This window comes from Cupressus sempervirens, chromosome 8 (assembly GCF_028749045.1).
Source record: "Cupressus sempervirens isolate cs-2001-9-10 chromosome 8, ASM2874904v1, whole genome shotgun sequence".
Classification (NCBI taxonomy): Eukaryota; Viridiplantae; Streptophyta; class Pinopsida; order Cupressales; family Cupressaceae; genus Cupressus; species Cupressus sempervirens.
In genome coordinates, this window is record NC_143125.1 from 789,575,356 (window position 1) to 789,863,713 (window position 288,358).

Sequence of the window (288,358 nt, forward strand, 5' to 3'; positions counted from 1 at the left end):
GGATGAAATGTATATTGTGCTACTAATGGGTTGTTGAAATGGCGGTTGGACATATTGTAGTGTTTGTTGAATATAGCTTTAATAGTACGATTATTATAGCAAAGGATAGGCATGGGACTATTGTCCAGTCGAAGGATGTTTTATAGAAGTTTGAACATGCGATGATTGCAATGGGATTTGTTGGAAAGGTGGAGGTGGTGGATAAAGTGGTGCTACAATTTGGGATTGAGTGCTTGGATGAGGTGGCAACTGGAGTTTTATGGAGCCAAATAGTTTGTGTAAGGAAATACACCTAGCGTTGGTATTGACTAACATGGTATGGTTTGGTTGCTTCCCAAAGGTGGCATAGAAAAATAATTTGTGATCGTAGGTGTGGCAATGATGGAAAATGGTGCCAATGGTTGGAAATTAGGCATGAATAGATTACTAGTGAAAAGGTTGGTAGGTGGACCTTATGATTGTATCAAATTCCAAGGACCTAATGGAAAAGAGGTGGCAATGTTATGACTGGTAGAAAATGGGTTACTATTGATAGTAGGCAGGATGGGTGGATTGTTGGACCTTAAAAATGGCATTCATGTGGTATGATAAGATGCTAACTGGCTATGCTGCTGAGAGGGATAGATTGTAGCACTAGTAGATGCATATGAAGTGGAAGTGGAGGGTGTAGTGCTACTAACTAGGATAGAGGTAGATGGAGTAGTGAAGGTAGTGGTGTTCATAGACGCAACGGGTGTACTGATGGTATGTTGGGATGTGGTGTGTGTAGAACCAGAATCAGTATGCAAAGAACATTAACAAATAAAGTAAACATTCACAAACCAAAAACTAAATCCACATATATGCTTAGACAAAGAAAGAAAATAAGAAGTGCAAACCTCACAAGAAAAAGCACTCCATGCTTTCTTGATTCTGTAGATGTGTCCTTTTGTTGTGGATGTATGCTCAAGATGCTCAAAAACTGCTTCAATGGAGATGGGTAATGGCAAATTGGTAGCTTTGTGAGCTCTCAATTTGGCATTATAAGGGTATGGTTGATGGCTTTGGTTCTCAAAATAGCATGGTAACTTTAGCTCAAAGATTGTTGATGAAATAGCTTGGGATGGGATTCAATTTATAGGCTAAGGGGTAGAGGGATGGAGGGCTTAGATGCAAGGATGGATGAAGGCTTAAGGAGGGCTAGGATGCACTCAAAGGAGAGCACATGGATTGTGCTTGTTTAGCACTAATGGGAAGGTGACACTTGTCACAAGGAGGATGAGTGTGAGAGGGTAGGGTTAAGGGTTGGTTAAAGGCATGATGAGTGGGGTTGAGTATGTAAGAGGGATGTAAGAGGAATGAGTGTGGAAGAGGGAAGAGTGTGGAAGATGGGTGTAAGAGTCATGAGTGGGCTTGTAAGAGTCTTTATGTTTTGTAAGAGCACTCATGACTTAGTGGTTGGGTTTTTTGAGGGGAGACTTTGGTTTGGATTAGGAAAGTCTTAAACTTGTTTAAGGAATGTGACAACATTAGGGGGTGGATTAGGCTTGGGTTTAGGATTAGATTAGGGATGTTAGAGATGTGCAAGTGGATGGCATTAATGAGGGTGGGTGAGTTAGTGGCTAAGCTTGGTTAGTATGGGTGGATGGGGTGGATTAGGCTAAATGGAGGATTAGAGACAGGTTAGGGGTTTTTGAATTTGAGGATTTCATTTATCAAATAGATTTATTTAATAAATGGGGATTTTTGGAATTAGATAGAAGAATAGGATTTAATTGATAAATAATAGATTATTTGATTTATCAATTAGGACTATAGATGATTAATTAAATTAATCAACTAGGGGATGACAAAAGATTAATTAAATAAGAATTATAATTAATGATGCCTTTAGAGATGGCTAAATTAGATTACCAAAGCAGTGTAATCAAATTTAGGTGTCTACAGTGTGGACTAAAGGTTGTGTTATGGCGGGTTAATTACTATGTGGGATTGGAGCACCAAGTTGGTTTGATGATATATTTAGATCTACGGGTTCTGGTTGTGTTGACTAATATCCTCTATTTGGTATAAAAAGGGAGTCGTTGGGATCAGATGGAACTTTTGACTTTGGCTTGGGTTAGAAAGTCTTAACCCTTGCTTAAAGTTGTGCACACATTTAGGAGGGGGATTAGACTTAGCTTAGGAGGAGGGTTAGGAGGTAAGTGGCTTAGTTTTGATGGAATCGGTTAGTTAGTTGGCTAAGTGAGATTAGTATGGGTGAATAGGTTGGTTTAGGGTAGTAATAGGGTTTTAGGATTGGTTACAATTTTCAAGATTGATTTATTAAATGTTTTGTTTAATAAATGGAGATGTGGGATTAAATTAAATAATTTTTTGCATTTATTTAATTTAATAGAGGCATGGGGACTTAATTGATAAAATTGATTTTGGGTTATCATTTGATTTTATCAATTGGATTATAGTTAATTAAATAAATAAATAAACTAGGGGATGATGATTAATTAATTAAATATAAAACATTTAATCAATAATGTCCTAGGACTAAATGAGATTACCTAGTGATGTAATCAAATTTAGGTGTCTACAATTATATACAAATACAAAATGTATGCAAGAAGAACCCACTACCCAAACATGAGATATACAATGTAATTCCTTGATACAAAAAGATAGATACAAAAACCTCTTGCTTGCTTTTGATATCTTCAATATCTAATTTAACTTTTGAGCTGCTCTTCACAAACATTGTAATCCTCTTATCATACATTAGAATTCACATTATATAATTTTGCATATTCTTCCTTCGAAGCACACTTAAATTTACATTTACAAACTTTCATTTATACCTTTGTAATCCTCAAAATACTATCCAGTCCATCTTCAAGCTTTCACACCCTTGACAAAATATATTATTACAACTTCTTGTCTTAGGGTTAACATCTAGGATGTCATCCCTAATTAATTAAGTAATTATTTTGTAAAAATGATAATTCCTTAATCCATAATTATCCATTTCCTATCATACTCTGTTCCTGTCTATAGATTGTTGCAACTGGTAAAACTGTTATATCTCTCCTTCCATACTGACCATATTGACTTGCACACTTGAACACTTCATCCTAACATTATGTTCTATTTGCATCTAATTGTGCACATTCCAATAATGCGTCTATCAACTATACATATCAAAATTGTATCTGCTATGCCAGATAAACTAACTGATACACATAAACTTTTCTAAGTATGAATGCCATAACTTCATCGTCAAGGTTTCCTTCTTTATATTGAAGATATGTTGCCATAAATGATAACATTAAATATCTACCTTAGCTAAATTTCCAATAAAATATTCTTCATCAATCATCTTAGTATGGAACTCTACTCAAATAGCAATTGTCTTAACAATAAGGTTTGACATCAATGACAACATAACAATTGTTCCAATTGTAGTTTCCAATAGGGTTGTTGGTAGATTTTAGGCATGTGAAATTATTAGTCAAAAGGTTTTGTTTTTATGTTTTATTTAAATGAGAAGCTTAGGTGGGAACTTGTGGAAATGACCTTCTAGGCAAAAATAGGCCTCGCCATTGGATCCAAGTTGATCTTAAAAAAAAATAATTATATATAATTTGCCCTAGTTTGGCCATGTTGTTCCGTCAAAAAATCCCGTCATCAAAATAAATAAATTGAAAGTGGTTTATATAAGATCAAATATGTTGCCTTGTTCAAACATCCATAACTTTCACTCAAGATATTGGATTTCAATTTCTTATAGTCATTGGAAAGTTGATTCATGGAGTCAAACAATGGTATAGGCTTTGATTCTGTGATTTTGATATTTTGTCATGTTTTATGAGCTTGAAAGCCTTTTTTTTTATTTCACAACTTTAGGCATAATTTGGGCATGTACAGTTGAATTTTGGACTTCAAATAATCAACAAAAAGCTCTTGGAGAGCTCTACACACTAGTTAAAATTTGGTGCAGGTTTGACATGGTTTATTAGGGGATATATTGATCTAAACTATTTATGGATTACATTGATTTTGGTAACATAATGAGTTTATGACATGGTGTATGTTTGGAGATTTTTTTTTGATGTCATTATATACTCAGGATGTATTTTAGATTTGTCTCATGGGGATATGGTTATCAATGTTTGGTTTGGATATGTATGATGACTTGTTGGGTTTACAAGTTGTGTAGTGTTGTAGTACTATATACTTGCAAGTTACACTTATGACTTGGATATGGGTTGTCTTTTCTCATTGATATTTAATTATTGATGTATATTCAAATTGGTGGCTTGGATTTGTCACGTGATTTGCTAATTTGTTTTTGTGTAGAGGAGATGAGATGTTGTTATCAGATACAATCATGGTGAAGGATTTGGTTGACTATTTCATGGTAATAGGGTAGAATCTATGAGATTTAGATCATTGGTTTATGGATGTGATCATGGTACCATGGATTTTGGCATGACATGATTGGATATACAAGTACTTCATTGATGTTTATTGGTTTGGATTTTTTATTTGGTTATTGCGGTATATCTTCTTAGTTGAGGATCATGGTTATGTGGTTTCTTTGAGGATCTCATAATGTGCACATTGATTTCTTTGATTGTTTGATGTCTTGGTTTATTCTTATTTTTAGAGGATGGTTTTTCATATGATGTCATGGATAGCTTAGATAGATGGTTCAATAGGAGCTTGTGACAATGATAATGTGGCAGTGCAAGATCGGTTCCTGATTTAGTTTGTATCTTTTTGGTTTGGGAATCTTAGTTTCACTTGATATTGAAACTTTGCTTGTGTGCATGTAGACTTGGAGGGTCTTCATGTAGGATATGGATGTGATGATGCCATGGTTGACTCGATATCATGGTTAAGAGGGAGTTTTTGGTATTGATATATTTATTAAGTGTTTGCAGATGTTGGAGGATGTCTTAGATCCTATTACCACATAATCATCTTTGAAATTTGCATGGTGCACATATTGATGTTGGTTATCTTCATGGTGTGTAGAGATGGTTGCATCTTGAGGACTAATGGGGTTCTTGGTAGAGATGTGGTTTATGCTTTCATTTGACATATCATCCTTTGTGTTAGGATGGTCATTATCATTTCATGATATACTCTTGATACACATTTAGAGTTTTGACATGTTATTGTATGTTCATATGGAGCATGTTATTTCTTTTGGTTGAGATGGTTTGATCATATTGTCAGTTTATATTCCCAAGGTCATAGTTGAAACTATGACATTGATCTTGGTTTAGTTTCTTGGTAGTAACTATATTGATAATTTGTTGGATACTTCATAATATTGTTATGTTGCGTTAACATGGATTGATTGGTTATGGATGCTCATGGATACTTTAAAGATGACAGTGCTATTTATTTCTCTTGGATGTGATGTGTATTTGTTGAGATAGTTGATAGTTTTAGAAAGAAGTATGAGGGGAATTCACTTGACATGGACTTGAGAGGATATTTTTCTTAGATTAGTGTTGGTTGTGTTAGGAATAAACCACAGACATAAATAACAATTACATGCAAATATAACCAATATCAAAAAATAATAGATCACACAGAAAAGAACACGAGACACCAAGATTTAACATGGTTCACCCAAACCCTTGGCTATGTCCACCAAATAGCAAGTCCAATATTTTTATGATCCAGTGATTACAACCTGATTACAATCCGTAATCCCTTACAACTTGATACTGCCACAAGAACTAATTTCACATCACCTACTATGAAACAATCCCTAACCCTAAGCCCTTTTATACAAGTATTTTTATCGCTTTAGGGTTACAATTAATAATTACATGTCGGCCCAAATCCTGATAAAATAGGGCCCAAATTTTTTTTATGAGGCAATACCCCGAGCCCCATAGAATTTATGAAGTATGTACAGTACTTTCCTAATTAGTCACCACAATCTAATAGGTTGGAGACTTGGATAGCTTGATGAGCATTCTCATCCCCCACTCTTGGTTTACTTAGCGGTTTACTACTTGAGAGGTATAGCCCATTGTTTCTCTCATGTCGATTATGTTTATGCTTATCTTTCGTTAATATGAATCTTGAGCTATGGTACATGAGTTAGTTCTAGAGCATGTGCATTTGAGATATGATTAAACATTGGTTATCTCCTTTTGAATATGTTGTTCTCTCATCATGGTTGATTTTATGAGATGGTTTATATTGGGCATATTCTTTGGATTGGGAATGGTTATTCCTTGGGTTAGGAATGATTTACGAGTTTGATCTTCTTACAAGAGGCTTACATTTATGATTGGTTATATGATATGGTTTGGGTGTTGTCATGGCTTCTTGGTTGGGGTTTTACAGAGGAGATCTTACTTGGCACAATTTACATCTAGAGGTGTGTGTAGAAGGGCATAATACATGTTATGATTTGTATAGTTTCTCATTAGTCTTGGTTATCTTCATAGATATTGTTTGGTTTTACTTACATTGGATATGGGATTGGTTGGATCTTGTGATCACTGGATTTTGTTCATGTATGTCATGTGAGAGATGACATGGTTATTCCTTTATCTCTTTCCTTTGTTGGTTATGGAGAAATTGGGAGAGTGTCAGAGACTTGTTACAAGAGTTGTTCTTGTAGGTTATTGGTTTATGTGATGTCCTTGATACTATATAAATTTACTTCTATGAGATATTGTGAGTTGATTGATTTCACATTTGACATTACCTTTGCAGTGGGAGCTTTTTGGTGTATATGTGGTAGGTATTGCATTGAGGCTTGTGATTACAAGTTACATGTTGGATATGTTAATGTTGTGAGATTCACTTGGTATAACTTTGGAGGTATGGATAGTTGGATGAGTTAGCACTTGTAGTGGGTGCTATTTCAGCTATGGATTTTTTGACAACAACGAATACATGTGTTTACCTTAGGATCAAGTGTTTGTGCTTGACATTTTAGTTGGTACAAGATTTTATGATTATTTTGCAATAGGTTGGGTTACTTTTTGTTTGAATGGCTTCTATGTATGTTCGACAACAGTAACATAATAGGAAGTGGTTCCATTCATGTTTGAGATATTGGATACTTTGATTTTGTTTTAGGTACCAAGATATAGCATATAGTGTAATTTGATTCATGATGGTATATGTGTTAGGAAGGATTGTTCCCTTATTCATTACGTGGCTATGGATTGACCCTATGAAATGTATACAACAAGTGGGAGATTGTCAAAACTATGTGTGTTGAACACATTGCACCATAGTATTTATATTGTATTCTTTTATTTATTATGTATATGTTGCACCTAAATGGGCATCCAACATGGAGATATTCCAATAGGATATTTTTGATGAGTTGTATTGACACATTGTGATAATATTTGATGTAATTATTTAATATTGGAAAAAATAAATTTAATGCCCAATATTAAATGTGGGTCAATGGGGGTTTGGTAGCATATGGTTTTAGCACATGGTTTATGTAATACCACTTGATGGTTTTGTGGGAGCTTGTTTATATAAAAGCAACCACAAGGGTAATTGTTGAGGTAAGACATGCAAGAGATAAGTTAGTCAAGGTAGCATTGTAGAGGTTGGGAGCATTGCATGTGGTGTGTGGATTCATACTTCTTCACGTGGATTGCTTGGTTGTGGCTATGGCTTTGAAGACTTTCATGATTGTATTGCAATAGTATTTTGGTGAATAATACATGGTGATGGATGCTTTTGGAGGTTGAGTTTTTTCCCCTCAATGAGGGTTTCCCAGGGTATATCTTTTGTTACATTCTTGTGGGTATGTTGCCTATTTTCTTTCATGTAGATTCTAATTGTTTATTTGATTAGATGAATATCTATTGAAGGTTGTGTGAAAATAGTGATATTTTTGGTTGCAAGTTTCCTTACAAGATTAATATGTATTATGAGAGCAAACAAATAATATGAAGAATCTTGATGATTAGGAAGCAATAGGTCAACTTCAAAGCGTTTTAAAAAATTGATTTTGATTGTATTTGGATTTTACTAACTTATTGAGCTAATAATCTATTGTAGGATTATGTTTGTAAACAGGTTTAATATTTCGTACGAGAAAATATGGATACAATTGATATACAACTTACATATTTATCTCTTATTTATAAACAAGAACAAAGATAATAAAAAAATATCTTGTATAAATTAAAATAAAGATTAAATTTACTTCTCGTATATCTATTTTTTAAAATCTTCAGTAAAAATTCATTTTATATATATATATATAATTATTTTATTTTATTTTATTCACACTTCAATATTAAAAAATAACATAAGATTTTTTAAAATTTAAAATCTACACATCCTCATATTTCATCGAATTTCATTGTAAATAAATATATAAAGAGAGAACCAAATACTAATTTAGAAAGCAAGAAGCTCCTTTTATAAGACAATTTCTCTCTTTTTGATATATTTCTCTCTTTTTGATATATTTAATGTTATTCATACATTTAATGCCCACAATAATCGACAATTCACACATGATTTCCGCCACACTATACTCATGCATAGGTTTTTATGTTATGAATGGACTTTTTTCATAAAATTGACGTGCCGTTGTTCTAAAAGAAACTTCAGATTTTCCTTTTCAAATCATTCTCACGTAGTTTTACTTTTGACTTAAAATTTTCATGCATATAAAGGATTTTTATCTTATTTTGAGCTTTATAAAATTTATTTAGTTTAGTTTTAGCTTAGCTTTACTTTTGACTCAAAATATTTATGCATATAATGGATTTTTTTCCCCTTATTTTTAGGTTCATAATATTTATTTAGTTTAGTTTTAGATAGAGAAGTTTGTATATACATATGATCAATTTTTTTCATCTATTTAAAACTAATAATTATCAAAATATAGATATTTGAAATTAATTTATCAATTAAGACAATAATAGACCTTTCAAATTAAATACTATATATTTTACTAATAATTTTAATGAACCATAATAATATGCATATCTAAGTAATGTAATTTCTTTTGTATTTTATTTTTAAATAAAAATAAGCATAAAACATAAACTTAATTAATGCATTGAGATTAAATTATTTGCAAATGCAAAAATAAATGAATTAATGTGGTGTGTAGGATTCCTTCATATTCAAAGATGTTAATCAACCAAACACCTCTACCTTGGCAAGGTTTTCATCTTCGACATTGCACTTGCATTCATTCACAATCAATGTCACATTAGTGAGGCTAGTCCAACAATCCATGATTATAATCCAAATATTATAATAACATTTCACTATGTTCATCATGTAAAAATAATTATCCACACACACACATTCACTAACACATAGATCAACATGTGTCAAAAGTTTAGTCATGGTCTAATTAAATTTTTAGCCCATATAACATATAATGTCAAATCTATGCAAGTAGAAACTGAGACATTGCAAACACGGACACTACATAATCTTGCCCTCCAACATTAACCTCTTTAGAGTCTCAAGATAATCAGGAACTAAATCATCCCTCCCATCAATCCCAATCATCAAAATTCTCTAAAGCCCATATGACCAATTAATCATCCACTCTATTGCCCTCTCTAGGGATATGGAAATAGGAAACATATCCTCATCCCCACAATCTGTTAAACCACAAGGCTAACTACTAACTAATATCATCCAAATTTGGCTTGTTCAACATATTCACAAAAAAATTGAGATTTTGACTCATAAATAATCATTCTCCATCCTAGATAAATGCCTTTGTCAACTGAAATCTTAATAGAAAGAGCCTCCATCAAATTATTAGAACATTTCCCTCTATAAATAGAGAAGATAATAATAACATCACCATCATTACCTCTACCAATATATAGAAAACATCAACATGCCTTCGGTTCCTAGGAGGGGATCCATTTGTATTAACCTTCAAGATACCACTTGGAGGAGGCATCCACCTCCCATCTCTACAGACCTTCTGTTTAACACGACAATATCTTTTTACAGCTATGCATTCTCATCTATTGTCCCCCAAACTCAAATTCCTCACAATAACATAATAATTGGGGTCCACATTTTTAGACGTATCACATTTGACATAAATAGTCTCTTGGAGACTACTAACTATCTTCTACCGCAACTAAGGACTCCCTGGTTTCATATCATGAAAAACCCTACGATTCCTTTCCAACCTAAGATTCCATATAATGAAGGAAAGCCCAACAACCCAAGCCACCTACAAAAAAAATTTCTTCACTTGAGGTTTTCCCACACTCTCCCAAAATCCAACTAAGGAAGTAGTATGAATATAGACATGCTACTATGCTCCCATTACCTATGCCATATCTCTTTAGAGAAAGGGCATTGAGAAAACAAATGAGAGTTGCATTATTCACTACTCGAACAAAGAACATAGATAGAGGGACCCCAATATCCATGCCTTTGAAGGTTCTCCCAAGTGCATTTCCTTTGAATAACTAGCAATAAGGAAAATTTACACTTTGGCCAAGAAGAGCTATTCTAAACATTCTTCCACAATTGCACATCTATCATACCATGTCTTTAAGCATCCAACAATGCATTCCCTATAAAAACTACCAATTTCCCTATTGGGTTGGGACTCGAAGCCAAAATGTCTCTTTCTTCAAGGTAATTGCATAATCTTCTTTCCAAGATTTTAGCCATCTCAATATGATTTTCAATTGAACCACCGAAGGGCTACTCATGTGGCTCTTTCCAACAAGTAATCTCACAATGAGCATGATGCTTAATGGTTTTAAAAATCTCCACCCTAATCCAACCAACATTAGTAAAACTATCACAAAGAGAATGAAGCTAAGGGAAACTAGCATGAATAAGAGGGTGACCATCCTAAGAGTCCTAGAAGAAAAGAACATCAAAGCCCTTGTTACAACTTTAGAATTGGCTATCCTTAATAAGTTGTGCACCTTTTTTTAGAGTTCCCAAAATAAATATCTTTTTCTCGTCAAAACAATTCGGGGTGCATCATGATTATTAACACTAAGAAAATACTTGTTAGCAAGAAGCTTGGGCCAATCTTGGTCCTAATAGGTACACCATTCTTCAATACAACTTGGTCACTAAGACTTTGCCAACCAAACCAACAGATTGAAGACCATGGCCTGCAACATGCTTCTTTCTACAAACAAATTCCTATTTGACTAAGCTCCACTTAGAAGAAAGAAGATTATCAGATCATAAAATTGCTAACATCACACTCCATAAAAAAGATTGAGGGAGGAACTTGCACAAAGCATCTCTAAATAAGAAGAGATCAAACCACCATCTTTGGGAAAATCACTCTCCATAAAAAATTAAAAGCCATCAAAAGTATAATGTTTAATTTCAATTAATATTATATTTAATAGGACATATAAAATATATGCATGATATCCTTCTTATTATTTTATATATTTTTGTTAACTGATTTCTAATATTTGCTTAATCCTTGTAATTATCTGTTGTATTATTAGTTGATAAGCTATGTATAATGTAAATTTTGCCCACCTAAATGATATTTCAAAAAATTCCAATGAACATTTAATATCAGTAAATGTCGCACTATTAGTTGTCAATATCAATGCATATGCAAAAAATTCGATAATAAGAAACATAGGTTTTCCAATTCGATTGACTTTTATCTTGGTTTAACCTTCAGCAAGATTATTGCAATTTCTTTATTTATCCGACAAAAATAAAATAAAACTTAGTTCGAGTGCTGAAAAATGCGGTCTTTAAACCCTGGTAAAACCCTTGAATGAAATCCAAAATCCAATATTCCTCAGTGTCCATGTGATGGGAAAAGCTGGTGCAAGCCAAAACATTAAGACAATTACAGAATTTTGCCCTCTATTCCGTGCCATAATTTCTCAAGTAAGTTCAATTTCGAACTGGTTTAATATCATGACTGCTGCACCTATTTGTCATTTTGGAAAACAACAGTTGTATTTGCATCTATTCCGTGCCATAATTTCTCAAGTAAGTTCAATTTCGAACTGGTTTAATATCATGACTGCTGCACCTATTTGTCATTTTGGAAAACAACTGTTGTATTTGCATATATTTTATAGTTGTGCTGCTTTGACAAATTTATCCTCTTTATTCTCATGACAGTTTATGACCTCCCCATCTCTTATGTTATTTTTTCTGCATTGCTTTAATAAAAGAAGATATCATTAGTTTATATTAATGGTCGATTCTATCTGTTTAATTGACTGAGATTATCTATGGTTTGCCATTTTTCCTTTCACAATGAAAAACACCAATTTTTTTTAATTGTAAGAAATTGCGGCAGCCATGGAATGAGAGCGTGCAAAATATACCCCATGTTTATAAAAGCTATGCTCTTTGGTGCAATGCTGCCATCTCAATTCGGGTTATATTTCAAGGAAAAGGTACTTATATATCAGCTCTGACCTTGCAACAAACTCTCCAAGCAAGTGGTGTTTAAGGTTATTACTGTTGAAGCAAATTACACAAATCGATCTAGTCAAATAAACATCAGGGAAATGCCAGCAGACAGAATGGTAAAATATTAAAACCCTAGCTCTCAGGCATGATTATTTTTAAATGTTTAAATTTTAGAAATAAAATAAAATGCATGGGAACGAGTTTGAATGAATTTCCATTTTATGAATTTAAAGATTTGTTAGGGGACCCGTATAAGTTTCTAAAATGCCAACTGTACAAATTCAATCATCAATTCTGAACAAATTTATGTGTTTCTTGTAAATTGATGGAATAGCAAGAGCTTAATGGATTTCAGTGGCTTCCCTGTGATTAGTCTTGACCCACGAGTGGGATAAATGATGTATTGCGAGGAACAGAGGGGTAAGCTCTAGCTAATAATATCACAATGCATATCTGCATTACGTAAACAAGTGATCTAAGCCATTCATATAATCTCAGCCTGAATTCGTTTAGAATTTGTTGCTTTGTTGCCTGACAAATTATTAATAATTTTTCTTCGTCTTTTGGGAAAATAGAAGACAAGGAAGAGGATAAGATACTTAGACAATTGGTTAGGAATAAATGGTATTTGGCATAGGAGATCTATTTGTAGGAGCTTCATAAGTTTTTCAATCATCAGTATCACACTAAATTGATCTATTGATAATCTGAAAAACAAATGAAAATGATAGGAACATAATAAACTCAATTTTATCAGTACTGTTTTGAATGGTTAGTTTTCTTTGAAAAGAGGGTACATGCAACTTCAAGGGTCTTATATATGTGTAAGAATTTGCCAAAGGCAAAGAATGAAAATGTCAAGATCTCAAAGCTCAATAGATAGCACAATAAGACAGACAAAAATGATCCTTAATTGACTAGATCAAATGATGATCAATAATCAAACAATAATGGATAATTATAAAGTAGACGTACTTGAATACATAGGCAATGAATGGTAACTAGGAGTGATGCAAGGGATAACTTATCAACCACACCAGGTGGAGTCACATTTCCACTAGTGGTGGGTCATCCTCCATTGTACAACAAAGCATGCACAACAATTAGAGGATGATAATGTGATAAGAGCACTAAAGGTGGATCTCACACATAAAGAGGTATGAGATAATATCTAACTCCACCTCAAGTAGATTTCTCCTACATGTGCTAAAATGAAATGCAAACTCTTATGTCTACATGACAACTAATATGCGAATGCATTATCCTAAGTAAACTTAAGCAAAGTGTAATTCTAATAAGTTAATTACTTAAGATGGAATATCCTCAACCTTAAGTTTTCCAAACAAAGGTGTAATGTTGCGTGTTGGGGTTGAGGTAGATGCATTGTCTGAATTAGAGTCACTTTCCACTATGTCTGAAGTATGTGAATGGGTAGAGGCTAAGCTAGGTGGACTTTCCTCAAAGCGAACAGTCCTCTCCATGAAGATCTTATGACTCTTAGAATCCATAAATCTAAATGCCTTAACACTTTCTTCATATCCAATCAATGTACAAGGCCTTGGTGGAGGTGCCTTACATTTCTATGAGAATGTGTGTCGTTGCCGAACAACCAAATACTTTGAGTCTGAAGTGTTTTACAACCGGTTTTTTTCTACACCATGCCTCAAAAGGAGTCATTCCATCCAAGGCATTATGAGGAGATCTATTGAGGATGTGATTGGTATAACTTATTAGCTCCAACCACAAGTGATGGATCCAAAGACTTGGCTTCAATCATGCAGCTTGCCATTGCCTAAATAGTTCTAATCTTCATTTCTCTGACTCATGTCTGCTGTGGACTAAATGGAACTAGATTTTGAAGATCAATAACCTAAGTTCACAAAAGTCCATAAGTCTTGAGTTCATATATACCCTTTTGTTGTCCATATGAAGAACCTTGATGGCTTTACTTGGTTGCTTCTTGACATGAGCCTTGAAGGTGAGAAACATATCAAACACTACATTCTTGTGACCAAGAAAGTAGACCCATGTGTAGCGTGAAAAGTCATCAATAAAGATGAGGACATAAAGACCTTTGCTGACTACTGTCACTAGAAAGGGGCTTGCTAGAACATTGTGATTTAACTCAAGAACAACTAATGCTTTTCAAGACTTCTCTTCCGGATACATATCCCTAAACCATGTTGATGTCCACACTTAGACAAGTTGATAGTAGGCAGACCTTTCACCATATATTTTGAGATTAGTCGCTGAAGATGGCAGAAATCAAGATGTCTATACGACTCATGCCATAATTTACTTTGTGATTGTGTATGTGTCAACAAGGCATGTGAAGGATACTTAGACACAAAGTGGGATAAAGGAAAAAGCCTTATATTTTGATTATATTTACTCCCTAGAACCAGTGAAAAATCCTTAAGATTTCACACCATGACTGAATCAGGAACTCAACTTTATTCCACTATAAATTGATGGTTCTAAGGTTATGAACATAAAGAGCATCTTTAAATTCTCCATTTTCCATCTCATCTTGTCCTTTCCCTTTAAACTTCTACTTGTGTATCATCTCCTACAAATATGTGAGGCACTTTAGATGGCTTCAATAAAGAAAATCGCTCCTTGAAGCACCCATATAATGTGTAGCACTTGAGTCAAGAATCCATTCCTCTGAAGAACTTGTACTTACCATAAGTGCTTGCCCTTTTCCCTTTGAAGTGGAAGGAGATGAATCCTTGGAAGCATTTGGCACATTGATTTTGTTCGTTTTAAGTAAGTTTTCCAACTCATCAATCCTCTTGTCTTTGCAATGATGCTCATCGTGATTTGATTTCTCGCCATACGCACAAACTTGTTTCTCCTTATAATTGTTTCAGTTCTTGTTGGAAAAAACCTGCCTTGTTGGAAGAAGGAAGATTGTTGTCTTTGATTGCGATTTTGGTTTCCACTGCTTTTTCATGTTGATGAAACTTTTACCACCTTGATTGCTATGGTTCTCATTATTAGCTACCAATGCCATAGACTTTTAAGACTCGAGAATACCCATATCCATCAATTTAACTGTTCCAATTGTTGAAGTTGATAGCTGCGATAAAGATCTTCATAATGGTCTTTGTTCGAACTCCTGTTCGTATATCTCCAACGCCTTGTTTAGTACCAGATTAGTGTTATCTTTTTGATGGTTTTGGTTCTATTTGTTTCCTTCAGCTTTTTTATTATTGTGAGTTTCTTTGGCTTTGTGATTGCATTTGTCACCATCCTCTAGCTTCCTACTGTTATTGTGCTCATGTATCCTATTTATTGTTTCGAATGAAACATATTGTGATATGGGTCAACCATATGAAAATATGTTCATGTTTCTTTGGGTTCATCGATTTATTTGTTGCTTTGTTGGTTCAAGTCATGATTACTGTTTGTGTTGTTTGCATTCATGTATCATTCCCGTCGGTTTAATATTACACAGGAGTAAATGCTAATATATTGTAACGATTCAAGAAACGGTGGGTGACCATTCCGACTCAAAAATGGCCTTTGAGCCATTGTCAAGAGTAATAAGAACAATTTTGTTTTGAGCCATGTTAATGCTGGATGCTCTATTATTGTGGTAATAGAGATTTTGGTGGTGTGTTATTATTATTCTCAATTTTTGAGTATACAGTTTTGTTATGTAAATCAATGACATATTTATATTGTATTTTCATTCTTCATGATGATACTTGAATGATCATTGTGTGAAAACCGTAAATGGATCTATATTTGTTTTCAGCTTTGGGAGAGTTGTGCATGATTCTTGAAAAGATCTAAGTCAGAATTTATGATTCTCTAGCAATCATAAGTGTGTTTGAAGAAGCCAGTAAAAGTATCTTCTTTTGGTGGGTTGGGTTGTTTCCCTCGAGCAGGAGGGTTTTCCCAGGATAACTGGTGTGTTATATGTTTATTTGTGTTCTTTCATTTGTTTCTATTCTATGCATTGGTTCAAAAATTAACGCCAACATCAACATTTTTGCAAATGCTTCAAATGAAAGCTTAGTGAAGGCACTTCCCATGGTCAACTTGTGAGGATTGTAGCTCGAAACAAAAGATGCATATTCTGAAGGAAGCCTTTTTAAGATGTGATGAATCAACCTATCATCTTGCATGGGATTACCACAATCCCTAAGTAGTGTTCTCAGCTGATTGGCTTTGTTGACATAGTCTTGAATTGTGTCAAAAGTCCTAGGATCAAAGAGAAGAAGATCATCCTCAATTGAGAATCCCTTTTCCTCAATCCACTTTACCATATAAATCTTCAGGTTTGTTCCAAGCACCTTGGCATCTTTAAAGGTTGAAATGTGGAAGAAGAGCTTTTCATCACCACAACTTCTTATAATATCTAAAGCCATATTGTCTTTGAGTTGCTAATCACTTTTTGTAATAGGATCAATGGACTCTACAATTGTAGCATCTACATAAAGATTTTAACCTTATTCCATTAATTAATGCCAAGAGACATTCTACAATGGCAGAAAGGGTGGAGTGTGATAACATGAGTGTGGTAATGCTAACAATCTTTTTAGCTTAAATTTGACAACCATCCATGTGTCAACATTTTAATATTTATTACATACATAATACACTTTTAAAAATAATTTAATATTTGCTAACATTATAAGTTTTGGAGATATAAATGGTCAAAATTTCTAGAAATTAAAATAAAAAACTTAAGTCAATACCCAAAAACAAATATAAATATTTTAAAGTTTAGTAAATTAAATTTAGATTATTTTATAATTGATTTTTCTCAAGATTTATTGAAGATATCTATACTAGTTTACTCCATACTTTATCTTTCCTTGTGCCATAGTTATGTGAAGTTAACAATGGACATTTAGGCGAAACCATGATGCAAAAAACAAAGAGAGAGAGAGAGAGAGAGAGAGAGAGAGAGAGAGAGAGAGAGAGAGAGAGAGAGCACATAAGACACTCCCCCAAATTCACTCAATCAAAGATCTCCCCCCTCCCCCCAAATATATATATATATATATATATATATATATATATATATATATATATATATATATATATATATATATAATAAATAAATAAATAAAAATAAATGACATTGATGTGTTTGGCACTTTATATACAGTGTCTGTACAATTGCCACTTGCCAAGATGGGCCGAAGTGAACTTCTGATTTTGATGTTTACAACCACCTCAATGAGTCTAAATAATACTCAAATCAATATTGCTTAGAATCAAATCAAAATCCAAGCATTACAAGGATTATACATGGCCAAAAAGGGCGTAGATCTGAAAGTGATATTTTTGTCCAAATAAGGCTAGAATCTAACCACAAATTTGGAAAGTTAAAAAAAATTATTCACTTTAGAAAAACAACACATGAAAACGTGTCTGTATGAGCTAGAACAGAGCCTCCAAAGTTGCAAAAAACAGGGTTACTTAATTGAAGCTGTAAAAAATGATTTTTTTGAACACTTCGTGCAACAAAACCAAAAACTAATTCCAGACTTATAAGAGCACAAAATTCTACCCCAAATTAAAAAAAATGCATCATAAAATGAGTTTGGATGAATGAGTTATAGCCATTTGAAGATTGCCTCCAAGACTAAAACTGTCAATGGTGAAGGGGGAGACCAAAACAAATATCCCACATGCACTGTGAGTAGGCTACTTAAGTTGTTTAAATAGAATATTACTCCACAGGTTAAATAAAAATATTGGAGGACATGATGCAAGAGCTTAGTGCAGATTTAGGAATATGGAGCTAACCTTGCTAATGATGAATCTATTTGCCTTCCCATTGGGAAGTATCCCACATTTACAATGCAGTGAAATTTTCAATATTTAATTATGCTTATGCATGGAAAACAAATATGCCTACGGATTTGGCGATTGCTAGATTTCTAACATCTTTTCTTCAACATCATGAAAATCATAATTATAACCGGAAATCTGGAGCTGCTCTCAAAGATGGGGGAGGGGACCTTTTTTTGTGCCTTGAGGTTCATTAGTCACATAGAGAAAAAATGGGGATTTGATGCTGTTGAAAATGGGAAGCCTGCAAAAGGTTATTCGGTGTGTAAGCCACTCATATGAGTAGCTACTTGCGGGATCAAAGGTAGCTATGCCATTGGATCTGTGTGATTTGTCGATCCTAAGTAGTTTATGCCACAAGTTTTGTGGAGGGGTGAATGGGGGTGTGAATGCTTTGTCCCACTCAGAATATTCTTTTAGGAATCTCTAACAAACTATTCTGCCTGTTTGTAATATTCTTTGATACACTATTCTATTATTGCCTAAAGTTTGCAAAAGCCAATCTAGCAAAAAAGAAAGAGGCCTATCCAGCCCAAAATCTGTAGATAAATATTCCAAAATATTCCCCAAAAATAAATTCAGATCCGAAAATAAAATTTATTGTTTTTTTTGTTTGAAAAATTGTTACCCAATTGCAAAAGGGGCTTCACAAGTTTGTTTTGAGTTTTTTTTGCCTTCGATTTGACTTTTGCCCAAGGTAGGCAAATTTATAGTCAAATTCACTGAAACAACCACCTGAATGCATTGGTGAGGTCAAATTTGCTCCAGACGCTCCTACAAGCTAGTGCACCTTTGGATTTGAATCATGGCCCTGTGAAAGTTGAAGCAAAAAGCTCTCCAATGGCTATACAATGAAACCTTCTATGGGTCTGATACCATGTTAGAATTTTGCTAAGGCAAAGAATGAAAATCGCAAGATCTAAAAGTTCAATAGATAGCTATAGGCAAAGCATGATAACTAGGAGTGATACAAGAGATAACTATAAATTTTGTAGCTTTAGTTGGATTGAATTAACCTAGAGATTATCCTTCCATGGTTATTGGTTAATCATCAATTAGATAAACCCTCATATATCTACTTATATATTATATATTATTATCATATATATATATATATATATATATATATATGTTTACATTAATATTGTCTAATTAGTGATTAATTTATTACCATAGAGACATGTCTCTTCACGAAACATGTCTCTTCTATGGATATTTGTATAACATTCAAATCTACATTTGGAACGTACATAAATAATTAGGAGTGCTATTACATTTGTAGAAAATGATCCTATGATATTAACATGGTATCAGAGCCAGACTACAAATGTATCTCACACATTCTAATGTGCTTGTATGACCTTATGTTTTGAGGGGCTTTATGCTGCCATGTGGGCTTTGTGTTCTCCAAATACTACAACGAGGATCTTCATTTCTGAATACAGTGGATAAAGAGTTTAGTTTGCTCTACGTGCTACCGTGTGGTGGGTGATGCCCAAAGTTTATGGGTCCTTGTTACAATGCACTCAATGCAAGTTTAAGTTGCAAACTCACTACACGATGGATACTGTGAATTTGTTGCTCTCTTATTTCGAGGCTGCAAGGTTAGAAACCTAGGCTCGTGATAACTGATAACAGATAAAACAATTATAACACAATATAAACCAACGATGATATAAAGTAGATGGCAACATGTCCATATTAATAAAGCGGAAGAAACAAAGAGATCGTATCTTGGTAAGGCAGGGCCAGGTTTAAACAAATGATAGGCACAACTTTCACAAACTGGACAGGTAACATATTTCTGAGCACATATGAAATTTAGTTCTAGGCGTCAAGATGGATGTAACTTGGAGTATTTTTCATACGTTGTTAGTTTGCTCGACTTTTAGTTTCTTTTATCTATGTGTATCTTGTATAGAGTATGCTTCAAATTACAATATTCGGATGGATAATCTATCATCCCCACTGAGTTCTCCACTTACGAGCACTGGTATAGATCTATGGTATCTTTTGTTAAAGCTTTAAGTGTTAGCCCGAGCTCCCATAGAGAGGATTTCTATCATTACACTTATAATACTGTCATGCATGGCTTCAACGCTAAGCTCTCTAGTCGAAGCTAGACATGCTGGAAGAAATGCTTGGGCATGTAATGTCATTCCTTGATGCAGTGGGACACTTGCATACCACTCATTCAATTGAATTCCTTGAACCCAACCCTAATGCAGGTCTCTTGTTGGCATCCCGTTTTGGGCAAGACGCTATCGTGGCAATATTAGATACCTGAATTTGGCCGAAGAGCGAGAGCTTCACCGACCACCTAATGGAACCTATATCCGCTAGATGGAAGGGAATGAGCAAGAATGACATGACTTTTCATCCTTTTCTCTGTAATAGAAAGCTCATCGACGCCCGCTCATTTAAGAAAGGAGTAGTAGCAATGTACAGGCAAATTAACTCAACTAGTGACTACAACTCTGCAAGGGATTTTGATGGCCATGGAAGCCATACGTTAGCGACTGCGGGGGGCAACTACTTCTTTCCATGGCGACAAACAAATAAATTTTCTTTAGTGAAATATACATATTTCTTCTATCAACCAGAGTCAAAATAGAGTAAGGGGTAACCGCTTCTGTATAAAAGAAATCTGAATATGGCAATAAGACGTATTCATATATTGTGTGTATTAACATGTTATCTATTTGTGGGAACCCATTGGCTGTTTTGGCTGAGTAAATAAAGTTCACAAATTATTGAAATCCCCATGAGCTTCATATTGGTCAAATAGATGTAATTGAATGAAGCCTTTTGTTATTCAAGACCACAAATCAAGATATCCGATGAATAAGCATTTTGACCTATAGTCTACTAGTCTCTTCCATCTTGATTAAGCATGCTAACTGTGATAACAAATGCAAAAGTAGGGTTTAATGAGAGAACAACTTTTACAAAATCCAAACATTCCCATTGAACCAACCATTGCTCTCCATGTCGTTACAAAGAATAAATGACCTCCTACAAGTATGAATTGTCATCTCCATACATGAACGGAAGACATCCCAAATGTTAACGATCAAATTATCAAGGCAGGACATGTCTTTGATACCAAATCATGTAAGAGTAGTTCCATGACAATAATTGTACCATGTAAGGACTCCTATTCAGTAGGAATGGTAGTAGTGAATACAGTAATATTGTATTTAGCACTTGTTAAGCTTGAGTGGGTTGGGTAGTTAGGAAGTGAAGGAATGCGTCGGTTGGTCTTCCCAACCAACCAACTCTTTTATAAGCACTTGGAATATTGATAATTTACTCATGATGTTTTGGTATGAATAAAGTAAATCATTTCCTTGCCGATTTGGTATTGTAGTAATAAGGTACATTCTTTGTTTTGCTTTGTATACATATCTTTATTATTCTATGAACTTGAGTAGTATTTCCATTCTACATTTTTTGCGCCGTTGCCTAAGTCTGAACCTAGAGTTCATTGGCAAGACATGATGGAGTAAGGGGAAGACCTTTCCTACCACGTATACAAGTAACAAATAGTGACAGATAAGAGGAAATAACCAGGGAAGATTAGTTTACATGTGATTTGGTGACGGCCTAAGAAGTTGCGGTCGATCAGTACATACAAAGGGAAGCCCATGAGAGAACGGTCCTTGAAGGTACAGTACGCGATGAACTTTCCGTGCCACCAGCGGTGTACAATCTACTGGGACAGATTCCTCGCCTGTTGGCACACAACTTGTTACGTGTTGAGGAAGAAAGAGCCGAGATAGAAAGGGAATGGAGGAGGCAACAAGTATTCCAACAGTTTGTTGAAAGGAGGACAAGGGAACACAACTTGGAGGAATGTGATGATCCTAAGAAGGGAAACAAACACTAAACCAATTCATGCCCCTGATTCCAAACAAATATCTGATGCGGGTACCAGAGGGAGAAACTGAGGAAGTTACCTTGAGGACACTACGTCTCTAGCAGCAGGACGAGATATGTCGTAACTTAAGGGGAGGGCAAGGGGATCCTACCATAATCCAAGAAGGGTTGATTGAGCATAAAATCGAAGGAATAGCCAATTTGGCTATCTCAGAGACATCAGGAAGGGAGTTAGGGTGCAGAAACTCAGAGACCCTTGCACGGAGAGAACTTTGACAGGAGCAAAATCTCAGAGAAGAAGATACTTGTGGGTCGGGTAATCAAGAGTCAAGTTTGTCAAGAGGGAACTTCTAGTCAGGAGAAAGTGTTCTATTAGGAGGGAGTGTTCCAATTGGGAAGGAAAGGCTGGATCACCTTGTATATTTTGCAAGCAGGTTACTATCAAAAGCAAAGTGCAACTACAATACCACTGAAAGGGGAGCTCTAGGTATGGTTTATGCTGTACAAAAATTTAGACATTACTTATTAGCTATGCCCTTTACATTTTTTGTTGACCACCAAGCACTTATGTACCTAGTAAACAAGCCAGTGATTCAAGGAAGAGGGAGAAGATGGTTAATTCTGTTGCAAGAGTGTACCTTTAAAATCATATTCCAACCTGGAAAAACTCATGTAGTCGCTGATCAATTATCAAGAATCAAATAAGGAGAAGCCTCTTGCAGTGGAGTAAATGAGGATTTTTCAGATGTACACCTATTCCAAATTGCTGTGTTACCACAGTGGTACGAAAAGATTGACAGTACTTGTCAACAACTACCTTTCCCTGAGAGATATCAGCAGTAGAGAGGAGGAAGATTGCTCTCAAAAGCAACACATTTCAGTTGATCGAAGAATTGTTGTACAAATTGGGACTGGATGGGATATTAAGGAGATGTGTCATGGAGGAAGAAATTCCAAGAGTACTGAAAGAATCCCATGAAGGATTGGCAGGTCACATGGGACCTGATACAACTGCAAGGAAGGTGTTATGGGTAGAACTCTGGTGGCCCACATTGTATGCAAATACTAGGGAATGGGTGTTGAGTTGCAACACTTGTCAGAGAGCTCGCAAACCCCTAAAAAGAGATTACATGCCACTGTTCTCGAATCAACTACAAGAGTTTTTGAATGCCAGGGACTAGACTTTGTGGGTCCCTTACTGGTAAGCAATACCCATTGGTGTAAGCACATAGTGGTGGCAATGAAGTATTTGACAAAATGGGCCGAAGTACGAGCTCTACCAGACAACACAACTCTTAGTACGACTAGATTTCTACACGAACAAATAGTAACCATATTCAGAATTTCACTCTAGTTGACGAGCGACAGAGGGTGCATTTTGTCAATCAGACCATCAGGGTAATGACGAGTGCATACATAATTTTTCATTCCTTTTCCAGTTCCTATTACCCAAGGGCAAATGGCCAAGTAGAATCCACTAATAAAATACTAGTAATAATTTTGTATAAGACCTGTGGAGTCGAAGGACAAGGTTGGGAAGAATGGCTTCCCGTGGTGATATGGGTGTACAAAACTACTTATAAGGCCACCACTGGACATACTCCGTTTCATCTAATGTATGGACTGGAAGTAGTAATGCTGATGGAACACATAGTACCAACTCTACGAGTAGCAGTTCAAAATAGGTTGGGAGATGAAGAGAGTATAAAGGAAAGACTCCACACTGCTAAAATTGGATGGAAGGAGGACACTTGCTCAATGGGCTACGGAAGTAGCCCAATAAAGGCAGAAATTTTGGCATGACAAACACTTAAAGAGATGAATTTCAAACCAAGCCAATTGATAGTCAAGTATAATGGAATGAAAGAGATAAAGCTAGGAAAATTTAAAATCTGGTGGTTGGGACCATATAGAATAGTAGAAGTAAAAGAAAATGGGGCAATAAAATTGTTACCTCTGGATAATAAACCAGTGAGGGACTTAGTCAATGGGTCAAAATTAAAGCCATATCAAGAAAGAGGGGAATGCGTCAACACTTATTATATCAATATAAAAGGCACTTCCAAACTAAAAGAAGATATGATATTACAGAGGGAGAGAAAGTCAGAAGACCTAAACCAAGCAAAGGAGGCATATAAAGTACGCATAGGAGCTAACACATTAGTTCGCAACTATGGGAATGAGAAAGCCAGAGGAAGCTGGAGATAGAAGGCACCTAGTACGGATAGAGCCGTATGACCATAGGAGGGAAAGGAAGGAGTCCCAAGGAGGCCATGTGCGGCATATGGACCAGGGGCAACGAGAAAGTACGGTTGAGAAGTTCGTACGAGCAAGGCTGTACAAATAAGGAAGTTGACAGGCAGGCGGACGAGCGACCGTACGTGGGACAGGTCGTGCGGAGAGATTACTGGAGAGCTGCCGTATGGGTTGGATGTACAAAGAGGGTAGAGGAGGTCATATGGGTAGGCAAAGAGGAGGTCGTACGGGTAGGCAGAGAGGAGGTCGTACGGAGTAGGGCTATACATATCAAGGCCGTACAGAACAGAGTAGTATGGAGCAAAGATGTACGGATTAGTTGGATTGGTCACAGGACGGTGGCAAAAGACGAAGTTGTAAAAGACTCTTGTATGAAGGCAAAATAAAGCTATGAGGAAGGGGCCGTACTAGAAGAAATTGCCTATATTACAGAGGGGCCCTACACAAATATTGAGGCAGGCCACGTATACAATAACTATCAGAGTCAGGACCAACTTAAAGTCACAGGCATTACTCCTAAATACCACAAAATGGTCAAGTCTGGGAAATCCTAGCAAAGGAAAGATATCTGATTCAAAAAAGAAGAACTCAGTATTACCTGTCAAGATGAAGGAGGTGCAAAAACCTATAGGCTAGGGGAACAAAGGGAAGATCACAGGAAGGATCAGGACCGTCGACATCTCTTTTGAAAGTGTCATGGGCTGCGAATGCTGCACTTGGTGCGTATAGAGGACAATCACCCTCTCAAAAAGGCATTGAGGCAGGCTGAGGTAGACAAAATTATATTCATGCCAATATTTAATTTAAAGGAGTTTGAACCCATATTACGGAATATGGCGACAGGTTATGATAAATCATGTCATCAATCGGTAGTTTAGTATTTCCAGCGTTCCGTGACAATTTCTTATTTAGTTGAGGAAATAAATAAGGTTTTTGGAATCCCCAACAAAGGACCGGACTAGAAAAAGCCCTAATGTTAGTGGAAGAAAAGAAGAAATGGTTGAGGCTAATGTGCAGGAAGGACCTCACAAATCAGGAATTGGAAGGAATTTTGAAGAACAGTAGGGGTTTGAAGATCTTCATCGCCAATGATGAATGGTGGTGCATTGTGGACTTGGTAAAAAGTAAACTCACAGCAGGAAGCCACACTTAAGATATTGCTCTCTGGATGTTACCTGTAGTTGATGGATTGCATAAAGGGTAGGTGTACAATTGGGCACAGTTTCTATCAAAAATATTCCAGGAATTCATGGAATTAAAACACAAAGTATTCTACATGCCCCACCATGTTGTGGCTCTATTCCTCGAATAGGTACGCACCCAGTTGGACAGTGAGCACAGAGGGGCATTGATTCTAGTCAGTAGGGTGGAACCCTACAAGCTGGCCATAACATATTGGCTCCACATGGATACCATGGGAGGAGGATCCCACATTGGAGAACCTTGGAAGAAGAAATAAAAAAATGCAGCTACTATTGAGGAACAATAATAGGAGGCATTAGATGGACGCCAAGAGGAGGATGAGGGAGAAAGTTCGACTATTAGTGATACCGATTCATCTTCTTCAGATTCCCAGGAAGTAGAAATCCGCTTAAGTCACTTGAAGGGAACCCCGAAGGAAGTTATCTTCCTCCCACCTACAAGTGGGCCACCACCAAAAGGGATGTCAAAACTTGTTGAGATTTACCATATTGAGGGTTGTTCGAAAGCCACAGTTGGAGAGCAGAGTACGGACGATACAACACTAGAGGAGGACGTCCCCATAGAGAATCCAAACAGAGGGCCGGTAGCTAGAGAAAGCAGTATGCACCGGCCACAAATTCTGCAATGGGGGGCCACCGGATTGTCATTGCCATGGGTTTCGCAATTGGTTACTCTATATCCATACATCCGCACTAAGGTGATAGACTTGAGATGCTAGTCAAAATGCACGCATAAGGTGAAATTGCAAACACCATTAGGCCCTGAAGTAGTTCACTCGGTTGCTTTGGTAGTACAATCGACAGAAACAGGGGATTCTTGCCACCAGCAGGAAGACGAGATGAACATGCCTATGGAAGATACAGTCTTAGAGGAGGCTGACAAATTACTTGAAGAAGGGATGGTATCTTCACCTATCCCCATGGTGCTCGAACAAGAGGAGCCGATCGAGATACAAAGTGCGAGTGTGGAACTATTAGACACATTCTCATTCACAGCCAAGGCTGAACTATTCCTTGTTGAGTTGCAAGCTATGGAACGTTCCACCAAGGAGGTCATGAAATAGGCGAGATCTCAGAATATGGAAGCCATGCTGAAAGTAGCTGAATCATTGGCAGTATTTATGCATGATGGTTGCCGTATAGATTGGGAACTGTTACAATAGAGTGGGTATACATAGGAGGAAATGACCATAGACTGGACAAAGAGGTACATCATTCCCTCCATTGTGGAACAACCACCTCTCATGGTGACCCTTGCTGACATGAAAGTTTCTTTCCGTAGAACCTACTTGGAACTCCAACAGAAAAACAGTTTGGCTAAGGAGTGGGAGCTGGAATGGACTACTCTTCTAGGCAAACGGAAGGCTGAGAAAGCTGCCATGGAAGAAGTCTGGAGGATGGATAAAACTGACTTAGAAAACATGATCACCACAACAGAGGCAAAGAAGATGGATGGCTTGCGAGTACTATAGGGAGTTCGATCAAAGCAAAAGGTTGCTGAATGCGACTTGCAACGATTATGTGGAGCCCCAAGTATAGGGATGTCTTCCCAACCCTCATCTTAAAGTCAAGTTTTTGTTCTGGTGTGTTCAACAGTCGTCTGGAAGACAACTCCTTTTTTTTGGGGGATAGATGTAGTAGAGAATAAAGTAATATTGTATATAGCACTTGTTAAGCTTGAGTGGGTTGGGTAGTTAGGAAGTGAGGGAATGCGTCGGTTGGTCTTCCCAACCAACTGACCCTTTTATAAGCACCTGGAATATTGATAATGTACTCATGATGTTTTGGTATGAATAAAGTAAATCATTTCTTCGCCAATTTGGTATTATAGTAATAAGGTACATTCTATGTTTTGCTCTATATACATATCTTTATTATTTTGTGAACTTGAGTAGTATTTCCATTCTACAAGGATGTGGTAATAACTCGATCTCATTATTAGACAACTAAAACACCAGAAAGACAGCTCAAAATGGGAACTCTCAAACATGAGAAAGTCCATTAACCAGAGGTTAGATCCTATGGCTCAAACAAAAAAGAATCACGAGCATGATAGATAGTTATTAAAACTCTTAGTTGAGTGGTGCCAATAACAGAAAGACATCGATACACTTTTCAGAATAATACAAAAAATCTGAAGCAACAAACCCAAATATTCACACAAAGAATAACAGATGTGTGGGTATGCAATTGGTGGGAGTAATGTCTATTTGACAACATTTTTTTATGTCATTCAAGCTTTAGCAAGTAAAACAAAAGGAATGTGGCATATTGATGAAAAATGTACATCTAAGAAATGGAGAAGGCAATAGAATGACATTGTTGAAATATGTTCTAGAAGAAGCAAGAGAAAATATTATTACCACATACAATGAATTAATCTCCTAAAATAATCTGTAATGCCAAGCACTCATTCTCTAGCATATCAAGCTTATTTTGAAGTACACAAACTTGATAAAAGGATGGCAGTCTTCAAATTGAAGAGAGAGGGACCTGCCTATGTTGTCTTTAAGGATTGAGTTGAGACACATGTCAAAGAGGAAGAATCTATATAGATTGTGATTAGTTTTTTTAAAGAGGAGGAATTAACATATAGAAAGTTTTTGCCATATTTGATGTAATGCATAATTGTTTGAACAATTTAAGAGTGAGAATTTTACATTGTCAGGGGGAATAATAACCAGTGTTCCATTCCCACTTGAATCATCCTCAATGAGGAGATGATTCAAAATATGGCAAACAATCTAAGAAGGCATTTTCTGATTTGATGTATATGGAACTTCGTTGAAGCAACTTGTAATAAGTATACATGTAGATAAGTATTCATTATCTTTGAATATTACATTTATCTACTCACTATAGTCTCTCTCTTATTTGTAATTCTATACATGCTAAAAGAGTTATTTGCCTTGATCTTTTCCTTTATGCTTGAGGATGTTTTTGTAGGAAAAGAAGGTTGGTACTTTATACATGCTACCAAATATTGTGAACAACTCAATCTTATGATATAAAGAAATTTTGATCTAGAATTGATTAGTCATTTGACGACCATGCTAGATAAAGTGAGGCTCTTGATGCGAATATCCTCGATGATTGAGATTGTGAAGTATCCTCCTATATCAAGAGGGAGTTTAACAGTTCATTAGAGGCAACCTTGGAAAAAAAGAGGGAGCAAATAGAGGATATGCTTTAGTCAAACATTTGGTGATTTTGGTCATATTGATTCAGATGGAGTATACATGTTGAGATGGATTATCTAGTGATCATATATGTAGGCTGGAAGGCCTTATGCTATTAGGATACTTGTTGAACTAGGGAAGCATGACATGACTTGCTACTAGGAGATTAGAAGGATTATATCAGATTTGGAGGGAGTTTGACACTTCATCGGAGACAACCTTGTACGAGGAGGTCAGAAGGTTGATATCAATTTTAGAGGGAGTCTAACATTACCTTAGAAGCAACCTTGGACTGAAAAAGTCTACAAATTGAGAGGGAGAAGTTCGAGATAAAATTCCTTGTAATACATTCTTCTTTGCAAGAGAGAGGTTTGAGGTGAAAACCCTTGTTCCACCCTCTAGGAGCAGTTATGGAGGACCCATCCTTTGTTTTGGTTCATGGTGGATATCATGTGAGTTACTACAAAACATCATGAGAGTTGACGATCTCTCAACGATGTTTGTGTTTTTAGGTCGCGGGTAACGATCTTAACAATGGCTTGACCTGTTATCATGATGGAGACTACATTAAGTTGTCTCGGATTGTGCCAAAGATCATGATAACGAATATATCATGATTGACTAAATTATGTTGCTGTCCTTGAGATCATGACTGTTATTTGATAGACTACATTCAGTTGTTGCCCTAGAGTATGTCAGAGATCTGATAACACATATCCTTCTAGGATGTTACTATAAGTTGTTGAGATTATGATTGTTATCTGATAGACTACGTTCAGTTTTTGTCCCAGAGCGTGCCAAATAACACACATCCTACTAGGATATTATTGTAAGTGGCTGAGATTATGATTGTTAGCTGGTAGACTACATTCAGTTGCTGTCCCAGAGTGTGCCGTAGATCAAATAACACATATCCTTTCTAGGATATTACATATTCTTTTGGTAGGCATCATGAGCATGATGCCTACACACATAGCAAATAATATAAGTATGATAAATATCATATGATTCATATTTCTTGTTGAATCATACTTCAAATGATATCAAAAGATAACGTCTAATTTGATGGATAAATGTTGATATCCTTAAATATGCCATTCCAAGAATATCACATTGAGATGATATCAATCATTCTTGAGAGCATAATGTGTTCTATAAAAATCCGCCCTAGCTAAGAGGGAGTGTTAATGTTGTAGCTTTAGTCGGATTGGATTGACCTAGAGATTATCCTTCAATGGTTATTGGTTAATCATCAATTAGACAAACCCTCATATATATATATGTTATATATTAATATTGTCTAATTAGTGATTAATTTATTACCATAGAGACATGTCTTTTCATGAGACATGTCTCTTGTATGAATATTTATATAACATTCAAATCTGCATTTGGAACATACAAAAATAATCAGGAGTGTTATTACATTTGCAAAAAGCGATTGTTAAAAATTAACAATAACCTATCTGTCACACAAGGTGGAATGACATGTCCATCAGTGGTAGGTCATACTCCATTGTACAACAAAATATGCGCAACAATGAGAGGATGATAATGTGATAAAAGCACTAAAAGTGGATCTCACATATAAATAGGTATTAGATGCAAAAAATCACATTTCTTACACTACATTAGATGTTGATAATCTTTGTTGGTGTAATGCCCCCAAATTTGGAAAACCCTAATTTAGCCCTAATCAAGTAGTAAATTACGCTTAGAGAGTAAATTTCTTGATTCGTACTCCTGCAAAGAGTGTTAGGAAAATTTCATTAATATTTAACTAAAGAATTCATATCAAATAATATAAAAGATCATACATGGCATATATACATTACAGCCATGATGGTAATCAGAGTACGAAATGATAAGACTTAGGTTAGCTTTAATGGGGTCTCTTAGATCCTCCATCCTAGGCCCAGCAGCAGATCTCTATCCCTCTTGGCTCCATGAGGCCTTGTGCTCTTCCAATGGAGTAGAGTACCTAGCGAGGTATCAGACCTGTTGTCCCCTCATCTCAGTTACTTCTATCCAAAGCCCAATCTTCTGGCTTCCTCTTTTGCATACATATTAAGGTCTCATGAAATACGTGAAGAAATCCATATTAATCAGATATTATTGCCAGTAATTGTTGAAGAGATAAAATATGAGAGATACATAGCAAGGTATTACATTATTGGTATTCAACCGATCATATACACATACAGCACATCATATAATTTAGTAAATATCTAAGACTCGTACCAAATCCATAATATCAGATAGGCTGCTGATTAATTGCATTCATCCTTCTTCTGTCATGTCTTCTATATTCCCGTCTCTCGATTGCAAAGTAGCCTTCATACACCTTTGACTAGTGTATGAAGGGATAAAAACCCTTCCTTTTTAAGACACCATTTTTCAAGGTAGGTGTCACCTTGGGTTGATTAATTGTTTTAACAAATTCTGCCCTTAATCAATTTGCATCAATTATGCCTTTAAAATTTTGCACCACTTAAGGTTTATTAAACTTCTTCCTGCGATCTGTTGTGGCTGGAAAGTACAGTAATACAATATCCGAATTCATTTGATCTCTATAATTGTTTAGGCTTGTGACAGTGGGTGGAAGTTAAGAGCCATGGACAATGTTAAAGTGAAGTCTTGTACTGTTGTACATATAGAATCGCATTACCTAAGTGTGCCAAAATTTTGCAGTGATATACTTTACAAGAAAAGGAGTAACAGGAAGCTTTTTGAAGGCATGATATAAAGTTATACTTACACGGCTGAAGTGAGGGAAAAATAGTCAGTCTTGATTTCAGAAAGATGACTAGCTAAAGTGTTGATGTACCAAGCATGAAAATTTGTTGTGATGTGCTTCTTTTGGTACAGCTGAGGAAGGAAGGAAAGGCAACATGAAGCAACATGAAGAGTGAAAGTATTAAAACATAATGAAAAACATAATGAAATGATAGGAATTGACGAGTGATATAAAACTCTATAATATTTTCTTTTCGGGGGTCTGAGAATATGTGCAACCATAGTCATGTTCTACTGTATCTAAAGCTGTAGAATTATTGGAATCAAGGGATCAGGGGAACCCATTATGAAAGTGAAGAACATAGGATTGACCCAGTTGTTAAGTATGCTTTCCATAGAATATGTTTGGATTATTCTAATTGACAGAGGTTGGCTATGGGTCAAAATCATCTGGATCTAACTTTGTAATGAAACATTCAGTATATACTATATACAAGGTCATGTTTAAAATATTCTCATAGGTTATGTTTGGATTATTCCCATTGAGAGGCTAGCTATGGGTCAAAATCATTTGGATCTAATTTTTCAAGGAAACATTTAGTACTCACAAGATCATGAATGGACATTTGGTAAGTCCTAATATGGACGTTAAATCACCCATAAGAATAGCAATGCCCTAGGAGGAGCAATGGAAATGTGTAGGTGCAAGTTACTAACATTATGGAAAATAGAGGGAGAAGGAGCTGGGCAAATCAGTACATTATCATGAAGATTTACTGAAGCTGAGTTGGGGGATTCTGAACTCAATGCTTGTTAGTGAAATAGGATCTGTAACTTGTAATAGCACTTGTGGATATTTTATGTGTTTTCCAAGTTACTATTCCAATGAATATATATATTATATAAAGAGGCATGCCTCTTGAAGAGACATGTCTCTTTAATATAATATACTCTCAATATATTATAATGAGATATATATATATATATATATATATAGCACTCTTAATATAAGTTAATTATTCCATATATAACATTGTCATATATTATATATCTCATATATATATGATATAATTTATCCGACAGAATTATAACATTAACACTCCCTCTTAATGAAGAAGGATAAAACACAAATATTACACCATAGGTAATATTTCAAAAATAATACATATAGGAAATCTTTGATCAAAAGATTTCTAGAATATGATATCATGTAAGTATTGGCCTATCAGAATATCAACATATGATATTCACCAATTACTATTTGATATCATGTTTGGTAACATGAGCATTGGCCTATTAGAATATCAATCAAATGATATTCACCAAATACTCTGAGTAATGGCCTATCAGAACATCAACTAAATGATATCCACCAAGTACTCAATGTGGTAATGGCCTATCAGAATATCAAGGCAAGATATACACCATGTACCAAAAAATATATCTATACAAGCAACTTGTAGATAATCAAATTAATGATATCAACCGCCTAGTTGTTGATTTATAAGATAAAGCCTTTACATGAAACAATTTTGCAAAAATGAATCATGCTACAAGTTATTGTAAGGACGTCACTTTACAGTAACTTCTCCTAATACAAGTGATAATCATTTGGAAGTCGTCACTTCTTCATGATGTACACAGGGGATAGGCTCATACATGTATGACATCAAAAGTTCACATGAAGTCTCCATGAATACTATCATGTGGTGTTGTCACAACATTCACCATAAGCTTATCAGAGAATAAGGTTTCTCCCTTTTAGTTTGATATCAACTTTTCTGACCTCTTAGCACAAGGTTCTCTCCGTTGAAGTATCAGACTTCCTCTGAATTTGTTATGATCCTTCTAACCTCTTGGTAGCAAGTCATGTCATGCTTCCTTAGTTCAATGGTTATCCTGATAGCATAAGGCCTTCCAGCCTACATACATGAGACTTTATCCCATGAATCATAGTCCTTTAGCTGTTATAGTTTTTGACTAGTGTTGAATCCATCAACAAGGTCTACTCCTTCTGAACCAATATCATCAAAAATTTGATTTAAGCATGTTTATTTTCTGTTCCCTCTCTTTTTCCAAGGTTGCCTCTAATGAAATGTTAGACTCCCTCTCATAATTTCACTCATCAAGAATATTTGCTTCAACAAACTCACATTATCCAACCTAATCATTAGATGATTCGTGAATCCTAAATCACAGCTTCTTTGGAGCTACTATCATAAGATTGAGTCTGCACACTATTTGGTAGCATGCCTAATGTACCAATCTTCTTTTCTTGCAAGAACATCCCCAGAGACAAAGGAAAAGATCAAGGCAAATAACTCTTTATAGTAATTATAGAAATACAAAATAAGAGAGATACTACAAATGAGTAGATACATGCAATACCCGAGTATAATAAATACTTATCTGCAATAATAATATAAGTTTGACCAATGAAGGTCCATATGCATCAAATCAAGAAATGCCTCCATGTAAGAATTTGTCAAACAATTTGAGTATGTCTTTTTTGCTCCCCTCACTATTCCAAGTGATTTCAGACCTTGTCTTCACTTGGATCCGAGGCATTTTGGATTGGTTTTCATTGCATAAATACCTCTTAAAATTGTAAATTCCACCATTCCATGCTCATCTATATCAATTCTACACAATGGAGTAGTTAATCTCAACACTCTCAACATAATATAGTTTTACAATTGTGGCATGAAGCTGGTTGGTATCTGAATATCATCATCTCTATAAATCATCGTCTTATCATATCAATTGCTCATTGTTTTGAGTGTTGTCTTTCTCCTATGGCTGATAATACACGATAGCTGACTTTTGACGTTCTTGTCAATTGTCTTCATTTCTTGTTTACAGAAACTTAAGAGATTCAAATAGAATTCCATTATGGTTCAAGTGGGAATGGAATATTGTTTATTATTTCTCCCCCACAATACAAAATTCCCACTTTTAGATTTTGTGCTTGTTTAATCGCGGGCAGTGATTTACCCTTCCAACTGTTAAAATTTAGTGGTGGCTGAAAATGTAACGATATTTTGCTTGGGTTTGACCTCACGTGCAATACGTCCAAGGATTGTGTGGATGCCATGTCATATATTTCATGAGTTTATTGTTAGGATAACAATCTTTGTGCTCTTCATATTCTACCTTTCTCAGTTATGGCTATTCCTTGTGATTTTACGGTGGAAAATGTAATATTTATCAAATGTTTAAGATTGTCAAGCTCAATATAATGTGGCTTTTATCCACATAATCTCTTAACATGGTTCTATCAGGAATTCGATCTGACATGCTAATCCAATCAAACATTGGATGAGTTGCCTCCATCTTTCCGTCTTTACCGAGTTCCAACAAATGATTTTGATCCATTAGCATCCATAAGATCATTACAAAATATGACCAAGCTTTGATAAAGTATATGCACAGGGGGATGTTGACAAATGTATAGAGGTTGTGGTGCGCTGACAATGTCACTCACACTTCTAAGGTATTCTTATCCTCATGAAAGAATACAATAGACTAGGCTTATTGATCTTGTAAGGTTCATAGATAACCATCAGAAATTGTCCACAAGGTTCACTTGAAAGATTTGTCCACAGAACGTATTCACCTCTGTAATAATGCGTTTGGAGAGGCAATCGAGCAGTGATAAATATTAATCTCTTATTCTTTGAGCTCTATCATGCTTAAGTGCATGGTCTTGATTTGATAATCCATCCTTGATCGAGATATCTTCTGCACATGTTTACTTTGGCCAACCTTCATCCCATAGCAGAGCCACCAATCAATGAAATGCGCAGGAGAACATGCGCGTCTCTGATCGTGGAGTGTTTGTGATACGCTACCATGTCTTTTGAGTGAACACAATATTACTCTATATGTAATTGATTTATCAGATCAAATCCATGTTGATGAGGGTCCTACCTCCTTATTAAATGAACGCCGGTAGGGTCCTGTATGTATCTTTTACGAAGAATAATATTAAGGATAATATTGCCTCATTTTAAATGCATTCAGGAATATTGAAAAACAATTTTTTATTTATATTCACGCTAATCTAAATTTAACATTTAACGTTTCAGATATCTGAATCGAACACACTCTCAAATGTTAAATTCCTGCACTTCATAATATTGTCCTTCTAAACTTCACAGGCAGGTAGGGAACTTTCTCTGATACCATGTTAGTGAAATAGGATCTGTAACTTGTAATAGCACTTGTGGATATTTTATGTGTTTTCCAAGTTACTATTCCAATGAATATATATATTATATAAAGAGGCACGCCTCTTGAAGAGACATGTCTCTTTAATATATTAACTTACATTAGTTATAGTTATAACAATTAATATACTCTCAATATATTATAATGAGATATATATATATATATATATATATATATATATATATCACTCTTAATATAAGTTAATTATTCCATATATAAAATTGTCATATATTATATATCTCATATATATATATATATATAATATAATTTATCCGACAGAATTATAACGTTAACAATGTCACACATCTTTAGAGAGCACATTAGAAACTTCAAATGACACCATATATCTTAGATAAACATGGATGAGGTAAGCCACCTATTGGATCTGTTTTGAATTTTGAGAAACAAGAGCTTTTTTGAACAATTGCAGATGAGATGCACTTCATTATTCTGATGAGATCTTCATTTCTTGTTGATATTTACGTTCCCAAATTATTTAGTGTCAATTTAAAGTTAAAGCTATCTAGTTGAGAAAGGTCAACATTGTCCAATTCCACAATGTTTGGAGAAGCTCACAGACTCTTTGTTCAAGGAAATTATGTATAAGGATTGATTCTATAGATTTGTTATTTACAAAGCCTAAGAGATAAAATTAACCAAAATTCCTGAGTCTCCTTATCTTCTGTTTTAGAAATGCTTAACAAACATTACAATTCTTTGTTGCAAAGACAGGCTGCCACATGAGCTTAAAGATTACAATAAACAATTTTCTTTCCACACACAAAGTACCTGTTCTTGTACAACAATGTCCAATATAATAATTTTCATTTCATTTTAATAGTACTCTATCGTGTCACCTATAGCAACAGAAAACCATATAATTAGAAAATTAAATTTGTTGAACTCAATCTACTGAAAACTCAATAACCATGATGTCCTCCACATCTACATTCATTGTAGAAAGATTAGTGAGATGATTACTTTGCATAAACCAATGCCTAATAATATCTATGCTTATTCTCAAATCAGCCAAATTGGGAAAACAAATAATCTCTTAAAGTAATTGTTTCCCTTACTTAGAAGGTTTTTGTGTTTGTCACCTAAATTATTTTTTTCACCTCAACTTTGCTAATTGGCGAAAACCAAAGTTTGAAAGTATAATGTGGGGCCACCTAAAAGAGGAAAGCCTTCCTGTTATAGTCAAATACATTCAAGCTAAAAATAGGAAAAGTTAGAATATTTAAAATTCTAGGGTACGAAAAAGGCCACACAAGGTTACCTCAAAAGTTAATTAATTTAAATTTTAAAAGTAATGTATTAATTTTATAATATGTTAATCAAATAAATGATAAATATTAAATAATAGTTAAATGATAAATATTAAATAATAGTTTAATATATTACCGACTTGATTACTTAAATAAGGGAATGTAACTGAAAACAATGGTTATATAATCCCATGTCTTCATGCTGCTGCTTAAAAGCAATTTCTGTTTAATTTTAAGCAGCTCAAGTGTTCCCATGCAATTTTTTAACTATAGGGAAAGGATAATTTAGAATCTTTCCCTATTTTTGTGGAGCATTACTTATTGGAAAAGAAAGTATAGGTGTGTGTTTTTTAATTGCTAATTTATTTGCCTTAGATGTTTCATCTTTCCAGTATTTTTAATGGCTAATTGGATTTTTTTTCAAGATATACAACTAAAAGTATAATGTTAAATATGACTTGGAGAAATTTATTTTATTGATCTGAGAAGTTGTCTCATGGGGAGTGGGTGCCTGGAGAATACTGCTTTATGTAGTGGAAAATTGATTATAAGTGGTTTCGGAAGAATTTCTTTAGATGAGCTTTAAAGGAGTTGTGAAATGCAGTGGTTAGAGGGAGAAATTACCAAATTATTTGCAGTAATTAAAGTTGAAGGCTGCAGAGGCGTTTGATTGAATTTTCCGTACAGGATATTTCCAGAAATGTTTGAATTGAATTTTCCATATACAAATATTTCCAGAAATGTTGAATAAAGTATATTAGTAGAGTTCTGAAAGAATATTAATAGTGCATGACAATTGGGGGTGTTAATAATTGTTTTTTCCATAGCTGAGTTTCCCTAATTTTGAATGCATATATTACTGATGGGCAATTAAATGAATGAATGAATGAACGATTTTAATAATGTCCGCGAGGCCAAAGCAGCCTATGGGACCCACAAGCAAGCCAAAAAAATTAAATTAAAAAAGAAACATTAGGCCTTTTGGAGTTGTTTCTCTAATTCTGCCCTTCGATAGTGAATATTGACCAGTAAATTTGTTGTCTTGGCCAATTGCTCTTCCTCAAAAAGAGTATCTAACTTACCATTTGCTAGAATATCCAGATAGCTATAGCGAATGTCATTGTATGCTGAGCATTCCATGAGATTGACACTCCGTCTCAACCTCCCCTATGTTACAAAACCGACATATTCTCTCCACCCATTCTTCCTTGGGTATTGCCCATCTGCCTGTTTCTCATCTCAAATGATGGGGCCCATCCTTAGTTGTGCAATGAGCATCTTAGCTCTCCATTTGATATTTGCTCCTATGCATGCTTTCTCCTCATGGGCTCTTGTTGGGTTAAATTCTTTAATATAATAGTCTTTTTTGCACCTGTTTTATTTTTACCATATGCAGCTCCTGAATTTTTCCTTCACAAATTTATTTATCTCAGCGTTGTTATTCGGACATTCATGTACATTGATATTCCATTTTTTCATCCATTTAACATTTTGTTTCATCCACGTGTTCTTTCTTCGATCCAACCTCTCTTCCATGATCAACTTAGGCCAACGATGGCTTTCCATATTTTGAGCTTTTTGTAAATAGCATAATAACTGAGTCATTGCTGATGCCTCTAGTGGGAAGATGCTTGTTTCAGCCAATATGATCTCATAGGGAACCGTGGTTTTAATTTTGAGACTACTGATGATCAAATACTTTTGGATTCTTTCTACCTGTCTCCATTTCGGATCCGACATGCTGCTGCCCCAAATCTCACATCCATAGAGGATCACTAGAGTAACTAACAAGGCAAAGAGCATTTTTTTGTTTTTCCAATCCCATAATTCCGCATTCCTGCATCTATTTTGTAAGGAGTATAGTGCTCTCCATCCTCGTATTCTTTTTGTTCTACAAGTTTGCCAGCTAAGCTTGTTGTTGAAATCGACCCCAAGGTATTTGTACTCGTCCACCATCTCTAATAGGTTGCCATTGAAAAGAAAAGTGTTTTGGTGCCTCTTGTTTCTTTTCAAAGTGAAAATTGTGACCTTGGTTTTGCTAGTGTTCACTTGCATCCCGACCTCTTGGCAGAAGACCTCAAATGTTCTCTCAGGCTGTCCATAGTTTTAGCAATCAAAATGAGGTCATCGGCATAAAGAAGCAACTTAATCACATACTTAGCCCACTGGACTCCATCACCATTGTTCTTGTCAAGACATTCTTCTAACTTGTCAATATATAATCCAAACAAGGTAGGTGAAAGGGGGCACCCTTGTTTGACTCCTATATCACTTCCAAAGCTATCTGACATCCCTTCCATAGTTCTGATTTTTGCAATGACCTGCTCATATAATTTGTGTTGCAGCCCTAAGTTCAGTGGAAATTTTCAGCTCTTCCATTCCAAGCCAAAGTTTGTCCCGCGGCACCATTTCAAAAACCTTTTTAAAGTCGACAAAGCAGTAAAAGGCCTCTTTGCCCAGTGTGTTCCAAATCTTTTCAACCAAGAATCTTAGCGTTACCCCATGATCAACAGTGGAGTGTTTTGTTCTGAAACCTGCTTGCCACTTAGCTCTTTCACCTTCTGATTCAACCCACTTGCTGATCTTGCTTTCTACCATGCTACCAAAGAGCTTGCCCAAGAGGGGGTTAATCATAATAGTTTGACAGTTTGACAGGTTATTTATGTCCCCACTTTTATGGAGAGGGATAACCATGTTAATAGTCCAGTTTTGAGGAAACCCCTTCTTAATGACATCATTAAAGATGTGATAAATATGAGGAACCAAGATATCACTGCCCCATTTTAGATGTTCAGCTTGCAACCCATCAATGTCTTGGGCCTTAACCCCCGCCAACTTCTTTATGCCTTGGAGGATGCCCTCCATAGTAAAAAGCTCCTTTGTAGCCTTTATTATCGGAGGCTTATGCTTGTCTTTTTCATGCTCATATAATGTCCTTGCATATTCAAGCCACTGGATCCCTGTGATATTGTTAACTATCTGTTTTCTCTTTTGTTACAGTTCCTTCCAAGATTTCTTAGGGTTTTGCTTGCCTAAGGTGACCAGCTCCAATCTTCTCATTATCACATAAGCCTCTTTTTGACCTTTTAACAGATCCACGTATTCCTTTTTGTTTTCTTTATTCATGCTCTTTCTCATCTTTCTCTCAGCCAACTTGCATTCTTCATCAAACCACGGATTTGTTGGGAAAGTACTTTTTGCCTCTTTCTTGGGCTTGCTTCTTTTACACTTCAGTAATGCCTTAATAATTATAGGAACTAAGGCATCTTTGCTAACCTTTTGCTGATCTGTAATCATATCTCCTCTTTTGGGGCTCCAAATGATGCTTCTAAGGGCATCATTAAATAATTTCTGATTTTCCTGACTCATTATAATTTTTCCATGCGAGATCCCTTTCTTTTGCTTAAACTGTTTTTCTTCTCCTTGCTGCTCCTTCAAAAAGGCCAGTTTTAAGAAAATTGGATTGTGGTCCAACCTAAGCTCAAAAGGGCAGTCTCTTATTTCCATCACTTTGACTCTTTTGGTGTGAGCTTTAGAGCAAATAAAGGAACCCATGAGTAAATATTCTCAATGCTTGATGGGGTTAATATTTAAATGAATAGTGATGCTGTATAAGTGAAATTACCTTTATTATGTTTTTGGATTCACGGAATTTGAACCAATAGTTATTACACTTTAATATATTGTACCGTAATTTTATGGAATTAATTAGTTTGAGGCCCAATAGTGTTATGTTGCCAACACATATGTTGAAGGTTAAATATTAAAAAAAAAAAAAAAAAAAAAAAAAAAAAAAAAAAAAAAAAAAAACCATAATCATTGCTAATGTTTACGGACGGACTGGGAACCATTGAACATATGGAGTGTCTTATTATGTGAGTACATTATTCAACTAATGCCATGTAAGGAGGACTTGAGCTGATTATCGAAGGTGAAGATGCCGTGGTGTTTATTCCCTGCACTTCTGAACATTCGAGCCTTCTTTCATACTGCAGTCTTAATATCTCTTAGTGTACATATATAACTACAAGCTGGTTACGAGGAGCCTCAGAGAGTTGTTCTCCTTCTTGTTATGGGTTTCTGTTGTAGCTGGAAAGCATTGCTCTCATACTATAATCCTTCAAGAGGGCATTCCCTACTATAGCTTGGCTGAGACAAGATTGTTATAATGCACAGGAATCCTCTTCAAGTTGCAGACATCATTGCTGCTCACGACTTCACTGTAAGTTGCAGCTGCAGTCTATTGCTATTGAACTGTTGATAATATATGAATGATCATTATTTAGTAAAGAACTCAATCTACCCTTAGCTGCTAATCATGTTGGAATTGCTGCTCAATACTTATTGGTACATTATGCTTCCAAGTTATCTGTTGTTCCGGAATGATTCCAAACTGAAACCATTCAGCAAACGTGTGCGAACTGTTTGAGTGAATGCCTCCAGCAATGATGTGCAAACTGTTTGATCATATGGTTAGTCCATGCACTTGTGATCTGTGTTGATAGGAGGAATGTTTGAAATAGTTTGCCACAGGTTATTACAGTAAAGCACAGGGTAAAATAGAGTTTCCTATATTCTGGTGTTGTCCCATTACAAACATAAGCAAATGACATACTGTTTGACAAATTTCCCTAAGGAAAGTGCAAGGTTTTGAGTTGAATCTAGTAGGGGATCTTACATAAAGATATCTAAGAAACCAATCAATTCATGCTACAATGCAAAGATTGTGACCAAAGACATGAGACAAAGATACATAACTGTGCAAGTAGATCGATAATTCCTATCGTTAAAATAAACTCTGGAAAAAACTCAAGGGACACGTAATGAATTTTCCTAATTGACTTGGGCAAAGTTTTGAAAACATATGGTTCTTAGCTCCTAGCTCACTGTAAACTAAAACTAAAAAATATTCTAATAATTTTTTAACTTCAATACCTCAAACCTAAGTCACAGGATATGCTGAATTTCATCCATGAAATACGAATTTCAGCAAATTTTTACCCTTTACAAACTTCATCTGAATTTGATGATATCTAATGTAATATTATTTTATATTAAAATGATATTGAGTTATTTGGTTTAACTATTTAGCAACGTTAAACTATTTTGACAATTTTGTGGATATTTTGTCAATTTTTTTTTCGAATTTTTATGCTTGCTGAATTTCATTCAAGTTTTATATTCAACAAACTCGAATTTGAATTCAAACCTTGTGACTTAGCCTCAAACAAAAGAGGAACCACTTGGAGACATTTATAATAAAATTAGGAAAAAGTTAAAATAAAACTGGTCCACCTTTTATCAATAGACACATGAAAGAATTTCCAAAACAATACACTTAATTTTGCAAAATTTCAATCACGCATATATATTACAATTTTGAAAAGAGATGGTTACTTATTTTGAAAAAAGGATGAGCATAATAGATGTCATTGTTGGCATGGAAAAGCTTGGCTCAAGGGTTTACAACTTCAGTTTTTTATGGATTATAACAGCATTTTATCGCATTTTTCATCATTAAAAGTGTGCAGATGATGTTAATTCAGCTGGTAGATCAATCAAAATATACCTGGTCGCAGTGGGATACACCAGAGCTTGCTGTGCCCGAGTAAAAGTAGAGTTGGTGGTCCGAAAATGTTTTGAATAAAATATCAACAGTCCTGTAATAGTGGATTTTATTTTATTGTGGATGTCTGGGAGCTTGTGGTAGAAGTTAAAGCAAGAATGCTGTAGGTGGATTTTCACTATCTTTCATCTACCAAGAGATAAATCATCTGCTTCGAATATGCTGTTAGGAAAAAAAATGCCCACCTGTCTTCCTCTGCGAGAATTGACACTGTTGGTAACTGTTGGGAATAAGATTGGAATTATATTTATGCTGTCGAGTGATGTCATCTTTGTGAGAATTTTGTCCAAAAGAGAGATTTTTCCTAATTAAATACTTCCAAGGGCAGCACTGATGGCTAAATGGATGAATCAGCACCTTACATGGCCAATATGCCACGTCATCAAATCAACAGTCAATTTATTTGGTGTCTTAAGATGCTAAATTGTATTGCTAATCACCAAACATTTTAGGGATTTGAATATCTCAAAACTCATCATTAATACATTATAATCTTTAACCCAATTGCCAGGTTTATTTATTCTTATCCAAAATCTATCAAGACAACATTAGTCAGTTTTAGAGTTTCTTCAAAACATTTCTGGTATAAGATAACTTTATAGCATCCTGCATTTTATGCATCGTATAATTTCCCGGGACTGAATTCGGAAGCTTTAAAGCTTATGCAAGGTTTGCTAATTATCACAGGGGACAAAATCAAAGCAAGCACGGACATGAATAGTGGCAACTTGCTCAAACATTTGTTTGGAAAACAACTACATTGGATTATTGCTTAAATTATTGGATTTGGCATGACTTTTTTGCTCGTATATATTAACTCTATCTATGAACTTATCATCATCAAGGATAAATGAAAGAAAGCAGGACATGAAATTAAACAATGTATTCCAGATATCAAGCAAGCTAGCTGTGTGATTTTGTGTTTGTATTTGTGCTCCTTTCTTGTGAACTTTAGGGAGTTGCCTAAGAAGTTAGTCTTATTTAAAATATTTAATTATGAAGGCTTACTTTTGTAGGAGTTGATGAAATCCAACTCCGCAGTCGTCAAGATCACCTACATGCAAATAGCTTGCTGAAGAGAAACCAAAGAAGCAAGAGCTTGAAGCAAACAATGCAAGAGAAAATATTTCACAATAGGAAAATGAAATTGCTATGTGAATGGATGAATTTACAATGAGAGAGAGACCGCTTATAAAGGCCTCAAGGAAGCTTGTAGAACAAGTTGGAAGGAGGTAGAAGATAAGGTTGACAACCAAGCATCCACAAAAAAGTGGAACATGCTAGAAGGGAACAAACTCCGGTGTTGTCAACAACTCATCACTACATGCATTAAATGCTAAATATTAAATAAATGCATTAACCTAAGTAAGCGTAAGTAAATAGAATAAATAATAAATAATTAATTAATTATTTACTCTAACACCCCCCCTTAAGTGCAACTTAGGGGAATGCCTTCAGCTCGCAAAACTAAGAATGCAGAATGGGTCCCGGCAACAAGGCCATGTTAGGTACCCATGAGCAAAAAGATGCAACCTCTATAAATGGGGAAAGAGAGAAAACCACGTGGGAAAAATCCTCCCCCAAAAAGAGGTAAGAACAAACATGCTGAAAAATAAAGGAAGGAAGGAAGGAAGGCCTCAACAAGACCCCCCAAGGACAACTTCCACTGGAAATGTTTCAAGAGACTCTCTCAAAACCATAAGTACAACCAGCCCCCCCCATGAGAATAGACAACAAAGCCCCCCCAGAATGATGGAGCTCCTGTAGAAATGATTGAACCAATGCAACTCCAATGTGGAAGAAACAAGGGTACATAACAAGGGAATCTCTGAATGAGAGGCAAAACTGGAAAGCCTAGTTGATGCCCAAAGGAGAATGTATGAGGAACTGGAAAGGGAATCCCTAAGGCAGGTGTGATGACACTATCATGAATGTCCACTGTAGTATCTACAACAAGTGTACCTGGAGTCTCAATGAATGAAGTTGGAGGATTAGGTAGAGCAGAAGAAAAATCCTGCAAAGGAGAAAAGCCCTCAACTGGATGTGGTGTAGCAGCCAAAATAGGGATCTCAGGAACAATACAAAGGTTCAAGTATCCTGACTGCACCACATGATGCTCCTGCGAAAGAGAAGTAGTGTGCTCCAACAATGGAGATGGTGGAGCAAAGTGCGAGAAGGTGTAGAGGAGAGTGGAAGGATCAACTGCCCCTGTAGCAATAAGATCTCCTGTAGCACGATCTCGAATGAAGACTGAATCAGTAGTGAACTCAACTGTCTTCCCTGATCCACTGCGTGTAATCTGAGAAATCGAGAGAAGGTTGGCAAACAAAGATGGAACATACAATACATCATTGAATATACCATCTTGGATGTGAACTGAACCTTTCCCGCAGACTGGTAGTGCAATGTTATTCCCCATGAGAATATGAGGAATAGGAGAAGCCTCAAGAGTAGAGAAGACACCTTGAGAAGATGTCATATGGTGAGAAGCACCTGAATCCAGTATCCAAGGAACCTGTGAAGGAGATGTAATGGTAGCCTGTAATGTATGACCCTTTTCAAGATCCAATGTAGATGGTGAAGATGTGGAAGAAGACTGAAAGGCAGACCCCTGTGAGGTAGAAGAGGATGGAGAAGAGACAATGTTCTTCTGAAGAAGAGCTTGCAAATCTGCAATTTGTTTCTCATAGCCATCAAATCTCTTCTGAAAATAATGTGCCTCATCATGAGATCCTTTCCCACAATAGGAACAGGTGGGAGTCTCAGTCTTCTTTTTCTCCTTCTTAGAAGATGATGAACCAGTAGAAGAGGGATTTGATATTTGCTTCGACTTCTGCTCCTGTGTAAGCAATGCCTGTGACTGTGAACCTGAAAGTGAATCCATTTGAGTGATCTTGGACTGTTCACAGGTTAACCGATCACAAAATATCTCAAATGAAGGCATCTTGTGTCTATCACCCAAGGCATCCATAGCGGAGTAGAAAGTGGAAGAGAAGATCTGATATTGTCCCCTCAACTTTGAGAGTATCAAAAAGATACGCTCATCATCTATCTTGGTTTTCCCACATCCCTGTAAAAGTGTATGCAGAGATTTGAACTTCATCAAGAAGTCCTCAATGGTGGGAAAGTTGTCAGGTGTCAAAGAAGTCAACTCTGCATCTAGCTAAAGTGCCTGAAACTCATTCACTTGGCCAAACAAAGTCTGAAATTTGAGCCAATAAGCTCGTGGAGTAGTCAAACCATCCAAGTGAAATAGTAGATTGTCTGAAATGTTCAGTGCAATCAATCCCATGGCTTCATCCATTTTGCTCCTATGCTGAAGAACCTCAAAAGCTCGTGTAAGAATAGGTTGATTCTCATCCAGACATGACCAAAAACCCCTTGACATGAGAAGCCGTGTCATTTGTGCCTTCCAAGTGTGATAGTTGTGTGGTGTGAGACAGGTCACAGATGGATCCGCCATTGAGAGAAAGAAGAAGACAGAAGTAGAAGGGTCTTATTCTGAATTAAATTACAGAAAAGAAAATGCTCCCCCCCACAATGTATAAATTGGGCCCTCTTTACTTAGTGCGATTATTAAGCCAATTTAGGGCCTATTTCTGAAAGTAATATTTCTGTCCACAAAACCTATAATCTAATTGCAGATTTGGAAAGTAGACAAAAAAATAGACACTTTCAAAAAAAATAGAACCTGATTATGTGTCCAGATGAGCCTGTACTAAGCATTTGAAGTGGCAAAAATCGAGAATTGCGAGTTGTAGAAAAAAACAGGAACAGAGATCTCAAACCACCTGCACCAATGTGTGGATCATGAAATCCTACCCCAAAACAAAAAAAATTGCTCAAAAAAATGAGTCCGTATAAGGGAGATATCGCTGTTTGAAAATCACCGCTGTAGTTATTTTTTCTGAATCGCCACCATCGCACCTCCAAAAAATAAAAATAAAAGCCCAAAAAATATTAGATCTGTTATGTCAAATTCTCTTTCTCCTTTTTCTCCAAATACTGAAAAAAATGCTCTTCCTCCCGATTGGAGAAAAAATCACAAACAAACTAGGGTTTGTGTCTCTGAATCGTGGCTTCAAAAAATTCTTTCGAACAAGAAGTAGCAGGGAGGCTCTGATACCATGTAGGAGTTGATGAAATCCAACTCCGCAGACGCCAAGATCACCTACATGCAAATAGCTTGCTGAAGAGAAACCAAAGAAGCAAGAGCTTGAAGCAAACAATGCAAGAGAAAATATTTCACAATAGGGAAATGAAATTGCTATGTGAATGGATGAATTTACAATGAGAGAGGGACCGCTTATAAAGGCCTCAAGGAAGCTTGTAGAACAAGCTGGAAGGAGGTAGAAGATAAGGTTGACAACCAAGCATCCACAAAAAAGTGGAACATGCTAGAAGGGAACAAACTCTGGTGTTGTCAACAACTCATCACTACATGCATTAAATACTAAATATTAAATAAATGCATTAACCTAAGTAAGCTTAAGTAAATAGAGTAAATAATAATTAAATAATTAATTATTTACTCTAACAACTTTGGTTTCCTTTTGTCTAAGGGGTGTAGTTGAGTTTTCTGGGAGGTGCCAATTTTTTGTGATCTCAACTGTCTTTTTATAATTTTTTTGGTAAAGATTATTGTGGATGTTTTCAGATTCTAGACTGGCTCTAAAGCTTTAGCCTATGAAAATTGCATCCCATGGCTTTTGAGGATGACCTTTTTGAGCAGAATTTTATATTGATATTTGTTGCGACAGTATATTTCCCAATGGAATGGCTAAACCATTGTTCATATTGAACGCCTAAATTCCTTAAATCCACAATATTTGTTATCTTTGAATCTAAGTAAGTACTGTAATTCAGTTCTCTTCAGTAAGTTACTAGTCATTGGGTTTTGGTGTATTTTAGCATTAGATGCTAGTCCATCCAATCAGCAAGTTTCATAACTAATCCCATGCATGTGATTGATAAGCATTCCATATGGCTGATGCTTTATAGAGATCAAAACAAAATTATTTAACCTTTATGAATTGTTTCAGGTATGTTTATGAGCATTATTTCATAACAAAAGTACTTTTAAAAGATCAATGCTCATGGCAACAAAGGTAGAGTGTGGAGATGAAAACATATCGGAGAAAAAGAGGAGTCGTATTAAGGCTCTTGAACAGAGACTATCTGCTGCAGCTTTGGGTAAATCACCAGCTGCATTGTTAGCTCAGTTAGTTTCACATTCCCAAGAAAAAGAAAAACATAAGAAAAAAAGAGACACAGGAAAGAGGAAGCACTCGGATCCTGTAAGTGCATCAGGAATTTTCGCACAAGCTTCTGGAACATCTTCTGGGCCTTCAAAATTTAAAGGCAAGCATTATATTATTATTAATTTTATACTTCAAGTTGTAATTTGTTTTTGTGTTTTACTTTTCAATATTTTCTTCATCAATAGTTCAATAATCTTGAAATGACCTATCAGGTTTACCATGCAATTGACAACATTATTTGATTACCTGAAATGATTAAGATCTGCATACATGAAACAGAGGACTTATGTTCTGTTAGAAACAAAGTTTAATTCAGTTCTTAATTTTTGGAAGAAGTACTAGTAGTGCTTTCTCATGTTGCTTGTTTGAATATAGATGCTTTATTGCACTTGTGCTATTGTTGATTGGTTTTCTTGTAGGCATTAAACTTCTTTGACCTTTGCTTTTCTTTCATTCCTCCAATTAGTTATATTCATGGGACCAAGTCTGTAAAATAATGCAATTTTGAATTAAGTTAATCATTGAATCTGAACTAAGAATTGAAGGAACAGAAAATTGCTCGTACTGGACAACCAATCATCAATATGAATGGGAGTAACTCCGAATTATCTACCAAATCATAATCATTTAAATTTATAGGAATGATGAAACTGAATGGAGCAGTTCCGTCTAGCATGACCACTTGATCCAGCTTTATGTAAACATACTTTGCTGGTATATTTGTTTGCGTTCACATCTTGGTGGTTATTATTTTGTGGACGAATTTATTATAGTCGTTGTACATTTGTTGCGTTGTAAGAAATAATTCAACTTATTTTTAAGATTTCAATTTGTTACTCTAAAATTGAATCTGTCAAGCCTATGAATATGTAAGTTATTTGTTGGTCAGCTGAATAAGCTTGAATCACAGCATTAGCCTACAGGGATCACCGCTAAGAGGCTAACCTCTGGAAATAACTGATGCTTAGGAGAGTGCAAAAATGGGGGCATTACACATAGGCATAAGTGGATTAAGTGTGTATAAACAGATCTTGAAAGACCTCTGGAAGGCAAACCACAAATAAACTGATACACTGAGATGTAGAGTACTGAAATAGATGTCCAAATGGTTAGGTGGATAACCCTGAATCGCCCTCAAAAGGCCCCTTAATCACCACATTAGCCTACGGGGACCACTGCTAATAGGCTAACCTCTGAAAATAACTGCCTTAATCGCCACATTAGCCTATGGGGACCACTGCTAATAGGCTAACCTCTGATAATAACTGATGCTTAGGAAGGCACAAAAATGGGATCATTACAATTGGGCATAAGTGGATTTGGCAGGTAAAGAATTTTCTTCTCTGTGTAATATTAGAAAGTGGTCTGCAATGACATCCAATTTTAAAAAAAAAAATTATCTCTATACTTTGAAGTTCACAGAAAATGATCTAGTGCACTAATGCAAATTTTAATTCTAATATTTTCAGATTTTGTAGCAAATGATCATGCATACTTGAAGTTGTGTCAGCCTATTCATGAAAATTTACTTGGCATACATTTACAGGTACTGTTTTCTTAGTTAATTTTGACACATCTGCTTTTATTGTAATATACAGATTGTAATTCGTTCATTAAGTATATTACTTATCTCAGAAATGAATTGATTAAAAATTTGGTTCAGACTTCTGAGGAAAAAGGGGGAGGTGACACAATCAATAACATTCTATATGATATTCTTAGAAGTGGTGGTCTGGCTGATAAAGGTACGAAGGATGAAGTACAAAAGTTACAGGATAAATATTTTGCTCTTGAAAATCCTAGTTCACAACGTACTACATACAGAAGGGCACGGCATCAAACTCGTCATAAGCTTGGAAAGCGTTCCCAGAAACATATGTCCATGCGACAGCATCGACATTTTGGATCTCTTGACCTCCCTAAGAAGTATCAAAAGTGATTGCCACTATCTTTTCTCAGAATTTAATTTTGTTAATTTTGTTAATTTTTATACTTATTTTAAAAAAATTTCCCACCATACGATTCCATGAGCTTCTTCATTGTTCAACCATACACTTTTGTTAGTCAGTTTAAAGTGTTAATGAAAGTGCTTGGTAGCTTACTCTACTTGACATTCACTCAGTGGACATGCTTGCTCTTTTATTTAGTTTGTTTCAATTAATAATATCATTTTAACATGTTTGGGCTATGTGGATAATATGCTTGCGGCCTTGACAGCCATGGTTTCACAGTACTTGTAACCCGTATGAGTCTTATAATATATTGAAATATATTCCTTGGTTAGTTTAGAAGAGGTTGACATTTTATTTGAAGCTTGTTTTATTGTTTCTGACCATATTTGCTAAGTATTAGATAAATGATTTCAGATATGATCTGTACTTCCCAATGCATGAAATGTGGAATGAGTACATAGTTGATCTCCTAAAAAGCAGAAGGTAAGGTTCTAGTTTTTTACTTGTCATTCTAGATATAGCGTGGAGAAGCACAAAGTCATTCTACAAAGTTTAAACAGTAATTGTGAATCTGCAAGACATGCTTCATCACAGCTGATTTAGCCTAAATGTTTCAGGCAAAAGAATATAGAGTACTTCCTTCTGACAGCAGACTTGCATGGAGCAATTTTGGCTGGTATTTGCACACGCATCTGTCTCTATTCATTTTGGTAGCTAACATCTTACCTTTGTAATTTTTGCTCAAAACATATTACCAAATCAAAGACTATACAAGGAAATTGTAAAAATTCCAGCTCATTCATGTTATATTATTAATTTCTTAATTTTTCTTCTTTCATTTTTTGCATGGGATGGCAGTTGTTGAAAGTAAAGTCAAAAGTTTTATAGGTGTGCAAGGCATCATGATTCGAGAAACACTAAATACATTTGGAATCCTGACATCAGAAAATAAATTTCGAGGTATGGGGTTTATAATCCATCTTCAATGAATTTAAGTGGGTTATAAGTTTGGGAGATGAGCAGCTCTTTTGTATTTCAATGAGGACGTAGAAATAGATGTATGGTCATATATTTCAATAATCAGATAAGAAAGCAATAGAATTTGAGTTCATTCCATTTGTTGAAACTTCTACCAAATAGAGTTTGTATGCCTTATCAATGCCCCTCTTAATCTAAATTCGAGCAGAGTATGTGTGAATTTAAATGATATTGCTCAAATTTTAAAATCTTGTGAAGGCACTTGTTGGCAAGCTATTAAAGTAATATTGCAAATATATTGTATAATGGTCATGTAAGTAAATTTCTTTTAAGTCAGTCATTTTAAAGTAACTTTCTGTTAGTAACATTCTATTTTGTCTTAGTTCTCAATTGTTTCGATTATGGAAAGATTTTCAAATTTCTTACATAATGAGTTTTCCTCTGGTTTGTTTAATATTGAATATCAATTGATTATCATTTCATGGATTCAAAGCATAGGTTATTTTTTGACAAATTTTTCCAATAAAGCTTGTTAGGAAGTTTTTTGCTTGATTTTTTTAAAACAAAATTTGTGGGGTATTTTTGTTGTATATTTTTCTAGAATAAAATTTATTATATTTTCTAAATATTTTGTAAGAAAAATTCACAAGCTGTTTTGCTTGATTTTTTAATAATAAGTTCTCAGTTTTTGGCAATTTTTTTAAACAAACAATGTGGTTTCTGCATGTTGGAGTTTGTAGCTGCGATAGAGATCTTTATCTCTAGAAATATGGACGTTATTATCGTTATGGTCACCTTCAGCTAAAGAGGACACTTATGATTAAATTGTAATATTAAATATAAAGACACGTGTCCTTTAACATGCATTAAGGCATGGAAATACGAAGAGTTATATTGCATCAAGCGGAAGTCATTGTACACTTGAACAATTTATTATCAATAAAGTAATCTTTTGTTCTGTGGTTGGGTTTTTCAATTCATTCTAGAAGGGTTTTCCCAGGATAATCTTGTGTGATATTGCTATCAGGATTTAACTGTGTAGTTTTTGAGTCAAACTCATTGGCCCATATTTCATGAGTAGTGATTCAACACGAATCCATCTCTCATCAGAATAAGTGAAACACTTAGCACTCATTGGATCTAGGTGATGAGCATAGAGGTGAAGCACCGAGACTTCCTGAGAGGTCACCCATCCTAGTACTACTCCAGCTTGAGTGCGCTTAACTACGGAGTTTCCTCCATGGTTAAACCCACTCTGCTTGCAATCCCATAAGGCACAACAATTTGACTTGATGTGGAAATTATCTCCTACTTATCAATAACCTTGTGTGTTTCTTATATCTATTGGGTCTTCCTTATGGCTGTTTATCTCTATTTTTGGGTTAAATCCTAATATGGTATCAGAGCTAGGCTTAGTAACAACATCCAAGGAAAATTTGTTTTCTTCTAGTTCATTCTTTTCTAATGCAAATTTCAAAAGTATTTCAGTCTATCTATAAATCTTGGATTCAATAACTGCATTTGACTTCTTATCCTTGATGTTTGCCGATATTTTTGTCCTCTAAGCTGATTCAGCAAATTTTGGTAACATTTTGTTTGCAGTATTTTACTAATGAGAGATTCAATATTATCTTCTTTCATATCATTGAGATGTGTTCCATCTCCATGTTTTATCAGGGGAGATTGTAAGGTTTTAGTTATTCTTTATGTTGGGTGTTGTGTATGATGACGCTCTAGTTTGTAACAGTCAGGGAAGGATTGCGTTGGGGTTCTTATGGGCATGTTTGGGTATCAAGAGGACATTGGAGAATTCGCTGAAACAAAAACTTTGCTTGTTCATATAGACTACAAGTTTGAGGATGATACCCTTCATAGACTCAAAGTACTGGACGATAACCCATTCTCTCATTTTTGGTAAGCTCATTTCAGAATTGACCATTGCATTGACAGGATTGTGACATACTATAACGGATATGTTGAAGGCGTTTCAAATTTTATTAGTTGGTGATTGCTACCGTGGAGCAAGAAGTATATATTCGAAATTGATACAAGCTATGCCATAAGTTTCCTAAGTATGTAGACAATGATCATATCTTCATTCGCATTTGTAGCTACTGTTGGTTGGAATCTATATTTAGGAAAGCTAGATGCTTGATCATAACATTGGAGTGAAGATTGTTGTTGAAGTTCTCTATCATTGAACCGTGTTGGGTAGTGTTACATCCCAATTTTTAACCTAATTTAAAATGCCATATAGCCGTTGAGGTTTCATGTGAAGTCAGTTGACAGTTAAAATTAGTTATGATCATGTGAAATGGTAAGATGGTTAAATTGTTTTAATTTCATATGAAGATAACATGTTAGTTAATCGGTATGATGCTATTATATTGTTATCTTTAAATCTTAGAAAATTGGTTATTCATGATGGGAAGTGGGATGGTGGTTTGCCATTATGATGGTTTATGAATAATAATTTGTTATGGTAAATTGTTATTATTATATTGAGGAATATAATATAATCGTAGAGAATTCCCTTGTAGGAGCACGTTGAAGGGGGGAAGCATTGCCAGAAAGCAATTGGGCAGGGGGGGCACCACCATCGCTGAGCAAATAGGTTCGAGCCCTGAACAACCATGGCTAAAGGTAAACGACTAGGCAAGCAAGAGTGTACGTTGGACAACCATGAGCTAACCTGTTAAATTACATACATTTAATAGTAAAGAGATCACTAAGCATGAATTGATATTTGAGCAAACTTGTACCTTTGTATTTGTATAGTTGGAGCCTCCCGATGCATAAGCATGTCTTATCGTATTGGACAACATGATACCTAAATATCTATATATGTACATATGTAAACCAATTCTATATATATATATATATATAAGGACGTATATGCATACTTGATGTTTGGCGTATATGTAAGAAATATATGGTTGGGTTTTTACACATGTACATGCATATACATACATACATATATAGGTATCTATAGATACCATGGTGTTATATACTAAGACAATATTATTATTTCTTTCACCTTTGACTAGGATCTTGATTATTATTTTTGCCTTGAGTGGCCCTCTATATTTCTTTCTCCATCTAACTTCATTAATTTTGGAGGTGACCTTTTAAACATGATAGCCACGTGAATCGATGGCTTTGTTGTAACTCCTTGCTGCCTCAAATTTTCTTGTGTAACCAAACATGCATAGCGGTGAGCTTTTATCTATGCTCATGATGACATTCTTATTCATTCTCCCGTCTATAGCTTATTGCTCTTCAATACTCCTGCTTGTGGTGAAGTTTCATTTTACAAAGCTACTATTTCAATACAGAACTAGAATGTATTTCTCTGCTACATCGAGTGTGTATGATTTATTGCTCATACTACCAGCATCCATTCCCAAGATGAAGTTATTCTTTCATTGATGCACGAGATAACAGACTCCCATTTCCAACATTTACTGGCCACGAGAATTGAGCTTGAATCGAGCTGGATACTCTTAGATCATGATTATATTTAATCTTCTTGTGATATTCTGAATTCAAGCAATAGATTAAACAGTTCGGTCTGCTATATGAAGGAAACAATATCAATGCAAAGTCTAGGAAATGGAATGATTTACAGTGCCATGGATTTCCTCCTTTACTTTTGTTATTTGTGTAATATAAGAAAAATGTTAATTGTGAGTAAGTATAGTAATTCTTTTGATCTCTATTTTAAAAGAGCTGACTTGTATAGGGGTATCGTCAATAAACCTCTAAGATAAGTACAACATCCATGTGTTATTGCATCAAATTAGAAAGAACCATAATTTCTCATCTATAATGCATTGATGATGAATGAAGAATGTTTTCAGTACTCTTATGAAAGACAAGTAATATGAATCTTTTGTTGAAGCCATTGACTGAGGTTGGGCATTAGGCGTGGCTGTGAATGTTTATATATATATATAAGACAAATTACCTAGCATTCATCTAGGAAGACCAATATGGTCGAGATGAGGGTGTGTGTTGATACTCATTAAACCTCAAGTACATCCCTGCATGATAAGAGAAATAAAAATCAGTAATCAATAAGTAAGTAAATTAAAAGAGAGTAAATTGAGTCAGTTCATGGTAGTCCAACGTTTAGTTGTGGATGCCTAGTGGAGTGGTGGAATTAAGTACCAGGATGCTTAGTGGTGGATCAAGGTGTTCCGTGTCTATTTCTAGGTAGGGAGGGCCTTTCTCATTAGAGAAAGTGTGGGGATAAGTTTAAGGTCCGCGGTAGAAGGTTAAGCCCCTGATAGTGTTTCCCCTCTCCACAAGATGTCAGGATGTACATCAGTCAAGAGAAATTAAGGATACAAACATTTATTATTAACATGTATTTTACTTTTATGATGTTTATTCAAGTAGAAGATAAGATGGATTGATTTATATCATCCATTCAGTTATTTCCTTTAACAAAAGCAACTCTTCTCATCAATGTAATTGTTAACCAGTTAGATTGGTTGATCTTCCAACTGAACATGAAATATATCTATATGCAAGAGATAAGTTTATGTGATGGATTGTTATTTTAGTCTTCCATTTATTTGAATAATGAATATGAGCGTATTTTTCTAATTGAATGTTATTGCCATAGTTAGCAATGGAAGGAGAAGAGATGATACAATGGTATTTGATGCCCTAATTGATATAGTGGTATTTGATTGTAACAAACAGATTTTCATAACAAAATAAAGGAGAACTAGTATTTGGCTTCACATAGGAATGAAAGAGTTTTCCTCAACTAATTATTGAAACAAAATATCTTGAATCCTTTTCATGAAACATTAACTGAAATAACTGAAATAATGATTAACTTAAATAACTGTAATAATGATCAACTGAAATAACTATAATAATGATCAATTGAAATAACTGAAATAACGATTAACTATCTTTCTTTGCAGACAAGTAAAGTAAATGCATAACATGAAATAGAGAGAGGAACATACAAGGAGAATCTGGTGAATCTTTAGTTAGTTGTGCAAGCCTCAGCTTTCGGTAAGAGGAGAAGCATTGACTTAGGCTTAACTTCCCAACCTCGGACCACATTCATCCCCACACAATCTATTGAATAAAAAGACCCTCCCTACCTTGGGATTAGGCTTGGGATACTTCTAGTCTAGCCACTTGAGCATTCCGGTGTTTAGAATGTCTGCGCAGTTATGGACAGACATGTTTGAATAATTGACACTACTGACATCAAGTGATCATAGATGGAAAACATGCCTTTAATGACCTTGCACAAGGTTTTCAGATGGGTTCAATGACCCGATCACAACCGCTTGACTTGACAACAGGAGAACAATAAGTATGAACATGCATGAGCTATAAAATGATTTTTCTTTTTCAAATAATTTAGAATTGTTATGTCATGTCTGATTTTTATTTCTTGTTAATGCAGATTTTTATATCACCTCTTCACCTCTTCTTTGGCTATACAGCCAGGTGAATCCTAGGTGTTTGAAACTCAGAGCAACCAACTCTTTCTGTTGATCCTCAATTGATATAAGATTATTATATGTTTCCAGCGTGTCACATTTCTGTGATCTGAGAAATATAATTTTAAGACTTGCAGAATAAATACCATTTGATTATGAAATTCAACGACATAATAAAGATATGATATCATGTCATGGATACTTGGTTTTGACTCATCATAAGAAGTTCTGTCCTAAAGAGGAACTAACCGATGATATTTAAATAAAGATGATTTACAACATATTCTAGAACTGTATCTTACTGCTGTAATTTCAAAATGCAGTAGTATTTAAAAATAAAACATATTAAAATCATTGGGATATGGGGGCAACCACATAACCTAGTAAAATTTGGAAATATAATTGAGTCTTGGCTGGATGCTATCAATCAACCCCCTTCATGGAAGAACTGTGGATGCAGACTTAGTGCAATTACTAATCATGTGCTTCAGCAAGGAAAATATATAATGAAAGAGAAGTTATCGTGGCAGAATTGTTATGCAGGGAAAGAACGAAGAAAAAGATCTTAGAGTTATTCACTGTAAGAAATAATGTAGAGGTATATATCGTCTTGGTCTCTCACGGCTTCCATAATTTAAAGAGGTATTCGATAACTTCATGGCTTTCAAGAAGCCGTAGCTCATAAAGAAGAGACTTGGCTTCTTGATCGCCAATATAATATGCCAAATGTGCATTTTGGTTTCTAGCAAGAAATTGAATAAATATGGAAAAAGACTTGAAGGTTATAGATCAAGGATAATTTACAATATATTTATCTATTTGCATGTAGATGTATTTATGAGGCGGCATCATATTATTTATTTTATCCGAGGTCGTATCTATTATTAAGTATATCTAAATAAATGCTTTATTTGAAAGATTATTTTATCTTCTTGTACATGTATTTAAATGTACGCACTAGATAAAATCTTGTATAAAAATAATATTATGGTGTCACCTTTATTTCTATATCTGTGTATGTTCATAAATATACCTTATAATGATATGGTGAAAAAATCAATTAAAAACCATTTGAGGTATGCATTATTTTTAATTAAAATAATTAATATTTTAAATGTTTATTTAATAGCTCGTGCGCGTCCATCGATTGTATCCTGATGTTCAAGTCCTAGGTCTTTAACAAGACAATTAAAGGTCATATCTGTTAACTCGATAATTGGACTAAGCTAGTATCCCTTTCCATTGATCCTGTTTAACAATGCTTCTTTGTTTCATCTTCTCCTGTAACCACTCGTGCAACATTTTCCATGATAATAATAAGTTCCATGATAAATCCATAATAACATTTAATGTAGATAAAGAATTTAATTATTAATCATAATTTTGAAACAAAGCAACTGCTAATCATCATATGACAAACAATGGATAACGACCATCATGATTAAACAGTTAACATAATGAATACAATGGATATATTTAGCTACCCATTTCACATGATTATGAAAGAAAATCCATTCAATTCAACTACTATGTATAAATTTAAATTAGGTCAAAATTTGGGACTTAACATACCCTCCCCCTTAAGTTTTTCATTGTCCTCGATGAATGTCACAACAAAACTTAGAATTAATATCTATTCAGACCATGACATTAATAAAAAGAACTAAAAAGTAAAAGTTCAAGCTCTAGCCCTAGAGAAAAGATGAGGGTATTTTTGGAAAATTTCATAATAATCCTCCCAAGTGGCATTATCCTCTGCATACTGATCCCACTAGACCTTGCATTGATTCACATCTTGATTTCGTAAGTGTAGCTTACGCACCTCAAGTATTCTGAGTGGTTCTATTTCTACCACCCTAGGTTCTCGTACTTGTAATAGGTTCCAATCAATTATATGATCATGATGAGTGATGTATTTCTTAAGGTATGACACATGGAAGACATCATGCATCCTTGCAAGAGCTGGTGGTAAGGCAATTCTGTAGGCTATTGGGTTCATAATTTCCAATATTTCAAAGGGTCCCACATACCTTGAGGCCAACTTGGCATTCTTACCAAACTTGATAGTACTCTTTTGAGGTTTTACTCTTAATAGCACCTTTTCTCCCACTGAGAATTCTCTAGGTGTTCTTTTTGCATCTGCATAACTTTTTTGTCTATCATTGACTTCTTTCAATCTCTGACAAATTTGGATTACTTGTTCTTCCATTTTCTTAAGCATTTTGGGTCCAACAATAATTCTATCCTCCAAACGATTCCAGCTCACAGGGGTTCTACATTTGCGGCCATATAGAGCCTCAAAGGGGGCCATTTTATTGGTGGATTGATAGGAATTGTTATAAGCAAATTCTACCAAGGGTAAATACGTTTCCCACTGGTATTGCCGATCCATACAGTAAACTTTTAAAAGATCTTCTAAAACCTGGTTTATCCTTTTTGTTTGACCATCAGTCTCGAGATGATAAGCTGAGCTGATGTTTACTTAGTTGCTAATGCCGAAAATAATTTTTACCAAAATTTGGAAGTTATCCTAGCATCCCTATTTGAGATAATTTTCTTTGGAACTCCATGTGATCTGAAAATCTCATTTATGAATTTATGAGCGATTTTTGGTGCTCCATCGGTTAGATTTCTTGGTATAAAATGAGCAACTCTTGTCAATCTATCTACTACTCCTAGAATGGTGTTGTGTTTATTCCATGTCATAGGTAACCCTTGTACAAAATCCATGAAAATTATTTGCCATTTCCATTTTGGTATTTCATTTGGGTGCAAAAGGCCAGTTGGGTAATGATGTTCTGCTTTTACTCTTTGGCACTCTAGGCATCCTACCACAAATTCTGTAATATCCCTTTTCATTCCTTTCCAAAAATATGGAGGTTTTATATCGGACAACATTTTAGTCACTCCAGGGTGTCCTGAATATGGAGTTGAATGAGATTCTTCCAGAATCATTCTTCGAAGTTTAGTTTTGTTGGGTATATAAATCTTGTCATGATATCTTAACAATTCATCCTCTTCTATTTTAAATTCTGAATACCTGGGATCCTGTGGGTCTCTAATGAGAGTTTGGCTAATGTTTGCATAAAATTCATCATGCTCTAGATGTTGTAAAATCTGATCTTTTAATTTGAAATTTATAATAGCCATTGCAGAAATGTGTCTCCTTTTGCTTAAGGCATCTACCACTTTGTTTTCCTTGCCCTTGATGTAATTAATGTCAAACTCATAGTCTACTAGAAATTCTAGCCATCTCCTTTGTCCAACATTAAGGTTGGGTTGGGTAAAAATGCATTTTAGGCAATGATGGTCGGATCGAAGATTGAAAGGTTTCCTAATCAAGTAATGTCTCCACATTTGAAGGGTATGTACAATAGCTGCTAATTCCAAATAATGGGGGCGTAAACCTGCTCGTAACTCTTCAATTTCCTTGACTCATATGCAATTACTTGCTCATCCTGCATTAGCACTCCTCCAACTCCTTCCCCTGATGCATCTATTTTGACTATGATTTTCATTTGTGGATTAGGTACTCTTAGTATGGATGTAGTAGTTAACTTTTCTTTCAAACATTCAAAAGCTGATTGACATTTTTCAGTCCATACAAACTTCCTTCCTTTTCTCTGGAGTGATGTGATCGGATAAGCTATCTTGGAAAAATTTCTGACAAACTTCCTATAGAACCTTGCCAATCCCATGAAACTTCTGACTTATGTCACATTTTTAGGTATAGGCCATTTCTTAATTGCCTTGATATTTTACGGATCTACTACTATTCCCTGAGCTGATATAATGTGTCCTAAATACTAGATTTCCTTTTGATAGAAAGTGCACTTAGGCAATTTTTTGTATAATTTATGTTCTTTTAGTCTTTGCAAAACCTTTTCTAGATGCTCTTGATGTTCCTTCTCATTTTTTGAATAAATTAGGATATCGTCTATAAAAACCAGTACAAATTTCTCTAAACAATCCTGAAATATGTGATTCGTCAAATTCATAAAAAGTGCTGGTGCATTGGTTAACCTGAAAGGTAACACTGTGAATTCATAATGCCCATACATAGTTTTGAATGTAGTTTTGTGAATATCTTCATCCTTAATACGAAGCTAGTGATATCCTAAGCTCAAATCAATCTTTGAAAATACTGTAGCACCTTTCATTTGATCAAAGAGCTTGTCAATTCTAGGAAGTGGATATCGGTTCTTGATAGTAACCTTATTGAGCATTTTGTAATCTATGCGTAATCTCATAGTTTCGTCCTTCCTAACAAACAATATTGGGGCTCCCCATGGTGAAACATTGGGCTGGATCAATTTCTCATTTAGCATATCTTGCAATTGTAATTTCAACTCTATTAATTCTTTGGTTGTCATCCTGTAAGGGGCTTGGTAAATTGGTTCTACTCCTGGTGTTAATTCTATAGTGAAGTCAAAAGTTCGCGATGGAGGTAACCCAGGAAGTTCTTCAAGAAATACATCCTAATATTTCTTTAGATAAGGGTACTTCCTTTTGAAGGTATCGTTCAAATTTTCCTTCATTTCATGTGGGGCATCCCTCAAATCTTCAATCCTTACTGCAAAGATCTCACAACCTTTTCTTCCACATTTCTTAAATTGCATGGCAGATATCTGTTTTGATTTAATTTCTTGTATAACCCCTTTTATGTTTACTGGTTTGCCTTGGTCATCCAAACAATCTACAATTTTAGCAAGATAATCAACCTTGGCCTTATGCTTGTTGAGCCAATTAATGCTTATAATAATGTCGTAAGACCTAAGTATGTAATGTCCCCAATTTTTAATCTAATAATTAAATTAAATTAATTAATTAATTAGTCCCAAAATTTAAATAATATAATAAAAGGACCTTTAGTTAGTTACTTTAATTAGTTAATATGGGTCCCAAGTTAATATTTGTATTTGTGGTTCTGATTGATTTAATATATCTCGTACCTTTTTTTTTAAATTTTAGTTTCTGTTGGTAATTGTTGCTGTTGGCCATCTTTATACACCTTTGGAAAGGTTTCCCCGATGGGTATTCAAGCGCAACTTGTAGGTAGTAGTTGGTATGCAATTTGGATTATTTCTTTGTACTGTGAATTCTAGTTGGGATTCTTTGTTGTTTGCTATTTCGGAAGTGAAAGATCTTCCCTACTTGGCTTTCTGGTTTTGGTGGGATTCAACTCTCACCCTATTTCGTCGCTTGTAATACTTCGCTTTGATTTGGCAAATTGGAGCACCATCTTGTGGCAAATATTATTTGAAGATTATATATGTTCTATCTCCATTTGTGTTTTGGCTTTATTTGATGAATTTGGGTCTTTAAGTTCTAGTTGCATTATTAGTCATTTTCCTATAATTCGTACACCATCCGCTTCACAACTTGATCTTCACTCTATACTTTCCACTCTACACCGTACGCCCATACACTGTACAACAATACACTATCGTACAACCATCAAGGCGATACTGTACGGATCCAAGGCACTAGCCACCCCAAGCACTGAGGGAGAACTACCTGAAGCACTGGCCACCCGAAGCACTGAGGGAGAACTACTTGAAGCACTGGCCACCTGAAGCATTGAGGAAGAACTACTTGAAGCACTAACCTGAAGCACTGGCCACTTGAAGGACTGAGGGAGAAATACCTGAAGCACTGACATGAAGCATTGGCCATCCGAAGCACTAAGGAAGAACTTCCTGAAGCACCAAGGGAGAATTACCTGAAGCACTGAGGGAGAACTACTTGAAGCATTGAGGGAGAACTACATGAAGTACTGGCCACCCGAAGCACTAAAGGAGAACTATCTAAAGCACTGGCCACCCGAAGCACTGAGGGATGTTACTTGGAGCACACAACCAAACCACGTGAAGCACACAACAAGACTACTTGAAGCATACTATGAGACTTCATAAGGCAACTCTAGAACGAAACATTACAGTGGTATCAAACTTGGTGATTTTGCTAGCCTATTGAGAGAATGGAGAGCTTTGACTTGGATGACACTATGGCTCAATTTCCAGCCAATTGGAGAGCATATTTGATAGTCGAATACTCCAAGAATACTTTTGCGTGCCAACTATTGGATGGACAGGTGCAGGATAACAGATACAAGGTGGTTGGCGATATCATTTACCACAAAGACAAAATCTATTTGGCACCCGAATCGAAGATGAAAAAATGGATTCTGGAGGAAGATACAGACACAAATATTGTCAAACCAACACCCAATGATCATCTCGATGAAAATTTGGGTTCTATCAGTGGCCCTCCAAATGAGAAGGTTCCATCAATGGTTGTTCAACTTCTTGGAGATGCTATGGATGATTCCTTGCCGGAGCAACCACAGTTGGTTGAATATGGAGTTTACCCTTCAGTGTTGCCTAAGTTGTGCATGATTGCAATTTTTCCGTGTGAAGTGCTTCCTCATAAAAATAATAGAATCTACATGTGTTGTGAAGTTCCTAAGGGGATCGATGATTACATGAAGATTATGGATTTGGACATCAATATGTTTAATGATTGGCACCCTTGGGATCCTTGTGGCCTTGGATATAACAATGTTTATATTAGAGTGACGTAGTGGAGCCTGAATGGCGGTCTACTCATGTCAATTGAATTTGTGATCTTTTAAAGAAGCATGGAGTTTTTAGTAGATATAGCAATCTACATCTGTGCATGGTTTGGGATCTTGGAGTTTGTGTATTGCTTGAGGACAAGCAATCATTTTCCTATAATCCGTACACCATCCACTTCACAACTTGATCTTCACTCTGTACCCTCCACTCTACACCATACGACCATACACCGTACGACCATATACTCTATAGTATGACCATCAAGGTAAAACCGTACAACTTGAGGCACTGGCCACCCAAAGCACTGAGGAAGAACTACTTGAAGCACTGGCCACTCGAAGCACTAAGGGAGAACTACCTGAAGCATTGGCCACCCGGAGCACTGAGGGAGAACTACCTGAAGCACTGACTTGAAACATTGGCCCCCAAAAGCACTGAGGGAGAACTACCTGAAGCACTGGCCACCCAAAGCACTGAGGGAGAACTACTGGAAGCACTAACTTGAAGCATTGACCACTTGAAGCACTGAGGGAGAACTACCTGAAGCATTGGCCACCTGAAGCACTGAGGGAGAACTACCTGAAGCATTGACTTGAAGCATTGAGGGAGAATTACTTGAAGCATCGAGGGAGAACTACCTAAAGCACTAACTTGAAGTACTGAGGGAGAACTACATGAAGCACTGGCCACCCGAAGCATTGAGGGAGAACTATCAGAAACACTGGCCTGAAGCACTGGTTACTCGAAGCACTAAAGGAGAACTATCTGAAGCACTGGCCACTCGAAGCACCGAGGGATACTACCTAGAGCACACAACCAGATTACCTGAAGCACACGACAAAACTACTTGAAGCATACTACGAGACTTCGTAAGGCAACTCTAGAACAAAACACGTCGAAGTGGTGCCACACATAAATTCAATTCAGTGGAGAAATTTGGAAAATCAACCCGAGCCTCAAACCGACACTACCCTACCATAGCCCTTGACTGGTTTGCATACTCAACTGTCCATGGTTTTGCCATAGAACTAGATCTCTTTGGAAATCTACTTAATAATTTAGGTGATATAAAACATTCAGAAGCTCCAGTATCAATTAAGATGGTAACAGCGTTCTTGTTAGATCTTAACCGGAGTTACGATTGGGCCTATTTGTTGTTTTGCTTGTCGATTGTCAAGGGTTGCGTGGATCCTTTGCTGATAAACATGTTGTGGAAGGGGTGGTCGGTGAGGTTGATTGGTATTGATCTGAATAGGGCATTTATTAGCATAATGATCTCCTCCACAAGTGAAACATCCTAAAGGTGGCACCTTTTCACTGCCCTTGTTACTCTTATTTGTATTGAAATTACTTTTAGAATCCTTGATTCCATTCCCTTTTGTTTTTGGTTTGCTAGTTTATAATCCTTAAGCTGTTTCTCCTAAGATCCAATATTTGTACTTTTTGTATTCCAGTTTGTTTTTCTTTTATTATCCTGAATGGAATCATTTCTCTTGATTTTATATTCCTGTCTGACAGCCTTTTCTAGGGCTTCTTCCATGGTTCGAGGAGTGAAAACATCAATTGCCCCTCCGATTCTATTGTTCAATCTCATGATGAATTTCCTCACCTTCAGGTTCCTATCTTGTTGGTATAGTGGTACATACTTTAGTAATCTGGTAAATTTCTTCTAGTACTTGTGTACAGTCATATCTCCTTGCTTAAGATTTTGGAAATCCAACAATTTTTGGTCATAAAAGGTTTGGAGTAACCAATGGCTTCTAAAAATGGTTACAAATTTTTCCTAGGTAATCACAGTGGTTTTAATGTTTAATTCAACCTTGGTGTTTCCCTACCATGTAGCAACTTCTCCAGTAAAGTGATATATTTCCCAAACTACTTTTGAGGTTTCTGAAAAATTCCTAATTTCAAAGTAATGTTCCATTTTAGTTAACTAGGCCTCTACATCCTGGTGATTTGATCCTCTTAATATTTGCGGATAGATCACTCACTATTTCTTGTTTCTTTTGTTTTTCGGTTTGAGTGCGTGAATCTTGAGAGGTTTTCTTGTTGTGTTCAGAGACTTCTGTTTCTGTTCTAGGAGGAGGTGAGGATTACATTTGCCCCATTTCGGCTGCCATCTCATTCATTCTTTTTTTGCATATTATCCAACTTCAATTGCGTTTCTTGCAAAATTTGAAGTAAAAATTCAGTGGATGATTGTGGGTTATTTTCATGGACCATGTCATCACTTGCAATGTTCTCATTGCTACTCATTTTGTTTGTTTACTGGTTTAACCTAAAAATTGCAAGATTCTTATGTCAATTTGTTGTACATATATATATATATATATATATATATATAGATATTTTTTTTTTCCCTTAAGCATGCCTTCATAAAATTAAAAGAGTTTGCGAGTGGATATAACACATGAGTAAACCAATTTATTTATTCAACTTTAATACTTCTATGCTACATTTATAGCAACCTTTATTTACAAAAATTTCCTCTTCTGAGGATGTTTACATTATGAAATCTAAATTTTGTTTCTCAGCATTCAGTTTAGTTTCGGATTTGTACATATCCCCCACCACCCAAGATCTATGAAATTGCATAAGAGAATTGGTCTGGCAAGTGTTCGAGTTCTGAATTAGTTTGTTTTTATATGTTGCTTTACTAGTAGGAGTCCGCCTAAGTCTTTCCTTCTTCATTTGTTGCAAGGCCTATTTTAGGGTTTCATTGTCTTGAGGCATGGAACAACAAGTGTAATCATAGTTTGGCATGTTCTTAATCAGGTACAAGAAGATGGGATGTCGTGCCTTCGTGCAAGGTGTTTTACGTACTTGCATCCTATACATTTATTCTAAGAATTTTTCAGGTTTACTAGAAATTAATGTGCCCTAGGCTCAGTGTCGAACCCAACGCTCTGATACCATACGTAACAAACGGATTTTCATAACAAAATAAGAAAGAACTAATATCTGGTTTCACATAGGAATAAAAGAGTTTTCCTCAACTAATTATTGAAACAAAATATCATGAATCTTTTCATGAGACATTAATTGAAATAATTGAAATAACGATCAACTGAAATAATTGAAATAACGATTAACTGAAATAACTGTAATAATGATCAACTGAAATAACTAACATAACAAATAACTTAAATAACGATCAATTGAAATAACTGAAATAACGATTAACTATCTTTCCTTGCAAGCAAGTAAATGCAAAACATGAAATAGAAAGAGGAACATACAAGGAGTATCTGGTGAATCTTTAGTTAGTTGTGTAAGCCTCGGCTTTCGGTAAGAGGAGAAGCATTGACTTAAGCTTAAACTCCCAACCTCGGATCATATTCATTTCCATACAATCTATTGAATAGAAAGACCCTCCCTACCCCAAGATCAGGCTTGGGATAGTTCTAGTCCAGCCACCTGAGCATTCCGGTGTTTAGAATGTCCGCACAGTTATGGATAGACATGTCTGAATAACTGACATTACTGACATCAAGTGATCATAGATGGCAAACATGCTTTTAACGACTTTGGCCAAGGTTTCCAGATGGCTTCAATGATCCGATCACCAACGCTCGACTTGACAACAGGGGACCAATAAGTATGAACATGCATGAGCTATTAAATGGTTTTCCTTTTTAATAATTTAGAATTGTTATGTCATGTCTGATTTTTATTTCTTATTAATGCAGATTTTTATCTCACCTCTTCCTTGGCTATACAACTAGGTGAGTCCCAGGTGTTTGAATCTCAAAGCAACTAGCTCTTTTTGTTGATCCTCAATTGATATAAGAATATTATATGTTTCTAGCTTATCACATTTCTGCGATCTGAGAAATATAACTTTAAGACTTGCAGAATAAATACCATTTGATTATGAAATTCAACAGCATAATAAATATATGATATCATGTTAGGGATACTTGGTTTTGACTCATCATAAGAAGTTCTGTCCTAAAGAGGAACTAACCGATGATGTTTAAACAAAGACGATTTACAACATATTCTAGAACTGTATCTTATTGTTGTAATTTCAAAATGCAGTAGTATTTGAAAATAAAACATATTAAAATCATTGGGATATGGGGGCAACCACATAACCTGGTAAAATTTGAAAATATAATCGAGTCTTGACTGGATGCTATCAATCAACCCCCTTCACGAAAGAACTCTGGATGCAGACTTAGTGCGATTACTAATCATGTGCTTCAACAAGGAAAATATATAGTGAAAGAGAAGTTATCCTGGCAGAATTGTTATGTAGGGAAAGAACGAAGGAAAATATCACATTGGAATCCACCGTAAGAAATAATGCAGAGGTATATATCGTCTTGGTTTCTCACAGCTTCCATAATTTAAAGAGGTATTTGATAACTTCATGGCTTCCAAGAAGCCTTGACTCTTAAAGAAGAGACTTGGCTTCTTGATCGCCAATATAATATGCCAAATGTGCATTTCGGTTTCTAGCAAGAAATTGAGTAAATATGGAAAAAGACATGAAGGTTATAAATCAAGGATAATTTGCAATATTTTTATCTACTTGCATGTAGATGTATTTATGAGGTGGCATCATATTATTTATTTTACCCAAGGTCGCATCTATTATTAAGTATATCTAAATACATGCTTTATTTGTAAGATTATTTTATCTTCTTGTACATGTATTTAAATGTACACACTAGATAAAATCTTGTATAAAAATAATATTATGGTGTCACCTTTATTTCTATATCTATGTGTACGCATATAAATATACCTTATAATGATGTGGTGGAAAAATCAATAAAAAACCATTTGAGGTACGCATTATTTTTATTTCAAATAATTAATATTTTAAATGTTTATTTAATAGCTCATGCGGGTTCATCGATTGTATCCTGCTGATCAAGTTCTAGGTCCTTACCAAGACAGTTAAAGGTCATACCTCTCAACCCAATAATTGGACTAAGCTAGTATCCAATTCCATTGATCCCGTTTAGCAATGCATCTCCCCTTCATCTTCTCCTCCAACCACCCATGCAACATTTTCCATGATAATAACAAGTTCCATGATAAATCCATAATAACATTTAATGTTGATAAAGAATTTAATTATTAATCATAATTCTGAAACCAAGCAATTGCTAATCATCATATGACAAACAATGGATAATGACCATCATCATTAAACAATTGACATAATGAATACAATGGATATATTTAACTACCCTTTTTCACATGACTATGAAAGAAAATCCATTCAATTCAATGGCTATAAATAAATTTAGATTAGGTGAAAATTTGGGATGTAACATTGATACCGTAAATGATATAATGGTATTTGATGGTAATTGTCATTTCAATAAAGTGGTATAGCTATTTGTTCCTAAGCGGTATTTATGGACTAATCTGAGTTTTGCAGAAGCATTCGTAGACGGATTTCGGTTTTGAATTCTACGATATGTAGATTTTAAATTTCTTGTTAAATTCTTGATGGTGTCTATGTTTCCCATGGCGGCTCTAGAACCTAATTTCATTCTCGGATATGCATGGCATTTTACTCCTAAGATGAAGACTATTAAAGACGCTAATGGCAAGGTTATCATTAGCCTTGATCCTGAGGTCATTGAGCAAATCTTCAAGGTTCCACATAAAGTAGAATGTGTTGATTTGACCATAGAATCATCATTGGCATGTTGGAATGAGCAAAAGGGTAATTATCAGAAGTATGTCAACCTTTACTGGTTAGACAATAAGAGAGGCAACTTCTCTAGATGGCCAAAGACTGTTCATTGGTCAAACTTCAAACAAGAATATAAGGATCTCATCATCCTTTTTAGCAAGATTTGTGGCTTTAAAGATTCTACTGATTTTGAACCTTGGATGTATAAGTTTATGTTTCAAATTATAGATAATAAATAACACATTTTTTGGGGAGATCCCATCAGTATTGCACTCTGGCAGCAGATATGCAATGTGGGAACGTCAGTGGCCTTGTACATGAATTCTTATCTTGTTTACATTGCTGCTGCCATGGGATCTTTCTATGGTCTTTCTACCAAGGGAGATCATCTTCAGGTTCGTATTTGGATTACTATGACCAAATTACTTTGGCAAATAATAAATTCCATTATAGAAGAGTCTAAGATGCCTTCTTTGGGCATTTTAGGTGTTTGTTCAATAAGCAGTTGTCTATCAAAAGAGTATCTGATGTAGCATGGGAGAAGGTGAACCAATACGGCTGTATTTTTCTTCAGCTTCCCACTTTCACATACTTGAGAGTTGGATATTTCAAAGGTGAGCAATATACCTTACCTAGGTATGCTACGGATCAAATTATTTTGATGGAGCTAGCTAGATAGCTCATGGACGTGCAAAGTGATCAGCATGCTTTGCATAGGCCTAATTTTGGTATTAGTTCAGCGAAACCTTTGGCTATTGGCAATTATTTAATCATTTTTGTGCCTAAGGCAAAGAACATGGAAGCAGAGTTGCAATTGATTACCTTGAAGAAGTTCAAAGCCAGATATGATTTTGACTACCGAGAGATGAATTCTCAGATTAAAAGAGCCTACACTCATGGTCATTGCATCGAGGATATCTGGATTGATATGAGGACAAAACTTGATATTATGAAGGTGGACTACTGTAGATTAACCCTGCAGTAGATAATTGATTTTAACATGTTGGAAATCCCTTCAGATTTTCAAATTGAAGATGATGGCAACATCCTTGATCCAGAATTTCATCAAGCCAGTATTGATAAGAAGTGCCCTTTTCCTATTGAATGACAACAAAAGGAAGGTACGTGTATCATGGATAGATTTTAGTCCATCTTGGTAAACACCAACAAATGGTTGAAGAGTAAAGGCCTTAAAAGAGTAAATCCCATGATGGGTTTGGATTGTGGGAGTTTTGGTCCTCCTGGTAGGAAGTCACAATTGGAAATCATAGGAAAAGATGGTGCCTCATCTTCTGATGCTAAGGGTTCCCTCAAATTCAAATTGAAGGGTAGAAAAGGAGCTAATTCATCTCAAGTTCCTGAACCAATTCAAGAATCAGTGGAAGAATCAGAAGAGGAATTGCAAACATAATTTGATAAAGGAAATTCAGATGAAGGGGAAATCATAATCATATCTCCTCCAAAGCCTGCACAAGCTTGTACATCTTCTATACATGAAGAGTCTTTCTTGCATGAGGTTGATGATGATGTGGATTCATTCTCCATTGTTTTCACTCTTTCCATTTTAGTCTCGGAGGTTAATACCATGGCTCTTCCTATTTTCTCTGTTGCTCCTTGCATTCCAATACGATCATTTAGCAAATGTGTTTGAAGATTTTTCAACTCTTACCAACGGTCAAGTTTCCCAACTTGATACATCTTTGACAAGATTTGAGCTTTTCAAGCTTTTCATGACAGAGTCTTCTCAGCATGTTCCTATGCCTTAGCTGTGCAAACTGAATCCTGCTCTATTACAACGGAAATACAATCAGGATCAATGCTAATGGTCTCCACTGTATCTGCTTCATGTAGATGAAGGTTTTAGCCTTCTTGCATGGTTGAGCAAAATAACAACAAAGAAGAGGAAAGTGGTTGTTCCTCTAGACAATCTTCCTATCAAGAAGACCAAATCCAAATCTTTGAAAGGCAAGATTGTTTCTAAAATTTTGATTGATTTTAATAAAACCAAATTTGTTGAGGTTGTTGAGCCCTTGGTAGATAAACCTGTTGAGGAACTTACTCGTTCCGACTACAAGTTTACTAAGGTTGAAATTGGAAAGCAATCACGATTGAGTTGTTTGTAAGATGCTCAAGATGCATTGAGTAATGTATCAAAGAGCAATCATGAACTTTGGGAAAAGAACAATCAATTGAAACAGGAGGTCTCTCGTCTGAATGAGTTCATCCAGAAACAATCTTCTTAAGAGGAGTGTTGTTATGTCTCAAACGTTTAAGGAGATAAAGTTGATTGAAGCCGCTAAGTCTTGGATACAAGAAATCATTAATGAAGGGGTTCGAGCCATTACAGAGACATTTGTAGTTCTTAGTCGTGTCAAAGAGATGAATGAAATGGAGCGAAACTTAATCTCTTCTTTGACTCAAGAAGCAGATAACTTGAAGGAAATCCTTGATGGTTGGGATGAAATGATAATATTTGATCTGGATGCTATGGTCTCATGTGACATTCTTCCACCATGTGAAATGTTCTTCAGATTTCAAGGACTCATTGGTTACAAGGAGGAGACATTGAGGAAGCTGATCACAAAGTTGCAGGTGGCCTTTGGAGATTGTCAAGCAGTTGAAACAAGTGTTACTCGTGATTTGGAACAAATGGGATGCCGTGTTATTAATGACTTTGGTAACCTTATTGCAGCAGAGAGAGTAAATTCAGAATATACAATCAGATTCAATGCTGATGTAGATTCTAAAGATTTTGGTTTGCACATAATGAATAAGTTTGTTTTGTATAAATCCTTGACAGAACACTTGTTAGATACTACAACAACAAATTCCAAAGTTGTGCAATCAACATATGAAAATGCAGTAAGAGTAGAAGCCATATCAAAGATTATGGAAATTACTGATCTTTCAACGATGCATGACATCATTGTCAAATTCAAGGCATTGAGAAACAATCTTTAAGATTGTTTTTGTTTCTATTTCTTGATAGTAGTTGTAACGAATGTATTACATGAAAAAGTGTAATTACATGTAATGCGAGTTACATGTATGTAAAAGGATGTAATGTGAGTTGCATGTAACCCTTTATTTTCTTCTGTAGTTTGACTAGGTCAAAGTTGGTTGAGTTGCTCCCACTTTTTCCTCCACTTTTTTCTCAACTCATGTGCCTATATAAAAGAGTGCTCCTTCATTGTAAAATCATCATCTTTGTGCAAGAGAGCTCTGGAGAAATTGTGCCAGCAAAACTTTGTTTGTGTAAGCACTATTTTGAGAGAAAGTGAATACAAATGACCATTTGAGACCTAACTTTGATTAAGTGAGATTGTTATTTGTGTGAGTTGTAAGCTTTGTCTATAATTCATCCAAGTTATCTTTGATTCATGTTATTTTGTGTTATTGGTAATTGTATCTTATGAATTGAATAGAAAAGAGTTAAGAAGCAATTGGAGCCAAAGCTTTGACTAGGAGCAATTGTGGGAATATATAGCTAGAAGCTTGTTGTGAGGTTTTCACACATCGCCCAAAATCTTGGGGACCCCCTTTTTTAATCGCCTTTAGGGCCAGTGGAGAAGGTTAGATGTATTTTTCACCCGGTTTCAACTTGATTTTCCAGAGCTATCAGTTCTATCCTTAGGCCGAATAAGTTCAAAATTGATTTCAACTTGGCAGGATAAGATTGTGAATTTTGTACTTAGACGATTTCTTTTGAAAATTTGGATTTAATTGTAAATTTGAATGATTTTCAAATAAGGAAATTTTTCGTTAGACTTAGGTTCTTGGAAAATCTTATTTTTTTTGGTGAAATAAAATTTAATTTTGTAAGATGAAGTTAAATTGCAAAATCGATTTTTACTCTAGAGGCAATTTTATTTTTTGTCGTAAAATTTTAATTATTTAGCAAAATCGATTTAGAGGAAAATTGCAAAAATTGGCTTTAATAGATTAAATTTGCCTTGAAAGCTTTTGGTATTTAATGAAATTGGTAAATTAATATTAAGAAATGGCTTTTGGTTAGCCAAAATTCAATTTCAAGGATGTATTAATTAGCAAACCCTCATTAAATAGAAATTTTTAGCATCCCCAAGGCACCATTCAATTTCGTTTTGCAATTTGTGGTTAATTAGTAAATTAAAAGTGCAGTTTTCATTTTAGAAAATTAAAATTTTGGCAAAGTATTTAAAGTGGGCCACTAACTTAGCTTTAATTTTGGTTTTTTTTCCTCTATAGGACCAAGTCGGCCAGCCTGGGAGGAAGGTGAAAGCTGCTATAAAGGGAGTCCCCTCCCATTTCATTTTCATCAATTCATTTGCTCCTCATGCTTGGGCGAATTTGAAGCAAGGGCAGATTTTCAGACTTGGGCGAAATTGGTGGAAGATAGTTTTTTGGCGATTTTTGGGCAATTTCTCCATTGCCATTGTTGGGCGATTTGTCTAAGGGCCAGATTTTTTGCGTTTTTGGGGATTTTTGCTCCACTTTGTGGGCTGCGATTTGTGCCCTAGATGGCAGATTTTACAGATTTTGCTCCTTCTTTGCTTAGCCGAATTTTGTGGGGGCCGAAATTTGTGGAAGACAAAATTCTGATTTTCTAGAGGGGCTGCAATTTTTATATCAGATTTGGGCAATTTTGTTGGGAGAAGAGATACATATGAAAGTTTGATTTTTGCATAGAAGGCAAGTGTTGGATAAGCTTAGAGGCTTTGTTTTCTAATTTGCAAAGGGATTTGTAATTCTTTGATGTCATATCCTGGGTTCCGAAAAGTTGCTGTAAGATTATTAGTTAAGGTGAAAGTCATCATCTAGAGTTGCAAGGAGTGCTTAAGCTGACATCCATTCTTTCGCTCTTTTCTAAGAATTGCACTACTTGGTTCTTCTTGCCTTTTGGTCCACCACTCTACCATCCCGTGATAGGGCGACGAGCATGGAGGATGATAGTGCAAGTAAGAATCCCAAGCGGGCAAACGCTAAGAAAGACAAAGAGGATATGACGCCCAAAACTTCCTTCTTTTCGAAAATGAAGAAAATAACCGATACTAATATCGCTACAGTGGACATGATACGGATGAGGGACAGACTAAAGGAAGGACAATCCCCCTTGGCAAAGAGGATATACAAGAGCGGAATTATACATGCAGCAGCTTTTCCTCCTACTTTGCCTTGTCCGGAATTGATTATGGAGTGTGCATCCAGATTTGATCTAGACAGTAAATCCATCATTTTTGGCGAAGGGAAGAGAGTGTTGGCCAACATTGGCGAACAAGCAATTGAAGAGACATTTAATATTCCCCAGAGCAAGGGCATGACAGTTGTAATGGTGGATCAGGCGGCCAAATCATTTCAAGGTAACCAAGAGGCCTACTTCTCACATCTAAAGCGGAATTGGATACACGAAGGAAGGAAAGGAGTTAACAAATCAACAAGGCTTACAGTGGCAGATTTCAAGCCGGAATATGGCGATCTCATTGTTCTTCTCAGCCGGATCATGGGCCTAGCTCAAGCTATGCAATTCGAAAACTGGATGTACTTCTTCATTGATGAAATTGAAAAGGGAAAAGGAAAATTTGATTGGGCTAGGATCATAAGTGAAAATTTAGAGTTGCAACTTAGAACAGTTCAAAACCAAAGGCAATTCTACATGGGATCCTATCTGTTTTACTTAATTGCTAGATTGTATGAGAGTCCGGGACTTAAGGCCTTAGGAGAGATTGGTAATGGGCCGGGGCAATATTTGGTGCATGAATGCTATCCGCAGCTTCATTTGCACAATAACAAGGATTACAAGATGTTTTGCGATGCATTCGCCATGAAGACAGCAAGGGTATTACAAGGGGCGCCTGCTAAGAGACTTTCATCGGAAGCAGAAGCAAGGATTAAGAAGTTTGGGAGTTGGTTCATCCAATTCCCGCAATTCACATACATTAGAGTGGCAGGAAGTACAGTTTGTCCCAAGAGGCTTCCAAGATACCCGCCCGACAAGGTAGTTTTGATGGAATTGGCTAGGCAGCTTGAGCACTATGATAGAGTAATGAGGAATGAGGGGAAAACAGGCGTTTCCTTCTCAATTATAATTGGCAATGATAGTTGCCCAAATCGGGCCACCTTTGAGGCTGCGGAAAAGGAATTGGAGTGGTATCATCTAGGATGGTACAGAGCAAGGCAAGGATTCGACCCTGTTGGTCTTATCAAGGCATCTCATGGAAGCGAATTTAAGCATGTTCCCACTATAGAGGACTTTTGGGCCAATGCAAAGGATGATTTTCACGTGAGAAAGCTAGCTTTCTCGAGATTGTCGGTGAACATGATGAGAGATATCAGATGGAGAGGCCTTGATATTCCCGATCAATTGGAGGATGATCGTAGTGTGTTGAGAGAAGACTATGAGATAGTAGTTGGAACAGAGTTGAATCCAGTGGATTGGGACGATCATTAGGATCCTTCCTTGGAGGCGGTCACAAGGACAGTAGATTTGCATACCGAGTCGTGGTATAATGCCAAGTTGAGAAAGCTACAAAGACAAAAGGTTCTCCTTACTTATGAGATGATGAAACCGAAGGAAGGTCTAGTAGAATCAATCAGACAGAAGGGTGAAGGAAGTGGCCGGCAATCGGAGACAGTTAGAAATAGCAAGAAGAGGGCTTTGGAGGTAGAGAAAAGCCAAGAACGTTCGGAACCTCCAGCCAAGAGACAGCGGGCAGCGCCGTCAAGGGAGAGTATAACTAAGGCTAGAAGCCAAGAGGTCAATTCGAGTGATAAAGGGGCCGCAGTGGAGGTGAGCTCTGATTCGGAATCAAGTGGCTACAGTGAAAGTACGGAGTACTCCCCTCTCTCGGAAAACCAGCAAGGAAATATGGTAGAAACTAGTAGAGAAGAAGATGGGCCGATTGATATTGAAGAGATAAGTCAGGCGTCTAAGGCCGTTGGTGATGCTTTGTTGGTCGAACCGAATCCGGATTTGGGGAGATGCACTGCACCACTATGGTTAAGGCAAATGCTTATGCCGAGAGGCGAGGTGGTAATGGCTCACGCAGTTGATGATATCCAAGGACTAATAGAAAAGGATGACAGCGAGAACCAAAAACAGATGGCAAATACGGTGGCAAGGGTAATCAGAAGTGACAGTGATGGTCACCGAAGGGTTCAGATAGCCAATCCAACAGCTGCATCAGGCAGCCCTTCCTCAAGACAGCGGGAGCAATTCAGAAGAGGTATCAACTCAGTTACATGAAGTAAGGGGTTGGATCTATGATACAATCCAAGATGGGCGAAATTTCTTGCCCTCCTTCATCTCAACATTCCAGTCATTGGTGACTGTTAGAAACAAATTCAGATTATTTGAAGAGGAATGGAAGAATTTTCTTCCCATCAAGGATTTGGTTATTCCTAGGCTGCAGGCGTTCATTAGGCTACCGGAGGCATATTTGGAAAGAGCCCGGTTGGTTGATGAGAGAGGATTGAGCATAGTTGAATCTTGGTATGTCGCATTGACTACCAGATTCAGAACACTTGAAGAAATTCATGATGAGATTGCACAACACGGCCCAAGCGTCGACACTTCCATTTCGACCATGATGAGCGACGTTGGGGTGGCGCTTGATTTTGAGGGTATTAGAGAGGAGGATGTCAGTGAGACAGGATTTGGATCGAGATTGGATGAGTTAGGAAAGGCTGCCGTCAAAAGGAAACAGCTGAACACCCTTTCCTCACTCAATGCTTTTATTGGGTTTGCAAAGGAATATGAGAAGGATCACGAAAGGATACTACAAGCAGCAAACAGCGTGGCAAAGTCAGCAGAACTCCGAGCGAAGCACACTCCTTGTCCTCCTATGGAAGAAGTTAACGAAAGGCTAGCTAAGTTCATTGCCTTAGCTAAAAGAACAAAAGAAAAAGGAAGAATTATATTAGAAGATCATCTTATGTAAGCCCAAGTGGCAACTTTCCCTTTCTTCTAGAATAGGACAAGTGTTTGTTTCTGATTGGCCACCATTTTGGTGCCTTCTCATTGGTTGCCACTTTTGCACTTTTTTCATTGGTCCATTGATGAGGTGGCATCTTCTCATTGGCCGATGGGGTGGCAACCCTAATTAGGGTTTTGGATCCAATCTGGATCGTCGATCTTGTTTTGATCTCTACCGTCCATTGTATTTTGGACCTCTATATAAGGCCATTGGCTCTCATTTGTAAAGGGGGGGGGGGGTTGGAGAAATTGTTGCGAAAATAATACCAAAGTGCTCTCTTTTTCATTGCATGTTGACTAAGAACATTGGGTGTTATTTCATGTTTTCTACTTCCACATAGTTAAATTTTCTTTTCAAGTTGAAGCAATTTCATTTCAAGTTGTTAGAGTAAGAGTAAAATAAAATGGATAGTTGCATGGTAGCTTTGGTAGATGTTTGATAGGGGTCAACACTAGGCCACTAGCATCCTAGCGGCTGGTTGGGAGGCTTTGTGTGGTGATCTAGTTTACTTTCCTTTGAAGCGTTGCATCTATGGAGGTAGGGCCACTGGTTAGCCTTCATTAGATTCGATCCCCGTCCATCTGCTAACCTTCCATTCTTAGGAGTAGGAGTAGTTGAGCAGCCAAATTTCATGCTTAGAAGAGGTTAGTTAGAGAAGTAAACCAAAACATCGGCATTCTCACCTTCCATCGCCATTCACCCTACATTGCCATCATCGCGCCATCAACATCATCTAGCATTCACACCGAACCACCATCTCCATTTTCTCACCAAGATCCAAATTTTTCTCAAACAAGAAAACGTAAGGCCGCCTACGTGATTACCAGCAAATCACATTGATAAAACTGAGCGAGTATCCAACGGTGTAAGAAACATTGGAGTTATACTCATGTCCCATGAGAGATAACTTTTCAAGAGAGGAATTGTGTATTTGATATTCTGTATCAAGCATCCAATTACTAATATGTTATGTAGTGACACAAAACTCGCATCAACAAAGCTTTGTCTGTAGCTTATGTTTTTTTCTTAATTCACAAAATAGTTAAGTTATTCTTACTTTTAGGAATCTTTGTGCCCTAATTGTAAAGCTTTTCCATATAGAAGTAGGATCGGAATTAGAGCCAAACCGATACATTTTCAGCTAGCCTTTGAGTTAGTGAAGGTTTATCGGTATCACTATTTCTAGCTCTTGATAGAAGTGTAGTTAGAGATTCACCCTGCTCAATACTCGCTCCACGAGTAAGTGGATTCTTTCGTGAAAGATAAGAACAAAGGATATTAGTAACACCCATTTTATAATATCTCTCGACTTCTTGCTTGCCTTGAGTTGATCCAAGGAACGGTGAGGAGGAGGAGCCTTCCCTTTAAGGTAGGAGAGACTTTGTCTCACACACTGTGGTTGGTCATCCTATTTTGCGATTGGATTTTTACCCAAAACTGTTGGTTGCAAAATATACACCCAACAAAGCTACAGTCAAAGCTTTGAGTCTATGTATCACCACAATCGCTCCCAGTCAAATCTTCAGCTCTGATTGCTTCTTAACTCTTTATTCTCTATTACAAACACACAATAATAACATGAATCAAAGATATCAGATACAAATTGCAGCCAAAACTCAATTTGAACCATGACAATTGCTCTCAATTAAAGTTTCAACTCCAATTGTTTCTTTGTAATCACTTTTCTTCAAAATAACACTACACAATCAAAGTAATGCTTGTACGATTTTATTTGAGTATTCTTGCATACAATAAAAGATATTTTTACAATGCGAGAGGGTACTTCTTATATAGGAAAATAAGTGAGAAAAAGAAGGAAAAAGTGAGAGCAACTCAACCACTTTGACCAGGTAAAACTAGGTAAGAAGAGTTATTGGATTACATCTCATGAGGACATGCAATTGAATTGCATGCAATTGCATCGCATGCAATTCATCTTCTCCAACTACAACTAAAAAAAAGATAGAGAAAGTTGAATAAATCCTTGAGATTGTCAAGAAAAGCCTTGTATTTCTCAATACAATCATGAACCATAGGAAGATCTGGCATTTCCATCATCTTTGAAATGTCCTCAATTTTGACTGCATTTGCATGTGCTGATTTTACAACTTTGTAATTCTTTGCAAGAGAATCCCACAAAGTGTTTTGCCACAGACTTGTATGTAGCGAACCTGTTCACCTTATGTGATGTGAATTCTTCAGAATCAAAATCAGCATTAACTCTGTTGGTGTACCCTAAGGTCAATTCTTCTTTAGTGAACAAATTATCATGTTTAGTAAGGAGCTTGCATCCCATCTGCTCCAGATCGTTCATGGTATCCATTTCCATTGCTTGATTGTCTTACAAGGCTCCTTGTAACTTTTTGAAAAGTTGTCCTAGTACTTGTTCCTTATGACCTAGGAGTCCCTGATATCTGTAGAACATATTAGAGTATGGAATGACTTTGCATGAAATCAAGTATCCAGATCAACATCTGCCATTTGATCCCAAATAAGTTATAATCAAAATTACTTTCAAGGTAAGGTATTCGTTTCTTGGTTATTGAAAGCAATCATGTCATGGAATATCTCCGCAACACTTCTGATGCGTTCAAGAACTTCAACCACAGCTTTTGAGATAACTTCTTCGAACCAAGTCCCTGCTGCCTCAACTCTCTAATATATCTAGGCTGTTTGAGATGTGATGACTGTAGGCTATAAGGATTGTTGGGAGATGACCTCATAAAGATGTGCAACCTCCTGCTTTAGCTTATTCTTCTTTTCCCAAAGCTCATGATTGCTTTATGACAAATTGGTGAGTGCATCTTGGGCATTTTGAAAACACCCCAGTTGTGATTGTTTACTAAGTTCAATTTTGATGAACTTGCAATCTGAGTGATTAAGCTCCTCAGCTGGTTTGTCTACAAAAGGCTCTGCAATCCCAACATATTTAGTCTTTTCAGAATCAACAACGATTTTTGAAACAACCTTGGCTTTTGAAGATTTAGATTTATTTTTCTTGACAAGGGGATTATCTGGGGCTATTATGACCTTTCTTCTTTTCAAAGTGATTTTTCCTAGCCATGCTGGTAGACTAAAATCTTCATCTACTGAAATTGGAAGAGTAGCTACAACAAACATTGATCCTGATTGTATTTTCATTGTCATCGTGCATGCTTCAGTTTGCATGGCTGGAACCATGGGTGTCCTTTGAGATGACTCCATCATGAACATCTCAAACCCTGTGATCGAGATATCAAGTTGGGAAACTTGACCTTTTGTGAGAGTTGGAAAATCATTAAATATATTTCCCAAGTTCTTATATTGCTCCACTTTGAGGATAGGAGGAGTTGTCGAAGAGATGGGAAGTGTCAACATATTCACTTTCGAGATGGTAATGGTAGGCATGAAAATAGTAGAGAATGAGTCCACATCGTTGTATTCTACATCCAAGAAGGGTCTTTCCTGAGTAGATGGATCTTGTCTGTTTGGTGGCCGTGGGGAGATATGATCATTATCTCTCCCTCTTCTTATTCGTCTTCTTCATCAGGTTCTTCTAATTCTTCCTCCAATCCTTGAGCTTGCTTGAGTGCTTAAGAAGAATCTATAGGTGGTTTTGATCCTTTTCCTCCTTTGAGTTTAAACTTGAGAGTTTTAACTAGTCTTGAAGACGATGAACCATCCTTTGTGATCTCGAGCTAAGATTTTCTCCCAATGGGTCTAAAAAGATTGTAATCTAACCCAGGTTTCGGATGTAGTCTCTTGAGGCCATTGATTTTCAACCACTTGTTAGTATTCGCTAAGATAGATTGGAATCTATCAAAGATAGAAATGCCTTCCTTCTATCACCACTAGATAGGGAAAGGGAAAATCTTATCAAACTGGGCTTCATGATACTCTGGATCTAGGATCATGCATCATCTTCAATCTGAAAGCCTAGCAGAATCTCAACCATTTTGAGTTCAATGATTTTTTGTAATGTGAGCCTGAAGTAGTCCATTTTCATGATGTCTACCTCTGTGCACAAGTCAATCCACACATGTTCCAAACGATGACCATGGGTGAATTCTTTTTTGATCTTTGAATGCATCCCTCAGTAGTCAAAGTCGAAGCTAGCTTTGATTTTTTTCAAGGTAATAAGCTGAAGTTCTGCTTCATAAGCTCTCACTTTATACACTGAATCGAGTGTATATTGAACAATTATGAGGGGTTTGGTAGTGGTAATTTGATGACTATGTTGGTACAATTGCACCTCTATGAGCTATTTGTCCAATTCCATCAGAATAATCATATCAGTAGGATATTTTGGTAAGGTATATGGTTCTCCTTGAAAATAACCAACTCTCAAATAGGTGAAAGTTAGCAATTCAAGAAAATGCAGCCAAACTAATTTACTCTCTCCCAAGCTTCATCTGATACTCTTTTGATTACCATCTCTTTGTCAAATTGACAACTGAAATGCCCAAAGAATGCATCTTGGACCCTCCTGAAATGATACTTGCTCTGTGTCAATGTAATCTGGTCATAAGAGTTCCAGATAGGGAATGAGAGTTCAATCTCCTGATGCAGCTTACCTGGTGTTTCTGCAATTTAAAATAGAAAAGAAACTTCCACTCTATGTTTGACACAAAAAGTAATCAAATGGGAACATAATCGGACCATTGAGAGACTGTATTAAACAACATCCTCTGATGCTTTAGCTCTTTTATTCATTTCTTCCAAAAACCAAGAATTACATCTGCTAAGATCAATTTTCCCCCAGATCTTCAGTCTTCTCTTATTTTCAGCAAAAACCCCTCCCCTTCACTCCCTACGTAGCCTCCTATTTCTGAAAAGAGCTTTTCCTAATTACCTCCTACTTAATTGAAATCAACACCTGTCTAACTGGAGAGTTATCTCCTTATTTATCTTCTATGTGGACTGGAATTAACCCCTGAATCAACTCCTGTAGCTCAATTAACAACTAAAACCCAACAGGGCATGACTCAACAATTTCTAAAGATGACTCATCAATACTGGGTGTGCTGGCGGTAAGCCCCAGTTAAGTTCCAATTGACCGATCAGTCTAAAGTCTTCCTCAACTGAATGTAACTGGACTTGGACAGTTGTTCCTCTGAATGCTCTGAGTCATCCTCCCCTGCTCTGGAAAACCCTGAACACTTCAGTTCTGGTGTATCTGGTTCAACTGTTGGATCAGCTTGGCTATACTTAAGCAAGTCGGCTTCTAACATCCAAGAGTTATAGGAGTCAAGGAGGCTTTCCCTTTTAACATGGTATAACTTATAAGAACAGGAGCGAGTAACCATCAGTTTGGTATCTCCTTCTTGTTCAATTCTCTCCCTTTTCTTCCTTGGTATGTGTTTGATCCATTGTTCATTTTCCACCTCATTTTGTTCTTCTCCCAACTGATCACCACTAGTTCTAGCTGAATAAGAATGAAGATCAGCAACGTTAAAGATGGGACTGATGTCCAATTCTTCAGGCAGTTCAATTTGGTAGGCATTGTCATTTATCCTTTTCTTGATTTTGCAAGGCCCAATTTTCTTTGGCTTCAACTTGTGTACACCTTGTGGATACCTTTCTTTGTGTAGATGTACTGTAACCATTTCTCCTTCCTGAAAAACCTTTCTACTTAGATGCAGATCAGCTTTCTCCCTATAATGATCATTCATGGATTGCAATTTGCTTCTTACATGCTGTTGCACCTCTTTAATATTCTCTTAGAAATCTGTAGCTTCATGGTCATTCTGTGGGCTTATTGGCAAGTCAACTAGGTCCACAACTCCCTTAGGATGCACACTATATACAATTTGAAAAGGAGATTTTCTTGTGGATTGATTTACGTTGGAGTTATAGGCGAACTCAGTCTGAGGAATAACTTAATTTTCTATTTTCTACTTAAGAACTTGGTATCCCTATCACTTGTTATGGAACACCATGCAGTCTTACCACTTATTTGAAAAACAGTGCCACTTGACTAGCATCATTGGCCTTCTTACATGGTATGAAATGAGCCATTTTAGAAAAACAGTGTACCACTACAAACACTGAATCATTGCCCCTTTGAGTTTGTGGAAGCCCCAAGATAAAATCCATAGAAATATCAATCCATGGCTGTTTTGGTACAGGCAAGGGCAAGTATAAACCTGTATTTTGGCGTCCTCCTTTTGATGTTTGACATATTTTACACGCAGCAACAAACTTGTTCACATCTCTTCTCATACTGGGCCAAAAGAATTTCTCACTTACTAATCAAAAGGTTTTATACCTTCTAAAATATCCACCTAGACCATTTGAGTGCATCTCCCTCACAAGCTTTTCCCTTCTTGATCCAAAGGGATTACAAAGTTGTGACCCCTTAAATAAGAATCCATCTAGCAGCATATTGTCTTCAAATGGCTGCATGCGCATATGGTTTGGACTTTTTAGAATTGCTAGAATGCTGCTAAAATGAGGATCATTAGCATATTCCTCCATTTCTTCGAAACCAACTAGTCCATGGCTCATAACAGTCAACAAATGACGCCTTTGACTCAATACATCAGCCACTACATTGCTCTTACCAATGCTATGTTGCACAATAAAAGTATAAGTTTGCAAAAGGGAAGCCCATTTAGCATGCTTATGGGACAGTTTACCTTGTGAATTGATATACGTCAAAGCTTGATTATCAGTCATCAAAACAAACTCCTTGTGTAAAAGATAGTGCCTCCAATATTTTAAAGCTTGTACTACAGCATAGAATTCGTTATCATGTGCTGTACCTCTTTTTAGCTTCATTTAGTTTCTCACTGAAGAAGGCAACTGGTTTCCCCTCTTGGCTTAGTGCTCCCCCAATAGCTACCCCTGAAGCATCACATTCAACTATATAAACTTTCTCAAAATCAGGTATGCCAAGAATAGGTGCTTCTGTTACCTTCTTTTTGAGCTGTTCAAAACTAGTATCAGCAGCCTTTGTCCAAATAAAGATCTTCCCCTATGTGCAATCAATCAATAGTGTGCTTATGCCACTAAACTTTCTAATGAATCTCTTATAAATTAACCAATCCATAGAAGCTTCTTACCTCAGCGATGCTTTGAGGAGTAGACCACTCAAGAATGACATTGACCTTTTCTGGATCCATACTCAAGCCATGTGATGAAATAACATTGCCCAAGAAAACTAGCTTGTTTTTACAAACTCACTCTTTTCATTGTTGATGAATAACCTTTCTGCTCTGAGTATACCAAGTACCATTCTCAAATGTTCTACATGCTCCTTCAAGGATTTACTAAAAATTAAGATATCATTAAAATAGACTATCATAAATTTTCCAATGTGCTCTCTAAATACCTGGTTCATTGTTCGCATGAAGGTAGCTGGTGCATTGGACAACCCGAATGGCATCACCACCCACTCATATAATCCGTCTTGGGTGTTGAAGGCAGTTTTCCACTAGTCGCCTTACTGAATGCGGATTTGATGATACCTGCTTCTAAGGTCAATTTTGGATAAGATCATGGCACCTAACAAACAATCCAGCAGATCATCCATCTTTGGTAGTGGATAGCGATACTTCACAATGATCTTGTTGATATCTCTCGAATCCATACAAAGTCTCCACTTTCCTCCTTTTTTAGGGGATAGTAGAGCAGGTGTGGCACATGGGCTCATACTTTCTCTCACAAATCCTTTCTTCATTAATTTTGTGATTTGCCTCCTCATTTCCTCATTCTCTAGGAGAGGCAATCTGTAAGCTGCCTGATTTGGGAGTTTCGCACCAGGAATTAGATCAATTTGGTGGGTAATGCCTCTAGAGGGAGGTAACCTGGCTGGAAACTCACTTGATGTCAAGTCTGAATATTGTTGCAGCAGCTCTTCCACTTCCATTGGAATTGTTTGCTTGTCTGATTTATCTTTTTCTTGTGGGTACAGCAGATAACAAACCTCTCCCTTAGATTCCCTTAAAAACTCTTTCCAACTCACCATGGATAGGGACAAAGCTGCTGTTTTTGTTGCTTTTCCTCCCCTAAAGGGCTTCAAAATGTGTAGTTTACTGTTGTGTTGCAGCTCATAGGTGTTATCCTTACCATGATGACCACATCCCCTATCAAACAGCCAAGGCCTACCCAATAACAAATCGCACGCATCCATTGGCACTGCATCACATACCACCTTGTCTTCATATTGACCAATTTTAAATTGCACAAAACAAGATTGGTTCACATGCACATTGTGATCCTTTTTTAACCAAGAGATTTTATAAGGATTCGGTTTTGGTATACAAGCCAACTTTAATTTCTGTACCATTTCTGTACTTACCAAGTTATCAGTAGATCCCCCATCAACAATCACCTTGCACACTTCATCTTTGCCCTTCCATTGCGTTCAAAGCACAGTATTTCTTCTCTAATCAGCTTTAGTGGTTTCCTTGTCTCCAGCCATCATGGTCCTCCTTAGCATTAGGTTCTCACCTATTTCTGCTTCCACTTCTTCTACTAGGGGCTCTTCTTTTCCTTCTTCTTGAGTCAACATTGTCCTTTTTGGATTTTGTGGGAAATCCATAGCTCTATGGCCCTCACTACAAATGTAGCATTTCAAGGGTCTTCAACCCCCCGAGAATTGTTGTCCTCGCTCTCTTCCTCTAAAGACACCCCTTCCTTGGAAGTTGGGCTTCACAATATCTGTGGGCTCTTCATTGGCTGAGTTGGATGAACTTATTCTTCTCTTACTCAAATTACCTCCTCTTTTGATATTTGCTTTGTTTACTCTACTCAATTTCTCTTCTTCTTTTAGAGCTAATTGATGAGTTTCATCTACGAAATTCACTCGGAGTAAGGCCAACTCATTTTGGAGCTGAAATTTGAGTCCATTAATATACCTAGCCATAGTATGCTCATTATCTTCTTGTAGGTTGGTTCTTATTTGCAGCCTCACAACATCTTCAGTGTAGGCCAATAAGGAGGACTCCTTTTGTCTTAAGTTCTGAAATTCCTTAAAAAGCTTTTGTTGTTAGTCTGAAGGCATAAATTTGGTGTTTAGATGCTTCAACATCATTGGCCACAACTTATTTTCTCTTTCCCCTGACTCCTTCTGGTGTTTTGAAGATTTTCCCACCACAGAGCTGCAAGAGACTTCATCTTCGAAACTGCAATCTTTACCCTTTACGGGTCAGTCTCATCAATCCCTTCCATTTCATAGTATTTCTCCAAATCTTGAATCCAATCCAAGAACATCTCAGGATTCAGATCACCTTTAAAATCAGGTACATCAATCTTTACGTTAGTGCCTTGTTTGTTGATGGCCTCAATAAGTCTCTTCATCGGATCTATGATTGCTACTCACCCTCTGAACCTCTTGCTCTTCTTCAGAGTCTTCATGAAGCAACCTAGCCTCTAGGTCCTATAGCCTTTGAAGTACTTCTTCTAAGCCATTACCTTTCAATCTAGCATTGGTTCTGGCTCTTGTCCCCAAGTCATACAATTTCCTCTCTGAGCCATTCCAAATGTTGCTCTGATACCAAACTGATGCACCTTACCTGGTGTTTCTGCAATTAAAATAGAAAAGAAACTTGCACTCTATGTTTGACACAAAAAGTAATCAAATGGGAAGATAATCAGAACATTGACAGACTCTATTAAACATCAGCCTTATATGCTTTAGCTCTTTTATTCATTTCTTCTAAAAACCAAGAATTACATCTGCCAAGACCAATTTGCCCCCAGATCTCACAATCTTCTCTTATTTTCAGCAAAAACTCCTGCCCTTGACTCCCTATGTAGCTTCCTATTTCTGAAAAGAGCTTTTCCTAATTACCTCCTACTTAACTGAAATCAACACTTGTCTAACTGGAGAGTTATCTCCTTATTTATCTCCTATGTGGACTGGAATTAACCCCTGAATCAACTCTACGTAACTCAGTTGACAACTACATGACTCAGCAATTTCTAAAGATGACTCAGAAATACTGGGTGTGCTGGCGGTAAGCCCCAGTTAAGTTCCAATTGACTGATCAGTCATGGTTTTCCTCAACTGAACGCAACTGGACTGGTACAGTTGTTCCTCTGAATGCTCTACATCATCTCCTCTGGTGGGAAGTCCCGTGAATGTTGCCATGGCCGCAAAAATGTAGACCAAGTACGAATTCATGTAAAATGGTGTTGATGTTCCCATATGAACCAATTGTTCACATAGTGCTATGCTTATAAGCTCTCCCCAGTAGATGGGTTCCTTGTTATCAAAGACCTGAAGGATAAACTTATACATGCAGGGTTCAAAATCACCTGATTCCTTGAGGCCACAGACTGTGCTAAGGAGAGTTATTAAATCATTAACTTCTGGTTTGAAATCAGATCTGTGTATTGTTTTGGGCCATCTAGAGAAATTGGATCTCTTTTTATTCAACTAGCGATCATTTGTATGTCTCTGATAATCCAGTTTGCTCTGATTCCATAGTTGTATAGACATCTCTTTAGACAAATCTACACATTCTGAATTCTGAGGTATTTTGAAGATTTTCTCAATAACATCCGGATCCAAGCTGATAATGACTTTGCCATCTGTATTCTTAATTGTTTTTGTCTTAGGGCTGAAACGTCGAGCACATCCCAAGATGAACCCGGGTTCCAGGGCAGGCATTGGAAAAGTGGACACTAGATGAATATTACTCTTTTTGATGCATTTCATCTCCTTGTTGGCAGGAGCTTTGATTCTTTGTAAGAAATCAGCCATGTCTACATGTCCAATCTCCGTATTTGATACTTGATCCAAAGGAGATGAAATGAGTGATGTAGTAGTATGAGCCAGCTTCTTGTCATACTGGTATTTCATCTTCCCTTTGGATTTTGATGGCATGGACATGTCTTGTGCTGCAACATGGAAATTGCAAAGAATAAATACATCATATGAAGGGATTGGCTCTAGGAAGATGCTAGGCTTTGTTTGGCAATGACAGTCTTATGATGAACAAAGTGTTCGAAATATTGATTAGATACTCATGGAACACATGTGAGACTGGTATATGACCTGGAAAGCATATGTATTTGGACAAAAGGGCCCAAAATCAGACTTACTAGGGTGGATTGAATGTGGGTGAAGATGGGCTTTTGTTTGTATGGCCAAGAATGCAAGTTGGATGCATAGGAATGTGTGCAAAATGATGACTCTGGTATTTAAAAGAGTGACCTTTAACCAAATTCGGGTTCTTTATGATGAAAGTATTGTCATTGATGTTAAAGCTAATCAAAGAGATTAATTAAAGTATTGCAATAGATGTCAAAAGATTTCACAAATGAGATAAGCTACAAGTGACAACATAATCAACGTCAAAGGTATTATGAAGATAAAAGTATTATAAAGAGGAAAAATCAAATGATAATAAGATAAGAATATGAAATGACAATAGTAATAGGGCATGTAATGACTACAACAGGCAGATTTAGAAGCAATTATAGTAATAAGGACTGTAAAGGTACATGGATAAGGAGGATTGAAATAATTAATGCATTCAACAAAATATATATGACCAAGGAAGACGAAGGCGATTAAATAAAAAAGGGAAATGAGCATTACCATGTCAGTAATGTGAATGATACTTGAAAATATGAAGTATCACCATATTAATGATAAATATAGAAAAGCTCATGAATTGTCTTCCAAATGAAGTCCTTCAGCATATCAAAAGGATTATCTGATGTCAATGATTCCAAGACTGGATCATGTCATATAGATAAGTATTGAAGGGTTAATATATTCATTGGTGCTCTGATTAAGAGTTCGAGATGGGAAGCTAAGCATTAATTTAAGTGTAAAAGAAACATCCATCACTGGAGATATCTTATGCAGTGATAAGTACAAAGCAGCAGAGGGCAACATCAAAAGTATGTTTGGTAGAGTGCGTACAGAACAGAATAGTGCTACATACTGGTATGCTGTGATATCAGAATAACACATAATCAATTCTGAATAATTGTTGCCATTACAGCAAGAAGGAAACACATAGTTTGTTCAGATTGAAAAGAGGAGAAGTTTGGACTGCGACGATTGCTAAATAACAGAGACTTCAAGCATGCAATGACTATCTTGGCTATACAAATTTCAGATCAGAACATATCAATGATAAACATCAGAATAAGCAATGGAAACTTCATTCTAACAGCCGCAAGGTGACGTCAGGAGTTTTGAAGGCCAACCATGATGATCAAGCAGCCTTAAAAGATCAGAATATGTTGTGGTATGAAGGTTTGAACAGAGTCAAGGAAATTCCATAGTGTTCGGAGTTTGATCGAATAATAATATGTAGATTGTAAAGATAAGTTTGCAAGGACAAAACATTAATAATATGCAGACTGGAGAAAGTTCGATAAGCATTGATGGCTGTAGGAAAATCATAAGAAACTGTTGGCAGAGCATATATATACGTTGCTGGAGTCAATACACGGGTGGAAGCTTATACCATCGGGAGTAACCTGTCACTGAAATCTTAGTGATATGATCTTCAAAACAAGGCTGTGGAGTCCTGTCACTCATGGCTATGCTTGTGGAAGAATAGAGCCCAAGAGCAGAACAAGAAATCCATCAACGTGGGATGATGCCAAAATCAATGAGTGCTGCTATCATTGAACAAACAGCAGCAATTACATCAATGAAGTGCAGTGGTGGTGAAGTAAACAAAACACATGGTCAACATCAATGATAACCAAGGTTGCAAATAAATCATCGGGAGTCTTCAGGAACGATTCTTATGTTTCTAGAGATATAAAGAAATACAAGAAAAGATCAAACTAGCGATGATTACAGACTGTCAGAAAAATATAGTAGGAAGATCACAGAGCGTTGGTCAGTCCATTGATGTTTTACAGAAAATACCATCGGGTGTTTTAAAAAAGCTCTATCTACATAGCCACGTCAAGTTTTTCATCAGGACATTACTGGAATATAAAGTTATGTTTTTGAATTAAAAGCAACCAAAACTAGGGGGCTGGCGCTTAAACTGTCAAACTGGTCAACTACCAGCAGAAAACCAACAACCAAAACTACCCCCTACCACTGAGAAAACAAAAACATATAGTTCGAAAACATAACTAGAATAGTATCAACAGGCCTGACATACAAATTGCCTGTATTAAAACTATAAAAGCTACTTAAAAATATAAACAAAGGCATAACAACTTTAAACCCAGCCAAGTTCGACAACCAACTGATAAACAACATAAAAAATCAGAAAGAGAATGCCATTAAGGCTTCTTGCCCTCTTTCCTCCCTAGGAGGATGTTTGCCCAATCTTGCGCAAGGAAGTCAAATAGTAATTTGGTGTCCTCCTTTGGCAAATCTCCCTCCATATCTTTGAGCAGGTGAAGAGTGGTGGTAGCTGCATGTCACTTTGACAGTGAATTTTGTCAAAAGACACATCCTTTCTTCTAGCACATGAATTCTTTGCCACACCTCGTCGCTGGCTGTTTTCTTGATGTCCATGTTGACCTCCTACATGTTGCCAGAATCTTCATCCGCTTGCACCAAAGTGATATCCTGCACATGCGGGGAGTTAGCGTTATCCTTGGGGGGGACCTTAACAGGGGAGGAAATCGTAATGGGGGAGGGCACACTATCCATCGTATTAGGGAATTGGTCTTGGGTTAATTCCACACACCCCAACCCAATGGTGGCCGAAACATGCGACACCTCTTTCTTCTCCTTCATCCCTCCTCCCAAGCCAGACTGAGAGCAATTCGACACCTCCTCTTCCTCCATTCTCTCCCCCCCCCGCCCCCAAATTTTTTTTTCGAAGGCTTCTCCTTCTTCCTTCATCTGGGGTGGCCTGTGTCCTCCAAATCCGAATCCGAATTTTGCGAGGCCCCAACTTTCAGCTTCCTCTTAACATTTGACTTAGCTAACCTCCCCGACCTCCTCCTTCCCCCTCTCCCTTCCTCCTTCGACTCATCTGGTTCTCTTTCTTTCCTTATGTCCTGTCTCCCTTTCTTTCTTGAAGGAGTGGGCTTCAATTCAACAGGGGACCTGCTTGGTGAAGGCTGTGGGGTAGGGGCATTGGGGCCCATGATCCTAAGGGGAACAAGTTGGGGCCAAGGGTTTGGATGGGCAGGAATATCAATTTCCACAATCCTAGGGGGGGACAAGGGCGAGATGAAATTGATATAGCCGGAACATTAACCCTTGGTGTAAAATGGTAAAATTAACACCCTTCATTTTTTCCTTGACATCAATCACCGAATCCACTAAATCATGCAACAGAAAAAATGGAATGGAAATAATATCAAGGTGTCGAAAATGGTTTAGGAGAGGAAAGTGGTAGTAATAATAGACACCATACCTCCCTTCCAGAGTTAAGTACTTCGTTAGCATCAAACAAACCTCATCCCATGGCTCATGGAGCGTTTCCCGCATAAACCCACCTTTTGTACCGAATTGGTTCCTCCCCCTCCAAAAAGAAGCATTGCAGACTCACTTCGTCAGCCACCTTAGTCACCTTTTTCCATTTCCTTCCCTTCATTGCCAAACCCGTTGCTAGGGAGATGACTTCCTTAGAGATGTGGAAATTGATACCATTTATCGTAACTCTTCGGTCCTCCCAGGAATTGACAAACTGCAAAGACCAGTTTTCTTCGTGCCCATTTAGCGCCTCCATAAACAGAATGAAGCCACCTTCCTTCAACATATACCACACCAATGACTTCATGGCATTCTCCTCTATCATGGACGGCTCAATTCATATAAAGTCGCCACCCATCTCTCCAAATTTCCCTAAGCCGCTCTTCTCCTTCCAAACCCAGAAACAATTCTTAAAATGACTTCACACTTAGGCAGAAAAATAATATCCCTTAAGCAAACATAATGACCATAATTGTTAGTAATTATAGTAGCATCCCTTGTATAAATTAATGTCACGTGTCAACTGCCACTATCTTTCTCCCAATCTTTTCCATCATTCCCAATGCACACAACCCAATTAAAATTTGAGTCTTTTCTTATCCTGGCATACGAGAACACGCATAAGAAAATCATTGAAAAGCCTTTCATCTCAGACTTCAAAAATCTTTCTTTTTTGGGCCATGCGAATTTATTATTACAAGTACCATTTCCATCACTCCTTGCCATCTGTCCTTTATAACTTTCTCCTATCCGCCAACTCAGTAGCAGGTCGCAAAAATTTAAAATAATTCTCCTGCTAGGATTCATCATGCTTAATTTCTTGAGTAAAGTTAAATCACTTACCCAATTTGGCACGACGTTTAATTCCCTCCAACATCTTAGTCTCGTCACCCTTTAAGCTTAACACCGCCATCCCATCTGCCACATTGTTTCCCTTCTGAAAGATATGTTTCAAATTGATCCTGTTTAAAAAAACTAATAAGTGTCTGATGTCTTCTATAACACGTTTAATGGCCCATCCTTCCCTCATCTTACCTTTAACAATTTCAATAATGATTTTTGAATCGCCTTTAATCTCCACATTTCTCCATCCCACACTTATTACCAACTTCAAACCCCAATAAAGAGCCATCACTTCCGCAGTATTAATAGACACTTTCCCTAGTTGTCCAGAATACGCCAATAACATCCTTCGCTTACTATCCCTAACCATACCATCTTTTGCCGAACCCTCCTTTCTGGTGACACCATCAAAATTGAGCTTAACCCAATCTGCAGGCGAGGGTTTCCATCGTGTCCTTTTTCTAGCCAACGATTGGAATTATCGGTTTCCATAATCCCCTCCAAGTTCCAACCCTTAGCCACTCTGATATCCAACACACTAGGGGGGAACACCGATATTCTCCACTTCTTGCAACTCATATTCTCAACGATAAGTTTGTAAATCTTGTCCACAACAACCTCCTCACTTCTTTCTTCATTCCTAAACACTTTGTTGTTTCTTTCCTTCCAAATACCCCTATAGACATGGGGCGGGGGGGGGGGGGGGGGGAGGGGACAACCTTCCACAAACTGACAAGGATGGGGTAGCCAAAAGGGCCTTGCCAATTCTCCACAAACTGCACCAGATCCTTGTTAAACACCTATTTGACCTCCACCTCTGTAAAATCCTCCCCCAAATAGTGGAAGCATAGCTACAATGAAGGAACAAGTGAGTAATATTCTCCTCCGCCTTATTACACAAGCAACATCTATTGGATAGTTGAAAGCCCCGTTTCATTAGGTTATCAATAGTGAGAATTTTCCCATGGATTATGGTCCACTAGAATATATTAATCTTTGGGATTAAATAATTGAACCATATATTCCCCCAATCATTAGGTTCCAAAGTTTTATCAAACATTAGTTTGTAAGCTGATTTAATAGAGAACTCCCTCGACGAAGTGGCCTTCCAAATGAACTCATCATTTTGATCCATCCCCATGATTCTGTACCCTTCCAGTAGTGTATTTAGCTCTGTTAGGTCCCCTCCAACCGTAGCATTTTGTTGCAACTCCACCTTTCTTCACTTCCTTCCCGGGCCAATAAAATCAGCAACCATACCCCCATACTCCTAGAGGTGGTTCCGAAGGGACCCATACTTCGTTCTGGCCAACAGTTTATCAGTAAGGCACGGGTCCTCCCAGAAGTTAATTTGGTTACCATTACCCACCAACCACCTTACACCATCCTTCAATAGGGTTTTGTTTTTCACATTGTTTCCCCATATTTTAGATCCCACTGGGAGATCATTTTTCCAGGTGCAATGAGAGAATTTTTGGTTCCCCAAGTTCTTGGCTTTCAAAATATTGCACTAGTTGGCCTCCTCCTTCATCAGGTTCCACCCTACCTTGGTGAGTAGGGCATTATTCAAATTAGATATCTCCTTACTCCCAATCCGCCTCTTCTTTTAGGTTTACAAACCATTTCCCAATTTACTAAGCTCAACCTATTCTTCTCACTTCCTCCCAACCAAAGGAAGTTACGTTGTATTTTTTCCAATTTCTCTACCATACTCTAGGTAATTTTGAACAATGAAAGAAAATACACAGGTAATCCCCGGTGGGAGGAAACAAGAAGTTGAAGCTTACCCGCACTACTCAGGGTTTTGCCTTTCCACCCAATCAACTTATTTTCTTTCCTCTCCAAAATGCTATTCCAAAAGTTGTTGCTAACATCTTTCACCATTAGGGGGAGGCCCAAATACGTGTCTAGCAACACAACAGTATTACACCCCAAAATATTAACAATCCTTCTCTGTGTATCGGGGGGTGTTGAAGAAGAACACTTTACTTTTGTCAAAATTAATTTTCTGTCCCACATTGGCCGCATATATCTCCAGCACAAACTTCCAAGCTTTGGCTTCACCCACCAAGGATTCCCCACTAAGGAAGGTATTGTCCACAAATTGCTGGATCACCTCGAATGGAAGTGTCAATGTTGGCTTAACATCACCCCCCCTTCCATCTTTATCAAGAACGCCCTTCTAGAACTTCAACAACCATGATAAACAGATAGGGGGAGATAGGGTCACCCTGTATAAGTCCCCTCTCCTCACCAAGATTCCCCCAAGACGAACCATTCACCATCACCAAGTAATTGACAGTTTCTAATCAACCATTGATTTAACCATCTTTATAATCTTTTGACTAAAACCAATTTTACTCATAACTTAATATAGGGAAATCCAATTAATCCTATCATAGGCTTTAGAAATTTCAAGTTTCAAAGCCATACCCGGATTACCACTCTTCTTCATATAGTGCAAAACTTCATGGGTTGTTATGGCAGCATTAAGAATTTTGCATCCCGGGACAAACCCATTTTGGGTTTTCCCAATGAATTTATGCAACATCGGTTTTAACCTGTTCACCAAAATTTTAGAGAAAATCTTATAAGTAGTGTTGCATAGGCCTATCGGCCTAAAATCAGAGGACCCTTGGGTCTTGAACCTTTGGGATCAAGGCAATAAATGTTTTATTTAGTTGGTTGAGAAGCTTTCCAGTTCTGAAAAAGTCATGAGCCGCTCGGAGGAGATCCAATTTAATAACATCCCAAAAGTGTTGGAAGAACGGCGGGGGGAAACCATCGGGTCCCAGAGATTTGTAGGCTTTCATAGAGAAGACAACACTGCGGAATTCCTCCTCAGTCACCGATTGTGCAAGTTCCTCATTCTCTTCAGCCGTGATCACAGTAGGCATGGGATTAATCAACCATCGTCTGTCCTCTTCCCTTATATTTCTCTATTCTTCCAAATAAGAGTTCTTAAAATAATTCGTCACCTAGTAACCTATATCTTTAGTTTTAGCGAGCTTCACATTATTATCATTTTTAATATTATCAATCATATTCCTCCTTTTATGAATTGAGGCTGATCTATGAAAAAATGCAGTATTCCTATTACCCAACTTGAGCCATAACACCTTGGATCTCTGCTTCCAGAAGGTATCCTCTCTGATCATTGTATCTTTCTAGACATTTCTATATATATCCTCCTCCCGAATCATATTCTCCGAGGTGAGGCCTTCCCCCATTGCTTTCTAAAGCTCTTCTAACTTTTCTTCCACCTTTGCCTTAGTCTTAAAGATATCACCAAAATACCTTTTCTTCCAAGGCCTCACATTTCTTCTAACATTCTCCAGTTTAGCAGCAAGCCTACACATAGCAGTTCCTTCCACACTAATCCCCCACCACTCCATCACCCTAGTGCTAAAATCAGGGTGGGATTGCCACATAATTTCATATCTAAAAGGTCTTGGGTCCCCCTGGGACTGGGACTCTTCTTTCCAATTAAAAAAAATGGGAGCACGATTCGAGACCGTCTTGGGTAATCCCGTGAGAGAAGAGGAAGTTAGGCCCTCCCAGCCAGCCGGAACCAAAAGTCTATCTAGTTTGACTTGGATAAGGTCAACTCCCTTCCTATTGTTCGACCAGGTGAACTTCACTCCATGCATCTCCATATCCATTAAGTCATATTTATTAATGAATTCAGCCAAATCCTTCATACTGTCATTGAAATCCACCGTTCCTCTAGCCTTCTCCGACAGGTACAGAGGTTAGTTAAAATCACCCATACAAAAGGTATTTTTATTACAGGAGAGATAGACAACTCCTCTCAAAGACAATTTCTTCCTTGCCTAGTGTTAGGAACATACACATTGACAATATTCCATATCTTATCACCCTTCTTATGTTTAGTAACAAGGTAGTGTCTAGAACAATGGTTAAACTTCCATTACCAACACTTGGGTTCTAGAAGGTAGCCACTCCTCTTGATGCCCCCTCTGCTTCACTATAACAAAAATTAGCCCCTGACCAAACATAACTAGCAATACTTTTCAAATTAGAGATGGTCATTTTAACTTCCTAGATTAAAAGGATATCAATATTCAGGTTAGACAACTGCTACTCGAGAGAAAACTGCTTTTGGGGGTTGTTCAACCCCTTCATATTCCATGATAGAATAATCATTTTCTACCCTTTGCCAGGGACTCCAAGGTAGGCTACCTGCCACTAGCCACCTCCTTTGGCATCTTTCGTTCTTCTACTCTTTTTGCCACACTTCCCTACATCCATCTTTAATTCTAATACCACCTCAGATTTCTTTGAAACTCTTGTTTGTCTTCTCTGTGTTTTCCACTTCCCTTCCTCTTCCTCCAACGTGGCCAGTAGTTCCACCTTCTTAGGAATTGGGGGCACCTCATCACTCCAACAAAGAACTCTCATTGCCTCCCCCTCCAATTCCTTCGCTTTTCCTCTCTCCAATGCCTTATCCATGTCATTCCCAAGTACCTCCTCAATCACCATGTTCCTCGAAGGATTACTGAGTAGTTCTTCAATACCTTGAAGAAAGGGAAGAGTCTCTTCCTCACAGAAGATTTCCCCTTCCTCTAACCCTCCTTGCTGCCTATCCAGTTTAGAGGTCTTCTCAAAAACCATAACCCTACATGACTCCCCCAATGCCGTCTCTTCTATCCTAACACTCTCCATCTCTCCTTGATGGGTGACTTTCTTATCTTCTAGCTCCTCTTGTAGTGAAGAGATCTTCCCCTTCCCTTCCAGCTCACTTACCCCATTCTCTAGAGACACGACTCCCTCTTCCCCCATCTCCAAAGGAACAGAAACCTCTTCCTTCTCCCCTTCATTCTCCTCCTCAATCGACTTAGTTATCCTTTTGCAATCAACTATCACATGCTCAAATGACGAGCACTTTTGGCAATACAACACCGCATTTTCATAAATGATGGGTTGCACTTTTTTACTCCACTTCAAGGTCTGAGTAATAGACTCAGGTAGGGAAGTACCCACAACCACATTCACACTGAATCTCACTTACACCAACCTAGACCTCTGTATGGTTACCGTATTTGTAGCGACAAAATGTCCAAAAGAATTTCTGATAGATTTCAGGATCCTCTCATCCCAAAATTTGAGTGGGAGTCCCAGGAGCCTTACCCAGACCAGTGCCATCTTGTTCAGTTCTTTCGTTGGATCCAATGCCGGGTGCCACTTAGCCGGCACTAGACTATGTTTTCCATATGACCAAGACCCGGCCATCACCATTATCATATCTTCAACAACCATGAATTTAAAATAGAACAGACCTCCTGACATGGCCGAAATTGTCACACTCCCCTTTAATTTCCATCTCTGGCTTACCCACTTCTTGACCATCTCAATTGATGGGTGAAAGGCTACAAACTTGCCAATTAGGTAGAGTTTTAGGTTGCCAGAAACACTGTCAACCAAGCTATCCAGAACAACTATTTCCACTCCCTCATCACCGCTAACCACCTGGGGGCTTCTGACGGGACATGAATCTTCTTCTCTCCAAGGACCATGTCCTTCCATCCAAGAGCCACAGTGTGACTCGTATTATCCTCCTGGCCCACAATTGGTGCCACCGTTGACTCCACTGGCACCCCACCATCAAAACAATCAATGTCAACACTTCCCTGGGTTACCTCAGACGAGGTCAGTACAAGTTGTAGGTTTGGGAAGGCATCCAGGACTAGGCCTGGCCCTTGGGGGCCAAACCCACTCATCCAAATTCAAATTGCGGTAGAAGCAGGAAACTAGCGAAAAGTTGCAGAGTGAAAAGTTATGTTTTCAAGCAATCGAAGATTTAAGTTAAGATATAGAGTATTGAGTGTAATTACAAAATATTTAATTTTACTAAAAAAAGGAAGAAACATAACTTTCGGTTTTTGAAAGGTCACACTTTTTCATATTTGTTAATATAAATAAGAAGACTTTCATTGGCACAAAAATAAATGGTGAGAAGTCTGTGAGAGAAGAGAAATAAGAATAATAAGTATGTATCTCATGATATGTGAAGAAAATAGAGCATGTATGAGGAAATGAGCAGAGTTGTAAAGAAAATAATATATTCAGATTGACACACACACACACACACACACACACACACACACACACACACACACACACACACACACACACATATATAATAAGTATGTAAAAGTAATAAAATAAACATTAAGTAAGAAAGATTGCTTCTTTAACAAAGAAGAGATAAAGAAGGATATTTTTAGATTTAATTGTGCAGATTCTTGTAATTAAACTAAAAGAATATTATAGAGTTGTGAAGACTATTGTAGTCGGAATAAAGTAACTATTGTGCTTAGTACTTGTTAATGCTTAGTTGGAAATGGTTTCTTTATTAATACGAAAAAATATCGTGAGTACATTGACAATATTCCAAGTACTTAAAGACGAGTCAGTTGGTTGGGAGAGCCAACCGATGCATTCTTTCACCTCCTAACTACCCAGCCAAACTAAGCTTTAACAAGTACTAAGCACAATAGTTATTTTATTCTGACTACAACTATAAGAAGATCGTGTTATCAGATTGGTAAAAGAAATGTAGCAGATTTGATTAAGAGATTCATAAAGTATCCATCATTAGTTGAGTAAGCACCATCGTCAAGGTGGAAAGGAAGTTTGTTTGCAATGGGTTGGTGCTCACCAAGATAGTAATGGGGGTTGGTTCTTCTAGCGGGTCGGTGCTTGGAGAGTGTGGGAGTTGGAGCTTTTAGTGAGTTGGTGCTCATAAGCAGTGGTTGGAGCCTCTAGTAGGTTGGATCTTACAAAACATTGTAAAGGAACAAGTTTATATATAAAACAATTATTTGTCGTGGTTTTCTCCCGCATTGGATTTACATATATTTCTTGTGTAATTGTGTTCGAGTGCGTAATTGTTTATTTCAGTGTTTAATGATATTAAGGCAATTGTTTGGATAAAAGTTTAAAAAGGAAAAAGTTGTTAATATACTGATACACCTCCCCTCTTAGTAAATTCGTGTGTCCTCTTCACTATAGAGGTAATTATATTTGGTAAAAATGAATCATTTTTACTTGAGGTAAACATGTAATTGGGTTGGGAGGATGTAATTGCATGTGTTGGAAAATGGATGAAGTATGGATTGGCATGAGAGGTGAAAGGATGCAAATGATCTTGTAGTCTTTGATAGGAATTTTCAACTTTCTTAAAAAAAAAAATTAAAAAAAATGCAATCAAACAAACAAGAAAAACTAAGCACAAAACACAAACATACCTCTTGCTATTGACTCAGACATGACTTACTTTAAGATATCCCTTCACATGCAATTTCAATTCTGGATTGTGGGAGAGTTTTAACATTTGCAAATGAGAAGATTTTACAGTTATTTAAAGAAAAAATGCAAACAATATTAGCTGCCTTTGAACAAATGGACAAAGATGAGCCAAATAATTCAATAATATAGCAAAATAAGAAACATAAGCAAAGTTGAAATCTTCTACTTGGAGCTCAATGACAAAAATTGGAGGAAAGAGAAGTTGAAATGAACAAGTCTTCTCCAAAATCAGACTCTCCAAGTGCAAATGCATGCAATAACTTAATAGTTTTTGACCAATTCAATGATGTAAATGGTAATCTCCAAGGTCAAATACATTGACGTTTTTGCATGTAGATGTCAAAATGCAAGCGTTCAAACCCTTTAGATGCAAAATGTTTTGGTTAAATGCATATCTTTGGACTTTTTGGATAAAAATGTGCCCTTCGAATACATCAGTGTGAGCCGTTTTTGGTTGAAAGAGTAAAAAATATGATCTTCACATGCAATTGCATGCATTCGTTTGCAAAAACATGCCCTCCACACTCAAATGCATGGGCTGGAAACAAATATTTTTGGGTGTTTTTGAGCAAAATGTGCTCTTGAGATGTTGCATGAAACCAAAGTGACGAGAATCGGAATCGGATCGCAATCGGCAAGGCTGAATCAAATCATGAATCGGCCATGAATCGCCTATGGATCGTCTATGAAACGAAAAATTTAAAAAAACCCTTTAAATTTAGAGATTTTAACAATTTAAAACTTATTTCATGCACCCTTTATTGAATATAATTTAAACACACTATAACATCATCAAATAGAAGTTAACATACATAAACATGAAGCATAAATGATAAATCCATCACATACGTAACTACATAAAATGTAAATTGTAGGCTGTAGCTGAAGTAAATAGAAATTATATGATCATAATGATTCAAATCATAGAATGTATGTAAGATGAAGATCCATAAGACATCAAATCATAAATGTATGTAAGACTCTAAGATGAAGATCTATGAAATGTATGTCTATTAGTATCAATATTTGTAAACAAAATGAAAAACAAGGCTCCAACTCAAGCCTCATCATCATCCTCAAGCTCGATCGCAGCCTCAGCCTCAACTTTTGAGTATCCAGTCTGCCTACTAGAAAGGCGTCTGAGATAGGTCCTATAGGACCACCGAGCCATATCCCCCGCATGTAAGATGAGCTCACGAACAACATCGCTACGGCCTGTGTCTGTGCGTGCGCATGTGGGTCTACCAGTGCTTGAACGTGCTCTAGTGGCCTCCTTTGCCATGGCCATAGCCTCAACCTCTATATCCACCTGGTCAACCCACTCATGGTCTTCCTCAGTGAAGACTGGATCCATAGCCTTTGTGAGCCACTCTGATTCTGGATCAATCTCCTCCAGATTGATTGGAGAGTAGTTAGCGCCCAAAATCTGTTTGATCTAAGAGGAAGGTTGTAATGAACAAAGACAAGATCATTCAACCTCGACACAGTCAACCTATTTCTCCTCTTCGAGTGGATGTGCTTGAACATGGACCAACTTTGCTTACATCCAGAAGTGTTGCTTGGCTGACTCAGAATATAGGTGACAATTTTTTGAAGTTCTGGGGTTGTGGGCCCAAACATTTGCCACCATCTATCTGAAATAAGGGAAAACAAAAACAATTAGTCTCATTTACAACTTTAAAATTACATCATCAATAATTAAAATTTAAAATGCACAACTTATAAGTCATAAACTTTAGATTCATGAATATATTATTTAATTTTTACCTGGCTGTATTGTTGTCCGAGTATCTATGGCCATCCTGCTAGAGAAAAGTGGCCCTTCTTTATTATTGAACTTGTTGAGCTCAATGATTGCAGCTGTGCTATCCTCATCACTGCTCAACCTCTGGATCACTGTATATAAGCTGGTGAGAACCTCCTCATCCGCCTTGAAGTCAGGACGGAAATGAAATGTCAGATTCAAAAAGTAAGCTGCCGCATGGATGGGTCAGTGGAGCTGATTCTGCCATCTCCTATTAATGATATCCCAAATAGGGGCATACTTCTTCTGCACTTCTGCATACTAGGCTCTAATGGTCCCCATCAGCAGTTCGTAGGAGAGATACAAGGGGCTCAGTGACTTGCATATAAAGAAACGAAAATTTGAGTCAAAACTTAAATATAAAATAATATAACTTAAAGTAAAACTAAATCATTAAACAATTAAATATTAAATATTAAATACTAAATAATAAATTGTAAAGTACTAAATGCTAAATTGCAATAAATTTACCTTAAGGATTTCTTTAGCAGGGTTCCGAAAACCATCATCATCAAATATGTAATTCACCATAACTACCCCTGTAGTGGTCGTAGCATAGGAAGATGAAATCCACTCCCGCCCAACAAACATGCTCCTCAAATCGTCCCTTGATGTCAACAAGGACTGTAGTGTGATGAAATTCAAGGCAAACCTCGTGATGCCTGGATGAGCTAACTCTTTGCCTCCTGTGTACTTCCTCATTGTGCTAAGGACAAATGAATGATTATAAATAAATTTGCATATATTTTTTGCCCTTTCGACACATGACTTGACTCACTCAAGCTTTGCCAATTTCCTCCAACATGAGGTCAATGCAGTGTGCCGCACAAGGGGACCAAAATATGATGGGGTGCCTCTCCATCAAAAATTTATCTACAACAATTTTAAGTTGATTAGAGATTCAAACATGTTAGAACTTAGGAAACTTAGAATTAGAAAAAGTTCAAAATTCAAATAAATTTATTTTCAAAACTTGAAAAGTTAAAAGTTTACCTACAACAACATAACTTGCTGCATTATCCGTCACCACCTGCACCACATGTTGTTCCCCCACCTCTGCTATGACTTCCACAATAACCTCACATAAGTATGTGGCATTTTTTATATGAGTGGAAGCATTAATGGATTTGAGAAACATGGTATATCCTACAAAATAATGAATTATGATGGATCATCAACAAATCAGAATTTGAAATATTCAATCACGATTCACAATTATGTATGTAGGAAAGTATAATGATCAATCACCTCTACAGGATATAAGAAAATTGATGAGTGTTCTATTTCTCCTATCTATCCAACCATTAGTCATGATGGTGCAACCCTTTTCGATCCACTCTTTTTGGTTCTCTTCAAGCTCAACCCTCATATCCTCTACCATATCATCTAAGAGGTATCCACTCAACTCAGCCTCAGTTGAGGCTTTAAACCCCGGACCACAAATAGCAACTATATCTATCATGTTTTGCCAATAAGGAGCCCTATCACAAATATATAATGATTAGAAATTTAGATGTCAAATCATTATGTAAGCGTGTAAAACAAATCTATGATTAATCAATGAATCATAAAACAAGTAGATATAATTAAAGTTTTACTTTTAAGTTTAATCTTAAACAAAACAAAGAAAAAAGAATCAATTACCTAGCTGCAACAAATGGAATGTTGCAAAAGTACCAAAATTTGCAAATCTCTTTTCTAACAGCATCATGAATCTCCTTGTTCAAACCCATGTCCTCAAGCGTGGGTTGCGAGCCAGGAGTAGTGCGGGGCACAAAGTAACTATCCATTCTGTTTTTTTGCACTCTAGGCCACAATAGGTTGGATTTGGACTCAGTCTCAGCATAAGGTCGACTAGCACTAGCACTTGCATGAGCACTAGAACTAGAATGAAAATGAGGCCTTGAAGAACCCTCTCCAACACAACCTATAGATGCGGAAGTTAATGCAGATGCAGATGCGGCTACAGGAGCACGGGAGCCAATAGCCCTTAACCCTTCAAGTTGCATTTTCTTATTCAATTTCTCTTGTTCATATTTTTCTAATGCCACTAAACAAGTGCGTTTTGCCTTAGCAGTTTGTTGAGTGCAAATTGTAATATCATGTCTAAGTATAGCAGCAATGTGGTATTTGAATCCATAAATACCTCAAGAATCTATTTCTTTACAAAACATACATTTCGTTTGAAATTTGTTTCTTCCAGGAAGCTTTTCAGTATATTTCCAACATTCATCTGTTTTACCCATTGCGGAAAATGAAAGCAAAGGGCTGCTACAATAAGAAAATTTATGTAAAATATCACAGTTTGAAACTAATAAACAAAAGCTACAAAATAACAAACCCTAGTTTGCAATTTAGTAAAACTAAAAAAATTCAAGATTTGCAAATTAAATCTAAAAAAATTTAACAAAAAATGCATAATACACTAACATGCAAAAAACAAATCAGTACTTACCTCTTGCAAATGAGTTGAGGAGTGTTGATATTGACTCTTCAATGCTCCCAATGCAATTTATGGCCTCCCTAGATGGACTTCTGATCTCTTTGGTGCTCTTCCTTCTTGCTGGTTGGAAACTTGTGGTTTTTCTTTTCTCTTCCTCTCTCACTTTTCCTTTCTTCTACTCATCCTTAACAATTGGAAGGTCCTTTAGGGCTAAAACAAAGAGGAAAGGCCAAAAATAAAACAAACAAAATGTGTCTTGAAAAAAAGAAGAAGCCAATTTTATGCCATGCCGCGGCCGATTTTTTCTGTCGATTCATGTGATTTTTGCCATGAATTGCTTGAATCGGTGATTTAGGCGATTCATGACGGCTCCAAAAAATCACCTGGCCTGAATTGAATCGCCAAACCGACGATTCAGGTGATTCTTGAAACTATGCATGAAAGGTTTTGGCATGGAATGGCCAAAAACGTGAGTCTCAAATGTATTTACATGCATATCCTTGCCTAATTGCACTCTAAAAGTGCCATTGCATGTGTTATTCTCCTCTCAAATGCCAACATTTTTGCTTGGAGAGAAAAGTCGAGGTGTAAACATGCAATAACATATTTAAAATAACCGTGTATATGAGCTAGAAGTGCAAATCACACTCTTAAAGGGTCATTGCGTGTAATGTTGGGTTTGGAAATACATGTGTCGGGTGCAAATTGCACTCTCCCAACCACATTACATATTTAAAATATGCAGTAGATGTTATGCTTTGGAAGTTTTTGGCTTTGGAGTTCAAAATCAGGGTCTTGAGGGGCATTACATGGGTATTTAGTGCAAAATCAGACTCTCCAAGGCTCATTACATGTAACATCATTGGCTGGAAATTCATTTTACATGCAATTCAAACTCTTGGAAGTCCATTACATGTTTTAAATATACACTTTTTATTTACCTAAGTCCACAACTTGGCTTTCTAGAGAAAATCCTACTCTTTTAAGTGCTATTACATGTGACATCTTTTTCTGTAGAAGAGAGTTTTTATGTAAATTGAACTCTTGGAAGTCCATTACATATTTAAAATGACTTGTTTTACATTTGCCCGAGTCAATCTGTTCCATTCAAGTGCAAAATTGCACTCTAGAGATGCAATTGCATGAAGCATATTTGGAAAAAGACATTTTGTTGAGTTGAGCAACTTAAGTGATCTATTTAGCATATGTTTAATTGATTATTGAGAAAATATCACTTTAAATGGGTCAACATAGAATATTTACACTATATAGTTCACATTGTGCAAATATTTATTTAAAAGCGACATTTTATTTAGATGTTTTACATAAAACATTGAAGTAAATCTCAACATTAAATTAGACTATATAGTGCATGATGGTCACTTAAGTGAAAAATTAGAAAACATTGAACATGGAAATTTAACATAAAGTGCACTACAGTCACTTATAAAGTAGCTTAAAAATGTAACATAAAGTACTCTTCCTATCTATAATGCAACCAACCCAATTAGAATCTGAGAATCCATGAAGCAGAAGATCTTTAGAACAAGAGAACCTTAATCCATATTGTAAAGATCCCTTGACATATCTCATAATATGTTTTGTTGCAATGAAGTGAAGTTCCCTTGGTTCACTCATAAATTGACTCAGTCTTAACAACATAGCATATATCCGGTCTTGTATTGGTAAGATACATGAGAGAACCAATAAGCTGCATATAAGGAGTGCAATCAATTAATTCTGAATCAGCAACAACTTCTTGAAGTTTCTTTAGATTAGCTTCCATAGGAGTCACATTTGGCATACAATCAAGTATACCAAACCTTTTGAGAATGTCTAGAACATATTTACCTTGACTAATAATGATCTCATCAAATTTTTTCCAAATTTCTAATCCAAGGAAGTAGTACATCAAACTAAGATCTTTCATCTCAAATTCAGAAGATAAATCTGTCCTGCATTTGCTAATCAGTTCATTATCTCTAGTAATAAAAAGATCATCAACATAAAGAACTAGGATCAGCATAAGATAATTATATCTTTTCAAATAGATATTTGAATCAGCTTCATTTTTTATAAAATCCAAACTCGAGATAACCATCAATGCGCTCATACCATGCTCAAAGGGCTTGCTTAAGGCCATATAATGCCTTTTTCAGCTTACATACATGAGATTCTTTGTTATGAATGATGAAACCATCAGACTCTTCTACATAAACTTCTTCATAGTTTCAGCATTAAGAAATGCTGTTTTGACATCCATTTGATGAAGTTTCCACTTTTTAGTAGCAACTATAGCTAGGAGCAAAAATCTCATCATAATCTATGCCATCCTTTTGATCGAAACCTCTGGCTACAAATCTAGCTTTGAATTTATCCACACTCCCATCAACATGTTTAATCTTGAACAACCATTTAGAAGAAATAACTGATTTATCTTTTGGATGAGGAACAATCTCCTGTACTTTATTTTTCAGAATAGACTCATATTCTTCCAGCATAGCACCCTTCCACACCTGTTAACCAATTGCTGATTCAAAACAAGAGGGTTCAGAGTCAATGATATTACACATTAAATCAACATAATTGTCAAATTTTTGAGGTCTTTTACTTTCTTGAAAAGTTCCCTTAGGTGCAGAATAATTTTTAGTGTCTTGCATAATGTTCCTTTCCTACAATGGTCTCTTATTTTTGTTCATTTGAACACTAGGACTAACCTCTGAAGTAACTTGATTTTTAGGAGGAGGGCAAAAAATAGGAGAACCCTCCCTCTCAGCTGAACAAGGAGAAGAGGGAGCAGCAATAGGAGGATCTTGAGAAATGTTAGGAACATCCAAATCAACATCAATAGAGGGATCAATAGATTTGCAACAATCAATATTCTCTTCAAATGAGACATCTCTACTTAGTTCAATCATCTTTTGACCCAGAATATAGATCCTACAAGCTTTTGAAGATTCACTGTAACCAACAAAAAATCCCTTCTCACTTGAGGGATCTAATTTAGATCTTTTATCCTTGGGAATGTGAACATAAACCAAGGAACCAAAAACTTTGAGATGACTTACATTAGGTTTGGAACCGAAATATGCTTCTTTGAGAGTCATTATTTAGAGCTTGGTGAGGACTCCTATTTTGAACGTAAACTGTTGTCCTGCAGGCCTCTGCCTAAAGAAAAATATGCAAATTTTGATCAGGAAGCAAAGCTTTAGCAGCCTCAACTATAGCCTTGCTTTTTCTTTCAGCAGCCCCATTCTGTTGAGGATTGTAAGGGACGTAGAACTCCCTCTTAATTCCTGCTTCAACACAAAAAGATTGAGAAGAACTTGAAGTCAATTCACCTCCATTATCAGATCTAAGAGTCTTAATTTCTTTTTTGAAAGGTTTTCAACCAAGGCTTTAAATTCCTTCAACTTGAATAAAACTTCATCAGATTCTTTGGATTTAAGAAAGTAGATCCAAGTCTTGCCAGAAAAATCATCAATAAAAAGTGACATAATACCAAAAACTACTTAAAGAAGCTGATGACATATGACTGCATAGATTAGAATGAATCAACTCTTAAGACATGCCTAGCCATATTTTCACTTGAATGAAACAGATTCTTGGAAAATTCCTAGGGCACACCTTTTGCAAATGCCACTATGAGAAGAGTTGAGTTTGGGAAGACCTATAACAATCTGATCCTTGGAAGAAAGTGATCTAAAATTGAGATGATCAAATCTTTTGTGCCATAATAAATTTCCATTGGAAGCATTAAGATTTAGAACTTGAACTTGATTGGCCGAAAGCTTGTAGAGACTTTCATGATGTTCTCCAATAATTTGAGTAGAATTGAAGTCAGAATCCTTCTTCCAAGCAACCACTTTTCCATTAGAGAAAGCAACATTAAAACCTTTATCCTTTAAAGATGAAATGAAATTAAATTCCTCTTGATTTTAGGAACAAATAAAACATTACTAAGATGAAGATGGATACTGGATATTAATTTGAATGAAGTATTACCAACCCCTTTAACCGAATAAGATGCATCATCACCAATGATCACTTGAAGATGGGAATCCTTTTCAACCAGATTTGAGAGATGTTGTTTATAACTAGAGATGTGACGAGAGTCACCACTGTCTATCAACCAAGTGTTGCAATCAGCTAGAACATGAGTAGATAGGGCTGAAATAAGAAGAAAACCTTCTGACTGATCACAAGAAATCTTGGTAGGAGATGAATCTTTCTCATTAGAAGTAGCTGCTTCATGAAGATAAATTTTTATCGTGCAATGCTTAGCAAAATGACCAAACTTTTCACATCTAAAACATTTTATCGCAGAGAAGCCCTTTTTTCTTTTAAAACTTAAGAACAAAGAGGAAGGATTCTTATCTTCATTTCTTTTAAAGTTTCTTTTGCGCCCTCTTTTACTTGAAGTGAGTGTAGCAAGCACTTGGTCCTCCACATTGTAAGCTTTACAAGAATTCCCTCTAGCCTTCAGTCGACATTCTTCTTGAATGCAATATGTTCTCAGTCTTTCAGAAGATGGAAAATCACTTTTGCTACTAATGCCTTGAATGAATGCTTCCTAGGAATGTGGAAGCCCATTCATGGTGAGCATGACGAGTTTCTTTGTCATTAAAAATCTCCCCAATGACACTTAATTGATCCTTTAACTCAGAAAGTTTTAAGAAGAATGAACAATGGAGTCCCATTTACTCATCTTGATACGAAGAAGTGCATGTGAAGCGCCAGAGCTCTGCTCGTGTTATTTGTCTCATATATGCTATGAAGATAATCATACATCTCCTTGGCAAACTTTAGCATAGAGATTGCAGGAACTAAATGATCTTTCATGGAGTCAATGATAATCCTTGTAGCCAAGATTTTATTCTTCTTCCAATTTGCTTTCTCTGTATTGTCAGTAGGCTCTTAAACTTCAGATTCCACATAAGGAAGAAGATCATTGTGCTCAAGGACCAATAAAAATTTAGATTTCTAGGATATAAAATTTGAGCTCCCTCCTATCTATCTTCAACCTTCAGACCAAGCACCATGATGTTACAGGATTCAAGAAGAGTTGGCAGATTAACGGATTTCCGGATGATTCATTGATTAACAGAGGAACAAATGTGTTCCTTATAAAGAATTACAAGGACGTTGTTTCTAAAAGAAACACCGTAGACTGAAGACGGAATTAGAAACAAAACTAGAGACAGGATAGGAAACATTCCTATCTGGACTGAAGAAAAAGAGACGGGATAGGAAACATTCCTATCTAGACTAAAAGACGGACTACAAACAAGTAGTTGACTATTATAGAAAGTATAAGATTATAGGATATGAGTAAAAGAAGAAATTTGGTTCAACCTTGAAATCACCAACCTAGCTCTAATACCATGTTAAAACTTGAACCAAAAAAATAAGAAACTTTATTTCATCAAGTTATCTTGGGAAAAACCCTCTTTACAGAGGGAAGCAACCTAACCCCAACAAATGCAAACTTATATTAAAGAATTCCGAAGAATTACAATATCAGTATCATCGTGATAGAGAAATCACTTGAGATAAGAAAGGGGAACAAAGAAACCTTGATTGATATTATCAATCGATCATTGCCACAAATGATGAAGACACTAATACACACATATATAAACCAATGTCTTGAGTAATAACCAGAAGAATCATATTCTGGTACTTAACAAAAACATTGATCATACATCACTAGGACTTCGAACATTCAGGTGAAATAATCGTCTATACTTCCCACATAAAAAACTGAAGCAATCACAAATTATATTTCTCATATGCGATATGTCCAGACGTGACCATGGTTAATGGTAGCATACCAAATGAAAAGCCATATGTCTTCAACAATTGACTACTGCATAAAGAAATTCTTTTAGTAACATATGTAATGGAACTGCCGCTAAAAGAAATATGAACTTCGACTTTGTCTTGTACCGTTTGCAGGAGACGAAATGAACCTTTTATTTTATAATTGAAATAGTGAGGGTAAGGGACACCAATAGTCATACAAGGCGTGGATGAATAAGTAGTCTAATTTCCACCGGAGAAGTCACGTAGTTGACTATTGAAGTCAAGAAAGCCCAATGAAACTTGTAATTCTCAGCGGTTAAAATGAAACCAAGTAAAGAGGATCTTTGATACATGTTAATATACATATACAGTTCATAAATCATGGTACACAAAATTTCATATTAAGCTAATAGATTTAACACTTTTGAGTTAGAAACCTATCAAAATTCACATGATGCTTTATCACATGCGGTAAAGCATCCCACTCCGTAAAGTGTGCCACCATGTCATCAACAAAAGGAGCGGCCTTATGCACAACAATAAGTCTTGGGTATCTGAAACGCAGGCCTTTGCGGCCTATCATTTGTGCTAGTCTATCTGTTAGCTAACTTGCCTCGATCTTGAACTCGAACCTGGTGTCCATCTTTGTATTTATCACCGTTTTGGGGTCTGTCATCAACTCGAGATCTATAAGAGAGAGCTTATAGAAACATCTCAAGCTCTCTCCCTACTCCATCCTTGAGGGACTGTTATCCACTACAGTGTCAGAAAGTTGTTGCAACACACCTACCACTTGGTGTTGACCTATTGCCAAGTCTCGAAGTGTCTCTCTAGCCTCTCAATCAATCTTGGAACCTGTGCCAGCATCTTTGTATCCCATACTAACAAACCACCTAGACTATCAACACTCTTGTCGCCAACAAAACCAAACTAAATATCAAGTTTTCCATCCTTAGGCAGTGAGGTATGTCCTCTGTGGGTATAATGTCTATCCAGTATGAACCTCCTATCACCGTCCATGTCACTGAATACGAATCACTAATAATTTCAGAATTAGCACTGATCAAAATAATAATGACTGAGCCAAATCGCTGCAGGCTGGCAGAAAACCACTTTGATACCACTGTAATGACTTGGCTAGCTATTCTCGACAAACCAAGAGAATATGCATTTCAAAGTCTTTGTGAAATTGCAGTTCTATTTTCTATGGCAAACCAACTCAAAATACAAAGAGAAAATAATAGCAAATATTTTATAACCACAATTCCCAATCTCAAAATTGTGTTTGTGATTCATTGTTATGCGTTACAATTTTCAATCCATAAATCGTTCATGACTATTGATTCACCCTTTCAATGCTCAAACAAATATAATTCCATTGATCAGATTGCACTTATTATACCACACTCAATTTCCTAAATTTGCAATTTACAATCAACACCTCCTACTCGAAATTCTGATTATTATCTAATAGTCCTAGCTGCAATAGTAAGAAAGAATTCATAACAATTAATGGTAGAACCTGTTTGCTTGATGGGATGAATGCAAAACCTGTCTCATGCATAGCTCTTAGAATTGACTAAGCTGGCCAAGGATCCCTTCAAACCCCAACGCAGGGTTGCCAGTTATGATCACAGCCTTGCCATAAACCTCCAAACCAATTCATAGGCCCAACTTCAAGCACACAGACTCCAGATGTTAATTGCGACCTTAATCAAATCAATCACAGGTCATAGGCGACTGGACGCATGCCTCCACCATGATCTTAGGTGCTCCAAACAATCAACACGAGCCTTAATAAATGAATTGCAGGCCTTTAGCAGAGATCACAGGGTATGAAAAATGTCTGCAGGTCTTGTAAAAGGAAACACTAGGCCCTGTGGTTGGACACAACCCTCCTAGGATATATAACCCTCTTGGGATATAATGCAACCTCTTTCTCCAATGATTGCAGCACAAAAAGGTTCAAACACTGCTTGGGAATGGGACGATAGCTTCTCAGTAGCACATAATTTCCCCTAAACTTAGTTTAGCAGATATAATAGATTTATTACCTATACAATTCTCTTTGCAAACTAATCGATTTCATTCAGTAACAACTTCTCAAATACAGTGTAAACAATAGAGAAGTAATAGCAGACTTGCATAAACTCTCAACACCAATAATATTCTCCATAGCCACAGTATTACAGAAATGGAGATTCAACCTTAATCCAAAGTGTAATTAAATCACTATATGTCAGCAGTGATACACTTCTTAGCTTCAAATCCTTATACTTTAGCAAGGGCACACAAATTACTACACTCAAAAAATCTCACAAGGGCAACAAAAGCAAATAGACAATTAGATGCTTTTTCCTTCATAATGAGCTCATATTTATTATCCCCCAAAGACACTTGTTTTTCAAAAAAAAACTCCACTTAAGATGAGATAAGATAAGATAATAATATTAATGTCCAACAAAACACCACAACGAGGGTCTATGGGATTGGAAGCTTACACCAAGAAAATAACAGACAAACGGAGCACCAAACGATGTCCACAAGAGAACAAGTACAACAAAAGAAGAAGAAAGCAGGAGACATCATGGAAAAGATTAGGTATCTGTCCTCGTAGGGAAAAAGTCCAACAACGACTAATCAGTGGGGCTACCAAAGGCCCTGTGATGAAGTTGAGAGCTACAAGAGGAGTGTCGCTGGCAAAGAGGTCCCTTGCGGGGTCTCACAAATTTGGAATGACCAGTATTAAAGAAATTGTGCAAATACTTCACACCACAAACTAGAGTAAAGGGCGAGATGAAGGTTGTAATAAGCTATGTCTAGGCCTGACTCTTGGAAGATGAAAGCTGTAAAGTATGATCATGAAGTTGCAAGGACTCACAGAGATAGAGTGCAATGCAACATTGATCAGTGTACCTGAAAATATCCGAGAAGAATCGGCAATCTCTAAACAAACAGTAAAATCTCCCTCTAATCTCATAGTATATGGGGCATCTAAAAAGAAAATGAATATGGTGATTAACCTGGATCCGGAGTCTGTGCGAGCCCACCCTGAAGTAGCCAAGGGAGATACGCAAGGCGTGTGTCCAGTATTTGTGTAAGTACTCAGGGTGAACAATAATCCCATCCCGAATATCTAAGAAGTGCTTGACATAGAAAGCCATCCTCGGACACAGTCCCCCTGGAGGACCCACCCAGGCCCATGTGATATATTACCTGTAAATGTCAAGTCTGACATGGCTGTTCAACTCTTGCCGAGAGGGAAGTAGATGAGCAGGAGCATCTAAAGAGAACTGGTATGGAGGGAGATGATCGATGTCGATCCCAACTGAACTCAGTAGGATAGTAGCCTGAGCATACCAACAACGGGCTCTTGTGGCTGGATCAGAGTCTGTAATAGCAACTGAGGAGCAGTAGGCTAAGTAAGGGTATCTATGTTGGACTTCGGTTGAGTCTGCAAAACCACGAAGACGATGGAGAAACCAAATCATATCAAAATGGTTGCAAGCTTGAATGGGTGAGCTCCAAACTCAGCCAAAATAATACTATGGGGGGTAGATTTTTGACATCTGATAATCCGACGGAGGAGTAGAGTCTGGGTACACTTAATCATGGCCCAATCTGAGTCTAAAAGGGAAGGACCCGAGACCATTGCACCATCAAGCACTATGGGTCTTACTAAGGAATCTAGGAGGGATAGCTTAGATGATGTGTCCTGAAAGTGGTGTTTGAAGCACTGTCTCTCGGGCATGGCAAGGGAACCCAACCCTTTACTGATCCGAGGCTGAATGGTTGATATCAAGCTGAAACAAGATTCAGAAAACTTAACCCCAAGGTATGTGTAAGATGATGTAATCTCAACTTCCCGACCTTGGAAGTGAAAATGGAGATGTGAGGTCTTCAAACTGTTGAAGACCATAACACGATTCTTCTCTAGGTTCACGACCAGCTGTCTCATGTCACAAAAAGATGCAAGTTTATCCAAAATCCTTTGAAGATCCTTAGGAGAAGAAGCAAGAAGAACCACATCATCACTAGAGAGAAGGATGGAGATCAATACCTGGTGTAGATGACAACCATTAATTGGAAGCGAGGAGTCACTAAGAAAAACCTCGAGCTCATCAATATAGATCCCGAACAAGGTGGGCGAGAGAGGGCAGCCTTGCTTCACCCCAATGGTGCTTTGGATAGGATTGGAGAGGCCCTTAGTGGTCTTGAGTCTAACAATCACTGTCTCATATAACGTCATGATAGCCGTTAATAAGATCTCAGAAATACCAATATCTCTTAGTCTTTGAAAAAGGTCCTCTCTAGGAATGGAATCAAAAGCCTTACGAAAACCCACAAAACAATAGTAGACTTTCTTCGAGTGATGCCAAGCCCCCTCAATAATAGCCCATCTTGTAAAAATATGATCCATGGTCTGGTAGTTTGCCTTGAATCCAACTTGACCCTTAGCCTTGCAATTCCTCCTATTGAGCTCACTGGATAAAATAGTATTCAATGTTGTAGCATAAAGTTTGGCAAGTGTATGCCCAATCATGATGGTCCTATAGTTTCCAAGATCGGAGGTTAGCCCAAACTTATGGATCGGGTGAATAATGTGTCTCAACCAAGAGTCCGGAAAACCAAAACAAACCACTCTATTAAAGAGTGTAAAGAGATAAGAGCCAAGGATCGTGGTGTTGAGCTTGAAGAGCTCAACCTGAGAACCCTCCTCATCAGCTGCCCTGCTGCATCTCATAAGTCTGATGGCCTCGTAAATGTTGGAGGTGGAGAAAAAGTGACAATGGGGGAGTGGGCTGGGTAGGGGAGCGAGCTGACTCGGGATATCGTGGAGACATGTGAGGCAAGGAGGTGAAGGTCGTGGGTGGACTGGGGTTGGCTAAGTCGGGGGAACATGATGCGCCAAAACAACTTAGGATATTGAATACGCGTGTCACAGAGGGATCTGCTATATGAAGTAATAAATGATTGCTTCTTATGGCAAAGAAAGCGTTTGTAGGAGAGTCGTAAATTGGTGAAAGCGGGGGAATGAGTATCAAAAGCCAAGCGTAAGGAGCGGTGGAAAGTTTTAAAGGAACCATCAAATCACTGGTTAATGGGACAAGTATTCTGTCAAACGGATCTGGGAGTGCTGGGAATGGAGCAGTGAGGGATAGAGAGGAGAGCCGACTCCCAATTTGCGATAGCTAGTGAGTCAAACATGGTGGACACCTGACTGTGATCCGTGAAGCTAGTGGGGCAGAGGAATCTTCTTAAATGGAAAATGAAGTGGTCTTGATCACTATCCTCAAAACAGAAATGGGTAAGGGGGTGGTTTTGGGCAGGATGACTAGAGATGGGTGGAAGAGGGTGGGAAGAAACACAAACTGAAAGGTTGAGGGCATGATCCACCAGAGGAAGATGAGAGATGGTAAAGTTTTGGATGGAGGGGAGGAAAGAAGCAACAATGAGGATATAATCAACCATGCTCACACCCCCACTATGAGGTCAAAATGTAAAAAGCTTAGAACCTGGGAAGCAAGAGAGGTCATTCAGAATCACCAGATCAGAGGACTCACACAGCTGGAGAAGGCGGCGACCATAGCAAGTTAGAGGTCCACTGTGATCCTCGGACAAACGTTGAAGCCCCATACTAGTAGGATCCCTCTCAGTAGTACAAAACAAGTCATATCCACGATCATACTGGGGGTCCAAAGATCTTTAGTTCATGCATTAAAATCTCCTAAGATGATGATGTCACCCATAGCCCCACACTTGGAGATGCTCTTGAATAGGTCTATAAAAGGGTTCCCATCCTCAACACTGTGAATGGTGTAAGGTGAGGAAGTTAGCGGAAAGTAACAAATGGCAATGAAGATATCTCTCTGACGATGACTAGTGCCACCAACCAGATCCACATAAATCTAGCCTGGGAGTTAGAAAGAACCAATGTGGTAGTATTGAACAGATCATCTCTAATCAAACAAGCAAATTGAAAGCCACTGATATCCCGTGTAACCTGGAAGGGGCTGACAAGACTCTCATGAGTCTTGGTAACAACCAATAAATCAACATACCCAACTGCATCATGATGTAAGCCTGGCAAAGACCACAGGGAGCCATTGCCATTCCAACAGTTGACAAGCAGAGAGCCAATGGAGGGCTTAGACTTGCCCAACTGTTGGTGCTCAGACCGTCATTTGGCTTGGGTATGTCTCGCATCCCAACTCGTGGGAGGTGAGTCACGAATAATTGCTTTTAGATTCCTTAGTATTGCCCATTTCCCATTACTCCTTACTTCTAGCTTCACCAACATAACATCACTTTATAACATATAATATTAATAAAGTGCCATTATAGTAATATAAACTCAATAATTAATTAATAAATATAAGCTCGTGCAATAAATAGCCTCATTCAATGCAAATGATGACTAACAACTAGCACCCACCAACTAGACCGCCAAATATGGCAACTACCGGAAGTAGACTTACCAAAAATAACAAGTCCACAATTGACACCCCCGAATCACCCTGTCAGATCATGAGAGTTGCTATAATGAATTGATTCAATCCACTGCAGGAGCTTGCCAAAAATGGGGACATTACAGTGACACCCAGTCATCTCCACCAACTAATCAAAGGTTTCATTGCATTTAAGGAAGTGAATCAAGAATAGCCTATTCAAGGAAGACAAAACATTTAATCTTTGGTGGGCATTTATTTCACCCCTCCCCTATTGAATGGGCTTACATATGGGCATTTATCACGCCTACTAAGAGAGTGGCTTTCTTCAAATTGGTTTGTGTGGACCCTCTTATTAATTGTAGATTCTCTCTTTGTGTCCTAACTCTAATTAGGGATGAGGTGGCAAAATTTGGGTCGTTGATTTTGTTTCAATCATGACCACTTTTTGTAATCCAAGTTCTATGTAAAGGCCTAACTTCCCATTTATTTGTAGGAGTGAATTTCGAGATTGTTTTTGATTAAGGGAAACAGGTTTTGAAGGGTGCTTGAAACCCTGTACACAGCTTTAGATATTCAATAAGCACATAGACAAAATTAATACAAACTGAAGAGGGGTTGTTCACCCCCACAAAAAGGGGCAGTTGTGGTGACAAAAAGCGTATCACCAGCCAAAACCAAAGAACCAACTAGGAAGCAAAGATCCGAACAGAAGGATCTGCCTCCAAAACTAGGCACAAGGAGGGATCTCACGATACAACCTTCGTTTTAGAGATTCCCTTGCCCGACCGAAGAAACATATCTAAAGGAGGAGTAGAGAGCTTTGTTTTCTTTCTTTTAAACGTAACCCAACTGTCCTCCACCTTAGCTGCCTCACCCATCCAATCCCTAGAAGAAACTGAAGAGTGGAGGCTAGGGGGAGCAGGAGTAGCAACAAACTCCATCACTTAAAATAGTGTTGTTAGATAAAATGCTTTGAGTTCAATGAAGGAATGCAATGGTGTTTGATGAATTTACCTAGCTCATACTTTTGGCACTTTGTTGATTGTAAGCCATTGTGTAAAGTTAGCCTGAGCCTCCTTTTTGTATGGATGCTTAACTTCTATCATTAAATGTACTTTGTTCATTATGATGGTGTTCACTGTGAAATGTAAATCCTTTGCATAACTGTTAGAAGATTGCACTAGTTTTTGCAGAGTTGTAGTTCATCTAGGCCAAGCAGAGCTTGGTTATTAGGAGTTTGTCCACTGAAGCACTATCTACTGATATCATTGCCCTTAGGAGTAGATTTATATTCTTCCAGCTCTTTCCGCTTTAATATTAAGTTCATTTCAGTTGTGCCATTCAAAGAAGCATCACAAGAATCATCACCAAAGATGTTTAGGACAAACAAATTGCTCTAAGGGGCATGATTAATCATCAACGTCAACCTCCCAATGCATTACCGCTTGAGATTGCGCTCGAAGAAAAAACTTGGAGAGATATTTGAAGATCAGTCCATGATGCAGTGCAAGGATGGGTGTAGCCCCCAACAAATAATCACATGACAAAAAATGAGCAATAACAATGATATTTAGATCCAAAGCAAAACAGTTTCATTAATCATAATTAGAAGGTTTACATCCAACATGTCGGGGTGTAAGGCCTTCCTGGTTATGGCCATTACAAACAAAGAAACATCTCAATCCTCATATGCAAACTTGCATCTCCAAGCTATCATCCCTCAAGATGCTCCCAGCTACTCCATGCTTGGAACGGATTCCTCTAGACATCTCTAGAACTAACTTATACCTAGCAAGCCACAAGTCGGGCCTGGAAGATTAAATTAACTAAACACTCAGGCCACAAGTCGTCTTGACAGATTAAATTAAATAAACACTCAGGCTACAAGTTGGCCTGGTAGATTAAATTAAATAAACACTTAGGACATGCCCCAAGTTTATGAACATAACTAACTCATGATAAAATAAAACCATGCAGCCTTGGACATTGTTCCACATGCCGTCCAAATCTGGATCCAAGATCACATAAGCTAACTCCACACGATCAAAGATCCCCAAAACCATCGCCAAGGTCTGCCCAGGAAACGAAGAACATGTTACCAGTAGCCAACAAAAGAGCTCTAACTCCAATGCAATCGAACAAACAATCATGAGAACATAGGAAATGGTCCACAAGGATGCCCCAAACATAACCCTAAGCTTGCAGACATAGGGTCCACTCAAAACCATGCTTGATGCTCCTACATCAGTCCATCAAAGAATCCTTGATTTTTGAAGACATGTTTATGGAGTTACACAAGGACACATGGTTTGGGCTATATAAGGATAAAAAAATGGAGAGATTTTGTGGACCTGAGTTCAAGATTGATCCTGCATTCTTCATTGATGAATACAATGCTGGTGCAGTAGGATGATACACCATCAACTTCGACTGCCTGAAACTTGTGGAGGATCAACAACAATTTTCTTTCAAGAATGAAGCTCACTAGTATGGAACAATTTGTAGGCCATCTTGAACATCAAGTTAATGTTTATTACCAATCGACCATTTATTTTAAGAAAATGTGTGCCTAATCTGGCTTCTAGACCACTCCTAATCTGTATTCTATAGGTGACATCTATACAATAAACAATGTGTAAACACAAAAATGGAAAACTTGTTCCTCGGTTTGGTTAGCTCAGTTTATGCTCCAATCTACCAACTTATTGTGGTGTTTCCGTTTCATTAAGTCTTCGTGAGAATATTGATAGATCGTGGAAGAGCTCCATTCCAACTCAGTCCCTTGAAACTTAGAAAGGCTTTGCCTCTTTCTCCCAAGAACTTAACAAATCATTTGTCTACTCTAGGAACTTAGGTGATAAAAGCGATTCCTGCATCCACTTCAAGGTCTTATTTCTACAATAAAATCAAATTGGATGATGGTATGATTGCCTTAAAAAGTATATGAGATAAGATAAGATAAATTTATTAATGTCCAATAGGATACTATCATCTGAAGGAATAAAGGGAGAATGCAAATCAGTGTTCGTGCCTAATCATCAAGGAATAAATCAAAATATTATTAGAAGAGTAGGCTGTAAAATCTACAAGTCAGATGCTATCGCTTTATTTTGGAGTAGAATTTAATTCAATAAATTCAATTATTGTATGTTCGTTAAATTGGATTGTAGGTACATTATTGATTCAGTATGATATTTATTGTTTAGTAAATATGGTTTCTGTCAGGGTTGTTGCTTAATCAATATGTGGGTTGTTTGCAGTGGTACCAAAGAAGGGCTCTGTTTTTATGTTTCAAGTGGAATTCTGGCGAGTTATTCTCCATGGTGATAAACTATCCACCAGGAGTCTCAATCAAGATGTCGACTGATCTTTGCCAATCCGAGGCACATTGTTCATCGTTTTGACAGAGTAGAAATGGAAATAATTGCAGAAAGGAAATCAAAATTTGATGCTTAGTAAAAGGGTTGTTCATTTGCATGGTAATTTTGAAAGAATGGTTTCAAGGATGTATATATCTGTCTGCTCAGTCATATTTGTTCAATTTGTTGAAATGCTTAAATTATGGTTAATTTATCTGTGCTTTTATGATTGTTGAGGACACAATTGCAATGATTTTATTTTTGCAATATGTTTTGGATTACTCTGTTAAATGCCATAAGCCTTCATGTTAGTAATAAAATTGAGCATCAAATTTAATCTCTCATTTTGATAAATAATCAAAGTGCTTTGATAATTGTAAGGTCAAATTTTCAGTCAGATTTTGCTCTGAAGTGGAAGCTCATTAAAAATGATAATTTGGATTGAGTGGCAACAAAACCGTATCTTATAAACTTATTATCAATAATTTGTATCTGCATTATTCTATAATGTGCTGGAGAAGTTTCTAATACCAGTATGAAAGTAGGCAATTCACATATTTCACCACCTAATACATAAGGTGTTATGTTAGATCTTGTAGATGCAAATTGTTGTTTTCAGCTTTGTGATTGGCAACATGTTGTCATTATTGAATGCATCCTAGAGAGCTAGCTTTTTTACAAGTTATCTTGGACATTGTAGTTGTGATTTACCCTTGGGAACCCAGTAATTGGTAAATTTATTTGAGAAGCTTCATGAAAGGAACTAGGTTCAAATTCTGCTTCAATATTTTAGATCACATGTCATGATCCATCACTAGGTTGAAAAAGAAGTGACAAATGATGAGGATAGATTATGACAAGGATGACTAATCTAGTTTATAAAAGACATTAGATGCTAATAGTATACCTAACTAGTTAGGTTAGGATGAGAGCAATAAGGTTGGAAGAGGAAATGAGTCGAGGAAGAGTAATTTTGAAAAAAAAGACAATAATGGATTGGAGGAGAAAGGAAAGGAGTAGGGTTGGTGAGCAAGGTAGGAAGAGAAAGTCAAGATAGGGTAGGTGGATAGATTGGGAAGAGGGATTGTTGGCATAGAGAGGTATCAACAAGAAAAGCTATAGGTGCAAAAAGCTAAAGTACAATTCGTTGAGACCACAAAGACCAATGATATACCCACTGTGTGGTCACCGGATTGAGGGGCCTACGGGTTCGTGCTCCAGGGACCCATGTGTGAGGGTACATTGCTGTAGTTGTGCGTACCATTGCCTTAGTGATCAAGCACATTCAATATATTGACTATCCATATAAGGTCCATCACCACCATTGGCCTCTGGTGTTTTGGTGTTTGGGTAATACTTTACAATTGATAAGTCTCAAGTTCAACGGATGATAGTAAGAAAGATAAATCAAAGTTATCGTTGGTTTTCTTGGTGCATCATAAATCTTACGTATCCTATTATTTTTTGAAATTATTAGGATTTTATAAAGTTCAATTGTGTCTCTTGACTTTGTTTTTATGAGTTATGCTCACTAGGTCCATGGTAAACTCTAAGTAGAACTGGTGTTCAAAGTTGACAAAATGCCTCGCTAGGGTTGATTCATTAGTTCATTCATAAATGACGTTCAAATGTCATTTGTCACTTTTGTTGATTCTCTAGCATTAGCGTGTTCTTTTCATCAAATTTTATTTTTACATTTGAGTTGCGCTAATGGTAGTATGGGCATCTCACAAGTTCAAATTTTACACGGGGCAAGGTATGTATACCTCCTCTGTGTAAGTCATGCGGGGACCTAAAAACAAAGCTAATTAACTACTTTAATACTCTATCTTTATTTTGTTAGTAGCAACTTACGTTGGGTATCTAAGAGCCAAGAAAATGACATCAATGCATTAAATTTTTGTGACAAAATAATCCATTAGTTTTAAAAAAAAAATTGTAATAAACAATAATTGCATGCACATGATTTACATTGAACTACTTGAATAAATTAATTCCAATAAATGATCTAAAACACAATATAATGAGCTAAAATATTACTTTCAAAGTAATTAATAAATCTATGATGCCTAATTGCACTAGATCTAATATATTGTCAAAGTCAATTGATACTTAAATCTTATTTAACTTAGTGCTTGTGGAAGTCGATTCATGTCAAGTGAATTTTAAGGTCCGAAAGACTTTGCCAACCCACTTTTTCAACTCTCTTCCCAAATAATATTTATATGTCAACATAAGCATGTCAACTCTCTTAAAAAAATATTCCATGACCTTACTTTTGAACTCATGAGCAAACATAATTCACATGATCACATTGTTGTACAACAATCTTAATAATTTGCAATAATAATTATTTTACCTATTCAAAAAATCAATAAATTGCATATTTAACTTTATTACCTAAAATTTGGAGTTACATCATTGAATGATTATTGTTTCATCTATAAAGTTACCACTACTTTGGTACTAAGCCTTCTTTTGCTAGCTCTCATTTTACCCATACTATTGCACCATTACGACCTACTTTTTCATGTTCTAACTTAATATAAATATATTGAAAGCCATTGATCACATGCATATTAGTTAGAGTTACCTCATCGCATGATTATTGTTGCATCTATCAACTTACCACTACTCTGGTACTAAGTCTTCTTTTGCTAGTTCTCATTTTACCCATAATGTTGACCATTATGATCTACTTTTTCATGTCCTACCTTGATATAAATATATTGAAGGCCATTGATCACATGCATATTAGTCAATAATTGACACATCTTGTTGACTAAATATGATAGTCCTATTGCTTAAATGAGTATAGAAAATTTTAAAATAATTGCATGGATAATGTTTTTATGCTTTGTTTGGATAAGGGAATAGTCATTTTAGAACTTAATGGAATGGAAAAGGGGATGCCACTAGATTTTTTGTTACATTGTCTTACCCATAGATCTAGTATTGATTAAAATGCATGAGGATGATATCCTTGATATTGTAGGTTTGGTTTGGGCTAAAGCCATTGGGTAGAGTAAAACTTACCAAACCAAGATTGTGCTAATCTCTTTTGGGATGGTAAGACCATAAATCTTGGTTTGGTTTTTTTTATGTCCTTTATAGGAAACTTGAGGAAACATTGTTCGTAGGAAAGGCTTTGATTATGACTTAACATATTTGGAACGAGGTGCTTGCTTGGAGAGCAATCAAAGGGTTCATAATTTCATCGATTGTTCAAGATTAGGGATAAATGTGTATTAAATGCCATTGAGTTGTTAAGTGCAAGCTTTGGAATGGAAGAGCACAAGCATGACAAATATTTCTTCTTCCTTATTGTCTATATAATATTATTAAGGGAGAAGGGCTTCCAAATCGAGGATGAGCTTTTGAAATAGAACTAGGAACATTGAAAAAACCTTTGTCTATTTATTTCAATATGGAGGACAAAAGAGGGAGTATCAGATGCACAAGGTGAGGATATCATAGAGGAAAACAACTCAGAGAATATTAGGAAGGCACCATGGAAGACATTTTAGGAAGGAGTTAGAAAAGATGACCTCTTGAGATTGACTAGAATCTTGGAATCTAAAATACTTGAATTCTCCATGCCAAGTGCTCAAAGGATTTTGAATTTGGGTAGTGACATTACTTATTTCTATAAAACTTCCCCTTCTTTGAGATTGACTAAGATCTTGGAATCTAAAACATTTTCTTTCTCCATGCTAAGTGCTTGGAAGTTTTTAAAATTGGCTAGGGGCATTACTAATTTCTATAATGATTTTCCTTAGAAGGGATATGGTTTCAGGCTAGTGGTTTAGTAACAGGTATTACTAGTTTCATTGTAAAAAATAAAACTATTATATAACTTGTATTTTATTAATAGAGGGAGCTACCCCACTAAAGGTAGATCTTATCAAAAAGTTGAAAATAAAAACAAAACATTTTTTGACTTGAGAACATAATACCAAAAATATATGCATGATTACATGGATGCACGGAATTACTGCATGGATGCACGAAAGTAGAGAATGGATGTGATGAAGGGAGCTCCCCTTAATACAATGAACACATAACAGAAACAAAGAAACAACAACAAATGCGAGAACAAAATATGGACTTCTTATAATTGCCACAAATGCAGAATTACAAAATTCTCAATTACAATATGCTAACCCAAATGGGTGCCTTCATTATAGTAATCTGCAAGACTAAGTTGCGAACTACTACCTAGAGCTGTCGTAGACAATGTTTGGACCTTTCTTAAATAGGCAATTTTATGCCACCCGGGAAGCTTCTAGATGCTCAAACTTAATACCTAGGGATTACAGACCCTAACAATACATATAGAGTCAACCAAATACATTTTTGACATTTATTTTAGATATTTCGGGTAGCCAAACTTTGAAAGACCATAACTCACAAATTGTTGCTCCGATTGGCTATTATAGCCACTTTTTGGAAACACCAGCTTTTGATCTACAGACTTAAAACCATGCAAGCACACTTTTGTTGAGTTTTCAGACCTCATCTGGGCACTCTAAGGTCTCTAATGGTGAGCCTGAAGATTTTTCTACAAATATTTCCACCGGAAATCCGTAATAACTTCTCTGATACTTAAGTTGGAGCAATGCAATTTTTATGGTAGACTTATAACTCTAAAATGGACCTTCATGTAGAAAATGAGAACATTCCAAGATCGTATGAAAAACTTACTAAAAATAGTAACCTCCCATAAATAATAACTACCATGTCTACTAATCCTTATTAAAATAGAATGACTAAAAATAAAAAAATATTTTTTTGGGTGATGCAAGATTGCTCTTACACCGAGGATACTCCTGCATCAGAGACCCGGGGCAATTTGAGAAGTGGCCTCATCACGTTTCAAGTGTTCAAAGGAAAACCAAGACGGTTAACCTCCTCCCTTGCTAGCCATGATGAATCCTCCACTGACCTCCCTTTCCATTTGACCATGTATTCTTCATAAGTTTCATTCCTTGTACTTTTGCCAACATGACTATCCAATATCTCCTCAATCTCCTTTGTGGTTGAACTAGCTACTGGAATACTCCACTGCGCTTCTGCAACTTTGTCTCCAACTTCCTTCATAATACTCTATCAAATCTGAAATATTAAATATTGGTGAAATATTCAATTCACCAGGCAACTCCACTTTATAAGCATTTCCAGAATCATGCCTTTTCACTATCTTGCATGGTCCAACTTCTTCATTTTCAACTTATTATATGTACCCACTGGAAAACACTCTTTCTCAAATGAACTGTGACTTCATCTCCAATCTAAAATTCTTTATGCCTCATTTTCAACTCTGCCTTAGCTTTGTATTGTGTATTCATCTTTATGATGTGTTTCCTCACCTTTTCATGGATGTTTTTCAAACGTTCAACAAATTCTTTTGCTTCAACACTACTTATTTCTCCTTTATCCAATTGTGTCAATTTAGAAGCATTTCTAGAACTACTCCCATATACAATCTGGAATGGTGATTTACCAATACTCCTATTGATAGAATTATTATATGCAAATTCTACTTGTGGTAAAATTAGATCCCATCCTTTTGGCTTGTCTCCAATCAAATATCTCAACAAGTTTTCCAAATTGCGATTCACAACTTCTGTCTGTCCATTAGTCTGTGTATAATGTGCTGAATTGAACTTCAACTCCGTCTTCAATTTTTTCACAATGTACGCTAGAAATACCGAACAAATTTGGTATCTCAATCTGAAACTATACTCTTTGGAATACCATGCAATTTCACCACTTCTCTTAAAAACAACTCTAACACATTCAAACAACATCGCTAGTCTTCTTGCAAGGAATAACATGTGCCATATTTGAAAAATAGAATCATGCCCACGTTGCGTCCTCGATAATCGAAGAACAAAATCCATGCTGACATCCTCTCATGACTTCTTTGGTACAGGTAATGGCTGATACAACCTTGTATTCTGCTTCACTCCTTTTGCCATTTGACATACTCTGCAACTCTGTACAAACTTCTTCACATCTTGCTACAATTGTGGCCAGTAATAATTCTCAGAAACCAAAGCTATAGTTTTATATCTAGCAAAATGTCCAACTAATCCTCCACCATGCTTCTCCTTGATGAGATTCTCTCTCATTGAACTTCTGGGAATGCACAACTGGCTTCCTTTGAATAATATACTATCCTAGATCATGAAATCCAACCACTTTGTCTTGTCAAGTGTAATAGGTTTTGTACAAGCCTTCCATGCTTCGCTAAAATCAGGATCAGTTGGATACAAAGTACTGAGTTCCTTGAACCCAACCACCTCTATCTGCATTTTTGTCAGAAAAAGTTGTCTTCTACTAAGAGCATCTGCAACTTTAGACTTCCCATTCTTGTAATTCAAAACAAATGTATAACTCTGCAAAAACTCATCCCACTTCAAATGCCTTTGGTTAAATTTTCCTTGACTATTCAAATATTGCAAAACTTGATGATCGATATACAAAACAAACTCCTTAGGAAGAAGATGGTGTCTCCACTTCTTCAATGCTTGAACTATAACATAAAATTCCTGATAATAAACAATTTTTCTTTTTTTTTTGCATTATTCAGTTTTCACTAAAGTAAGCAACATGTCTACTTGCTTGGCTCACAACAGCTCCAATTGCAATACCACTAACATCATAGTCTACTTGAAACACCTTATTAAAATCAGGAAGTGCTAAAACATGCTGCTCAGTAACTTTCTATTTCAGTAGATAAAACTCTTATCTACCCCTATAGTCCACTTAAATTCTTTCTTTCCCCTCTCATTGTTTCAGTAAAGGGTCCACAAATACTACTAAAACCTCTTATGACCTTTCTGTAAAAACTAGCTAGTCCATGAAATGATCTTACCTCTGTCACACTCCTTGGAGTAGGCCATTCAAGGATAACCTTCACTTTCTTTGGGTCCATTTTCAGAACTTCTGCTGAGAATACAAATCCTAGGTACACCAACTCCTTTACAAAACTGCACTTCTTCAAGTTTATCAACAACTTTTCTTCCCTCAACTTATCAAAAACCTTATGAATATGAAACAAATGCTCCTCCAATGTCTTACTAAAGATCAAAATATCATCTAGGTAAACAATAACAAACTTACCCAAAAACACCTTTAGTACTTCATTCATGAGCCTCATGAAAGTGCTTGGTGCATTGGTTAGCCCAAAAGACATGACTAACCACTCATATAGTCATTCTTTTGTCTTGAAAGTAGTCTTCCACTCATCACCTTCTTTGATGTGAATATGATGATACCTACTCTTTAGGCCTATCTTTGTGAAATACTCAGCCCCACTTAAACATTGCATAATATCATCCATCCTTGGAATGGGAATTAGTACTTGATTGCGATATTTTTTTATAGCACGAGAATCTGTGCACATCCTCCATTCTCCATTCTTCTTTGGTGCTAATATGACTGGTACAACACATGGACTCAAACTTTCTCAAATCAACCCCTTCTACAACAACTCATGAACTCGTCTATTCAACTCTTCACTTTCTGCTGGTGTCATTTTGTGCACTGCCTTGTTTGACAAACTGGTTCCTGGAACTAAATCCATCTGGTGACTGATCTTCCTCATTGGGGGCAATTCATCAGGTACATTACTGATACAATATCAAAAAACTCTCCCAACATATCTGCAACTTCTGCAAGTACCTCCTCTACTTGTTCTTTACTATCTTTTAGAATTATAACAAAACACATATGCTCACACTTGATACATTTGAGAAACTCTTTTCCATCAATAAAACATATTCTAGTAGCACTACATACCTTTTTTTCTTTCTCCTTCAACGACTTCAACTTATGTTTCACTCCATCCTTGGTCAGGATGTAGGTATTTTCTCACCCATCATGTACAACATGCCTGTCAAACTAGCACGGCCTACCCAAAAACATATGGTATATGTCCATAGGTATGATATCACACAATACCTCATCCTGGTAGCTTTTGATCTTGAACTGCACTGAGCACTGCTCATTGACTATGACCTTGTGGTCATCTTGCACCCAAGCAATATGGTATGGATGTAGGTGTTTCTGTCTCTTTAGCTTCAACTTGGTGACCATTTTTTTTGATACCAGATTGTTAGTACTTCCACCATCAATGATCACATCACAACACTTATCTTCACATCTACACCTTGTGCGAAACAAGCTGCTTGTTTGATCATGTTCAATCTCATTACTTAGCAAGACTCTTCTGTTAACTAGGACTTCTCCTCTTTCAATATCTTTAGTAGGACTTCTCCTCTTTCAACATCTTCAAAATGTGAGAATCTAATATCTTCATCAGCAAGTTCAACTCTAGCTTGGTCGTCTATTCTTCGATCTGTCCTTCGTTGGCACTAGGAACATTCAAACGCTCATGCCCTTCTTCTCTGTAGTGAAAACATTTCCCATGGAAGCCTCCTCATCCAAATCCTTGTCCTCTGCCTCTTCGTTTTTGATCTCTATTGTTTTGATCGTGGAAATGATTGGAATTGTTTCCCCTTTGGTTTTGATTGCTATTTTTAGCCTCATCCTTGTTCTTTTGATCATCATTACAACCTCGTTAAGATCATTTGCCAAATCTTTCACTGCGACCTCTTCCACTATTCTTGTTATCAATTTTTTTTCTTAGTTTCTCCTCATCCGTTAGGGCAAATTGATATGCCTCCTCAATACTGGTCATTTGAACAAGACACATCTCATCATGAATGCTTGGCCATAACCCATTAAGATAACCAACAACTTTCTCCTTATTAGTTTCTACATGGCCAGTTGTAGTGAGAACTCAGTAGAACTCTTCAGTATACTCTTGAACAAATTTTCCTACCTACTTTAACCCTTGCATTTTCTTCAATAGATCAAGCTCATAATCCAAGGGAATGAGCTGTCACCTCATTTTAGCTACCTTACGATCCCATCTAGTGATTTTGTCCTTTCCTCTTTTATTTCGATCCAGCTAGATGTCCTGCCACCAGATCTTTGCATGACCCTTCAATTTGGCATTCGCAAACTTGACCTTATCCAGATCTTCAATATCTTCATATTCAAAGTACTCTTCCAATTTATTGATCCTATTGATCAATTCCTTTGAGTTGAGATTTATTGAAAATGTAGGAACATCAAACTTAGGTCTTTTTCCAATAGTAGAAATGACCCTACTGTGTTTGGGTTCGTGTTAAGTTCTTCTTCTCTTTCATCCTCACTTTCATCATCTCCTATGGCAAGATTCATTCCTCTACAAATCTGTCCTTGCATTGCTTGTATTTGCTTCTAGAGGGTCCTAAAATCCTCAGGTGTAACACCTTCGACTCTTCCAACACACTCTCTTTGTGGAGGCATTTTTGCGCTTCTGTTGAAACCCTAGTGTAAATTGCCTTACAATCGGAGATCTATCTACTTGCTTAGCCCAAACCACAGTCCTAGTGCAAATTGCCTCACAGTCAGTGATTTGTCCGCACACTCAGGAACTCTAGCTCCGATATCACTTGATGAAGGGAGCTCCCCTTAATACCGTAAACACACAACAAAAATAAAGAAACAAAAAATGCGAGAAAAAAATATGGACTTCTTATTATCACCGCAAATGTGGAATTACATAATTCTCAATTGCAATATGCTAACCCAAATGGGTGCCTTCATTACATTAATTTACAAGACTAAGTTGTGAACTACTACCCAGAGCTATCCTAGACAATATTCAGGCTTTTCTTAAATATGCAATTTTATGCCGCCCAGGAAGGTTCTATATGCTAAAACTTAATACCTAGGGTCGACAGACCCCTAACAATACATATAGAGTAGGCCAAATACATGTTTGATATTTATTTTAGATATTTCAAGTAGCCCAACTTTAAAAGGCCACAACTCACAAACCGTTGCTTTGATTGGCTAATATAACCACTTTTCGAAAATGCCAGCTCATGATCTACATACCTATAATTATATAAGTTCATTTTTGTTGAGTTTTTAGACCCCATTTGGGCACTCTAAGGCCTCCGATGGTTAGCCTGAAGATTTTTCTACAAATATTTCCACTAAAAATCTGCAATAACTTCTCCGATACTTAAGCTAGAGCAATGAGATTTTTATGGTTGGCTTAAAACTCTAAAATGAACCTCCATATAGAAAATGAGAACATTCTGAGCTTGTATGAAAAACTTACTAAAAATAGTAAGCTCCCATAAATAGTAACCACCCTGTCTACTAGCCCTTATTAAAATAGAAAGACTAAAAATAATTTTTTTTTGGGTGATGCAAAATTGCTCTTACACTTAGGATGCTCCTACATCAGGATGCACGAAAGTAAGGAATAAACACATGGAATGAAGGAATGGATGCATAGAAGTAAGGAGTGGATGTACAAAATGAAGGAATGGATGCATGAAAGTAGGGAATGAATGCACACGAAAAAAGAGTAATTGTGCAACTATGAGTTTTGGGCATGTGCATTCACTAGTTATAAAATTCTTGCAAAAAAGTGCTAAAAAGTGCAATGAATGTGCATATGTGGTGTAAAAGTGCCAAAAAAGTCATAGATGTTAGAATATATAGTACACCAATATAACTGAGGGGGGGAGGGAAAATTTTGGTGGGGATGGTACCCACAATATGATGTACTAATATAAATATTCCTTGTTAGAGGATGGACTTTTTTATTAGTCTATAACAACATTCAATACATATTAGTCCATGTTAGGAGACTTTGAATCCTTATTAAGAGGTTCCACCCCTATTAGGAGTTGTGGAAGGCAGATGGACCCACTGTCCAAATAGTTTTATGGGCAAGATCAATGAACACGCTATCCAAATGATCTATGTATTATTCCTTCCAAAATAATAGATTTGAATTGTACTTCCATCCTCTTGCTCTGTCCTATCAACTAGACCTATGCTTCTTCTGATCTTGATACCAGATCACCACACACTTATAAAGAAGGAAAACATCTTTCCTTTATACATTATCTTCAAAACATTTCCTTGAGTTGGCCTTGAGGCTTTCCCAATTAATTATAATAAGATAATTAATTGATTCGTAATTACAATAGCACTGTCAACTCACAGTCTATACAAAACTTCACACGTGTGGCTTTAGAACTTGAACGCTTACTGATGTCACCATCAGATTGTCCTTGGTTACTATCTAACTACACATCAGCAAATTATGTCTCTGCTAGAAGATATAATAGGATCATCAAAAACTATTTTCCATGCACTCTGTCTTTGCACTGTTCTCTATAAATCACTTATAACTTTCGTACATCTTTGACTTAAACTCTACACATTTAACCTTGTTATCACGATATAAAGTAAAACATATCCTTAACTGCACTTCACATGTACATCAAAATTTTGTCCATACAAACATGATCTCTATCTTCTATTTTTCCAGTCTTGACAAAATTACTACTATGTTGACATCGATGACAAACAAAGTCATCGATGCAACATGTCAATGCTCTCCAATGCTTAGGATACTCCCTCAAAGGAATACCATCAGCATTCATGCAAAAAATAAGTGCACTGAAATAAGGTATGGATGTGTAGGAAAGAGAAACAAAAGTGTCGAGATAGAGAGGAAAATTTGCTAGGAGGTTTTCGAGAGTTTTTGAGCATTTCAAGGTGTGATTATTCCTCCTATGTACGTCTCTAGACCTACATAATCAATAACAACCATCTCTAATCACATCCAAGTGACAAAAACACCATTCGTTCATTAGTTCTTTAGTTAATAAAACCAAAACCGAATAGAGATGGATGAACGAATGAACCATATGTGGGCTCCCACCGGGCACGCCAAAATGTAGAACTATGAAACTTAATGTGCAAAGAACATTAACAAAGATTGTAACATTCAAAAACCAAAACAATGCTCACATATATATTAGACAAAGAAGGTGCAAAAGAGAGTGCAAATCAAATGGAGAGCACCCAACAATCCTTCTTGATTGTGTAGATGTGTCGAATGATGGAAATAAATGCTCAAACATCCTTCAAGTGTTCAATGGATGGGAGCCTTCAATATATGAAAGATGTGGTATGGGGGGAGTGTGGGTTCCTGCATGGTAAGGGCATGATTGAGTTTTTCTCTAAATGGGCATTATAAGTTTGCATGAGAGTTCATTGATTATTGTGAAGGGAGAGGGTTCCATTTATAGGCCAAGGATGTGAGGATGGAGGGTTAGGATGCAAAAATGGATGAAGGATGAGGGAAGGCTAGGATTGAAGGTGAGGGAAGCACATGGATTGGATGTGAGGAGATGGTCAAAGTGGAGGGTCAAAGGGAGTTATGAGGGAGGAGTGTGGAAGAGGAATGCAAGAGGCTTTAAAGAGGCTTTAATGCCTTTGGATAGGAATGTAAGAGGATGAGATGGGAGTTTGACTTGGTTTGGATTAAGAATTATTAAGCCTTGTTTAAAGTTGTGCACATGTTTAGGGAAGGGATTAGGCTTTTTTAAGGACGAAATTAGGAGGCAAGTGGCATGTTAGAGGGATGCAAGTGGGCTAGCTTTAATGAGGTAGGTTAATTAGTTGGCTAAGTGAGGTTAGCATAGATGAATGAGTTGAATTTAGCTAATGATAGGGATTTAGGAATAGATAGAGGTTGGGGATTGATTTAGTAAATGATTTATTTAATAAAAGGGGATGTGGAATACAATTAAATAGGCATACTACATTTATTTAGTTTAATAGGAGAATACGGTTTTAATTGATAATTTAGACTTTTGATTGTTATTCAATTTTATCAATTGGATTATATTTAATCAAATAATTAACTAACTAGGGGATGACACTGAATTAATTAAATACTAAATCAATGATGTCTTAGGAGATGACTAAATAGGATTACTCAAATGATGTAATCAAATTTAGGTGTCTACACTAGTATTATCACAATAGATTGTTATAGATTCTACGACTTCCTCTTGCATACCTTCCAATAGTTGTCTGATCCATACAATATTTGAACAATTTATTATAGTAGCTACATAGTCAACTTCAATAGCAGACTACAAGATACAACTCTTCTTCTTACCTATCCCATTCACCAATCTTTCTCCCAAAAATAAAGCTCCTCCACTAGTTCTCTTTTTGTCATCAACATTTCCTTCCTAGTCAACATCAGTGTAAACTCTTAGCTCAAAATCTCCATCTTTCTTGTACTAAAATCATTATCTTCAATTCCCTTCAGACATTTAAAGATTCTTTTTACTGCAGTCATATGTGTCTCCTTAGGATTGGGTAAAAATTTTGCTACTATTCCAACTGCATGTGCAATATTAGGTCTTCTATGAACTACATATCACACCTTTCCAAGCATAGATATGTACAATGTATTATTCACTTTTTTGAAGTTTTCTTCCTTAGTTTATTTGCATCTAGTGACCATTAGTGTACCTACTAGTCTTGACTCATCTATGCCAAATGTTTTCAATATCTCCTTGATGTATTTGGATTGAGTAATATATATTCTACGTTTAGCTTGATGAACTTGTAAACTATTTAAAAAAAAAATCTCATTGAACACAAACATCTCAAACTTTTTACTCATCTGATAGAAAAATGACTTACACATCAACTTATTTCCTCCAAATATAGTATAATCGACAAACATCTATGCTAACAAGACCTTATTTTTAGCTTCACTCTTCAAGTATAGATTAGTATTGTCACTAGTTGCAAAAAAACCAATTATGATCAAATAAGAATGTAATCTTTCACACCATGGTTGGGGTGAGTGCTTCAATCCATATAAAGATTTGTGTACTTTACATACCACATTCCTCTGTTCTTTTTAGTAAATCCTTTAGGTTGTTCAATGTAGACCTCTTCATCCAGAATTCTATTTGAAATCCATTTGATATACCTTAAATCTTTTGTATGCATCATATGGAAGTAGTTTTCTTAGTCCTTCCAATCTTGCAATAGGGGAAAATGTTTCACCATAGTCATTTCCTTCCTCCCGAGCATAACCTTTACATACTAGTCTTTCCATGTTCCTAACAACTCCTTTTGCATTAAACTTGTTTATGAAAATCCATTTTGTTCCAATCGCATTCTTGTTCTTGGGTCTCGGTACCAGTGTCCATGTGTTATTCTTCTCAATGTTATCCATCTCTTTATTCATTGCATTTATCCAATATTTATCTTCAAGTGCATCTTTGACTGTTATAGGCTTAAACTCAGAAATCAAGCCTATGTTATCTCTTAACTTACTTCTTTTCATGACTCCAACATTCTTATCTCCAATTATCTGATTTTGTGAATGGTTCATTTTGAAATGCTTTGCTAAAATAGGCTCAATTCTATATTCTCCATCATTTTCAACATTTGATTGGAGCTCAATATTCTGCTTGGTGTCCTTTGGTTGCTTCTTGCATACTACGAGTTGTTGTTCCGTGGCTCTCTATTTTTGTTTGATAATCCTTTACTATGGCTTGGTTTGCTTCTCAGGTAAAGTGTTAAGTGATCCTTCATGAACATAGAAAAATCTATTTTAGTCCTTAGGTCCTTTCTTTCTTTCCTCATCATTTTAATCTACAATCTTATCTATTCTCATATTTGCAATTTGAACCATAGTAATAGTCACTTTATTCAAAAACTTATATTTCTAGCATCCTTATGAATATAACACCTAATTCTAAATATTTTGAAATAACTTACATTCAGTTGTTGTCCATACCAGGGTTCATTAGGTGTTTTTTTGGTATCTTTCATCAACTATACTCAATTAAGGGTGTAAACAACAATAATAATCACATCTCTTCAAAACATTTGTGCAACTCCTTTCTCAATTAGTAGTGTTCTAACACATTCAACAATGGATTTGTTTCTCCTTTTTGCAATATCATTTTACTGTGGCATTTTAGGTTCATAAACTTGCCTTTTAATTCCATTCTCAACACAAAAGTGAGTAAACTCATTAGACATGAAGTCACCTCCTCTATTATATCTTAAACATTTCAATTTCTTATCAATTTCCTTCTCAGCTCTTGTATTGTACATTTGAACATATCAAATGCATAAGATTTAAATTTTAAAAACATCACAATCATCAACAAATAGAATGAAGTATTTATCACTGAAATAGCTTTCAAATTTCATAGGACTACAAAGATCATTATGAACCAACACCAATACATCATTAGATGAATATGATTTTCTTGAGAAACTTGAATTAGTCATCTTACTAAGTTGACATTCTTTACACATAGCATTATCAGGCTTATGCAAGTTTGGTAAATGTCTCCCTTTCTTCATCCTACTAAATTTAACCATGTTATCAAATTTCACATGATAGAGTCTCTTATGCCACAACCAAACATCTTTAACTTTAGTAAACATACGTGTACTTATAGTAGAGTCCAGGTAAAATAGGTTACCTCTAGTTTGTTCACTAGTTCCAATCAATTCTCCATCAACATCAAATAATTTCACCTTTGTATTTTGAAATTTCAGTCGATGACCTTTGTTTTTTTATTAAGGAAAACAGGTTTTGAAGGGTTCCTAAAACCCTTTACAAATCAAAATATTTTCAATGAAGCCCAAACCAAAAACACAACCCAAGGGTGAAACATGTCACCAACTAGAACAAGGTGACCAGGGTGGCCTCATAGATAACATAGTACACTTCTACCACCAAAATAGGTTTTGAATGGGATCCTAAAACCCCATGGTTACAAAAGAAATAGACAATTAATTCTAAACCATGTCAAACTACAAATAATAGTAGGCCAAAAGGGCTAGGAGATCCAAACAAAAGGGGACAACCTAAAAAAGAATAGGTGAGTACCAGGTTAAGAAAATTGAGCCTCAAGATTTACATTTCGGTCCTATCTTTTGAGAATGTAAATACATATCAAATGATGGAGTGGAGGGCTTGGCCTTTTTTTCTTATACTATTGTCCATCCATACTCCACCTTCCCAGTAGCCTTCTACTATGCAAAGTTAGCAACACCACAACTAGCCCGCACCACCCTCACGAAAGGAGAAGAAACATCACCACCACATGAATTCTAGACCACAATAGTAGAAGGGAAAACAACACTGTCCTGAGATAGATCCACATGAGGGGCAATAATTGAATCAACAATTATAACATTCAAAAGTCGACGACCTATGTTATTTAACTGTGCAACACTCAAAAAAATTATATTTTAGACCTTGAATGCAATAAGAATCATCACATCTAATTTTTTCAATCAACATTAGTGAACCTCTTTCTTTCACAAGGCTTGGAACATAATTTCTAAGTTTAAAAAATCCACTATCACACTCTTTTAGTTTATCAAACTTATACATATCACCACTCATATGATGTAAACAAGCACTATCAATAATCCAAGTATCATTCTTAATAATGTGAGAAATAAGAGCTTTTTCTTCTTCATACCTTTCCTCCTTTGAATCTTCTTTCACAACAACATACATAACTTCCTCACTTTCATTATCATCATTAGAATCTGACTCTAGTGTATTTTTTCTCTATTAGGTATGAGTTCTTCTCCTTGTCTTTATAATCTTTTTTCCTTTGATATTTGTTATTTGTTTTGCCATTCTTGTAACTCCTTCTCTTATTAGGACATCTAGCTACAATATGACCAAATTCATTACATTTGAAACAAATTAGGGGTAATTTACCTTTGAACTTTCCTTCTTCTCTTGGTAGTATCCTAGCCAATAGTGCTTCTAGCTCATCTGAATCAGAGTCACTATCATATTTGGGACTCTTATCTTTCCTTGAACCTCCAATAGTTAGAGATGCCTTGAAAGCATTTTCTACTTTAGGTATTATCAAAGTTACTCAACTCAAAAGAAGTAAATCTACTGAACAAAACATCAAGAGTAAATACATTACCAGGAATAGCTTAGAATTCTTGAATAATCAAAACTCTAATAGCATAATTAGGAAACAAAGTTCTTAGTACTTTAATTACAATATCTTTGTCACTTATGATTCCTTCAACATCTTTGATGGCACTGACCACTTGATTTGGTAATTTTAATGTGCAATGTTTTCTTCTTTCATTTGCATGTCATCAAATTTTCCTCTAAGGCTCTCAAATGTTTCCCTCAACACATTCTGATCTCCTCCATAAAAAAATACAAGCTTATCCCACATCTCTTAGGCAATAGCAAAGTCTTTGACATCACCAAATTCAACATCATTCATAGAAGAAACAACCTCTATCGTTAGGGTATTGTGTTCTTTGTTTTCTTTCATCTACTCAACTATAATTGATCCAAGTGGTGGTGAATTGTACTGATTATCTAGATAGTACAATGCATAATCTCCAATTCTAGATAGGTAAAATCTCATCCTTATTTTCCATAATGAAAAGTTATCTTTGTTAAGATTAGGAATCTCTCTCTTATATATCTTTAGATCTTTAGCTTAAGTCCATTTAAACTTTCTCTTTCAAGCACTTATCTCTGATACCAAATGTTAGAGAATTGAGAGGGGGGTGAATCCGTTATCCACAAGTCCTCAATAAAATTTTCAATAGCTTAACAATTCCAATAAACAATTTTGTAACAGATCTAAATGTCACAATTATATTCGCCTAAACTTCACAATTATATCCACTTCAATTTTTCTTAGAAAATTGTTTGCTTATATACCAAGTAGCAGAGAGATTAACTACCGTAGTAAACTTCATTAACCTTATATACTTCATATATTAAGTTGTAGCTTGAAATAACAAAACTTGAAATAACATGCATCATCTAGACATTTTGGCACAAGTACTTTAACATGGAAACACTGTTAAGGGAAAAATCACCTGGGAACCAATAAACCAATATTTTCACTCTTATGAAGTGAGCTCGATTAGGAGCCAGCCTTGTTAAAGCTTACATACACATTGTTAATGTGAATTTGTTAGGGGATTTACACCAAAAGTCATCTAGACCTTATCACTCCTCAATTGAGTGGTCTTCTCTAAATGAATTAAAAACATTCAAAGGAATGTCACCTTAAAAAATATTTACAAATATGACTATTAATTCCACAAGCAACTAAGAGATTTTCTACTACAATCTATAGAGAGTAATAGTGAAATGATCTGATAAGTAATGCAAATACCTTTGTTGTTTCAGATATCCATTTCACTCATCTTTTTTTCTAGTTCATCCTCTTTCTTCCATCTAGTTGACCCACTTCCATACACATCAACTTTGTACTTCTTTTGCTAGATTTCATAATGTTACTCTTCTCAGTTTTAACTTCTATCTTCACCTTCAAAAATTAATTGATCACTAACTATGAACATCTTGTTCATACTTTAAATAAATAGGTTAATTTTGTTAGCATGAATATTGATGGTGTTCTTGTGGAGGAGTATATTGATAGTTTTGGAGACATAATTCAAAGATTATGTGTTGCATTCATGATAGAGTTTGTCATTGATGTTAACATATTAGTTCTTCTGCGAGGACTGATAGAGCAACATAGATAGATTGACTTTGTGTAGTTCAAGGATTGAAGATCAACTTATACATTCTTTGGATTATGTTTTATAGTATGTTTAGATGCTATAGTTAAGAGTTCATTTGGAAATATGAAGACTGGATAGAGTTATGATGATTTTAGTGAAGGAAAATTTCAAACAATATTTATGAAAAGCGAGTATGGTTGTTTGGATTTTATCTTGTAACAAAGATGGAATCTATTCGAGCAAGTTGAGACAAAGGTTGAAGACATGTTGAAGATGGCTTGGTTAAATGCACATGATCATATGTTCATCTCATGGAAATTTATGAAGCCCATGAGATGACATATTACTTGTAATTGTAAAAATATATAATATTGTAATGAAAAATATATTCTAATATCTTAAGTTGGTACTATATTATTATTGTTAATTGGGAAAGCATCAAGGTCAATTCAATAATTTGTTTTAGGAGTTGGTATGAAGGATTTTTTTTACTTGGTTGTAATCACTAGTGAGATCATTTTGTATGGTATGTAGTCATATCTTTGCAATATCTATTGTGTGAACATGTTATGCAGAGTTGTGAAGATCAAGACAGAGTTTGGTGCAGTTGAGGCACAATGAGATTACAAGGAGTTGTATTTGGAAAGATGAGTTATTGGTTGGACAATTATTGTTCTACATTATATTATTGAGGATAGTACATAAGATTTTTGGACAATGGGTTCAACTGACTTTCTTTCAACTCCTAACTAGATTGACACAACTCATAACAGGGTTGGAATATCATAACAATGATTCAAAGTCTCCTAACATGGACTCATATGTACTAATTGTATTTCATTGACTCCTAACACGGACAATCCTCTTACAAGGAACTTTTATAATAGTGCATCATTTTGTGGGTACCATCCCCATCAGGGTTTTACCTCTGATAAATTATTTCCATAGTTATCAAATTTGGTGTTGTTGTGCATGGTTATCTTTCCATGGTTGTTGCATCTACTATTTACATGTTTTAGAATTAATATGATGCAGGAGCATCCTAGCTGAAAGAGCAATCTTGCATCACCCAAAAATATTTTTGTTTTCAACCTTTTCTATTTTAATAAGAACTAGTAGACAGGGGTTACTATTTCTAGGAACTTGCTATTTTTAGTAAGTTTTTAATATGAGCTCAGAATGTTTTGAATTTCTACATTAAGGTTCATTTTAGAATTATAAGCCTACCATAAAATCTCATTGCTCAAACTTAAATATTAGAGAAATTATTATGGATCTTTGGTGGAAAATTTTGGAGAAAAATATTTGAACTTAGTTTTGAAGGTCTTAGATGCCTCGGATGAGGTTCGAAAACTTGACGAAAGGGCACTTGCTCAGTTCTAACTTTGTAGATCATGAGCTGACATTTTTGAAAAGTGGTTATACTAGCCAATCAAAGCAATGGTTTGAGAGTTATGGCCTTGCAAAGTTGGGCTACTTGAAATTCTTAAAATAAATGTCAAAGATGTATTAGGCCAACTCTATATGTATTGTTAGGGTCTATCGACCCTAGGTATTGAGTTTGAATGTCTAGAACCTTCCTGCGCAACATAAAATTGCCTATTTAAGAAATACTTGAACATTGTCTAGTACAACTTTGGGGGGTAGTTCGCAACTTAGTCCTTTAGATTACTGTAATGAAGGAGCCCATGTGGGTTAGCATATTGTACTTATGAATTCTGTAATTTTACATTTTTGACAATTATAAGAAGTCCATATTTTGTACTCTCATTTATTATTTCTTTGTTTTTGTTATGTGTTTGTGGTATTAAGGAAAGCACCTTTCATCAAGTGGTATCAAAGCTAGAGTTCTTGAGTGTGTGGATAGATTGCCGACTGTGAGGTAGTTTGCATCATGACCATGGTTTGGGCTAAGCATGTAGACAATCATCAATTGTGAGGTAGTTTGCACTAGGGTTTCAGAGAAAGCGTGAAAAATTCCTCCACAAAGAGTGTGGTGAAGGAGCTATAGGTGTTACAACTGAGGGTTTTAGAGCCCTCCAAAGCTGAATGCAAGCATTGGAAGAATAAATGTGCAGAGGAATAATCTTGCCATAAGAGATGAAAGAAAGGATGAGGACGAAGAAGAAGAAAATGCTGAACCAGAGGTAGTTCTAAACCTAAAGGAAGAGAGGCTTTTTAAGGCCATCTCCAAGATTGGAAAAAGACCCAAGTTTGAGGTTCCCACATTTTTGGGAAATCTTAACACAGAGGAGCTAATCGATTGGATCAATGAATTGGAGGAGTACTTTAAGTATGAATATATTGAGGATCTTGATAGGGTCAAGTTTGTGAAAGCAAAACTGAAGGGACATGCAAAGATCTGATAGCAGGAGGTCTAGTTGGAGTGAAATAGAAAGGGAAAAGATAAAATCACTAGATGGGATCAGATGATAGTGAAACTAAAGTGACAATTCATTTCCATGGATAATGATCTTGATATGTTAAAGAATTCAAGGGTTCAAGCAAGCAGGAAAATATGTTCAAGAGTATATTGAAGAGTTCAACCAAGTTCTCATTAGAACCGACCATGCATAAGCTAATAAGGAGAAGGTGGCCTGTTACCTTAATGGGTTAAGGCCAAGTATTCAGAATGAGCTGAGTCTAGTTTCAATGAATAGTATTGAGGAGGCATACCGGTTTGCCCTAAGAGTTGAGGAGAAATTGAACAAGAAGTATGCCAACAAGAATAGTGGAAGAGGTTGCAATGGCAGATTTGGCAGATGATTTTATGGTGGTCATAATGATGATCAGAAGAAAAAGGATGAGGCTAGAAGTAGTAATCAAAATAATAGAGATCAGAGAGGAACAAGTAGAGGACATGGATCTTGAAGAGGAGGTTTCTATGGGAAATGTTTTCACTATAGAGAAGAAGGGCATAGAGCATTTGAATGTTCCTAGCACCAAGGAAGGACAGATCAAAGAACAAAAGGCCAGGCTAGAGTTGCACATGTTGATGAAGATGCCAGATCATCACATTCTGAAGATGCTGAAAAATGAGAAGTCATACTTAACAGAAGAGTCCTCCTGAGTGGTGAGAGTGAACCTGATCAAAGAAGGAGCTTGTTTCACACAAGGTGCAGATGTGAAGATAAGTGTTGTGATGTGGTCATTTATGGTGGAAGTATTGACAAATTGGTGTCAAAAATGATGGTCAAAAAGTTGAAGCTAAAGAGACAGAAACACCCGCATCCATACCGTATTGCTTGGGTGCAAGATGACCACAAGGTCATGGTCAATGAGCAGTGTTCAGTGAAGTTCAAGATTGGAAGCTAACATGAGGGGGTACTATGTGATATCATACCTATGGACATATGTCATATGTTGTTAGGTAGGCCATGGTAGTTTGATAGGCATGTTGTACACGATGGGTGAGAAAATACCCACACTTTGACCAAGGATGGAGTGAAACATAAGTTGAATCCGTTGAAGGAGAAAGAAGAAAAGGTATGTACTACTGTTAGAATATGTTTTGTAGATGGAAAAGAGTTTCTCAAAGGTATGAAGTGTGGGCATATGTGTTTTTTTATAATTCCAAAAGATAGTAAAGAAGTATAGGAGGTACATGCAGATGTCGCAAATATGTTTGGAGATTCTTTTGATATTGTATTAGATAATGTACCTAATGGATTTCCCTTAATGAGGAAGATCAATCACCAGATAGATTTGGTTCTAGGAGCTAGTTTTCCAAACAAGGTAGCACACACAATTGCACCAGCAAAAAGTGAAGAGTTGAACATATAAGTTTATGAGTTGTTGCAGAAGGGATTGATTCAAGAGAGTTTGAGCCTATGTGCTATACCAATGATATTAGCACCAAAGAAGAATGAAGAATGGAGGATGTGAACAAATTCTTTTGCTATCAACAAGATCACGACCAAATACAAATTTCCATTGCCAATGATGGATAATATTATGGACTATTTGAGTGGAGCTAAGTATTTCACAAAGATAGATTTGAAGAGTGGGTACCATCATATTCGTATCTGAGAAGGTGATGAGTAGAAGACTACTTTCAAGAAAAAAGAAGAATTGTATGAGTGGTTAGTCATGGCTTTTGAGCTAACCAATGCACTGAGCTCTTTCATGTGACTCATGAATGAGGTATCGAAGGAGTTTATGGGTAAGTTTGTTATTGTTTACTTAGATGATATTTTGATCTTTAGTAAGACATTGGAGGAGCATTTGATTCATATTCACAAGGCGTTTGATAAGTTGAGGGAAGAAAAGTTGCTGATAAACTTGAAGAAGTGCAGTTTTATAAAGGAATTAGTGTACCTTGGATTTGTAGTCTCAACAGAAGGTCTGAAAATGGACCTAGAGAAAGTGAAGGCTATTATTGAATGGCCTACTCTAAGGAAAGTTATTGAGCAACTTGTTTTAGCAATTCCTGATTTTAACAAGGTGTTTCAAGTAGACTATGATGCTAATGGTACTACAATAGGAGCTGTTTTGAGCCAAGAAGGTAGACCTATTGCTTATTTTAGTGATAAGTTGAATGATGCAAAAAGAAAATATTCTATTTATGATCAAGAATTTTATGCTAAAGTTCAAGCATTGAAGAAGTGGAGACATTCTCTTCTTCCTAAGGAGCTTTTTTTGTATACTAATCATCAAGCTTTGCAATATTTGAATAGTCAAGGAAAATTGAACCAAAGGCATTTGAAATGGGTTGAGTTTTTGCAAAGTTATACATTTTTTTTGAAACATAGGAGTGGGAAGTCTAATAGATTTGTAGATGCTCTTAGTAGAAGACAAATTTTGCTGACAGAAATACAGATAGAGGTGGTTGAGTTCAAGGAACTCAATACTTTATATATAGATGATCCTAATTTTGGTGAAGTGTGGAAGGCTTGTACAAAACCTATTACATTTGATAGGACAATGTGGTTGGATTTCATGATCCAAGATAATATATTGTTCAAAGGAAGCTAGTTGTGCATTCCAAGAAGTTCAATGAGAGAGAATCTCATCAAGGACAAGCATAGCAGAGGATTGGTTGGAAATTTTGGAAGAGATAAGACCATTATTTTGGTTGCTGATAATTATTACTGGCCATAGTTGTAGCAAGATGTGAAGAAGTTTGTACAAAGTTGTAGTGTATGTTAGAAGGTGAAAGCAGTGAAGCATAATATAGGGTTGTATCAGCCATTACCTGTACCAAAGAAAAAGTGAGAGGATGTCCATATGGATTTTGTTCTTGGATTACCTAGGACTCAATGAGGGCATGATTCTATTTTTGTGGTGGTTTATAGGTTTTCAAAGATGACACATTTTATTCCTTGCAAGAAGACTAGTGATGTTGTTCATGTGGCAGAGTTGTTTTTCAGAGAAGTGGTAAGACTACATGGTTTGCTAAAGACTATAGTTTCAAATCGATATACTATTTTTTTTGCATATTTCTGGTGTACATTGTGGAAGAAATTGAAGATGAAGTTGAAGTTTAGTTCATTACATCATCCACAGACTAATGGAAATATAGAAGTTGTGAATCCTAGTTTGAAAATTTTGCTGAGATGTTTGGTTGGAGACAAACCAAAAGGATGAAATCTAAATTTACATATAATAATTCTGTCAATAGGAGTACTTGTAAATCACCATTCCAAATTGTATATGGGAGTAGTCCCTTAAATGCTTCTAAATTGTGACAGTTGGAAAAAGGAGAGATAAGTAGTGCTAAAGCAAAAGAATTTGCTGAACATTTGAAGAACATCCATGAGGAGGTGAGGAAGCACATCATAAAGATGAACACATAGTACAAGGATAAGGTAGATATGAAAAGGATGTATAAGGAATTTTAGATTGGAGATGAAGTCATATTTCATTTGAGAAAGGAGTGTTTTCTAGTGGGTACATATAATAAGTTAAAGATGAAGAAGTTTGCACCATGCAAGATAGTGAAAAGACATGATTCTAGAAATGTTTATGAAGTGGGGTTTCCCGCTGAATTGAATATTTCACTAGTATTTAATATTTCAAATTTGATAGAGTATTATGAAGGAGGTGATGGAGATGAAGTTGCAAAAGCGTAGTAGATTATTTTAGTAGCTAGTTCAGCTACAATGGAGATTGAGGAGATACTAGAGAATCATGTTGGAAAATGTACAAGGAACGAAATTTATGAGGAATACATAGTCAAATGGAAAGGGAGGCTAGTAGGTGATTCATCATGGATAGAAAGGGAGGAGGTTAACCATCTTGGGTTTCCTCTGAACACCTGAGATGTGACGAAGTCACTTCTAAAACTATGCTAAGTGTCTGATGTAGGAGCATCTTGGGTGTAAGAGCAAATCTTGTATCACCCAAAAATATTTTTTTTTCAACCTTTTCTATTTTAATAAGGACTAGTAGACATGGGGGTTACTAATCTTGGGAACTTGCTATTTTTAGTAAGTTTGTCATATGATGTTAGAATGTTATGATTTTCTACATGAAGGTTCATTTTAGAATTATAAGCCTAGCATAAAAATCTCATTGCTCCAACTTAAGTATTGAAGAAGTTATTGTGGATTTTTGGTTGAACATTTTGGAAAAATTGAACTCAGTTTTGAAGACCTTAGGATCCCCATATGAGATCCAAAAACTCAATGAAAAGGCTCTTACACAGTTCCAAGTTTGTAGGCCAGGAGTTGGCATTTCCAAAAAGTGGCTATAATAGTTAATCAGAGCAACGGTTTGAGAGTTATGACCTTTTAAAGTTGGGCTACCCGAAATTCCTAAAATAAATGTCAATGATATATTTAGCTGACTCTATATATATTGTTAGTGTTTGTTGGTCGTAGGTATTAAGTTTGAATGTCTAGAACCTTCTCGGGCGACATTTAATTGCCTATTTAAGAAAAGCCAGAACATTGTCTAGGACATCTCTGGGTGGTAGTTTGTAGCTTAGTTTTGTAGATTACTATAATGAAGGCACCCATGTGGATTAGTATATTGTACTTTTGAATTCTTTAATTCTGCATTTGTGGCAATAATAAGTAGTCCATAGTTTGTACTCACATTTTCTATTGTTTCTTTGTTTCTGTTATGTGTTTATGGTATTAAGGAAAGCATCCTTCATCAAGTGGTATCAGAGCTATAGTTCTTGAGTGTGTGGACAAATCACTGATTGTGAGGTAGTTCACACTAAGACTATGGTTTGGGCTGAGTGTGTAGACAGATCACTGATTGTGAGGTAGTTTGCACTAGGGTTTTAGAGAAAGCATGAAAAATGCCTCCATAAAGAGAGCGTGGTGGAAGAGCTATAGGTGTTACATTAGAGGGTTTTAGAGCCCTCCAAAGACAACACAAGCATTGGAAGAAAAAATGCAAAGAGGAATAAATCTTTCTATAAGAGATGAAAGCAAGGATGAGGAAGAAGAAGAAGAAATTGCCAAACCAGAGGTAGTTCTAAACCCAAAGGAATAGAGGATTTTTAAGGCCATCTCCAAGATTGGAAAAAGACCTAAGTTTGAGGTTCCCATATTTTCAAAAAATCTTAACCAAGAGGAATTGATCGATTAGATTAATGAATTGGAGGAGTACTTTGAGTATGAAGATATTGAGGATCCTGATAAGGTCATGTTTTCAAAGGCAAAATTGAAGGGAAATGCAAAAGTCTGGTGGCAAGAGGTCTAGTTGGAGCAAAATAGAAAGGGAAGGACAAAATCACTAGATGGGATCAGATGATGGCTAAACTAAAGTGACAATTCATTCTCATGGATTATGAGCTTGATCTGTTGAAGAAAATGCAAGGGTTGAACCAAGCAAGAAAATTTGTTCAAGAGTATATCGAAGAGTTCTATCGAGTTCTCATTAGAATTGGCCATGCAAAAGATGATAAGGAGAAGGTGGCTTGTTATCTTAATGGGTTAATGCTAAGCATTTAGGATGAACTAAGTCTAGTTTGAATGAACAATATTAAGGAGGCATACTAGTTTTCCTTAAGACTTGAGGAGAAACTAAGTAAGAAGTTTGACAACAAGAATAGTGGAAGAGGTCATGATGGTAGATTTGGCGTACGATCTTATGGTGGTTATAATGATGATCAGAAGAAAAAGGATGAGGTTGGAAGTAGTAGTTAGAACTATGGGGGAAACAATTCCAATCATTTCCATGATCAGAACAATAGAGATTAGAGAAGAAGAGGTAGAGGACAATGATCTGGAAGAGGAGGCTTCTATTAGAAATTTTTTCACTATAGAGAAGAAGGGTATAGAGCGTTTAAATGTTCTTAGTGCCAAGGAAGGATAGATCGAAGAACAAAAGGATAGACTAGAGTTGCACATATTGATGAAGATGCCAAATCATCACATTCTGAAGATGTTGAAAGAGAAGTCCTAGTTAACATAAGAGTCTTGCTGAGTGGTGAGAATGAAATAATGCAACATGTCATATAAAAGATTTTTCCCATGTTTTTACACTGGCCTTGTTTAATCAGTTTACTTAACACAAATAATCCCCAAGTGAGTCTTGAACCTTGAACTTGAACCAAGTGGTTATGTAGTTCAAAGGTTCAAATTCATCTATACTTTATGTCAGGTATTTTTGTGTTGTTTTTATTCTATGAAATTCTCAAGTCTTGAACTTGAACCATGAACCTCAAGCAAGGTCCAAGGTTCAAGGTCATGTGCTTTGTATGGTCAACATGAAGCCTTGTGTGTTGCTGGAAGATATTGGTTCTCTTGAATATGATTAAACTTGTACCTCTGGTTCTATTAGTTCAAAGTTTGAAGTTCAAATAAAGTTTGTTTTTGTCACAAGTCTTGAGTTAGGTCTTATGAGTGCTATGTCCCAATATTACTGGTGGTTAGAACTTGATCCTTGAACTAACTCATTCATGGTTTAACATCTCAAGGATCATAGGCTTATGGCTTACCGCCAAACACACGTGGCATATAGAAATGCTTTATTCCTCTTGGTAAAAGTAAAAATATGCACATTTAATGATTATTAAAAAAGATGGCAGTGCATGGAGATCTAGTATGTGCAAAGATAACTTCCTCATTAAAAGATTATGACATCCCATTAGATTGATACCTTCCCATATCTTTCAACATATATGGCATTCAACTTGAGTTATCATATAATCCCTTTTTATAGTAAGTGCCATAATTTTTTGAAAGAAGTAAGCCTGATGTGTCTTCTTGGAGTCAAAATTTAATAGTATGTAGTGTCCACACCAAAGTATTTTTGTGAATTAAACCATGGAAAGTCTTCATTTCTTACCCTAATCCTCTGTCTTCATTTTCTTTTAGTATTTCTAAAGCTCATTTGGTTCTTTTTGTACCCTATTTAGGTTTGCAAGTTAAAACTTGCACATTTCATGACTACCTCGCAGGTTTGCAAGTTAAAACTTGCAAATTTCATGACTACCTCACACCCTAAGTTTCCAAAAGAATAGAAACCAAAACCTTTAATTAGCTTCTTACCTGAATTAGGGGATATAACTCTTATAGATCAGGACATTGAAAGAGTAGTGTCTAGATTCAAGAATGTTCAACTTGGGTCCATAGTTGAAAGAGTGTTTGGGAGTCTCCTAGTTCAAGTTGCTAGTTTTCCTAAAGTTGTCTCTTTCCTTGATTTGGTGTTAGAATGTAGGGATAAGTATGATGTTGCTTAAAGATGTATCCAAGATCATTATGGTGAAGTCTTAGTATATATAAATTGTATCAATGTGATAGGAGCCCTATGGATTACAAAAAAAGAAGTGTACAAAGATTGGATCATTAGTCTATCACATTCCTAATTTATGACCAATTCTAAATATTTCAACAACACAATTGCTAAGAATTGGTTGTTGAGCTTGGAGAATTGTGGTTCTTTGGTAGTGGGCCACTATCCCTCATAGGATTCATGACATGGAGTAAATTCCTCCAGTGGCTCTATAAGACTACTGGTTGTATCTGACATTGATAGGTCAATCTTTTGGTGCAATGAAAACTCTAGCTTTTCTAGCAATTGGTATCAGAGCTTGGTCATAGGTTTGAATCTTGCAAGCCATGATGAGTGATATTGGGAGGGGTAATATTGTTAGTGGGCCAACATCCCTCATAGGATTAGTGACATGGCTTAACCACCTACTGTGGTTCTATAAGACTATTGATTGTATTTGACATTGACAGGTCGATCTTTTGGTGCAATGACAACTTTGGCCTTTCTAACATGGTTCTCACTTGCTAAGACCCCTAATTAGGGAACACATGGTACCTAAAATTGGGATGTCATCATCTTCTTGAATAGGGTAAAGGGGAACCAACATGACCTCCTCTGGGAGAACTGGATGTTTTTCTTCATCTAGACTATGTCTACTAAAGGAACATTCATTGATTGGGTTGAAATTATCACAAACAGGCTCCATGAAGATCCCTCACAGGTATCTGGAATGGAAGGTTTCTACATTTACTCTTATTTATTTTATGTCCTCACTTGTTGCATAAAGTGGGAAGCTTGGGTTAATAATATGGTAATTTATGACTATTACCCATCGTTGCAAAAGAAGAGAATGTTGAAGAATATTATTGAAGTATATAAATGAGGGAGATTGATGAAACCTATCATGGAAAAATCATTATTTTTTCACTGATGTCTAACCTACTACTTGCTAGTGAAACAATTGCGAATTTGGCCTGAATGGTATCATTTGATTGATTGATAAAGAGTATTTGAAAGAAAAATATATAACAAGAGTACCTAGAGAAATGTTGAGTTATATGGTGTATAAAAGAAGCACTAAGACCAAGTAAGACTTTGATGATACAGTGTATTTTTTATCTACTTAAGGGTACAATGAAAGGATAGTTGAGCTAAGACAAGAAGGCTAAGCAAAGAAATGTGTTTTCCAAGCCTGACAGAGAAAATAGTGGAAGCTAAGCAGAAAGTTAGTTGAAGTCGAGAAAATTCAGTATGTGTCAAGAAAAGAGAAATCTAGTAGGTGTTGAGTGACAAAAGTTTAGTGTGTGCCAAGAACCAGTAAAGACTTAGCATATGCTATGCAACCTAGTGTTGAGTGAGCATTAGAAGACATTGATTGCTAAGAAAACATGTTATTCTTGAGTGCTAATAAAATGAGTTTGATTGAAGATTTGATGAATCTAAGATGACAAAGTTGATTTCTTGAACTATGTGAAGCATGTGGATGATAAGTATAATGAGCTCTTGGCACAAAATTCAAGATAAAATATTTGAAGACAAATTTGAAGAGGATTGTAAAGGAAGTTTGTAGAAGGGAACAAAATGGAAAAGAGTGTAGATTTGATGAATCTAACCTAACCCTAAGATGGATGATTGTGGTGAAGCGACAAAAGATCTAAATTCTCTATATAAGAAAATAAGTTATCTCCTTATATAACACGCCAGAAGAAAAGTGTCATAGTGCAAACTAGAGACAAACAAGGAGTCTTGAGGTGGTGCTTCATTTGATGGTTAAAGGGATGAACCTACAGTTGGCATACTAAGCATGAAGGCTTAAAGAGGTGAAGGATTAAAGGGTGAACATGTATTTAGAGATGAAGGAGATTGAATGCCAAGAAGAATGGAGGACTTAATAAGAGATCTCTAATCTGCAAGTGAGTTGTTTTGTTATCATATCAAGTCCTACTATTACTTTCTAATAGCTATATCAGTTTAGGTAAATTTTTTGGATTAAGGCTGACCTAACAATTACGAGTAAATCCTTTAACAGGGTGACATTCTAATGGAATTTTTTAAAGTCCTCTAACAAGGCTCACTCCTAACAAGGTGATTGAAATCCTTTAATCAAGGTCACATTTAATAGTGTGCATTGTAACCTTTAATAGGGTTAGCTCCTCACAAAGCTCACTTCAGAAGAGAGAATATTTGTAGCATGTTACTCGTGGTTTTCCCCAATTTGGGTTTCCATTTAAAATCCTTGTGTCAAATTGTGTGAATGATAAGGGATCATTTAGAATAGTAGGGCCTATTATTCTATGGCATAGTGTAGACTAGTTGGGAGGCTAGAAGGATTTATTGTTCACCCTCATGCATGGCCAAAGAACTTCTATGGTATAGCTCTCTATGTAGGGTTGGATTGGACTCCAACTAACTGGAAGGTAGTATTGAACTCTATTGATTTAGGTCGAGAAGTGAACGAGGGCATGAAATAGATGGGAGCTCCACATCTGCACATCAGTGCATCAATGTGAAGATGTGGTATTTCATGTTTTACATTTATGCAAAGTACATTTGACCTAAGACAATAATATACTATGGTTTGAGATATTGGATGATCAATGCATGCACAAGTATTTGTTAAGTACTAAAAAGTTTTATTTGTACATTTGGACATTGGATAACTGATTCACCCCCTCCCCTCTCACTTATTCTAAAGCATTCCTACAATTGGTATTAGAGCATTTGGTTCTTGTGAAGGAAAAAGTTTTAAGGTACTTGAAGTTAAAGATCAAGATGTAAAGAAAGGAGGTGCCCAAGTTAAACAAGCAAAAATTTCCTGCATGACAAAGTTTGATGAAGCTATATCTAGGAGGTCTTGGAGATTATGCATAGCCAACTATCACCACTGAACATGTTGTAGTAGTTGGAGCCCTAACTGTTGAACAATTGAAACCAAAGAAAGAGCACAATCAAACAATGTTGGAGATTGCATCTAGCCTAATCTATTCAAATTTTGAAGACATCAAAACATGTACCACTTATAAAGGAATGTGGGATGCCCTACATAAGATCTATGGAGGACAGTAGAATGTGCTGAAAGCCAAAGTAGAAAGTCTAAGAGAAAAACTTGATGAAATGAGAATGCAAGAACGTGAGACTAGTGCAATATTGTGCATGGATCAAAGATGTTGTAAACATAGTCAGAGGAGCAGATGGAATTATTGAAGATGAGACTCTGATTAACAAAGTGTTGAGAATATTGCTTCCTATCTATGCTATCAGAGTCTCTGCTATACAAGAACTAAGCTATACTCTTGGTAGTGATCTAATCCTTGAAGGATTGGTTGGTAGATTCATTGCTTTTGAACTTTCAAATTTTGATTATTTCAAATATGAGAATATTTATTTTTCTTTCAAAGAAAAGATGATACTGAAAGAATCTAAATGAAAGAAAAGGGTCAAACATGTTACTAGTGATAGTGACATAGATGAAGAAGATCTAGAAGAACTAGAAGTACTATTGGCTAAGAGATTTCATAAAGGCAAAGGAAAATACAAAGTTCAATTACTCATCGTATGTTTTGACTGTAATGAAGTTGGTCATATTGCAACAAGGTGTACTGAGAAGAACATCAACAAAAATGAAGACAAATTTAGAGGTAGAAAAGATGAGAGTAACAAAGGCTATAAAGACAAGGGAAAGAAATCTTGTTACTTTTTTGAAAAATAATCTAATGATGAATCAAAAGATAATGATGATGAAGTTGTGTATGTTTCTATGAAAGATGATTTAGATGAAGATGGGGAAATTGCATTAGTATCTTATGTAACCAAAGGTGAAAGGTAGATCATTGATAGTGGATGTTCTCATCACATGAATGGTGAAAAAAGTAAGTTCATTAACCTTGAGAATTACAATGGAAATAGTGTTAGATTTGGTAATGATGCACCCTATCCAGTGAAAGGTAAAGGATCATTAAGATTAACAAACATGATCATGTGTGGCAATGCTTACTATGTGGAAGGACTTAAATATAATATGTTGTGTGCCGGAATTGAATAATTTAGGATAGAAGGTTGAATTTGAACACAAGAAAGCTAAGATCTATGACGTTGATGTATAACTCATTAGGAGTGGAGATTAGACAAGAGGTAATCTATTTTATCTTGACATGAATGAACCTAATTTTCTTATTGTACAATTTAATGATGTGTGGCTATGACATAAAAGATTATGTCATGTAAATTTTGACAACTTGGTTAGTATCAGTAAGATGAAAAGAGTCAAAGGTTTTCCAAAATTGAAGAAACCTAATAATGTGATTTACAAACAATGTTAGTTAGGCAAGATGACAAAGTCTAGTTTTAATAGTAAGACTCATACTTCAAATGAAAATTTGGAATTAGTTCATACTAATATGTGGACCAATTGATGTGCAAAGCTACAAAGGTGACAAGTATTTTATTCTATTTATTGATGATTATTCAAGAATGATGACAATTATGTTTTTGAGAGAAAAATATGATATTTTTTAAATGTTTAAGTGGTATCTAGAAAAAGTTTAAAAGGAAATTGGTAAAAGCTTGAAATAGATGAGATCTGATAGAGATGGAGAGCTTCCATCAAATTAATTCAATAAATTTTGCAATGATAGAGGAATCAAGAGACAAACTTCTACACCTAGGACCCCTGCAAAAAATGGGATAGCTAAAAGGAGGAACAAACTTGTGATGGATTGTGCTAGAACATTAATGATGGAGAAGAATGTTGCTTTAAAATACTAGAGAGAAGCTATCAATACAACTATCTATACCTTGAACCAAGTACAAGTCAAGAAAGGTACTAATTTCACACCTTATGTATTATGGTATGGATACTTACCCAATGTCAAATATTTTAAGGTATTTGGAAGCAAGTGTTACATTCTTAAGGACAATAGAAATAGCAAACTTGATGCAAAAAGTGAAGAAGGTATATTCCTAGGTTATTCTAGAAGTAAAGCTTATAAAAAATACTAACACTAAAAAAGTCGTGGGAAGTGCAAATGTGAAATTTGATGAATATACAAAAATACATGAAGATGAACAAAATAAGGAATCCACAAATTACAAAACCTTTATGTATTACTATGAAGGCATTTCTGTTGATGTTGATGATACTGTAGCTGCTAATCAACAAGAATCAATGACTGTCAAATCACAAACAATGGATGTTGAGTTGCATTCAAGAGTCGAGTTACAATCAGAAGTCAAGGTACATTTTGGTAGCAAGATCAGTTTACTAGAGAGGAATAGTGAGTTTCATGATAGAGAAGTACATAGTGAACTTGAGATTGAACTTTATGAATGAACTATTGTTGAAGAAAGAAGAACAAAGCCCAGATTATCAAAATATGTCAGAAGACATCATCTTGTTGAAAAAATCATTGGAGAAAAAGAGGTTGGAACAATGACAAGGAATAGATTAAAGAATAAGACATGATTGTTAAGAATACATGAACCTAAATCAATGAAGGATGCATTAGAGAATGAAGACTGAAGTCAAGTCATGAAAGAAGAAATTGATCAGATTGAGAAGAACAAAACATGGACACTAGTGCCAAGACTAGGGGACAAGAATGCTATTGGAACCAAGTGGGTGTACAAAAAAAAATTGGATGAGAATGGTGAAGTAAGAAGGAATAAGGCAATGTTAGTTTGCAAAGGTTATGCACAAAAAGAAATAATTGACTATGGAGAGATATTTTCCCTAGTTGCAAGATTGGAAGGAGTAAGAACTCTGTTCACTTATTTTTCCTATAAAGGGTTTAAAGTTTATCAAATGGATGTTAAGTCAACATTTCTGAATGGTATACTAGAAGAGGAGATTTACAATAAATAACCTAAAGGATTTGTTGATCCAACCAATAAGAACATGGTGTGTAGATTGCACAAAGCTTTATATGGTTTAAAGCAAGCTCCCAGAGCATGGTATGCAATACTGCACAACTATCTTGTGAAGATTGGTTTGGAAAAGACTAATGAAAACAACAATCTATACTTGAAAATAGAAGGAGGTAAATGAATTTTACTAGCTGAAATATTTGTTGATGATATCATAGTTGGAGGATAAAATGCATTATGTAAGACATATACAAATGAAATGATGAAAGAATTTGAAATGTCAATATTTGGAGAAATAAAATTCTTTGTTGGATTATAAGTTTATCAGATTAAATATGATATTTACATTACTCACTCCGAGTATGTAAAGGAAATATTGAAAACTTTTGGTATGGAAGATTCAAGACCGATCAGTACTCCTATGGTGGGTGGACATAAACTATCCAAAAATGATGATTCTGCTAAGGCAAATCAAATATTTTACAGGCCTATGATTGGAATATTGCAATATGTAGTTTATAGAAGACTTGACATTGCACTAGTTGTTGAGATTGTCGCAAGATTTTTTGAAAATTCTAAGGAGACTCATTTAATGACTGTTAAAAGGATTATGAGATACTTGAAAGATACATAAGACTATGGTCTATACTACAAGAAAATTGATAACTTTGAATTGAGAGCCTATACAGATGTTGATTGGGTTGGAAACATTGATGATAAGAAAAGTGCAAGTGAATGAGCATTTTTCTTAGGAAAAACATTGGTTACCTAGACTAGCAAGAAACAAAATTGTATCTCACAATCTACTGCTAAAGCTGAATATGTGGCCATTGCATTGAATTGTACAAAGGTGGTGTGGATCAAACAATTACTCAAAGGAATGAAGGAGGAAACCACCGAACCAATGGTAATTTATGATGACAATACAAGTGCTATAAACATATCTAAGAACCTTGTGATGCATACAAAGACAAAGCACATTGCAATTAAGTATCATTACTTGAGAGAGTTGGTTCAAGACAAAGAAGTGAGAATGAAATATATGAATACAAAGGAATAGATAGATGATATATTCACAAAGGCTTTACCTAAGGATGCCCATGAGTATCTTAGAGATAAGCTAGGGGTGATACGCCTTTCCAAAGCTATTTAAGAAGCAAGAGTATTTCCTTGCATCAACTGAGTTGAATGCCATATTTTACAACTTGATGTAGTGGATCTTACTTTAGGAATTTCCTGAAGTAAGGAAGGAGCTGAAACATAATTTTTTTAGTCACATGCAAGGTGATAGAGGGAGAACCTAAATTTTTGATATCTAAATGAGAAGATGACAAGTCTTTAGAATTATTATCAAAGAGGGAGAATATATTAAGGGAGAATATACAAAGAGATTTGCATTATCAATTATGAGGGAGAGTTAGTACTAGAAAGATTTCAAAGAGAAAGAAGAAGAGTTGCTTCGAATATTTTAAGAAAAAGAAGAGATATTATAGCCTATATAGAAGGATAGATATTGATAGAGGGAGATATTTCAATACAAGGTATTAAATTTCTTTTTGGTATTGTTGTTGGTAATGGTTTGCCATCAATGCCAAAGAGGAGATTGTTGAAGTTTAGAAATGAGGGAGATTGATGAAATATATCATGAAACAATCATTATTTTGTCACTAATATCAAACTTGCTACTTGCTAGTGAGATAATTGCTAATTTGGTTTGAATGCTATCATTTGATAGATTGATGAAGAGGATTTGAAAAGAAAAGATGACAAGAGTACCTAGAGAAAGGTTGAGTTATATGGTGTATAAAAGAAGCACTAAGACCAAGTAAGACTTTGATGATATAGTGTATTGTTTATCTACTTAAGGAAACAATGAAATGATACTTGAGCTAAGATAAGAAGAAGGCTAAGAAAAGAAATCTGTCTGTCAAGCCTGATCAAGAAAATAGTGGAAGTTGAGCAAGTTAGTGCAGGTCAAGCAAAAAGTTAGTTGAAGCTGAGCAAAGAGAAACTTAGTAGGTGTTGTGTGGAGAAATTTTAGTGTGTGTTGAGCACCAGTAAATACTTAGTGAATGTTGTGCAACCTAGTATTGACTGAGCATCAAAAGACTGTGATTGCCGAGAAAACATGTATTGCTGAGTGCTAGTAAAATGAGTTTGATCAAAGATTTAACAAATTTGAGCCAAAAAAGTTGATTTCTTGAATTGCGTGAAGTGTGTGGAAGATAAGTATGATGAGTTAGTGGCATAGGATTCAAGATAAACCATTTAAAGAGGATTTTAAAGGAAGTTTCTAGAAGGCAACAAAATGGAAAAGAGGGTAGATTCGATGAATCTAACCTAACCCTAAGATGTACGATTGTGGTGAAGCAAAAAAAGATCTAAATTCTATATATAAGGAGATAATAGGCTAGAAGCAAAGTGTCATAGTGCAAAAAAGTTGAGGTGTTTCTTCATTTGGTGGCCAAAGGGATGAACCTGCAGTTGGCGTACTAAGCATGAAGGCTTAAGGAGGTGAAGGCTTGAAGGGTGAACAAGTAGCCAGAGAGATGAAGGAGATTGAATATCAAGTAGAATGGAGAATTGAATAAGAGATCTATAATCTAGAAGTGGGCTATTTTGTTATCAGGTCAAGTCCTACTGTTACTTTCTAACAACTATACCAGTCTGGATAAATCCTTTAGATTAAGGTTAACCTAATAGTCATGAGTAGATCCTTTAACAAGGTGACATTCTAATTGAATTTTATAAAGTCCTCTAACAAGGCTTACTTTTAATACAATGATTGAAAGCCTTTAATCAAGGTTACATTTAATAGTGTGTATTGTAACCTTTAACAGGTTGGCTCCTCATAGGGCTCACTTCAAAAGAGTGAAAATTGGTAGCATGTTACTTTGTTTTTTCCCAAATTGGGTTTCCATGTTAAATACTTGTGTTAAATTGTGTGATTAAATTTGTGTTATTTCATATTTGCATTTCTACAAAGTTTGTTTGACCTAGGATAGTAATATACTAAGGTTTGAGATATTGGATGGTGTAATCAAAGCATGCACATGTATTTGCTGAGTACTAGAAAGTTCTATCTATATATTTGGACCTTGGATAACTAATTCACCCCCCTCTTAGCTATTCTAAAGCATTCCAATAAAGAAACCCTAAAGGCTTTCGAAGGGTGCAAGATACATTTATGGCTATGTTAGTATTTCAGTTGCAAGGGGGGAAAACCAAAGGTTATCTAAAGAGGCTATGCAGTTGATCACCATTTATGGTAGCTGCTTTATATAATTTCATAAATTCACTTACCTAAGAGTTAGAGGGTCTCAAGGGAAACAATTTACACTATCAATGTAATATCTAGACAGGTATGTGTTGATTGAAGTTTGTCACCAAGTTACTGAGATTGACAAAAATTGTAAAACTAGAAAAGGTTCTGAGCATGTCTTTCCTATTGAGTTGGGTCATTACCATTGAAAAAGCATCTAAGGTTCTTTCAATCTAAAAGATGAATTAAAAACTATGAATCTTCAACCTTATTTTGCCAGACCCAGATTTATTTTAGAAATGTTTAGAATAACTAAGCGGGGAGGGGGGGTGAATCAATTACTCAAGGTTCATAAGTACCATTTGAACAATTAAATATAAAACATTTACTATTTTACTTATCCTACTATTCCTCAGTCTCTGCAGTACTAATAAAATTACTATCTCAAACATAACATGCTTTGTTGAATGTAAACATTATCAAATGTAAAAACATATAAAGCATTCAACACAAGTTTGACACTAGGATCATTTTACATAGAAACTAAATTTAGGAAGAACCACTAGAAATATGTCATGAATTTTTCACTCTTTCAAAGTGAGCTTTGTTAGGAGCCAAGCCTATTAAAAGTTTACAATACACACTGTTAAATGTGAAACTAGTTAGAGGATTTAATCACTGTGTTAGGAATGGCCTTGTTAGAGGACTTTGATCATTCTATTTAGAATGTCACCTTGTTAAAGGATTTACATAGACTTTTAAGTCTTTCAAATTACTATTAGGTCAACCTCTGCTAAAAGTATTTCAATACAAATTGCTTACAATGATTAGAAAGAAAACAATAGGCTTTGATCTCTATGATTACCACTCACTTTGTAGGTTCAGATCATTGTTCAGCCCATTTTTTGATTCACTAGTAAGCTCTACATTATCATATTCTTTCTTGATTTTATTGGCAACCCTTAAAGCAATCAATCTTCTCCTTTCAACAAAACTTAAGCCATCTACTCAGATGCACTTATCGATATTAGCAGCATCTGTGCAAGAAATCTCCTTGTGCTTCACTTTCATTCTCACACACTTGTGTTCACCCTTATGTGTCTCTCATCCACCTTTCTCTCTATGTCTCTCCCTCTCTCTAAGTTAAGATTTATACCTCTTTAAATAGGTATTCTTTCTTTTCCATTTTTCATGATCATCATTGATCTTAGGGTTTACAATAAGGTTCAACATGATTCAATGTATCTATCCACCTTCTTGAACATCCTTTATAACATTCTCTAGAATTTGTTTATTAGGTATTTACCTAATCCTCACCTTGAATTTAATGACCTAACTCATCAATCTTATCTTTAACATGGTTTACATCTCCCAAGAAATCAACTGAGTCAGTTAGAAATCACAATTTCCTCAAATTCATTCTTAATACTATTTCTTATAAATGACTAAGTTTTGACACTCAGTTATCACTTAATCACTTGATCAATGTAAAATTTTTGGCTTGACATCAACCATCTTGCTCAGTCAATAGTGATGCTCAGTCAACACTAGATTTGTTCGACACTAACTATGGATCGGTTGACACTAGCTTCACTCGATATTCCTTAACCTTTTACTCTATTACTCTTCTTAGCTTAACTTTCTTGATATAAACAATCACTTTGTTTTATCAAAGTCTAACTAATAAAATGTCCATTGTAGCTTCCTTTCCATAACTCAACCTTTCCTCTAGGTGCTATTATTATGAGCAATTTCACAAATCCTCTTCATCAATCAAATAGATATGACATACAAATTAGGTAACAATGTGTCTTATCAATATATTTGACATCAACGACAAAACAAAAATTGTTCCAATTGTAATTCTCCAACAATTTTATAGTAAGGGTTTTACCAAATCCCAATTTGAACTTGACCCTTTATTTGTCCATGAAACACATGAAGATTAATGGGTGGATTGTGAAGATGATTTTAAGCAAGAAAAAAGTTGTGGTCTCGGTTTACTATGAAGAAAACTATAGAGTTTAGACTTCCCATGTAAACTTCTAGAATTAAAGAAGATGAGAATGAAGAGGAATAGACCTAATGTTTGTGGAACAAGTGGAAGCTTTTCACATATCCAAATTGGATTGGGACAAGCTAGAAGAGGATGATCTTCATGGAAGGTCTATTTTTTTCATTGACAAAACTAAAGAATGACTTTAAATCAAAATGTAGTTGAAGTGAAAGGGAACTAAATACCCCCCACAAATAAATTCAACTAGTTCTAGTTCAACCTTTCCTTCTCCACATATTGATAAGGTTGCACCATGTTTCTCTATAGTTGATCAAGGTCCTAAACAAGAAGTTGAACTCCTTGGAAAAGAGCCATCTCATGTTGAGTTTTAATCATCAAAACATATTACTTGTTCTTAGAGTCAAAGAAGAAATAATCAGGGGGAGGTTTTAGTGGTTTTGGATAAGAAACCTAGTGAAGGTGAGCTAGTAGAAAAATCCATAATAGAAATCCTTATAGAAGTTATGGGTTGAGAGAATAAACAAGTAGTTAATGACACCAATATTGTGAGTTAAGACACATAGACTATTGTGAATCCTGTAGGATCCCAAACTCCTCAAACACAAGTTAGCCACTTTGACCTAGATTAGTTTGATGTTTATGTCAATAAAAAGAGAAGTATAGTACCTATAACTAGTCTAGTATAGGACATGGTTGGTAAATAGCTTGGTAAGACACCAAAAAGGAAGAAGACAAAAGTTGGAGCCATGCTTCAGTTGGACACTATGTGGCATACATTTACAAGCCTGTCAATAATAAATATCAAGATGGAGTTCTTCCACAAGATTTTATAGTGGAAATAATTGATCTTGGACTGGCCACTAGAGTAGAAAAAAGAGCTAATCAAGTTTCCAACTACATACAAAAGGTGGAAGGAAGCAAGTGGTGAACTTCTAGAAAAACCAGACTAGCAAGTTGATCCTACTACTAGACCTAGAAATTAGATAGGATTTAGAGGCCAGTGATCAATAACATATTTCCTATTTTCATTATTTATTTTAAGAAGTATGTTTAAACTTGTTAGTTTATCAAGTCTAGTAGGATTTAGCTTTAAAAACTGAATCTAGAAGCCCTACATGGCTATATTACTATGATTTTATGATTTAGAGAGGGTTAACTCTCTAAATATTACAAACTTTTGTTTTGATTATCTATTTTTGGATCTATGATACTTAAACATATGAAATATTAAGGTTTTATATATGAATATTTGGTTGGTGAATCTTATGGTTTATTAAAGGATATTGTTCATTGTCTTGTTGGAATGGATGCCGTGCCAAGTTAGTTCATCTAATGCAATATATATTTTTCCTATATCTAAAATAGAAGACTAGCCTTAATTTGTATTGTTCAATCATATATTATTTCATTATAGTAATCAATCATGCAGGTAATTATTATTGCAAGATTCAAGTTAATCTTCAACTTGCACATTCTTTTCATACTTATGAACTGCATGTTTTTGCCTTATGCTTTCTGGTTAAAAGTATTTTCAAAATTTATTTAAAAAAAATAATATTTAATGGTGAAATATTTCAAGTTAGAAAGCTGCACCTATTGAATGCAAAGTGTTTTCTATCAAAGAAACTCATTTGTTGGTGTTGTAGTTTATCCTCAAATTAGGAATATAGTCAAGAACTAATAAAAAATATTCAAAGGAAAAAAATTATTCACTAACAAAAGGGAATGATCTATTACACTTGATGGAATGTCTAACATTGATGACTTTTATTTTGTGGATGGTTTGAAATATAATATCTTGAGTGGTGGGCAACTAGTTGATAATGGATATCGGTTATAGTTTATAGAGAAGACTTGTATTATCAAGGATAAAAATGACATATTGATTGGTACTAGTACAAGATCGAGAGGTAATGCATTTCAATTGAATATTACTAAAATGACATGTTTAGTTGCTAAGGTGGAGGTAATGCATTTTAATTGAATCTTACTGAAATGACATGTTTAGTTGCTAAGGTGGAGGTAATGTATTTTAGTTGAATCTTATTGAAATGACATGTTTAGTTTCTAAGGTTGATGATAGTTAGTTATGGCATAAGAGATTTTGTCATTTCAACTTTGATAACTGATGAAGGGTGCTCCCCTTAATACCATAAACTCATAACAAAATCAAAGAAACAAAAGCAAATGTGAGAAAGTATGGACTTCTTATTTGCACCGCAAATGTGGAATTACAAAATTCACAAGTACAATATGCTAACCCACATGGGTGCCTTCATTACAACAATATGCAAGACTAAGCTATAAACTACCACCCAGAGCTATCCTAGACAATGTTTGAGCCTTTCTTGAATAGGCAATTTTATGCCACCCGAGAAGGTTCTAGACATTGAAACTTAATACCTAGGGCCGATAGACCCCAACAATACATATAAAGTCAGCCAAATACATCTTAGACAATTATTTTAGATAGTTTGAGAAGCCCAACTTTGAAAGGCCACAACTCATGAACTATTGCTCTAATTGGCTACTATAATCACTTTTTAGAAACACCAGCTCTTGAACTATAGGCTCAGGATGATGCAAAGACCCTTCTGTCGAGTTTTCAGAACTCATCCAAGCACCCTAAGGCCTCCAATGGTGAGCCTAAAGATTTTTTGCAAATTTTTCCATTGAAAATATGTAATAAATTCTCCAATACTTAAGCTGGAGAAATGTGATTTTTATGGTAGGCTTATAATTTGAAAATGAATCTTCATGTAGAAAATGAGAACATTTTGAGCTCATATGACAAACTTAATAAAAATAGCAAGTTCCCATAAATAGTAACCACCCTATTTACTAGTCCTTATTAAAATAGATAAGACTGAAAAGAAAATATTTTTGGGTGATGCAAGATTGCTCTTACACCCAGGATTCTCTTGCATGACTTCTCAACTACCTTGCCAAATGTAGGAAATGTGTTTTACACATAAAAGAATGTATAGAAAAGGAGTGAACCAAATGTACATAAATAATTCTTTGCCTCTCTGATAGCTTCCATATTTTTTGATAGTTTTTGAAGTTGTAGCTTGGCTATGTCATAGCTATGATCTCTCTTCACAATCTTATAGCCTAGGTCAACAACAATGCACAACACACTCTTGAGTTAGCTCAACTGGTAGACTCTATGTGCGATCACTCTTACTGCAAACACTATAATAGGGTCTCTAATGGTTTTAATTGACATTACATATTTTTTTCCACACGGCTCTAGTGTTCTTCTCAATAATCTCTTTTGCATCACTTCTTAATGTCTTTGGCTTGACTAGGGTAGGATACCTTGTCACTCTATGAATGATCCTATTTGATATTTTGATTGGTCCATTCTCTAACCAAAGATGATTGTTGTGTATTCAACCCAATAAAATCTTTATCGATTCCATTTTGAACATTTGTAGGAAATCCAGGGATCATTCTCACATGACTTCTGATAAGTTTCTTTGATTTCCAAGTCCACAATTTCTCCAACCTTGAATGTGTAACAACATCTCACATCCTAAATCATTAGAACCTTGGAAGGAATAGTCAATAATGCACTAGAAGGGTCTCCTTTATATGCAATCTTAGGAATAGCTCAAAATGGAGGTTGTCTCACATCATTATTGATTAACTAAACATGAAAAAGCTCTTTCCGTTCCTTTCTTACTTTCGTCGATGAACTCGTTACCATATTTCACTTGCTAGGGTTTTCAAAATGTGAAAAAATATAACTCAACACAAGTGAAATACCTTTCAAATCGATTTAAAATTTCATGTAGTAGTTGAATCTGGTATGTAGTCATTGGAATCTCTTGGTCAAATCATCTTCATGCTCTTCAATCTCTGGTAAATGCAAATGACTCAAAAAATCATGTATATAGCCTTCAAAATCGTGCATTTAATCCTTAGTGCATATACAACTATTTACGCAGCTGCTATAGGGTTTTCCAATATGCTCGGCTATCATAATGAGATCGACTATCACTACCATACCTTCATTACTCGACAGTGACTAAATTTTTTTTAATGCTCAACAACTACACAAAAAGTAACAAAATGATAGATTGTCTCTTTATTTTAATCAGTTAATTGCATCTTAATATATGCTGATAGTTCCTTTTCATTACTTGAATTCTTGGAACTGATGTAAAATATTTATATCATTTTAGATGTCAATTCCACACATTCCTTTGATTGCCTAGTTGGGGATGGTGTGATCACTTGATCCATTGGATGAAGTGACATCATCTTGTTTTGATGTGCTACAATCTTCTTTCTTTTTCCAAGTTTTATTCATTTGCATCTTTTTCTTTGAACCATCTACCTTTTCTTTTCCTTTGTTGAATTCATTTCTTGGTGTAGGTGATCGAGTTGGACAATTTTTGTTCACATGACCGGTCTTAAGAAAACTAAAACATACAGTCTCATTCAACCATTTATTGTAATTACCTCTAAAATGTGTCCTAATGCAACTTACAATAACATGACCATATTCACCATAGTAATGAAAATTGTACCTTGTATTGTACTCTCAATCATAAGTATTCCCATGATAATACACCATGAGTTTCTTGTTTGATGTCCACTTGGGTTTAGATCTACATTCATATCCCTTGTGTTCATAATTCTAACAGTTGTAATAGTATCCTTCAAATCTCTAAGTTTCGATGGTCTTTGTCTTGCATTCATGTGCATGAGGTCTTTTCTTTTTGTAGTTATGGAAATCCCTTGAATTTCTTCTTAGGATTTTGATTTCCAATGTTTCTCCTACAAACATTTGTTATGTGACCCAATTTTCCATAATGATGACAAGTGGATTTGATGTTCTTTTACTTATTTTTCCTTTGTTCACCATTCCTAGATGATTCTCCTTTCTTAGTAGTAGAATAGCACAAACTGACAGTGTCATTGTTTGACCTTGGTGCTTCCATCAGTTTTTCAAAATACTTTATGGCTTCATTAGACTTGTTAGCTTTTATCTCTCAGTCTTCAATTCTATTTAGTTCTTGATTTGCAATCATCAGTTGATTCATCATATCTAATTGAATGTCTAACAATCTCTGCACATCTAATGACTTATCCTCAAGTCTATTAGCTAGTAGTTTTTTTTCTTCTTCAATCATGGTTCTATCTTCTTCAACTTTCTTTTTTAGTTTAGTTTTCGTACACAACAATATTGATTGAGTTTCTTGTTCTATTTTCAAATTCCTAACTTCCTCACTTAGGGCATTATTCTTTTCCCTCAGATCTACAATTGCTACATCAAACTCCTCTAAGTTCCTATCCTCAAATAATCTAGTAGTGTCTATTTCTTGATATTGAGTATCATTTTGTTGAATGGCCAATTCCTTTCTTCTTTTCAATGAACCCTGCAGTTCATCTCTTGCCTCCTTGAGTTGATGTAGGGAAAGTTGTATTTCAATATTTTAGTTCTCAATAGTCTTTCCCAAACCATTTTGTAGACTTCCACATTCAAGATCTTACCTCCAAAGCTATCAAACTTTCCTATCTAGAGAAGTAGGTTCTAATACAAATTCTTGAAATTAACAATGGGGAAGTAAGATCTGGGGGGGGGGGGGGGGGGGGGGGGGGTTTAGGGGTGCAGGGTGAATCAACACTTAAAACTTTTACCTCTAAAACATTTCACCATACATCCATATCATCACTTAACATGTAAAATAAAATATGTAACCATTCATCACATCTAAAGCATGAAATAAATCAACACATAACACTTAAGATTTTGGTTACCAAGAAACCCTCCAAGGAGAAGGTAAAAATGGGTTGGGGATGAAACCCATGAATCATCACTACTGTAGTTGTAAAGTGTGGCCTATTATGGCTACAAAGTTTTGATCATAAACTATGATCCACTCTATTAAAGGTCTACAAAGACTTTTAGCTCTCACCTTGCTAAAGGATTTAAACTCACAATGAAGTAAGCACTCGATTAAGAGATATACAAAATCATGTTTAAACTACTTTGTATCACTTGTTAGAATGATTCAACACCCAATCCTTGGGTTAGTACCTTATTGCTTGATGTTAGATATCCTCTTTACTAATTATCTCTTAATCCTCTTGATCAGATCTATCTTCTCTAACCTTTCACTGCTTGTCTCTGTTCTTCTCAGACTGATTCTTCATTGCATAACTTTTTCTTAGCCATCTTCTCCATGTTTCTTTCACACCTGATACTCTCCTTAGTATCCTCCTATGTAATATATGTTACCCTTAGGGTTTACTTCTTTTATAAAAACCATGGAGATGAATTGAGGTTAGAATCAATGGTTGTGGTTGATCCACAGTATCGCCTAATGCTTCCTTCATTTTGATTAGTTGCATGCATAGCATAGGGATGCATAATATGACTCCTTTCTTATTTCTTATAATAAAAAAATCATGTTCATTTTATCTAAAAATGGTTTACATAGAATTTTGTGGCATTACAAACATCTATGACATAGAATGTTCACTCAACATCAATAGGCTCTGATACTCAACTTCTAAATGGCTCGACACTCACTCTTTCTTGGCACCTAAATCACTTAGCACACTCTGTTTGCTTGGCTACTTCTATTTTCTTAACACCTGAGTGACTTAGTGCAAATTTAATACTTGACACATATTGATGCATGATAGAAACTATCATATTAATTGACATGTATTATTTGGAGACTTATGCTTGACATGCTCTATTTTTTTGGTTCACACTAATCAATCGTCTCACTTGGCATGCACTAAGAATTCAGCTCACACTATTCTTTGCTAGATAATGAAATTTTTTTTTATCACTATAATGTTAAAACCATAATGAGATTAACACAAATGTCATAAATGACTTGCAAACTCTAAATGTTTGCATAAAAGAGTTGAGGAAGAGCACAAATGAAGGAAAGAAGTTGTATGGACAATGTGTAATGTAATACAATTACTTATCCGAGTTTCATAACCTGATCAAAGGTAGAATGAGTGAGCTTCAAACACTCACTATCAAATTTCAACAACCAGATGCAACCATTGAAGACATTGAAGTTGAGATGGAGACAATTCAAAATGCTACCAAAGGAATTGAATTTGAAAAGGAGAAGGTAATCTAAAGATTTTCTATCCTTAGAGAATATTTATCCCCTAAAGTTAGCATTTTGCAGAGGCAATTTGTGGAGTGTTTTGCAAGAAAGGCATCCTATGACAAATTTTCCTACACAGACTTGAGCATAGTAGAAGTTGCATCATATGAATCATGCACACTTATTAGTGTATCTGATACAATAAAAGAAAATTGGAAGAAGGAGCTTGAGAAGATAAAACTTGGTTTTGTAGATTGCATATCAAGAATCTCAAGTTAGAACAATGTAAGTTAACACAATTTTGTTTTGACTATATAATTTTGGACACCTTTGTCATTGATGTCAAAGGGGAAGAAGAATGCAAAGGAGAATTATATAAAAATGTATATTTATGTAAGGGGGAGCTTAGCTATACATATAGGAAATCATTGTAAAATAAGAGATAAGGAATGTAAAGATCCATCAAGACATGAATAAAATTTTCAAGTTTCGAAGGCTTGTTTTGATTAGTATCTTTTTGTATTTATTATTGTTTTTGTATGACATTATTTTGGGACTTAGCCAAATTTCCCCAAATGTTGTCATTAATTCCAAAGGGGGACATTGTTGGAAATATAGCTAGGAAGATAAATGGTTCTTGTCATTTATGGAAACATATATTTTGGTATTTTAGTATGAAATAAGAGATAGAAAATTGTCTAAATATTGAACAATTTGTAGTAGGACAAAGATAGATTTGGTATGTATAGATGATAGAGTACAAGTTAGTTCATGCGTAGTTGAGGACTGATAGTTGATAGTGTCATGATGACATATATCAATGTGAAGATTTGTACAGACATTACGATGATAGTTATAGAGGAATTACAAGTACATGTAATTGATAGAGCATAATAGAGTACTACTGTAAAATGAATTGTATGGCTTGTGGAATTATTTTGGTAACAAAATAATTACTTAACTATGATGGGTCGACATCCTAGATGTTTACCCTAAGTTATTTTCATAATTAACCAAGCATGTGGAAGCTTCAAGGCTGACTGATCAAGAGTTTTAATAATGTGTAAGGTACAAGAAAATATCATATCTTGCATAATAAAAGAAGTGAGGATGTGATGTGAACTATTGTGAAAGAATTATATTTGATATGCAAGCTTTGTATGATGCAAGATCTAGTGTATGATCAGAGGATTCACAAAGTGTAGCAATGAGACAATATTGTATGTATATCTATACTTGTGAGGAAACTTATTTTTATATTGCATGTTAGGTTAGCGAGCTCTTCTTGCATATATTGTAAATATTCTACCAAATCCTCATAGGGTTGAGGCTTTTAATAGGGCATGGTCCTCTAACAACAACTTGAGAGACTGTATGTATTTGATAGACTCCTAATAGGGTCAAGGTTTTCACTTCACCAAGGTTTCCCTCTATGTATGGTTTTATTTACTATTCAACATTATTGGTTTACTTTCATATGCATGTTGCAAAGTAATTAATAATATCCAGTTGTGGAAGAGTTTGTAGAATATTGATTCACCCCCCTCTTAGTATTATCAATTTCTAAAAATAACATTTGAACTTGTATGAGAGATCTATAATGCAAATTATGATGTTAGATTAGAGCTATGTGAAGTAAAACAATCAGAAATAAAGCAATTTTTGTATCTATCTCATTTTGTATAAAGACACTACATTGTATAATTGCATGTTAGGAAAGTGGACTCTTCTTGCATACAATTGTAATTATTTTACCAACTCCTAATAGGTTTGAAGCAACTCCTAATAGGATTGGGGCTTTTAACATGGCCCAGTCCTCTAACAAGGACTGAGACACTATATGTAATTCATAGACACCTAATAGGGTCAATATCCTTAACATGATTCTTTTATTTAGTGGATCAATTTGTGGGTGATATCCCCACTAGGGTTTTCCCTTGGCCAGGGTTCCATAGTTAACAAAATATGGTGTTATGAATTCTCTTTGTGTGTGGTTTTATTTACTATTCAACATTATTGGTTTACTTTCATATGCATGTTTCAAAGTAATTAATAATATCTAGATGTGGGAAAAAGTTTATAGAATACTAATTCCCCCCTCTTAGTATTATCTATTTATAATATGTATTAGAAGTGACCTTGTTAGAGGACTTTAGAAAATTCCATTAGAATTCCATGTTGGTTATAGGATTTATATATGACTGTTAGGTCAACCTTGATTAATGCATTTCAATTCCGATACAATGGTTAGAAAGTAACACCAAGTTTTGATCTGACTAATACAACTCACTTTGAAAATAAAGATCACATATTGGCTCACATAATGATCCACTGACTAGCCTCCATTTTCATATTTGTCTCTAATTCACTTGGAAACTTTCAAGAAATCACTTTTGATCACCAAACAACTCTTCTGAGCCTCTTGCTTAAATTTTCTAGTCAATAGGATAAACAAATACTCCAACCTCATTAGGTTAGCCCTTGTGCCTCCTTAAATAGGAAATTCTTATCTTTTTCTACTTTAACATCACCGTAGATCTTAGAGTGAGGTCATATTCGTCAAATCCTTCAATCATTTAGTCTCCTCTTTTCTCTTCTAGAAAGTTCTCTAAACTTCTCCTTGAATCCTTTCATATAAATGTGCAAACATGGTTTCCCTTGACTTTTATGTTCTAGGTCATCCTGTATTGCATAAAAATGTAATCAAGGAAATAAACATTAAGCAACTAATGCATACTCCTACATGAATAATGCAAGATAAACATGTAAAAAGAATAACATGAAATCAAAAAGATCTTAAGCTATTGAAAATAACACCAATGCAAACCTCACAAAAATCATCAAGTGTAGATGATTTCACATTATGGGATGTGGTTGCTCACAAAACCAGCAGCATAACAATGAGGTAGATGGTCTTGTGGAAATGAGGAGAGGGCTCTCCTTTGATAGGAAAATGGATGCAATGAACGATTGAGATTAAATGCAAGATGGAGGGCTAGGATCTCTTAGGATCGATGAGGTGTCAATGAGGTGGAGGACAAGTAGACTCCGCATGGGTTAGGGTTTTGACCATTCAAAGGGGGCAATATGCTCACACATGTGTGAGCAACCTCTGATGGTGACATGATCAATGAGGTGTGAGAAGCATGGCTTCTCACACATGTGTGAGACAACTTGATTTCATGCAAGATGACAAGCGTGCAAGAGGCATGCAAGACATGAGGGATGAGGAAAGTGTGAACATCTCTCACACATGTGTGAGCACACACTTAGGATTAAAAGGTAATTAGCTAGGTGATTATGTGAAGCAAGCATGATTAAGGAAGTGGGTAGGTTTAGCAAGGTGGGTTAGGTGAGGGTTAAAGGTAGGAGCCATGTGCTCAAATAGGATTAAATGTAATATTTAATTCCAAGGGGGATTAGGCAAGGGATTAATTAAGTAAAAAAAGTACTTAATTAAAGTGAATGGGTTAGGATTTAAATAAACCTTAGTTTATTTAAATCAAGGAATGGCTAGGATTTAAGTAAACTTTAGTTTATTTAAATCAAGGTAAGGCAAACATAATTAAATAAATATAAAATTTATTTAATTAAGGTAGGCGAATTAAATAAATAATGAATATTTATTTAATTGGTCAGGTTAAGGGTATTTGGACAATTATAGGTGTCTACATTTTGCCCCTCTTTGATATAGCATTAGTAATGTTATATCAAAGAAGAATAAAATATAGTGGATGGTAGGATAAGACTAGTAGCATGATGCCCTAGTCATGAAAGGATGACAAGGGGGAAAGGGTATGCCCTCGAGAGGACATGTGGGTTAGGAGAACACAGATGTTCTCTCAAAATGGAATGGAGGAGAAAAATGAAAAGACTGATAAAGCTATGCTACAATGGTGTGAACAACCTAAGTTTGATATTGTAGTCAATACTATGTACCAAGGTATGAGGAACCAAGATGACAATGTGCCTAGTATGTGAAAACAAGGGTCTAATACAACCATATGCCTTATGAAACCATGATATGGAAGACCATGATTCCTGAGACAATAGGATGCAAAGACCATGAGAAATGCAAAAAATACTAATGCATACAAGTAACAAGAAATCATGCACAAAAAACCAAAATAAAATCAACATTTTGCCCCTAGTCAAGTTGGAAACCTATTAATGGATTGATTGATGATAATTGAGTAAGGATGGCAAAGCTAACAATAAGCGTAAGGTACATCCAAGGATTGGGAAGGATTCATCCCATGATAATGATTGAATATGGTTAATGGATTATCAGCTGATTGGGTCAAATTGATGAATTGATTAAGGATTGATAAAAAAGATTACAAGATTAGATTGATTGAATTAGTATTGATTGCACAAGTGATTTTTTTGATTTTTTGATTTTATAGCATATAGAAGAATGAATGTGGATGAGATTGGAAGAATAGATATTGATAAGATGAAGAGTGATGAGAGTAGAATATATTTGATGTGAAAGAATTAGAAGAATTGAAAATTGATTGAATTAGAGGATGAATGAATTTGATTGAAGTGGAAGAATTAGATTGACTGAAGGTGGGATAGAATTGAATGGAACCAATGACAAGGGAGAGTCAAGGTAGGGTAAATGGAGGAGAAGCAACATGAGGTGGTGGATGATAGGAAGGGTGAAAGGATATGAGGGGCCAAATGATATGATGGTGAAAAAATGAGGGGCCAAGGATCATGTTTCGAAGGAGTCCAAATGCCCCATAACAAGGATACAAAAATGGAAGAAAATGTGGTGGGAAAGGATGCATGAAAATGGAATGATAGTGTAAAGGCTAGTGGATGGAGGAAGAGAAGGCATGTGCTCTTCCAAAGCATGTATAAACATTTTGGTATTGTGCCTCTAGTATTGATCATAATCATGGGCATGAAAGTGAAATGAATAAGGGATATGGAAGGGAGGGTATGAAAAAGGGATAATGATATGAAGAGTATGGATGAAATGTGGGATATGAAGTGAATGAAATGGATGAGATAACCAAGATCAAGGACATATGAAAGGGGGATGGAAAATATATAGGTGTATGGATGGAAAATGGATGAAATGAACATTAACAAGGACTATGAGATGAAAGATATGGATAGCATGTCAAGATCAAAGATATGGAAGGATGATAGAAGTATGTAGGATGGTGTATGGGTAAGGAGAAAGGGACATGGAAAGTGCATATGGATGGATGGAAGGAAAGTGAAAGTCAAGATCAAAGATGGAAAAAGGATAATGAACGCTAGATGGAAGTATGTAGGGAAGATATGTATAGAAGAGTGATACGGATGAAGCTTGCCCCCAGTATAGAGTGCAAGTGGAAGAGGAAAAGTGAATGGATGGAAAAGAAAAATTGGAAGGCAATGGATACATGATAGGAGAGTGAAGGGAGGACTCAATAATCTCTTTTCGTGGATGGTATCCCTTGATATATATTTCCTTTTTATTTTTTTATTTTCAATGAATGTTTATTATTTTCTCATAGATGTTGATAGGGTAGTGAATGGAGGAAAATGGCTTATGAAAAAGGTTGGCTTAAGGGGGTGGAGGGGGAGGGAGGAAGACATGGTTGATGGATGCTAGGTCGAAAGACTTGTGAGTGAGTGTATGAAGGATGAAAAAAGATCATCATTGACACACACCTTGAAGGGTGATGGAAAGGAAGAAATTTTGGAGGATATGTGGGAGAAAGTTTGAATTTTGGGATATAGGGACCCAAAATAGATGATGGAGATGATGGATTTAGGATGGTGGATTTTAGGGCATAAGGACCCAAAATGGAGATGGAAGATGGAAGCTTGGATGGATTATGAATGCGAGAAGCCTTTGGATTAGCAAAATTGGATGTCATTTTGAATCTTTCTTTGAGATTCATTGCTACTTAAAGTAGCTTTTGTAGCCACAAAATTTTTGCATTTTTGATTTTCAGCCTTTGCGGCCTTTTGATTTTGCTTTGGATCAGATTTTTATTTTCTTGAACATTTCGTTTAGAAGGGACATGTTGATCCTTGGGCTTTTGTGGATTTTTGCCTTTATTTTTTTTTCTATAGCATTCAATTTGCTTCCATTGGCTATGGTATGAGTGCATGAAGGTAAAGGAGATGGAGAGTGTACGGATGGTGAACATTGGAAGGAATTCAAGGATGTGTGCCTTTTTTGATCTTTGCTAGGACCATGAGGGGATGAAGTGGAAAGCATGAATATGGTGGATGGAGGTACGTAAGGACCCAAAATGGAAGGAAGGGATGAAGGATTTGGAGGGGGAACATAAGGACCTAGAATGGATGGAAGTGAGGAAGGAATGGGAATATGGATATAAGGTCCTAAAATGGATTTGGAAGAGGAATTATGGGAAGCTTAGTGTGTGGATGGAGGAACTGTGGAAGGTGTACCAACATCTTGAGATATTATTGCTTCAAGGGTATGCTCATCATTTTACAACACAAGATGCGAGTCCAAGTTTATGGGATTCATGAGTGGATGGGATAAGCATGATATGATCATGTGGGGGATTATGAGGGATAAACGGATCTTGTGATGGAGTGGGATCATGAAAGGAAAATGAAAGGGTGCTTTGATCTTGACTTACAAGGGGATCATGTAGTGGAATGTGTGGATCATGAGATGGAATAGGATCAAGAGATGGAATAGAATCACATGTTGAAGTGGAGGGAATGGAACCATGAGATGGAGTGATTTGATCTTGACATGGAGGAGTATTAATGGATGGAGTGGAAGAAACTTCTTCATGAAGTGGAGGATCTATGGAGGCTAATTCTTGGGATGGAATGGAATTGGTGGAACATGGAATGTCTTGATCTTGATTAGGAAGGGAATCATGAGATGAACTAGGGGGGATAAATGAATCTTGAGGGATAAGGAAATGATGGGATGGAAAAATGCTCGGATCTAGAGGAGAAGAGGCATTTATAGTGACATGCTTTGGAGGAATAACTTTGGGTGATTGGATATCGTCATTTTGTATTGTACATTTAGCCAAGAATTTACGTGAGAAAAACCCATTATGAGGTGGGGATGATGTGGATTTTGGAGGATTAGGATTATGTGAAGGTTGAACTATGGGTAAAGGATTACATGGAGGGTTGGGGATGGATGGGACATGAGGACTAGGATCTTAGAAACATGGGGGAAGAGGACACATGGTGTGGAAGGTGGCCTCTTTTTGTTGACTTGCTAAAAGATAATTCTTTATTTGCTCCATTTCTTTAGCAAGGTCATTTGCATTTGAGGAATGGTGTGGGCTATGAATGGAATTGTACATAGTTGAAGGATAATGAGGTGGATCTCCCTTGTCAAAGGTAGAGGAATAATGAACATGAGATGGATTAGATTTGGATATGAAGTGTGAAGGATGGATTTGATATGTAGGTTGAACGGGAGGTATAACTCCATATTGTCTTTGAAGATTGTCAACCATGTGATTAAGCAAACTAAAATCCATATATGTTAGAAGAAGAGTGATGAAAGATTTGATGATGGATGGAAGATGAACTTAGGACTAGGAGCTTTGGACTTTGCGTTGATTTGATGTGAATTGGATTTGACTTGAGATTGATTTGATTGAATTTGATTTGATTTGATTTTGATTTGATTGAATTTGATTTGATTTGATTTTGATTTGATTGAATTTGATTTGATTTGGTTTGATTTTGATTGGATTAGATTTGATTGAATTAGGGTTTGATTTGATAAAAACCATATGATATTGCAAACAAGTGAATGTGAAATTTGAGTGAAAGTCCAATGGTGATGACAATGCTCCTATGTGAAAAGTAGAAGATGTGATGCAAAGTTGAATTCGAAGAAGACGTAAATGAATGAAATTAGAAAGATTGATTATGGATGAAGATGTAAATGGATTGAATTAAGAATTGATTAGAAAAGAATGAATTTGACAAGGGATTGGATTAGAAGGATGATGATGTGGAGGACTGAATTAAGAATGCATCATGAGATTGGTGGAGGAAATTGGATCTAGATGATGATGAAGCATGACTAGGATGAAGATTATGGATGAGGTGGACCCATAATGTGAAATCATCTACACTTGATGATTTTTGTGAGGTTTGCATTGGTGCTATTTTCAATAGCTTAAGATCTTTGTGATTTTATGTTATGCTTTTTACATGTTTATCTTGCATTATTTTGAGGTTTGCATAATCATGTAGGAATAGATGTTAGTTGCTTAATGTTTATTTCTTTTATTAGAGGAATAACACTAAGCAACTAATGCATCTTCCTACATGATTATGAAAACCTCAAAATATGTAAGAAAACATGCAAATAAGGATGACATGAAATAAAAAGAGCTTAATCTACTTCAAAATAACACTAGTGCAAACCTCATGAAATCATCAAGTGTAGATGATTTCACATTATGGGATGTGGTTTCTCACAAATCCAGCAGCATAAAAATGAGGTTGATGGTCTTGTGGAAATGAGGAGAGGGCTCTCCTTTTATAGGAAAATGGATGCAACAGATGGCTAAGATTAAATGCAAGATGGAGGGCTAGGATCTCCTAGGATCGATGAGGTGTCAATGAGGTGGAGGACAAGTAGACTCCACATGGATTAGGGTTTTGACCATTCAAAGGGGGCAATATTCTCACACATGTGTGAGCAACCTCTGATGGTGACATGATCAATGAGGTGTGAGAAGCATGGCTTCTCACACATGAGTGAGACAACTTGATTTCATGCAAGAGGACAAGTGTGCAAGAGGCATGCAAGACATGAGGGATGAGGAAAGTGTGAACATCTCTCACACATGTGTGAGCACACACTTAGTATTAAAAGGTAATTAGCTAGGTGATTATGCAAAGCAAGCATGATTAAAGAAGTGGGTAGGTTTAGCAAGGTGGGTTAGGTGAGGGTTAAAGGTAGGAGCCATGTGCTCAAATAGGATTAAATGTAATATTTAATTCCAAGGGGGATTAGGCAAGGGATTAATTTAGTAAACAAAGTACTTAATTAAAGTGAATGGGTTAGGATTTAAATAAACCTTAGTTTATTTAAATCAAGGAATGGCTAGGATTTGAGTAAACCTTAGTTTATTTAAATCAAGTTAAGGCAAACATAATTAAATAAATGTAAAATTTATTTAATTAAGGTAGGGGAATTAAATAAATAATGAATATTTATTTATTTGGTCAGGTTAAGGGTATTTGGATAATTTTAGGTGTCTACACATCCATGCTTATCTTCAATAGGCTTTACATATTCCAAGGAATCAACTATGTCAGTTAGAAATCATGATTTCCTCATAAAGTGTCAAATGTTTTTCCTCGGCCAGTACTATGTTTTGATGCTCAGTTATTATTGGGTTACTTAGTCACTACTAACTTTTTTGTTCAACACATATACTGACACTTGGTCAATACTAATGCTTGATAGATATGACTTCTTCTTGCCACATATTGGCACTCAGTTGACACTAGAATTACTTAGCATACAATTTAAGTTCCTTAATCTTCTGCTCTTTTTCTTGGTCAAGCCTATGTATTTATTCATCCTTTGATCACCTATTCAAGACTTCAATGCAACTATCTTCTTTACTTATAGCATTATTAAATAATTATTGTATCTTGTAAAATTCTAACTAATCAAGTGCCTGTTGTAGTTTCCTCAGAACTCATGCTTTCCTCTAGGTTTATTTATTATGTTTTCTCTCAAACCCTCTTCATCGATCATCTAGATATGACACTCAAATTATATAAAAAAATATCTTACCAATTAGGTTTGACATCAATGAAAACATAACAATTGTTCCAATTTTAGTTTCCAAAAATCTCCCTCTTTGGCATTGATTTTAACACCTCTAGTTACCACAGAATCCAAATTAAACATGTACTACCTCAAGAAATATCCCTCTATGTTTAGTATCAAATCTAATCTTCATTAATATCCTTAGTTTCATTTTGATTTTCATCTATGTAGCTGACATTAGATCATATAAGAGCATGAAATATGATATGAATTCCCTCTTTGATATACAGTTTAGCAACACCTTACATAAGTTCTTCTTTGCAACATCTCTTGCTAAATACTATTTCTCCCTCTGTCATGTATGACTTTTCTTCATTATTCACTTGATATTCTCTCCCTTTTTATATGGTAACTCAATCTCTCCCTCTTTCTTGTTACTCCATGGTTAACTAAATCTATCCCTCTTTAACAATAGTACCAAAGACATTTTGACTATCTTAAACATATTGATCATGTAGATATCATTATGTTAGTACATAATTCACCTCTATCATCTGGTCTATAGAACTATGTTCTTCTTCCTTTGCTACTTTAGGAAACTCCTAAAGTAGGACTATCTGCATCAACTTGTAAGATATTTTGATTGACACATTTAATGCATAACTCAATGTCAGCTCAAGTCATTGTTCACACAAAAGTATACATCCCTACTTGAGGTATGAACCTCAAACAACCTTGTGCAACATGGAAATAATCTCAAAAGTGTGGGACTTTGCAATTAGAGATGGAATCTCCAGAGAAGGCTAGCTTCCTCATAATCTAGTGTGTACCTAGCTAACTAAGGCTTAGAAGGAAAAGGGAGGGAGATGGGATAAATTAAATTACTGAGGGAAAAGGTGGGTGATGTATCAAGATTGATTGTGGTTATAACATTGCATACAGTTGCACAAAACATGAATGTAAATCCCAAAAAAATAGATCTCAACTCTATCTATCTCTCAAAACTCACATACAAGTCAAGATTGATGAACTGATACAAGGAAAATGACTTTCACAATGTAGCATTCATGATAAAATTGACACAACATGTAAACGAGGAAGACAAAGGGAGAGCATTCAACATAAGGAAAGAAATTTGCACATACAAATGAATATGAGAAGAGGTAATCAAAAATTATTATTCATGAAAGGAAAAAGAGATTACAAATAACATAGCATAAGGATAATGCCATAAACCAATGAAGAAAGAGAGGAACTCCTTAGAAATATTTATAACTTGCCTTTATATAGTTCAGGAATAACTCTAGTGTTTGCATTGAGTTCAAACCCCAACTAGGTGGAGTTGAGCTATAGAGGATAGCAATAACAGAGAATCAAAAGAAATTCTGATCATGGAGCATGACTCGATGTTGGAAGTAACAAGATGAGAAAACAATTAGTACACTTAGTCATAAGAGATCAAATCACCAAAAATATGATCATTTCATGCATTAAAGAGACATGGAGTGCATTGGTGCCTTGGAAACAAGGCCCAAAAATTTGTTGGGCATTGAAGAATAGGCCCTATTAGCGTGCCATGGTTGTGAGAAGCTAATCTATCCACAAAATGCAAAATGCAAGGTTGATCACATGGAAAATCTCACTTTCCCAAAATTGAAAAGGATAGTTGTGATGTTGCAGGAAGATCCCAAAGATGCACCAAATCCAATGACTGTCATACAATTTTGTGCTTAAGGTCCTTGCAAAGACTCCATAGCATGAAGAGACACTGGAATGGAAACACTTGGTAGAATCTCACACTTGTTGCTTGACAGATCATACGATGATCTTTTAATCTTTCATTGAATCTCCATCATTGATCTTTGCATCTATATGTTGGGCTAACTTAAACACTAGAGGTGACACCCTCCATTATGTGGCACAATTCTGGGTGCTGGAGCCTTGAGGAAACATTGCAAAAAGGTGACGCATGGAAGTGTCTCACACTTTTGAGGAGATGGGTAGATAACTCATGAAACACAAGAGCCTTTAGATCTCATCTACAAAGAATCCAACCTACTGAAGATTTTTTAGATCAGTTATCGATGTCAAGGTAAATGAGGGCAACAATAGTCAACATTCTTGGCAGGTCAAAGGTGATGCTTTATTACTATGCATGGATTAATGACCTTCAAAAATCTATTGGGTATGGAGTCACCAAAAGAAGAAAAAGACACCATTCCACCTGCAACTTCACAAAATTTGCAACCAACAAAAAAGCTCTATGGAGCTCCTAAAAGCTTAGGATAGCTCCAGAAAAAGAATATTGTGCACATGTAGTTCTTGGAAGACAAGAAACCTACTATAATATGTACATAAAACCTTTAACCTCCTCTAAAAGAAAAGTTTAAGGTAAATCTCATTGACTAGGATTGGAATAACTTTACCATTGGGCTTGAATAACTTAAAAGCATTGGCCTCTTTGTAGTTGGTGATAATATATGGGCTGATCCACATAGCATCAAATTTGGAGTGCCTACTAGGATTGGATCTATCAGCATCCCACTTGAGAACAATGTCTCCTTCCTTGAAGACTCTAACCATAGCCTTCTTGTCAAAACTTCTTTTGACCTATTATTGATGTACCTCAAGTGTATACATAGCTTGCTATATTTTTCACTTTAATTACATTACTTTAGCTAGCCTGATTTTCATAGCACCTTTCTCAACTATCTCCAATTGATGAGCTAGTTCAAGAGAGGGAAACTCAAGTGAAATAGAAAGTATTGCGCTTTCCTTTAGCCAAAAGGGCAGTCCTCAAACTAGTATCTTAACACCTCTAGTTATCTTCAATTTTCCTCTTTATTATTCTGATGAGGTTCTTATTGGAGGACTTAGCCAATCCATTCCCTTGGGGTTAATAATTTGAGGAAGTGCTCAAATGTATTCCGTGTTCAACAACCTAAGAGCATATATGAGTTCTATTGTCACAAAATTTTGCACCCTTGTCTAAATTTTTTAGCTAAGGACAACCTTGTGAAACATGTAAGCAACCTCAAAGCTGTGGGACTTGAACTATGAGGTTGAGTCTCTAGAGAAGGCCAACTTCCTTTACTATTAGGATGCACCTAACTACTCTTGGAGAGGAAAATGCGAAAGGGCATGCATAGAATCATTAACCTAATCTATCCTAAGGAGGTGATGCATGAAAATAGAGTGTTCAAACCAATCTCTTCCCATACATGCACATTTGAACTGTTATGACATCAAAGATATATAGATTTAGACTTGTTTAAATCCAAAGATCACATGTAGATCAGAAAACCAAAATGAATAACAAATGGAAGAAGAGATTTCACTTATATATCATTCATAGGTCAAAAGAGATACAATCATACAAATTGTAGATAGCCACAAAATATTGAAGAGAGGAAAATAGATCTTGTACAGTCATTAATGGATGGAGGAGATAAGGCATAATGTCATTAGGTCCAAATGAAAATGGGATTTACAATGAACTTGCAGAGTACTATCAGAGAAATAGAGAAAAGTCGACCATAACAAAATTTATGAAAATTGCCTTCATAGTTTAGGCATAACTAATATATCTTGCCCTAGAAGCCAAACTCAACCACTGCACTCAACAATTACTGCCAACCCAAAAGAAATTTGATCATGGAACAATCCCAAATGTAGCATAATCATTAAAACCCTAGCTAGAAGGACCTTGGAAATGACTAAAACAATTCCAATCAATGCAAGACTCCCCAAAATGGATGATCAGGTAGTGGAAATGATGTCTATGTATCATTCGTAGTGCAACAATAACTCTAGAGTGGTTGGGGATCAATTAGAAGATTAGATCATGCAAGAAAATCCTATCTTTCTTCATTCTTGGTTCATGAATCAACAAAGTCAGTAGGTCAACCCAATCATGCAACTAGAATAAGCCATGTGGACCACCCATTTTATTTCATTTCGCCAAATCATGAAGTCTTCAAGTACTTGACTGTATTATTTAACTAACTGTACCACCCCTAAACTTAATCGCAATGATATACAATACTATCAACCCTATGCGATGTTAACTTTAGTCGCGCCTGCCTTTCAAATTGGGTCTGCTGGGACACATAGTCATTTTTCACTTTCTTGCATTGCCTAAAGATTGAGCAAGTCCATAATACAAGAAAGTGACAATTGTTGATTTCCAAATGATCGACGATCTTGAGAGGCCCTCATTATTGTGGCACTTTGCCTTTAAGTTTTTAGGCCCACTGGACATTTAGCATCCATCTCATCAAACACGTAATCCTCTAACCAATTAGAACCCGTTGACCAACCAAATTACTCTAAAATATCCATGCTATTTTGACAAGTCTTACTTTTGCAATCCACCAAGGGGAATGACATCACAAAGTCCACATGGTGCATTGTCACTTTTTCACATTGTTTAAAGTTCATGCATCTTTATAATGCAAAAAAAGAGAGAATCGTAGATCCTTTCTAATCTGACAATGAAGGAAAAACTAGGAACATGTGGCCTGCATCATGGAAATGGACCCATAATTGCCACATGGTAGAAAGTCTCTTTCCTACATTGTATAATATTTAGACAATTCTTAGAATGTAGAGAAGTCCCAATAGTTGATCTAAGAAGATCTAACGACATATAAAATATGGGCCAATAAGATATAAAAAGTGCAATCGAACAATATAACATAAAGGTTTTAATATAAAGTATTTTCATCCCCATTTATTTGAATTTTTTAAAATGTGAACATTACTACATTTAAATTCAAATATTACAATTTTGGTGGGGAGGAAAAAATGACCAACAAATCTAGTGACTAAGGAGGAATGCAAGCCAACTATGAATAGACTAGTAGCCGACACATCCATTGGGAAATAGATTCATAGAAATCATGAAGATCCACCCAAGAAAACCCTAAAATCATAGAACAACATGCCTACAAAAACCTCAAAGCTTCTTTTTGCATTTCAAAATAGGAAAAAACACCTCTACAACCTCTGCAAGACTTCAAAACTTGGTCATCTCACAGAGGGACAACCTGTGCCCGACACTTCTTGGAAAACAAGAAAGGACTAGAAGCAAATTACTCTAACCATGTACATAAAACACTCATCCCTTATCAAAAACATGGTTTGAGATATATTCCATTGATTGGAATAGGAAATATTTCACCATTAGGCTTGCTCAATTGAAAAATATTGGCCTATTTTCAATTGATAACAACATATGGACCACTCCATAGTTTGATCAATGCATTCTTTGATCATTCTTTCAGCTTGGTTTGTATCAATGCACCTTAACAAAGATCCATGAAAGTCCTTTCTAAAAAGAACACCATTAACAATGGCATAGGGAATGGACTACAATCCAAATTTTCTTCTTTTTGTCCTATCCAATCCTTGTAGATATCTATTGCCTGACAAGAAGGTCATCATCTTATCTATCCAATTCCTTGGATTCTCAATTCCTACTTCTTGTTGTTTTTTCAATACAAACATCATACTCCATTACCTTAGTGATCCAACCTTCTCTTTTCTCATTAATATCTTTGCTTAAAAGGAAATCTTCATACTAGCATGAGGCACTAACAAATGGATCTTGTAGTGTGATAGAGGGTGCCTGAATTTCTTCAAAGCTCTTATGACTGTAAGGGCTTGCTTCTCTATATAACTGTGCTTATCTTCATATTCGTTATGCCCATTACTAAAATAGGCTATGAGATGCTCTTCATTCTTATCATTTTCTTGAGTCAAGACAACAAAAATGCTTGACTCATCTCCTAAGGTGCAAATGATGAAATATTTCTCAAATTTTGGATTGATGAGAGTAAGGGCTGAGGCCATGGCTACCTTGATCTCTTGAAAACTTGCTCTCTCTTCCTTGGTCCATGAAAAAAGCATATTATTCTTAAGCATAGCTATAAGGGGTTTCACCATGGTAGCAAGATTAGGGATAAATCTCCTCACAAAATTTATTCTACCAAGGAAACTTTGTAGCCCTTTTTGGTGGCTAGGAAGGGAGAGAGCGAGAATGGCTTTAGTTTTTTTATGATCAATAGTCACACCATCCTTAGATACAATGTGTCCTAAAAATTTCCCTTCACTAGTGACAAAGACACACTTGGTTGGATTTAGTGACACACTATACTCTCTACATCTTAGGAATACTTGTCTGAGGTGGCCATAATGATCTATCACACTCTTAGAATATACTGTAATATCATCAAGATAGACCAATACAATTATTTCAATCATATTCTTGAAGGCCATCTCCATTTCCTTTTGAAAAGTGACATCTTCATTTGTTAGCCTAAATGGCATCTTACAGTAAGCATAGGTGCCCCACTTTGTGGTGAATGTAGTCTTGTATCTATCAACATCTTTGACTAGCACTTGGTTATAACTAGAGAATCCATCAAGAAATGAGAACCTCTCAGAACCACTGACCTTAGACAATATTTGTTCCATGGAAGGGAGGGAATGGTGATCCTTAAGGGAGGCTTGGTTAAGATCCCTAAAGTCCACACACAATCTAATTTCTCCATTCTTCTTCCTAATAGGGACAAGGTTTGCTACCAATGATGAGTGCTTGATAGGGAAAATTATATTAGCCTCAATCAACTTGGATAACTCCTTTTTCATTAAGGGTTCAATTTTAGGATTCACTAGCCTTTGTTTTTGCATTACGAGTTTGACATTATTAATAAAATTTATGGTATAATGAAAAAACTTGGGTCAAACCCCTTCAAGTCATCATATGTCTAAGAAAATACATCATTAAATTCTTGATATAGATACATGAAATTCTCTTACTTAGTTTTAGTACATACCTTCCCCATGTTTAAGGTCTTTCCATTAGCAACCATGACTAGTATGTAATCATTTTTGTTAGTAGTTGGGTTTATGCCTCTGTCTCTTACCTGGTAATAAGGATTGAAGACACTCTCTAAGGTAATGAATCCCTTAGGAAACTTTTTAGAACTAAGATTGATGATCTAATTTCCATATTGGTCATGCAGTCATGACTAATTTCTATTTGAGAACTCTACTTCATTTTGCAAGAAATTCACAATTTGTGCATCAGATTCAAACACTTAGCAATTGGTGTTGTTGTCAAGAATAGTAGGCCTAACCACCACCTTAATCTACTTCTTGTTTTGATCTTCAAGGCTCATTAACACATCATAAGATGCACCCACTACTGCAATTCTATCAACATACCTATTCTCTTTCCTAGGGATGTTTTGAATATTGAATGCATTGAAACCTTTGAGTAGATATTATACTCTATGTTTATAAGACTTGAGAAAACCATTCTTAGTGACATTCTAATTTCTCACTTGATTAACCATCAACTCACTAATTTATTTTTTAAGCATACAGGAGACCTTGAGTCAAGGGTTCATACTTGACCACATTATTGGTACAATTGAATTAAAGCCTAAAGGAGTAGTACCTTTCTAGTGCAAGAGAAATCAACATTACACTAGCCCTTGATCCATTTTTATTTCTTGATCCATCAAAGTACATGCTCCATAGGCCATTGGTGTCCTCTTTGTCTTCATAAGGTTAGGAACAAGAGAATCCTTTTCTAATACACAATATGTACCTAGGCATATCCCAAGGGTTTTTGATATAGGATCAAACTGGTATCCATTAACCCATTCATCTAAGAGAAAATTAGGTATCTCTTCTAGGAAATTAGTGGACTCATTTACTATATCATTTTCACCTATATCTAAGATAGTACAATTCATATTGATGAGATTAGGAGTATAGGGTTGAATATGATAGAGAGATAAGGGCTCTGATCTAATTGAAGGCTTGGTCCCATATCTTGTTCAAAAAAACATATATGACCAGTTAGAGGATGTGTAACCACCTATTTGGGTAGTGAAATCTCTTGAGAGGCAGATGGCATGGTGTGGTTTGATTTCAACAACTGATATATCTTGGACTATAGTGCAACTAGGGTATGCATGTAGGGCCATTTAAAAATTCCTAAGGATCCCTATAGTTTCGATAGTACTACCATCCAACTACAATACATCCCTAAAAATGGGCTCATATTTCATTTCTATAATATCAACTACATACTTGGGCATCACTAAATTACTAGCCCCTGAATCAATTATGTAGTTGTGGACTAGTTTATCCCCTATAATTAGAGAAACATAAAATGGAGGAGGTCTAACCTCTTTAATTTTTCTATCTCCTTTGATTGTTGTATAAGACTTGTGGCACTTTCTTCTCTTGACAGCTAATCCTTTGGTTCAATGCTCTCCAATTCTTGTTGCAACAACCTCTTTTGCATAGGTATAGTAGCAATAACATCCCACATAGAAATATTCACATTTGTCTTCTTCATTTGCTATACCACATTGATTAGGTGCTTTGGTAGAAGCCTTGGGAGCTACATGTGTAAGAGGTGGAGATGGAATAACTTGAGGGCCATTCACATCTCTTGAGGAATAATTTGAGGGTCTTTGTTGTTGAGGAGCATTGGATAAATCATTTTCTGCTTGTGCAAAAGGTATTTTATTTGATGTTGAAACCTACTTAGGAGGAGGAGTAGCATCTTCAATAGCTCTCCTTTTGCTCCTAGTATTGTGAGCAAGGGGATCCTAGTTTACATTACAATGTTCCTCCACTCGGTGATTCATGAAGGAGCAATCACCTTGTCATTGCAAATGTGAGGCATCTTTAGATTGGCTCTCCTTATATGATTTTCCTACTTTAGGCTCTTGAGTGGTCAAAGCTAAATAGGAGTCAAAATTTTGACACATACAATAAGGATAAGAGTAATTGCAAGAGGGACAAAAATCTTGATCTTGAGCCATATTATTTTGAGGGACTAAAGCCCTACTTTGATTTGCATTTGAAGTAGAAGTATGACTATTCTGTCTACTCTAATTAAAAGAAGTATTCCCATGATTATGATTTAGAGGCCTACCATTGTTTAAGGTTTGATATTTTTGTTGAGGAGCCTTATTACCCTAAGTTTTCTATCTCTCCAAAGTCACCACTTTGTTGCCCACCTTTTGCATCATAGAGAAGCTATCTTCCAACTTTTTCTCTTGACCTTGCAATCTCTTATCTATGCTCAACATCATAGACTGCACCATCTACTTAATTTTATTCATTCCATTTGAAGATGTGAAGGCTTGATGGGCTAGAGCAAGGGGTTGTGATGTGGAAGGTGTGGGAATAGGGGCTATTGTTGGTTGGTGATTTGGGATATCAAGAAAGAAGGGCATAGGAGGCCTTGGAGATAACTTACCTCCTTGTATTAATATATTTTCTTCCCTTATTTCTATTTCATAAGAATTAGGTAATGTATCTCATTCCATGGTTTGGATTGTAGTGGCAATATCACTATTAAAAGCTCTAAGGTAATGTAAGAATGTGTTACTAGGGGTAGGCTTCACTATAGTAGGCATTCTATTCTATGTATTTTGAAATATGTAGTTAAAAACAATCATGTATTCATGGGGGGTTGTTTTTGTAGTAGTCAACTATTCTAAAAGTGAAAGATAGTCACTTTTATCCAAAATTTTTTTCTATAGGGATGATCCTAACCCATCGCAATTTTTTATAGAGTTATGAGGCAACCCTCTATACCATTGTAGTACTTTTCTTTTAAGGATGAAGCTAAGAGCCTAACTGCTACATCATCCTTAGGTATTCTATGTATATTACACACATTTGCAACTTCTTAAATATGCTGTAAAGGGGAAATAGATGTTTCACCAGTAAATTTAGGTATACTTTTAAGAGCTAATATTGGTATGTCATGTCTTTGGCCTAATAGGAGAGGACTTCCACCATTAAAGGTGAAAAAAGCATGAGCTCTAGCCATATAAACAAGTGATCTATTAATATGAGGTGATGATATTCTAGGCTAAGATCTAACAATAGGAGTGGAGATGGATCTTGCAGGGGTATGTGTTACTGTTGCACTCCTAATTGAAACTTACCTCTAGAAGATGCCCTTGTTCTAGCTTTGAGCAGGAATCACAACAACTATTGTTTGAAACTAGATGTGAATGATGTAGAATCACCAAGTGCTTAGATATGAGCCTCTTGAAGGCCTAAAATATTGAGAGCAACACTATTTACTCAACATCAATTTGAAATTCTTCTCTTTTGAAACTAGTAGACTTAAAATATTCTTTATATTTGTCTCACCATGCATGCCAAAACTTGTTGTTGGAAATGGTTGCACCCTCGTCCAAAGATTTTACCTAAGGACAACCTTGTGAAAAATGGAAACAACCTCCAAGCTATGGGACTTTGTAAGAATTTGGCTTAAGCCAGAATTCACCCAAGAACTAAAGAACTCAACACAAGCACACAGTAGACCAAAATAGATAAAGTATGATTAGAATGATGATATTCATTCAATAACTAGATGAGAGTACACTAGGAGTGCCTAAATATAAAGGCCTTAGGAGAGCTTCTAGAATGCATAGAAGTTAGCATCATGATATGTCATACAATCAGGTACATGTCCACCAGATATGGGTTATCCTCCATTGAGCATAGGATTAAGTGTGATGATGTGAGGATAAGCCTACAATGGTGTAGCACATAAATCAATAGTTTAGACAACATGTGCTAAATACAGAGTGCGGATAATTGTGTTGTCATCATGAAAACTCAATGATTGATGCATACTCCTGTGTTGTAGAAACCATGTGCATAATTAGATTTGCAAAACTCAATGAGAGTTCACAAACTCCTAAGTGTCTCACCTAAATTAATAATAAAATAATGCAAAATAATTAAATAATGCATTAACCTAAGTAAAACTTAAGTAAGTGTAATAAGTAAATACTTATTTACACAACCACCCCCCCTTAAGTGCAACTTATTGGAGTGCCCTTAAGCTTATGAAATCTAGGATGAAATGTAGGATGGGTCTCGGCTACTAGGCCATGTTAGGTACCCTTGTACATAATGATATGCAATCTCCCATAAGGCGGGGAAAGAGGGAAAACCTCATGGGAAAAACCCTCGCCCAAAAAGAGAGATAAAGAAGGATGCATTGATGGATGGAGTAATCAAGACCCCCCCATTATGAAATACATCCAGTATATACATAAGAGAATGATGAGAAGAGGAAGAGAGATAGGATGGGAACCCCCCCCCCCCCCCCCCCCCGCCCCAAAAGTAGAATGTTGAATAGTGACTGCTTCGATGAAGAAGCTGATGCAAGACTACAGAATGGTGTTCCTCCCCTTAGGAAGAAAAAATTCCAAAGGTACAAATGAGATGCTTCTGCTATGTGTGGAAAGAATCCAATGGATGAGTGATGTCTCTGAAACTTGCTCAACTGGCTGAAGAACTTGTCCCAAAGAACTATCTATCTCTACAACTAATGAAGGACCTTGCTGCAACTACTGATCATAAGTATCCACAATCACTTCAACCTGGGAGGATTGATCATGTAGAGAATGAACAAGAGAGTCTGGAACCCTCTCTGAAGAAGGTAATTCTGCATCAAGAAGAAGAGGTAGATCATGAAAACTATCCCCCAAATCTATCACTGAACCTGTATCTGGAAGACTAGATGTACCCTGCAGTTTTGGACCTATCATTGTGGCAATGTATGCATGTGGAATAAATTGATAAAGTGACCTCTCACTATATCTATCAATAGAACTCCACATGTCTGAATCTATTGAAGCACTATCACTAAAATCACTATCAGTTTCCACACTATATGATGTGTGAAGAGGAGTAGATGACAAGATGGGTGAACTTTCCTCAAAATGTACATCCCTCTCCACAAATATCTAATTTGTCTTAGGATCTAGAAGTCTATATTCCTTCACACTGTCTTCATAACCAATGAAGGTACAAGGCCGAGATGACTATGCCTTGCATCCCTTGGAAGATCTCTTTGCCCATGTAGGACAACTGAAGACTTTGAAGTATGTCACAATAGGTTTTTTGCCACACTATGCCTCAAAAGGAGTTTTTCCATCAAAGGTTGGATGAGGAGAATGATTAAGTATGTGAGTGGCACTGGAGATTGCTTTGACTTCTAATGATGGATCTAGAGACTTGGCATGAATCATGCAACTTGCCATAGACTTAAGAGTGTGAATCCTCAAAGCTGCAACATCTGTCTTATGCGGACTAAATGCTAGCAGAGTTTGAAGATCATTTCCCTTATGTCTACAAAAGTCCTTAAGTCTTCTATTCACATCCATGTTTCCATTATCCATTCAGAGTACTTTGATGGCTTTCTTGGATTTCCATTCAACATAAGCCTTGAAGTCTAGAAATGTGTCCAACACTTCATTCTTACTATGCAGAAAGTAGACCCAAGTGAACCTTGAAAAGTCATCAATAAAGGTAAGTATGTAGTGACCTTGGCTGAATGCAAAAGGACCTGCTAATACCATGTGAACCATCTGTAGAACACCAGTTTCTTTTGAAGAATTCTCTCTTTGTAACTTCCCTTCTAGATGCATATCCACTAAATCTGTTGAACATTTACCCCTAGAAAAGTTGATTTGAGGTAGACCTTTCACCATATGGTATGTGCAAAGTTGCTGAAGATAGCGGTAGTCAAGATGACCATACCACTCATGCCATAATTGCATGCTTGAATTAGATTGTGATAACAAGGCCTTTGAAGAAGACTTGGGTACAAAATGCGAGAAAGAGTACAACCTCTTGTGATCATTCACTTTCCCCACTGCAACCAAGGAATCATCTCTAAGACTGTGCACTTTTACTGAGTCTAGAAGGAACTCAACTCTATGTACATCTCCAAGGTGAGTGATTTGGTAGATTGAAAGGAGATTTGAACTTAGGTTTGGAACATAGAGAACCTTGTGAAATTCTCCATTTTCCATCTCCACATTTCCTTTTCCTTCAACTTCCATTTTACTATCATTCCCCATGAAGATGTGTGGTACCCTTGAGTGATTCAATGAAGAAAAATCCTCCTTTGAAGAACCCATATGATATGAGGCACTTGAGTCAAATATCCATTCCTTTGAAGAGTTTTAATTTGCCTTGAATGCTTTCCCTTTTCCCTTTGAAACTGAAGATGACCCTTTATCCTTATAAGCATTAGGAAATGGAACATTGTGTTTCTTCATGATATTGGTCAATTCATCAATATTTTTAAGATAGCACTCATGCTCTTCATGACCCAATTTCTTGCAATAAACACACTTCTTCTTCTCCTTATTGTTTTCCCCTTTCTTGTTTGAATTCAAGGACTTGCCTCATTTATTGAATTGTGGTGTTGTCTTTTTTGCATCCTCAGATTTGTCTTTCTTCCACTTCTTCTTACCCTTTCCTTTATTTGAAGACTATCCAGCTAAATTTTGAGAACCCTCATTTGCCACCAATGCTTTGGACTGAGGTGATTTGAGAATCCCCATTGATTTCAACTTCTTTTCTTCATCATCCAATAGTTTAGCATATTCATAAAAAGTGACTTTCTGGAAGGCAGACCCTAAGGTAGTCTTTGAGGTGTTAAAAGAAGATGCAAATGTGGAATATTCTGATGGTAGCTTGTTATGAATGAGATAGATCAGTCTGTCATCTTTGATAGAACTCCCACAATCAATAAGCTTTGTCCTTAGTTCATTCACCTTGATGATGAAGTCCTGTATTCAGTCATATGACCTAGGATCTAAGGATACAAGCTCATCTTCTATTTTGAACACATCCTCTTCAAACACTTTACCATAAAGGCTTTCGAGGGTATCCCAAGCTTCCTTGGATGTAGTACATTTCTTAATTTGATAAATGATCTTATTATCAACCCCCAAACATATATCACCTAGGGCTTTCCCATCCATGGCTACCCAATTTGAAATTTCACTTGTTGATACATTATCACCTGCTAGTTTAGGAAGAGTACCATCTACATATTGTGAAACTCCATTATGCATTAAGTGATACAACATTTTGATTGACCATGAAGCATAGTTATGAGGAGTTAATTTAGGAAACTTAAAGTTTCCCATAATGTAGAAAATGAAAGAAAACTGTAGAAAAGAGAGAACACAACACCAAGAACACCCCCCCTTTTCACTAAATCAAGAAACCCCCCCAAAATAGATGCTTTGGGCACTTTATCAGTAGTGCAATTACAATGGGCTACTTGCCAATTTTTGCCTTCATGGACTTCTAATTTTTCTTGTTACAACCTCTTAATAGAGTGCAAATCTAAAACCTTACAATGTGCAAAAATTCTAAAGCATTACAAAGAAAAGAAAGGCCCTATTGATGAAAGTAAAAATTTTGTCCAAAAACCCTACAATGTGATGCCATATTTGGAAAGTAGACAAAAAAATATGCACTTTCAAAAAAAATGGAACCTTTTTTCGACTCTAGATGTGCCCGTACGGAGCTTTTGAAGTTGCAAAATGCAAGATTATCCAGGTACAGACACAAAAAAATGTAATTTTTGAACAATCCGTGCACCAAAACTAGAAAATAGCTACACATTGAAAAATTTAGAAAATTTTACCCAATTTCAAAAAAAATTGCACCTGATTTGGAGTTCGGATGTTTGAGTTATGGCCTCTCAAATTCAAACTACAAAAACTAAAATGAATCTGGAAAAGGGTTGCATCAGTGAATCACGAGGTTAAATTTGACGGTCATATGACTATCGTAGTAGGTATATTTGACCTATTTTGACATCTAGATGGGCATCAAATTTAGGCACGTGCACTAGATGACGTTAGCAAAAAATTGGCCCACAGATGACATGGAATTCTACATTGTATGATATGGTACGGTAATTTCTTACATGTCCCACATTCGTGTTAGTACCATTTGCTGACTAGATGTCTAACTGTGTGCTGACAGTGTGTACAGTCAGATGCTAACTAGGTCTATCCGAGAAAATTAAATATTGCCGCGTGTTTTTGGGATTGTGCAGGTCGATTTTGGAATAAGCTGTTGCAGATTTAAAGTCAACTACTGGAAATATAACTTTTTGTGCCAGTTTTTTGAAGACCTGATGAAATATGCTTTGTGGCACTGGGTATTTGTGGATTAAATAGCGCTGCGGGTGACAATTAAACAACCCTATAGAATAAGGGCTTAGCCAACGGTAGGTGGAATTGGAAGGGTTTGTGATGTCACCAGTGGGAAGGGTAATGCCAAATTTCTTAATTCACTTATCGATGTTGTATTGTGATGTTTGATTCGGTAGAGAAGCTCGCAGAATTTAATCAATAAACCCTACAAAATAAAATAACAGTATTTTGCCAATTTTGCAATACGGGATATGGTAGCCTGATATTGCAAAAAAAATTTTCTCTTACAAGAATTGAAGAATAGATCCAAAAAATAATAATTTCAAAAATAATCAAATAAATAATAGATCCAAAATATAATAATCAGATCAAAGAAACGATCATACCCAATTGCAAATCGGTGCCTTCGGGTGCCGGTTTGCAAATTTTTTTTGCCTCACGATCAACTTTCACCTAAGATAGGGAAATTTATAGTCAATCTTTATCGAATCGACGCTCTTAATGCAACGAAGAGGTTAGATCTGGCTCTAGACACTCCCAATTTCTACGGATACTCTGGATTCATGTCGAGGTGCTAAAGCATGAATGATCTCAAACGACTACGTGTAGAGAATCTCCCTTGGCTCTGATACCATGTAAGAATTTGGCTTAGGCCAAAATTCACCCAAGAATTAAAGAACTCAAGACAAGTACACAGTAGACCAAAATAGATAGAGTATGATCAGAATGAAAATATTCATTCAATAATTGGATGAGAGTACACTACGAGTTCCTAAATATAAAGGCCTCAAGAGAGCTTCTAGAATGCATAGAAGTTAGCATCATGATATGTCATACAACTAGGCACATGTCCATTAGATAGGGGTTATCCTCCATTGAGCACGGGATTAAGTGCGATGATGTGAGGATAAGCCTACAATGGTGTAGCATGCAAATCAGTGGTGTATACAACATGTTCTAAATAAGGAGTGCGGATAACTGTGTTGTCATCATTACAACTCAGTGAATGATGCATACTCCTATGTTGTAGACACCATGTGCATAATTAGAGTTGCATAACTCAATGAGAGTTCACAAACTCCTAAGTGTCTCACCTAAAATAATAATAAAATAATGCAAAATAATTAAATAATGCATTAACCTAAGTAAAACTTAAGTAAATGTAATAAGTAAATACTTATTTACACCAACAGACTTGAACTATGAGGTTGAGTCTCTAGAGAAGACTGACTTCCTTTATTATCAGGATGCACCTAACTACTCATGGAGAGGAAAAGGGGAAAGGACATGCATAAAATCATTAATCTAATCTATCCTAAGGAGGTGATGCACCAAAATAAACAATTCAAACGAATTTTTTTCCCATAGATGCACATTTGAACTATTATGACATCAAAGATACATATATTAAGACTTGTTTAAATCTAACAATCACATGCAAATCAAACAACCAAAATGAATAACACATGGAAGAAGAGAGTTCACTTATATATCATTCACAAGCCAAAAGAGATACAATCATGCAAATTGTAGATAGCCACAAAACATTGAAGAGAGGCAAATAGATCTTGCACAATCATCAATGATTGAAGGAGACAAGAAAAAATGTCATTAGGTCCAAAGGCAGAGGGGATTTACAATGAACTTGTAGAGCAATATTAGAGAAATAGAAAAGAGTCAACCATAACAAAATTTATGAAAATTGCCTTTATAGCTCAAGCGTAATTGAGATATCTTTCCTTGGAAGCCAAACTCAACCACCACACTCAACAATTACTGCCAACTTGGAAGAAATCTGATCATGGAACAATCTTAGATGTAGCATAATCATAAAAACCCTGGGTGGAAGGACCTTGGAAATGACAAAAACAATTCCAATCAATGCAAGACTCCCCAAAATGGATGATGGGATAGTGGAAGGGATGTTTTTATATCATTCATGGCACAACAATAAGTTTGGAGTGGTTGGGATCAATTAGAAGATTAGATCGTGTAAGTAAACCCTATATTTCTTCGTTCTTGGTTCATGAATCAACAAAGTCAGTAGGTCAACCCAGTCATGCAACTGGAATAAGCCACATAGACCAACCATATTATTTTGTTTCACCAACTCACAAATTCTTTAAGTATTTGACCATATAATTTAACTAACTGTATCACCCCTAGATTTAACTACGATGGCTTATAGTACTTTCAACCTTAACTATGATGTCAACTTTAACCATGCCTACCTTTCAAATTGGGCTTGCTAGGACACATGACCGTTTGCTAGTTTCTTGCATTGCCCAAAGAACGAGCAAGTCCATAATGCAAGAAAGTGATGATCGTTGATTTTCAAATGATCAACGATCATGAGAGATCCTCATTATTGCAAAAATTTGCCTTTAAGTTTTTGGGCGAACTAGACATTTAGCATCCACCTCATCGAACACATAATCCACTAACCAATCAGAACCCATTGATGGACCATGTTACTCTAACATATCCATAGTGTTCTAACAAGTCTTACTTTTGTGATCCACCAAGGTGAATCACATTACGAAGTCCACATGGCACATTGTTGCTTTTTCGCATTGTTGAAAGTTCATGCATCTTCAAAATGTGAAAAAGCAAGAATCATAGATCTTCTCTGATCTAACAATGAATGTAGAACTAGGAACATGTGGCTCACATGATGGAAATGGACCCACAATTGCTACATGGTAGAAAATTGATTTCCTACATCATACAATATTTTGACAATTCTTAGAATATAGAGAAGCGCCAATCATTGATTTGGGAAGATTCAATGATAGATAAAATATGGGACCATAAGATATAAAAAGTGCAGTCAAACAATATAACATTAGGTTTTAATATAAAGTATTTTTGTCCCCATTTATTTGAATTTTCAAATATGTGAAGATTACTGGATTTGATTTTAAATATGAAAATTTTGATGGGGAGGCAAAAATGACCGACAAGTTCCAACAAAAGACTTGGCATTATCTGATATGATAGTTGAAGGAACATCAAATCTGGTCACTATCCCATCAAGGAACTCAACCACTGAAGCCTCTATGGAGTCTCTCAAAGCCACTGCCTTTGTCCATCTTGTGAAGTAATCTGTGGCTACCAAGATCCTTTTATGACATGAACTAGAGGGTGGATTTATTGGACCAATGAAATCCAAACCCATTGAGTAAAATGCTAATATGATTGAATAAGATGAAGAGGAAGGACAACCAATCTTTGTTTTGTTGAGAAGAAGGCACATCTATCACATTTCCTCACCCACTTATGAGAATCATTGAATAAGGTTAGCCAATAATAACCAACCCTCATTATCTTCATTGTTTTAATCCTAGTTAATAGATGACTGCTAGTAGGGCCATCATGGAATTCTTTTAACAACCTAGTGATATGATCCATATTGATACACCTCAATAGGACTCTATTATAATCCTTATTGAATAATATTCCATCCACTAAGACATAAAGAATAGACTACAACATGAACTATCTTCTCTTAGCCCTATTTAGTCCTTGTGGATATCTTCCTTTTATCAAGAAGGTAGTGATGTCATGTAACCAACCATTATGATTTTCATTCTTTTCTAGTTGTTTATCCTATATCAAGAGGGAAGCCTCCTTAGGTGTTTCAAAAGATGAGACTATTCTCTTACATAACCCCTTTCCTATCACAATCTTGGTGATCTTAATTTCAATGTTATATTCCATGTCCTTGGTGATCCATCCAACTCTCTTTTCATTGATATCCTTGTTCAACAGAAATTTCCTTATACTTGCATGTGGAACAAAGAGTTGGACCTTGTTATGGGAAAGAAAATGTGTAAAATTTTTATGAGCCTTCACAACAACAAGAACTTTCTTCTCTACATAGCTATGTATGCTCTCGTAGTCCCAAAGTCCTTCACTAAAGAAAGAAATGGGATATTCTAAATTCTCTTCATTTAATTGTGTTAAGACAACGGATATACTTGATTTTCCTCTAAGAGAATAGAGGATGAAATTCTTATCAAAGTTGGGATTAACAAGAGTAGGAGCTGATGTAATTGATTTCTTGATCTCTTCAAAACTAGCCTTTCCTTCCTTGGTCCTTGTAAACATCATATTCTTCTTTAACATGGATGTGAGAGGCTTCACCATAGAAGCAATATTAGGGATGAACCTTCTCACAAATTTGATCCTACCAAGAAAACTCTACAATCCTTTCTTGTGGCTAGGAAGTGGGAGAGAGAGAATTGCTTACACCCTTTCTAGATCTATCACTAGACCATATTTTGACACAATATGTCCCAAGAGCTTTCCTTGATAAGTAGAAATGAACTGCCTCACAATAGGTGTTCCATAGTCATGCGCTAGCCCTAGCTTAGGAATAATCTATTTAAGCTAAGGACTACTTTTCCCCTATCATGAGGTGCATTTAGATTGTCAACCCAAGGACGTATACTTGAAATGGTCGACACAATATGTGCACTAGGTACCTTGATGAGTCATTATGCTTGTGCTGCAGGAAAGTAAAAATGCAAAGGAAGGAAACTACACTACTGCTGTGGAAAGGAAAATACTAAATCTATGAATGTTGAAAACACAATGACAAGATAATAGAGATTCCATCTCAACTCATTCACTAGACTATTCTCGCAGATACTGCAGGAACGTTCATAAAGTGTGATGCTACATGAAGGAATTAACTAGCTACGTCTTACTTAAAATACTGCTAATGCTAGTAAAATGAATCTATTCTATCCTAATCTAATCCACCTTCCAAGTAGGCCCCCTTGGTTGGATTCTCTAATCTACCAATGTAGGATAGAAGCTAAAGAGAACTAATTCATTTCATTAATCAGTCATTACATGATTCAGAATTGTAAAACACAACTGCAACAAACTGTGAATCAATGTTCTCTCTTACTCGATAAAACTTATTAAAAACCAAAAACTTTCACACACAGGAGTCGATCCTAACATATATAGGGAATCTACTCTTTATTACATAACAAAAAAGTAACTGTCCTAAGTTAAGTCTGTAGGAGAGAATATAGGAGTACAATTGAAAGCGGAAAGGAAGGATACCAGAATTGAGGAGGGAGCAATGAAGTCTTAGCATCTGCATGTTACAACGTAAATGTAGAGAAGGAAATGGCTCATAAAAGCTCCTCCTTATTCATTGCCATGTTTCCTAGAGTGGTTATAACTTTCTTTTTGTGGTTGTTCCTTGATGCTCATTTCTCCTTGAATGCTATTGGCAACCAACTTCTAGATTCTTCTGCTCATCCTTTAATCCTTATCATCAAGTTAGTTATGATATAAGACATATTTGCAAATAAACATCCATCAAACTAAATTCAAGCATAAGAATGCACATTTGGATATTTATATGAAATACTACATATTAGATATAATTTAGGCAAAAGATGACATAGTTTTTCTACCCCATAAATCATCAAAGGTTTATCAAACATAGGCTTATAAGTGTTAAAACAAGGATAAATGAAGTATCACAAAGTATCTTAAACATAACAAAATCAAGGCATTTTTTAGACTAATCATCTGCCCCCTGCTAAACTAATGCTTGTCCTCAAGCATTACACTTCTTTGTCAAAGATCTGAGCTCCCCAACTTCTATCTTACCCTTTCTGCTACTCTTGAAGGTGTAATAGAATCCTCTGGTCCTTTCCCATACTTCTCGCTTGTGGTCTTCCTGCAACTTATCAAGTTTGTCAGCATCAATATCATACAGGGGCCATAAAAGCATTGGAGGTTGCATGGTCAAAGGACACCATAGCTCTAGCCTTAGTTGCTTTCCCAGTTCTAAATATTTTGGAACTCTATATAGTGCTGCTTCCAAATTAATAGGACTGTGCAGCTCTGATTTCTTGAGAGAATTAGGTAACTATGCCCATCTACTTCTTACTCTGATCATATCCCTCTGGAATGCAAAGTAGGGCAAGTTTTCATATTCAGCATACACTTTGGCTCTAGCAAAAAATACCTTCTTTCTAACTTCTGGATTACTCTTCCCATAGGTTAATGTAAACCAGTCTCGAAGGATTTCTTCTGGTTGTTTACTTTCTGCCCTCAAGGGTAAAGGTTTTGTTCTCTCCTCATCTCTGTAATTAACCAGTTGTCTATCATAATTTGCCTCATTAGACATCCATGACATAAAATATTTCAAATGTACATCTCCTATATAGAGCAAAGGATTCCACTCAGTTTCTACAGGAATGAAAAAATTATGAATATACAACTCACACAATAGATTATGCTGCCATGGTGGTAAGGTTTGATACAACCCATAAAACTCTTGTGCGGTTTTCAATTTTGCATTTACATTTCTGAGGGTTAACATCAACTGAAACAAAAGATATTTTTCTTCCAAAAAAAAAACATATACTCAAGGAGGTGGTCTGCAAGCAAGAGCTTGATCATCTAATTTAAGTGCATGTTCCATGCGCTATTTCTGTCTTTCTAGCTGTTCTTTCAATTCTTCAATCTCCTCATTTTGTGATGTTATGATCTTGCTCATTCTTTTCTTCTCCTCTTTCCATAGAGCTTCAGCAAATAAATGTGTCCATATAATTGGAAAAGTAGTTTTTGCAAGGTGACGGCACTGTTATCCTCTTCATAATCCTTTGTCTTTTTCTATTCCCACCATAGATGTTCTGCCAAAATATTGATCTATGTTGACTTATATGGGACGAAGGCAGTATTCAAATCATGACATTCAGGAACTACTTCATTCTGATGGCTTAAAACACCTGGTAAATCCATTAAGGTTTCGTTAATTTCTTGCTCACATGCTGCAGGAGGATTACTAGAAGCTTCTGTCATCTCAGTGTAAAGGGCAAAATGGTTAGAAATTATCTACATAGGAGACTCTAGAGCAGGTGCTTTAGACAATATAAGATCTTAAAAAATCTGCCCTCTCATTCTAGGGCTTCTCTGCAAAGGAGTCTCTTCTTGTACTACTGTCTTTTGCCTACTTTTCTATTTTGGTATCACTGCTGTAGGATTAGTTGTTGCAAGAACCTTCTTTTTTTTCTTCTGTTGCTTAATTGCAGGACTAGGTTTTTGTTGAGCAATGGTTTCTTCTGGTGACTTTTGTTTCCTTTTAGCTTTACTAGTAGTGGGTTTAGGGATGTCCTGTTCAGGTGGAGGCACATTCTCTTGAGTGGAAGCAAATTTTGGTTCAATCCCTTGTGCATTTTCTATTTTAGCTCCCTCAATATTTTGTTCTATAAGCTCACTATTGGGAACTACATATTCCTCACCCTGTCGTTCACTAAGGTCAACTTGGGGTTGTAGGATTTTAAATTTCACAAAGTCATCCCATGTCAAAGGGGATACATCCCTAAGAGACCTTTCTATTAACAACTTAATCAAGGCATGGTGAGTGATAGAATTATCTTTCCCTTTTTGAGTCTCTTCCGCACTAATATAGAGCATATTATTCAAAAAATTTGAAAGATTCACAGCAATATTGTGCCTTACACAACTAAGCAACTTAAAATGGTGTGCATGTAAGTGAGAAAATCTGCCTTCACAAGTAAAATACCTGATGACATGCATTGCTAGGTCAGGGTATGGAGGCGGCAAAGACAATCTCTTGCACCCCTGCTTTGTAACATCCAATTGAGGGTCATGTGGGGTAGTGAACTGGGCCCTTGCTGACCTAGTGTCATGCGAGCTTGGATAATGCTCTCCGATAGAAGGTAACCCTGTTACTTCTACAATTCATTCTTCTATTGTAATTACTGTCAAACCCCACACAGAAACTTCACCTTCATCAAATGTCCTAGTGAATTCTGTAGCTGCTTCTTCATCATATGTTGTTAAATTCAAACAATAAGCTAACCACCCACATGCATTGAATCTTCTTACTGCTTCTACGTCAGAGAGAAACAAAATGTGCTCAACCAACTCTCTTCTCTATAAACCTCCTCCCATTTCTTGATACTTCTTCTACTACTTCGTTTCTCTCTCCCTTTCTGAATGCAAACTTCAAGACTCTATGTTATTTCTCAGACACTTCACCACTTCTTTTTGGGAACATTAATTGCCATAACCAATTGTTATGTGCCATAATTAAAGTTTAGGTAAAAGCAAATCATGAATTTGCGTGGAAATCATCCAAACACATGGTTCAAATACAAAAATTTTAAAAATGGGTCACATTATGGCTTATCATGAAAAATTTGGCACAAACAAGGAAAATAAATTCATTCAGAAAGTGGGAGTACAACACTTGACATGGCATACTTATGGTAAGAAGTTCTCATTAATAAGGGGTAATGCCAAGATTTTAGAAAATCATCATAATTAATCAGGCATGTCATTAGATAGTATGAAACTCCCCTGCCCCCTGCTAATTTTACGACAAGTGTCCTCACTTGTCAGATTAGTATGGGTGAGGGACTAGAATATGCCGTAACTACAGAGACTATGCAGTATTATATATAATTAATAAAATTTGCAAACTTATAAATGACTAATAGTTTGAAAATGTTTATACCTGCCAAGTGGATTGTCACATGCTCCAAAAAAAAAAGGTGGCAAAAATAATGTAAACGGAAGCATCCATCAGTATGTGCAAATTTGATTGAAAACACAAAAACTTAATTATGTAGAAAGTGAGTGGATGGAAGATTAAGAAATTGAGTGGGGTGGGTGGATGGAAGATTAAGATATGAATGGAAAGAAATATCATGAAAAGAAAATGGACTTTATGTGAACATAAAGTTATTATTATGGACATGCAAATTAAAATTAATGTTGAAGAGGAGCAGGCGAAAGGTTTTCACCTTCTACTGCAGGAAGAGATACTTGAGATGTTGTTGGATCTGATTGTTCGAACTGTTGCATGAATTCGACTTTTGTTTGAGGCTATTTGTAAAGCTTAAGTCTATGACTATTGATCAACATTTTGAAAGGCACATCATCAATTGTGGTTAGTTGAACTATTCCATTGTCAAAGACATGGATGATTTGATATGGTTCTAACCATCGCGTCTGCAGCTTCCCTGGCATATCCTTAAAGCGAGAATCATACAATAATGCCCAATCACCGGCTTTGAACTGTTTGTTGAGGATATGAGAATCATGCCAGTGTTTTCTCTATTTTTGCACTAGTTTAGTATGTTCTAAAGCGGTCTTGCACATTTCATCCAAAGAATTAAGATGCAGGAGGCATTCTCTTTGTGCTGCAGGAAGATCAATATCTAAGGTCAAGGTTGTTCTTAAAGTCTGGTGTTCAAATTCAATTGGAAGCATTACCACTTTCCTATAAAAAAGCTCAAATGGTGTGAATCTGGTAGTAGTTTTCCAAGTTGTTCTATAAACCCAAACAACTTCTTGTAACCGACTGGTCCAATCCTGATGATGCAAATGGACTATTTTAGTTAGAATATTTTCCAGCTCATGGTTGGTAACTTCTGCTTGTCCATTGGCTTGTGGATGATAAGGACTGGATCTGCGATGCCTAATGTTATACTGTTTCATCAACTCTGAAATCAGGTTGGAAGTAAACTATGTGGCTTGATTAGTAACCAATTCTTTAGGAACTCCATAGCGTGTAAAAATCTCTTCATATAGGAATTCGACAACTTTTTCATCACGGGCATGCTTCATAGCCTTAACCTCGACCCATTTGGTTAGGTAGTTAGTACAAACTAGAATATAAGACTTCCCATTGGATGGAGGATCAATAGGACCGATGAAGTCCATTCCCCTTTTGTCAAATGGTGTTAACACAACTTGAGGATTTAGAGGAATTTCATCTATTTTGGTTGGGCGACCCATTCTTTGGCATTGGTCACACTTCCTTGTATAATTGATTGCATCTTTATGAAGTGTAGGCCAATAGTAACCAGTGGTTAAGATTTTGAAAGCTATTCTTTTGGCTGCAAAATGTCCTCCGTAGGGCTCATTATGACATGCATGAAAAATATCATATGTCTCATCTTCTCTTACACATCTGTGCATAACTTGATCAGGTCCAGTATAGAATAGAAAATTGTCTATCCATGAGAAACGGAAGCTTTTCTGTATGAGAAGCTTTCTCTCCTTATAAGAAAAATGCACTGGTGTCTTATTAGCTGCAATATAGTTAGCAATATCTGCATACTGTGGAACTTTAACAGCAATATGAAACAAATGTTCATCTGGAAATGCATCATCTACCAGAGTAGTATTAGTATCATGATGATTGATTCTTGACAAATAACCAGCTACGACATTTATTTTTCCAGGCTTATCCACTATGGTTATGTCAAATTCTTGTAGCAATAGTAACCATCTTGCTAACCTACCAGTTATAGCAGGTTTGTTCATGAGATATTTGATTGCTACATGATCAATATGAACATAGATAGGATAACCTATGATGTAATGCCAAAATTTATTTAGAGCATAGACTACTGCTAACAATTCTTTTTCAGTCACTGTGTAATTCAGTTCTGGGCCATGAAGACTCTTACTGATATAATAAATGGCATTTTCAAGATTTGAGTGTTTCTGTACTAAAACTGCACCTATGGCATAATCAAAAGCATCTGTATATATGTGAAAAGGTAGGTTCCAATCAGGGCCTTGTAAAATTGGGGTTGTGGTCAAAAGTTGCTTAAGCTGCAGGAAAGCTTTATCACACTCAGGTGTCCAATCGAATTCAGCTTCTTTGGTGAGCAACTTGTACAAGGGACTGACTATTTTACTGAAGTCTTTAATAAAATGCCTGTAATATCCAGCATGTCCTAGAAAAGATCTAATATCTTTTAATTTAGTGGGTATGGGTAATGTTTGAATTACCTCAATTTTAGTTGGGTCTACTTCTATACCTGCAGTAGATATGAAATGACCGAGTACCACACCCTCTTGCATGAGCATGAAACACTTTTCACTATTTAGTGCCAAATTATGTTCTTTACATCTTACCAAATTTTTTTCAAGATTTATCATTGCTTCTTCAAAAGTAACTCCAAATGTTGTAAAGTCATCCATATAGATTTCCATACAATCATGTGATATATCAGCAAACATACTAATTATAGCCCGTTGAAACATTGCAGGAGCGTTACAAAGACCAAATGGTAAAACAAAGTATGCAAAAGTACCCCATGGATAGGTAAATGTAGTTTTGTCTTGGTCTTCAGGAGCAATACTGATTTGATTATAGCCACTGTATCCATCTAAAAATGAGAAGTACTTCTTTCCAGCTAGTGTATCCAAAACTTGATCTATGAAGGGTAAAGGAAAATGATCCTTTTTAGTAGCCTTATTCAACTCCCTATAATCTACACATATTCTCCATTTTCCTCCTTTCTTAGGTATTATAACCAGTGGTGATACCCATTTACTATCAGATATAGGATAGATAAAGCCAACATCAAGCAGTTTCTGCAATTCTGTTTTGACTATTTCTCCAAGGTTTGGATTTATCCTCCTCTGAGGTTGACAAAGTGGTAGACAACCTTCATTAATGTATATCCTATGGGTACAAAGTGTAGGGCTTAATCCTTTCATATCACCATAATCTCAAGAAAAAGTCTTCTCATGCTTCTGAAGCAATTCTTTTAATTGTTCCATCTATACAGATGCCAATTTGGGGTTAACATGCAGTTTATGGCCTTTAATCAGTTCAATAGGAATAGTGGATTCTACCATAGCAATTCTAGAGATTGGGCTTCCTTCTAATTCACAAGGAAGTAGTGAACAAAGATTTTCAGGTTCATTAAGTAAAGTACAACTTGTATCATACTCCTCATATGTAATCAATTCTAATACAGAGCTTTCAAACACATCTTTTCCTAGCACACAAGTGTTGGTAAGGATGCTCTAGATTACTGAATCTTCTTCTTGCAACTTTAGAAAAGATTTCCTATGTAACATCATAAGTTGTACTATGGAATTTATCTCTTCTTCTTCATCTCCTAAATTTGACCAAAAAGATGTACTCATATCTGGTAATGGTTGTGCAGGAGGATATAGATCAAATTGCTTGGTTGCTTGGCCATTTGATATGGTCATATTCTCTGATTAGCAATTTATGTTTGCATTAACTGTGGCCAACCATGGTCTACCTAGAATGACAGGATAGCCAGATAGGTTTACTTTAGGGGACAAAATCATGAAGTCCGTAGGATATTCTAGGGAATCTAAGGTCACAACAATATTTTCTATCATTCCATCAAGAATGACAATGGAACTATCTGCAAGCTGCAGAATAGTTGGTGTGGACCTTAATCCTTCTATTTGTAACTTCTTCATGGTTTCTTTAGTCATCACATTTATAGCAGCTCCCAAATCTATTAAGGCATTTTTAACAAATTGACCATTTATGCTGACACTTACTACTGGACTCCTTGGGTCAAAATATTTTGGTGAAAGCACTCTTCCTAACATGATATTAGCTAAGTGTCCAACAACATGAACTATGGTAGGATCCTTCTTCTTCCTTCCAAGTTTCTTTAGACAAGCTTCCCTTATAGCTTTTCCATAAGTAGGAATGTCCTTAATAGCTTGAAGCAAAGGTATTTGGACATGCATATTCTTCAACTGATTAACAATGTCAAAGGGTTGTTCCTTGCTTTTTTCAGGTTCCTTTTGTATTAGTTGGTCTGGAAAAGGAGACTCTACTGCTAGTTGAACTGGTATTGGTATGGTAACATTAGTTGGGTCAACAGGTTCATCAACCAAAGGTTTTGATGCTACAGGAGAGTCTGATACTTCAGTTATAAGAGGTGGCTTTGGTGCTGGTAAGGTCGTTCCAGATCTCAAATGTATATCTGTGACATCTAGGGCATAAGCAAGGTATTGCTAGGTATCAGCACTATACATGGGCTGCTGTGGTTGACTATTTGGATTTGGCTGAGGTTGTGCAAGTAGTTGTGTTTGCTTTTGAGGTTCACTATTTGCAGGTGGTGGCATTAAAGCAGGTTGTTGAGCTGGAGGGGGTAATTGTGGAACACCAGTATTTTGGTTAGGCTATTATTGAGATCCCTTCCATTGGTTTGGAGATTGCCAATTCCCTTGGGGTGGTTGCCATTGGTTCTGCTGGTTTTGGGGCCATTGGTTATTCTATTGGTTAGGCCAAGGTTGTTGAGAATTTTGAAACTATTGAGACTGTCGTGGGTTATTTTTCCCAGCATTATTCCAATTGGGTTGGTTTTGTGGAGGACCTTGGGTATTGTGGTTTTGCCATTGATTACCATATGAATTTGAATTTTGCAAGGGGTCTTGAGGCATACCTTGATGTTGAGCCCATGGTCAACGTTGAGCAACAAAGAATACTTGCTCATCATCCCCATCTATTTTTACATATCCAGTTGGAAGATGTTGGTTCTCCATGCTTGCAACCAATTTACAGTGGCAATCCTTCTTTTGCTTTTGGCAATGAGGAAAGTACTCAACTAGTTGTAACTCAACCTCTGCTTACTTCTTCTTTGCAGTCATTGTATCCAACTATGTAGCGACATCATTAATGATGTCTTGTTTGAAATCTGACAACAAATTGGATATTTCAAGTTTTGAAATGCCTTGACTAATTCCTTTTGTAACCGTAGAATGGAGTCCTTGACCTTTCTTCATGGTTGACCTTGAGTAGTTCTGACATATCTTTTTGAGGTCATCCCTTTGAGCTTGATATACATCTCCACCGGCCATCAGGTCTAATGCTTCCAAACAGTCTTCATTCACTCCTCTTAGAAAGACTAGTTTTTGGGAATCTTCAGACAATGTGTGCTGAGGATTCTTTTGTAGTGTATATAAAAATTGAGAAACATAGTCTTCTAATGTCTCTTCCTCCTTCTGTGATATCCTAAAGATATCATCTCCTCTTGTGCCAGATGCTTTGCAATATTCTTTATATTTTTCCAAAAACAAGGCTTGCATTTCATCCCAATTCGTAGCTGCATTGGCTCCTAAGCCCATGAACCATCGTAAAGTTGATTCTTTCAATGTGGCTGGAAATAATTTAAGCTTATGGGCATCAGTGTTGTAGTCAAAACTATGACAAAGGATGTCAAACTCAAACAAGAAGGTATCAGGGTCTTTAGTTGCAAGGCCATAGAACTTCGAAAGAGCAGTGGGAGGTATATTCTTGAGATTGACATTGGTTATGAGACTTGAAAGTGGAAATGGAAAAGTGGGTTGTGCCATGACTGGTAGGACTGGATTATGAGGTTGCTACTGAAAAGGAATGTTAGGCACTGGATGATTAACAACTGGTGGATTCAAGGTAGTGTTATCAAGAAGACTGATCACTATTTCAGTGAAAGGTTGGAGACCAGATATATCTAGGGATTTAGCTCTTGATGATGATACTGTGGGGAAAATAGGACTTGCATCTTCAAAGGTCAACTCAACTTCTTCTTCAACTTCTTCATTCAAATTAACAGATCCTTGTGGAAGAAATCTTCCATATTCATCTCGTCGTCTTCCTCTTCGATGCATGCAACTAAAATTTTCACACTAGTAAAAGAACTTAATCTAAAAACTATGACTCAAAAATGCTCCTAGCTTGACACCATCCCCAACAACGGCACCAAAAATGAACCGCCTCACAATAGGTGTTCCATAGTCATGTGCTAGGCCTGGCTTAGGAATAATCTATTCAAACTAAAGACTACTTTTCCCCTACCATGAGGTGCATTTAGATTGTCAACCCAAGGATGTATACTTGAAATGGTCAGCACAGTATGTGCACTAGGTACCTTGATGAGTCATTATGCTTGTGCTGCAAGAAAGTAAAAATGCAAAGGAAGGAAACTACACTACTGCTTTGGAAAGGAAAATACTGAATCTATAAATGTTGAAAACACAATGACAAGATAACAGAGATTCCATCTCGACTCATCCACTAGACTGTTCTCGTAGATGCTGCAGGAACGTTCATGAAGTGTGATACTACAGGAAAGAATTAACTAGCTACGTCTTACTTAAAATACTACTAATGCTAGTAAAATGAATCTATTCTATCCTAATCTAGTCCACCTTCCAAGTGAGCCCCCTTGGTTGGCTTCTCTAATCTACCAATGCAGGATAGAAGCTAAAGAGAACTAATTCATTTCATTAATCAGTCATTACATGATTCAAAATTGTAAAACACAACTGCAACAAACTGTGAATCAGTGTTCTCTCTTACTCGATAAAACTTATTAAAAACCAAAAACTTTCACACACAGGAGTCGATCCCGACATATATAGGGAATCTACTCTTTATTACATAATAGAAAAGTAACTGTCCTAAGTTAAGTCTGCAGGAGAGAATATAGGAGAACAACTGAAAGTAGAAAGGAAGGATAACAGAATTGAGGAGGGAGCAATGAAGTCTCAGCATTCGCTTGTTACAACATAAATGCAAAGAAGGCAATGGCTCATAAAAGCTCCTCCTTATTCGCTGCCATGTTTCCTGGAGTGGTTATAACTTCCTTTTTCGTGGTTGTTCCTTGATGCTCGTTTCTCCTTGAATGCTATAAGCAATCAACTTCTGGATTCTTTCACTCATCCTTTAATCCTTATCATCAAGTTAGTTATGATATAAGACATATTTGCAAATAAACATCCATCAAACTAAATTCAAGCATAAGAACGCACATTTGGATATTTATATGAAATACTGCATATTAGATATAATTTAGGCAAAAGATGACATAGTTTTTCTACCCCATAAATCATCAAAGGTTTATCAAACATAGGCTTATAAGTGTTAAAACAAGGATAAATGAAGTATCACAAAGAATCTTAAACATAACAAAATAAAGACATTTTTTAGACTCATCAAGAAAACACACATTTCTTTGAAGTTAGAGATATACCATATTATCTACATTTGATGAACACTTATCTTAGATGATCAAAGTGATCTTATATATGCTTTGAATAGACAATTATATCATCAAGATATACTAGCAAAGAGATTTCCAACACACCCTTAAAGGCCATCTCCATTGCTTTTCAAAATGTAGCACTTGCACTAGTTAGTCCAAATGACATTTTATGATAGGCATAAGTACCCCATTTAGTAGTGAAGATTTTCTTGTAACAGTCTGACTCCTGGACTAACCTTGAATATAATTTGTTCCATGGAAGGAAGGGGATGGTGATCTTTAAGAGAATCCTTATTAAGGCACCTAAAATCTACACATAATCTAATTTCTCCATTCTTCTTTCTAACAGGAACAAGATTGGCTGCCCATGAAGAGTGCTTAATAGGAACAATGATATTAGCTTCTATAAGTTTAGAAAAATCTTTTCTCATTAAGGTTTCAATCTTAGGGTTGACTGGTCTTTTCTTTTGTCTAATAGGCTTTGCCTCATGGTTTAAATCTATGGTGTTCTCAAACAAGATTGGGTCAAACCACTTTAAATCTTCATATGTCCAAGCAATAACATCACTAAATTCTTGACATAATTTAATAAAAATTTCGTGTTAAACCTTAGAGCATACCTTTCCCAAGTTAAGATCCTTTCCATCATCAATGGTGATAGGTATGTAGTCATCCTTCATTGTAGTCAGATTTGAGCCTTTGTTTCTTTCTTTATCATCAGGGTTAAATATGACCTCTAAAGTAACTAGACCTTTAGGAAACTTGTTGGAATTCAAGTTCAAAATTTGATCTCCATATTGAATCTACAACTTGGATTGATTTTGTGCACAAAAATCTACTTCATTTTATAGAAAATTAACAATTTGTAGATTACAATCAAAGACTTTCAATTTATGCAATTGTTTAGGACAATAGGCCTTACAACAAGTCTAATTTGTTGTTCCTTTGAATCAATAACATGCTTTGGTATATAATAGTGAGCACCAATTGTTGCAAGTCTATCAAAATATTTGTTTTTATTTCTAGGAACACTCTGAATATTGAATGCTTGGAAGCCTTCAAGAAAATACCAAACTTTGTGTTTGTATGATTTGAGTAGATTATTCTTTGTGATGTTCTGACTTCTTACTTGATTAACAACCAAATCACTATCCCCAAGCACCTTTAAGGACTTAATTCCCTTTTTTATACAAGTTGGAGACCTTGAATCAATTCTTCATATTCTACTACATTGTTCGTGCAATTGAAGTGAATCCTATGAGAGAAATAGTATCTTTCTACGTTAGGGCACCAAGACCCATTGATGTCTTCTTGTATTTTCATGAGATTAGGAATAGGAGCATTCCTTTCCAATATACAATAGGCACCAAGACCTATTTCTCTTCCTTCTTGTACTAGATCAAATTGAAAAGTAGTGGCCCATTCATCTAAAAGATAATTAGGAACCTCTATTAGAAAAGTGGCAAGTTCATGTGTTATGCCCTCATCACTATCTAATGGACTGAATAATTCATGTTTATAGGGCTAGGTGTGTAGGTATTAATGTGGTTAAGGGCTAAAGGTTGTGACCTTATGGAGGCTTTTGTCCCATATATTGTCGTAAAGAACATATAGGACCAGTCCAATGCAATATAACTGCCTATCTGTGCAGTGAAGTCTCTTGAAAGAGATATGGCAAAATGTGGGGGAATCTCAACTATTGATATATCTTGAGTGACAACACAACCAGGGAATACATGCAATGCCATTTCCACATTTTTTAGTATTCCTACTATTGTAATAGAGCTACCATCTAACTACACTACTTCTCTAGCCATTGGCTCATATTTAATACCAAGGAGGTTAGCTATACATTTAGGCATCATTGAACTGCTAGCTCTGAAATCTATCAGGCAATTATGAACTAGTTTTTCTCCTATAATCAAAGTGATATAAAATGGGGGAGCCTTTCTCTTCTTACTTATTTCTTTTTCCCTTAGAGGTTGCACAAATCTTGTTGCTCCATCCATGGTAGCTGGACCATTCTACACCTTGATAGTCCTTAACTCTTGTTGTAGCAATTCCAATTGAGATGGTATTACAAGAACAACCCACATACGAACACTAATATTGGTCCTCTTCATTGGATCTATGATGTTGAGAGGAGTGTGTGTTGACTTAGTTAGAACCTTAGTGACCACAGGATTTGGTATATGAATTGGAACATCATGTGGCTACTTAGTCTTTTTGTTGTTCTAATTTTGCAATTGAGTAGCAACATCATGTTGTGCATTTACAACTGGAGCACGTGGAATAGCCTTCAAAGCTACAACCTGATTTGATGAAGATTATGGAGCATCCTCTATGGCTCTCTTTTTTCTCCTAGTGTTATGAGCTATACCATTATAACCACCATGATTTATATGGAAATAATCACCAGGATAATGATTCATAAAAGTACAATCCCCTTACTGTTAGGATTGGAAACCAATAGTGGCCTAATTAGTATCATATTGCTGCCCTATTGTTTTATCTTGTGTAGCCAAATCTTGAGAAGATTCTTCTCCATGGCATATACATTTCTCATATGAAAAGTTACAAACTGAACAACATTCTTGTTCTTAAGCCAAATTATTTTAAGGCACAAGTGTCCTTACTAGATTTTCACTTGTATTTGTAGGGGTTGTATTATCCATGAGTCCATTTTGGTTGTATGGATCTTGACCATGATTTGGCTACCTATTGAATGAATTATTCTGATAATTGGACTGAAAAGGCCTACTACCTTGAGCTTGTTGTCTCTCCAAAGTAACCAACTTGTTGTTCATTTTTTGCACCACTACAATATGATCTTTCAATCTCCTTTCCATATCAGAACTATGATCATTAAATTTTTTATCTATATTTTGCATCATAACCTGCATCATGGCTTCAAGTTTATCTATCCCATTAGAAGATGTAGAATTTGAAAGAGAAACAACAAGAGGCTGAATTGTAGTTGTAGTTGGGATGAGAGCCATTGCTGGTTGGTTTGTAGGCATGTAAGGAAATAGTGGAATTGGAGGGATTGGGGCTATCTTTCCTCCTTGAATTAGAGTGTTCATCGCCCCTATAGCAATTTTATATGTAGTTGGTAAAGTGTCTCCTTCCATGGTTTGCAATGCAATAGAAATATCACTATTAAAATCTTTAAGATAATGCAAGAAAGCATTACCAGGAGAAGATTTTAGTACAATAGGAATTCTATCCCATATTTTTTAGAATCTATAATTGAACATTGTCATAAACTCATAAGGTTCTCTCTTGATTGAGTTAGCTAATCCAAAAGTGATAGGTGGTCACTTTTATCTTCAAAATGTTTGCACAATCCTTCTCTCAACTCATCCCAGCTATTGATAGAGTTATGTGGTAATCCCTTATACCATTATCTTCCCTTTAATGATGAAACTAAAAGTCTAACAACAACATCATCCTTTCGAATACCATGTATATTGTAGATATTTGAAACTTCCTAAATATGATTTATGAGGGAGATAGAAGTCTCAATAGAAAAATTTGGTAGACTTTTAAGTGTAGATACTAGGATATCATGTCTTTAGGCTAAAATAAAGGGGATGCCATCATTAAAGGTAGCAAAAACCTGATTCTTAGGGAGGTCAATGTGGAATAATGATCTATATGTTGGAAATATAGCCAATTACATGTATTGATGGTTGTCATTTATGGCAACATATACTCAGTATTTCATTTATGCATTCAAAGATAGAAAATTGTCTAAGTATTAGATAGTTTGTAGGAGTACAATGTACAGATCTTAATAGTATGGATGATGTGCATACAATTATCTTAATGTGTAGTTGAGGAAAGGTTGTAACATTGTCATGATGACATGTACCAGCGTACATGTATGTACGGTCAACATGATGCAAGTTATAGTATCCTTAACTGTGGTAACATTTAATAGTGTAGAGCAAAGCATATCAAAAAATAGAGCTATACGAAATTAGGAATTATTTTGATTTCAAAATAATTAATAAGTCATGTTAAGCCAACTATGTGGATATTATTTTATATTTTGTCAAGCGTGTGAAGACATGGAAGCTGATTGAGAACCAATTTGTGAATGTGCAAGGTATTGTAATGCCCCAAAATTGGCACATCGCCATATTAACCAACTTTGGTTTATTCAACTATTCCTAAGTCCTATTTTACTAGGAAATTCTAAGTCTAATAATCGCTACTTGACCTAGTTGTCAAATGTAGAAAACCATAATTTTTATTAATCATATTATTTATTTAATTCCTAAATATCAACTCAAATTAGCTACACAAACCTATCGATTTAATTAAATTAAATTATAAGTGTTCTACTTTAATTAAATTAAAATTACCTCTTTAGCTAATATACAAAGGAATTAAATACATTTAATTTAATAAGATATCTCCTCTTTTTAATTATTGAATTTAATTATTCAATTAGTTAAAGTTATCCATTTATGAGGTCATATTCTATTTTATTGAATTAAATATTTACTAAAAAAAGGAACTAGTCAGCTCCTTTTATCACTCAAAAGGCAATTAGTCAGCTCCTTTTATCACTCAAAAGGCACTCAGTTAACTCCTTTTATCACTCAAAAGGGACTTAGTTAACTCATTGATCACTCAAAAAGGACTCAGTTAACTCCTTTTATTACTCAAAGGCAACCATTTAACTCCCTTTTCATGAGGAAGTTACCTTTATGACTAGCTCTTCTCTTTAATCTTGACCATCCATTTCGATTAATCTTGACCGTCGATCACCTCTTGACTTCTATAAAAGAAGCTCTCCATTCCTCATTATAGAGGATGAATTTTGGAATTTGCGTCCAAATTATGCTAAAATTATTACTCACTTTGCTCACATTTGCATAGCTTTATTTCTTTCATTGTAATATCATTTAGATTTTAAAATATGCATCCATTTAGCATACTACACTTCTTCATTTCTTAGATCAATAATTTCATCTCTCATCTAGATTAATTGCACTTTCACTTAGCTTCATAAATCCTTCATTCTAGAGGTCTAGTTGCCTGCTTCTTATTCTGAGAGAAAAGGCATAATCCTTCTAGTTAGAAGGAAACAGATCGCTCTATTAGACTTTTTGAATAAATAATACAATGTTTATTTTGGAATGATCTCACAGGTAATGACCATGTTGAAGTGTATGTGAGGATCAAAGGCCCCCAATTTCACATATACATGTATAAGTAAAGATCTTATATTGGGAAAATAAGGTTTAAGTGTGTTGCACAATGAATAGATGTCATGCACAGATACTGTGGATGTTGCATGATTAGATGTGACATGTGAACTATTGTGAGAACCATTTACAAGGATTATGTGATGCAAAATATGTTGTAAAGATCAGAGAAAGTGTGAGTTATAGTAGCAAGCAAGTATTGTATCTATATCTATTTTGTGAAGGAACTAAATTGTATAATTGCATGTTAGGGAAGTGGGCTCTTCTTGCATACATTCCATAATATTGTTATATTGTATTATTTTATTTTATTAGGTAATGTTGCACCTAGATGAACATGCAACATGTAAGGATTCCCATGGGATATAGTTGATGAGTTGTATTGTAACATTGTGATAATATTGCATGTAATTATTCAATATTGGGGAAAATAATTAAAATTTCAATGTTAAATGTGGGCTCAATGGGTTAGGTAGCACATAGTTTATGTAATACCACTTGGTGGTTTTGTAGTACTCGTTACTATATAAGCAGACACAAGGGTAGTTGTTTGTGTGAGACAAGAAGAAAAAAAAAAAAAAAAGTCGAGTGGGACAAGACTTGATAGGCTAGCCAAGGGAGCATTTTTGAATGTTGGAAGCATGACATGGGATGTGTGGATTCATGCTTGTTCACATGGATTGCTCAGTTGTGGCTAACTTTGAAGACTTCCATGGCTATATTGCAATGATATTTTTGCCGAATAATACATAGTGATAGATGCTTTTAGAGGTTAGGTTTTTCCCTCAATGAGGGTTTCCCAGGGTATATCTTGTGTCGCAATTTTGTGGGTATGTTGTCCATTCTCTTGCATGTAGATTTTAATTACATATTTATTTTAGATCTTTTACAAGTTATGTGGCAACAATAATATTTTTTATTGCAAGTTTCCTTACAAGTGTTATATGAGCTATGAATTTATTATTGTAACCCTAGATTGAATCCATGGGAATGCATGAGAGGATAAAATAAATGACAAGATATATGAGTTGTTTATTGTAGATCTAGGGTTTTGGGTTTACTTTTATGATGGGATATTGGTATATTTTTGGTATGTGAAATTGTTGGACAAAAGGGTTTTTTAGATGTTTCATTTAAATGAGGTTTTTAGGAGGAGAGCTTGTAGAAATGATCTCCTGGATAAAAACATACCTCACCCTTGGATCTGGGTCAATGTTTCCATAAGTTTTGATATATAATATCCCCTAGTTTGGCCATGTTTAGAGGAAATGAAAGAGTTTTTTAGTTTCAACCCATGATGGCTGTCAAATTTAATCTTGTCAGAATTTTTGTCACAAAAAAATTCTAATGAAAATGGAACAAAGATTGTCTTAGTAAAACAACCATAACTTTCTGTCAGGATATTAGATTTCAGACTTCTTATAGGCATTGGAAGGCTAATTCAAAGCACTAAAACTTGGTGTAGGTTTGGTTTTGTGATTTTGACATTTTTTTTAGATTTTAAAAGTCCAAAAGTGAAATGTTATTTATTTTGAGCACAGATTAAGGCATAACTTGGGCATATGGAGTCAGATTTTGGACTTCATAGTCAATAGAAAGCTTTTGGAGAGGTCTATACATTGGTTCAGATTTGATGCAAGTTTATCATGGTTTATTTGGTGATATATTAATCTGAATAATTTATGGTATATATTGACTATGGTAGCATTGTGAGTTTATGGAATTGTATATTTGGAGATTTAAGATTTGAAGTCATTGTATATTTAGTTCATATTTTAGATTGGTCTCATGATGATATGGTTATTAGTGTTTGGTTTGGATATGTATGATGACTTGTTAGGTCTACAAGTTGTGCAGTGTTGTAAGTGGTCTATACTTATAGGTTGCATTTATAGCTTGGTTATGAGTTGTCTTTGCCATTGTTCTTTCATTATTGATGCATACTCAATTTGGTGGCTTGGATTTGGGTTGTCTATGCCCTAAGTCACATGATTTGCTAATTTTTCTTCATGTAGAAGGGATGAGATGTTGTTACCAGGTACAATCATAGTGGAGGATTGTGGTTGACTATTTTATGTTGATAGGTTGGACATATTAAGAGTTAGATGCTCAGTTCATGGATGTGATCATGATGCCATGAATTTTGGCATGACATGATTGTATATACATGTACATTCTTGATGTTCATTGGTTTGGATTATTGATTTGGTTATGGTGGTATATCTTCCTGGTTGAGGATCATGGAAATTTGGCTTCTTTTGAGGAGCTCATGATGTGCACTTTGAGTTCTTTGATGGTTTGATGCCTTGGTTGTTTCTCATGGTTAGAGGATGGTTTTTTCATCATGATGTCATGGATAGCTTGGATACATAGTTCATTGGGAGCTTCTGATAGTGATGAGGTTGCAATGCAGGATTAGTTCTTGGTTTGGTTTGTATCTTCTTGGGTTTGGAGATCTTGGTTTCACTTGGTGCTAACACTTTGGTTGTGTGTATAGATCTGGAGAATCTTCATGTAGGAGATGTATTTTATAATCCCATAGGTGATTTGATACCATGGTTGAGTGGGAGTTTTTGGCATTGATATATTTATTTAGTGTTTGTAGATGTTGGAGGTTTGTCTTAGATCTTGTTGTTGTAGAAATGTATTTGACATTTGCATGGTACACTTGTTATCTTCATGGTATGTGGAGATGGTTTTATTCATGGTGTATGGAGATGGTTGCATCTTAAGGACTAATGGGGTTCTTGGTAAAGGTGTGGTTTATGCTTTCATTTGAGATGTTATCCTTGGTGTGAGAATGATTTCATTATTATGTCATGGTATACCCTTGATACACATTTAGAGTTTTGACATGTTGTAGTATGTTTATATGGAGCATGTTATCTCTTTGGTCGAGATGGTTAGATCATGTTGTCATGTTTATGTTCCTAAGGCTATGGTTGGAACTTTGATATTGTTCTTGGTTTAGTTTTTTGGTATTGAGTACATTGATTATAAGATGGATACTTCATAATATTGATATTTTTCATTTGAAGTTGGCATGAATTGATTGGTTACGAGTGCTCATGGATTACAGATGTGTTTGTTGGGATAGTTGTTTAGTTTATGTAGGAAGTTTGAGGGGCATTCACCTGATATGGACTTGAGAGGAGATTGTTCTTAGTTGAGTCTTTGTTGGAGACTTAGATATCTTAATGAGCATTCTCATTCCTTAGTCTTGGTCTACTCATTAGTTTGCTACTTGAGAGGCATAGCCTATTACTTCTCTCAGGTGCATTATGTTATGCTTGTCTTTCATAGATATGGATCTTGAACTATAGTACATGAGTTAGTTCTGGAGGGTTCATTTCTAGAGATGGTTTAATATTTTTTGTGCTAGTTGAGTTTGGGGGATGGTTTTATGTTGGGCATATTCCTTAGTTTAGGAATGGTTTATGAGTTTGATCTTCTTGTGAGAGGCTTACATCCATGATTAGTTGTATGGTATGTTTGGGTGTTATTGAGGTTTTTTGGTTGGGGTTTTAAGGAGGAGATCATACTTTTACAATTTACATCTAGAGGTGTGTGTAGAAGGACATGATATATGTTATGATTTTTATGGTTTCTCTTTGGTCTTGGTTATCTTCCTAGATGTTCGGTTTTGCTTGCATTGGATTTGAGATTGGTTAGAGATTGTGATCATTAGTTTGTGCTCATGTATGTCATGTGAGAGATGACATGGTTATTCCTTTATCTCATTCCTTTGTTGGTTGCAGAGAACTTGGGAGAGTGTTGGAGACTTCTTGTGAGAGTTGTTCTTATAGGTTATTGGTTTATGTGTTGTGGATGTCCTTGATACTACATCAATTCACTTCTTTGAGACGTTGTGAGTGGATTGGTTATAGATTTGACATTATATTTTGCAGTGGGAGCTTCTTGGTATATATGTGGTAGGTATTTCTCTTGAGACTTGTGATTGTAGGTTATAGATTGGATATGTTGATGATGTGAGATTTACTTGGTCTACTTTTGTAGGTATCAATACATGGATGGGTTTGACACTTGTTGTGGGTGCTATTTCAGCTATGGATATTTGACAACTATGGATATATGTGATTACCTTTGGATCAAGTTTTTTGTGCTTGGTATTTTAGTTGGTACAAGAATTTATAATCTTCTAATGCGACAGGTTGGGTGGCTTTCTCTTTGGATGACTTCTATGTATGTTCAGTGGTAGTAGCATAATAGGAGGTGAGATCATTCATGTTTGAGATGTTGGATACTTTAACTTTGTTGTGGATACCAAGATGGTGTGCCTCATGTAGTTTGATCCATTATGGTGGATGTGTTAAGAGGGATTGTTCCCTTGTTTATTTATGTAGCTACAGATTGACCCTATGCAATGTATACAACAAGTGGGAGATTGTTGAGATTATGGGTCTTGCATACATTGCATAATATTGCTATATTGTATTACTTTATTTTATTATGTAATGTTGCACCTAGATGGACGTGAAACATGTAAAGATTCCCATGGGATATACTCAATGAGTTGTATTATAACATTGTGATAATATTTCATGTATTTATTTAAAATTGGGGAAAATAATTAAAATTCCAATATTAAATGTGGGGTCAATGGGTTAGGTAGAACATGGTTTATGTAATACCACTTGGTGGTTTTGTGGGACTTACTACTATATAAGTAGCCACAAGGGTAGTTGTTGGTGTGAGACAAGAAGAAGGAAAAAAGGCAAGAGTCAAGTGGGACAAGGTTTGATAGGTTAGCCAAGGGAGCATTTATGAAGGTTGTGATAGCCCTTATTTTCACTAATTTTAAATTTTGCAAAATCTAGTTCTAAAATGAGTGTTGTGATGTTAGGGTTTATGTGTTATTAGTTTTTATCTACAGAGGAAAGCCTTAATGTGGTTTTTTCCCTAGTCCAATTATTTTTCATTTGCCCCAAGTGTGAAATTTGGTGCCTTAGGGTTATGATTCCATTTGATTCTACAGAGAGAAAATGTTCTAAAATGAGTGTTGTGATGTTAGGGTTTATGTGTTATTAGTTTTCATCTATAGAGGAAAGCCTTACTGTGGTTTTTTCCCTAGTCCAATTATTTTTCATTTGCCCCAAGTGTGAAATTTAGTGCCTTAGGGTTATGATTCCATTTGATATTACTATAAATATTCATAAAAAATTAGAGCCCAGTCCTAACCCTAGGTTTCATAGCTGAGCAAGAGTTTACTTATCTCTTACATCATCTTCTATGATGTTATGATGAAGGGGTTGGCAGAGGATTAGGAAGATGGTCACTAACCATGCTAAGATTATGGCCAAGATGTCAAAAGGACCTATTGGAGAAGAAGAAAGGTTGTGCCCAGATAACCCTAAACCTGACGTGACCCTAGAAATTAAGGAAGAGGATGCTCCTAAGTCATCATGGGTCACAAAAGGAAATAAGAGAAAAAAAGTTGTCCATATTCCTATAAAGGTGAAACATAGGACCTTACATATTCTACTTGGAAATAGTCAGTATTTTGCTGACCTAAGGCAAAACTACCTCTAGGATAGGATTAATACAGCTGAGAGCACTCTCACTGACATAGAACTAGCAGCAGCAAGGCTAGATGATAGGATCATCCAAGCCCAACAATTAATAGAAGATGATGAATTCATTGAATCAAATAAGTTCAAGAGTTTTCTATACAAGATAAAATAGAGTGAGCTGGTGCTGAAGATGAAGCTAGGAGAATTAGATGAGTAGAAGCTAGAACTGGTAGATAAGCTGCATGGCTATGATCCCAAGACTAAAAAAATGACTTTAGAGGAGGCAAAGGATCTTGTGCAGAGGAGTGACATGTTATTACTACTTGGATGGAATATGGAGTAGGCTTTCATGCTTGACCAAATAAGGAGACAATATAGTTCTATCTCATATGAGGCATTTGGTGCTGATGCATTGCAAAGATGAACATGATTCAATATAGACACCAAACCTCTAGCAGTTTGGAGCATGGCTCCATCATCAAATAAACCAAAGCTGATGGATGTGTAGAGAATAGAGTAGGGTAATATGTTTGTGTGTTCTCTACAGGGTACCTCTAGTACAAAAATCTCAAAGGCTATGAAGCATTTCTCATTTATGAATGAGGCCAAGGTAGAGGAGATTGAGACTGGACTTGCTAAATCTGTACATGATTACATTGATGTAAAGAAAAATCTATGAAGATGAGTTAAGAAAAAGCCATGCATATAGGGAGAGGATTGGAGAGCTTGAGGCTAAGGTCCAAACACTTGAGGATGAGGTTACATCTCTTAGAGATTAACTTGTACATGAAAAGTAGGTAGTTGTTGCAGAACAAAGACAAAAATAAATTTGGTAGCAACCAACTCTAGACACAACTAAGGCCCCAACACAAACTAATGATTTGAGGGGAGAGGATACAATAGAACCAAAGAGAATGAACATTGATGCTCCACCTACTCTATAAGGAGATGAGATAAGGACAACTATCCTTAAGAGCTTGATGAGCCACAGAGTTTAAACTCTAAAGAATATATCACAACATGCTCACAATATTTTATGTTGCTTCACAAAGTGTTGGGCAATTTTGCAATGAGGCACTTTCATGGCTATCACCCATATTCAATCTTTGGGGGCCATACTCATAGTTCTTAGAGAGGCTCATTGTATTGATGGCTGAAAAGTCAGATTTGCCTGATAAGATAATCACAATGAAGGAAGGATTGGAGGTAGTCAAGGAATTAATTGGCTTCTTCATTGGTAAACTACAATTTATACATGGAAAATTAAAATTTTTATCTCAGGGAATACAACCCTACATACCATCAATTTTGGATGCCAGTAGTACAATGAGAGATTGGTAGGAGTGATCTAACTTTTTTTGGTGCCATTTTGACATAGGAGGCCACTAGGGCAATTTTTGAAGACATCTCTGATGTCCCTTATAATAATTTAATTGATTCCCTATTCAAAGCAGAAATAGACTTAAATAGGTTTTCTATTGAGTCTAAAACCATTATAGATGCCAGGTGGACTAAGGCCACTCAGGACCTAGAGGGGGTTAGAACTACAAAATGACCCACCAAGAGGGAGATTTACATTTGGGAAGTAGTGGGAGAGATTAAGGCCTTTCCAATAGGAAGTAGCTGAGATATTACTCACTAAGGATAGTAAAAGACAAAGGGGAGTAAAGTTAAGGAGCATGACATAAGCTTTCACTTACTAACTTTCTCAACTACTTCCCCTTTTCCTGATTGAACATTTGAAGAATTTTTGTACATCTTTTGTTCCTATCTTTCCACTTTCGATATCCATTCTTGTTTTGACATGTGTCCTCCTCCCATATGTAGCTTGTTGCAATCCTATAAATGGATTTCCAAGATGTGGAGTTGAGGTCGGCTATCTATAGATTTTCCTTATTCTTTTGTCTTTTTATAGTTTCATCCATTATTTTCTATAATTTTGGGAATGTAATCAATTCTTGGATACTTGAATATATGTAGTGAACATTTAGTATTAATGACTTGTTTCTGAGTATTCACTAAGTCTCTTTTAGTTTTGTAAGCGATTTCAAAGGAAATCAATATAAGAAGGAATTTTCCTATAAATATCTTTGTCTTTGAGTTTTTTCTCCTTTCTTATATATCTATAATCTTGAGATTGAAATGAACAAGTTTCATTCAATTTAATTCAATTCACATAAATTGTATACCTCTTACTAATTGTTCTTGATTCAAAGAATTAGATAATCACTCATTGTAATTGATAGGGTTTAGTGTTTATAAAAAGGATATGGTAAGAATGAAATTTAGAGCTCACTATTGACAAATTTAATTACAAGTTGATTAAATAGGTCTAAGTTTTTTGATTTTGACTCTATATATCCATGGATAAGACATTGGTCAATTTAAAGTTCAAGAACAAGTCGACGATTCACTAATTGTAGGAAATACATAGAAAACAAACAAAATTAATTTACCATTTTATGTATTAAAGAAGTACAAGTATTGGTAATTTCTTATTTGCATTTACTTTTTTGGTTGTAGTTAGCTATTGTGATCAAGAAATTTATTAGCAAATAATAGAACATAGACCATTTTTGCTATAGGGGATAGTTGTGAAGAGAAGAATATCAAATTAGGAAGATCAATCCCTAAGGTTTTCCCACCTCGGCCCTATAGAGCCTAAAGTGAAGTGAGTCTTGATGACTCTATTAATGTTGGCCCAAAACTAAGATTTAGCCCTACTGAATATAGGACTTAGCTGATCCTTAGGCTTGTCTCTATGTTATGCTTCCTAGTATTAGGTTTAAACCCACTTGATATGTTCCTTACCCAATAAGAACTCCAATAGGTTGGAAGCATGACATGGAATGTGTGGATTCATACTTATTCACATGGATTTCTCAATTGTGGCTATGGCTTTGAAGGATTCCATGGTTGTATTGCAATGGTATTTTTGCTAAATAATACATGGTGATGGATTATTTTTGAGGCCAAGTTTTTCCCTCAATGAGGGTTTCCCAAGGTATATCTTGTGTCACAATTTTTGTGGATATGTTGTCTATTCTCTTGCATGTGGATTTTAATCACATATTTATTTCAAATCTTTTATGGGTTATGTGGAAATGGTAATCCTTATTACAAGTTTCCTTACATAATTGATCTACCAACTGCTAACAAGGTTATAACAATTCCTAATAGGGTTGAGGCTTCTAACAAGGACTTGAGACACTAAATGTACTTCATAGACTCCTAATAGGGTCAATATCCTTAACTAGATTCTATTTTTTAGTGAATCATCTAGTGGGTATCATCCCCATTGTGGTTTTCCCTAGTTAAAAAATAATGGTTTTATGAGTTCTCCATGTGTATGATTATATTTACTATTCAATATTATTGTTTTACTTTCATATGCAAGTTATAAAGTAATTAAAAATATTCAATTGTGGGAAAAAGTTTGTAGAATATTGATTCAACTCCCCCCTCCCCTTCTCAGTGTTATCCATTTCTAACAATTGATATCAAATCCTAGTTACTTTGAAGAGGCTTAACAACTTAAGTAAGATCTCAGTGAATATGGAATAATTGAAGAAGAACCTTGAAGAAGCTCTTGAAGAGATTGACTTTCTTACTGAAGAGAGAGACAACTTGATAGATAGATACAAAGATGCAAAAATTTATATTGGAAAACTAAAAGATGATATTGATGATCTAACATCTAGAAAGGAATCATTTGTGCAAATTACTATTAATGATGATACATAAAGTATCAAGAAAAAGAATGAGATCTTGAAAAATGAGTTGAAAATTGTTGAACTAAAGTTGAGTCTCAAGACTAGTGCCAATAATAGTGAACCTTATCTAAAATATGAGAATGTAGATCTTAGATCCCAATTAAGTCAAGTGACATCTGAATTAGATCCTATTAAGATAGACCATGCAGAGTTGGAAAAATAAAACATCATTGTGAAAGGAGAAATAACACAAGCAAAATAATAGTTAGAGAAACTTTACACAAGTTATGAGAAAATTGATGGACAAATATTTCATCAAAGACCTTCTTATGACAAGACAGGCCTTGGATATCTTCTTGGAGAGAAGTAAACTAAGAAAGATGAAATTAGGATAGAACTAGATTCTATAGTAGAAATCCCTAAAGAAAAGTTCAAGTGGTCTGATTTAGCTGAGAAAATTAAATTGACAAAGAAATTTGATGAACTTAGAACAACAAAGCAAGTTGAAGAACCTAAGAAAGATGATTCATTCAAAGAGATAAGACATGAATTCAAAGGTAGATGTCTCACATGCAATGAAGTTGTACATATGAAGAGAGATTGTACAGGTAAGTCTTTTAGACCCATTACTAATTTCTATTGTTATAATTGTCATAGTTATGGACATAAGGTAGTAGAATGTAAAAACCTAAGTTTATTGACAATAATAAGAATAGTATAATCTTTAGGAATACTAACCTTGTAGGTAATAGAGGAAGTAGTGTTAGGAAACTTAGGTGTAGAAACAAGTTCCTCTACTAATCTCTTAAGGAAAGTATTGTGTAATTTTTTTAAAAATCCTTATAATTTTAGATTCACTTTTAGTAGAACAACAATATTGCAGTCAACCATGAATAAAAAAAATAGATGGAGAAATAATAACACATAAACACAAAGATATGCCGGTGGGGAAAAACCTTTCGGTAAAACAACTCCACCCCTCCAAAACTTGCACAATGTATCTTCAACTCAAAGATTACAACACACTTATAGTGTAAGCTCTTTCAAGACAAGGAAGACTTATCTAGTAGAAACTAATAATTCAATACTCACTCCCTCTCTCTCTCTCTCAACTATCTACAACCCTCAAAGTGCTTATATAATGCACTTTCTATTTTTGGGGCATCTTGCAAAGATAGCTCTTACGCACCATAGGAATTTGTCATAACCATTTCAATTATGACTTCCTTACACACAATTAAATATTCCAAACATAACTCTTACATGTCACAGGAATCCATCATAATTCAAGATGTCAACACATGCAAGTGGTGTGACACATCAATATGCCAACTAGACATGTGCACTCACACTTAATTATATTATTTGCAAAAAATAGATTAAAAAAGAAGAAGAAAAGAATAGGAATTATCCAAGGTTGAGAAACCTTATTCCTAACATTCTCCCACTTGTTGAACACCTTGTAAGAGCAATAGGAACATAACAACAACTAACCACTATAGGCCGAAAGGCCCATAGACTTCGAACACCATCTGAACTTCTCTATGCTCACTAGTTTTGCCAATGCATCTGCAACATTCTTTATAGTATCTACCTTCTCCAAATTTACCTTTCCATCTTCCACCATATCTTTCACAAAGTGAAACTACACATCAATGTGCTTCGTTCTGGCATGGAAAATTAGATTATTTGCAAGGAAAATAACACTCTGACTATCGTAACAAATAGTAATCTGTCCTGCTTGAACACCAATATTAGAACACAATCTCGCAATCCAAATGGCTTCCTTACAAGCATGAGTATCAGCCATGTACTTAGCTTCTATAGTGGATAAAACAACCATAGGTTGTCACTTACTCATCCAACTGATGGCACCACCAAACATAATGAACACATAAGCACTAGTGGATCTCTATTGGAATTAACAAGTGGGAAGATTTACTGCTGAGAGTGGGAGGGGGGGGGGAGTGAATCAGAAGTAACTAACTTTAACCCTTTTAAATTCAGAAGTAATAATGCATGTACCATGTACACCAATTTTCGTCAAGTAACCTTGATATGCATTCAAATAATACCTCATGTATAACAAACAACTAATTCCATTGAACCCAAAATATTTGAAATGCACCATACAAAAAATCTTTGGATGCAAATTGACCACATAGGCTATAATATATGAAAGAATAATGCTACAAGATTTTGAAGAGGAGAGAAGTACTTGCTCAGATGCCCAATCATCTTCATTTAGATCAGATTTATTTGTTTCACTTCTTGGAGATCACATGATTCCATCTAGCAAGCCACTAATTTTATTGTTCTTGTCTCTTAATATGGCTAACTCTCTCCACCCTCTTTCTTCACACATAATCTCATTTGTCTAATATACATCATAAACTAAGAAATGAAACATCTAAATCCCCCATTAATATCTAAAATTCATTCATTCTATTAATAAAATGTAACATTCATGGGATGCCTTAGCAGATTCAACTCTATGCTCATGCAGTTTACTTATCAAATAGATCACTAAATTTGAGGCAATTCCATAGAAAGCCATTCTTTTGAATACTTCATACACTACAAAAAAAATTCATAAATCAATAAGTTTGAATTTAAAAAGTACATATGAATTCCAATAGAAATATCATAATCTAACACAATTCAAAGAATATTGCCTACTTATTAGAATCTATCAATTAAAACTTTACAAAACACCTTACAATGAACTAAACTTGCTAATGCAAAATTGTAGATGTGAATGACATCACACCATTGATTTGATAAAATTTTGAATGTCACTCTGAATGCTTTACTTGATGGCAAATGTATATGAATTGGGATTACATATTGAACTATGGTGTCCTTCTGCATTGCCTAAAACCAAGAGATTCACACAGTTAGTTTTATGCAATCATAGGTTAATGTTGTTATTCACTTGGTTTCTAGAATAGTTTAAGTTTTTCTACCAATCAACGCCAACCACATGAAGGAGGAAGCTCATTTAGAACCCCCCCCCCCCCCCCCCCCCGCCCCCCCAAAAAAAATTCTAAATTTCCCGTTAACATCTAAACTTCATTCATTCTGCTAATAAAATGTAAGATTCATGGATTATCACATGATAACATTCATTAATACATAAGTTTCATTAGAACATTCACATTAAGATTAAAAATAAGATTCATTAGAAAATTCACATGAACATTCAATAGAACATAAATAAAACATCTAGACATAAACATTAGTCATTATCAAATAAGTTACATAAGTTGAAATGAGTCATTTGATTTTTCTTTTTTTCCTTTTTTATCATTCCCTATACTGTTGCATAGGAATATCCATGTCATCATTAATATTTCTTCTCAACTGTCGATGTGCACTCGCTGTCCTTTGCAAAGGTGGGACCATTGCAATAACAAATTAAAGGGTTAAAGTTTAAAAAAATTGAGACTTTAAATATTTTAAAGAATATTTTAACACTTTTTACCTTGTCCAACCACATCATCTTTCCCACTGGCTTGGATCTCAATATGCTCATTAGGAAGAACCTTTGTATCCCCTGCAACTGCAATATAAGATGTTTTCTTAATCCCAACACATATTATAGTTAAATTTGTATTACTACACCAAATTGAATTAAAATTTTTTACTTGTATGAATAATTCAGAAATAAAAAATTGAATAGAAAATATATACCTTGAGTACTATGATCCACATTCGAATCGATGCCTCCACAGTGCTCACTTGATGTATCAAGATTGGTAGGATGCAATCCAATGTAAATAATTAGTGAATTTATCAACAATATATAGATATAAATACAAGAAAAATACTGATAAATGTTAATCATTCATTTTAATACATATAAATATATCCACTTTAAAGTTTTAAACAAATATATAATCATTGTTTCCTTAAAACAAATATAACAAATATTTTTGGAAGTTAATATCAAATGTAGTAATTGCTAAAGTATTCAATTTGAAATAAAAATCAATTGATTTATTTAACTCATTGATAGATCCAACAGAAGAACCTTGCACATTCATTGCTCAGAATCATTCAGCCATGGCTGTATAGCCTCGTCTAAAGGCTAATTTATTGTCCTCTTCAAAAGTTATTTTTAAAACTCGATGACCTACATTTTTTCTTGGTATCATGAATTTTTTATTGTAATCAATTTCATCAAGACCAAATTGTTTACAATTTATAAATATTTTCATATAATTTTTTATTTACTTATAATTTGTGCAACAAGTTTTGAATATCCACTCGAGTTGAGCTTGTGTTGCCTGCACTTCTCCTTTCTTGCTTCAGTTGCCTTTGATGTGTCAGGAAACCTATGTGAAGTTTGAAATATTTTAGATCACATAAGGATTAAGAGTAATTATTACATAATTTCATTCTTAATCATTATGACATACCTTGTTTCCTCAGGTGGGACCATTTCTCCATCATCTATTGTTTTTTTCTCAATGGCATCCTTTTTATGATTCTCCCACTCAATAATAGGAATATGGGGGGGGGGGGGGGGGGGGGGGTGGTTTCTCATAAGAAGGGTTATTTTTCATTTGGGTCATGTAGTTGTACCTAATATACTTTAAAATAGTCTTTGAAAGACATTAGGTCCAAAAAGTGTTTTCATGGCATCAATCAATTTATCCTTTAACTCTTTTATTTGCAAATTCCACCTTTTAAGAAAAGAAAAGAAATGTTAGATTCATAAATGAATTGAAGCTACCTTTTAATTTAATTGAAGAAATTGATCAAAGGAAACATCGTGAAGCAATGAAATCAAAATATGACACCCTCTGTAGCCCAAATATATGCAAACATTCATCATTAAGTTTTTCATTAAAATAAGTATTCCTTGCAAAATAATAATGAGATTAGTAGTTATTGAAAGGGACTACATGGGAGGCTAGTGCATTTGATTATGAGTATAAGATTGTATTGTAAAAGAAAGGATCAATCTTTAAAGTACCTAGAAGTTGGGATACTCTCAGGGGAATACCATCTTCATTGCTAACAAGGAATTGATCACAATTTTTTATTGTTCTTGTACATCTAACATAGGTACACCTAGGAATGTTCTCATTGCCTCTTGAATGAAATGAATCAAATCTTACAAAATGATCCCTAAGAAATAATAGTTCCAATGAAATAAATACATGAAAAATGAGAGAGAAAAATAGGAATCTACTTACTAATAAGTGTTGCCACTGCATCTATCGTCATGCTATGTGATGCCAAATTTGCAGCCGACATTGCCTCTTTGGTTTTGTTCCTTGTAGTAGGTGGTGTAGTGACCATAGGATCAATGGTAGGATCTAAAAAATGAGATTGTTAGAACACAATAAAACAAGATTGTTAGAGGTATTAAAATAAATATTTTTCAAGCAAAACACAAGCGTAGGATAGAACATGCAATGTACTTGAACCACTTGAAGTATCATCCTATAGAGAATCGCCCTTGTATGTCCTCAACATCCTCTATAAAAATAACACATATGAATTTTATTTAATGACATAAATAAAAAAGTATACTATAAAAACTATTATTGAACTTTTGTTATAATTAAAAATTGTATTAATACTTACTATATATGTACGAACTAGGTCCATCAACTCATTCTTTGTCTATTGTATTTTAGGAGTCTGAGGATGAGTTGATGCTAATGGATTTAACCTCATTGTTAAAGCACAAAGCTCCTTTTACATTACAGCCACAGGATTAGTGACTAACACAAAATGAATAATGAATTATCATGCTCATCATGTGGCTCCTCACGGACTACTTTTTCCTTTCCCTTTTCCTGATCAACACTCATTTGTGAGAGAAATATTATTAGCGCTATATTTAAAATCAATCCAAAATAGTAGTGAAAAATAAAACATAATAAAAAATGTGGATTAACATAATTCTTTTTGTTGGAATACAAACACCACTGAGAGGGGTGGGTGAATTACTGGTTTAAAATACTTTTAAAAACTTGAAACAATTACAAAATTTAATACATAAGAAAGATAGTTAATGAATAAAAAATTGACACAATATTTTAACATGGAAAAACCCTTAGGGTAAAAAACCACTTTGAATCTAAAACTTTATTTGCCTCTTGGGAAAATCTTTTAGAGATACAACTATGTAAAGCACCAACACCCTATTTTAGAAACACCAATTTCAAGGAACACCAATCTTCTATACCTGAAGCACCAACTTCAAAAACTAACAAGTCAGATATAAAATAAGAGGATCATCTCTATTACAACACAAATCATGAATCACTAGTTTCAAGTTCTTGTTGAAAACATAATGCAGGATATACTTTCATTCTCTTCAAAACATCCAATATCTAAATATATTTTCTTTTTCCATTAAAAGATCTAATCAAATACTGATATGAATGAATGAAGCATAAATATATAACCCTTCTTCTACCTCTGATAAACTTCTTCAATGAAAATCAAATCAAAAATATGAAAATAGAAACATAAAGCATTACCCTCTTCTTTGTTGTTAAAAATTTGCTTGTAAATTGTTTGATCTACAAGGAATTCCACACCATATCTGTAACTTCTATCAAAACCACCTATTGGATTTTTAGAGGAATGTATTCTCGACTTATAAACCAAGAAAGTCAAAATTTTGGAGGTAGATACATACCCCAAACTTCTATTAGACCAAAACCACTCAAAACTACCAAAATTGTAATAACAATTTGGCACCTATTTCTGATAAACATACTTTTTCTCTTTCCACATGCGTTATGCAAAAAATAACAAAGATCCATTTTAGCTAACTCTGGGAGCTTTCCAAAAAGGTATGATAGTTTGGGTCTATTTGATAATAAAGCTTGTCAACTTTCTAATAGACCAAAACTACTTTTTTAATATCCATTTTCAAAAACAATGTGAACATTAAGTGTTAATTGTATAACACTTAAGTATTTGTCTTAAATTTTTTTGAACAATATTGAAGGACACCAAATAAGATAATTACACGATGTTAGCCATATCATATGCTCATTATTTTAGCCATATCGTATGCTCATTATTGACATCAATGACAACAATCAAAGACTAAATACCAAGGGTTCAACATACTCCCCCTTTGGCATTGATGTCAATGCCAATTTTCACCTGTATATCCATCATGTAGACATCTTCATTATTCTCCCCCTTTCACATCAATTACAAAGGAGATATACCAAGGTTTCAGTGTAACAAAAGGATAAGAAAAATATGCTCCCCCTAAAACCTATCACTCATTTATGAACTTATGCAAGAGAAGAGAGGGATAAAACCCCCAATCTTGTTCTTAACCCTTCAAATGTGGCCCTTGAGAGAGGTTTTGTAAATATGTTAGCAAGTTGATCTAAAGAAGAAGAAAATTCTAATTCAACATTACCATTAAAGACATGTTCCCTTATGAAATGATAATGAACATCAATGTGCTTGATGTGTGAATGCATAACTAGATTCTCAGAAATACTGATTGCACTCTGATTATGAAAATAGATAGGAACTAGTTTAGACACAATTACTTTCATATCTGATTAAGTTTGAACCATCCAAAGAACCTGTTGACAACAAGGACATGTGGCTATATATTTAACCTCTGTAGTAGAAAGTGTAGTGGATTCTTGCTTCTTACTATGCAAACACACTAGCCTATTACCCAAGAAAAATGCTACTCTTGAAGTACTTTTTCTTTCATCTAGAAAACCTACCCAATTTGAGTTAGTATAAGCAAAAAATCTGAAATCATTATGTTTAGGATAACAAATCCCATAATCCAAAGTACCCTGAATATATCTAAAAATTCTTTTAACTGCTATAACATGAGATTCTTTAGGTGAAGATTGAAATCTTGCAACCAAACATACAAATGCATGATATTAGCCCTTGAAGTTGTCAGATATAGTAAACTGCCAATCATAGGTCTATAAGTAGTTTGATCAACATTAAGAGAATCATCATTTTTAGTAAGTTTACATCCTATTATCATTGGTGTTCCCATAGGCTTACAATCCTCCATATGAAATTTCTTTAACATTTCTTTTTCATACTTAGTTTGGGATAAGAGTATACCATTTTCTAATTGAGAACTTTACAACCCAAGAAAATAGAATAGTTCCCCAAGCATGGACATTTCAAATTCAGATTGCATAAGATTTGAAAAACCTTGGCTTAAAGCATCATCATTGGATCCAAATACTATGTCATCAACATAAACAAGAACAATGAGAACATAATCACATGTACCATATATGTACAAGTTGCTATCAACACCACCTCTTTTGAAGCCATTTTTGATAAGATACTAATCCAACCTAGAATACCAAGCCCTTGTAGCTTGTTTCAAACCATAAAGAGCCATTTTTAACATGTAGACATGATTAGGATAGTCTTTGTTTTCAAATCCTTTAGGTTGACCCATATAAACCTCTTCATCAAGATAACAATTAAGAAATATCATTTTAACATCGATTTGGTACATTTTAAAGCCCCTTGAAAGTTGAATATGCAAGAAATATTCTTATTGCTTCAATTCTAGCCACACAAAAGTTTCATCAAAGTCCACACCTTCTATTTGTGCATAACCCTTACAAACTAATCTAGCCTTGTTCCTTGATATCTTTCCATTTTCATCAAGTTTATTTCTAAAGACCCATTTAGCACCTATTAGATTTTTTTATCTTTAGGTCTAGGCACTAATTCCCAAGTTTTATATTTTTTAATTTGACTTAGTTCCTCTTTCATAGCATTAACCCAAAACTCATCCATACAAACTTCTTTATATGATTTAGTTTCAATTTGAGATAACAAACATAGATTAGTACATTCACTAGATGTAGTTCTTGTTCTTGTTTGAATACTTGCATATTTATCTACTATAATCCATTCTTGAGGATGACACTTCTTCAATCTTTTTCCTATAGCCTTTATACCTATGGGTTCTAGTGTTTCTATTTGATCTTTTATCTCTTCTTTAGCTTTAACAACTTTATTATCTACTTCTTTCAAGTCTTTATCACTATCTTGTAGGAAAGTATTAGCCATTCTTATTTCCTTTTTATCCTACACAGCTTCATCCACTTTCACATGTATAGTTTCAACAAGTTTATTCAACCTTTTATTAAAACATTTGTAAGCTTTACTTTGAGAAGAATATCCTAAAAAGATTCCTTCATCACATGTTGAATCAAAGCTTCCTATTTTATCATCAGAATTCTTAATGAAGCATCTACTTCCAAAAATTCTAAAATGCTTAACAAATGCAAGATGTCCATACTCATAAGGAGTGTACTTAGTTTTTACTCTTAGTTGTGCCCTATTTAAAATATATATTGTTGTTTCAACTACTTCTTTTCAATATCTATTTGGTACTTTAGATTCACCTAACATAACCCTTGCCATTTCTTTTATTGTTCGGTTCTTTCTCTCAACAACTCCATTTTGTTGAGGTGTCCTGGATGGTTGTGCCATGTTTTTCACAATAATCAACAAATTCATCTGAAGTAAACTCACCACCTTTATCTGATCATAAAAAATTAATCTTCATGTCTGACTCATTATCAACCATTTTCCTAAAAATCTTAAACCTGTTAAATGGCTCTAATTTATTCTTTAAGAATGTTACCCATGTTATTCTTGTATAATCATCTATAAAAAGCACGAAATACTTTTCACCATTTAATGACATTGTCCTTGTAGAACCACATAAATCAATATGTACTAATTGCAATGGTTTAGAAGAAAAATATTCCTTTGAAGAAAAAGATGCCTTTGTTTGTTTACCATGTTGACACCCTTCACAAATAACTTTCTTTGGATTACTTATACATGGCACACCTCTTACTTTCTAATGCTTACTAACTTTTATCAAGTTGTCAAAATTCAAGTGCCCAAGTCTTTTGTGCCATAACCAACTTTCATTCACCTATCCCATAAGACAAACATTTTCAGGATTGTTAGTATTTGTGATATCTTTTAAATTGTATACATTCCCTTTAGATCTTATACATGATGCAACCAATTGTCCAGATTTTAATTTGATTTGGCAACCATGGTCATCAAAAACAACTTCATATCCATGATCACAAATTTGACTAACACTTAGAAGATTGTACTTTAATCCATCAAAATAATACACATCATGAATGGAAATTTTGTCACTAAGCATCAAAGAACCCAAACCTTTAATTTTCCTTGAAGAATCACCACCAAGACTAACATTGCCACCTTTTTAGTTAATCAATTTGTTAAACTTTTTTCTATCTCCTATCATGTGTCTAGAACAACCACTATCAATTATCCAAAAGTCCTTTTCTTCAGAATATAGAGCCATTTGAACAAACATAGACTTGTTAACCTTAGGCCTCCATATCTTAGTCACTTTAGTATCAAATTCTTTATCAATTTGTAGATTAGCATAAGATTGATCCTTTTGAATTCACTTATTTTTGCAATTACTCATAACATGACCAAAGATATTGCATTTATAACATCTTCTACTATTCATTTTAGGAAAGGAATAACCAAAATGAAACTTTGAATACCTCCTTGACATGTATCTGCAATTACTTATTCTATGTCCATATTGATGACACATGAAGCAATACCCATCAAAGAAAGAAGTGAACCTGTTTGAGTATCTTTTACTCATGAATGAAGTGCTTGATATAACCTAATTTTTATCATTAGAAATATGATTAAAATCTGGTTTTTTACCTACATTTGATGTGGTAGCATTTTGATTTGCATCCTTACTTTCTAATTAAATATCTCGAATAAAGATTTATCTTTCTTGTCACTAGAACATTGTCCAAGTTCAAAACCAATTCCTATTAGTTCATCGTTTCTTCATTTTTTCCTTAACATATCATCCAAAGTAGTGTTCTCATATTTTTATAACTTTCTTCTATATGATACTACATTCATTAACCTTGTACATTCCCGTTCTTTAAAACTTAACTCTTCCTTAGTGACAGACAATTCTCTTTTGTTCCTCGACTTGTAATTTCAATTCTATAACTTGTTGATGTAAGTCCTTAGTTTCTTTTCAAAGTTATCTTTTTCTTTTAAGAATTAATTTTCTTGAACACTTAATTCCTTTTTAATTCCTTGATCTTTTTAAGTGCATAAAGAAATTCACATTCTAAATCAACCTCAACAAGTTCAACATCATCATCACTATCAGATTCTTGACAAGTAGTTTCTATAGCCATGAATGAAACTTCATTTTCATCATATTCAAAACTACTAGAGTCACTATCTAATACATTAGCAATCAAACTCTTCTTCTTAAAGAACTTCTTTTTGTTATAGAATTTTTTTTTACTTGATTTCTCTTTCTCATCATCTTCTTCATCATGACTATTTTAAGGATATTTAGATGAAAAGAGTCCTATTTTATCACAATTAAAGCATTTGAAAGGAAGTTTACCTTTGTATTTATCTACTCCTTTATTTAATTTCCTTGATAAATGTACTTCAAGAACATCAAAATCTTTTGATTCTAAAGAGACTTGCTTCACTTTCTTTTCCACTTTTATAAGCTACAAGTGCTCCATGAATATCTTCCATTGTATACTTGTTAATACTCTAGTTTCTTCTATAGAACATATCTTAGAATCAAATTTATCAAGAAGAAATCTCAAAACTTTCTTTACAACATCAATATCATCAAATTTTTCACCAAGTCCTCTTATGCCATTTATAGTTTCATTTATCTTAAGGAGATAGTCTTCTACCTTTTCATCATTACCCATCATAAGGTCTTCAAATCTTGATTTCAAATGTTGTACCTTGGCTTCTTCAACTCTATGATTACCATGGGGTAAGTGCACGAAGTCGTGGTGCCAAAAGGGGGGTATAAGTGGACACCTTTTTAATGAAATCAACAATTTTTGAACTTCAACAAAAAATTGAAGATAGTTATGCTCAAAATTTGAAGATATGACAAAAAAAAAAGTAGTAGTCCTTTGAATCTAGTTTCTAAACTACTAATTTTTTTTCAAAATGGTTTAGTTTTAGGTCCTAAAAAAAGTGGGCCACAGAAAGTGGTATTGTTTATTCCAAAAAAACATAACATAGTACAAAGTGCACTCCCCCTAAAATTTTAACTTTTTAAAAAATATTCTTTAATCGCTCTAGTCAAAAGTTACCTAACACTATGTAGTTTGTCCTAGATTTTTCAAGTAATTTTATAATGTGTATTTTTTTTAATGAATTTTTTAATTAGACACATCCCAAAAATGTGAAATATCTATGTGCCCCCCCTAGAAATGATTGAAAACTAATCTAAAATCAAAACTTCTTTTTTTCAAAGTGTGTAGAATGGAGTCTAGTTTCTGAAAAACTAAGTTGTTGCAAAATTTGATGAATGATCTAAAATCTACAGCCGAATTAGTACATGTTGGTTTTGCCAAAAAATGGACATACATTCAAAATAAATTATAGATGAAAGGCTTGAAATAGTTCAAATAAAAAATACATTATATGGTTATATAGCTAATAAAAATACCTATAATGTCATGTAACCTAATTTTATCGATGCTTAACCACGAGGAAACTTCAAGGAGATCACACAAGAAAAATCAATCATTTTTTGTATATTTGCAGCAAAACACATCTCAGACTAGTTTACAAACTCCAAACCTTTGGGTTGGATCCCCAAGGCAAAACCAAACCTTGGACTTGGTAGAATGCAAAGCTTTAAATAACACTTGCGCCCTATAGTGCGTGTGCGCTATAGCGTACACACACTATTTAAAGCTTTTTAAATTTAATTTTAAATAGCACGTATGTGCTTTATAATTTTTTTTTGAAAAATGTGTATGTGCTATAGTGCATACACACTATAGTGCATACGCACTATTTAAAGCTTTTTAAATTTAATTCTTTATAGCGTGTACGTGCTTTATAATTTTTTTGAAAGGTGCATACACACTATAGCATGTACGTGATATGACTTGGGATACCCAAGCCATAGTGTGTGCGCACTATAACACATGCACACTATAGCACATATGCGCTTTTCAAAAATAGAAAAGAAAAAAAAGGTGTCATCTTTTTGGCACCACAACTTGGTGCACTTACCCCATGATATGTGTTTTCAATTTGTCCCATACTTCTTTAGAAGAATTGCAATGCATTACCTTAACAAAAAAATCTTTAGATAAAATGTTAAGTATAGAAAATTTAGTTTTCATATTAGTTTCATACTTCCTCTTTTCATCAGTGGTTTAAAATACTTTTAAGAACTTGAAACAATTACAAAATTTAACACATGAGCAAGATAGTTAATGAATAACAAAGTGGCACAATATTTTAACATGGAAAACCCCTTAGGGAAAAAACTACTTTGAATTTGAAACTTTATTGGCCTCTTGAAAAATATTTTAGAGCTAAAACTTTGGAAAGCACTAACACCATGTTTTAGAAACTCCAATTTCAAGGAACACCAATTCCCTACACCTGAAGCACCAACTTCAAAAATTAACAAATGAGATATAAAATTAGAGGATCATCTCTGTTACAACACAAATCATGAATCACTGGTTTCAACTTCTTGTTGAAAACACAATGCAGGTTATACTTTTATTCTCTTCAAAACATCCAATATCCAAATATAATTTCTTTTTCCATTTAAAGATCTAATCAAATACTGATATGAATGAATGAAGCAACAATATATAACCCTTCTTCTACCTTTGATAAACTTCTTCAATGAAAATCAAATCACAAATATGAAAATAGAAACATAAAGCATTACCCTCTTCTTTGCTATTAAAAATCTACTTACAAATTGTTCGAACTACAAGGAACTCCACACGAATTCTACAACTTCTATCAAAACCACATGTTGGATGTTTTAGAGGAATTCATCCTCTACTTATAAATCAATAAAGGTGAAATTTTGGAAGTAGATGCATACCCCAAACTTCAATTAGACAAAAATTACTCAAAACTGCTCAAAACTACCAAAACTGTCATAACAATTTGGTACCTATTTTTGATAAATAGACTTTTCCTCTTTCCACACATGTTATGCAAAAACTAACAAAGACCCATTTTAGCTAATCCTAACGCCTTTCAAAAAATGTATGGTAGTTGGGGTCAATCTAATAAAAAGGTTTGTCAACTTTCTAATAGACCAAAACTATTTTATATATATCTATTTTAAAAAACAATGTGAAAATTAAGTGTTAATTGTATAACACTTAAGTATTTGTATTGAATATGTTTTGAACAATATTGAAGGACATCAAATAAGATAATTACATGATGTTAGCAATACCATATGCTCATTATTTTAGCCATATCATATGTTCATTATTGACATCAATGACAACAATCAAAGACCAAATACCAAGAGTTCAACACTTGTATCTAATTTGTACAATAACGAGTTTTACCTATCGAAAAGAAGAAGTCCCATGAGAACCATCACCGTAGTGTGTATCTTGTGGTTGTTGATCCATGTTGTAGCCTTGTATTTTAAAATAAAATAATTGAGAGATGTTAGAACATATGTGTTATTATTCTAAGTTAACAAAAAAATATGAATTTAATGGTATGTTTTATATTAAGATAAAAATAGGTTTTGAAGGGACTTGAAACCTTTTACAAAAAACTAAAGATAAATATCAAAGCACCACCAGGTTTTATAAGGACTCGAAACCTAAAGTTTTAAACAACAAAACCAGGTTTTATAGGGACTTGAAACCAAAAGTTTAAACCATAAAAAGTAGCCAGGTTTTACATGGACCTAGAACATAGAGTTTTAAAAAAGCTAGAAAAAAAGAAGTAAAAAACCATAAAAAGCCACTTGGACTAGCAACTAGCACACCAACACCTATAGTAGCTCTTTGATGATGTTTGCCACCTCTTTACCTACTTCTGCAATACTCTAGATATTGTCAACTAAAGCAAGAACAAGAGCCTCAAGAGCCTCAATAACCTTTTTCCTCATGCTCTGCCTAGTTCTGTTACTAGGTCATCCTAGACTCCCCATCCCAACATTACCAAGAGACATTATCTCCTTGTTACGCTTCTTAACTAGACTGGTTGCCACAACACAAAAACTAGAAGTGACCACTTTGCTTAATTAAGTAACAAAGCTCCTACTCATATTCTTTCCATCCTCTAACCACTTTCCTTAATTAAGTAACAAAGCTCCTACTCATATTCTTTAAGCTTTTCAGGGATGTTACCTATTCGTATTTTGATCCGAGCTCTCATAGTACATTCAAAGTCCAACTCTTTCTGTAGAACCCCTATTTTCTTCTTGAGTACCATTATTTAATTATACAACCAAGAATTTCCTTGAAGAGAAGCCTCCACTTGTAGCTTAGAAGTGTTAAGGAAGGAAATTTTTGCTTCCTGGGAGTCATCCCTACCATCTACCACAACTGTAGGATCAAAGTCAATCATAGTAATAATAGTATTGATTTGGATATTAGTATTGATATCCTGCTTCTCTATTTTGTCCTCTTTTTCCTCTTTACTCTGGCTATTGTCCTTAACTACAAGGTCTTTATCTTCAATTTCCTTACTAATTTCCTCGTCCATTTTCTCCTCATTGGCATTCCTCTTTAGGTGGGAAGGATTATCACTCTATTTCTCTTCATCCTCCTCGATGGCTTCTGACCCACCATTTGAGTTAGTATTTTTGTCCTTGCTTCCCTCCACATTATCTTTACTAGTCAACACCTCTTTGCTCCCAAAATATCCATCCAGGTTGGAACTAAGTTCCCCCATTTCCGTCTTGCCATCATTATCAAAATTCTCAAATTCTATGATTTTCTCAACATTTTTCTTATTCCTCTCCTATTTGGAAACCTTGTTACTATCACTAGTCCCTTCCTTGTTTTTAACCTTTACTCTCTTGGAGTGAGGATCATTACCAAACCCTTTCCTCTTCTCCAAAATTGGGGAGGGCTTAATGGCCTTACTTTTACAGAAGTTTTCAATAAGTAATATTACACCTTCATGAAGCATAGGATGAGAATCTTTCTTCCTATGAGCATAAAGCCTTTGAAGTAGAGAGCACTTTAGATAAAATAGAAAGGAAATCCTATCTTTGTGCCTAAAATGATTTAGGAAAACAAAGTGAAATTTATGGACTCTCTTTTCCCTACCATCAAGAATAAAATACTCACAAATACATGATAGTACATCCCTCTAGATGACCTTAATATGTTTTAGGTCATAAAAGTCATCATTTTTCTCCAAATTCTTCTCTTCATCTTTTATCTTGGGAAATTTCTTAAAAGACGCATTCGAGATACTAGTCTCCTTACTAAATTTTATCCCTTCCATAGGAGGCCTTGTGATCTCAGCAATAAATTCTTCAATCAAGTTCATTGTGACCCCATGCAAAGTGACCCTTTCTTTAAACCAATTTTTAAAGAAGGTATTTGTAATGTGAGGTTTATACCCATGGAGTCTCTTAATGTAGGTCATCACTTTCCCCTTCTATTAAATCTCCCACACAGAAGCATTTTTCTTCCATTCCCTATAATTGCTCGACTCTTGCTTTCTAGGTTCCCCTCCCATCTTGAAATCTTGTTTTCCCATGCACATCACGTAAGAAGCAGAAACCAAAAAAATAATAAATTTTTTATTATTACCAAGGAGCTATTAACCTTATATGTTGAATGCAAGTCATAATTGCACAAAAGTACTTCCTAGGGAATCTCAAACTATCCTCCATAAACCCATCACTCCTCTTCATAAATTTTCCAATCTTAGGCAATCTTTCCTTCTCTAGCATGTGTCCTATCATAATTAACTATTACTATTAGCTTCACTTCCTTGCAAAGATCAACTTGCCACATCAACTTTCTTTCCTTATAGATAGCTTGGTTGGCAATCTAATCAGCAACTGAATTACCCTCCTGAAAAATATGATAAAATAATACATTATCAAATTTATTAATAAGGTTTTTGAATTCCAATATACTTCCCTCAATTGTCCAAGTAACCAGACTCTTATTATTAAGCATTTTAATAATTTTGAGAAAATCTCCTCCCAACCAAAGATTCGGATGACTAAAATCTACTCCCAACCTTATAGTATACAAAATAGTCATAGCTTTTGCTTTATGGCTAGTAGAAATCCCAATAGGAATGGAAATAACATCAACAGTTCTACTAGTATGGTCCCTCAAAACCCCCTCCATAACCAACTTTACGAGGACTACCTTTAGTAGCACCATCAAAGTTACCTTTAATCCAACCCATAGGAGGAGAATCCCATTTACATTCTACCTTTGATCATTAATTTTAGTTTTATAACCTTTAGACTTCATAGGATTATTGATTTGGATTTCATCACTTGGTTTTCTATGAGAGTTGAGTTTTTCCTTGATAGCTCTGATAATATTATGATCAAGAACCCACTTAGGAATTTATTTGTCTCTAAAAATTTTATTTTTTATTTCTTTTGAGATTCCTCGCCAGAGATGGGGTAGAGAATTTTTTCATAGAAAATTGATATTAGCATCCTTAGAAGGACATGTCCAACTTTGGAAACATTGGTCAATATTATTCTGCTGAACCCAATCTAAGTTCTAATAGAGAAGGATATAACTCCACACTTTTTGATTGTACCTATAATTTAAGAAAAGGTGATTCCTATCTTCAAATTCCCTTTTACATGGGAAACATTTGTTAACCACATAAACCCTTCTTTCTTGTAGATTGTCCAAAGTTAAGATTTTTTTTTGAAGCAAGATCCATATTTTTTTTTTAAATTTTAGGAATAAGACCTTTTATCCAAGAATAAGACCTCATGGTTCAACCCCCTAAACCATTTTATTTTCAATATGTGTAACGCCTTGCCAAGGGACCCAAAAGAATTAACCTAAAGTTTTTACTAAGTTTGCCAAATATTTTTTTTCTTCCCTAAAGCAAGAAAGATAACATGCACATCAAATACATAGTAGCAAAAGAAATAACATACAATCAACTAAAACATACACAACAAGTTACACTCCTTAAGGATCCCATGACATTGAATTATATTTAAATTTAATCTAATGCTAAGTCTAACAACTACCACATCCATATGAAAGAATAATGAAAAGTCCAAAGTCCATTTAACATACATTTATTTCGAATGCCTCTTGGAAAATTAATTCAGAATGCTCAATCATCCACTGTACATGTCACAAGGTATGAAAGGCTAAAAGAATATACATATGAAGAAATATAAATACAACATCCTCCTTGGATCCCTGATACAAGTACAATAAAATAAATGAAACCAATAACATACATGATACATCCATCCATCATAAAAGACATATACATCTAACATGAAATATAATTATCCATCATGAAATGCAACTAACTAAGTGTGTGGTTCCTCCCAACCATAAATAGCATCATTAGACCATTGTGGGCCCAAGCCATGCCCCATGTGTAACATCCCAAGTCACTGATAAGATCGTTAGTACTATAGTAATAGGGACATCACTACTAAAACATGCTACAACATATGCACAAAGAAATCTAACATGCTAATCATCAATATAAGGAAATGCATCAGTAAATAACCTCATCTAAACATGATAAAAAAACATCCCATGAAGCTCCAGCCATGGTGACTATAGATGAATCTCAATGGTAAGAGTAAAAAGCACTACCACTCAACCATGTGGAACCTAAATGGTCCACTCCCACCATGCTGAGGAGATAGTCTCAAATCCCAAATAGGACATCAAATCACATAACACAAGTATACTCTAAGTCCATGAAATACTAAAAGTATACTGACTCAAAGGTTCCAACATAGATCAACATCTAGACCCAGAGGCACACAAGACATGTAGGAAATCTACTATGTAAGTGGGAAACTGTCATTGCACAAATCATGTAGGAGTTACCCTAGCAGTTAGCTTAGGACTCCAAGGTCCCTAGTGATCCCTATGCAGCCACTAGTATCCTCTCATATTGACAAGGCATACTACAGAATGCAAGGTTGTAACCAAGCGTTATCTCTACTCCCATCCTAGTCTATACTAGCACTCAAGGCATGGGCAAGAATGTACAATTATCTTATTAGGTTCATTTTAATCCCCATTTAGTGTAATGTTTTCACTTATTGAAACAACTTACAATGAGTTCCCTTGGTAGCCACTTAGGGTCCCATCCCCCATTGCAAGCCACTTCCTGACACTACATATAGATTACCTACCCTAGGCTCATAAATCACAAATCCATAATCATATAAAAATCACTTTAACCCTATACAAGTGACTGATAAGATTCAAAAGATAATCCACAATATTCACATCAGTTCTCCATGAGCAACTAGAAAGCACCAAAAGATAATCATAATAATCAAAACAGTTCTCAACAAGCAACCATAAAACATCAAAGGTAAATCACAATATCCATCGGTTCTAAATGAGCAACCGGAAAGTATCCCAAAGTAAATCACAATATCCATTGGTTCTCAACGAGCAACCAGATAGCATCCCAAAATAATACTAATCAAAGACTCCAAAATGGTCAAGTCAAACATGTCACACACGACATCATCAAGAATAAATCATTTAAAACACCTCAGTCCTCTCAAAGTGACTAGAAAGCAAATCAAATATAACTGATTGATGACTAAAAAATGGTTAAGTCAGGTATATCATAAACATACACCTCAACTTCACACAGGAAAATTGAAAAGAAATAATGAACAATTAAAAACAATCCATCATAGAGCATACTAATCACATTACCATGGTTGGGTTAAAAAGATCGAGATCAACCACCATAGCATCACAATCACACAACCCCCGAGCCTCTAGTAACAACCTAAATTGGTCAACTTCTAACCAACCCCAAAATCCCGAAAGCATAGACAATACATAGAAACAAGATAGTCTCACAGTTTGGTTTGTATTAAAATACACGATTGAGTTAATTACAAAGTTTTAGTTTTCTCATTTTAGTGTAAATTTTTGACTACCTACGAATTTACCAAATAACCCCTACAATTTACCTCATTTTAATATTCGAAGAATAAACAAGAATTACCCCTATTAGTTAGAGTCAATTTTCTAAACTAAGGGTGATCTATTTTTAATTCATTAAAATGATTCTAAAATAATAATCATTGATTTTCAATAAAATAATCTATGATTTTATTAAAATTAGCATTATAATAATTTAATAAATTTAAGACTTAATTAAGCAACTTGCCTTATAAAATAATCTTAATTAAATCATATTCAATTAAGTTAACTAATGAATTACATAACTCACAATTTTTACGATCCCAAAATATTATAATAATAATAACTTAATTGAGACTTAATTAAATGTTATTAAAATTTAAGTCACTTAATTAAAATCATTAAATAATTTGTTTATTAAAATATAATCTAAATTTATACTCAACAACTATAATATAATATCTAATACTTATTTATTAACATTTTATAATTTTAAAACTCTTTAATATTTAATATATATTAAATATTATTTAATACACATTAAATATAAATTAATTAATTAATTAATAATTTATATAAATTAAATTTTATATATTTAAAACTTTATAAAAATAAAAACTTAAAACAAATTTGAAAAGCGATTTAAAATCGCTGCAGGCATTTATAATATGCACGGCCTACTGATTGTAGGTACTCTACGATCATGCAAACCTACGTAGTATGCCACTGCCAGGGAATGAAAAGATGGGGGTGCAGTGGGTATAAACTCCGCCCACCCCAAATATTATATTTTTATTTAAAAATAAATAAGTTAAAACTTCTGAAAATATTCCTCCTTGAATTTCAATTCATTTATATTTTGTTTGGATACAAACATGCATCCCTTCAACCAATATCATTTTAATAATAATTTAAAAATAAAAAGTAAAAAATAAAATTATATATATATACTTTTATTATTTCTTTTTATTTTTAAATATAATTTGCAATATAGTCTGACAAGAGAATCACTATCAACTATTCAAATTTTCAACTTAGAATTTCCATTTAAAATTTCAAACCTTTCTCAAATGATCTGATAGGAAAATTCAATTAACATTCAAAGTCCTAAATTAATTTTAAAAAAAAAACTCAAACCCTTCCCATTTTAAAACTAATTGCTTTCATCAATGCAATGAGGGTTTTTTTAAAAATTACCTTTCCAATCTCTACTCATGCAGAAGATATAGGCTAGCGTTTAACAATTTACAATATTGAAATGTTTAAGTAGTCATCACAGAGAAATTCAAATTCAAAATCCACAGGCACGAAGAAGACAGAGAAGGAAATTGCGTAAATAAATTGTCAAATAATCAAAAGCAACTACCTGGACATTGATGCTAATTCGCTATGCCTAAGAAGATTGAAGAGAAACCCCTCCTCTCAGAACCCTTTCCTTTTCAAAAATTCCTTCCTCTTCCAAAATTTTGCTCTCCAAATTCGCTTCCCAAAAATTCCTGTCTCTCAATAATGAACCCCCTAATTGTGATAAAGAGTTCTCTCGTTAAATTGAGGCTCTGATTGTGTGTTCACCTGGGCGAACTCCTTGCTCACAACCCTTAACTCCATCTTAACTTTTATTTAATCTTTTCTTTATCTTGCATTAATCCTTTCCCTGCACATGAAATGAATTATTAAATTACTTTATTTGATTTTCACTTGACGTCTCCTTTAATTAATTTATTAAATTTACTCTCATGCATGCACTTCATGCAATTAAAATATCCTTTATTATATTCACATGTTTTATCTTTTTAATTAATTTCTCATATTTTAATCTCATACATAAATCATGCGAACTAACAATCTTTTAATAAATTAATATATTTCATTTTAATTTTTTTTTAAAATAATAATAATAATTAGCATTTATTTAAAAATAAACTCTAAATATATTATTATTAAATTAAATAAATATTATCACGTTCCAAATTTATCCTATAACTTTTATCTTCAAATTTAATTCTCTTATTTAATTAATTTCTTAATTAATTAAATATAATTAAATATTAAAATGTCATAATGATTTCCCATTAAATTAAATCATTAATTTTAATCTTTTAATTAGACTTAATTAATAAAAAATACACCAAAGACTCATAAAAGAACATACGAAAACCCATCAAAGAAAAATATATACAAAATCAAACTAAAGGGTTATAATCATGAATTAACATCATTTAACACATTCAGAGGGTAGACTGTAGTGCCTCTCCCATTTGACTTCTGTGAGTCATCCTGATGGATGCAACCTTGTTGATCTCTCCTTGAGGTGGGATCATGATTGTGACCATGAGTAGTCTATACCGTAGAGGTGATTTGATGTTTGTTTCGGTATCAATTACTTTGATTATGATTATGAGATGATTTATGGTTCACTGAGGTTTGTGCCAGTGCTTACTAGGATTGAGATGGTATCATGAGGTTGTTCCGTGATTACCCTAAGATGTGTGCAGAGATTTTAGTATGAATTATTACCATGCTACACTGGACTAGGTTCCTATAGCAGTGGTTAGTCATGTTTATGACTGTGTTTGCTTATGTGTTTTAAGTGCCCTTTTGTTGTTCTTTAATCAACCTTTATTAAATGCTTAAATGTTTAGAAATGGATTGTCCATTTGGATTATTTGGTAATGTGATGTGGATATTTACCTTGTTATAATTTGATTTGAGAGTTATGTGTTACTTATGTTATGTTTTACATTTGAGAGGACTTGAGGGTCAGATGTTATACTTTGATTTCAATATCATAGATTTAAGACTACTATGTTATTTAGTTGATCATATTGCTTGGCGATGCCATTTTGAGATGACAATATGTTTTATGATGATATCTGGTTATCTGGTATTTGGACATACCTCTGATTATGTTATGTGATAGATTTAATGCTATGGTTATTTACTTCATTCCTGCATTGTTATGCTTTATGTGAACGTGAGTGATGTAAATAGATTATTTTAATATAATTAAATAAATGGTTAGATTAGGTGATTTAATGCATTTATTGCTTCGGCTATGTTATTATATGCAATTGCACTTGATCGTGTTGTTTAGTGTGCAGGATTTATATCCCTAGCAGTGGCACATGGAGTTAGTGACTTAGCCATTCATATTTTACCAATGTTGTCCTTGTATGGTTGACGTATCCTTATTTTAATTGTTTTATTAAACCTTTTGGTGATTATTAAATCCGAACTCATTTGCATTATGTGATTAGACTAGTGAGCATGTCTATGCATTTAGAGTTTCGCATTGTCGTGAAAGTTGTTAAGGAATTTATGTGTTTTTGAGTTTTTCAGGATTTTTAATTGATTTATTTTAATTTCTAGCAGCTTTTCTATAGATGAATTCCTATTTCTAGGAATAGCCTTTTTTTGTTTGGGTCGATTTGGGGTTTAACTAGGTTGGCTAGTTAATTGCCCTATTTGATTATTCACTTGAAAAGTGAATAAATATCCAAAAAGGAATTTAATTCCTCACTTCTCACTTTTGAATTAGAAAGTTTGAGAGTAAAACCCAAAATCCTCTTCATGAAGATTTACTGTTTTGTTCGTTGTGAAAGCTATGAGCATGAGACTGTCACAAGGTTGGGCTCGTTGGATCCAGCTTGGAGAAACTTTGGATTACCGTGATTTTTAGCTACTTCTACAGGCTATTTATTTTATGGTTCAGATTCCCATTTTTCCCTTTTGGCTATGAGGTAGGGCTTTCTTGTTTTATTGTTTCTACTCCATTTTTGCTTCTATTTTTGGTAGCCATTTATTTGGAGGCTGAGAAATAGTGTTCTCCTCCGTTTTTGTATGCTAGTTCTACCCGGTTAGGTGAGTATGAACATTTCCCTATTTTTTGGGATGAGGGTTTGGGGTTTTATGCTATTATGCTAGCCATTTTTGCATATGGTGTCTGAACTCAATTATATTTAGATTTTTGGGGGTTTTTGTGCCCAATGGCCAAATGGGTTTTAATTTTGATTTTCTTCCAAAAATTGGGGTTTTTACCTTATTTTGTGTGCCACCCTATTTTCTCAAGTTTTCCTGGTGCGAGTTGGGTTGTGGACTTGGATTATCTGATTGGATATCGGTCAGACCTTTATTACACTTTTATGTTTGCATTGGGATGCATGTCACATCCATACTCTTGACATTGTGTTTGGTTGAGTGATTTTCTACTTGCTGTTATGGTTTCTTTTGGACCTTTGCTTTTGTTTTGTGGACACTAGGATTTGTGTAGAATCCATGCTCCTGGATTGAGGCCAATTGAGTGACTTCATGGTGTTTCGCTTTGTTGCATCATTGAGATTTGTGTAGAATCCATACTCCTAGATTGATGCCGGTAGAGTGATTTCATGATGTATGGTTTTATTGGCTTTGGGATTCATGTAGAATTTGTTCTCCTAAGTTGCTTTCTATTAGGTTTTTTTTTTGCATTGTGATCTCATCCTGTCCTTGTGTTATGATCTTCGTGATGGTGGTGTGCCAGAGATGAATATGTGCATGTACATTTGTCGAGTGACTTGCAAATCTCGATCTTTTGTGGTACTTCTAGAAGTTATGATCATTGAGGTTGGGATGGGAGTATGCATGCCCATAGGCACTTTTTGTAGGATGAGCACGTGTAGGGTAATAACTAAGAAGTTTTTAAATAAGTGATAACTAAATAAAATGTATGAGTGGTAATAAAACTTAAGATAATAAAATTCTATGTTGAGCCATTCAGGTGAGGGATGCTAAACCCACACGATCCAGGCTTGGGCTTTTTTATGCCAAGTGACTCTCCATGATGTCAACCCCTACTTAGTAGCCTATTGAGTGTCTAACCAAGACTTGTACTCCTTACATTGTCTTAGGTTCTTAGTTATAGCCATCATATTGTCTAGTATGAGTGTTAGCCATGGATGTTGTTTTGTGTGTTTATGGTTGGATCTTTATCTCCATCAGCACAATGGGTGTGGACCTATGGGTGCCACATGGTTGGGAGGTGTAGCTACCTTCACCACTGCTAGGGACCGATGTACAGAGATGGTCTTTTATCCTAGTGCGGTCATTGCTGGATGTTTTCACTTGATGCTTTAGGTTTCAAAGTATGCTTTCTTGTAATTTATGCTTTCATTGAAATGCTTGGATATCATGTTTAGATGATGTTAGTTTTTTTGATGCATTCTCTATTATGATGATTAGCTTGTGATAGGAGATGTTATCTACTTGTAGGATTATCTTATGTTTTTCTACTAGCATATTAGATTTCCTTATATTGTAGCATGTTTTAGTATTGACGTCCCTATTACAATAGTATTGATGATCTAATCGATGGCTTGGGATGTTACATGTGGGGGATGGCTAGGATCTATGATTGTCTTATGATGCTATTGACAGTTGGGAGGAACCACGTACTTAGTTTTGGGTGTTCAATTATTGTGATGTTATTTCTATACACAACGATGTTTATGTTCACTACGATGTTGTTTTTAGTATGTTTTGTTATTTCTATGATTTAGATGGATAGATGTTCCTCTTTCTTGTTCCTTGGCATATTGTTTATTATGCACTTGAGTGTTCACTCCTCGATCTATGTGGATTTGGTACTCCCCAGTGTGGAGGTTTTGAACTCATTTTTTCTTTGTTTTTCCCCTTTTGTGTGTTCCTTAAGTGTTTTTGTGTTTCTATGGGCAACATTTTATCAGCATGGTGTGACACAAAAATGTATCACACACCCATTTAAACTTTGTCATGTGTCCCCTGATTCTATTGCATGCCTCTTGGAGAATTATTGCACAATACTGGAAGGTATCACACCTCCTCAGAAGTATCACCCAATCCTTGAAATTGTCGCCCTCCTTCTTTAGAAATGTCACGTGATACTTTTCTATGCTGTATTAAAGTATCAAATGGGTTTTGTAAAAAACCTATGCGGGTGGGCAACAAGAACTTATCGTTCTAGTCTAAACTTTTTGAGAGTTGATTTGGATACCCTCTTTGGTGTTCTTCAACCATATGGTGTTGCATTTTGATTTCAGTTGTGTGTGATTCAGTAGTCTGTCTCTTAGGGTTTAAAATATATCATTTAAGTATAAGTTGACGTATACTAAAGATATATTTTAATATATGCAAGGATTCATTTGAGATAGGTTTCAAACCTCTCGAAGATAAGATAAATATTTTAGAAAATTTTAGGGCTTCAAAAATCCAGACTTAGCCAATTTTTAGGGCTTCAAGATTTCAGACTTAGCCAAATTTTAGGATTTTCCATTCTACCCTAGTTTGGTGTTTTGTTAATGAGTGATCATTTCTTTGAGACCTCATCTTGTGTGTGGTTGTTGCTGGCTTTTGTTTGCGTGTGTCAGTTTGGTAGTGGTGTTTAGAGATATGTCGAGTTTTGAGATTGTGGTGAAGTCTTCCATTGTGATCTTTATGATCCTTGTATGATGTTGTCATGTGCATTCATACTTGTAAATTTTTTTTATAGCTTGTATTGAATCCTTGTTCCAAGGATCTCCAAGTGGGGCATTACATAGACACTTAGATACTTGTCCTAATTTTCAATTAGGACAAATGGCTTAAGGGTTTGGGATTTGGACTTAAGAATTTATCTCCCCTCTCTTACCATTGAGACAATGTGATAGGGTATGCTCATCTTGGCAATTCAAGGAAGTTGATACCTGGCATCTACAACCTGCATAAAATCCACACATGTACAAACACAATATTCGAAGCTAAACATGCAACGTCTAGAAGTGGTGCATCATGTAGATCCTGACTAGGAGGTGACTATGACTCCCTTCCTTAACCACATCAGAAATGCCATACATAAAGAAAACAAACAGCACACCATACACATGCAATGTGGGGTAAGTATTCATAAGAAAACACATATGATAATCATCATCAATAACTGAAAATATTGAATAATCATCATGCATACATGAAATATAGAGTACCAAGTAATCTCATCATAAAGTCAACTGAGTCTAAAACAATATCTTGTAATCTTAAAACAATGTCACTAATCATAAGCATAAAGGTAGCCTAAAAGAGTTCCACAATGATAACAAAAATGCAAGCTAGGGGCAAGCATTACAATATGAGGATAAAGGCTAAAAGCATTCAAGATTAATTGGATACTAGTAAAAACCAAATTACTTTCAGCAAGATTGACCCATTCATTTTTAATCCAATATTTCTCCACTAAAATACCAAAATTCTATCTACATTTGTCAACAAGAGTTATATTCTCAAAATCCTCAATCAAAGGATGATCTAGAAGCCACACATCATCCCAAAGCCTAATCTTTTCCCATTTCCCACTTTCCAAGTACAACCCTTGATTAAAATATTTTTGGCTTCCCAAACAACACCCCAAATAGCAGAAGGAGACTGGACATTAGGATAATAAAGAAAATTAGGCAAAGGAGTAGTAAAGAGGTATTTCTATTTCCAAATAGAACTCCACTCCTTATTGTCATGATAAACTCTCCAACCCTTCTTAGCAAGAAGAGCTTTATTCACTTCTGACAGACCTGATACCCAAACCACCACCCACTTTAGGCTTACAAATTTTCTCCCAAGCAATTAAAGCCGTTCTCTTCTTCTCCTCAGAACTAGACCAGAGGAAATTCCTTTGGATTTTATCAATAGTATTAGCATATTTAGCTGGAATCCTTAAGAGACTCAAAGCATAAGTAGGAATACTTTGGAGGCAAGCCTTAAGAAGAGTGACTATACCAGCTTGACTCAACAAATTATCCTTCCAACCTACCAATTTCTTGTTGAATTTCTTAATAAGATCCTCCCAAAAATAGTCCAAAGGATTAGGTTCCAAAGGGAGACCTAAGTAAATACAAGGAAAATACCCTATAGAACAACCAAGAATATTAGCAATCTTACCCTATCTAGAAATAGGGGTATTGATAAAAAACAAGAAATTCTTGTTCCAATTAATCAATTGACTAGAAGCAAAAGAATAGAGATTAAGTTCTTTTTGAGATTCCTTGCCTCCCTAACCTTAGCTTTACCCATAAAAATAATATCATCCACAAATTGTTCATGACAACAAATAAGAGGATGAGAAGAAGGCCACAATCCTTTGAATTCCCCTAAAGAAACCAATTTTCCAATATATCTGCTCAAATAATTAGCCATAATAGTTAGGATGGTAAGAGATAAAGGATCTCCCTATCTCAACCCCCTGGTTGGTTTAAAGAAAGTAGAAGAATGTCCATTAACTAGAACAACAATGGTATGTTGGATTCATTGATTTGAATTGATTTTAAATGTGCATAGTATGTACCACCTTGCCCATAATAGTGGCTTTGTTTGTATCTATGCAATTCAAGTTGTAATTAATAAGAATCTCTTCACCTCCATGTATTATTTTTTTGCACATACAAATATGTGATTTCCCTCACTCGCCTCAAATATATAATTGGGTCACATCTTAGTTGACATAGGTCATATATTATTAATAAAACCTGCAATATTCCTTGATGCTTTTGGCCTTCCATCAATGTATCTAGCTATTTTTTTAATTTGTTCATTAACTTTTTGTTGTATATAATTTACTATGAGTGCCTACCTATGCAAACATTTTTTATATCTAACAATCTGCATCCAACTACTGTAATCATAGCAAGTTCCAACATACTCCATCAATTCAACAACCTTGTTGTAAGAGACCTTAATGCCATTCATGGAAAATAGGCTCGAACCATGTAATGAGGATGGTGCTATGCAATATATTCTCTCTCCAATACAAAAATGAATGTTTATTGGAGGAAGTTTATTGAGGACCCATTGTTCTTGTAGATATTTGTACCTAAAGGGAACATCAGATTTGCCTTCACTCTCATCATCATAAGAACATGAACCCCCTTGAGAAATGAATGATTTCATGCCCTTATTGAATTTCTTTCTTGATATTTGGACCTCAAATCGATCTCCTTGATTTAGACATACTAAATGTCTCACTTTCTTCTTCCATTCCTACATTTTCCTTGCTCAAGGAAGACAAATCTAACAAATTACTCTTTTTTGGTACTTGTACTCCATGAAATAAGAGAGATAGGTGGCAATGAGAGAGATATTTTATAAATGATAAAAGACATTAATCTGTATTGGGTGTACTAACTTATACCTAATGATCCACAAGACTATGTGGGATGCTCATGGAAGGGGTTTGGATTTTTGCAATAGTAAATCAATCGTCTTATGTAAGCTAAAAAATTCATGATACATATACTCAAAATTACATCGAATATTAACATCACATATGAATTATAAACAATAAAAGGTACATGAAAAGTTAATCAAATTAATCATTGATCTATCAAGAAATGAGTATTGAATAGCATAGGCATTGATCACATAATTGTACATTTCATTCTTCTCATTGATAATCAAACCCCCCTTCAATGTTAGATAATCAACCCCCCCCCCCCCCCCCCCATCATTGCTATTATTCTTCATCCATATTATCATCAATATCATCGTCGTCATCAACATCATCACCACCATTATTTTGGTTGTCATCATCATCATCATCATCATCATACATCCTCATCATCATCATTTTGATTAGTAGAAACATCATCATCATGATCAGTAGCATCATTATTTTTATCAGGAGCATCATAGACTAACTCTTGATCATGATCCACTTCTTCCTCTTCCTCTGTATATTCTTCTTCCATCACATTATACTTTATCAGCCTTCCCCTTGGATCATGTCTAACAAAAAATGACCAACCCAATTTATGTGGAAACTTTGAGTAAAATACCTACTCATATTGGCTTGGAAGAACATAGGGCTCATCCCCAAGTAGGTCAAACAACCTTGTATTATTCATTGGAATCAATTCTCATGCTCAATAACAGCTCTATCAAGATCATTTTGATTGATTTGTAGTTTGTACAATTTGATGACAAAGATAACTAATTTAAAGGAATTAAATTCATAGTCAAGTATATTAACCAACATGCCATAGTATCAATTTTTAGATTCTCGAAGATGTAATTCATTTCTAGATGAAATATTGGCCACCTTGAAGACTGCACATATCCTAGAATCAAAAGTTCTCTTCGTGTCATCAAAATATTTGATACAAATTTTATACTCATTTCATAACATAACCTTGTGGTGTTTCACCTACAATAATGTCAAACATGTATAAATTATTACATCACGAGTTCAAAAAGATATTTTAGATTAACAAACTTATAAGTACCTAGAGATCTCTTAAACCATATGCTAAATCTATTTCCTTTTGTATAACATTAGGATCTCCATCACAATGAGCTTGTTTAACTAATGAAGACACATATTCCCATTTTAATCTATGATTAGAATTTTGATATCATTCAATCCATACCATCATCTAATCTTGATTGTTTGCAATAAACAAATGTATTGCATCCCACTCTTTAGTAGCTATACAAAAGTAAATAGATGACTTACAAAATATTTATTTTCAAGATTAAGAATTAATTAACTACAATAACATCTCATAATTTATTACCTTTTCACTTTGCTAAATCTAATGTTCTTGACCAAGTACTCTTCAAATTTTTTAATGGAGTCAAGATCCCAAATGCAATCTATATGGGTCTTTGTTGTAAGATTAAGAAGATATTGAGTAACATACACCATCATCTAGTATATCATATACCCCTCAATCATAGAACCCTCAGAACATGCTCTTTGTCAAACCAAACACTTCAAAATTTTCAAGTGTCTCTCAAATATCCACATTTACCTAGGTTGTATAAGTCGACATAATTCAATCTCCTCAACTTGGTGTATGAGGTAGTGTTCTTGTGCATTGAAAAAAGTTGAAGGTAAACACTTTTTCATTTCACACATTAGTAGAAAATTATTTTCTTCTAATATTTTATATCTTTTTTATGGATTTCTTTAGATGACAACCACCTACAAGGGATTCAAGATACAAACACATATAAATACGAGACTTTACAATCTATTACTTGTTTGATATATTGAAGAAATCTCACTGCTTAACTCATGTATTTTCCAAGTTCATATATCACTTGTTTGATATTATTTTCGAAGTTTTTTGGGAGTGATTAGTGTACCACGTACTGCAAAAATTATCAACTGATCATTTTATTCTTTTCTAATGTAATACAATAAAAATTGAATGCAATTTCACGAATATATTGTAAAATCAAAATACCTTGATGAAGGTATGTCAATCATGCATTTTTAGCCTTGGCCCAAATTAACTTTTCTTTGCTATGAGATTCCTTATATTCACAACAAATCCTATAGGAAATCAAATTTTTTGTATGACTTCTTTTATGACATTACTTTGCTATTCCACTAATAACCAAGCAAGGGAATTTGCATTAATCCAATCTCCATTTCTATTTGATTCAATGATATTTTTCATTACATGATTAGAATCACGAATGTCACTACAAATTTTGGCAAGTTTTTTTTTGTCACGCCTTCCATCCGATATTTTTCATAGTGTCTCTGTTACATTCTTTCTAATATGAAAATATATCAAACAAATGCACAATTTGTAGCTACTCATAGTAGGGAAGCCTACTAAATTCTATGGGATAACATTTTAGTCCCTTTGGAAGGTGGTTAGTGATGCTTTTATGACCTTCACGATCATCAATTACATAATTAGCCTATAAAATACAATCAAGATATATAAATTCTAAACATAAACCATTAGGTGGAGTGATACTACCTTGAATTCTATTATATTCAAACTGTCATAGGTGAGGTGTCATTCTTTGTGGCTTTTTTGTAGTCTCTTCTTTCCCATTGAAAAGATGTTTTTTGACACTTCAAAACTTATTATTTGTGTGGAGGAAGTTCCTATTGTCATCAAATACCTACTTTCTTAAACTTTTGGAATGACAAGATTTCATCTTTGAACCACACATTAGACATGCAAATTTTCCCTTTATTTGAAGACCTACAAAATAATGATACAATCGGATTAAATATTTTTATTTTTGGAATTAGTAATATCACATACAACTAGATTTCAGCACAACATACCATAAAAATGTGTCAACCCTAGGGCATCATGAAGTGCCCACACAAGCATTGCATGGAATTTTTTTTTTTTGTCCAATCAGTTTAGAGATATCATACATAGTGAAAACATTCCATAACACCAAAAACTCATCAATAAGAGGCACAATATATACATTCATATCTTTCACTTGGTACTTACCTAGTTGAATGAACACTATATAATTATTGTGGTCATCTCACTCCAAGACTTATACTTACATGTAGATAACAATAAAATAATAAGATACTTGGAATAATCATTTCCAACACAATTTGCTCCCTCTCTATTGACATCCATGGAGAAAGGTTATTTTTGATAACAAAAATAGGTCACACTAAGTAATTAAATCTCATCTCTCCAAATGGATTGACACCATCAGTTGCCAAAAAAAGCCTTAGATTTTGAAGTTCTTCTTTAAAGTGTGGCCATGTTTCCTCTATATCCATAAATTTTGAACCATCCATAGGCATTTTAATAATGTCATATCAACTTCTATTTTGTGCATGGTAATCCATAATTTGTGTTGAGCTACTACACTTGAATAATCATTCAAGACATGGAATAATGGGGATGTAATGAAGAATCTTGCAAGTCACCTTTTTTATCACTTAATCATCTCAATATCTGCTCGTATGGGATTTAGGACATTTCATTGTGTTTTTGTATTCTTTATGATAAATAACATGATCTTTAGGATAATAATCTATTGATTGATACTCCATTCTAATATATTTCATAGTGGCACATAATTCTCAATACAAGTGAGGGAGAATACTTAATGGTGGTAACAAATAATCACCTATCAATCTTCAGTAAAATATATGTCATTATTATAAAAAATCTTAATGGTACATATTTCAACTTTTATAGATTATAATAATGTATATGATAAATCTTAGCATACGTCACATTGTTAAATTGTACAAACCATTCATAACCTTCAAATTTACCAACAACAATACGACAGAGAGAAGAGTTGATTGGGATCCTTAGTAGAGGGTCGTATTCATGTTCTCAAGTAGAGGTATATCATTGAAGACCTCAACGTCATCCTCATCATAATAATCATCATCAACACCACTAGTACCAAATATGCCATGGATCAATGTATTCATACCATCATCTTCAAATGTGTTTTTTGGTGCATGATCGTCATCTAAACCATGGAAACATGATCTTCTCCTTTAATACTCACACCTCCATGTTCCTCCATATTCACACGTCCATGTTCCTCTAAGATGTGGTGGTTCATATCACATACTACCCTAAGGAGATCAACATATATAAAAATGATGATAATCAAATCCCCATTTTGTGGTTCATATGTATATTAATTGTGAAAACAATATAACAAACAACTTACCAATGGATGATAATCAAACCCCCCTTCGGCATGACCATTCTCCCTACAATGTCTCTTAGTTGTTTTGATTTTGATTCTTCTTGTCTTTAAGTTGTTACAACACTTGCAAGGACAATAACATTTGTCATCTCCTTCTCTTTGAAAGTTGACAACAATCTGGAAATTGTCTCCCTATTTTGATCAAATTCCCTTGTATTATCTAACATGATCCTTCTTCATGGGAATAACTTATTCTTGTACCCTTATTGAGTTGGTTGTACTTAATATTTATATGTGCACATATAGTTTTTAAAGAGAAATTTGGTGTAATTAATGTGTTTATCTACAAATATAATGGACATGTTGTACTTAATGTTTATAAATGCACATATTGTTTTTGAAAGAAAAATTTGGTGTATTTATGCCTCTTCATTTTGATTTTTTTCTAGGGAAGCCCGTCAATGGTAATAGAAAACAAGAATGCATTTTATAAGAGTTTATAATTGTTCAATAAAATTAATATTTTATAAGAAAATGCACCTAAAGAACTATTAGCTCATAAGAAAGAACATGGTGTTGAAATAGTATAGAAAGTGTTTGACATGAGAGGTCTAAAAGTGAGGGTGTTGACCAATCTTGAAAACTTGAATGCTGAAATGAAAGCTATCGAGGATCAAATACCTATGCTAGAGTTACAACACAATGTGAATTTTATTTTAGATATGGTAGAGGTAGATATTCATAATTTTGATCAAAATTTAAGGCACGAGAGAGAGTCTATGAAAATATACCAAAAGGAGAAGGAACGACTTTAGAAAGAAATTGCATGATAGAAACAATAGCTCAACAACATAGATCATTTAATGGGAGCACTAGATAGAATCTAGGAAAGTGTTGTGGTGGTTACTATGACATTGGAATCACTTGCAAGTGTCTTTTAGAATTTATAGTCCAAATATTGAGAGGTATACAAGTTCTGCAATTTTGTCATGTATTGCAACTGTATTTGCTTTGCCATTACTTATAAGAGTGTTCCAAGGTTGGGAACCACTTCAACATCCTTTACATAGTTTATAGGTAATGTCATTACAGAAAAGGCTTCTAAAAGGTAATGAACCTCATGATTATGGAATTTATATAGAAGTAGAACTTGCTTCTTCAACTCCTTATAGTCAACTCTTCACTAAAGTTATTCTTTTGACGAGAATGCAAATGTTTAAATAATTTTAGTAAGAATGGAAATGTACATTAAAGAAACATATGTGGGGATGTCTATTTGGTATGAAAGAGATGTTTTCAGCCCTTTTTTATGATCAAAAGAGAGATGCCTTAAAAGGATCAAGTTAAACTCAAATGCTAAATGTGACAATTTTATGATTAGGGATGAAATGGATCGGGGGAGTTTAAAATAATAATACAAGCTAAATGATTAAAATAAACTTAATAAGCAGTTTTGGAAAATAAAAACTAACAAAAATAAATAAAAATTTGTAATCACCATAAATGAAAATCTGAAAATATTAACCTTTATACTAAATTTGAAGTTTTTCTAAGTGTAGAAAAATGCCTTACACATTCTATTTTAGGCAACAAAATGGGCTAGGAATTTTGTTCCTTGCAAAATTTTCCCAAAAAAACACTAGTTACAATCCCACAAGTCCAACCTTTATGAATTTGTTACGACATTTCCACCAACACATAAAAATATGGGAAACATAGGAGATGGGAGAATGGAACCCCTATCTAGGAATCAACCTCAGAAATGAAATAAGATTGCATGAAGAAAACCAAATCCAAAGATAAATATTAGATCTACCTTGCTAACTCCTAATGGGTTGGGTTATTATTATTTGTCCCCATCACATTTTCTTTGATAGCCATGTTAGGGAGGTGATCTCACCTAGTTCATCCTCAAGATTTTGAATTCCTTAATCATGATCTTGGGTGCTCAAATTAATGTCCAAAGAATTTGCGCCTTAGGGCCCTATTTGATCATCATTTGAAAGGGCCTCAATGTTCACCACAAAATGCCTCTCAATATGTTGTTCTTGTTAGAATGAATGTTGATGATACTAAATTGGGGGAGTATCCTAAGCATTGAAGAGTAATGATATGTTGCATTCATGACTGTATTTGTCATTGATTTCAACATAGTAGTAATTGTGTTAAGATTAGAAGAATAATAGTCAGTAATCTTAAGATGCATATAAGTTGAGGAAGTTTTAGATGATGCACAGTGGAGGACGTGTTCCTAAGGTTGTCTTGATGATGTGGTTTAAAGAATTAAGTCTAATTGATGTTGTACGGAAGTTACACTCATTTTACTAGAAGTAGTATCAACGCAGTTACTATTGCATATGGGATTCTTGGTGTACAGGAAGAAGATGTGTTTGTCAGATTGTTTATTCAAAGCCTCATGGGAAAAGTGGTAGAATGGTTTCAGCATTTGCAAGATGGATGTATTACAACTTGGGATGATCTTGAGGAAAGATTCCTTGAGAGGTTTCAATCCACAATTAATTCCCATCAATTATTGGTAAATCTTTTTCAAATTCAGATGAAAGAAGATGAATTTGTAAGGGAGTTCATTGATAGATTTAATTAGACTATTGGTAAAATTTCTCAAACCCACCAACCAAATGAAAGCAATCAAGTATGCTTCCTTATTGCTTCTATGAATGTTGAAGTCAAGTTTTGGTTACAACGCCTTGGAGTGCAAAATTTGGTAGACGTGCAAAAGGAAGCAATCAGGTTAGATGATAGCTTGATTTTGAGTAGTCTGAAATATGCGAAAGCCCCACCAATTAAAGAATACCTTTGTGGACAGAAACACTACATTAATGAAGAAGCTACTAAGGAGAAGAGAATTTTAGAAGAAGCCAAATCTACCCCCAATGTTTCTCTTTTTCAGAGTCTGGCAGTTTTTAACGATGGAGACTTTAAAGAAGCTTTGTTGGCTGAAGATGATGCTTTAAAGATGACAGGATTTTGTTGCCCCCCTATGTTGAAAATGATGAAGAAGAGAAAAGCAATGTCAAAAAAGTTCATAAATTCAGATGACAAGGTTTCACCACACTCTTTCTTCAGCTTGGAGTCTAAATCTCTCAAATCCATAGGTATGGAATGTCATCTAGATTCAAATGGTCTAAATGATAAAGATGATTCTTTGCATTTTGAAGTTTGTAATTTGAAAATTGAGGAATATATCATATGTGATGATGATGCCATAGCATATCTTTCTTTTGGAACTTGTGTTGGTAGTAAGCTAACATATGCTAAGGTTAAAGATTTATCTTACTTTGAAGGTTGTTTTTACAATGTGAATGTTGAGATGAAATAGAAAAATAACCATGAATATGAGATGTCACAGTCAGAAGAAAGATTAACCATCAGAGAAGATGGCCTTGCTGGGAAAAATTCAGAATGTAGAAATGGGTTTGAACACCAAGCCAATTTGATGAATGAAGAAGACATATATTTGAAGGTTGATCCTATGTTGAAGGAGGCATAATTATGGCTGAAATTTGACCATGATCATGCACAAGAATTGAATCTTCATGAAAATATTCTTAAGGATTGCACATTATCTTTTGGTGAGGCTTCTTATTCCCTGTTTTTCAGCTTGAGGTAGAACCAAATATTTCCAATATGAGAGATCAATTCTCAAGTGAAAGAGAGTTCTATGATGAGTTATGGATGTTAGGAAAAGAATGTTGGATCAGCATATGCATGCATGCTATCAGTATGAAGTTTGGCATTGAAAGAGTCATCATCAAGAAATGGTTTGGAGCTGTTCCATTAAGGTACGCTTTTCTAATTCTAAAAGACTCCTATTTCTCTCAACTGGTAAATGGATTCACTTAACTTCTTCCTTCTTTCGGCCTTTATGGTAGGTTATTTTCCTACCTTTGTAAATTTTGTAAATAAGTTTTGTTGCATGTAGTGGTAGTTCAAAATAATGCATGAGCTTTAGGGTTGCTGGTAGTTTAGGTGTTTGTTGTTGGTTTTGTTTTGCTAGTTTTTCTCTACTCCCTTCCAACCTCTTTGCATGCAACTTCCAGTCTTCTTGCTGACTCTATTTTTCCCAGTGGATAAGGCACTCATCTTTTGCCAGAGATTGCTGGAATTCTTTGATTTTGCATCAAAATCAGTCCCGCAATTAGAGCCCCTGTTAGTACTTGATATGTTCATAGTTATAAAAATTTTAGTTTCAGGTGTTGAACCTCTTTGAAGTGCTTCAAAATTAGGTTCAAAGTGGTTCAAAATGGTTCTGATAATGCATCCTATAGATTCAATACAATCAAAGTTCAGACTTTGGGTTCAAAATATAGATTCATTAATTCAAAAAAGTTTAAAGCCCAGCCCCAATCCATGATTCAAGGTCAGTATAGAGGTTCAAAGATCATAACTTGGGGAGGCACCCTAGTCAAAGGATAGGATACCATCATGGTAAATCTTCAAGGTTCCTTAATTCAAAAGTTTGAAGTGGTTCAATATTTCAGCTCAATGTCTTCAAATTTGGTGATCCACTGTAGGGGTATAGAGAGTTCGGGTTCAAACTTCACTGGAAGCTTTGCCAAATTTATCAAGTTCATCCTAGGAACTCCAATTCAAATTTCAATATTCAAAGATGAAAACATATGACTCAGGATTTTAATTATAAATGGATCAGGATAAGTATGAGGCAAGGTGGTAGAACATGTTCAATGGGGCAATGTGATTATATTTGAGGCAGCTCAAATCTCATTGAATTTTTTTATTGAAAGCCATAGTTTAACATGGAATAAATCAACATTCATCCCTTCTAGCTTGCAGAAGGAGACTCCACAAAAAATGAAGAAACTTAGGTTTCCAAATCAATGAAAATGACACACATGCTATTCCTCATAGGCAATTAGCGACATTAAAAGATATAGCATCCTGATCTAAGCTTCTTATGTTCAGGAAATGAATTGCATGGTAAAGAGACTTAGAATCAAGTCAAGAAAGAAACCATCTTATGATGAAGCAGACAAAATGGGAAGTGATTGCAAATGAAAAGAAGCAGAATATATAACAATTTCTAGAGTGATATAATTGGTCTCAGTATGGGGGGTATAAATCCAAATCTGACTGTTGGATTTGACTAAATTTTAGATATTTCTTGAAAAACCTAGTTCTCTATATCTTCACCAAATCGTTTTGTCAGATTACATATAGATTAAAAGATATAGGTTTATGAGTGCAAAACTATTGGATCAACAATGACAGTGACAATATGCAAAGCATAATAAAATAGTCATATTGCAGGGGTCTTATCTCACAATCTAACCATTTGATTGACCTAAATCTTGGATATGTGTTGTAAATGCTAGTTTTACAAATTCTCTCTAACAATTTTTGTAAGATTCACTACGGATCAGAAGTTATGGGTTCCTATTTGCATCTCTATCGGATTAGTAATGACAGCCACAAAAGCAGATGATAGGGAAATAAGTCTTGTTGTGGGAGCTATATCTCCTAATCCAACTGTTGGATCAAGATAAATTTTGGATACATTTTAAAAAACCTCTCCAATTTTTTTTCTTGATTATCTACAGATCAAAAGTTAGAGGTCTTTGAGTATGATTCTATCGGATCAACATTCTATCTCTAACAAATGCCACCTGTCAGCATACTTTAAATGGTCATGAGATTAAAAAAAAAGATCCATTATGTTAGCTGTAGAAGAGTATATGAGTGCATATTTTAATATGAAATATGATTATTAATCTATTCATATTTCTAATGTTTGTAAAACATTAAAGCTAATAAAGGGATGAGTTTCAAGAATTAGTTATGAAACTAAAAAGCTACTAAAGAGAGAAGAGATTAAAAGGGCCAGCAACAGCAATGAGAAGGGTTTGATTCTTCCTTCTTCCAGACTATAGACTATGTGCTCTAGGAGGGGAGGGGATTTTGCAAAATTGTTTCATTTTTTTGAGAGACTGGGAGAGACAGAGCATGCGTAGATTTTCTTTCTTTTCAGAACTGTGTGTCTGAGATGAAGATAAAATTTTGGTGTTTGATGTAATATTGTGGAAAAAGTTTCTATTTTCTTTGAATAATGGTTAGATTGCAATATGTAAAAGAGTCTTTGTGGTCTTTTACAATCAGGGAAGGGAGAATGGAGGTTAAACATATTAAACTTTGATTATAATGTATTTTTCCTCCACTAATTACGAACTTTGAGTCATTTTTAGTTTTCTCTGAAATTATAGTCTGATATAATTGTTTCTTTATTATGTCATCCTTAAAAGCTCTAATTTTAATTCCCTCAAGAAGATGGAAAACATAGTTTCATTTTCATTACACAATGTAGTGTTTAGAAAATGAACTTTGTGTCATCTATTGTTCCTTACTTTCTTTCCATGTAGTAGTATAGGTTTTCACATCTACACTATATTTATGGGTAGATGTTTGATATCCTTTTATGCTTTCTGGTAAAAGCATTCACATTTGATTCATTGAATATCTCATACGGGGAGCTGTACCCAATAAAATTCAAAGGAAGCTTATCAATTCTATGATAGCCTATCCAACTATTGGTGTTGATTTGTCCTTTCACTTAGGCATTCAGGGTTAGATTTGCACACATTTTCTTGAAGGACAATTTGTTCACTAACAAGACTATGAGCCAACAATGTTGTTGTAATTATGAATTAATTAATTATTTTATTTTAATTAATTGAGAAAGCATTAAGGCCGACTCAAGGAAGTATTATGAAGATATGGTATAAAGAAAAGTTGTTTTCCTTATTTGTAAAATGACTTGGATTAAGAGGATCAATGGAATGTGAAGTATCAGTGCATAGTGCAAGAAGGAGCATAATACTTGTTGAATGCATATAAGCGATCCAAGGGATCATTAGATGTACAGTGTGAGATATGGTTACAAGATCTAAAGGAGTAGAAGTATGGTTGACATGACATAGAAAGAGGAAGGAAGTACATTTTAGTTCTATTAATACAGAGATCATTTGGATACTAGGTTCTTTGACCTTAACCTTGAAGTTGTTTGGGTAGTGGGTCTAGCTATCTTCCACAACTCTTAATAGGGTTGGCACAACTTCTAGCAGGGTTGGAATCTCCTAACAGGGATTCAAAGTCTCTTGATAGGGACTCATATGTATTGAATATTGTAATAGACTCCTAATAGGGTCTATCCTCTAATAGAAATATTTATATTAGTATATCATATTGTAGGTACCATTCCCACTGGGGTTTTCCCTCTGATCAAGGGTTTCCCTAGTTAACATATCTGGTGTTCATCATGTATGAGTATCTTGTTGTAGTTTCATTTAATATTAATCACATAATTAAGTTTACTTAACATTAATATTTGTGATGCTAGTTGGATAACCAATTCATTCACCCCCCCCCCCCCCCCCCCCAGTTATATCAATAGACTATATATTCTAACAATTGGTATCAAAGCATCAGGTCCTTGAAGATAAATCTTAATAGCTTTGCGAGATCATGATAAGAAAAGACAGTTCAAAGTTAGATAGAGGAAATTATGAAATAGAAGATAGAGCTTCGTGGTGAGTTATCAAAATTGTGTAGAGAATTGAGCATTGAGTTTGTGGATAGAAAAGACATGAAGATCAAAGATGACTTATGAAAGGAGAGCCAAAAAGTATGGAATTTTTTTCTTGTTGGACATGTAATGATTTTGGTCATTTTTCATCTAGTTATCCTAAGAGAGTAAGAAAATATAGAAAGAATTTTCTTTTTGATGAAGATGAAGAATTTAAAGCAAGTATGAAGAGAATTTTGAATGACTGTGATGATAAAGATAACGAGCTTGTATTGGTTAAGAAAGAGGAATTAGCAGAAGAGATAGCATTGGTAAGTATTGTTGATCCAAAGCCTAACCATGAAAATGTGGAAGTTATCATTAACAATGATTTGCAAAATGGGAATCAAATTGAAGAGAAAATATCTAATCCTAGAGCAAAAGAAAGAGTTGAGTTGAAGACTCTTGAAAGGAATTATATTGCTAAAAGAAGGAACAATTCAGTAGCAGAAGTAGCAAGAGAATTGTTATTTGAGAATGAAGTCTCAAAGACATTTTGGAGAGAAGCTATAAATACTGTGGTATATACTTTGAACAGAGCATAGATTAGAAAATGCATGAGCAAGACACCCTGTGAGTTATGGTTTGGTCACTCACCATTAATCAAGTATTTCAAAATATTTGGAAGTAAGTTCTACATAAAGAGAGATGATGATATTGGTACGTTTGATACTAGACAAATCTCAGCCAAGTGTCAAAGGAGAATCCATTAGGTGTCATATCCAAGTGTCATGATGATGGAGTGTTTTATGGAATATTTGAATTAAAAATCCTCTTATTCCACAAAATAAGAATTAGTAGAAAATGGAATTAATGATGGAAAATGGAACTTAGGAAATTAAGAATTTCCATGGTTTGTAGATGATAAACCAATTAATTAATAAAATTAATTAATTGAGGATGATAATTAAGAAGAATAATTAGAAAGAATAGGATTAAATTATGGGTTATTTAATCCTATAGAGAAAATTAGTAGATAATTGGCCAAATTGATTAAATGAATGCGACCGTATCCTTTGACAAAAATGTGACAATGATGGATATGGAATAAGATGATGAAAAGGTAGACTAAAGCCATGATCAAATTGATTGATTGAAGTTGATAACATGCCAAGGACACATGACATGAATTGGTTGATATGTAACATTTAACCAACATTGGAAATGCTACAGGATTGAAATTGATTGATAAGGTTTGATCATAATAACATCGACGGACGCTGTCAATATTATTAAAATGGTAAATGATGCCATGATCTGACATTGAAAGCCTCAACAATGTTAAAGATTGAATGATGTGAATGATAGTTTGACCTAGCACTAAGAGCCACGACAGTACTAAGGTTAGATTGATAAGATTGATAAGTTGATAGGTTTCCAAGACATTGAAAGCCACAAAAATGCCTAGGAGTAGATAAATGATGATTGATTTGGGATGTTTGATATGTTTTGGGTTGATTAGGACTGATTTTGAGTGATTACAGGTTGATTTGATATGGTTTTGAGTTGATATGAAACTGATGTGAAAGGGGATACAAATGACAAAATATGGTCAATCTGGCCAAAAGATCAAAGTTAGTAGAATGAGAAAATGGGACAAATTAGTATGAAGAAGTGATGAATTTTGTAGATGCGAACCATTTTTGAGCATCTACATTTTGTCCCTCTTTGATACAATGTGATTTAGAGCGTTGTATCAAAGAATAATTGATGAGAAAGCCACAACGTGCCCAAGTAGGGATGATATATATGGGTGCCCCATTAAGAAATTGACTAAGATAAGAATATGATAAGTCAATTTATCAACAAAAAGAAGAAAAAATCATAGCAACTGACGGAATGAAGATCAGAGCTAAAATGTGAAAGTTATGAGGCCTAGAGTGCAGAACAGGGTCAATCCATAGCCCGAGAATAATTGCATGGGTTAACACTCAATAAACGCAAAAAATGATGAAAATGATAGTTCATTTTTTTTACAACAAAGATAGGAATCCAACTCAATTGACAGAGTGTAATTTTGAGTTAAAATGCAAAAGTTATGGGCTCTGGAGTGCAACATAGGGGCTCTGAGAGCAATTCTGGGTATCTTAGGTCCCCAACTGTGCCCAAAACTCAACCAATTGCATCATTGACACACTTGGTAAGCCCAAGTGTGCCATGAAAATACCAAGTGTGTCAATGATGCACTTGGGAAGCCCAAGTGGTCTCAAAAAGTGAAAAATGTGCCCGAGAAGGCCCTGCGGGCCAAAATCAACATGACGGGGGGCAACTAGGAGCCCAAGAGTAATTGCAAGGATTAAAACTCCATAAAGTGACCAAAAAATGAAAATGATAGCTCATTTTTTTCACAAGGAAGATGTGAGTCCAACACAACTGACAGTTTGTAAATCCAAGTTGAAACGCAAAAGTTATGGCCTCTGGAGTGTAACCTAGGGGTTCTAGGAGCAATTCTGGATAACCTAGGTCCCCAAGTGCGTCCAAACTCTACCAAGTGCGTCAATGACACACTTGACATGAAAAAGTGCATCAATGACACACTTGGCATGACCAAGTCCATCAATGATGCACTTCGGAACCCCAACTACACCCTAATAGGGTGAATTGCGCCCTAAAAGGCGTTGGGGCCCAGAATCAGCCCGATTAGACTCGGAATGACCCGAAACTGTGCGTGCATACCCAAAATGATGTAAAGATGTCATCACATGAGGGGAATCATAAAAAATGGTCATATTTGGTCAAATATGATGAGACAAATGTCAGACTGAGGTTGAACCAAGTGGAAAGCCACACAAAGTTGATTGACAGTGTAGGATGATGCAAGAATGCATGAATGCAAGATGAAGATGATTTGGTTAATTAGAAGAAATGATTATGGTGATGGAAAATGAGATGAAGAAGAAAGATGAGATGAAGAGATGTTAGTATAATGGAAAGACTTTTGCTTGTAGAAAGTGCACTATATGTCAAATGGAATGCAACGCATCATGGCATAAAGGGCTAGAGCGCAAATGCAAGCCTTTTGCGTAAACAAGCACAATGCAAATAGAGAATGACCTTGTCCTTCCTGAGGCATATGTACATGTCCTAGACTCTCAAAGGTACATTTTAATAGACAAAAATGGAAAAATATGACCATGAACCATCCCAGCCAGTCTCATAGATTAGTTTTATATCATCGAGTGGCATAGGAACATGATCAAAGAAAAACAAAGCAAAAAATAAATCACTCACTAAATAGCATGAGCCAACAGCTATCCTCATCCATTTTTACTTGATTTTTAGTGTTTTAGGTGTTTAGATGGTGTTTGATAGGTTGATAATGTGATAGCACTGTTTGTGGATTCAGTTGATAAGTTCATAGTGATCTGTTGGATTGATTGTTGGTTCACATTGCCTAGATAGTGTGATTGGCATGAAAGTGTAGTGCTTTGAGTTTCAATCTACAAAGTGCAAGTGTGAACGCAAAAGGGAGGGTTATCCACAGTGAATATATACAAGGTTTATTGCAAATTTTTGACATTTTTTGTGATTTTTAGGGTTTTTGAGGATATTTGATGTTTTTGCATGACTAGTTTCTTCAAGACATTTTATGATTTTTAGGTTTTTTTTTCAGGACATTTTATGATTTTTAGTGATTTTTTTCAAGATCGTATTTGAATGTTTAGGATTTTTTTAGGACATTATGTGAATGTTTAGGATTTTTTCAGGACATTATGTGATTTTTAGTGATTTTCTCAAGACATTTTATGATTTTTAGGGATTTTTTCAGGATCGTATAAGCATAAACAAGTGTTAGCTCCAATTCGTTATGCGATAGGTCTAATGGATAAAAAGCACTTAGGGATATGTCCCCAGTTCAAATTCAAACTCATGCACCATGTAGGTAATATGCCCCTAGACAAGACACAAACTATGTACAAAGGCCAATGACAAAGTGTGTGTGCAGACTGGTGATGATTAGGCAAGGTAACAAAGGACATTAACCAGTTCATGAGCCATGATAAGGGACCAAAGATGTCTTGTAATATGAAGGATATGATCAAGGAATGATAGAGGGGGAAAAGACCAGATGGAATCTTGATAGATGGAGCAGCAACATTGACTACACATGGTGCTTGTTTACCATGGTACTTGCCCAAAGCGCCTGTTTGCCAGGTTTTCACTTTTGGATGGAATTTTTCTCTTGACTCAAATTTTTGTGCCAAGACGCTTGTTTGATAGGTTTTCATCAAGGCATCCATTTTTTCATGACTTTTTTCACTTTCTTTTCTTTTCTTTTTTCATGACTTTTTACTATTTTTAAAATATTTTTTTAGGACTTTTAGATGGAATCAAGAATGTCACTGACAAATGTTGAGAAGATATATGTTGTTGGTGCTGCTAGCTAATAAGCTCGAGATCCATGACTGACCATAACTACATAGGAGTCATTTCAAGTCTGTAGCTAAAATCAAACCACTAGAAAGGCCTCGAGAGATACCATCATGTACCGTATGTAAGACAATGTCTATCTCTTGCGAATCAAGGCATTTGAGGATAATTGGGTCAATAGATGTATCATGTGGGATGCCACTGATGATGTCATATGCAAAGGTTTGTTGGATAAAGGATTGATTTTGGTTATTGGAAAAAGTAGGTAGTTGGATTTGGGGATAAACAAAGGGATATAAGGGAGGGTTGGGAGGTTTGAGACCAATGACCTTCCACATGAATGCTGATTGAGAGAGCTCCAAAAGACTTTGTGGCATGTTGAACACTGGAACACTAATAATCATGGCATCATATTTTTCATTTTGTATCATTGGGAGTTGCTTAGCTTTTGATTTTTTATGGTCTAATGGCGCCTTTTGGTTTTCACCAAGAGACCTATGCTTGCTATCTTTTTCTCTTTTTGCTTTGTAACTAGAAAGTGGAGTTGGCTCCCCAAAATATGCCAATGTGTTCACTTTAGGAGAAACTGGTTCTTTATGATCTTTAGTCATAATGTCCACATTGGTCCCAATCTAAAGGTTTAGGATAAATTGAGGACCTGTCATCACCAGTGTTGAATGGGTTTTGGTTGAAGGTAGATATATGGGTAATTGATTCAACTGGGTCATTGGGGTTATGCTCAGAGGCTAGGGGTTTGTTGGTTTCAAGTGGGATATCCTCAGATGCCTTTTCATTATTTGAAATATCCATAGTCTTACATGTAGGTACTGTGGTACCAGGAGGACCTATTCGTAATGGTTTAAATCCAAGCCCCAAACTAGGAGGTTGTCCTTCTGTAGTGATAGGTTCAATGATTCCTTGTTTCTGAGATCCAAGACCACTATAGCTATCATAGCCTTGTTACTATATGATGGGAAACCCAAATCCATACTTGCTAGGAGATATCAAAGTGGGTTCTCATTCTGCTTTTTCTTTCTCAATACATATGGATGTATTCTCGTTGATAGGAGTATCATTCTTTGTACTGATGGGAGAAAGTGGTGATTCTCTAATGTGAGAGACTTGAGACATAAAGTACTCTCCACACCCATTGTCTTCAATCTTCATCTTTTCCTTGGCTTTATTGAGCAGTATATCGGCATCCACATACTTAGAGGAATTTGTGGGTTGTGCTTCATTATTTGTTGGGATTTGGTAGGAAGTAGCATCTCTTAGATTAGCATAGAACTGGAAAGGATCTGGATTGCCAGGGATGGTAACCTCTATGTTGTGATAGGAAAACTTAAGACATTGATGATAAGTAGAAGGGACTACTTTCATAGCATGAAGCCAAGGGCGTCCTAGTATCATATTGCAATTCATTTCGATGTCTAGGACATGGAACAATGTGTCTTCAGTAGCTGGACCAACTTTGACAGGTAATGTGATGATGCCCCTAGAGAAGCGTTCACCACCATCATAAGCTTTTATTGTGATTCTTTGAGAGTGATCCACATCATCTTTAGAATAACCCAAATTGTTGACAACCTTAAGAGTACAGATGTTCAGTCCTACTCCTCCATCTATTAAGACACGTCTGACTTTGGCATTATGGATGAAGACTTTTGTTGTTACACAGATAGGTTCCCAACCATGGCTTGGAATTGGGAAAAATCAATGTTATCTAGGAATACTAACTCTTTAAGGGCTTTCTCCAAGATCTTCTAATGTTGGGGGTATGCACGCAGTAGGTCCAAAATGGATATTTGTGCAGGGGTTTTGCCGAGTTGTTCAACAAGGCTATAATTAGATGAAGTAGGAGCAGTAGGTCTAGATGGGGCTCCAGGTAGGGTGATCTTGCTATGGTGTGTACTGAAGCACAATGAGGGTCTTCAGCCTTCAATGTGAATGTGGATATGTGAAAGTCAGACTCATTAAAGTAATTGATGGTGTAGTCATAGCCAGTGCATGTGTAATTCACATTACCTTGTGAGTTTGAGTTTGAACTTGAGGGTTTCTCTTTGTCATGATTAGCCAAGGGATCTTTGAAAATAGTATGATCAGAGTCGGATGCTAATAGTGATGGATCAACTGTGATTACACCATCATCAATAAGGTCTTGTATTGCATGTTTCAATTGGAAGCACGATGAAGTCTTGTGTCCTTTGGTGCAATGGTAATCACAATAATTTTTGTCATCCCACCAATCTGCTTTAGTTAATGGGTCATCTTTGATTGGGGGTAGCTGTAGGAAGTTATTACTCAGTAACTATGTAATGCAATCTCAAGTGGTATTCCCAATGGTGTGAATTTCCTATCTTTGGTTCTAGGATGTCTTTTGTCTTGTGTGGAAGTCTCAATTTTTTGTTGTTGAGGTGTTGTTTGATTAGGAGTTTATGAATTTGTAGGGTTTACACCTTTCAAAGTCAATTGACGTTGTGTTGTGCTAATCATGTGGGCATTCACAATGCCATCATTAGTCCAATTCTTGTTTTTGGAGAAAATTTTTGCCTTGTCATTAGATGAGTTGGTGTTGGTGTTGTCCTTGCTTGTCTTGAGGATTCCCTTACGGATAAGAGCATCTTCAATACTAGCCCCTTTTTTCATTAGTTTAGAAATGGTGCTTGGACTCTTGATTTTGAGTTCATACATTAAGTCCAAGACTAAGTTTTCAATGCACAAGTTTACTTGTTGTTCTTCAGGAATGTCTAGTGAGCATTGACTAACTAAGCTTCTCCAACATAATAAGAATGTGATGAATGATTCTCCTATCTTCTATTTAGTTGAGCACAAATCAGAAAGTGTCACCTTGTTTGTAATGTTAAAGGCAAAGTGGGAGATAAACTTGTCTGCTAGCTCTGACCAAGATTTGATATTACTAGGAAGTTTGGAGTACCATTCAAGTGCAGGCCCACTTAGAGAATGAGGGAACAATCTCATAAGGTAAGTGGGCTCATCACTGAGTTTGGTACATGAAGCACAAAATTCTTGGATGTGATCAATAAGGTTTCCTTTTCCTCAATATTTTTCAAACCTTGGAGCCTCAAAGTGTCTTGGGAATGGAGGCATATATAGACTTTTATCGAATGGGTTAGGACGTAGGTCCCTTTCTATATATAGAGCCTATTTCTTTTGGATTCCCAATGCCTTGACTTGTTTGGAAATTTGTTTGAATTGTTGTAATAGTTTTTTTGTGTATGTGAGTAGACCGTTTGCTGTGGCGAGAACTATGTCTACTTGGTTCTGACATTTCTGTGTCTGATGAGTCTGATGAAGTGTAACTAGGTGGTGGAGGTATGTTGGCACCTCAAAGACAAAAATGTCCTTGTTGTTGGGGTACTTTTTGTGGTATTTGATGTGGCACTTGTTGTGGGATTGACTGAGATTGTTGTACCATGTGTTGTTGTTGTGCCATTTGTTGTGGTAACAAATGTTGCTAGTATGCAATTTGTTGCTCAAGGCATCTTTGGTATTTCAGTTGTTGCTTGAGTTTCTCTTGTTGTTTAGCAAACATCATTTGTTGTTGTTGGAATTGCTGTTGAAATTGTTGTTGATAAATTGTGTGTAAGTCAAGTGGGTTCACATGGGATTGCATATTAGGAATGTTGGATGTTTGCCCCACTTGTGGTTGTTGTCATTGTGTTTGATGTTGTCGTGGAGGTTGACTAAGTCCTTGAGAATTGAACGTCATGTTTGTATTTTTGTTTTGGTACCTTTGTGTTTTAGATGTTCCTGCTTGTGACATCATATTGACTTGACTATGGGATACATTTCTATTGGGAATGGGTGTAATGTCAATAAGATTTTTCCTTTGTGTGTCCATAGGGATGGTTGCACTTGATGTTTCACATGTTGTACTTATGAGAGGTTCTATAGTGTTTGATGTCGTAGCACTTGGTAAAGTTAGGAGCAAAGGTGTACTTTGTTGATTTGCCTCCAAAAAATGTATCTCTAGCATCCCTAGAGCATGAGTCCCTTTAGGTGCATCTTGTTGTTGCATCATGTGACTAAAATCAAGTCTTAATGTCCTTTTGGGGTGTTTAGGGATTGGTGGTATTTCACCAAACAAGGGGTTAACATTGATGTGTTCAAATGTACTTTGGAGGATTTCAATTGTTGGTTCTTGATGGGACCTTATAGGTGCCATTATTGTGTTTGAAAACTCCAAAGGTCATTTTCCCTTGTTTAAGTCCAAATTTATCATGGGTTGTATGTTTTCAATAGTTGTGTTGGTTTGACTTTTGGACCTAGGACCTTCCAAGTTTGGGTTAAATTTGACAATTTCTTGGGCTGCCAAACGTTTGAAGTTCTTGCAAAAACTTTTGTCTTGACATGCCCTAGCCATTTCTTCATCAGTGATGTCATAATCAGTTTCAGAGTCATCACTTAGGTTTAGAATACCTTGTTGTATGTTTGATGTGTTAGGTTGGCTGAATTCAAAGGAATGTGATTGTTCATCTTCAGGTGAGGTTGGTACAATTCCTCCTCCTGGTGGCATTGGCATGAATATAGGTTCAAAGTCAGGACTCCATTGAACCATTCCATGTGTGGGAGAAGTGTTTGGAGGAAATCTCATGGTAGGTGCATTGTTCAAGGTTTTTTGTGCCATAGCTTGATTATGAGGATCTTGCGGAAACATGTTCAAGGTGTCTGCTAGTAAGGGTTGTGATGCCTCGATTTGGTCTTCGTTAAAGCTTTGTTGAGTTTTCTTGCTCTTTCTTTGTCTTGGATGAGGTTTTGGTTGTGTTTGTGCCTCAAAAAACAAAGGTTGATAGAGTTCTTCAGGTTTCTAGGCTGATTGTGTCCTAGTAAGCGTTGGCATGATACCTAAGAGTGCAAATGCAATGGAATTTTTGAGTGTTTTGGGTGATTTAGAGTGGTGGCTATGCAGGATATGAGTGTTTTTGGGATTTTTAAGTGTTTAGGAATGTTATGCAATGTGAGAAAATGCTAGATGAATTATGGTTTTGATGTGCAAAGTGCAAATGTCCTAGGGATGTTATGCAAATGCAAATGCAAGGTAATGTTTTGAAGTTTGACTAGAGGGGATGAAAATAACTCTAAGGTACACAAAATGACAATTAGGGTTATGTTTTGGACTTGTTAATGATGCTAAAGGTTGATCTATGCAAGGTATATCATGAAAAGGATGATGTTCTAGGGTTCGTAATGACATTTGGGACATGCAAAATGAGGGTAAATGCTCAAGAAGGTAATTTGGTTGATGGACAATTTGATAGGGTTTGATAGTGAAAATGATGTTAAGGATTTTGATCAATGCAATATGAAGGGGATATACCAATAGGGTATGTCAAAATAATGTTTGGGGATGCTAGGGATATTATTATGTTATGACAAGGGTATATGGAAAGTTTTGAACTTAGATAAAACCTTTTGAAAGTATTTTGCCTAAGAGTTTAACCTTGTGATAAAGGACTTTGGATCTTGACCAAAAACTGAAAAAAGATGAAAAGATCAAATTGATAAAAGATTAAAAGGTCAAATATATCAAGACATAGACAGATTTTGACCAAAGAAAATGATAAGCAAAGAGGTAAAAAGACTAGTCAAGATCCATTATCCGTCAACACTAGGAGATACTCTAAGACTTATACTTTGTCTAGATTTTTGACTAAATTCAAAGGTTTTGGGGGTTCAAAATGAAATTTTGAGGACTCAAATGATGGTGATTCTGAGAGGATATGTGATATGGACAATTATTATGATGCAAAAGGGGATTTTGCATTCAAGATGCAGTTTTGGGTCAAGTGCAAAACAGGGAGGTCTAGAGGCTCCTAGATGCAGTTTTGGGGTCCTAAAGTGCAGTTTGGAGGCCCAAAATGGTCATGCAGGTACCCAAGTGCACCCTAACAGTTCCAAGTGTGCCCTAATAGTACCAACTACATCATTGATGCACTTAGAGCCAGCTTGGGTGTAGTTGGTGGTTTTTGGGCGCAGTTGGTAAGCTAGGAAGAACGTTTGCTGATTCTGAAGGGTATGGTTACCAAACTGACATGCCAGGAAGCTAAGATGCTAGGGTTGATGTTAGGATGGGTTGGGAGATGAAAAATGAAGGTTATGAAATATAGAATGATGTCTTAAGTGAAGGTGATGAAGATTAGGTGCTGTAGAATGCAGATCTGGGCAAGCTAGTGCAAGGGGAGCTAACTAGGTACCTAGGACACTGTTGAAGCCCAAAAATGTTATCTGGAACCCAAAATTGGATCTTAGGACCACCAAGTGCACCCAGATAGTGAAAACTACATCAATGACATAGTTGCAGCCCAGTTGGGCATAGTTGGTAGTTTCTGGGCGTAGTTGGTAAACTGGGCTAAAACTGAGGCAATTCTAGAAGCTATGATTTCAAGATTGATGTCACAGAGAGCTAAATAGCAGAGGATAGTGTTAGGGCTAGTATGAATGCTCAAAATTATGGTTAGGACACTTGGAATGATAGATAAAGTGGTCAAGATGATGAATAGGTATGCAAGGATGCAAGGTGGTGAATGCAAAGTGCTGATTTTGAGATGGGAATGCAAAAAACTAAGGAAAGTGAACTGAACCTAAATGGATGGAATATGAAAGGTAATAGATACTAAATGAGAACTAAAAGGTGAAATATGAAGTCTATATGATGCATGAATGAGGCCTATACTAGGGTGAATGTAAGTGAAGTCTATGCAAGTGTGAGATCTATGTTTTGCCAAGCACATTTAGGAGCATAAGTCAACATGTTTTCCAAGGTTTGAGTGTGTTGAACCAAATTTTGGAAAGTTTGATAAAGTTTGAAATGTTTTGGCAATGTGTGATGTTTTGTAAAGTTCAAATGATATCCAAGGTATAAATTTAAAAGTTTGGATTTTATCTTGATTATGTTTTACACACACGCAAGACACATTAAGACAAGAATAGTTGTTGTAAAAAGTTAACAAACACACCACAACCTAGGGTTTTAGGAGTGTATCCACTGAATTCCTACTTGAACTGAAGTTTACCCATGCTTATCCAGAGTGGAAAACCTAGGATCTTGGCACCACAGGCTCCCCCTTACAGCGCACTCACTTCTCGGGGCTACCAAGATCTGCTTCCCAAGGGGCATGACTTCCCAAGGGACTGTTGCCTCTACTAAGGACCACGAGAATGTAGGATGTCTTCATGGGCATGGGAGACCCCTTGAGCTAGTGGATAGAAAGGATTTTGGCCACTAAAACATGGGTTTTAGTTAGGGCATTCCGTTTGGCAAGTAAATAATAAACTTTTGCAAAAGGTCTCCCAGCCTCGAGAACTGAGGTTTGACGCACCACAAGGGTACTAGAGGAGAGCTATCATGCAGCAATACCCCTGACATAGCTTTCATTGTAATCAAATTTTATATAGTGGCTAGAACGTTGACTTGGCTTTAGCCCATTACCACTCTGAGGTTGTCCCCTGGCATACCCAATATCGAGTATCTTGGTCCAAGGTAGGCCTCCTATAGAAGTTACACTAATTTCTCTTACACCCAAGATCCATGAATGGAAAGGGGAGAGGATACGTCCAATGCAACTCCTAGGGATCTAACACCATAGACACGCTAGGCAGAAAAGAAAAAGGTTCTTTTGAAGCACCAAACAAAATGTTATCTAATCTAGGAAATCCACACACATAGTTTTGAAAGACACACAAAGACTTTGACAATGTCCTACAAAGCACACACATCAGTAGTTTGTTATGATCATATCTTCATCCCATGATTTCCACATGCTACAAATAGACCATCAGTAACACAAAAATCATCTAATATATGTCCTAAAGAGTGAGAGGAACCTAAAATGCAGATTCTGATTGATGCATGTGCTTATTGTGAGCCTAGGTGTGATCTGATAGAGCAGATTGCACCTCAGAAGGCCAAAATGGCTCAGAACACTCCCAAGTGCACCCAAACAGTGTCAACTACATCAATGACATAGTTGGGGCCCAGTTGGGCACAATTGGTAGTTTTCGGGTGCAGTTGGGAAGTCAAGTGCAGAGTGTGGAGAAATGGTGCCTAAACAAGACCCAAAAATTGAAATTTTCAAAACTACACTCTCAAGTGTGCCCAAATAGTGTAGACTATGTCAATGATGTAGTTAGGGCCCAGTTGGGTGTAGTTGGTAAGTTAGAAATAATAGAAAGAGGTTTTGGTGGCTTCTGGGCTCCTAAAAATACTCCTAGGGGTCCTAAGTGCGCCCTAGGACATCAAGCTAATAGAATGCATGAAACAAGAGCATATAACAATTGTAATGGACCCCCTAATTAATCTAGGTGTGAAAGGGAAGAGAAAATTGTTTTTATACCCTTCCAAGTGAGCTCCTTCCTTGCACTACAAGCACAAAACAAGAAAACCCAAGTTAGATATGCATGTTCACGTTGGGTTCACCAAAATGTAGGACCAAAAGATGGGTTAAATGCATAACATACTATGAGAAAATCAAAAACTCAATCAACATATATTAGCACCCCCTAGCCTACCATGAAATCCAAACTAATCAAAAGAAAGCAAACATAATTAAAAACTCCCTTTTCCATTTGTAGCTCCCATGTTCTTGTTTCTTCTCCAAATGATTGTAGCTCCAAAGTTGCCTATAGTGCACACAAGGTTGAAGCCAAAGCCTATGATGTGGATCATGCCATGAGATTACTTGAAGTGTGATTTTATGAGAGAGAGAGAGAATGCAACATACAAAGAAGTAGAGACTCAAAGATTCAAAGATTTGGATTTTAAAAACTTAAGCATTCCAGGATTCAAGGGCCCAAAATGAGAGAAAGAGTGTTCATTTTATAATCAGCACTCAAAGTGAGGGCATTGGATTTGTCACCCATAGATGTGTGATGTGGCAAGAGATTCCTATGATGCATATGACAGAATATGCCAATTGTGAGATTCTATGACACATGCAAGTCAAACTTGGCTAAATGTGGAAGAGAATCTATGACACGTCATAAGACACCTCAACCCACTTAAAGCCAAGAATCTATGAAAAAGAAGCCAAATAGAGACATGCGTAAGAGGTAATAATATTTGATCATGAAAAATCTCAGCCAAGTGTCAAAGGAGAATCCACAAGGTGTCATATCCAAGTGTAATGATGATGGAGTATTTTATGGAATATTTGAATTAAAAATCCTCTTATTCCACAAAATAAGAATTAGTAGAAAATGGAATTAATGATGGAAAATGGAACTTAGGAAATTAAGAATTTCCATGTTTTGCAGATGATAAACCAATTAATTAATAAAATTAATTAATTGAGGATGATAATTAGGAAGAATAATTAGAAAGAATAGGATTAAATTATGGGTTATTTAATCCTATAGAGAAAATTAGTACATAATTGGCCAAATTGATTAAATGAATGCGACCGTATCCTTTGACGAAAATGTGACAATGATGGATATGGAATAAGATGATGAAAAGGTAGACAAGAGCCATGGTCAAATTGATTGATTGAAGTTGATAACATGCCAAGGAAACATGACATGAATTGATTGATATGTAACATTTAACCGACATTGTAAATGCTATAGGATTGAAATTGATTAATAAGGTTTGATCATAATAACATCGATGGACACTGTCAATATTATTAAAATGGTAAATGATTCCATGATCCGAAATTGAAAGCCTCAAAAATGTCAAAGATTGAATGACGTGAATGATAGTTTGACCTAGCACTGAGAGCCACGATAGTACTAAGGTTAGATTGATAAGATTGATAAGTTGATAGGTTTCCAAGACACTAAAAGCCACAACAATGCCTAGGAGCAGATAAATGATGATTGATATGTTTCAGGTTGATTAGGACTGATTTTGAGTGATTTCAGGTTGATTTGATATGGTTTCAAGTTGATATGAAACTGATGTGAAAGGGGATACAAATGACGAAATATGGTCAATCTGGCCAAAAGATCAAAGTTAGTAGAATGAGAAAATGGGATAAATTAGTATGAAGAAGTGATGAATGTCGTAGATGTGAACCATTTTTGAGCATCTACAATTTCAAACTAATCCAAAAGAGTATCATTATGCAGCAATAAAAATGATATTTAGATATTTGAAGGGTACATCTGATTATGGAATATGGTATTATAAATCAAGTGATTTCACCTTGTGCACATACATTGATGTTGATTAGGTAGGTAGTATAGATGATAGAAAGAGCACCAGTGGTGGAGCATTCTTTCTTGAAGGAAGATTGGTTTCTTGATTGAGCAAGAAACAAGATTGTATATCTCAGAGTATAGCTGAGGTAGAGTATGTTATAGCAGAAAATAACTGTAATCAAATTATGTGGATGAAACAAATGTTGAAGGATATTAGAATTTAGTTTATAGAACTTGTTATCATTTAGTGTGATAACACAAGTACTATAAGTATGTCAAAGAATATAGTATTGTATTCTAAGATGAAGCACATATGTATAAAGTATCATGTTTTGAGAGGAAAGGTAGTAGAGAAGGAAATAAGGTTGGAGTATGTAAGCACTAAAGATTATGTTAAATATATCTTTATGAAGCCTTTTCCTAAAGATACCTTTGAGTACCTAAGAGGTATGCTAGGGGTTATGCTCCTACCTACTTTAGATTAGTTGATGCAAGGAGTGCATCAATCAAGTGGTATAGAGCACTATGGTTAGATTGGACTAGATGCTAATGCTTTCAATATGGGAGAGTATTTGATATGTACTAAGTCATGAAGGACTTTGGGTATTTGGTAGTGAATAGTGTCTTTGGACACTCGAATTGGTTGATGATTTGAGTAGCTGATTAGAAATTGGTATGTAACAAGTGTTAATCTCAAATTGGTTTTGACATATGAGTCACAACATACTTAAGTTATTTACTTAGTTTATGCCAAACCAGTAATACATGCTGAGCATAATTTGTTAGATAGTATATGTCGAGTGATAGATATTTAGTGTGAGCCAAGTAACTAGTAAGTATTGAGTCACTCAAGTGTCGAGTAGATGATATGTGTTAAGCTATTTAGGTGTTGAGTGATTAGTGATTTCTAAGTCATTTAGAGCTTGAGTTACAACATTGAAGTTGTAGTTGATGCTGAGCATTAGGGACTTCAAGTGCTGAGTTACATAGTTTTGACATAGTTATTTCTAATGGCACAAAATTCTATGTAAACCATTTTAAAGCCAACTTAAGGATTGATTTACGATATTTGTTGATATGGAAGAATCTTAATTGTGAATCCCTATGCATTACATGCATATAATCATAAAAAAGGAAGATTTAAGCAATAATATGGGTGAATCAATGCCATTGATTCATACCTTACCCTAAGTCACCTAGGTCTTCTTAAGGAAGACAATCCCAAAACTTTCTAACAAATGCTAAGGAGAATTGAAGAGAGTTTGCATGTACAAACAAAGCATTCATGGTGATTAAGGTATTATGAATTGAGTTACATTGCAAAATTAGTTAAAGGAGAGCAGAGGAAAGGAACCAAAGGACAAAAAAGATACATCTTATCAAAAAGTATCAAGTACACATAAATATAGAGGTGATTTAATATCAAGAAATAGAGTGCTAACTGAAAAATTATTTTTGAGACATTCTAATAGGTGAATCAGTTAAATCCCTTAATAGAGTAATCTTAATAGGCTATTGTAAATCCTTTAACATGGTGCTTACTTCATTGTAAGTTAAAGTCCTTTTACTAGACACACTTTTAGTAGGGTGTTTAAATCCTTTAATAAGGTAAGAACTAACAATCTTGTAAGCCTTTAATAGTGTAGATCTTTCATAGGGTAAATCATGTTTCATGGTAAAAAATTGCAACCTTCATTAGATACACTTTATTACTACAGTAGTGAAGATTTGTGGGTGTCATCCCCACCCCAATTTTACCTTCTCATTGGATCATTTCTAAGTAACCAAATATCTTGTGTCATACATGTGTTGAATATTCTACCTTCATACTATGGATGTATATGTTTAATTTGGTGTTTCAATGTATATGCATAGATTGTGAGATGGATGTGTGGTGAATATTTTTAGAGGTTGAAAGTTTTAAGTGTTGATTTACACCTCCCCTCCCTCTTAGAGTTTAATTTCCTATTGTATTTCCAAAAATTGGTATTAGAGTTGAATTCTCTGAAAGTAAAGCTTTGCATCTTTGAGGATAGATCTTGGAGATGGATGTCTACATATTGGGAAAGACTATTGAGAATCAAAATATTGAAATACAACTTACCTTACATCAGTTGAATGAAGTAAGAAATGATTTGAAGATATCATTGAAGATAAGGAAGCAAATTTCTATTGAAGAGAATAACACACAGTACCAAGAGATTGAGACTACTAAATTGTTTACTGATGGAAACAAAAATGAATTTGATGCAATGGTTGTAGATCTGATGGAAAAAAATAGAATCCTAACTAAAGAAGTCATAGATATAAAGAGAGAACAAGAAGTCTGACCAATATTGCTATGTAAGGTGACCAAGAAGAAACAGAAAGTTAAAGAGTACAAAGTCATGATTGAAGATGACAAAAGGATTTTGACTAGTAGACTAGAAGAGAAAATATCCGAAGTAACTAGGATTGCTAACATATAATTGGAAACTTTGGGTCAAATGATGATTGCAAATCATGAATTGAATGAAAATGATATTGATATCACAACACTGAAGTTGAAAAATGAACAACTAAGAAATTATCCAAAAAGAGAAAAAGAGTTTGCTGATAGTTTCAAAAAACTTAGTGAAGCCATCAAGTACTTTGAACAATTGATGAGATCTCCTATATCTAATAGTGATACTTCTAGATTGGGATACACTAGTACTGAAGAAGGGGAATCATCCAAAAGTGGTGAAGGAAGAAGTAACTAAGGTAAGAACTCCAAAGCTACTTGTCATAATTGTGGTAAGATAGGTCATACTAGTAATGTTTGCAGGAGCAAGAATGCAAATCAAAATCTTAAGTAGAAGTTCATGGCTCAATACCATAAATGAAACAAACAAGTTCATCAAGCACATGAATGTAGAATCAAGACCATGAGCACACAAAGATTTGAAAGATACTATTATAACCATCAAAAGTATCTACATAGAGAATATGAGTGTAGATCCAAGCCTAAATGGTCATCAAACAAGTAGAAAAAGGTAAAGCACAATGGAAACTTTTATAATTAGGATTATAATACAGGGTATAGTTGTCACTACTATCAAGATTATGGACGTGTTGCTAAAAATTGCATAAGAACACATTTCAAAAGCGACTATAGTAGATGGTTGAGTCAAACCACATGTTTTAGCTATTTGAAAATTGGTTACATAAGTAGAAATTGTCAAGTCAAAGGCACCAAGCAGAAAGTTCAACAAAGGCAAAGGAAAGGTAAATGTTGAGAATGTTAGAGATGAGATGAATAACACATGGAAGAGAAAGGAAGATGGCAACACATCAAGTTCAAAAGGGATCAATTCACCCAATGGGTTAGGTGATCACACCTCCTCCAATTAAACAATCAAGAAGTATGTGGGACTAATATCTAAAAGATATACTATACATCAGTTCCAAGGATTTAGTTATGAAAATATTACATATGCATGAATAAAGATGCAAGGTGTTGTTAAGAATCTAGAAGAAATCTTTAAGTTTTGCTAGTTTTTATGTTACTGTAGAGCATGAAAAGTTTCACTATGGTTGCCAAGTGAAATGTTAGTTGATACTGAGCTATCAAAGTTGTTAATGTTAACTAGACTCATAGTGGTTGCCAAGTGGAATGATAACTTCATGGAAGTTGAGTAAGTTGAAATCTTTATTGAAGCTGAGCTTACAATTGTGTAAGCACTAAGCATTAAATGCAAGATTCTGAGGTCTAGATGATCAATTTCTACTCATTTGACATCATTTAAATTTGAAGAAGAGCATGAAGAGTGAAAAAAAAATTAAAAGAGATTATACTAGTGTTTGCAAGTCAAATTCAATAGTCACTCAACACCATCACAACAAATTCATAAAGGTATTTATCATGTGCTAAGCTACGCAGTTTGAATTTTTGTAAAACCTAATTTACATTATAGAATCTAGTTCTTTAGCTACTAAGGTTAAAGAGGGTAAAGAAGTTTTGAATGGGCAATTGATAAGTAATGAGATCAGACAACCAAACTTTAGAGCCATACCTAATATCACTTACAAATAGGACCCATCTGGTGCATTGTCGATGATATCACCAAGAGTTTTGATGATTCAAGACATAAGATGTTGCTATACATGTAAGGTTGGAAGCATAGGAGATATGGAAATTAGGGAAATCTATGGAAAAATATGTAAAAATGGAGCATTGAAGGATGAATTCAAAATTGTAGAGAGGAAAGGGTTGACCCATGCTTGAGATTTTCCACAGGTTTTCAAGACTGAATGGATTAAGATGGTCCTAAGTAGAATTTTATATGGTTGGATAATGGACTAGTGAAGATCACCAAGAAATTGTACATAGAGTAACAAGGTATCCAACACTTGATCAACCTAAAATAATGAGAAGTGAATCTAAAGAGTTCATTGAGAAGATTACAAGGGTAGTGTAGAATAAATGAGGAATGACAATTGATACTATTTTAGATCCCCTAATTGCATTTGCAATGAGGATAATAACACATAAATTCTATCAATCAAGAAAGTTCAACAGTGTCCCATGTATTGTTGTTGACATGGGCTATAAGATAGTCATGAAGGATCACACCTATGACCTTGCTAAGTTGCAAAGCAACAATTGTGAAAAAACTTGGGAGCTATAAGGAAGACCAAAAGTGCACAATGTAAATTTGGCTCAATTCTTGTATGTGTGTTATTTTATGTATAGAACACATCCCCCACATTGGAAAAAGTTTCCTAGAAAAAAAATAGATCTATTGTAGTGAAAATAAGTGAGTTTATTAAGCAACTTGGGAACAATTTTGAGTCAGTTATGACAAGCTATTTTTAGGACTTCAAAAAATCAATGAAGAAGAGATTGAGGATACTAGTTTCACTAGTTGAGAAACATTGTGATGATGTTTTCTTTCTAGCTCACACTAATTTTATATATGTTCAATTTTTTGTTCCAAGGGTAAGGTGGCTAAGGCCACTAGGCTATGAAATAAATGATGATGAAGCATCTGCAGCAATAACAACATTACTTGCAGAAGATGTAGATGCTAAGACTACTACCTTTGGAAATTATGATGTCACCAAATCTAAGATAACAATGTATTTGAAGACTACCTTAGTCATTAGGAAGAAGAAAATAATTGTGAAGAATCTAAAAGAGAAATTTGGTGAAGGAGTAGATGAAGAAGAAGAGGAGGAGGAAGATGATGAAGAAGAAGAGGATATACCAGCTCAAGAACCATTGGCCTTAACTCAAGGTCAAGGAGAAGATCAAGCATAAGAAGTGGAAATTGAAGAAGGTGTCAAGGGAGAAGAAGCCAATGAAGCACCTACTCAAAAGAAGAGGAATGCTAAGACACCAGCTGCTAGCAAACCAGGGAAGGTTGCAAAACCTAAACCTACAGTTCTCTATACAAGAGAAAGCACAAGGGCTATTACAAAGAAGGCTCAATAAGTAGTCAAGCCAAAAGAGAAGATGGCTAGACTAATTAGCAATGAAGAAGAGCCTAAGAAGAGACCAGGGAGAAAATATGTTGCTCCAATTGAATTTGATGAAGAGAAGATGGAATATAATGGCAACAACCATTTTCAAGTGGTATGTCACAGTCCTTCTTCATATATAGACAATATATGTGAGAATATAAGGAACAATGTTGATTTATTTGGTCTCACAAATATTAAATTTGATACACTTGGAAAAGTTGACATGAACCAAGTAGAGGAGTCAATTTATGCCATGATGGAAACATTTAAACAAACTCCAATTGAGATTTCCAACTCTCTACCAAAGGAATTATTTGATAGAGTTGAGAAAAAGTGGCAATATAGTCTAAATATAGAAAGACAAATCAAAGAGACTACACTTGCCAAAGTGATGCCAGAACTGGATAGAGAGACAATGGCCAAGGCATTGAAGAAGCATACTGGAAAATTTGCACCAAAATACAGGGCATTCAACATATTGTAGAACAAGGTTGAGGATGTTGTACAAAAGACCACTTTGATTTGGAAATCACTATATAGTTTGACAACATCCAAGGCAATAATGCCGACACCTATTGAGGTAGGTGAGCACAAAGAAGAGAAACAACAAGTAAATGAGGTAATCATAGTTGATACTGAGCGAATTACATAAGAGGAAGATATTGAAATAAATGTAGATACATAGGCACTAGTTGAGGATAAGAAACAAACAGAACATAGTGTACCAGATACATTAGTGCCAAGTGTTAGTCCTCCACATAAAGTGAACACAAAAAATGATGTTGTAAAGATAAAGGATGTTTATGATACTATCACTCAGAACATCAATCCCCTTATAGAGGATGACTTGAAGAAGATACTGGTGGAATCCACTACCTAGGCCAAACTTTATGAGAATCTTGTGCTGCTGAGTGTTGATGAGATTGAGAAGAAGACAAGGTATCTACAGGGGAGGAAGTAAAAAAACAATCTACACCTATAACCCCTTCTCAATTTTCTATGATACAACCTCTATTACCCCTTGTGGTATATCAAAGGAAGGAGCCAACTACTTCTACCATTAGTACATTGGCACAAAGTACTCTAGTCTCAGTCATTATAAAGGAAAGTGAACATGATAAGGGTCAGATAGTTGGAGAGTAGAAAGATGAAATAGAGAAGATTGAAGGAACACAAGTTCAAATAGGTTAGGTAGATACTCTTGCACCTATAACACAAGAGCAAGGTTCATCTATTAATGTAGAGAAAGAAAAGGATAACAATGAAGAGCTAGGTATGACTACCAAACTTGAGGAGCAATTAGCAATACAAACACTGGTAACTTTACCAAAAACTGCTACTTCTCCTAGTTATGTTCTTCATAGGTCAAGTATTGAAGCTAGGACATCTAAGGTAGATGAAGTCACATCATTTGTTAAGTGAACTTGGATGAAGTGATCAAGTTTCCCAAGTTTGAATATGAAACTATTAGTATTGAGCAGATGGGCATACTCCAGGAAGCTCTTGCAAGGAAAAAGAATCAAGAATTGCCCAGAAAAGAGCGTAGGCAGAAGCAAGCCTTGCAAGATATCAAGGACATTTTCATTGATGCATTTAGTCTACCAGATCTAGAGGAAATCAATCCAATAGTTAAACAGTTAACCAACTTGGTGGAGAAGCTAAATGACATAGACCTAGATTCAAATATAAAATTACTCGAATGGCTTGAGATAAAGTTCCAACATAAGGTCGATGAAAAGATATCATGTGTTATTGCACTATCACAGGTTGAGTTAGCAACCAAAATAGAATGTGTAAAGAAGGTATTGGAGAAAATATTCTCTTTGTACACCAAAGTGTGTAATCCCACAGTCTTCACACAAGATCATATTCTAAGTTTGGAGAGTAATATACAATCATCTGGTATAACTCTACAAAAATCTCTAGCACAGAGTGAGAAACATTTCAGAAATCTCCTCAACTCCCAAAGTTAGTTAGTAGTGTTACACATAGATGAAGCAAACATCAAGGCTACACGAATACGCATCCAATCAATTCTAACTCCACATATGGAGATATTGTACAAGGAACTAGCCTTCTCTAAAACACTCGTGAAGAATTATCCACATATTTCTACCCATGAAGGCTTCATTTACCTTGTTGCTGAGTTGGCCATCTAGATCAAATTATTGGAGGTAGCTTGTCATAATTAGGATGTAGCAATGAAAATCATGCTTTAGGTCCACAAATCATTTTTGGATGAACACACTCTAAGTGTAACCCTTTTACATTAGTTTCAAAATGGGGGAGAAATAAGGTATGAGAGAAAGAAATAATAGGTATGGGGGAGATAATATTTTTTAGGGCATTACATAGATTAGCCAATATAAATCTACTCAGTAGGAGGAATTATTTTCAGTTTAGAGAAGAACAACACAATCAACTCAGGGGGAGTTTTTGAATTTTGAGGTATGACTGATGAGTCATAAGCTTTTCAAATTTTTTAAAGTTTTGAAATTTTGTATGTATATGGATATTATCTAAGTTATACTTGAAAGACTAAAGGTTATTCATACATGATCAAGTAATTTTCCACTCATGTCAAAGGGGGATATTGTTAATCTCAGATTGGTTTTGACATATGAGTGATAATATACTTAAGTTATTTACTTAGTTCATTCCGAACAAGTAATACATGTCGAGCATAAGTTGTCAGATAGTATATGTTGATTGATAGATATTTAGTGTGAGCCTAGTAACTAGTAAGTGTTGATCACTCAAGTGCCGAGTAGATGATATGTATTGAGATATTCAAATGTTGAGTGATCAGTGGATTTTGAGTCATTTAGAGGCCAAGTTACAACATTAAAGTTGTAGTTGATATCAAGCATTAGGGACTTCAAGTGTCGAGTTACATAGTTTTGACATAGTTGTATGTAATGGCACAAAATTCTATGTAAACTATTTTTGGTTGACTTAAGGATTAGTTTATGATCTTTGTTGATAAGGATGAATCTTAATTGTAAATCCCTATGCATTACATACATCCAATCAAGGAAAGGGAAAGTTTAAGCGACGATATGAGTAAATCACTACCATTGATTCATACCTAACACTAAGTCAACTAGGTATTCTTAAGGAAGAAAAATCCCAAACTTTCTAATGAATGCTAAGGAGAATTAAAGAGAGTTTTCATGTACAAATAGAGCATTCACGGTGATTAAGGTGTTATCAATTGAGTTACATTGCAAAATTAGTTAAAGGAGAATAGAGAAAAGGAATCAGAGGACAACAAAGATACATTTGATAAAAAAGGATCAAGTACACATTAGTATAGAGGTGATTTGACATCCAACAATAGAGTGCTAACTGAAGGATCATTGCTAAGACATTCTAATAGGTGAATTAGTTGAATCTCTTAACAAAGTAGTCTTAATAGGCTATTGTAAATCCTCTGACATGGTGATTACTTCATTATAAGTTAAAGTCCTTTTACTAGACACACTTTTAGCATGGTGTTTAAATCCTTTAACAAGGTAAGATCTAATAATCTTGTAAGCCTTTAACAGTGAAGACCTTTGATAGGGTAGATCATGTTTTATGGTCAAATATTGTAACCTTCATTAGATGCACTTTATTACTACAGTAGTGAAGATTTGTGGATACCATCCCCACCCTAGTTTTAACTTCTCATGGATGGTTTCTGGGTAACCAAATATCTTGTGTCATACATGTGTTGAATATTTTACTTTCATACTATGGATGCATATGTTTAATTTGGTATTTTAGTTTATATGCATAGACTATGAGATGGATGTGCGGTGAATAGTTTTAGAGGTAGAAAGTTTTAAGTGTTGATTCAAGTTTAATTCTCTATTGTATTTCTAACAACAAGTGGTATTGTGATTGACACCTTTGACATTGATGTCAATGGGGGAGAGATTTTACATGAAAAACATATTGAGTAAATGTGCATAAGCAATGAGAAGAGGAGCACCTAGTGTGATGGAAATGGGAGAGCATTATCTCTTTAGGGAGATTTAGAAATATTCATGTAAGTGTGCAAAAGGAAGTGTAAGTGTGCAGATGCAGCCAGAAAGTATTTTAAGTTATTTACTATAAACAATTATTACCAATCCCAAAAGAAGAAGAAGAATAGTATAGTATTCTAGAAGGTTTCTGATTGATGAAGAGGATTTGAGAAGATGACATCAATAGAGTGTAGTTTGGTATTCTTGGAATTTAGATGTTTTTCATCTATATTGCATTCAATCCCAAAGGGGTAGATTTTTAGCATGAGTGTTGACGATACTACATTAGGGGAGTATCTTAAGCATTGAAGAGTATTGATATGTTGCATTCATTACTATATTTTTCATTGATGTCAACAAAGTAGTAATTTGTTAAGACTGGAAGAGTAGTACTTAGTAATCTTAAGATGCACAAAAGCTAAGGAAGTTTTAGATGTTGTGTAGTGGAGGACATGTTCCTAAGGTTTTCCTAATGATTTGATGTTGTATGGAAGTTTCACTCATTTTACTAGAAGCAATGCATGAACAGAGCTTTGGAAAACAAAGTTCTGTTGATCTACCAGTATCTTTCATATGAGATGTAATAAAGGTGATGCGTAGATAATAGTGATAGAGGATGATCATGTGGTGATGCCAGAGTGTGTGCAAGACATGATTTCACACATGTAAAGTTTTGTATAGATTGTGAATTGGCAGTGTTATTGTAATTGTGAATTAATTAATTATCTTATTTTAATTAATTGAGAAAGCCTCAAGGATGATTCAAGCAATTATTATAAAGATATGGTATAAAGGAAAGTTGTTTTCCTTATTTGTAAAGAGACTTGGATTAAGAGGATCAAGTAGAATGTGAAGTATCAGTGTGTAGTGCAAGAAGGAGAAAAATGCTTGTTGAATGTGTGTAAGAAATCCAAGGAATCATTGGATGCATAATATGAGATTTGGTTACAAGATCTAAAGGAGTATAAGTCTAGCTAATAGGACAGGGATAGAGGAAGGAAGTATATTTTAGTTCTACTATTCTACAAGGAATAATGCAGACATCATTTGGATAGTGAGTTCTCTGATCTTAACCTTGAAGCTCTTTGGTCAATGGGTCCAGCTACCTTCCACAACTCCTAATAGGGTTGGAATCTCCTAATAGGGATTCAAAGTCTCTTAATAGGGACTCATATGTATTGAATATTTTAATAGACTCCTAACATGGTCTATCGTCTAACAAATAATATTTATATTAGTACATCATCTTGTGGGAACCATTCCCATTTGGGTTTTCCCTCTTATCAAGGGTTTCCCTAGTTAACATATATGGTGTTAATCAAGTATGAGTATCTTATTGTGGTTTTAGTTTATATTAATTACATGGTTAATTTTTTTTATGGTTATGTTTTTGACAATAGTTGGATAAAATTCCCCCCCCCCAATTATATTAGTGGATTATGTATTCTAATAGTTCTTTACTTTCATTAGAGGGGGAATTGTCTCTTTCTTACTTGAAGATAAGGGTGAGTAACTTAAACTTGAACTTCTTGTTGTATCTAATTCAATCACAACTTGTGAAGTCATCTTTCCTTTTGAACTTTACTTCTTTAGAGGTGGCCCCTTGTCCTCTATCCCCTTCCTCTTGTTTGTAACTCCTTGTCACTCCTCCACTCTTCTTCTTGTTTTCTTGAACATTTAGGGAGTTGTTCACATGATTCCTCATTTGGTTCTTCTACATCTTTCATTAGTTCATATTTTAATGGAATTCTTTTTTCCTTAAAATTAGCCATCTATTGTTTTATCCATGTATGAGTGAATGGTGTTAAAGACGAATCATTATTGTGTCAAAACTTTATCTTTTTTCAACCAATCTATAGCAAGAAGTACATTATTTCTTTTTGGGTCATGATCAACTTGGGAATAGCTTCCATCCTTGATGAAGGGCCACACCACCCTTACAAATGCACAACCAAAATCACAACAAGAAGGAGACAAAGAGATGACAAAAATTGCTTTATAAAGCTTCCATTAATATTTGAAATTCATTACAATATTCTCCAAATGAAAAAAACTCCAAACTCTTATAATATAAGAGAGCTTCCTCACTAAGGGCTTCCAACTAGAAGAGCTTACAACAAAAGAGCTTGTTCACTACACCTTGAGAGCTTCCTTACAAGAGATTACATTCGAAGAGCTTGATTACAAATGAACATAAGCCTTCCTTAAATAGGCACTTGACACCTAATGCATGATTTATCCACAACATTCTAGAATATCCAGAACCTTCTACAATATCCACAACCTTCTAGGATTTCCACCAAAATACAACCAAGCACCACCATGTGGCCCTTAGAAAATTACATTTGCTTTATGGATCACAACAAATATTAAATGTATGATTTAAGGAACTTTCCAAAAACTTCTAAGATTCCACCTACACACCTCGATTAATGGGATGACAACTATTTTTCTTATTTTTCTATTTATGCCACCTTTGCACCTTGAAAATAGAACTTCCTCTTTTCTCCTTTTTCCCTTATATTTTTTTTCCTTCTATTTTCGTCACCTTCTCTCTCCTCCAATTTTTTAAATTTTCTTATTTATTTATTTATTTTTTAAAAATATTTTTTTCCCATGCAAGAGGTTATACTCAAAGAGCTTCTACTTCCCAAACTTCTAGTTCTTGAGTTTTCTTACAAGAGATTACATTCGAAGAGCTTGATTACAAATGAACATAAGCCTTCCTTAAATAGGCACTTACTACCCTATGCATTACTTATCCATAACATTCTAGAATATCCACAACCTTCTACAATATCCACAACCTTCTAGAATTTCCACCTAAATACAACTAAGTACCACCATGTGGCCCAATTAGAAAATTACATTTGCTTTATGGATCACAAAAAATATTAAATGCATGATTTAAGGAACTTTCCACAAACTTCTAAGATGCCACCTACACACCTCGATTAATGGAATGACAAGTATTTTCCTTATTTTCCTATTTATGCCACCTTTGCACCTTGAAAATAAAAATTCCTCTTTCCTCCTTTTTTCCTATTTTTCTAATTTTTTATTATTTTCTTTCTATTTT

The 288,358-nt window shown here is 35.4% G+C and overlaps 1 protein-coding gene across 5 annotated transcripts; it reads left to right on the forward strand.

Moving 5' to 3' along the window:
• Window positions 1–11,600: 11,600 nt before the first annotated feature.
• POP4 (ribonuclease P family protein) lies at window positions 11,601–119,166 on the forward strand. Of its 5 annotated transcripts, none has more exons than XM_089795346.1 (9): window positions 11,657–11,859; window positions 12,269–12,512; window positions 47,629–47,947; window positions 49,317–49,393; window positions 49,511–49,782; window positions 50,214–50,282; window positions 50,417–50,475; window positions 50,658–50,759; window positions 118,724–119,166. In XM_089795346.1, the coding sequence occupies exons 3-9, from the start codon at window positions 47,677–47,679 to the stop codon at window positions 118,828–118,830; spliced, it is 957 nt and encodes a 318-aa protein (XP_089651472.1). In that variant the 5' UTR covers window positions 11,657–11,859; window positions 12,269–12,512; window positions 47,629–47,676; the 3' UTR covers window positions 118,831–119,166. The 5 variants fall into 5 exon arrangements, with proteins under 5 accessions (XP_089651474.1, XP_089651472.1, XP_089651473.1 ...); XM_089795347.1 differs by having other exon boundaries at window positions 11,727–11,859; window positions 12,281–12,512; XM_089795344.1 differs by having other exon boundaries at window positions 11,727–11,859; window positions 12,281–12,380.
• Window positions 119,167–288,358: the final 169,192 nt, after the last annotated feature.

What these genes read in the sequence shown, in the direction of transcription:
- POP4 (XM_089795348.1), top strand. Translation starts at nt 47,677, where the DNA reads ATGCTCATGGCAACAAAGGTAGAGTGTGGAGATGAAAACATATCGGAG. An exon ending in TGGGCCTTCAAAATTTAAAG is followed by an intron (nt 47,948 to 49,316) that starts GCAAGCATTATA and finishes TAATATTTTCAG; the next exon opens with ATTTTGTAGCAAATGATCAT. An exon ending in GCATGGAGCAATTTTGGCTG is followed by an intron (nt 50,476 to 50,657) that starts GTATTTGCACAC and finishes ATGGGATGGCAG; the next exon opens with TTGTTGAAAGTAAAGTCAAA.